Source organism: Aythya fuligula, chromosome 5 (genome assembly GCF_009819795.1).
Source record: "Aythya fuligula isolate bAytFul2 chromosome 5, bAytFul2.pri, whole genome shotgun sequence".
Classification (NCBI taxonomy): Eukaryota; Metazoa; Chordata; class Aves; order Anseriformes; family Anatidae; genus Aythya; species Aythya fuligula.
In genome coordinates this window covers 22,951,759-23,229,196 of record NC_045563.1, presented here as the reverse complement: position 1 = coordinate 23,229,196, position 277,438 = coordinate 22,951,759, and the positions used below count along the sequence as shown (strand labels likewise).

Sequence of the window (277,438 nt, the reverse complement as noted above, 5' to 3'; positions counted from 1 at the left end):
AGACACTTTTCCATTAGATTATTTTTCCCCCTATTTTTTATCATTTTCCCATTGTAGTTCTTTCATTTTATTACACAAAATACTGGCACTGAAATAAGGAAGTCGGGTGGTCAAAGCCTGAGAGCATACCTTACTAAGTTTACTATGTTAAATGATTTTGACTGCAATTTTTATTTTTTTTTTCTGAAAAACCATAGATATGTGGTGACTAACTCTAAATAAATGTAATTTCAGAAATTTATTCTGAAAAACCCATCAATAGTTTCAGTGTTGATTTCACTTCCTAAATTAATGCTACCGTAATAGGCTTAATCCTCACCAGAATGTGAAGGGACTCAAATCTAAAACTTGTATTGTTTTCTTACTAATTATCAAAGGACTGTGACAAAGGCATTATTTTTTGCAGGAGTAAAAATTTCTTTCAGTTACGTTACTCAATATTTCAGTCACATGGCAATTTTGTGACTTCTGCTTGATAATTTTCTCCTGATAACAGAGGACTGAAAGATTTAGAGCATATGCCAGGCAACAGATGAGTTTATTTCAGTGTGCATTGGCAAGAATCGGTATTTTTTATTTCCCAAAGTAGTATTCCTAAATTGTTACTGTTATAAAATTTAAAAGGAACTGCATTTGCTCTTTGCTGATTCTGTAGATCGTCTCACTTTGGGAATAGTAGCTTTTGCATTTTCAACATCCCATAGGCACTATGGCACTACACTCCTAATGTAGCAAAAAGTTGGAAAGCATCCAGTTTTTACTGAAAATCTGTAGTTATTAAAATCTTTATGTGATGAAGAGTTTTGTAGAACTACATCTTTCGGGCAATGAAACTCAAACTTTGGATTCGAGGCATGCGTGGAGGCTGCTGTGTTGCAGTTTCTTGGGGCATCGCAGGGGTCCAAACCTCGGCCCTCATCTGCAGTTTCTGAGTGAGGACTTCAGTCCTTCCCTTTCCACGAAGAACAGCCACTGCAACAAAACCTTTCCAGCAATATAAAGCCAAAATCAGCTGCTGCTGAAAAACATACAGCTCTTGATCAGCTCCTGCTGAAGACTGTAGCAGTGGGTAATTTTGAGGAGCACAAACATATCATCCCAATTGAAAAGTCCATTTACCACTTTACAGTTTAACTCAGCCACGTAGGATTTTTTTTTTTTTCTTTCTATTTTTTTCTTTTCCCTTACTTTTGTTCTGTGGTACTTTTGCGTAGCCCCAGTGTAAGCGTTTTTGGAAATGGGCATCTGGGAGTGTTAATGTGCCAGTAACAGAGCCAGGTTGTCCTATATGTTCTGGCTCCTTAGCAGGCCTTGGAGCATCGCAAGGAGTATCTGGGAGCAGAGCATGCTGAATACTAAATAACCGGCAGCATTACTCTTCTGAGCCAGCACTGAAGTCTCTATTACCCTGACGTGCCCCAGGCTGTCTCCCGTGGGTAGTTTGACCCCACCTTCTCCATTACTTTGAAGGTCTCGGTTTCACCGCCCAGAAGCGCTCCTCTATATTGCATGTGCCCTACGCTGAAATCTCAAAGTTTGCCAAAGCATTGACAGCAACCTTCCCTTTTAAAAATAAAACCACGTCTCGTAAGTGCTATATGCCCTGTTGTAATTTTAAGCTGGATATACCTTACCCAGCTCCATATGGTCAGTTCTGCTGGTTTTAAGGGCACAGCAATGACATCCAGGGAAGCAGCGGCACAAGGAAATAGAAGGGAATACAAAGAAGGAGCCGAAGTAACTGGGCAGGTGTAAGGAGCCTGATCTTTCAATTTAGGTAATATTTTATCTGCTGTTTGCAGCAAGCAGATGTCCTATAGCTGCTGTTTTTACTGTTTGGAAGGGATGATGTTGTACAAAGGGTAACAGGCTTCAAACTGCAGGCACCACAGCAAGCAGCGGATGGGCGCTTTTGTGTTGGCATGGGCACACTAAGAATGTGCTCCTTTTCTACACCGAGCAAGTAAATATCTTCCTGTGACATCTTTAAGAGGATCAGTCCCTGCCACTGACATCCGTGCAGGAGTGTGGCCTTAAATACCAGTCACTGTGCCTCCCCAAACTCTGAGCAGTGTCACAATGCAGTTTTCACTGATGATTACAAACCCGAAGTTAAACATCACAAATGAATGTAAGAACCGAATAAAATTAAAGACCGTTTCTATCAGAACCTTATTAATTTATCCAAAATGTACATATTCTCAGTAACAGATGGTCAATAATAGATGATAGATGGCCTCCTCTGGGTAAATTAGTGGCTGTAATTCACTTGAGGGCTTCTGCTGATGTCATAAGCTGCCAGAGTGCAGCCTGAGTGATTTATTAACAGCTGCAGAAATCCTAGAGTGAATTACATCCTTGTATTCACTTCGGGTCTGCAGATTGTTATTTGTAAAATACAGAGGTTTGTGTTTCTTAGTTATTATAGGGATTTTTTATATGACTGTAATACAGGGGCACAGTGCTGAAATGACAAGTGTGAAAGCTCAGCTCCCTGCCTGCAGTAAAGGCAGGCAGATTTTCTCTGCTAATGCGTATCAACACCAACCCTTTCCTTTATTTTTTTAAATAAGCTAATCAGCATCTGCAGATTTTTACATAAGTCCTGCTTTTTTGTTTGTTTGTTCATTTTGGTTTGTTTTCTCCATCATTGATCCAACCATCAAATATGAATAAAGTCAGTATCTTCTCTGCCAGCAATCTCAGTGTTGTAGTCACTCTCTCTCTTCACATTGAGCTACATCCAGAAAAAAAAAGATAGTAAAGGGGTCAATGCTGAACAGGAATAAGTACTGTCTAATAATAACTGGATGTTTAGGAAGGAGGCAACAGATCCAGAAGGCTAGAAAAGGCACCTGGAAAACAAAATCCCTCATGTCCATGGAAGAGACTGTCCTGTCTCCTAACACTATCCCTGTTTAGGAAACCCTTTCTTTCTTCCATAAAATTCCTGCATGGTAAAAGAGTTTTTATCTCACATGCCATCCCACCTTAACATCCAAGACTCATTCTTAGGCGATCTCTCGAGTTCTCAGTGCGATGATACACACTTCCCTGTCAGATGTATCTCATCTTTCTAAAATGTGAACATATGCAAGCAAATTAACTACTATTCATTTCCATACCCTTCTTCCTTCCCACCGAGATGGGAGTGGATGTTAAAAAATCCTGTTTCTCAAGTAAGGGATACATTTCCAACAAGTAATGTAAGTTCTGGAAGGAAGAAGAAAAGGGAAATGAGAGTAAATGACAGAGTTGCATGGCAGGAAGGAGCAGTCGGAGTTCATTTGCCAATAACTCTGTGTATTATTTTTGCTGAAGATGTAGAATTTCTGGACAAAACTTCCAGTGAGTGTTTAGATGCTAGCTAGATGCCAGTGAAAATCCTTCCAGCCTTCTCTCTTTGAGATGGCATTTGTTTGGTGATGGTTCGATCTTACTGGCCATTTGGAGAGGGCTGCATTTATTGTCGTCAGCAAGAAATGCTGCTTTGCTATGAAACAAATCCTCCTTCACTCCTGCTTTCCTTCACCGACATCTGTCTGCATAAGTGACCTGTCTTGAAGAGGTACAAATAGATGATATTTGTACAGAAAGCAAAGGTTAGAATTTGAAGAAAAACAGGCTCCAGAAACTGCTTGTTGCCTTCAGGCAAAACCCTTTGAAGTCGTTATGAGTTTACTAATTTCAGCAAGCCCATTATTGCCATTACAGTGTTATGGACAAAACCCGATCATGCTGGGATCCCACTATGTCAGATGTTATACAAATGCACAGAAGGGTATCAAGAAACAGGAAAAAGTCCCTTTTTTATTTTTTATTTTTCCTGCTTTCTGCAATGAGCTGTTGCTTATGGATTTGTAGTAGCATATATCCAAAAGCTTGTCTCTCCTTTCTTACCATTTAAATGTTTGGGAACCATACCTAGGGCAGATGGACAGCTGGACCATGGTCTGTCCATGGTTTGCAGCTTCCAGGTCAGTTCTGGAACAAGCTCCTTCATTTCCTCTCAAATTAAATCTGAACCCATTTCTTTCCTTTTCCTTTTCAAACTGAGGTTAGTTTTTTGCTTTTGTTTGTTTTTGCTTGTTTCTACATGTCTACTTGTTAACTTTGGACTCAGTTTATATGAAGGAGGCAGGGAAAAAAAATACAAAACAAAACAACAAAGCAAAACACAATAGCTTCTCAAATAACAAATTTAAACTGCATTGATCTCAGGTATTTGTATTTTCATGCTTGAGGAGGAAGATTTCTATTGTCACCCCATAGCTCTATTGTCATTCAGATATTTGTTGTATTGGGAGGGATTTTTCATTTTCTTTTGTTGTACAGACAGGGAAGGCTACCAGTCCTATGCTATGCTTCAGCACCTTTCTCTAATCTCCCTTTTATAGCCGGGCTTTTCCTCCCTATACAAACTGGCAAATCACTGCAAGGTTGTGGGGTTGTGAGGTGTGATGATGTACATTATTTCTCCCCGTCTCTGCGTTATTTCTGTAAGTTCTGAGACAATTCCTTCATAAAAAGCATCAAGCAGCCAAGTGCTCTCAGTCCCTCAATCACTCTAAATTGCAAAATAGAAGTGGTTACATATCTTATCCTAAATGGCTACTGGAAGAAACACCTACTGTTTATTACTTATAGAGCCATTGCAAGTAACTGTGAGCCAGGTTTGGCTGTGCTGTCTCTTTGGATCATGCAGACTGCACCTATAGGAAGATAGGGTGGAGTTTCATGTATCCACTACAGATTTCTAACCCCCAAATCATGGTATTTGCAGTTCTGTCACTGGACAGAGCCTCCAGCTTTGTGAACAGCAAAGGGAAGCTTAGTGTCAAGTAGCAGGGCAAGGACAAATGCTTTTTCACCTTGCAAGATTTGTTGCTATGAAAGATTGTCTTATTTATTTATATTTAAAGTAGAGGATGGTGGCAAATTTCTGATGGTACTGCTCTGATTGCAATCGAGCATGCTGATCAAGGCATTATTTGCCTGTATATGTTGCTTGTATGAATTATCTCACGGATGAAAAACATTTTTAAAAAGATTCAGAGGTCAGACTCTGTATTTCACATTTTTGTTCGCAACTTTTGATGCGCTGACCCTGTTCTGCTCATTATCTGACTGCAGAATTTAATGATTTTTTTTTTTTTTTTTTTTTCCTGGTCAGTGCTTTTGGTTATATTGGAGAGATGTGGATATTAATATTTGTCCTTCTCCTCCCAGAGTCAGGTGCACCTTTGGTTTTCTCCTGATGGAGGATAGATCTCAGGTGCACTCTTCAATCCAAGGGCTGTTCTCTTCTGTTATGCTCCATCAGTACTAAAGAATTACTTCCCGGGGAGCACTGGATCCACATGAGAATCACGTATCCCTTCTGACATAAACCACACAGGCACTTTGGCATGAGTGAATCCCCTGAGAAAGCATTAAATCAAGCATGATGTTCTGTTTTCCCTGTGGAAACCTCAAGCTTCAGCTATTGTTTCCAGAGAAGCTGCTTTACCCAGGAATGGTTCAGCAAGGAGAAAAATCTCTGTGTGTGCAATTTTCACTTCATGTCATAGGGCTAGCATGAGAATTTCTCATTTCCCTGTAAAAAGATTAAAAATTAGAAAAAATAAAGCATCTCTATCAAGTAAAAAACAGTAAGTTCTGTGCGACTCTGCTGCATTCTCATCAAGCAAAATGGAGTTTGCCGTGTTCATGGCTTGCTTAGAAAGGGGAGAGGTTCTCTTCCATTACCTGAGTACACATTTCAGAAAAATGCCAGAGGTTAGTTAGGGGGTGGGGGAAGGATGAGAAGTTAAACAAATTCTGTCCTTGGCTGCTTCATTCATCTGCTGTTGGGGAGGATAAGAAGTAAGGGCTAAAGCAAGTTTGGACTAGACTTATCAACACCTGTAACAAGGGAAAACGGCTGGGGATTTAACAGAGGCAACTAATGAACCTCTATTTTACTTGCATCTCTCTTAAGATGGAGGCTAGTATCTTTTGGAGGCAGCTTTGGGAGCAGATTGGAAGGAAGATGGAAAAAAAAGCTCTTTAAAAGCCAGACAAATTTTGTTAGGCATTCGGATACGCTACCAGCTATCAGTTATGTGGTCAAAAGCACTTCTAAGATATATACCAGTTGTGGTGTTTCTCTGGTAATTCAGCTCTCCAGGTACAAAGTAGCTTTCTTGCTGTATCACCCTTGCAGCTCTGCAGAGGGGAGTGTCACACCATGCTACGGGAGATGGGGGCCCTGTTTTAGAGCACTTCACATCTCCAGGAGAGGTTCTCAAAGGTCCAAGGCAAATTCACACTGTAGAGATGGAGTTCTCTGAAACTCTTCTGTCTGTTTTCCCAATTGCCAGCTATTTAAGCTTAGGCTGACTGAGTTAGGCTGTTGATCTGCTCTTTCTGCAGTTATAGACCACTGTAAGTGGTCACAAAGCAGGCGCTAGCTGCTCCAAATGCTTTTGAAACTGTTGGTCTGAAGGTCAAGTCAGCCAGTTTGGTTATCTAACAGTGGGTTCTGAGTCTTTGGGGTAGATACATAAGGCTTTGGTTACTCTGAATGGAAAGAAAAATAGATCCTTTGACTATGGTTTTGAGGTTTTAGTCACTCGGTGTGCCTGCTACAGGCATGGATATCTCAGAGGAATGGGATTACAGCTTTGATAACATCCTGTCCTTAAACGTGATAGGAGGTCTCACAGGACTCCAAAGAGCAATGCAATAAATCTGCCTCGGTTATTATTACTTCAGGAGTTGTCAGAACTGACCTGCTTCCTTGTGACTGTGAAACACATTGAAATACATTCTGTCTTCCTGCTGGCTCTCTGAGGAGCTTTTCACAGGTCTAGCACAATACAAACCCAAATCTGCTCTGGGAGTGTGACTGGAAATGGTCTTTTCACACTCTGAAGCTCTGTCTGGAGCTGAAGTTTGGAAGAAATCATCTGGCTACTGTCATGGGTCTATGTGGAGGTGGCTTGGTGGCTCTGTCCTAAGCTGTGAAAAGACTGCTTGTTATTCACTGAGGTTGGATGGAAAGGAAGAGGTGGAAATTGTTTCATAGAATTTTGGGCGTATCTGTGCTGTTTGTTTGTTTGTTTGTTTGCTTTTGTTAATTTTATGTTTGTTTTTAGTACAGGCAAGCGAGAAATTACCAAAACGTCTGGATTGGTCTTTTCCTTGGCAGCAAGGTTTTTGGCTTGTTCCCCCCCCACTTCATTATGAGCTTCATCCTGATGACTTTGGCCTTTCTGTGAAACTGCAAAGTGGCAGAGGTAAGAGGGGTGATTACAAACCGAACTCATTGAGCATGAAAGGAAAGGACTGGGATGACAGATTCTTCCACACAGTTCTAGTTTTGCACAGGAAACCTTTCACTAATCTCCCGTCTCTCTGTTAGTTCATTCTCTCTCTTTTTTTATGCCTACCCATGAGTTAATGACATCTACCACATAGGATTGCTATGTGATTTAAGAGTGTCTGAAAAGTGGCCCCAGTGCACAGATACTGCTCTAATAAAGTGTTGCCTAAGAAGCAGCCTATGCTCGAGGACTGAGCACAGATCTGGCTCACATGATTTGGGGCTCTGAGTCTGTAGCTGAAGGCCAGCCACTTGCATGCCAAAACCCATTTGCTTTGAAGAACTCCAAGATGCCTCTGAGGGGAGGTGGAGAGGAGCAGAGAAACTTCTTCAGTGATGCACCAGGATAAACAAGAAGTTTCCATCCATGTTCTGGGTTAATGAGAATATGGATGAAGTGATCAGAGTAGATGCTTGCACAAATGCTTACATACAGAAGACAAATAAATCTAGCTTCTCCTTTCTATGCTTTGCTATCCTTCCTCATTCCTGTTAAGTGAAAGCAAGAGCACATAAGACAATAGGGGAAACATTCCTTGAAATTTCTGAATATTTGATGAGAAGCCCCTTTTTCTTTTCAGGAGATCCTCACTCTTCTAGTCTGTGGTTTATCACATGTGGAGGAACTTTGTAGTTATCCTGCTTTCAGAAGTGCATTGTACCATCCTGTTAGAAAGCAGCTTCTCCAGTATCTGTCTGCCAACAGGAAAGGTCAAAATGGCCTGAGCTGCCTCTTGCGCAGGATGACTTTTCCTTCTGAGGGAGTCAGAGCCCAGTTTGTCAATGTGTCCCTCTTCACATCCTCATTAACCCGGAAAAAAAATAACTACCTGCTGGCTACCAGGCAGCTAAAAATGCTTAGTCCTGAGAAAAGACTACTAGGTTGGCATCACGGTTTGTGAATTTTTAGGGAAAGCAGATGGCAGCGGGAAGGCCTTCGTTTCACTGAGGACCTTGCGGGTAAGAGCAATGCCTTCTTAAATGTCTATCAGCCTTACTTAGCCTAACTATGCCTAATTAAGGCTGATAGACTCTGCCAGGGCTCATGTGTCCACAGCAGAATTCCAGGCTCCAGATCAGCCATTAGGGACGTCCTTGAGGTCCTGTGCATAAAGGGAACTGTGTGCAAGCCCCGGTCACCAAAGATGTTACTGGATCTGCAGTGTTGTGCTAAATGCAAAGGGATTAGTGTACACTGACAGCAATCTGCAAAGGCTTTCTGGTTTACAGCTGCCTCGAGAAATAACAGAATGAGTTCTTGCTTCACTTTGAAACAGCTTCCATGCTGAAATTGGGAAGCAAAAAAGGATAATCATTAATTTTCCAGTCTAACTTTATTCCTGAAACAGTGTTCTCCACAAGAAAGCAGAAGTATCTGGTATTTAACAGCAACCTCACTAAAGAACTGCATGACTGAAATCCAAAGTTGTTCTTTATTATAGCTGATAAGCCTGGGCCTTCCTTCCATTTTGATGGAGTATCATAAATTTGCTTTAATTATTATAACTATTTTTGTAGAAACGTGTAATGTCTGTTATAGGTACAATCTTGGCTTCTGCCTTCCTTTTTCATACAGAACGTATAGATACAAGTAACAGATCAATGATTTCAGTTACAATATGGATGCTTTAAAAATAGTTTAAAGAATGCTTGAAATCATATTTGGGCTGCAAATGCAACTTAATGCTAAATACCAAAATTCTAGCTCACAGGATCCTACCCAGCATCACCTCCTTTGATATATAGTTCCTGGTCTCCCAGCCCTATTGCACCCCATAATAACAGCTAACCTGTTCTCTAGGCCTTTCCTCCTTTCATCCAGTAGGCATTAGGAGGAGCCGGCAGGGCTAGTAGGACAGGGTTGGCCAGTCTCACCCGTCCTTGAAGTGGCCAAAGAGGCCACTTCATGCTGATGCCCTCTCTTTCCAGTCATTGACTTGCCAGAGCTGTAGGGCTCATCAGGTTGGGTGTCACCAGGAAGACTGTTACATCTTCAAACCAAAGTTTTTGGTATAGATTTCAGGTGATAATTTCTATATTCCCATAGAGTTGCAGATACTTTTTTTTTTTTCTTTTCTTTTTTCTCTTTTTTTCCATTCTTTTTCCAGTTGCTTTGTGTTGGGGTTGAAACTTTAGCCAGCAAGAACATGGGACAAGCAATCAACAGTGGTCTAGTCGCAGTCCCTGTAAGCTCTTCAAAGACAAAAGGCCCCTCCTGCCTTGGTCAAGAAGCAATCCACATATTACGTATACTAGACAAAAAACAGAAGAACAAAACAAAACAAAACAAAACAAAACAACCAACCAACCAAACAAACAAACTCCTTTTGTCTGCACATTTTTTCCCTCATATGTTTGTGTGCTAAAGGCAGAAAAATGTGTTTGGTTGAAACACAAGTAAGTGCTATCTGCAGAACTAGCAGAGGTGACTCGTGGTGCAATTTTCAGTAGGGTTTTGTATTGACTATCCAAGTGCTGTACTCTTGAGCTGTTCTGTTAGAGCATGTTCTAGCCCATATCCCACTCTCTTATGCCAGGGATTGGAAACTCCACAGGGCTTAAGCCAGTGATTTGGTGATTCATGATATCAGACAGATAATATACAGCAGAGGTTTTGTAAAATCCTTGCTGTCTTTGTCTAGGTATATATCTATCTGTTCCTTGATGTGAAAATTGTTGTTGTATTTCATGGGTAGGATGATTTGATTTTTATCTGGGCTGTCAGCTTCTTTGGAAGGAAAAGGTTTTCTGAAGTGGAATTTTGTGGAGGGAATTTTGACCAGTGATCTATTAATGGACTGTGTGTGTCCCAGTAACGCCTTGTGGTGAGACAGTAGGTACACACAGCAGAGCGACAGGGCCCTTTTCTTTTCTTTTGGGCAGCACAGTGTCCAGCTTGTTTTCAAACAGGGGATTACTGGATCCTTGTTTGCTCTCTAGCTGTTTTCAATCTTATTTTTAATTCTTCTTTAATCCTCCTCTTCTAGGAGAAAATTACGAAGAAAGGCGATTCATCCCTCACAATACCTGACCCCTCCGACCCTCTGTAACCTGCCTGATTTTTGTACCATGTACAAAGTAGGGTGACTGTATTAGTTTTGTGGCTGCCTGTTGGTACTACTGATCCTTTCAGGTCTTCTCTCTGTTTATCTTGACCATCAGTCTGCTGATAGGAGTGGACATCAAATCAGAGACATGGCCTTATTCATATATTTTTGGCAAAAGACACTAATACGCTTTGCTTATATGTTTTGACTCCACCACCTTCCTCTACCATCTCAAAATGAATTGAGAATTTTAAGTTTTCCTGTCAGTCCCTCCCCTGTGCTGGAGCCATCTGAAGGTGATGGTGAAGTCATACAGGCTATTTATCTCGTTTTGGTTTGTTTGGTTACTTTTGTGGTATTAGGGCCTGGATGCAGACAAGGTGGCCAAAGCTGACAATAGATACTGACTCTTCAGACAGATCCTCTTCAGTCACAGGACGAGTGTGAGAGAACGATGTTGGAGTTTTCTTGAAATGGAATTTCCTGATGAAATTCTTGTTCTCCTTTGGGTTGGCACAACCCAAATCCATTGAGTTTCACTTTGTATTTTGAGAATATACTTTCCAAACCCTTAAAAATGGTGATGCCTGTATGCACACATTTACCAAGGCTTTCCAACCCTCTGAACAGTAGGAACTTGGTAAAAGCTACCTTCTGTAGAAAGGTGGTTCTTTAATACATCTGAAAATGTATTCTGTAACTGTTCAGTGCTCGCTAATATTTAGCAGGAACATCCTGTTATCCACCACAAGCTATGAAATTAGAAAAGAGAGAAATAAATAGAAACCAAAGGCTATCTGAATATTTCACCTTCTGAATACCAATCCTTGCTCAATGTCCCAAATTCTCTCTTGCCTATAGCAGAACAACATGACCATCTTAATTGCCTTCTACATTTTTATAAATATAAACATTTATCAGGATATTTTAATAAGCTGTTAGTAAAATGCTCTTCCTGATTTCTTGCAGGCTCATTTGGAAATAAGCTTTCCATTAAACTTTCTAGCAGGGATTTGAAAGGAAATTTAATGATGTTTTTTCTTCAGAGCTTATGAAAGAAAAAATTCTTTGTGAGGGAGGGAAAAGGGAAAGGGAAGTTGAACTTTTGAAATCAATCCCCTGCATTAAGGAAGGCCAGTTATTTCATGAATAAAGCTTGTTAAAAATGAAGTTTCTAAGGGAAAAGGCAGAACTGTAATTCAGTGCTACCATTCAAGGAAGCTCTTGAGGCCAACAACAGCAAAGCTTTTGGTTCACTACCACAGCCCAGGCAGAGCTGCACTGTTGTAAAAGGACTGAGGCAGAAGAACATTACAATTTACCTCCTTCATGATCGCTAATTATAAATGCACACAATGACCAATGAGTCACTGTGGCAGTTTCTGGGGGGGATACTGCTGCACAGACAGGGCATTACCCTTGTCTTTATCTAAACCTATGAAAATCCCTCACTGCTGAGTATTCATGTGGAGGAGCTGTTGATGTCACTTTCAGAGGAAAGGACGAGTATTAGGGCATTGATCTCACAGCTTTAAGGCCAGGTCTTTGGCCTTTTCTCCCTTTGTATGCCATTCAGTTAGTGTATTTTAAAAGCTTCATCCTAGCCATGCATATTTACTGAAAGCCACACATCAAAATCAATACTTTCTCTTTACAATTTGTTTGATGCGTTACGGAACTGAAGAGAATTTCCAGTGGGAACATTGGGAAATTGGAGATTAGTTCACAAGTAAATACCTGAGGTCTGGCTCCAGAAGGGTATCCTAGTTTAATAAGCATAACTTCATCATTTTTCCTTTTATATATCGTAGATGAATTAGGATAGTCTTCCTTGTGATTCTGAGAAATCTGCCTGGTATTTTTTTTCTTTTTTCTTTCTCTCAGTGGCAGCTTCTGGATTGTTAACACAGTTGGGGAAAATCCTTGTCTAATCAGGCTACACAAGACCAAATGCATCCTCCATCTTGGTCCCCTGGGTCACACAGAGCTCTTTGCTGCATTGTTCCTCCTGATGCTTAATCTAACCTGCTATGGAAGAGAAGCTGCTCTAATTGTGTTTGTTTGCTATACAAATTTGTGTGACAAACAGATTTTGCTATACCTTTCTTTAAGCTAGAAATCTTAACAAAACACTTTCTCAACTAATGGCTTTTTCTCCCCCCAAAATTTGGGTCCAGCTGCTCGTTTAACAAATAACGGTGTTGCTCTTTTCTTTTAGCACACTCTAATAAACCAAGAGTAAATTACTGGCTGACCTACTTACTGGGATTGCTTAAATAAGCCTCAATATGGCAGTATAATTTGATGCCTTAAAATACAGGGCATACAAGTTGCAAGTTAAAAGAAGAAATATTGAATGTTAATGAAAACACAATTGGGTAATATAATTGCCTGAGGGATATTATGTTTCATATCTAATGTTCCCCTCCTTTTTTTTTTTTCCCCCCTTCATCTGCAGCATTTCGTTCTCCCATCTGGTAGACGAACTAATTCCTGGATCTCTGAATGAACTTGGCAAAATGCTGCTGATTTGCGGCTCAAATGAGAAGTTTACAAAAAAGATAGTTGTGTTTTCCATCTTTAATAGGTAGCATGCTTTAAAGGAAGGGGCAAATGCATGGTTGCATTATTCCATTTTTTGCTTTGTGCATTCCTCTGGTCCTGGCACTGGGCACCACTGACAAGAGCCTGGCTCCAACCTCTTTGCACCCTCCCTTCCGGTATTTATAGACATATTCTACCTACTAGAATTTATTTATGTATTTATTTATTTTGCTTTTATGTGTTGTAACTGAATGAGAATAGTCTTCCTTGTGACTCTGAGAAATCTGACTGGTATTTTCTTTCTTTCAGTGGCAGCTTCTGGATTGTTAACACAGTTAAGGAGAATCCTTGTCTAATCAGACTACATAAGACCAAATGCATCTTCCATCTTGGTCCTCTGGGTCATACAGAGCTCTTCACTGCATTTAAGTTATATATGTCTGTTTTCATAGGTGTGTGTGCATGTATATTTATAAATGTAGAGAAAATACCTGACAGACAAATTCTACCTAATAAGCATTTTATATTACAGATTCACGTTATAGTGCTGGCCCTAAATTTCTCCAGATCAGGAATGACATGAGCCTATATTCATATTTGTATGTTTGGGACAACTGCTTTCTAGTAATAAATGAAATATGAGAGAGAGATGCTATCCTATCAAAATTCTCTGTTGATTTTTCTTTCCAGTTGCTACCTTCTTCCTGTTATATTGATCTGAGTCCCCTTATTATAAAACATAGGCGTGTAGTGCACTCTACTGTTTACCTACCTAAATAGTTATCAAATAACCCTAAGCTTCACATACACATACTTAGAGTTCAGTTCAAATCTTGACAAAAAATCTCTTTTTCATTATTTTTGTGTAGGTACACCAAGCTCCAAGTGGTGTCTAACTGACAGGCCTTCAAGGCAGTTTTGTTCTTTGTAACTCACCGTGTTTTATAATAGATTTTGTCCTGAAGCTCCTCAGCACGGCTGAACTTCAGAGATACTAAGCACAAATCCTGCTCATTGCTTTGAGTATACTACTTCATCACAAATCCATGAGGAACTGGATTGTTAATGTCCACTTAGTTGCTTAAGCACCTTTTGGGATTCGGGCAGAGGTGTACCCTCCACAGAAGACTTCCAGAGAATGTTTGGTTCCTGGTAAAGTAAACAACATTGGTACTTCAGCTCTGTAGAAGCCTTTCCTGATACCCACCATCTTTTCTTAAACAAGGACCATTTATTCCACAGCTAGGAATTCTCTCTACCTGGGTGTGTTGGATTTCTGAACTATCAAGTACTAGTCATCTTAAAAAAAAAATCAATACCTGGTCCAACAAGGTTCACTTTGCCAGAGGAAAGGTGCTATTGAATGGGAAAGACCTAGGCAGGTAATGGAGAAAAAAAAATGATATCAGATTAGAGTGGTTAGAAAAATGTTTCAACTCTGCATTAGCAACTTGCAACAAAGAACTGACAGCATCTGGATTAAATTGAAATGTTTGGTCACTTCAATGGCTGTGTAGCAAGACTCAAAATTGTCCAGTGTCAGCCAGAACTCAGCTTCCGACTCTAACCATGAGTCACATTTGCATTCAAACAAGACAGTGAGAATAAAGAACTAGATAAAGAAGATTTTAGCTATAATATGGAGGCTTGATAACTGTCTGGCATTAGTTGAAAAATGCAAAGAGAAAAGTTGTGGAGCCAGGTTCGTTCACAGGATTTCTTTACGGAGAAATTAGAATACAGCTTCTCTTGCTTAATTTTAGGACCTATGTACTGCTGTCATGTTGTCTAGGAGACTGTTGAATTATCTCATGAAGAAAGTGATGAAAGCTTTATGAGTCATATAAGACTGGACTGATAAAGCACTAGAAAATATTACAGAAGAAATTGGGTATTGGCCCTAAGTGGGAAAGGACTACGTGGATTTAGTAATCTTTAATTTTGATAGTGGGGACTAGAGTAAAGAGGAAAGGAGAAACAAGTAAAATGGATATGATGCCACTCAGCTGCATTTCTCCATCTGTTCTCAGGATCACAAGTGCTTAGTTAGCATTACTGGCATAAGCTTACTCTAACACCTAGCTCCTTGTTCAGAGAGAGGAACTAGAACAGAGTTGTTAAATATAAGTGCCAAAACTATGCAAAAATCAGAGGGAAGATTAAAATCCAAACCTCCTTTGCCTTAACAAACACTTCCTGCCTGCTCTTTACATTTTTTTTTTCTTTTTTTTTTTTTTTTTTTTTTTTCCTAGAATACTGATCACAGCAAGGTCTTTTTTAGATGTCCTTATAGTAGACATTACTAAATCTGGTGAGCTTTTTGCATTCTTCCTCTTAGAGTTTGTCTTCTGGGAAGACTCCATGGAGATACTTGAACTAACTGCAAACTAAAAGGTGTAAAATAGCCTTCATGAATCTTTATACTGTTTGTGCTAAGCGGTTTTCAGGATCTGAGCTAGCCAGTTTAATACTCCATGCTGTGATGACATTTGAAGCCTGAAGATTTTCAGCCTCCATTTTACTTTGAGTTTTCTGCTGTGGCATGGCTGATTTGAGCTGAGTTGTTCCCAGCTTTTCTGTGCTCCATGGAGAAGGTGTGTTACTGATTTTATTATTACTCATTATGAAGTTCTGGATAGACACAGTAAAAGTCTTTCATTGCATGCCTTTTTTTTTTTTTTTTTTATGCAGCAGGGTGTCTGTAAATGAACAGATGTGCCAAATAAGAAGTATTTCTTCAACCCTGGAAGAGGGGTTGAAAGAAAGGTAGAGGAGGAGAGGATTTTCTCAGAAGTTGCAGGAACAGGGTTTCTCACAACCCTTGCATAGTCCACTGAATGGATTCCTTCTTAATTTCCATGCCAGAGGTCAGCAGGTGGAAGATCACGTCTCTCAGTGGGAAAACCTGCTCTGAGGCACTCCTTCCAAGTGGTTTGAAAGGGTGTGGTTGTATGTGCAAGTCCCAGCAAGTGCAAATTGCACTTCTCTGCTTGACTGGGCACCCTTTTGAAGTCTTGAGGAGTAATGCAATGCCCTGTATGAAAGGAAGAAGGCAGAGAATACTGTGATTTAGAGCTTCTTCAGGTTGGTGGACAAGATAAATTAATGCACTGAGAAGGAATTCAGGAGAAGGAATGCAAGGGAAAAGCAAATGCATCTTAAATAGTCAAGAGACTACGGTTTCATGTTTAGACTGGAAACTTGTAAGGATGTCCCACAGGCACACTGTCATGGCTCCAATGATGTTTGTCATCATGTAATATTGGATAATCTCCAGGACACTTTAAGGGATTTAAACCTGTACTTTGTTGATCTTTTGTTTTTCATTAGAGCAGTGGTGTCCTAGGCTTCATATATAAATTGTGATAAGGCATTTTTTCTTCCAAGACACTTGTTTTGTTCTTGCAAGAGAAGAAAGCTTCATTTGCTACACCACAAAGGATTGTTCTGCTTTCAAGTGTGTGCCTTGACAAAGAAGAAATAAAGCATGGTTTGTGAAGGAATTCCTACTAAAAGACGGGTGTAGTGGCCCATAAAAAATGCATGTACTGTGAAGAAATGTCCATTGCCACATGGACCTAGGTGTATAATTACAGCTGAAGTCAATGGCTGCATAAGGCAGGACACCTGAAAAAGGAACATCTCCCAGGTAATCAGAGGAATGTGGCTCAAGAAAGCTGTGCAAAATAGAACCTCATTTTGCCCAACAGATGAAGCTTTAAACATTTTAGAGCTTCTGGAAAAGGATGATGGTCTCTCTGGCAAGGGCTATAGGCTGTTCAGAAGGGGTAAGCAGGGCAGGTGAGGTGGAGGTGTTGTACAGTGTGTAAGGGAGAGATTAGACTGTACAGCCCTTGTCATTAGGGATGTTGCAGTAGAGGGCCTCTGGGTGAGCATTAAGGGAACAGATAGCAAAGTAAATGTTGTCATGGGTGTCTATTATTGACCACCCACTCAGAATAATAGCATGGACGAGCTGTTCTACAGGCAATTAGGGGAAATCTTTGCATCAGTTGCTCTCATCCTTAAAAGAGATTTTGAATTCCCAGACATGAGCTAGGAGTATCATACTGTTGTGACAAACAAGTCCGGGAAATTCTTCAAGCACGTTGAAGATAAATTCCTGTCAGAAGTACTGAGGGAAACAACTAGGGAAGGTGCCCTCCTGGATCTGTTATTTGAGAATTTAAAAGGCCCTTGTGGGAGAGGGGATGGTAGGTGGCTGCCTTGGCCACAGGGATCATAAAATAGTTGAGTTGAAATTTTTGGTATGATGAGAAAAAATGCCAGCATAGTCGCCATCCTGGCTTTTAAGAGAACAACCTTCAAACTACTCAGGGAGCTAGTTAGCAGTGTCCCTTGGTGTCCAGGTTTCAGTTAGGACAGAGTTAATTTTCTTCCTAGTAGCTGGTAGGGTGCTATGTTTTGTTTTAGGATGAGAAGAGTGCTGATAACAGGCTGATGTTTTAACTGTTGCAGAGCAGTGCTTACACCAAGCCAAGGACGTTTCAGTTTCTCACTCTGTCCTGCCAACGGGCAGGTGGGGGGTGCAGCAGGAGCTGGGAGGGGACAGACCCAGCACAGCTGACCCAAACTGGCCAAAGGGGTATTCCATCCCATCTGATGTCATGCTGAACAATAGATAGGGGTGGCTAGCTGGGGTGGGGGGCCAGACTGCTTGGGGTTAGGCTGGACATCGGTCAGCGGGTGGTGAGCAATTGCATTGTGCATCACTTGTTTCGTACGCATTATTAGTAGTAGTACTATTATCATCATTATTGTTATTATTATTGTTGTTGTTATTATTTTTCTGTCTTAATAAACTGTCTTTATCTCAACTCATAGGCTTCACTTTCCCGTTTCTCTCCCCCATCCTAGAGAGGGAGGGGGGAGGGTGAGCGAACGGCTGTGTGGTGTTTAGGTGCAGGTCGGGTTAAACCACAACACTTGGGAATTGGCTCTAGAGAGTATAAGGGTCCATGAGAACTGGACCCCTTTTAAAAGTCCAGGAGCAGACGAGCCAGTTGTGCCGCCAGTCAAGAAAATGGAGCAGAAGACTGGCTTGGCTGAAGAGGGAACTCCTGGCAGTAGGGCAGAAAAAGAAAATACGTGGTCTGTGGAAACAAAGTCAGGCTTCACAGAGAGAGTACAGCACTGCAGTTTGTATCTGCAGGCAGAAAATAAGAAAGCCAAAGCTGAACTTGAGTTGACATTGGCCAGTGTGGTGTCAGACAACAAAAAAGGCTTTTTAAAAATATGTCAACAGCAAGAGGAGGTCTAAGAAAAATATTGGACTGATACTTGCTGAAGATGGTGTAGTGAGTCTGGCTGGGATGTTAACTTTTTATTTTTTTCCCTTTCCCCATTTCCTTCCCCCCCCCCCCCTTTAGTTAAGTTGTTTAGTTAATAATAATCTTTCCTTAATAATAATAATTATTTTTTTTTCCTTTAATTAAATTATCCTTATCTCAACCCATGAGTTTTTCTTACTTTACTTCTTCCCCTCCTCATCTAAGGAGGGGGAGTGAGAGAGCGGTTGTGGTGTTTAGCTGCCTAGCATGGTAAAACCACCACAGATGGTCACCTAACAAGCAAGGATGAGGAAAAGGCAGATGTATTTAATACATTTTTTGCCTCATTTTCTAGTATCGATGATAGATCTTGAGCTGCCTAGTACTCTGAGAAAAGTTAGGGAGAAGATTATCCTGGGTGCTCTTGAAAGGCATTTAAAGAACAAAGCTATCATCAGGCATTGTCAACGTGGGCTCATGAAGGGAAGGTCCTGCCTTAGTAATTTAATTTCCTTCTATGATAAGGTCACCCTCTTGGTGGACGAAGGGAAGGCAGTGGATGTAATCTTTCTGGATTTTAGTGAGGTCTTTTATACCATTCCTCACAGCATTTGCCTTCTGGAAAAATTATCCACCTGTGTGAAAACAGGTTCATGCTGTGCTGGGTGATGAACCAGCTCAAAGGTAGAGCTCAAAGGGTTGTAGTGAAAGGTGCTGTTGCCTCCTTGGAGAAAAGAGAGGCCTTGCAGACAGATCTACATAGATTGGACCATTGGACAAAGAGAAATGGCATGAAATTCAACATAGGTAAGTGCTGGGTGCTACTGTAGGTGAGATGAAGCAGTGCCAGACAATGAAGGAAATGAAGAGTGTTTGGTATTTAAAACCAAAAGAAGTAGGAGGGCAACCCCCAGGGGCCAGAGATGTTGCATATGGGACTGAGCTATTTCAGTCTTCAAAAGGACACAATCAGTTTAAAATCTTGTCAGTTTGTGATTTTTTAATCCTCTCCAAACCTTTTAATTTTTTCTCTTCCCTGTTGTCATTTCCGATGAGTGGAGAAGTGGTCTGCTGAGAAAACGGAAGCATCTGGACATCAAGCATTATTAAATACACAGCGTAACTGAAGTTGGGCACTCTCCACTTGTTTTCAGTGCTGCTGCTATTCATTTGAGACCATATACTTGGCTGAGCTTGGAAATCTGTTTGCTGTGGGCTACCCAAGCTCCAGACTGAATGGCCAAGAGTCTTTCTGTCTAAACAAAATGCTGGAGAGAAACAGGGAGTGGAGAGACTAGTTCCAGAGAGCTGCAGAGTTGGACAAGTCTGATCCTTACTCCTTACGTGATTACGGTACACTTCTTCCTCCAGCTATCAGTGATCAGGGCAGTACCAGCCTCTTCTGAGGTAGGATGTAGTTGTGTGCAACAGTGCAACAAGTCAGGCAGCTGGCAGGATGCTGTACAAAAAAACAGCATTACTTTATCTGAACTGACCATTGCTTTAGTTGAACTGACGGCATTTGAAGCTATAAGGGCCAGGAAGTGTTTATTTTCAGCTGGCCAACTGATGCCTAGAATTTGGGTAGGAGATGCTTCAGCTAGATTACAGAGGCAGGATAGAAAAGGTCGTTCTTTCTCACACCACCTACTTGCTATTTTTACTTTTTTCCCCATGCCTTCTCAGCTTTCTCTTCTGTTACACAGAGACCTCTGCTATTTTCATATAGAAAAAGTTAAAACCTATGCAATCTTTGTTCTGTATCACTTACAGAGAGACAGGATTGGCAGGGAAGTAGAGGTTAAATATTTACACTGCCTTGCTTTCCACTTTTTCAGGGATCAGCATACATGTGCACGAGTATTTGAGATTCAAAGCTGGATGTCCAGTATTCAAGATTCATACCGTACTTTAATTGTGCCTCATCCAGACAGATTATATACAATGATATTATGCATGAAATGGCAAACAGAAGCATTCTGTGGGGACTGTGAGTTAGCAGCAGCAATAATACTAAAACACTGGCAGGAATGCTTAATTTGTAGGCCTCGCATAAACCCAGGGTTTCTGACCTACATGAAGCAAGGCATTGCTACACTTTAACTGAGGTAACTGGAGAAATCTGACGTGCTAACCTTCTTTTTGGACCCCTGCTGCCCCAACTTGAGGAATTCTGTGCTGAGCTTGCCAGTTCATACATATTCATACTGTTTATTGAATGAGACAACAGCCTGGCTATTCATCCTTCTGTTTGCTGATGGGTTTGGTGTTGTTGCCATGGTCTGTTAAGCAAAAAAAAAAAAAAATATAAAAGTGTAATTTTTACTTTCCTTCTACATCAGTCTCTCGGAAGTTGTCTTCACACATTAGAGTTGTTTTAGCTACCATAGGTATCCTGAGTTGGGTAATCTCTGTATGTTACTATTATTACAGTACAGCCCAGAGAAAAACTGTGGGTTAGGATGCCATAGTAGTAGGCACCATATCCACATATTAACCACTCCTCTTGCAAGTTGCTCTTCTGAGACATAACATATAAATATGACAAGAAAATAGGAACATTATTAAGTCACTTGTCCTAAAGGGCCAGACAGTTATCAACAAAGCCAGAGCCAGAGCCCAGCTCCCAGTCCCAAGTCCTAGCTCATTGGACTGGGAGGCCACTGGATGCCAATGAACCACCAGTGGTCATTCCACAGGTATGTCTGGGCTTGTGGATTTGAGTTAGCTGCCAGTTATGGTGGGGGAGATGGATAAGGAGAATGTTTACTAGTGATGATGTGATTCAGCAGCAGAGGGAAATTCCCTGTGTCCCCTCCCCAGCCTTGGGAACTCCAACACAGATAGGAGAGAGAGACCTTTTCCCTGTCCCATCCTAGAAAACAACAAAACCAAATAAAAAACAACCCAACAAACCTTGCTGACTCAGTTTCAGCCTATGATTTGTTTGCGAATAAATAAACTGAGGTGTGGAAGTTAGCTACTGGGGTTCTGTTCCCCTTCTTGGTGTCTTGGATGGTTTTAGCTTCTTTAATCTGGGAAGACCTTAGTAAAGGAAGAAGAGGTAATTCCTTTGTTTATGCTCAGTTTGCATCAGTCTGCAGCTACATGTTTGAAAAGCAGCCATTCCCCGAGCATCCCACCTACTAAGCAAGTGCTCAGAAAGAGCAAATGAGTGCAGGCTGGGGCAGGGAGGGGTGGGCAGTGGCTTGCAATTTACACTGACATTTCCTCAACCACTTAGGAAAGAGTTAAATCAGATCTTTTCATCTCCCAAGGTTGTCCCTTGCAATAAGGAAGGATTTCCTGTCCCCTGTGAAGGACAATGTGTGGTGGCTGAGGGTGCCCACAAGCTCGCAGCACCATGCTCAGCACAGCCCCTGTTCAGCAGGACTTATGAGCTGGTGTGTGCTCAGCATCAGCAAGCATCAGCAGCCAGCATCAGCAAGACAAAGGCAGAGATGGTGGAAATGGGAACTAACCCAGAGAATTAAGGGAACCAAGCAGCTGAAAGGAAAACCCAGCTGTTTCTGTGCAGTGCAGTTGCCTCCACTGTTTGTGATCTACTCTGTCAAAGGATGCCAGGGCAGGGCAAGAGGTGAGGACAGGATAAGCAGATCCCCCTCCTGTATGTCCCTGCTCAGTCACAGCGTGCCCTGCTGCCGTGTTATGTGTGTGTTAATGAATTTTCCCGTGCCCCTTGGGCAGCGCTTTGCAGAGAGCTGCGAAATGGATGGAAGGAGTTAATGGCTGCCAACGCAGCCTCTGCCTCCTCCCCGCTCTGCTCTCCTCTCCTCCGCTCCCAGGTTGTTACTTCAGTGCAGGGCTCGGGCTGAGCTGCCGATGTGGGAACTTCCTTATTGCACGGCCTGGGTGCAAACACCAGTGTCTCCAAAACTCAGACGATTCACCTTTTTTTTTAAAAAAAAAAATAATAGGGGAGAGGGGAGAGGGGAGAAGGAAGGGAAGGGAAGGGAAGGGAAGGGAAGGGAAGGGAAGGGAAGGGAAGGGAAGGGAAGGGAAGGGAAGGGAAGGGAAGGGAAGGGAAGGGAAGGGAAGGGAAGGGAAGGGAAGGGAAGGGAAGGGAAGGGAAGGGAAGGGAAGGGAAGAAGAAGATGGAAAAGATGGAAAAGATGAATAAATAAATAAAAATAAAAATAAAAAAAAAAAGTAAAATTACCTTAGGGGTTTGGCACAGGACTTTGAGGTTTGGCAAGGAAATATTCCTGGAGTTAAAGAGGTGTTTTTTGCCATCCCTGCAAAAACCCTGCCCAGTTTGGCTGAGTTATAAGCCCATGAAAGTTACTATTCCTGCATGTGCAGTAGAACTTGTTAGTGGCCCCGCTCTGTTGCTGCGTGAATACTCTGCCCTCGCTGGATTATATTCCCACACCCCACTGAACCCTTAACATCCTTTCACAGTCTGGAAACTGAAAATATGGTCACTCAGTTTTGAAGAGCATTAATTTGGTTTCAGAGCTCTGTCATGAGCATTTCCAGAAGAGGACCTCCATTTCCTGCCTGTGCACTGACTCACTTACTTCTCCCTCAGTGCACCAGGTTCCAAGCCCAGGGTAATGTGTCAGGGAGATCCATCACATGTCGTTGTTTGATGGTAAAATCAACACCCAGACTGCAGGAAGATCTGGCAGCAGAGTTTCTCACCAAGCTGTTCAGGATTATAACAAAGATTTGGGACTCTTCACAAAGGGTGGAGCTCTCCCCAGGTCAGAGAGAGAATTTTCTGAGGAGTCAGCATGGGCTCCAGCAAGGACGAAGCACTGTAGCAAAACTCTCCACTTCCCAAGAGCAAAGATTTACCCCTACACAAAGAGCTGTATGTGCAGGAAGAAAACAAAACCACTTTTTCCCCTAAAAAAACAACATGATAAACCACCCACAAAAGATATGAAAGCACCTGCCTGATGGAAGACACTTTGCTGCACATATGACTTGAGAAGAAGATGGGAGAAAGCTTAGCATGTGGTGGACGTTAGTCATTTCACTTAATGTAGTGCTGGAGGCACTCAGGTACATCACCAACCAAGCAAAGCTAGGAACTTAAGTAGCATTGCATTACGTGTAATATATAAAACATGTTACACTATTTGGCATTCAGTGAATTTTAGCAATCACTATCCTGGCATAGACAGTAAAGAACTGAGAGCTTTGGTTTCTCCTAAGCAACAGAGTTATATAGAAAATGTCATCAAAATTTTGTGCTTGGCTTACACTGTCATTATAAGGTGTCATTATAGGACACTCGGCCTAGCATTAGGAAGGAGGAAGAAGAACCTTAGACCCCAAGACAAGCACTTCTTTGACTTTCTTCATCACAGTGAATTGTCTGTCCATCTTGTGACATTTGTGGTGGTGTTTTTATTTTTGCTTGTTCACTTGGTTGGTTGGTTGGTTGTTTTTTCAGAGTCCTTTAGCTCTGTAGGCTTTATTTGATAATGCACTCATCCTCCACATTGCTAATGATTTGCTTTTCTTTTTCTTTGGGATTCAGGTCTCAACTCTCTGTGGTAAAACCCCAGCCATTGCTTTTTTTAAAAGCATTTCCCCACGACACCGTGTGCTTCTGCTTCTACGCGCATTCCTAAGCAACAGCCACCACCACCATCAGCTCTGCCATGAAGACGCCATCCTGTTTTCCAACACCTTTTTTATAAGCTCTTCTGCTTGCAAGGGCTCAGTGTGGTTGTTCCCATGGGGCTGAGGCAGAAAGGCAGTGTCAGAAGCTCAAAACAGAAGGGATCACCATTATTGCCTGGCCCCATCCTTCCCATTTAACAGGGGATACCTATCTCCACATACCAAGAGAGCACATCAGAACAAATTCTGGATCAGACTAGCAGTTCGTTTATCCTGGAATTATACTTTGGTATAATTGTATGTGCTAAAACAGTTAACACTTTAAAGGCAGACAAAACCTGTAAATGATATAACATTTGATTGCAAAATTGTAGGTAGGGCATTGACCCGAATAATTCTGGGTTCTGACATTAGCTATTTCCTGACAAAAAGGAGGAGTGGTACAGCATAAAGTAAGAAGCCAGCATGGAAATTTGGATATTGCAAGTGTCCATCATACCAGTGTACACATTATTATTTATCCTTACTTTGTGAGGACTCAAAGCAACTATGGAAATTTGGATATTGCAAGTGTCCATCATACCAGCGTACACATTACTAGCTATCCTCACTTTGTGCAGACTCATCCATTCATCTGGTCTAAGTGGTAACTCTTCACTCTCTTGAAGGGTGTAAGGAAGATTTTTCTGTACATTTTTGCATCGAGGGTGTTCTGTGTTTGGAACTCTATAGGTTCCACGATGACTGAGCATGTGCAGGGCTGACTGCACTACTCTTGTCACGTAACAAAGGTGCCTCCTTGCCACTCGGCCCTGTTCACATGATAAAGTCTGAGTTGTTATTTTAAGATCTGAGCTGTAAAAAAGCATGACTGTTATATGATAGAAATGATGGACACGATGGACACTTGCAATATCCAAAATTCCATAGAAAATAGCCTCGTTGTTGTCAAAACCAAAGCTTTTAATAACACATTCTTATGGCTAGCAAAAAACTCGTCCGTTTAACACTGTTTAGACTTGGCTTGTGAAAAACTCATGCTGGCCTCCTGCTCTTTCCAAGGACCTCAACTCAGCATGATCCAAAGCTTTAGCCTTCTTTACAGAAGCAAAATAAAATAATTTTTATTAATCCTGGTGAAAATGAGCCCTGAAAAAAAGCTGTCTTGGGGGTACTAACACAAAATTCAGATTCCATTATAGTGCCCTTTGTGAAGACATGGTCTTAGTAAGGAGTTTTCCTTCAGGGCTCATTTTCACCAGGCAACATAAGCAGTGATCTTTGCTGAGCTGACAGGTCACTGAGTCTGTGTGGAAGTCTAGGGCAGGCTCAGAATTTCACTCAAACCCTTCACTTAGCCTTAAAAAGTTTGGACTGGAAGCCATGGATTGACTCTGTCCCTTCAGATTGTTAGCAGATGAGTCACAAACTCATTTCCCCTAGCCCAGCAAGCTGCCAAAACTGTCTCACGGGTAGCAGGTGACAACCTGAATCATAACATCTGCTGGCCACAGGATATGAATTTCCACCAGGGAAGTGGGAAACCAAGGTGAAAAAACAGATTGGCATTGCTTGACCCTGTTTTACTCTGAAGTGAGAAGAGGGCAGCATTGACAAGAGGAAATCTGGATGTGCTTTGGCCTCTATCTAAGACCTTATAACTAGGTATGTGTAACTTGTCCCCTTCCTCCCTCCTGAAATTCTGCTGTTGTTAGTGGTTGAGTTTTCCTTGGTTAATAAAGCCCGTTTTAATTATTATTATTGTGTCTCCAAAACTAAGTTACTTCTGGAAGGACTACAGCATATTCAGTTCTCTGCTCACCTCATCCCACTTTAATGATTGTCTTGCTGGCTGAAGAAAGGAGGTTTGGGACTGGGGGATTTTCACTTTATTTTTCTGTAGAATTGTTAAATTTCTTAACGACATTCTTAAACTAAGACCTGATTCGATTTGCACACGGTATCTAAGCAAAAGGCATTTGGGCCACTTCCAAATATTAAGTGGGTAAATTTTTACCTCTGAGCACAGTGATGTGGAGGGGAAGGGAAAGAATGAAGCCGAGGCAGCTGCCCTGTTGCTTTTGTCAGTGTCTTCACTTGAACAATCACCACAAATGTCCTGAATTCTTTGCTGTGAGCTCTGAATGAGAAGTAGCATGTGTTTGTACGCCTGGCAGCATATTCCTGGTTTAGGAGAAAGGAAACTGTGGCAGAGGTGTCTTAAGCCACACAGCAGGTCAGTGCAAAAGTCCAGCTGTCATCCCAACGCGATGCTTTCCTGATACCAGGGCGATTAGTAATCCTGCTGAAAGTGAGCCCTGAAGGGAAGCTGTCTGGGGGTGCTAACACAGCACAGTGAGATCTGGTGTCCAGAAACACCCTGATATTAGAGTAGCTCCAGGGTCTAATGCAAGCCCGTAGTGGATGTTGCACATCAGCTTCTGACTCATGTGCATGAAGAGTCTGAGTCTGCAAACTCGCCTCTATAAAAGTGCTGCGGAGGTTTTAATCATTCTGCATCAACAAATACCTACAAACTAGGCAGGGGAGACTATTTCTTTTAGATAGAGCTCATGTCTCTATTTTCCACCGCATATTAGAAAGGGAAGATGCCCCTTTATCTTAGCTCGGAAGGAAGTTGTTATTGTAAGATAAGTCTGAAGATCAAAGTAGCTATATAAATGAGAGGGCATGGCTCACCACCTTTGCATCTGTCTGTGTGCACACACGTGTATGTACATATGCAGGGTTTATGTTTACATCTTATTTGCTGATCTAGAAGCTCTTTGCAAACTGGAAGTGCTCCCCCTGTATTTCCACGTGCTTATACACCAGCATTATTTGCACTCTCAGCGTTAGATGTGTGTAAGTGTGGAGCTGGAACTGTCAGAGGAGGTGAGCTAGCAAGGAGAAGAAGCCGCCATCTGGAGCAGGACCGATCACATCCCATCGCCTTCTCCGCTGGGAGCAGTGATATGGGACCTCTGGGTACACCACATTGTCCAGCTCAGCTCAGCTAAATGACTGCCTTCAGTATTGCTTAACTCGGTGGTGTTTAGGTCGAAACCACACCACAGAAAGTGAAGTTCAGAGGGAATGGAAACACGAGCTGAGCCCCCAGAGCAGCCCGTTGCCACAAAGCCCCTCCTGCCCCTCAGCAGCTGAGCTTCCCATAAGCAAGCACCCGAGCCAACCCTCCTGAGGTTACAGGATGCTGTATGAGGAGATCAGAGCCAGCAGTAGTAGCATGGCTGCAGGCCAGGAACGAGGGAAGGAAGGCTCGTTCTTCAGGTCTGAGCTTTGTTGACTCTGGTGTGGATTTTTCCATGATGGGTGTCTGGATGCTAGTATGCTGAAGGAGAGGCAGAGCTGGTTTGACAGATCCCTGCTTGTGTTACAGTGAAATTCCTGTAGCAGCAAACATTTTCAGCCATGTGGAAATCTTCTGATGTTGTGAGCTGTGTTCAGAATGGCAGCAATTCTTCCACAAGCATGTGGATAAAGACTTTAGGCAGAGGGAAGGATGGCCCTGGATGTAGCTTCTGTGCATGAGATCCACACACACCTATTTGGTACAACAAAGGTAAAGAAAAGGCCCATTTTTTTCCCTCCCTATCACATGTAAGGGGACCTACAATTAATGAAAGTGTGTGTGAATGAATATTTGTTTCAGTAAGATGAACTGGTTGAGCACAATATTGCACAGGCCAGCCCAGACAGTCAGTCCAAAAAGGTAGGATTGGAGTCATTTAATAGCAGCAGTTTCTCACACTGTGAACACGTCAGCTTAGAACTCAGTTATCAAATATTGCTGAAAGATGCAGATGCATAAGTTTATATTTGGTTATACAGCAATCTGGATCTGCACAAGGAAAGCAGAATTAAGGTGGCATATACATTATAAACTTTCAAATGTTATTCCATTACTGCAAGTCCTGAATGTCACATTAATTTGGATTATGGTACTTTAAATAATTCATTCAGAACAGAGATTAAAAAAAAATAATAATAAAATCTTAAAGCCTTTCAGACTCATCTTAGAGTTAAGCTTTTGGGGTAAAATTTTGGGTGAATCCAATCAAAACTTCCAAATTTTTCATGATTTCCACCTGAAGTCACCCTTCTCAAGCCACTTCCAAAAGCTTCTGAAAGTTAACAGGTTCCAGAGAAGCTAGTGAAGCTGTGGGTTTGCCCTGAAACCTGAAACTTCAAGAAATGCAGATGTTTGCTACAAATGCTCTGCAAAGATCCAGTTGTGGCATGCGGACAGGCTTCCAGAAGTGCTCAGTTCAGTGTGTCTCACAGCAAGCCAGGCTAAAAAATGTCAAACAAAAGGGCACAGGGACAGTGTATGGTGACAGCCTACATCCAGGAAAGGAGTTTTAAAAAATCTTTCTCCATGCACAGTTTTCACTCATAATGGAGGATTTATCGTGAAACCTGTCTTGCTCATCAAGAAAACAGCAGCACAGAGTGTAAAGGAACTGGAAAGAAAGGTAATGTTAAAAGATGATACTAAGCCTGTGCAGCCTTGAGAACCAGGGGACACACAAAGACATAGTAAAGGAAAAGTGTCAAGTGGAAATTAAAAGCTATCGATACAAACTTGAGGAGCAGATAAGACTGCTCAACAGTGCAGACCCAGAAGGGTGAGATAAGTACATTGCACTCCATGAAAGTGCCAGGGGGCAAGGCAGAGCATTTTGTGGAAAGTTTCTAAGTGTCAGAGGATCACGTATCATCATAAATAAATAAATAAATAAATAAATAAATAAATGAGTGCAAGTTAAGGATGATGAAAAGGATTGCTCAGTGCTGTACCAGTTAGGAAAGAGTTAACAGAATGAAAATTGATGGAAGGCAGAAAAATGGAAAGTAGATGACAATACCAGTGAAGTAGCAATCAGCACAAATGGCGGGAGAAATATGTAGACATTACTCGTAAAAGACCTAAGCCACTCTGTTAAAACATTTACAGAATGCAGGAAAATGTGCACAGAGTGAGGAAAAGGATTCCTCATGTGATGAGGAGGGGACTTTATAGGACTGTAATATAAATTGCAAATATAATTATAATAAAGCACAGCAAACTGAAAAGTATTTTCCAATTAATAGTTGCAATCTGATTTACTCTGTAGTGATCGGGGAAAGAGCACACAGAGGACTCCATGTGACCTCAAAGCAAAAACCCACCGAAAAACAAACACCCAGAAATGAATGAAAGGGGATGCTTTTGATTGTCCATAAAAATAAAATCCATTCTGAGACGGCAAGAGCCAAATTATTAAGTATATTGACTGCAACGGCAGGATTTTAACAGATCTCCTTGAACACAAAGTTCTCCAAGATCCATGCTTTGAGAGCACTGTTTGGCAGATACTGCATTCTTAAATTGCCTTTTTGAATATATTCAGCACAGTTCTTCTGGCAACAGGAGGATGAGCCTGGGTGCTATGCCTAGAAGAGAAGCTCTTCCCCTAGGCCACTCAATTTGTCAAGCACAACCTGCCCATCGTGAAGCTATGTGGGCTGTCACCAGTCCCCGCCTTATTTTCCCTGGGCCTTAACAGAGTTTCCAGGAGGATCTGCTCCATTATCTCGCCAGGCACAGTGGTGAGGGTATTCCTTTTTATCTGAGTGAGTGCCCGGGACAAGAAAAATGTACACTGATTCAGAAGCTGAAAATAATTCACTCAATTATTTTTGTTATTAGTTCTGAAACTGAACAATGTATTGCTAGTGTGGACTTACCAAAAAAAAAGTTGTGTGACACAGCAGATCAGTAAGACTGGCTGAAAATCCCTTGGGAACTGACTGTCACATGCTTACTGTTGTGTTCAAGCAACCTGAAGGCTTATGGCACTTTATCTGTTACAGGTTGCTATCGTTATGGGCTTTTAAGTAACAAAGGAAACCTAAAAGGAGTTCTGATAAGTGGCACAATTTGATACAGAACAGCATTTCTTAATCTGTTGTCTATGAGACATCGGGAGGTGGGCTGCAAAACACTTTCAAGTTATTTTCTTCAAAACCTACACACACATATTCCCACAAGTTCAAATTGGGAAAATTAGCTAAAATTTAGCAGTATCCTACAATATATCTCAAGAGCCTGTTTATTTCAAAAGAAGGTATTGTGCCTTTAATAGCCTATTCAACTATTTTTGTAACAGTGACACCCACGGTACTTAAACTGACTTTGTTTTGATATGACCTGACACGATGACAAAAAACAATGACATATGAACACAATGGCAAGTGCTTGTCCCAGGTACCTCGAGTATTGTGTCATACATGTGAGGGGTGGGTGGGAAATCCTATTCAAGGGGGGAAGTTCCTTATGCTGACAGGTCAGAGTGGGATTAGAAATCTAGCAAGCACTGGCTGCTTGCAAGGGAAGATTGGGGAGGTACAGAACAGATTTCAAGTTTTGAATACTATAGAGAAGAATATATATATATGTATGTATATTAGTTTATTTTAAGCCTAATTTCCATCTCTAGTTAACCTCATCTGGAGGTCAGTCTTGCTTGTCAAGCAGATAGCATTCGTTTTATTTCAACATCAAGACGTTGTGGGTTGGGCATTATGAAATACTGCACTATTGGCTTTAAAGGAGCCTGGCCAGACGCATTTGGCTCTCTGTGCTGAATTTATCCTCATTGTTTTGTGCTCTGCCTGGTAAGTCGCCCCAAGGAGCATTTGTGTGATGAGAGATTTCCTGTTAGGGTTTTACCTTTGTAACTCTTGTGTTCTCTGTGTACTTGCCCATTGTGGCAACAGCAGAGCAAGCTGTAGAAAGAGATTGCTTCTCAACCATCAGAAGGAGGAGTTGAGGTCCTCAGACTTGTGACTGAGTTGCTGAGTGATTTTTTTGTCTCTGTCTTGATAGCTTGTGAAGTAGAATAACCGCAGGACATAGTTAACATACTTTCTGTTTTTCAGAGGAGCTAGGGGGTGAGATTTGATTCACTGGTACTAGTAAAGCTTGGTGAGACCTTTGCATAAAAAGAATTGCAGAAATGATAGCAACATGGCCATTAATTGAAGAACAGTAAATATCTTGCACTTCTGCAGTGTTCATGAAAAAAAAAAAAAAAAAAAGCAACACAGGGGGCTTCTTTAGTAAATAAGAGAACCTAATTTTCAGGCATCATTTACAAAGATTAAAATGGAAAGCCTCAGCAATGTAAATGCAGGGGTTTTGCATTGCTGTGATAATAAATTTGCTGCAGGGAATGGGTTGCAGGTCCCTAAATTAGGATTCTCCAGTCCTAGCTCACGTTGGATCAAAGAGATCCATAACTCAGCTCCACCATGTATCTTCATCTGCCTGCTCTGTATATCCCTATGTGCCTCTAGGACAAAATCTGCCTCCATTTTGGCCAAAGCTTGGAGCCAGTCAGCTCTGTTCATTAGCAGCTCCAGAGGTAGCTCATTTCTCTGTCTAAGCATCAAAGAAGCTACAAGAAGTTGCAAAAGATTTGGGGAGCAAAAATCTATGGTGGACACAAGGAGCATTTTGTATAGTGGTCTGCTATAGAAAAAAAAATAAAAAAATAAAAAGCTAGCCTGAGAGATGCCTGGGTGGAGTCGCAAGTCCTTCCTGGGCTGGAGCCAGCAGCTGGTTACATCCCCAGCACACCCTTCCTCTTTCCGCTGGTGCCAGGGGGAGACGAGGGGGCTGCCAGGGAAGAAGATAGCAGCCCATTGTAGGGTACACCTGCAGGGAGCTCGCCCCCAAAAGTCCACACCCGTGCTTGGCTTTGATGGGTTTAGGGACCGTACCGAATGCATGGTTTGCTTCTGCCGGAGCAGAGTTCTCAGTGCTGTGTCAGGAAGAAGAATTTTCTTCTTGCTAAGGTGAGGGTTCCCTGCACCTTTGCCTGGAGCAGCTGGGGCTGGCAGGGATGGCAGGGAGACTGAGGCCAGCCAGATCAGGGCTAGGGGAGGTGCTGTGTGCTTACCCTCTTAAACTGACCATCCTACAACCCCTGTTTGAACAGGCATGCTCTAGAAGTAGCTGTGCCATCATCTATCTCATGCATCACCTAAAAGCCAGGCAGACTTGACAGCAAATGGGACCAAGCCGTAAATGAACTTGCACTGCCTGACTTCATAGGTCAACAGGACAGGGAGGGGAGAAAAGGGGGAGGGGAAAGAAAACAACAGCTTAAGAGTTTCATTTCAGGCCCATTTCTCTCTCTGCTGCAGTCAGACAGGTTCCTGCTTAAATCAGGCAACTCCATTTCTCATTCTGAATGAATCACTGCAATTCTGAGACAGAAATAATAAAGGAACTGTCTGTCTGTCTTCTGCTCTCCTACACCTTTGCCATTCTCTGCCACCCAAATCATTATGACAGCTCATCTGTGGCTAATAATTGGCATTTGCCTTTTGCAGGACTAAGGATAAAGAAGCTACCTCTGTAGGAAGCGGTGTAATACATTCCCTCTTCTGATGGGAGCATCCCCTAGCATAAAGTGAGAAGATGAATTAATGATTTCTGGGCACTTATTTCTAAGGACGCAGGAAGCAAAGTGCTATACGCCGCTTTATACTTGAGAAAACTATGGCAGAGCAAGCCATCACTTCACTCTCCCAGAGCACTTTCTCCCAAAGGAAGGGAGGGATGGGATATAAATATAAAATCATCAGTAATCATTCTCAACCTTTCTTGCGATTTTACAGGGACATCCTTTTCTGCAAAGTGGGCAACTATTGACCTGAGCCTTCACTGGCATGTTTTGTGGCACACAGTAAGCAGCATGCCCAAATGGGCAGTTCAAGACATCCTCTGACTGTAGAGGAGGTCACAGCATGGGCCACGGTGCTCTCTTCCAGTTTCACGGCAGGAAGGGCTGGGTTAATATCAGAACAAATTCCCTTGGGGTAATCTGGGTAATCTGCCCATGTCAAAAGCAGGCAGGTCTGTCAGAAAACACAGAAAATGGGTATACCATAAGACACAGAAAACGCTGACACCTGCAGCATTTTCTTAACAGAAAATGAGTTTTATTCTAGTTTTCCCCTTCTTGTTCTGTCCCAGACTCTGTGTTTAAGCACACATACTGCAGGCTTCTCTTGAACTTGCAGGCATGCAGAGCTGTTTCTGCCCTTTCTAAGCCCCTCTGGCATAAAACAGGGGGAGGGGAGGAGACAGGATGAACTTTCACACGGCATCCATATCATATTTGCTCAGTCATGTCACACGCAATGTATGTTTTATGAACTACAGAAACAACCTCTGTGACCATAACATGCCCTCTGCTTTTTTCTAGCCTAAATGAAGCCCACCAAGCATACAGAAGGGTATGATGGGCTTGCCTGTGAAAACTGGGGATGTCTCTTCTTGTAAACCAAGGCAGCATCTTCTGTTCTTATGTTCCTTCTCATTCAGAGCTGAACAAACTGATATTTGAAGAAAGCACTGCCCTGCTTTTAGGATGGGATGTAGAACATGAATAATGGCTCTGTGGCCACTGAAGATCTGTAATACTGGAGGAGAAATAGCACCCGTTGCTACTGTCTGGTATCGATGGCTCAAGGGCTCTTTTAATGGGGGATGAACCTACTGCTTGGTTTAGACTTAGTGGAGGCAAATCCTCCATTTCTTTTCAGGAACAGGGAACAATCTAGCTGCTGAAATGCAGCCACATGGGTAAGTGCACACTTGCTATCTAGTAAAAGCTCCTCTGAAAACTTATTCTAAAAACCAGTGAGCATGTCATAGGTTTCAAAACCACCGGGACTTGTTCTGTCACCTGAAATGACTGAGAATTGTGCCAGGAAGGAGGCAGGTACCAGATTTTGCAAACGTAGGGCCCTCAGGAGCAGTGCCCACCAGAGCAGACCTCCTGCTCACTGCCGTGCTGCTGCCCAGGGGCAGCTCTCAGCAGCCTGGCAGAGGGGGACAGGCTCCTGGGCACAGAAATGGCTCTGGCCATGCCCTGGGTCAGCATCCAGAAATATCTGGGGAGACAGGGGCTCATGGCAAAGCCCTCTCGCAGAGGCAATGCTCCCATACCGACCTCCTTCAGAAAACTCACATTACTGCTTGACAAATTCAGGATATTATTGCTCCTCATTTTTCAACAGCTGGGAGGCAGAAAATGTTTGTTGTTGTTGTTGTTGTTTTGTTTTGTTTTTAAATGCTTTCAGTTAAAAAAAAAAAAAAAAAGGAAGGTTGAAAAAGGAAATACATTTTTTAAACCGGCTCTAGAAGTATAAATGGTGACGATGACCTGCTGACAGCCCAGCCGTAAATAATGGCAATAGTATTTGTTAGTAAGGTCATGTTTACTGAGACTTAAAAGTAGTTAGCAGACTTATCTCACAAGGTTGTTAAAACCTATGACATCTTTCGGGGAACGGAGAAGTCCTATTTTTAGCATTTCCTTTTTCTAAAACTTACTTCCTTTTTGGGGAGCTTTGTTCTTCCTTGCCAGGGTGGTGCTGACTTCCTCCCTGCTTTCTTACCCTCTTACTCCTCACGGCCCCTCCCCTAGCAGCATGGCGCTCTCTTTTGGTGTGACGTCCCCTCGGCCAAATTTGGTGTCACATTCCGGCACCCTAATGGGCTAATGTGCCACCGCCGAAAATAAACGCTGCAGTGGCCTCTCCCAAATGCGTATGGACTCAGCTGGGTCTCCAGGACTTTTTATAGCCCTTCAGCTCAGTCCTATCTTTGGTAGCATCAGCATTTCCATAGCAACCAACTGTGATGTCAAAGTAACATGTTTTTTGGTGAGAACAGCAGGAAGCGGCGAACCCTTCATAAGCAAAGATCCAATTTTCATGCAAATGTCTCTCAAAATGTCTGCCAACCGCTGTTTATGCTCCGAATTCTAATTACCTCACTGTTACCTCGCTGGCCCCCATCTGTCATGCCCACCTGGTGTCCCCTCTTCCGTTAGGTAATGCAGTGTGCACTTTCTTAGGGGAATATCTGAGCACTGTGGAGGAGAAAGGTGCACTCCGTTCAAAGCAGAGGAAGCAGTAATAGGAATGGAAGAGATGTAGCAGTAGCATGTTAAAATAAAATAACACTTTTTTTTTTTTTTTTTTTTTTTTTTGTAAACCAGAACTGGTGTAATTGGCCAATGTCAGCTATTTCCAGCCTCTTACAATTATAGATATATTTTTCCAGTGGATGGATAGGTTGCAAGTGATGTGAATCAAGCCTCCTGACGTGTGATTTTTGGTGGTACTCTTCAGGACCTCTTATAAGCAGGATCTCAGGGCTCTGTAGCCCATAGCTGAAGAACCATAGGTTCATATACTATACTGACAGCTCATAAGGGAAAGAAGCAAAGAAATGAGCTCTTAAGTTGCAAAGGCTGCATGCTAACTAGATCTTAAATAAACCCTCAAGACCATGGATTCTGCCTTGCCCTTGTCAAGCTGCAGTGCTGCCCCTAAATGTGTCACTTAACCCAGAAGACAGCAGTGAACGGTGGGGGTTTTCACTTGTAATAGTATCTGTCCATCTTTATCTGCAGCACTGCATATTCTTTGGACCAAAACACTCACGTGTTGGAGACTGCCTCATGGTGTTAAGGATTAACACTATAATTTGCAACAAGTTTGATTTGTAGGAGAGAGTTCTCCCACCACCAAGTGTGGGAAAAACAACGTATTGAAATTTAATGCTGCAAAGACTAGAGTTTATCTACTCAGAGCTTTCCTAAATGTTACCTGCTCTGTTGGACTGATTCTGGTTTTAGGGTCCTTGCTTCATAGGGTGGCTGTGGTCTAAAAAGCAAGGTGTGCTCCAGGCTACAGGATACGTTTGGAGATGTGAGACCTGGAGCTGGGAGGGATGCAGGAAAGCAGTTGCAGGTCAGGACTGCAATGAGTTCTCCAGCCTGCCTGTCAAGCAGAGGGCTGGGAGTGCTGAAAATCAAGGGAGAGGGTAGATTCAAACACGAAGCAGCTTTTATTCAGGGAAGATTCCCTTGCATGCAAGTGAAGTAAAGAAGTGTGTCTTCTTTATCCACAGTGGTGAATGGGCTTTAGCCAATTCTAACCTGGGCAATAGAGAGTCAATCTACTCCTCCCTGCCCAGCCTGAATCAACAAAGAAATGAGTTATTACTCTTTAATTACCAATACGTCACTGGCTCAATGGCAACTGAAAATGCACTGTGGTTTCTCTGGCTTCTAATTTTTTATAAGCAGATACATATAAAACAGTGCTGAGAGGGGAAAATGAATTGCTTACTCCATGGCCCTACAGAGAAAGCAAGATCACACAAATTCTCCATCTGTATTTACTACACGGGAAGACACAAGCGGGACTCTTACTCATCTAGAAATTGGCTCGCAGACTGGCTTCTCCCCAGGGTTGTAAAGTGCAGCAATGGTGGGGGAAATGAAAGCACATGCAGAAATGAGGGCTCTGCCGGGCACTGGCTGCTGCCCTACATCCTTCAGTGCCATGTTGTGACAGTGGGGTGGACAGAAAATATTAGAAATACTAACAGAAATAGATAATAAAGGATGGCATAAACTTTGCAAGCTAGTTTTTAAATTTTGTGGCAAACTGATTGTTATCCCAAGAAACTTTTTACAGGTTCTACTTTTTAGTTGTGATGTGTGCGATCTTTCATTTTTATCAAAAGAACTTGTTTAAATCTGTTGAGAAAATATGCATTTCTGTGACCTGAGAGGTCACACACATATTCCTTCATGCATTTGATCAGTACTTTAAACACCTGTACCACAGACCCATTCTAAAAAAAACCAAAACAAAACACAACTTTTCAAGCTGTATATAGAAGTAAGGCCCATTAGCACTAGACATACTGCCTCATCACGGGAGGCCAAAATAAAGCTACATGCTGATTAATTGGTGTAACCAAATCCCTTAATTGCTAATCTGGGACCATATATCCCAAACCAATTAGTTCTCCATCCAGTCTTGAACACACATCTCCATGCAAAAGCAGTGGACAGTTAGAAAAAGAGGCCCAAGAAATTAGAGCATCAGATATCAGGGCTTCAGCGGACCAAATCTGGGAGTCAGCTGCATTCCTAGTTAAAATCTGTCACAACTGCTATGCCCTAAACTGGAGGCCAGGAACTTCATGGTCCTGAATACATGTTGTTTTCTCCAGCTGAGTCACTTCAGGCTGTTGTGCAATCACCCCAGGGAAATGATGGATGGAACACACATTTGTTCTCTTCCTAGTCAGGGTAGGAGGACCACAGGACTCTGGGACCATGAGTAGGGGAAAAGACACCCTCAAACCCCTATCTTGTGCTTCTGGGATATCACCTGCAAAGGAGCCCTTTGATATTTCCAAAGACAGCCATCTGCAGGTCTTTCCCTTGGTAGCAAACCTCCACAGACTTCAAAGGGGGTTATTGACTATTGCCTGGCCAGAGAGCTTTCACAGCAGCCTGTGCCAGCCTAACCTCAGATTATGGCACTCAGACACAGTGCCATGCTCTATTTCTAATCCTGAAAATTTTGTGATTTTTTTTTTTTTTTTAGCCAGGTTTTCATTATTGTTAGCTCCTCCTAATGGCAAACTTGGAATTTCTGGGTTTTGTTTTTTATCACTACTAGATCTGTGCAGCACTGTTGACCTGTGAAATGCAGAAGATCCTGCACCTCTGGAAAGAGGTTGCCAAAAGGTAGACAAAATCTCACATCTCAGAATGATGGGCCACTTTGGAAAGTTTGGTTTTGTTCTTTTTTTTGGGGGAAGGGAGATAATTTCCAAGGTAGCAGGTAATACAATAAATTGCTTTGAGATCTTTGGGTAGATGATGCTGGAACCATGAAAGCTTTCAGGCTGGAGTAGGGGTTAAGACTTTATAAATGTTCTTTTGGATAATGAAGCCATTAATTAACTGGAACCACCTTTGTTTAGGCTGAAAACCAAATAGCTCCTATAGAAGCTGTGGGATTGCTCTAATGCCAGGACTCACTGTACTACAGCATCTCTCTTTAGTGCAGAAGAAATCAAGTCAGAGCAGAGTTTTATCCCAAGTCCCTTAATACAGTTTGGTACTGCCATCCTAGAGACACCCTAGACAAGCTCTGAGAGGAGTCAGCTGTTCCTCCAGCACACTAAGCAGAGCATTGCCTATAATGCTCTACTAGAAGCTAATAACACAAAGGAGACCAGCTCAGACAGCCAGTGCCTCCTCAGGGAAGGCAGCCAGGTAACTCCCCAAGGAGTTTAGAAAAGGAAACATCTGTTAGCACTCAAGCAGTCATCATCAAACCCCAAAAGTCTTGCTCTCAGCCTGTCCAGACCTTCTTCTTGTGCAACACCAGCAAGATTACACAAATCAGTACTCTCAAAACCCTTATTTCTGCTCCTCTCTAGGTTTGGTATTTCAGTGCTGGCAAGAATATTAGAAAGTATTTTCTCTTTTTATTGCCAGCATGTTTAGGTCTATGAACTATCTGCAGAAACTGCTCTTTAATAACCCCTCTACACTTTACCCTTCCAGTTGAAACCTTTGAATGAAATAATTACAATATTCTGCATCTCTGTGCAGCAGGGGGGGAAAGCTGTGGAAGTAACCCAGGGCTATGCAAAATCACGTTCTTCTACTTTTTGCACTGTGATTTTTGCAACTGCTCTGCAATGTCATATTCTGCATTAAAGAGTTTTCTTTTTAACAGTGTTAGCAATTGCCCAAGGGCTAGACATTATCTTCAGAGCATTAACTCATGTTCTGGTTCACATACCATGCCAAAAATGGGGGAAAAAATAATCTGCTTATTTGAAATCCTTGATAAAAAACGTTGAGATTCTAAATGGCTAAACTTCACAGCAGATTCTCCACGACAAGAACCAGCTGTACTTCACCAGAGTTACCTAGTGGTAAGGTGTATTACAGGATTGTGCCATGACCTGCATCCAGCTGGTGGTTTTGTGACTGGCCACTGGGAAGTTAACTTACGTATATATGTATAGTAGCATTTCAGATCTAACTTAGGCTTTTGTTTTTAAGGTATTATTTCTTTCCTTGTAGATAACGAAAACAATCCAGTCCCCTGGTGTTTATAGAGATACTGGAATTTAATTAATTTACTCAGTTATCAAAATTTTATTCATTTATTCAGCTAGCAAAACTGATAACAGCCATAGGATTTGTTGGTAGTACTAGATAAGGACTTGAAGCAAAGTTTCAGTCCTGAATCTTTAGAAATATGGACAGAAAAAAGGGAAAAGAGATGAGTTTGGAAACTGGTACTACCTCTGAATACGTATCTTAGCCTATGAAAAGAGAATGGATATGTTTAGCCCTGATGGCAGCAAAAAGGCAAGCTGTAAAGCTATTGCCCTCTGCCTGTACCCATTTCCAGATTCCAGGGTGATGCAAGGAGCTGAGACACCCAGGGAGATGGGTGCTTCCAGTGAGGTGGGAGAAAAACCTTTTCCCAGTGATCAGAATGCTTAATGTTCAGAGACTGGTCCTCACCACCCCACAAGATGTCTTTGTACAGGCCATGGTGAGACATTCGCTGCTACCTTCCAGCTTTATAACCCCATGGGCCCATCAATAAACAGAAGCTGCAGTACAGAACCAGGAAGCTGTTGTGGTGACACCTGGCCACTGTAAGCATTGTCCCAAAAGACAACATTGCTTCAGGGGGGAGACAATACTGCTTCAGCCCCAAACAGAAATCATGGGTTCAGCCCAAAAACAGCACTAAGTACACCCAAACACTGGCACAGATGATGCAGCACGGGATGCTGCAAGCAAGCCAACATGGGGTGTCCTGCTTACACATCACACTACAGGAGGAGTGAATTCTGCTGTGCTGTGGCGGGATGGTAGGAAAGCAAAGAAACCGCTGAAGACCAGGTAAGAGGACCTTAAAGCCCATCTAATTCCAGCCCCCTGCCATGGGCATGGACACCTCCCACCAGAGCAGGCGGCCCCCAGCCCCATCCAGCCTGGCCTTGGGCACCTCCAGGGATGGGGCATCCACAGCTTCTCTGGGCAGCCTGTGCCAGGGCCTCACTGCCCTCTGAGTGAAGAATTTTTTCCTTATATCTAATCTAAACCTACTTCTCTTTTAGTTTAAGGCCATTCCCCCTTGTCCTGTCACCACACCCCCTGACAAAGAGTCCCTCCCCAGCTCTCCTGCAGCTGCCTTTAGGTACGGGAAGGCTGCTGTAAGGCTTCCCTGGGGCCTTCTTGTGCTGGGGGCACAGGAAGAACACAGATGCTTGGTATCCCCAAAGCACATTTATAGGAATCATAACAGAAATTTTCATGGGAAAAGTCAATATAAGACTGTCTTTGTGCATAGCCTTAATGAGAACAGACTTATTATTGCATCGATCACCAGTGTCTTCCAGGGACAGCTTAAACTTTTCTTAGCTTTGACCACAAATTGCTTCAGTGCAGGATTTTCCTCAGGAAAAAAAAAAAATAAATAAAAAAGGCAGTGCATTTCTTCTAAAAACCTCGACATGCTAACTCTGGAAAGAATGAAGTCAGAACTAAACTGAAGGGGTCACTGGGCCATCCTCTGCAGTGGGGAGGGCAGTGGCACCCCACAGGGCCCCCAGCCCTCACCCCGGGAGCTCCATGCACTTACAGGGAAAGTCAGAGCCTTGATTGCAAGCCTGGGGATGGCCAGGCTTAGAGAGCATCTGGAAGTCAGCTTAAAAACAACTGCCACTGAGAATTGTCCCTGTTAGCAATCTCTCCAGGTTGTAAAGTGGCAGCTGTAATTAAGGAGAGGCCTTGTTCAGAGCACATCCGTCTTTCACAGGTGCCAGTTTTGCACCTCTCCACCTTCTACACCTATTTCAGGGCTGCACAAGCCGGTGTGGCTTGTCATTGTTTGCTAAGCGGGATTGTTCCGCTTCCCACAGGAAATACCAGATGTCGCAAATTCTCTTTTATTGCTGAAGGTATGGCTCTGTTTGGGGGATGCCTGACACAGAAGGGCAGCCCTCCATCTCCCTTTCTCTCTGATGAGAGTTCTGCTTGGGGTGCCAGGCCTGGCACCTCTGAGATGGCCTTCCCTGGTCCTGTTGTTATGTTGCAAAGCCTTTCAGACTTTGGACTGAGCAGCTCCAGTCAGCAGATTGTGAATGACTCAAATGCTCTTCATCAGCAGATGTTGAACCTCCCCATTTCACTTTCCAGGAAGGGGGAAGAGATTGATTTATTCACTTTGCCAGGGTGGCAGAGGACAGAAGCAAACTCTAAAAAGGAACTACATATTCTCTGACATTTTTCAAATCCTGAGGCTTAATGCATGCAATCTGCCCTTCCAGGATTTCAGTCCTCTCATGAGTGATATTTTAATTTGCATCCAATTACAATTAGAGTGTGCACCATTTAACTTTCTAAAGGAACTCTGACAAGCTGACATGCGAGATGCTCCTCACAGCTTAGTGACAAACTGGTTGCAGAAAGCTATTGCAACTGTGCGTGCACGTGGTTATGGTTGGATCACTGCTTCTCAGAGAGGCCAAACTGCTTGTCTTTGTAGTATGTTCCATGCTGCAAACTGGCAAGGGAGATTCTTCTTCTGCTCAAGGAGCGATAGAAGGAGGAAGGAGAATGGGAGAAGTCTGTTGTTGGGAAGAAATGTCATGCAAATGCCCCATGCTGCTGTGCTGAAGTCCTGAGTGAAGGCTTGGTTTTATTGCTCACCTTCACTTTTATTACAAGAGCAATTAGAGATATCAAAACTTTTGTTGGACATGGTGCAAACGTAATAAATTGCCCATCCCCACTCCTCATATTACTGATAATCTAACAACAATAAGCTAACCTGAAGCCTCTAGGTGGCTGGGAATTTATCGCTGTAGTAAGATGCAGATCACTGACCATCTCCCCCTTGCAGGCTCAAGCCTTAACAACCACTTTGTGGCTATATCTGCTGGACCTTTTCCTGCTCTGAAGGCTGGTAATTGGTTTCACCACCTTGGTTTCTGTATCACAGAACCTGCAAACTGCTTTTATCACCTGACAGTGCTTCCTGGAGCAGGAGAACAGGCTGAGGAAAAGAGGAAAGAAGTCTCCCCCATTTTTGCCCACAGTGCTGCCCCAAGCAGCGGGTTCTGTGGCTGTATACCTGTTTTTTTTTGTGTTCCCCAGCAGAAATTCCCAGTAAACATGCACTGTGTGACTTGTTCCAACAAAACAGTAACATCCCAGTCCCCTATGCAGTGACTGCTTTTTCCTTTGAAAACTAAAGCAAACCAAATGTCTAAGCCATGATCCATGGGCTCAAATCTGCAGAGCGACTCGCACTCATGGCCACTGTTAGTAAGAGAGAGGTACAGTTGGATGGTTCCTGCAAAGTTAAACAAAGCCCTGATCTGTCTACAACAAAATTCCCATTAAAAATCCTGATTTGTAGTATTTTATGCTTCTATGAATAAAGCTAAAATGCAGACTATTGCCTAAATGTATATTCAGCAGAGGTCCCTGGTATGGCTGTGAGCTTTTTTGTCCCCAGGACACTTGACACTACTTGAAAAATAGGAGAGGAGCATGCAGGCACCTGGGGATGGGGTTACACTGCTATGCTCTGCTCCTGCTGGTCTTCTGTCTTGGTCACCAGCTGGGGAGATGGCCTTAAAGCCCTTGTCACATTTATCCTCAGTGCTGGTACTTGCATGTCATTAGGGAATGCCAAATCATGTTCTCAAAAACATGTGGACAAGATAGAAAAAAGCTGAATCTGATGATGCAGCTACAGATCCTTTTGGAGATCCTTTGCTCTCCCCCTTTAAAAAAGGCAATGTGCTCCTTTCGGTGATGAGGAAGGCTTTAATGGGATGATTAAAGAAGCCCTGAAATCTTCTCTGCTTTTGAAAAGAGAAATTAACTATTTTTTTCCTCAAATTGTTTTTCTGATTACAGATAAAGCCAAGTGCCACCTGGCTTTTCCTCTGAAGCGGTGCAGAAATGGGTGAGCTAATACCATTACATTACAGGCATCAACAACAGAGCTCATTTGAAACGGACCAGTAAGGAAAGGCACCCGCTTAAAACCAGGTTTTCTTTTGTCAACACTTAATCAATTTGGACTTTAGACAAAAAGCTGAGAGAAAAGATTCTGAAAGTTTTGAGTGCATCTGATGTTTAGTTTTACCTTCCTCTGGCAGATCTACAAAGAAAAGCAGAGGGAAAGGGCTATTTCTTGCTGCCCCCAGAAAGAAGCACCACAAAGACAATGAACTTAAGATTCTCTCTGGCTTCTCTGCAGAAAGGGTGCCATCCATTCGTGTTTTTCTTTCGGTAATGACCTGGTGTCTCAGCCAGCTCAAATCTAACTAGATAATACTCAAGACTGATGAAATCAAAGCTTCTTCAGACAAACCCTTCAGGGAGCTTCATGGCTTTGCTATTGTTCTCGGTTTTCTCATGATTATGAAATAAATCCTCTTGATATTGATGCTGTTACCCACAGCATCTTTGCAGCTGGGCTGCCAGCCCTTTGTTTTGGCAGTCTGGAGCATTCAGGATGAAGGTTTATGAGGCACTTCCCTTGTTTCCAGCCTGTTTCCAGCCTCAGGCTTCTCAAGAAGGTGAAGGGTGTTTCTGTCAGCTGGGAAGAAGCTGTCTGGGTTGGGAACAGTCTCATCTCTGTGTCACACAGCACACCCCTTGCACTGTGAGGCCACACATCTTTTTCTGCTGCGATTTAAGTCGGGATGACAGGTGCAGGAGGCCTGTCAGGGTGACTCTGTGATTCCACTTGGCCTCCTGTTTGCCCTCTGGCTCCAGAACCACTTTCCTGGCCTGGTCCTGTTCAGAGGCCACATCAGCAGCTCCCCACTTGGCACTTCCAGAACGCGTATTTCACCTGGGAAAGAGATGAGAACATGGGCGATGTCCTAGTGAAAGAGGCATTTTTCTGCTGGAAGCAGTCACCTCTGTGAAGTGGTTCATACTGAACATTTCGGTCCCTCCCTCTTACAGGCTCAGATTTACTTGCAAGGCCCTTTAGGTCTCATTTTCTCAGAAGCCATAAGCTCTCATGGCATAGAGAGCACCTCTGCAGTTCCTATCTACATCCTAGCCCCACTGTCTTTCCTTTAGACCCTGAAATTTATGGTGCTAAACTGATCAAAATTTCTGAAGAGTTCACAAGCCGCTTTTGCTGTACTTGTGGCCCTGTGTAACGTTGGTTACTATGCCATTTTGTTTGGGTGCTGCAAATGGAGCACTTACTAAGCAAGCCCTCTACAAAGCCTTACAAGGGGTCACACTGCAGCGTGGTGGAGCCAGACCAGAACCCAGAGCCCAGCAGTCCTGCCCCAGAGAAGGGGCAGGGAAACTTTTCTCTTCTTGCATAGCATTTCCCCCCACCCACTGGTCTCTAATCAGGGACTAAAGCTCAAGTCTTGCGGAGATTACAAATAGGGAACTATTTGCAGTGAGAGCACAGGCAACCTCTGATAAGCTGATGTTTCCTGACCAAGCAATGCTTTGCCAAGCAGTTCCCTCCCCTGAGCTCTTTCTGTGTGTCTGTTCGCTGTGCCAACTGCTAGAAAGTATTGTGTGATGGCATCATTATTTGCATGTTATTATTCTGGTTTTAATTTAAAGCAGCAGAGAATCTGAGGCAGATCTGCTGAGCTGGAGCCTGGAAAGGAACCACAAGGAAAAGTGTCTGTTTGCTGCAGTGTAAACGGCTCAGCATTGATCCTGGCCTGTTATGGGACTGACCCCAGTCCTGTGTGGAATGCTTCCAATCATGTCTGTCTGTTTTCTCCTGCCAATCCATTAATATAAAGAGCAGAAAGGAAATTTAAACCGTCCTAATCACTTTTCACTGGGCCACAGCTCTGCCTCTATCCGTGCACATGCTTTGTCATTGCTAGCAGGTGATCATTGCTTATGTAGAAAGAATTAAGAGTGGCTGGCTCTTTTCTCGTAACATTTTCTCCAAGGTAAGTGGTGCAGCAAAGTACCTGGAGTAAAAGGCAAAGCCTCCTGCAGCACTTAAGCTCAATTACTTTGCTGCAGTCTCTACGTGCAGTCGTGTGCCACTGAGAAATGACCAATACGTGGCAAAGAATACGGGTCTAACCCTCCTGTCCTTAATGTTTTGTGAACTGGTGCTTTGAGCCTTGTGCAATACAAAGTCCTGCATCTGCAAGGGTGTGGGGATGGGGCTTTCCATGGAAACAGCAAGCGTTGGGCTCCCTGGGGGGCTGAGCACAGTTACACCTGGTAACTTTCAGGTAGGGTGTAAGGGAAGGATGGGGATCCAGGCCTGGGAGCACCCCCCTCTGTGGAGCCTTTGCTTCTGTCTGCAGCCGCTTGCTCCTCCCTGAAGAGCATTTGTCCGCTCTATATCCATCCATGCCCCTCAGTCTGCAGAGCCTTTTCTGCTCTGATTAACCCAAGACTGCCTCTTGTATCTGACACTGAGCTGTGTGGTGCCTTCTGATGGCCTTCAGGTGGAAAGGCCTTGGCTTTTCCAAATGCTCCTGACCCTGTTTGGGAAGGTAAATAAAGAGTTCAGCATTCCAAAATGCTTCAGCTGGGATATCAGTTAGCATTAAAAAAAAAAAAAAAAAAAAGACCAGAATAAGGTTGGGTTTTAAGCTTTTGATTATACTGGAAATGTGACAAGAAGGTTAGCAGGAATCTGCCAGACTGGGCCAGCCCTAATGCTACCAATTTAAAAGAAGGCAGACAAGTTTCTCCTGTGTTTTCAGCACCCAGTCCTTTGTGCAGCTTGGCAGTTCCCACTCAACCTTGACTATTTCACAGAGCACACTTGATCTGATGAGGTGAAAGGGAGCTTTACCCTGCTAGTGCAGCAGCTGTTCTAGTCTCAACCAGGGACAAAGCATGGCCAAGGTATGGGGAGATTTCCATGCTGTATGGGGAGCTGTGGCACCTGGGTATGGAACAGCTCTTTATTGCTACCCAGGAAAGGAGGACACAAGAAAGCAGAGTTCTTGCAAAATCCTGAAACACTGATAAGTTCCTGTACTCCACAGAGGCAATACAAGGAAATTAAGAAGAAATCATGACAGGCAAATAATGAAAAGCTATGTCAGGACTGAAAGCTAGTAGAAGAAGATACCTGGAGGAAATTCCACCATTGCTTCCCTGGGTATATGTGAGCAGCAGGAGACATAAACGGTGGAGAAAGTTCATTCCTGACAAGAAGATCTGGGCCACTCGGTGGACATTTCCTCTGAGGGTGAGGATGTCCACGGAGGTGCCTGCTACTGGCACTAGAAAAGCATGAGAAGAGGCCCAGGACAGAAAGCAGAAGACTAACAGTAGCTCATCTATTGCTAAGCAAAACCAAAAATTACCTGTAACCAAAACAATGCAGTGAGGAGAGAAGTGAATGCAGCAAAATGGGCAGGTAGGTAAGAAAGAGCAAAAGGCCTGCTTCGCAGTCTGCAAAGTCTGTGAGGATGGAGGGGAGAATGAGACAGTGAAATTGTTGTGGAATTGGAGATTGCTCCTGGGCAGGGAGGTCTGAGGTGCATAGGCTGCCAGTCTGAGGGAAGCAGTGGTGAAGCTAAAGGTGTTAGCTGAAACTGCCCCAAGCTGGGCTGCTGCAGCAGCTCAGTTAAAAAAGGTGTCTGCTGCCTCTAGTAAGCACTGTATATAAAAAATGGATTGTTATTCTCCTGCCTGGTTGAATGAATCATTTGTGAAGAGTCCCTAACTAATCCAGAACTAACATGGCCCCTATTCCTTCTCCTATAGAGCATCTCATGCCAGACTGTAGGACCAAATCTTGCTGTAGATTGAGCTGTGGGGCTCTTCTCCTCCTCACAGGCCTGTTGCCCTCACAAACCACCCTGGCTTTGCTCACGTTCTGTGCTTTATGGTGTGAGTCTGACAGTCATGGTTGCTTTACAGCCTTGTGTGTGCTCCAAGAAAGCTTTGCAGCATGCCAGCAGCATCCAGCTCCAGCACAGCTATGAGAGGACACAGAAACTACTCCTCTGGTACTTGCTTCTAACACCTCCATTACAGCTGCTTGTAAGTCCCAAGTGAATGCGGGGCTGTGGCACTTTCACCAGCAAGGCACAGTCCCAAAGCACCTGAGCTGGATGAGAGTGCAGGGATGGTAACAGCCACAGGTCCCATTGACAGTCTGGCCAGCATTCAGCTAAAGTAAGGCAGCTAGTCACGTCTAGGATCAAGTCAGGAAAGTCAAACAACAGAGGAATAGATGCGAGAGCAGTTTTGCCTATGACATATATCAGGCCAGGAGAGAATGGTCAAAGATGAACTTAAATGGGGGCTCCAGGGCCCATGGGCAGAGGCTGTGGGGGTCCCAGGTGAGGCTGGTTATGTTAATTAAGGTCCATGGATGTCCTCAGGGCCCTGACACAGAGCTGCAAATGAATAGACATAAAGGGCATGAATGATTCTTGGGCACAGTGACAGCCTCTGTGTCATCATGCTTCTTCTGTGTCTTGCAGTGGGCAACCACAGACACCTAAAGAAGAGCCTGAGAACAGAGCATGCCTGGAGTCCAACTTCACAGTGTTTTCACAGTCTCCAAGCATGTATAGTTTAGGGACTATCCAAGCCAAGTATGGCATCTCTGTCCTGGTGGCTCTGTCTGCCTTGAACCTGTCTGGTCTTTCCTGTCCAGCATCCCCCACGTCCTGTGGTGGGCAGTTCTGCAGCCTCACTACCCATGCTGTGAAAAGCCACCTCCTCCCGAGTGCTTTAAATATGCCACCTCTTATCTTCATTTGAGCCTCCTGAGCTTTTGTATCAGAGGAGGCAGTGGTTAGTTATCTCTGCTAATTTCTTCCATGCCTTCTTGAGCCATTTATATCTTGTCAGCAGGCGTAGGGTGGCTGCAGGCTGCAGGCCGTGTGCTCTCATCACCGCAGTCAGTTAACGTGCAGTGCTTTGGAAGAAGGCTCTATACCCTCTTTCTTCCTTCGAAATAACTGATTTGAGTAATTTGGTGGCACAGAGAAAAAGAGATGGAGGTACCCAGGCAAACATTTAGTCTTGCAAATGCTAGACTCTTTCAGGAAAAAAAAAAAAAAAAAAAAAAAAAAAAAGCTACCAGCACTGCTAAAACATGGCATTTCTTGCTTTATCCCTCGCTGGCTGGTTGCTGGGCTATCTAAGCAGATCGAATCCCATCACATCTCATTGCTTGCATTGATCTGATGCTGAAAAACGCAGTTTTTCTGTCTATGTTCTTACCTGCTACCCATCTCCTGTGGAAATTCAGTTTGAGACAGGGGGTGATATGCAACTCTGCTTTTCTCTCCTACAGAGATGGCTATTTCTTAATATTTTATTTATTATTTATTTATTTAGGTCAGGGCTTTTGGAAAGCAACACCTACTCTCCCCAAAATGCTGCTTGAGAGCTTGTGGAGATACAAAGGCCATGGTCTCTGTTTTACATGCCTCTGGAGTAGGCTGCACCTCTCTGCCTTCTCTCTGCCTGTTCGTTCTTTAAATTTTACTCTTCAACTCTTAATGTGGCCCTGGAAATAATTCTTTCAGACAGCTAGTCCCCAGCAGCTTAGAGGATACTACTGCCTGCACAAGAGCAGCTGGACCCCCCTCTGCATGCCTGCAAGGCTAAAATGTGGTGATTATTTCATTGGAGAAGATGGGAGGGGAGAGACCCATGGTAGCTGTCCAGACTCAGTGCAGAACAGCTTAACCCCTGCATCACTGCATCTCCTCTGCTGTTCTGAGGTAGGAATATCTCTGCTGCTAGAGCAGAAAACATAGATCCCAGGCAGGTACAACAGGCAAGGGAAAAGCCCCACATACGGTGCAGGGTATTGAGCACAGGCCACAGAAGCTGTCCTTTGAAGATGGCCCCTGCATCCTTCAGTCCTCCCCAGAGCTCTGCCTGGTCATGAATCTTCTGCCAGGCCCTGCCTTGGGGAGCGAGAAGGTCCTCAGGGACTGAGGGAAATTTGCTCTTGTGCCATTGCAGACTGTTTCCTATTCACTCCCCTGGCTTGGCTGTCTGCTCAGCCATCAGGAGCCCAAGTCACTCGAAGTAGCTCCCCTGTCTGACCCCATCCTTGCCTTCCCCACACTCCCACCCTTTCCATCCCTACCCTCCAGCTGTGTTTGTAAGTGCAAGTGCAGACTCCAAGAGTGGTCTGTGATGGTCTGCACGGAGACTCAGGGACTGCTTGTAGTGTTTCCCCTTTGCAGATCGCTCCAGCTCCTGCTCCCAAACACTCCCATTTGCTCCTGTTCACCAGCAGGTGACTGGAACCAGTGAGTGGCAAGGCCAGTAGCTTTTTGGTGTATCCCAAACAAGAAAAAGCAGTTTCCACCTCATAACTGCAAATGAGGGCTTTCTGCCCCTCTGTGCATCTCCCTCTGCTCTGGCAGCCAGCACTGCTCCTCCCTGTGCCTGTATCCTGACATGGAGTGCAGGCTGGGCACAGCCACATCGCTGCAGGACAGGAGAGGAGGCACTGCAGATATCTCAGCAGCCTGCGCTCCTCCTCCCCTGCCCGTAAGGCTGCTAAGCAGCATCAGCACGAGGGAGCTTTGAGCTGAGCTGTCACAACAAGAGCAGGAAGCAGCAGAGGGAAAGATGCGTGGGGGACATCGTGCCCTGCAGCGTGGGACCCAGCAGAGAGCAGGCAGTGACCCAACCCACCAGGAGGCTCCCAGAGCAGAGCCCTCCATGCTGCACGGCTCACAAGCATGTTTTATGTAATCCCCCTGGGATGGTGTTGGTATGTTGTGCAGGGGGGAAGAAAGCAAACCTGAGGAGGAAAAACATTTCCTTGTGGTAACACCACAATAAAGAAAGGAGAAGAAGGTAGTGCCCTCCCCTGCCTGCTCCTTCCCAAAGGGAAGGTTCAGCATCTCTCGCTCAGCTTTCTCTGCTGTTCACTTTATCCAGCATCCACTGTTCTTGAAGGGAGCTGTTCAATAAGCTTTGGATTGGACCCATGTCAGCAGGAATCTGCAAAAGCTGACAGATGAGGTGGGAAATGCCAGCAAATCAGTGGTGCCCTCTCCTGCCTGCCCCATCATTCATTATTGGTTTGAAGCCAAGTCTTTTCTGCTTTTACAGATTTTTTTTTTCCCCCCCCAAATACCCTTTTGTCTCTCCTCAAGTCCTACCCCAGAAAAGCAAAACTTAGAGCATCCTCCCAGAGACCTCTTCTCTCGCAGCAGTTTGCAAGCCACCACGCTTACATAAGAGTTGGCACTTTTCCCCTTCTGCCTCCCATTTCCTTCTAACACTCTTTAAAATCTTGCAGACTCATTTATTTTCTCTCACGTGATCCTGGCAGAGACTTCCCTGCTCTCTATTTGGCTGAGGTCTGAGTGGACCCTGCACTCACCTGTCCTGCACCAGCACTCCCGATGGTGCCAGGTGGACTTCTTCTGTCTGCTGTGCAACCCAATTTAACCATATTTGCAGCTGCTTGGTATGCAGGGCTGTACAAAACCACATTGGTGTGCAGTGGGAGATGTTTGATTCACGTATTATTCAGCTGTAGGGCTTGTAATTCCACCAGTGGGGTCCTGCAGCAATGAGTAAGCCCCTGACACGGAGGGACACCTGGCCTGCAAACTTAAGAGTAAGATGTGAATTCATCAGGTTCAGGTATTTATATGCATATATATGTATATATAAGCCAGCTAGGATTTTAGTTATTAGTTTCCAGCAAATGGTCACATTTAAAAGGAAAAAAAGACATTTTGCCACTGATTGTAGTAATTATAAAATGAGAGAGTGATGCAGGTTTAGAGGTCCTGGTTGTTTTCTAGGAGGCAGAGAGCTGACTCTCCCTCTCATGTGTGAATACAGAACAGTCTGCAGTGAAAAAAAAACACGTTGCTCTGCATATTATTCACCCATGAGGCACCTTTGTTTATGTAGAGATTTCCAGCAGTAAGTTGTCCTTCATAATCCCAGCAGCTAACGCTGCAGCTCAAGCTTTGTCAAAGGTTGTCTTTTGCTGTGGTTATTTCCATTGGAGAAAAAAAAAAAAAAAAACTGCTTAAGAGGGAGTGTGATTACCTGTGACACAGCACCAAGATGGATGGCTCCAGGAGCAACCGATTACACCTGAGAAATCTCGGCAGGCTTGAGATCATGCGAAATACGGGAATCTCTGACCTTGTGTGTTTTGTGCATTTTTCTGTCAGCCGATACTAAATCCACATTAGTGAACAGCAACGAGGGAAGAGGCTGGCTGGCAAAGGTCAGGACTCCCACTGATCTGGCTGTGCCCTTGCCTGTGAGTTTGACAGTGTTGTTGGAGCCCTTCGAGCCCTTCTGTTTCCCTTTGGCGGCCGCTGTGGTCCAGCCCTGAGGAGGAGACCTTGCTAGCTGAGCTGGAACACGGTCGTATTGTAATGCTGCTGACTCAGCTAGTTTGCAAGGGTCAGCTTGGAACCCAGCCTACCTGCTAATTTTTCTTCTGATGTCTGGGGAGTCGGAGCATGGGGACAGACCATCTGTCATGCCTGAATCAGAAGACATACTTTAAAAGTTTGCTCAGAAATTAAAATGTTCATAGGCTAGGGGTCAAACCTCGGACTCTCTTACACTTGAGTAACCCCATATGGATTGGCATTGGCAGGAACCAGCAACCTCTAGGGCACGCAGACATGCTGCATTACACATCTGAAATGCATGGCCATGCATGAAGATTGCCAGAGTCAGGCAGAAACAGCTGCAAAAAGCAGCACCAGGTTTTGATGGAATACGTGCTGACTCCCACTGGAGGAGAAACAACACCCATGGGGAGGAGGGAGGGCTGCCCTTCAGGTGACCTAGCTTCCTATGGTCAAATGATCGCTTCCCCTGCCAGCTTTCGGCAGAAAAAAAATAAAATAACCTTTTTGGCCTTAGCAAAACAAGGCCACAAAACCTAGGCCCCAGGGGCATGCACAAGAATTTCACGTTCTGGGATGAAGTGATCCCAGTGACCGACAGAGGTATCAGGACACGAGCTGCATGGGGGGAGAAATTATTTCTGAGAGCACACCAGAACTTGTCCACCACTTGGATTTGGGGCTTCTAGCCCTGCTCTTACACTGCAAACCCAGGAATTGTCAAGCTGTGGGGCGATTCCCAAGAGAAATTTGTGCGCTGATTTTTTTCTACTATAGGTCTTGGATGTCCACAAGGGGGTTAATTAGGGATCAAATCACTGTTCTGCTCCACCAACATGGAAGTTGCTGGATGCAGAGAGCAATAAAAGCTCAGCTGTGACTTGATCGTGAAGGACTGCTGCTTTATGTGGTGGTGGTAGGAAAACGTGGCCGGGAGGAGGTGTTTTACTAGCCAGGTGAGAGCCTGGCTGGAGATTTCAATAAGCCTTAGAGGTCTGGAAGGGGCTGGGAGATGTGATGATATTCATACCAAGGGTAGCTTCCCTATGGGGCTGCTGAAGTGTGGGGAGCAGTGTCTGGCTGCACTGCCTGGCAGTACAGAGGGGCTCAATCTAGCCTGAATTTGTTTTTTATTTAGGCCTCTGGAAGGCCTTGTGTCTTTCTACTTCCCTTTCAGATGTGTTCATTTGCCTAATGCTGTGTCTTCCAACTGGCCCTGGATTGATCAATGCTAAGCAGTATGAAATATTATTTTTTTCCCCCTAAAATGTAGCTCTCTGCTGGTTACTGTGGGTTACAGGATACAACCTGACTTGTTCTTAGACTTTTTTTTTCTCTACCCTTAAGGATCATAAATCTGTATTACTGCTAGTGGGTGACAGCTGAGATATCTAAAGACTTTTTGATTAAGGAGCTGGAAACCCACACCCCCAAAGCCCAACTGCATGACTGCAAAATAGTGGAGTTGACAATGCTGCAGATGAGTCAGGCCCAAAGCAGCTGGGTTAATTTCCAAACGCTCCTCTCCTGCAATTCCTCCTCCTTTATATCTAAGGCTCCTGGCTGCCTTGATGAGAGTGATTTTGATTAATGGTGGAGAGTAGTATGAGAAGACAAAATCAGTGCTGAATCCTCGAAGTATAAAGAAACAAATGCTGTTTTCCCCTGTTATTTATTCCAGCAGTGTTATGATGGTGGAAGAAAAGCTAGGGTAGGCGGGCTGGTTCTGGTGACTCCTGGAGCAGCCTCTTACCCTCCTTTTCTGTGAATAGGGGAAGCTTTGGCTCAGGATGTGGGCTTTTTTTTTTTTTTTTTTTTTTTTTTTTTTTTTTTTTAATTAATAAACAGATCTCTATTTCCAAGTTGGCTCCTGTGGTCTTCAACAAGAGGTAACTCCAATGAAGCTTTTCAAATTTTACCTTTTTGTGGGGATTCCCTTTTGTCACATAGCAGTTATATGTTTTGTGCCTCTTCTTTCTCAGTGGAGGGTACCAAAATCATTCTTCCTTATCGACGCAGATCACAGGAGTGTTAGAGAATAAGAGCTTTGTGTCCCACAAGCCCCACGTGTACCGGAGGGTAGGATTAGAAACCTAACTTCCCAAGGAAGTCAGAGCAGCAAATATATAGTTGAGAATTAAAAGGGAGTGCTTGGAATGGGAACATCTTCTGCGTGAGCCTGCTTTTCTGCTTTGATGGGGAGATGCAAGCTGCTTGGAGAGGCCTGGTGGACAGTGCTCATGCCACAGTAACTTATCTAAATTAAGGAGATCCTATGAGACGAAATGATGCCCTGACTAGTTCATTCTTCTATCCTCTGTTCACATTGTTTGAATGTGTTTCAGTGCTCATAGAGGAAGAGGAGCAGTAAAATAGCTTGTCAGTGTGGACAAAATGACAATGCTCCTTTCCCTTCAGAAGATCAGACCATCTCCTCACCTATAGGTCTAGCATAAGAGTTTCCATTCCCTTATCCCCCTATGTACTGAACAAACCCTTGGACCTTCACCAATGCAACTGTGCTCTGCCCTGCTGCACCTCAAAACTGTGCTGGGAGCCTGTGATCCCAAGGCCTTCTTCCCTCAGGGCTCTGCCACCTGCATTGAGAATGCAGCCCACCTCCAGTTCTGGGAATAAAAGGTATGTGCATGTGATCCTTCTGTAGGAAGTATATCACCTGCAGCATGCATGCAGGCAAAACTGAGATATGTGAAAAGCAACGTTACCAGTATGTCTAGGGGAGCAAGCTCCAATGGCACACGTTCACCTCCACATTCAGACGGGTAACCCGCAGAGAATGCAGTGACGCACAGCTCAAATGAAACTTAATGGGAACCAAAAAGAAAAAAGAGCAGCTCGGCTACACAAATCATTGGCAAAATGAAACCAGTTTGAAAGCCCAGCTGGGAAAATATGGCCAATAACAATTTTAATTCGTGTGTGATGAGTAATGTCTCCTGGCACCTAGCGAGCAGTTGACATCAAGCTAGCAGAAGTCAGAAAGGACACTAAATAATGCCATGTTCTGCCGTGATGTCAGCGGGTGATAATTCTGGAGCCTACAAGTAGGCATCAGTTCCCAAGAAGACTAAAGATAATCTCACCCTTTCTGGTACTCCATGGGTGGGCGACTGGGGAGCCGGTCTTGGCAGCAGGGGATGCTGCCCAGTCGTGCAGTGTGACTGAAATCCCTGGGTAGTGAGAATTGTACAGTCAGCTGAGTGGAGACTTATTTAGGAATCAGATGGTTTAGGTTTATCTGGCCATCCATGGCAACAGACTGTTTTTGTTGGCTAATGGGCTCTACAACCCTTTTAAAACATTTACCTTTGTTACCGAATGTGCTAATCAGCTGAACTTCAAGTCTCCAACCCGAAGGAGGATTTTGCTGTGAAAATTCTCTCTCTTGGTAATTTTATGGTAGAGGTGAGATGGTGGGAAGTTGGGAGAAGTACAGAGAAGAGAGATGAGGCACAGTGAAGCGGCTCCAACACGCTTTAATTGAGCTGTGCTCATGCGTTGTGTCTATGTTGAGTGCCTGTTTTCTGACAGCCAGGCATGTCTGAGGTATCTCAAACTGGCAGCTGAAGTCTCTGATCCCTTTTGAAATACTTGGCATGAAAGGTGAGTGGGAGATGATAAAAAGATGTCTGTAGCAGCTTTGGGAATGAAACTTGGATCTGCTGAGTCCTGAGTTGGTGTGGTGGGTACAAATTATACCATTTGGCTGATTTCTGGAAATATTACAGTGTTTACTGTGGCTGCTGGATAGACAGTGTGATAGATATTGGTATCTACTGCATCCTTTTCTTGTGGTATAAAATTACACCCAAATGCAGCATTACACCACTTCAGCACTGCTGGGGCTGCAAGAAGCCTGGCACGCTAAAGGTACACTAAGGAAAACAGTGGCTAGATTAGAGGTTGTGGGAATCTCACCATTGGGTTTCCATCACTCTGCCCTTCCCACTGCTTTCAGGGTGAAGGTAGCTTGATAAGGAAAAAAGGAAAGACCCCCAGAGTCAGAACTGCATCATATCAGATTTACACCCAGAACTGCTGTCTTCCAGTGGTGCTGCTTTCAAAAGACCAGCCTTCAGCAGTTGGTTGAGTTTTTGAACTGAGATCATCTCTGAATCACACCTGCTGCTCCTGTAGACTTGTGAAGGAAGGTGTGTCAAGGTAGTAAGCACGAGACCTGAGCAGTACCTTTCTTTGTGGAAGATACTCAGTGAGCAAAGTGTTTTCCTTGTCTCTTTTAGAGACTCTTGCCCTTTCAAAAGGAAGGCTGCAAGCCATGGTTGTGATCCATGAATACGATTCTCTGAAATGTACTTATTTCTTTGAAGGGTGCTAACCCGCTCTTGCAGGAACTCCAGCTTGCCTTTCTCCTTCTGCTCTCTAGTCTATTAAACCAGAAATCATATGTTACTCCAGGGAAGTTAAAAACTACTAAAAATGGTTGGTGATCTATTAAAAACCCAAGAGGTTTATCTAGCATTTTTGGTAATTGTGCAAACTTTGTAGAGTATTTTCTAACTTGCTTGGTCTGCTTAAGGTTTGATGTGGCTTGAGTGATGTACTGAAAAAAACAATTGCTGCACTTAGTCATTAATGAGTGGAGGGCTGTATATCTCATTCATTCTGCTAATATGCCAGCATAGACAGATTTTTTTCAGTGTGTTACGTTGTTACTCAACACATTGTGCAACCATTTGGGGTTTAGAAGGACTGCACCCAGTACCTTATTAATTCAAATAGCATGGTGCCAGCCCTGGATCAAGGGGAACTAAAGACCTCATGCAGCTTCAGTGGTTTGTTTGCATTGTTTTCTATGCCAACAGCTGTGAACATTCTGTATGGGCAAAATTAGTGATGTAATTTGCAGTTTGGGTTTTTTCTGATGATCAAAAGATCAGAGAATGAGTGGCATTTGTCCATGTAACTTCATACTGATAGAGGAAAGAAGCCTGCAAGTATATTTGTTTTCTTAAGGGGTTTTCTTTCCTGATGTGATTATGCATTTTTTCCTGTTCTTTTGCAATATCAGAATTGTCAGGTCCTCTCTTATTTCTCACTGTTGATGGAATACTTGGAAAGTACCAAAGAGGAGACTAACATACAGATATGACTCATGTCTATAAATGTGATTGCCAGTTGCCAGCCCTGAACAATTCCCAGGTTGCTCTTCCTGTGCTCTCCCTATAGACACCTCTAGGATATACAGACCTTTGATATGAGCCCCCAAGCCAGCAGCACCACCTGCTCCCACCTTACCTGCTGCTCTTTCCCTTGGCATGAAATGTCTGGCTAAAGTTACTGGCCCCAAGGACTGAACAGCTGCTGAACTAGACTATTAACCACAAGGAGAGGAGCTAGAGAAATACAGAGACTAGTCACTTATGTGTATTTTTTCCCTTCAACTGGGGAAAAGACATGAGGTTAAAAGGCAAGAAAACCTTTGTTTAAATTGTTGGGTTTGTGTGCTGTCTCTTCATCGCTTTAAGGTAATCAATCTACACAGCTCCTGCCAGCCCAAAGCTAGTTCTTAGTAGCTGATAAAAAGAGTTCTTCCTCTATACCAACAGAGAATGTAGCTCTCTACAGCTGGTTAACATTCTTTATAAAACAAGAATAGAACACACTGTAGCATTCCGTTATAGATCTTGGCAGTGCTGTATATGAATGGCAAAATCATATCTGTAATCACATATTAATCCATCTCAAAGATGTATAAGCTGTTTTTGCTATGTCTTTTGCAAGTCTCTTTGTGTTCAGCTTGTGTTTTATCACATCCACCATATCCCTGTCTAAGACACATCCTGTGCCTTTCTCCCCTCCACTTCAAACCACCTCTTGTCAGCTTGGAACAAAACCCTATATTTCTTGGTGTTTGTCCTTCCACGTGATTGTATTGGAAAGCATTTGGATTGAATAGGCCCATGGCCAAGTAATCCAGCCCATGCCATATGACTGATGGTAGTATATACTCCTCCCTGTAGACTTGAAGGGATAGAAGTACCTGGGAGAGTTGTACTGCTCTTGGGCACAATTGTTGGATATTCTAGTGAGATTATTATTATTAGCCTCCTTTACTCTCCTCTCTATCCTTTTCTTTCTTCCTAAAAACAGATTTAATTTGAGCACCACAATGTTCCCATGGATCTGGTGTAAGAATATTTATTAGGGAACCATTCAACAGCTTCTGCTTAAACTCTTCTTTCCCCTCCCCTCCTCATACCTGAACTCTTTAATTCTCACGTTAGTGGTTTCCCTCTCTCCTCTAGCACATACCCTTTGAGTAAGCCAATGTCATTTCTGAAGAGTGAGCCTGTACTACAGAAGTTTCCACACGATTTAGGACATAAAAATTATGAAAGGGGTCTGCCTGGAGCACCGGACAGGAAGGTTTAGCTGTGGTAGAGATCAGTGGTCTCCAAAGCGTGGTGAGGATACCTGGTGGTATGCAAGATGATCTGCTGGAGTGCAGGAAGAAAACATTAGAACTTGAGTAGTACATGTATATAATGCACAAACAGATAGATATACTTATATTGGGGAATGCACGTTCATTTTTTTTTATACTGATAGGACTATGCAATCAAAAAAGATTGGAAATGACTGGTCTGTATTACCACAGCCTGCCTCCCCTTCCAGGAGGGTTTTGCCTAGAGGGTTTTATCTCCATGCTGCCAGTCCAAGGAGCCCATAGGACCAGCAATTTCGAGTGTACTTTAAGCCTGGATATGAACAGAAAGAGCATAGAGACAGGAGGGCCCCACATGAATAAAGATATGACCAGAGAGAGACCTCTGATGGTCTGGTTTCTGCATATATGCAAGCTAGAAGCTATTATTTGGCCTGCAGACAAGCAAAACTCCAGGGGTTGGTATGAGTTTGCCAAGCATTTGTTGTTTTCTGTTTTGAAGGGGGTCCTTATGATGTCCTCAACACAGAGGCTGGCAGATGGTGCTCTCTCATATAGTGAATGTGTATAGCAACACCGAGTCTGCATATAAAAGGCAACAGATATTTTGTCCTATTAATATAGATACTTGTATATTTTATAGTTTGCTGTTGTGTTAGACAGTATTTCTACATTCACTTTCGGTCTGTCATTCTAAAGAGAATAAAGCATGTGAAGCCAAAGAAGGCAAGTATTTGCCCAGTGATGATTTAGGGATGTGGGTGCATTTCTGTATGTATTTTTTAGGGAGTGGTTTTTTTTTTTTCCTAATGCTGTCCAGATGTGTAGTTACAGGTTGGGAGAATAAGGTAGCAGGTGTGGTGTGCTAGCCTTCTACAACCAAAAGCATCTTTTTGCTGTGTCTGTCACATCTGGACAATGGTTTGAATGTCTGAGCACCTTTTTCAGACTGAGGAGCTTCATGAGCCATGCCCAACCCATTACTGCCACCCACACTGATGTGTGTTGGAAATGTGCAACAGTTTGTGGGGCAATGAGCAAGGCTCCCCTGTCCCCTCCTTCCCATCAGACACAGAGCCTCACGTTTCCTAGGAGCTGCTTTGCCATATGGGGCATTGCCACTCTGACAAGGCCCCCACGGTGTCCCCTGAGATGTGGGGACATTGCTGCTGAGCCTGGCACCGGTGAGCAGTGCCGGCTCCTGGGCTGTGGGGTCGTGGCAGAGGGGTGCATGTCCCCGAGACCCTCGCTGGCCATGGTGGGCTCTGCAGAGCTTTGAAGGGGCAGTGCTGTAGCTGGGAGCTCCAGACGAGGCCCTTAGATGGAGGGGATTTGGAAAATCAGCTGTGATGTTCTGGCAAAAAAGCCAAAGCAACCTGAAATGTTAACCTGAGCGTGACTGTCTGCTACCTACAAAATACAGGTGAGGCCCTGCTGTGAAGCCTCGATGGCTGGGAAGCAGGGCAGCACTGAAGTTGTCCAGCAGGCGCTGTGAAGTTGTTCTCCATCCCCTGTACTTTCTTCCTGCGTTCAGCACCTCTTCCTGCCTCTGCGTGCTTAGGTTTCTCTGTCTCTGCATTGCCATCTACCGGTGAGATTGCCAAGAGACCACCGACGATGACCCATGAGGACCACACCAACCTCCAGCGACCCGCCTGAAGGTCCCTGGCTGCTGGAGCATGTAGGGCGCTGCAGCTTTCCTGCATGGTGGCAGGGCATGCTCTCCTCGGACAGATGCTACTGCAAAGGCAAACGCCCCTCTGAGCATGCTTGTGGAGTGTGAGCTGGCTCGTGTGTGACTTGAACGCTGTTGTTCTGCTTCTGGGATGGGGCTGAGTGTAAAAGAGAAAACCAAAGAAAGCCTGAAGTGGTCTGGGTGAATGTAGATGTCAGGGCTTTAGGGACTGAGTTCAACTCCGCTCCCCCTTAAGTTCTATTCTGCAGTAAGGGCATTGCTGTTGTCAAAGTGGCATGAGGGCTGGCTTCTATCAAAGACATTAATTTTGGCTGACATGAATGCAATAGGTTAAAAACAAACAAACAAACAAACAAACAAACAAACCAGTTTAAAATAGGCTTTAATAGGTTAAAAAAAAAAGTGGAAGGAAGAAGCTTTAACCCTTTTGTGTCCTTACAGGCTCATGGAAGGGGAGTACATCCCTTAGCCACTTTTGGATGTGTAAATGCCCTTGTCTAGCCTGTTTTCCTATCAGTCCAGCTCTCAAAGGGTGTTCAGACAACCTCCTTCCACCACCCCACTCCTTCTTTGACCCCTTTGGCAGTCCTGGGATTTCCTGGGTGGAGGCTGGGAAACCAACGGGGCCTTGGCAGGCCAGAGAGGAAAGTCTATTAGGGCACGTAGCATGGCCCTCTGTAATTGCTTCCTCCTGCTGCCCTTTCCCCTGCCAGCCCCAGGGTAGTTTCTGAATCTCCCCTTGACTGGGATATATCCCCCACGTGCCAGGGGAAAATCCATAATCAGCTCAGTTAATGTTAAACAGATTGTTATTTGGGAAAGTAATCACCAGAAAGTATGTTACTGGTTAACTGCCCTCTCTTGCACTGGCTCTACCTGATCTCAGGAGGAGAATAATGGCACTGTGCAATGCTGTTCTTCATCTTCTGCTGACACTGCATTGCCCCCCATTTAAAAAGAGGTACACATTCACGCTGTTGCTTTGTCGTTAGAGCAGCCACTCTAGTTTTCCTCTGGTACTTGCACTGTTTAGAATGCATGTGACTTGTTGGGGTTGATTTTTCTTTAAAAACACAAACAAACAAGTACTGACTGATGGCTTGTGAATATAGTGTCTCTTTCAACCTAGGAAAGCCTCAGAGCTTGTCTGAATTCAGTCAAAAATTTTATATTAAAATAAATCACTTTTTTTTTTTTTTTTTTTTTTTTTTTTTTTTTTTTTTTAAGCACAACAAACCAAACACATCTATGCTCCACACGGAGCTAATTTGTGCAAATTTCTGTCCACCTCATGTTTTAATATAAAAGCTGGGGTGGAAAGATGCTGGGAAGAATGGTGTCTTGCAAAAATGCCACTAGACACGAGGCTGAGAGCAGCACTGCCAGGCATTGCTGTAATAATTTTTGTTTCTTTGGGTTATGTAAGTAGCTACAGAGTCTTCTTTCTGTGCCTAAGGCCAGACTGCTAATGGTTCAATGGAGGCTACTGTTAAGGCAGTGTGCAGAAAGAAAACAATTCAAAATTCATCAGCAAATGCATTGTCTGCACACACTTAGACTGGAAAAAGCGAAAACTCAACAGCATTGCTTACAGAGCATTCAGTCAGCCTCATCTTCAGCAGTGCAATCTTCAGGTGTTCTTGGCATGGGATCAAGGTCCTGTTTTGTGGCGTGAAGAGGAGGGAGGGCAAGGAGGTCTGAAGCAGGAAACAGCTTTACTTGAATACATTGCACTCAAAATCAGCTGTGGTGCAGTGTGCTATTTGACCGGGGAGGCAGTATTTAAGCTAGATTCCTTATTGTGACTGACCTCTTCAAGCAGGATAAACCCAGCTTTCAGCACAAAAGATACAGGCTTAAATTCCAAGTTATAATTTGTAATCATTCTTTAAATCCCATCAAGCCAAAACTCTTACCCAACATGGCTCTAAGCAAAGATGAGATTTGGTGACTATTCTCATCACACTTTATTCTTCTGGCTGGAGGTTACCTGTTCTCTGCCACCCCTCTCAGTGACCCACTTTTTGGGCATTTGGACTTTTGCTTATGTTGCTCTTCCAGTGTCCCTTTCTGAAGGGATTGCCTATTGTTCCCCAAAACACCCTTTGCACCAGCCTGGGATGCTCTTCAACAAAGGAAGCAGCTAGTGCAAAGCATTCTGGCATGACTCAGAAATCCTTACAGATGAGCTAAACGCAGCAGAGCAGAAACCAGGTCAACAGGAGTTCTCAAGAAAATTTAGCTATACTTCCAACATCTCTCTTCTGATCTGTTTCTCTCCCAACCCTTCTACTTCAGTGTATGGCCATACCAATATCAGAAAGAGAGGCGTGCTTAAAATCCTTGTGTGGACAAGGCGGGTTGTATTGGCTAGTGAAAGCATGTTTTGCTTTCCTTTAGGGAAAATTTATCAGACCTATTGAGAATACACCCTTTCTCCTTCTCCCCTGCTATCGGTGAGGACAAAGCCTGTCTGCGTTGGGATGGTCCTCACTCATAAGCTCTTGTTCTGTGTGCACAGTACCCATCCCAAGCATACCACGGTTGTTCACCAAGAAGATTACAAAGCAGAAGTGGAAAACACCACATGCTCCCCCTTTGTGGTGATGTTGGAGTCACTGTGCCATGAGAAATCCAAATGCTGGAATAACCAAGAAGGTCATATTTGAACCCTTGGGAATATGAATCAAATTATAGTGCAAGCTCCAGTTCCAGTTCTGGTTTGTGTGTGTGTGTATATATATATATATATATATATATATATATCCCTTCCAACTCAGGATATTCTGTTCCTATGATATATCCATATTTATGATGTATGACAGCACTACTACCTGCTGGAGCATATACCACACCACACCAATGGTGTGTAGCTGCCGACTGCAGTGCAGGATGAGCTAAAGCAGTGCTGCCACCCAGTCCTTGTACAGCATGATGCCCATCATGGGTGAACTATGCATTTGCATTCACCTAAGAGACTTTTCAGGTTGCTGTGTGGTAGCAGGGTAAGGTGACAGGACTGTCACTAGAAACTTCTGCCTTGTGCCATAGCCCAGAGGCTGTGCTGGACCAAGCCAACCACCAAGTTAAAGGCCTGGTCACATCATGGGCTCCCTGAACCTCACGTTCACAGTTAGCAGGCACCCTCACTCTGCCCTACCTCTTGCATGGTCCATGGCAATCTTTAACCCAGGCTCCTTCTGCCCTTGGCCCATATTTTCTCTTCAGCTCTCTGAAGGGCGATGAGCCTAGTGAGGATCTGCAAGCAGAGGCAATGCTAGCCAGTGATGAGAAAGCTAGTTAAGCATAGAAGGTTACAGCAAATTGTACCATGGTATCAGGTATGATACTTGTCTGATAACGCACTGCTAGACGTATCTTCCATGCTGCTGCTTAGCTGTGAGGGTTAATGTATGTTTTGACTTGTGCTTCAGGGATTCCTATGGCTTCAGAGAGGCAGGATCTCTGGCAGAGCATGACATCCATTTTTCATGATGAAGCTGCAGTAACACGATGCCAGTGGGACAACTCTATATGTGTCTGAAGAGAACTGGAGCATCCTGATGGGTTGTGAGTAATGCTATATCTGTAGTTGTAATGTTCAGTGGGTGCACAGAACCAATCTTTTTCAGCTGTTTGCACATATTTAATTCATTATAATAACTCAAAATGCAACCACTTTGATGCTCTGTCCCTGTGACCAATTCTTTAATTGGGTTAACATTGCTACAAACATGGTATTACATGAGAATCTTGGCTTTAAAGTAAGTTTATGAAGAGCACTTGGAATTTTAAGTATGAAATTTGACTTTAGGTGACTACTGTCAGTGGATGGAATACCCCGTACGCTGATATGGGGAGTTTAGCTCTCTGAAATTGAGATTTGCTTATCTGCATTTCTACTTCTAGGGACATGTGTTCCACATTTCCTTGCATACACCAAATCAATTTTAAAATGATAGTCAAGATCCTTATGCAGTGTCTTGATTGAGGAAGCTAGAAGGTTCAGAAAAGGCTCATAATTGCAAGGTCTACCAAGACTCACAATTTGGTGGGACTGAATTCAGAGCTGTGCAAAATGCAAGACCAGAAAGGAACTGTGGCCAAATTCTTTCAAAACTGTCATGCCAAAATGAGCAGCTATTGTACAGTTGGCTGCAGGCACTAGTCCTGATGGAGAACACGGGCTCTCCTTCCCCAACTAAAATGGCCTTTGTGTCAGCCCAGTGTTCCTCACTAGGAAAATTCACACTCCTCCAAGAGTGTGCTGCCTCAGTTCTTTGGTGCAATAGGGCATATTCCAACAACAAAATTTTGGAGAGAGTGTAATTCTCAGGAATGCGTTTCCTTTAATTTAATTTAATTAATGTGTTTCATTTAATTGATTTTAATAAAATAGCTCCAAAGAACCAGCATGGGCTTTTTTTTTTTTTTCCACAATGTAATTTTTATTAGTAATTTATTCAGCCTAGCAGATGCCAACATGCAAACTATGCAAAGAGCAAATCTCTTTCTCCAAGTGTAAATATTTACTGATCATAGTCAATGGTATTTAGTACTCTGCAAACATATTGTCAACAGTTCTATCCAGACTCTTCCTTAATTGCAGCTTGAGAGTTGGCAGAGGCATGTCCTCTGTGAAAAGATGGCTACAGGAAGGGAAGAAAAAAAAAAAAAAAAAAGGAAAGAAAAAAAAAAGCGGGCTAAATAGGTTCTTGGCTTAATTTGATTGGAGTTATACCAGAGGTGAATACGGCCTAGCACAAGTTAAACTCTGGTGCAGGAGCCACACAGAGAGTTGGAAGGATGATCCTTGTGCCTCTAGAGGGACTACTCTCCTCCAGCAGAGCATGGGCCTGTCTTGGCACAGCTTTAAAAAGGACTTTACAGTGTAGCGTAGGAAGGTTCAACCTTCCACCTGTTTGAAGGGATGCAGTTCCACTCCTTAGATGTAGAAAGAGATGAAGGACTATTCTTTGCATTGCCTCAACTGGCTAAGTTCATCTGAGCAGTCCAAAAGAGCAAATATTTGCTATCCCAACCACCATCTGTTCTGGAAAGGAGACTTTATTTTTTAAACACAGACCTGCCTTTTGTTCTCTAGCTGTCAGCACAAAACCCTGCATGGGTTAATGTCTGGAACATAGCTCGACTATACTGGAGCCACTTCTGCTTAAACTAATATCCGAAAATCTCCTTTACTGCACCTCCAGCCCAATCCCCTTTGATGCCATTTCATTACATCCCATAATCTCTACTCTCCCAACAACCTCAAATAAATACAAACCAACTGAAAGATAAACAGTGGCTTAGACCTCATTTATATTCTATGAAAACCTCCTATTGCCTGCATGTCTTAGCACCCCAGCTTTTCACACAAGGCGTGTAAAGTTGCAAAGATCTTTAAACACCTTTCAAAACGATGTCCTCTGGGAGCCCGAACAGCAGACGTTCCCTGTGCATCACAGGGAAAGAGATGAGCAGGGCATGTTCATGACATCACGTTCTCTTTGTTTAGGTGATCATGGCTTTACTTTAGTACCTTTATTTTCCCATTCCACATCTGGGCTTCTCCATGTGCATTTTCATTTATTTTTTTTCTCCTGAGACTGCTTCAGAAATGTGCTAGTTCCCCACCATGCTAACCCAAGGGGTGTGAGCCCTCCTGCTTCACATTATTTGCTCCATCTTTGCACTTGGTTCTGTCAGACAATTTTTTTCTACACCTCACAGTCCTTCCCCCTGTTTTCAACCGTCTCTTCTAATTCTCCTGAATAGCAGAGGTTCTTCCTCCCTTTCTCCTTCTCTGGAAAGGAGGGGAGGGAGCATTTCAGTAGATGTCAATATCTTACATGAAAGATGGAATGATACATCTACACAACAGATGCAGGCAGACATGCTTTAAATTGAGTCCTTAATGTGGAGCTCTGTCTGGCTCTGCATTTTGTCTACTTTTAATTATCTGATGGACTAGGTTATAAATTCCACCTCCTCGTTGCTCATTTCTAAAAGCAAATTTCTGCGTTCTAAAATTACATCAGCATGTGTGAATGATTTCAGCATCGCTTTCATCTATGGCCAGATGAGCAGTAGCAGCTGAGATCCTACTTGAGGTAGCAAAAGCTCCTGTTTCACCTGTTCAATGTCACAATCACTATATAAAGCATCTCACAATATGGACTATGCCTGTATACACAATGCTGTCACCTGCACTTTTTTTTTTTTTTTTTTTTTGAAGGCTCTTCTCTGGGCCATCTGGAAGTAACCCAAAGGTGCTGAATGTGTGCTTGATCTAAAATGGGTGCTTGCGGCTTGAAGAAGTTCTGCTCCTTCTGTCGTTTTGTGGAGCTGGCTGCATGTTGCAGAATGCTGCTCCGACACACCTATTAGGTATGTATCCGTCCGTACTGGTACACACTGCAGTGCAGAAACGCTCCGAAGTCCCACTGCTGCTAGGGTTTGCCCTGATAACACACCAAAGCAGCTGCAGACTGGTGCTGTGCAAACCTTTGGCGTTGACAGAAACACCAAAAACGGCAAAATAACCATTTATTATTGCAGGATGTGTGTTACTGAGCTGTCAGCCCGAGCCTTTTTCTATCTAGTTTTTCCTTTCAGAGACAGTTGTGGACAACCAGCCCAGCTGCCCTTCCTCAACACAAAACCTCCTATAACGTTTGCTTGCAGAAAACGTGGGGAAGACGTACTGGTAACGAATTTAGTGTACCCAAAGACGCTCCTGCGGCTGCCCCCAGATGCAGCAGGAGTTTTCAGGCTGTGGCAGAAAGCTGCCCCTCTGGCTGCCGCTCCTCAGCCGAGAGCCGGCCGGGGCACGAGCCTGACCCCCAGAAAACAGACAGATCTCAACGCGCGGTGCGCATTTGGGGTAATTTACACGTGCTGACAGCAAAGGAGCGTTTGTGGCCCTGCCCCGTGCGCAAACTGGAGCCGGGGGGGGGGGGGGGAGGCGAAAAGACGCTCACGCAGGGGGCGGAGGGAAACAGCCCCTTCCTCTAGGCCCCTCCGCCCTCCACTGGGCCCAGCCCCCGCGCAACGCCATTTCCGCCCTCCCCTCGCCGTTTCCGGGGTGACCGGAGAGGATGGGGGGCGTGCCTGGTGGGGCGTGGCCTACGCTGGAGGAGGCGGGGCTACATCCGGGAGGACCAATGGGGAGCGGAGATGGGCGGGAGGGGCGGGGCGCGGCGGCGGCACGTGGCGGGGCGCGGCGCCGCCCGGTTCCGCTCCTGCCCCGCGGGGGCCGCGCCGGTACCGGGCGTGCGGCCGCCGCCTGCGCCGGGGTAAGCGGCACGCTGCGGGCGGGGGGGCACTGCGAGGGGGCAGGCAGCCCGACCGCGGGGTGTCCGGTGGGCTTCGCGGCAGGGTGTCTGTCGTGGGGCTGGGGTCTGGGGCTGTGCAGCGCTGAAGTGGTGGGGAGGGAGGAGCCCCGTGTTGGCAGCGTGGTTAATAACCCTGCCTGCACCCCAGGGCTACCTGCAGCTCCTTCTATTTCCCTCTGGGCCCTTTCAAAGATATGGGGTCTGGGGCGCTTCCTGGTGGTGCCACAGACACGCACAGAAAGTCTGGTGTCTGGGTGAGTGGGGGAGGCTGCACGGAATACAGATTGCCTTTGTGAGTGGCATTCCTGCTCCGCGTGGAGGAATGAAGTGTTTTTCATCCTGTGCCCCATCGCTTACCCCAAGTAAATGTTTTCATTAGGTTTAATTGTGCCCTGGGCAGTGCTAGCATGCTGCCATGAGACAGTAAGAACGAATTCTGTTCTTTGACCAGGCTCTTAAATGCAGCATCTGCCAGGGACATCCTGTTCCAGCAGTTCTTGTCCTGGTAGGTTTAGTGAATCCCTTAACTCGCCTCTCTTTGTCTACAAACTTTGTCTTGTAGGACTGGCAACGAAAAATCCTGTGTCAGGATCCTATTGAGTAAGGTGCCTTGGCATCCAGCGTGTTAGCTGAATGAATCCCTGCCAAACTTGGTCATGCGACAGCACTCCGGCTTCCCGATAAAGTGAGTTAACCGACTGCTTGCCTAAGGAGCCACTATAGGAACGCTGACCCTCCCTGCCTGGAGCTAATCTGCGACCTTGCTGATTGAGGTGAACTCCCTGATTCTGAGTATTTGGTGCCCTTTAGGCCTCCAAGGGTTTGCGGCTGATCAGTAGCTTTGAAAACTAGGCTCTAAGATGCATGTTGATGTCTCTCTCTCTCTCTCAAAAGTGCATGCATTTCTGTATTAATCTTACTTACCTATCATAATCATCCACTACTGTATGTGTTAATGCAGTCCATTACATGACAACGGGTAATTTAGAAGGGATCTGTCCAGTTTTATTATCTTTCGTGTCTATAACAGGTTAATGTGCTTGCTGTGCATGTTTGCTGCTTGGTTCTAGTTTAAATACTTTATATGCTTGTATATGCATGTGTCCTTTTTTGTACTTTCTTGGGGAAAAGTTTGGATTATGTGCCTCTGAACATGTAGCTGCAGACATCTTTATTTTTTTGTTTTAGCTGTAAATTCCCTGTTGGGTTTATAAAACCATCTGCCAGAAAACAGGCCTTGCATCTGGCTATCTGCTATTGAAATTCTAATTGGAACCTCTGGGCAACCTGCAGCCTCAGCCTCCTAAATTGAGTCTCCTGGTGCAGACTTTTCAGAGGCAACGGAAGTAATTTGCAAGCAAAATTTCAAGCTTCAGTGATGAAAAATGCCTGTGCTGAAGGCCTGATAATGTACTTAAAGGCTCTGGCTGCATACCCTGGATTACAGGGTAGGTGCCTGTTTAAATGTAGTAGCTGACTTTTCAGGGTATGTGACTGACTAAATTTTCAAGGGACAATGTTGCAGGGATGTTAAGGAACGGAGATGTTTGTTTTAAGCAGCGTGTGCTGGAAATATCCGAAACTTTGCCTGAAAAAACTGTGCAGAATTGATTTGAGTCGAGTTTCTTGTCTTGCTTTGTTTCTTTTTAAAGGCTTGGTTAAAACTTTTCTCCGTGAGGCTTTTAGTGTATGCTTCCACTGACAGCTGCCTGTGCTTTAACGCGTAGCATTAACCTACCATGTGTTCTGGGTAGTGTTATCTATGCTTGAACCACAGTTTCATAAATTGAAAGCACCATAAAGCAGGTCCAGCCAGAGTTTATGCCAGCATGCTGAAGTGAAAAATGATGAGGAAGCAGGAGGAATGAACTTGTTACTCAGCTATGCACTCACAAACCAGAGGAGCATGTGCGTTGTCGTTGCTGCTTCTTCCTGGTTGATGTGTGTGCTCTAGGCTTGGAGTGGTGCTGCGCTGTTCAGAGCAGTTGCATCAGTGGGTGGGTGTCTTGCACGTGTTTCTTTCCCGGTCCTGATCTCCATATGGAGATCTTTGACATTGCCTGCGTGGGTGTGGGGAACAGCCACGCTCACATCCTTCTGCTCTGACCTGTTTCTGGCTTGGAGGCCTGCTCTTGGAGCTGGACCCCACACATAAGCATGTTCAGGCACTGCTCATGTCTGTTTTAATTTATCCTTCCCCTTTAATTGGTACTTTACATTTGATACACGCTCCTAATAGCAAGAACAATTATGCAATAGGAAAGCTGAAGGAAAAAGCAGACAATTCACCAGTGCTTGCGTGCAGATCCTCAGCTGCAGTGAATTGTTACAGCTGCCTTGCAGAGCAGTGGCAATCCACACCAGCTGACTGTTTGTCCTTTGAAGTGCTTAAATCAAGATCAGATGCCTTTCTGAAAGATGTTCGTGCTATTAACACGTAGCTGGTGCAAGGTTCATTTATGTGGTAGGTGAGATAACTCCCCTCGGCAGGGGAGTTACTGGATGAAATTCCATGGCTTATGCTGCACAGGAAGCAGAACTGGGGGATCTTTGTGGCTTTTTTTATTATATTTTTTTTCCCTCCTACCCTTCAGATCTGTGACTCTCTAAACCACAAAAATGGAGTCAAAGGGAGGTAATTCTGTTGGAGCAATCTGACTCAATACTGTGTGGGTAGTGTGTGGGGGCAAACGTTGATGTTCATGTCTTTTAGCCAGCCTGCCCAGGCTGCCAGGACTGAGCAGCCAGCGTGCTTTGTCTTCTGGTGCTGAGATGGGACACTGACTCACCAGCTGAAGGACTGGGAGAGCATTGTACTTCTGCTGGATGCCTTCTGATGCTGTGTGCTCTTAGCTTAGTGAAGTTGCTTCCCTTCCTGGCTTTCAGCCTGTCCTCAAGGTGTAACCCTTTGTCATACCTGTACTGTCAATGTAATCCAGTACATTTGGATCTTGAATTACTCCCAAAGAGCTGTTGACCTTGTTGAATGGGAAGCCAAGAAGTCCTCTGAAATAAACTGCTGTATTCCTTGAGCCCATTCTGGCCTGCATGTAGTCTGCAAGCATTCATTCCTTCTCTGTGAATTCCACTCAGAAATTCATGGAGCTTGCGAATCTGGCGAGTTTGACAGCTGGGGTGTAAGGATGTTGCTGGAGCTGCAGGGACAGTAGTGATGCTGAAAATGAATGCAGGCAGAAGCTGAAGTGTGCTTTGGAAATGTCATTCACAGTTCCCCTAGCTCTTGCTGCTGGCAATCCAAGAAGGCTGTCGCAGAGGTAAGGCCCCAGGGTGCCTGCAGTAGGTTGTCCTTTCCCAGACTGGGAGCTGTCTCCTTGTAGTGTGGTGCAGGATCCCCCTCTTGCAGGGATGTGAGGGTTTTAGGGTGACTTGTTCTTTGATTTGTGAAGTTATGACCTCAGGTCTTGGCTGTGTCATCGGCATGCCTTTCACTTGCCAGAACATGCCTTCCCAGTGAAATGCTGCGACTTCAGGTTTCTGAATCTCTGCTCCCAGCCCCTTCGGTGCTGTTGTTTGGTGGCACAGTGGGTTGGGTTAGAACAAAATATCTGCCTTCAGAACACTCCTCTCTTCTTTTCCTTCTTTCCATTACTGCATGTTCCTGTGAACAGATAATCCAGGCTCTACCAACACGAGCAAGCGACAAGAACTGTGGAAGTAAGTGGGTTTTACAGCTCGGTGAAACCACCCGCTTGCCTTGTTGGTGTGGAGAGAGGGGTGAACGCTTAGCTGCCTGTGCTGTCTGCATTCCTTGTTGCTTCAGGTCTGTAGGCTTATTTGTGGAAACCCTGCATGTAGCTGATGGCTCTGCCTTGTGGTTACCCTGATTATCACTGAAGTGAGGTTTCCTGCAGTCTGTTTTGAATGTCAGTCAGCGTAGGTGCCAATGCTTCTGGCAGTCTTCCACTACCTTTGTTTTTTCTCTTCTGGAGGCTTTGCCTCCAGGATCAGATTTTGAATTCCAGCACTGAGGAGTGGGGGTGTCACTGTGGTGACACCGAGCTGCTGTGTGTCATCAGATGGGACGAGGCTGGAACAGGCTCCTGCAGCGCAGCTCTGGCTGCATCTGCAGACACTGCCTTGCTGTGGTGGGACAGCTCATCTCACTTCACATAATGTGCTGTCCCTGCGACAAAGGACAGCCCAAGCCCAGATTTTCCATCATGTCCTTTCCTCCAAGTTCAAGTGATAACTTGCCAACTGTTTGGAAAGCACATCGGGGCACTTGTTAATTTTTCTTGTAGGAAAAGGTGGTATGAAGGAACGAACTGAGGGATGAGCACCAGCAGTGTGGCTTCTCAGCTTGGTCCTTGTGCTGATGAGCTGAGCAAATCAAGTCACTTCATCTTTGCAGCAAAATCCTTCCTTCGTTCCCTAGCTGTCCAGATAGGCCTGCGTCTGCTTTAACTTACTTAGGATCGGGGCTATCTCTTTGTGCATGCAGGCAAACTTGGGCTGTAGGCCTTGCTGAGTCCTTTAGGTAGATTGCTGTGTAGTACAAAGCACAACCACAAACGTTTACCTTGCTGGGTAGGTGGGAGAGGCATCCTTGAACCAGTGGAGAGAAGGAAAAGATCATTGGGATTGCCCTCCCGGAGCACCAGCAGAATTGGTGCTCAGCCTGGACAACTGCTTTATGCAGTAGTTCAGCAAAACACTTGAGCATGCACTTCAGACAGAGGAGGTGCAAAGGTTTTAAGTTTGCCTTTTAAAAAAAAAAATGTAGGGAGAAAAACAATTTGGTGAAATGAATGAATATTCTCTTTGAATTTTGCGTGTATATTTGTGCTGGGTTTGTTTATTGAGCATAAGGAGAATTTGCACCACTTTAACTAAATCTGTGTTTAAATCCACTTAAGTTAAACTCCCAATACAACTTGTATGTGGAGACCAGGCTGAAATCTCATTAATTTTAATAGGATTAAGCATGTTCTTTTGGTGGGTCTTCTTCTCTATCTTTCTTTGTCTGGCTTCTCTGTATTAAAAAGCAGGATAAACCTCTCTGCTCATCTATCTCTTTGTGCAAATGCTTTGACAGTCTCAGGGATATGGCTCTGGCTGCATACAGTAATTCTTCATGCATTTTTTTTTCTCTTGAGCTTTCAGCTGTAGTCCTTCTGTATCCAGGCTTTTTTTAGCTTTTGCTTCCCCTAAAGGCCCCAAAACTTCTGACAGCAAGTCATAGTTAAGTGTTAGCCTGGTAGGTTTCTACCCTCAAAATGATTTTTTTTTTCACGCCATCTGGACGGATCTGAAACTGGTGTGGAACAAGTCCATTAGGAGAGGGAGAATTGGTTGAAGTTAGCAGAAACTGTGTCCAGATAAGCTAGGACAAAACTTGTACCGATTTGTGAGCTGGGAATATGCTGAAGAACAGGCAATAAAGGCCCTAATGCTATGAATGCAAACAGGTTGAAGGGAAATATAGGGGATCTATTTAAAATCAAGTAAGCCATTAATTGGAAAGGAGACTGTGTAATGCATTTGTGTTACCTGTTTATTCTTCCTTTCCTCATTTCTCAGTGTACGTTTTCTTCTGAATCTAACTCTTGACTATTTTTTACGTGTGTAAGTATGTAAAGAATATTATAAGAAAACTTCCTTTCCCTCTCTTCAGAAAAGATGAACCCTGCAGCAGGTTTTTCTGCTCATTCCTGCAATGCCCTTAATGGTACTTTGTATGTATACGCTCTCATAAGAAAAGTAGACCCAGACACTAAGCTGGGTGTGAAGAGACGGGATTGATTTTCATTTCCAGCTCTGACTGCTTCCAGCTATAGGATCTACAGGAGACTGTTCAGTCTTCTCATGACTCCTGTTTCTCCCAGTGAGATAAGGGAGGCTTGGTCAGTCTTACCTCCACTGTGTTCTTTTGAACCGATGCCCTGTTGCATTACGGACTGATAGGTGTTACAAAGGTTAAGCTGCTGTATGTGTGTCAGCAAAGCTGTGTGCAAACTGTTGACATCATCAGCTTATCCTTTTGCCGTAAGAGTTAAACACCTTCACCCTCTGACAGAAGTTACACTGGCAGGAGTGTTTGCACTTCAGTTCCTATATCTAATCAAAAAGGAGAGCGTGTTGGAAAATGTCATGGAATAAACTTTTTTCCCCCAAACAACGAAAAGGAGACTTACTGAGCAAGTTAAGGATGGGAGTGTCTGGTCGAGAAGCATCCAGTGATAAGGTCAAATTCCCAGTGTCAGAGCAAAGAGCATCCCCGTTTACTTCCTAAATCTCTACAAACTGTCTTGTGGATGCTAGTCTAATTGTTAATAAACAGAAAGTGTTGCTGTAAACTTTGTAATGCTTGTCTCAGCTGTGCTGATCAGGGTTTTTCCTTCTGAGACTAATTTTCTCTAAGGTTATGTCTGTCCTCTTGTTTCTAAAACTGTCCCAGCTGATCTACAAAAATGATGTTGTCACTAGGATTTCACAGTAATTGATGTGAATCTTCATGTGTGTTTCTGTCACTCTTGGACCTGAAGAGGCTTTAATAAAGGAACTCTTTTTACCCCATAAATAGTGAGCAGGCCAAGAGCCCTTGGAGCATTTCTGCGTGGCAGCTGGTTGCGTGACAGGATCTCCCCTTGCATAGGGATGCCTCTCAGGTTAAGCTTGCTGCATCCCTTACTCCTTGCTAGATTCCTTACCACAACAGATCCTTGGTTAGTGATTAATAGCTTGCTAAACTTTGCAGGCTTCGGTAAGATTATATCTTTGTTTGTGCACATCTAATCCTTAAACATAAACCATTGAACAAGCCTGGGGCTAGGAGTGGATACAGTCACACGGAGGCTCCTTACCTCTTAATCAAGTGCATTTTGCAGTCTCGAATCTTAAGTCGCTGTCTTATTTACAATTAAGCTTCGTTAGGTTGCAACACATTGATAAATACATAACTGCTTCTCTCATATGAGTGAGGTGTATAATTTCATCCACAACACCATCTTCAGAAGGAATATCTGAATGAAAGAATCTTAGAATAAAATCAAAAACGCCTGGTGGGGGGTGGCATTGTTTTTCCTCTGCCTTGCAGCTGCAGGTTTCAATACTGTTAGCAAGCTGTTCTTTCTGTGTTGTGTGTTCTACGCTTGGTCTCTGACCTCTCTGAAACTGGAAACAGATGTAATGCAAACTGTGGAGTGGGCAAGTAAGTGGTCCTCTGGGAGCTGACTGAGAACTACAAATCCTTGTGCTAAATGAGCTCTTAGCTTATTGCATGTCTTGGGGCAAATCCATTTATTTGCAGAGCAGTATTGAAATCAGCAGAGGTTCCTTCTGGATTTGAAGTATGTGCTCCAAAATTGTGATTCATGAGGTATATCCCACAGTGCACTCAAGCATTCACATTTACAGTTGCTGCTGCTCAACATACAGTGAATGCCATCCAGTGAACATATTTCATATGTCCAATGGCAATGATTCATCTTTGTAAAGGATATCTGGATGAAGGAGAGAATTTGTGAAACAAAATTCATGCGCATATTCATTTTAGTAATTTATTAGACATGTAAGAGATGGTGATGCAGGAGACCACAGGTGGTTTTAATGTGCCTGTGTGTGTACGTTACCTCTGTTGCCACCCTGATAGCAAGGTCGAGGTGAAGAAACTGAGTGAACAAAGATGTTAGGACTGAGTGTAAACAGTTTGCTTTCTATCTTGGCAAACTAATGTACAAATCCTGTTGTTAGACACAAATAAAAGATACTAGGATGAATGCTGTCAGGAAACTTAACTATTTCTACCACTGTATTTCTGCCCCTATAAATGGCTTTTGTTACTGTAGCTTGGAAAGAGTTTGTAATGTCAGCTTAAAGCTAACAGTTCTATTTCTTTATACAGTTCCAGTAAAACACTGCATGCCCTTGACTGTTGTTAGTACATCTGCTTTGCTCCTGCTGAAGACATCAATGGCTGAAGTCCTGTGTACAGGTGAGCGCTTGCAAAAAGGTCCCGTGTTCACTTCTGATCTTTGCCCTGCAGAGGTGCAGTGCAGAGCGAGGGCTCTGTTGTTAATGACTGGGTTAACTTTTTCTTTTGTCTTCAGGAAAGTTATTGCCTGAGGGAAATGGAGGAAATGTGCAGCAGCTCTAAGAATCAACGACTAGATGGTGGGCATGCAGTTGAAGTGGTTACAGTTTCTTTGATGTTATAGGCATTAGTATATGGAAAGAGTTTCCTATCTTTGCCTTTCAGTGCTAGAGGATTTGGTAAGCAAGATTTGAAACCTAATTCTTTCTGAGATGGCTGTCATAAGAACAAAAAATAAGGTGTGAACATCTAATCCTCATTCTATAGGGTTCTCTTTCTGCTACGTTATCTGCTTGGGCAGATTTACCTGACAATACAGTTCCAGGCAATTGAAATGTAAGTGTACGCCTGTAAAGTGGCTTGGATGCTGCAGAAACTGAGTGAGAAAGAAACTTGATTTTTTTTTTTTTTTTTTTGGTGGAGAAGCTCATGGAGACAATCACTTCTTCCTAGGGCAGAGTAAACCTTTAAATTCTCCACATTTGTGAAGATCCTTGCACTGAAGGCTAAAAGTACTGGTTACTTGACTATTCATTCCATACCAGCTCTCAGGAATACGAGTTGTTATAATAGCTTTGTTAAATCCTTCTGTGGATGCTTGCATACTTAACTCTAGATACAGCTGGCAGAGCTGATGGTGTTTCTCTGCCCTGCTGGAGCTCGCATGTGTCTCTGCTGTCATTGCTCTGAATTAGGACCCTGAATGTGGGGTGGAGCCTCCTCTGATGGAGAACCCCTGTTCTTGTGGCGCTTTATGAAGTCTTCGTGGTTACTGACATTAGGATAATTAATGTACTTCCTGCAAATGATAAGGGGTCTGATATAACATTGTTATTTACCTCCTAAACGAGCAGAATAAATATCACCTGAATTGCTTCTTAATTCCTGCTCTGTAGGTGAATCAATTTCTTGAAGGCAAATTTAATTCCCTCAGGGTGTAGTTAAGTAGCATTTTGGTGTGCTGCTTCGCCTTTACAGAAAGGGAACTGTGGTTTGAGAAGAAGCGAGTCTGTGTCTGACCCAGATGGTTTGCAATAACTTCACGTGGCACTTGAGTGGTGTTTGCCTGAGCAGGGTCTGGCACAGGGGGTGGTGGACAGGAGGAAGAGATGAGAGTTTCACAAGATTGCTTTGTCATCAAGCTTTGAGGTAAGTTTTCAGGTTAGTTCATGCTTTGGCTAAATGCACCACTTATGCAAGTATTTTGTTGATGGTGGCTAAGGGTCATTGCTCTCTTTAGGTGCAGGCTAGCCATGCTATGTAACAGGACATGCAACCTGGTCACAGCTTCTGGTTTCAAAGAGGTTTTCTCAGTGTCCCAGTTTGATTGTTGTCCCATCCTTTCTGCATTGAAAGAAAATTAACCTTTTTTATACCTTGACAGGTTTTCATAGGGTTTGATCCTTGTTGAAATCTGATGTTAAGATTTGCTCTGTTGGTTCATTTCACGTAAGCCTAAAGACAGGATTCTGTGTGAAAGGCCAAAGTACATCTTTTAAAGAAGTTTTGTCAGAACTCAGTGTAGCTTGTTGTAGTACAGTTTGAGTGAGTTCTGCATGCTGGGCACAGGGCTGACTTCTGTTTGTTCAAACGTTAACTTTGGAATGACAGAAGAGAGCTGGAAGAGCTGAGGGCTGTTGCCCAACAGGCAGTGGAAGTGTCCCCTCTGTTTCTTCTTTGTTTATGCTTGGAAGTTGTGAGATTCATGCTGCTGAAGCCTGATGCCCTCCAGTTGCTGACAAAGGTGAGAAGTAGGTATTGGTTATTACCTTCCTTCATAGGGCTTTGGCCCAACAATACGTTAAGGCTCAAGGAACCAACCTTCTCTGCCTCTTTGCCTTCTAGTGGTGAGGTTTGGCATCAGGAACAAGCTGGGAGTTTTGCTTCCAGCTTCTTAGTAAGACAGCTGCAGCCTTCCACAAAGGACCATTTTCCTTCGAATACTGAGAAGAGATTGAGGGTTCTGCAATGAACTGACCCACAGCAGAGAGGGAACCTGAAAAGAAGGCTGCTGGCCCTCTGACCCATGTGTTTGCTTAAAAGATGCCTCCAGAGTTTTCTGTGATCTCCTCTGTAATCTTCAAGGGTTTTGGATGATTTAAGAAGCAAATACTGTTCATAGGTGTAGACAGTTATCTTTGTCTTGGCATATATAATATCTTAAAAGAATAATGATAGGTTTTTGAAGCAATTCTTACCAGATTGGGAAGAAAGCCTAAAGTAACTTGCTTGTGAGAGTAAGTGAAAGTATCCCTCCCACCCGGCAGTTGTAAAGTTCTGACAATTGGGAAGAGTTTATCTTTTCATGGCTGTAGCTGTTCTTTCTGCCAGGGCATATGTTATCACTCTGAGGTTCCTGTCCTTCTGTATGGATGACTTTGTTGTTTATGGGGCAGATCTTGGTTTACCACAAATCACATTGTACTGAATCAAGGAAATCTGAGCTGGTGTCAGCTCATTTGTGTACTTGGCTGTCAACCTGCCCGGTTTACTGGTGTGATTCAGGGCTGCTTCATGCGTAGCTAAACAGCCTTTAACAGGAGCAAGAGCTGCCAAGAGGGCAAGGGTGGGTTTGTGGGTGGAGGCCCCAGCAGCCAGCTGATAGACTGTCCCGTGTGGTGGACTTGTCTGATATATAGTTCTGAGGATCCTAAACTTGCTTTGAGGGAGGAGGCTGAAAAAATGTTGTTCCCTGGTGTTAGCTGCCCGTGTCCCCACTCATCAGCATTTACAGCCTCTTCTCATTCCAGGTTTGCGAAGACTCTTACAACAAACTGGATTTGGAACAAAAGGTGGCGTTTGGTCAGCAGGAAGTACATGTTAATTCAAGTGTGAATTGCTTAATTCTTGACATGCCTTTCGTTTTGTGTTTGATTTCATTAAATCACAGCCTGTTCCACCTGTTGATTTCTGACCTTTGGGGGAATTATGGATGGGATCAGACTGGTTTGTATTGGATTAGGCTGGAGCTGAATTCTTCAAAAAACACTGTTCAGCGTATTGAAGAGAGTGATAAGAGTTACTACTTGTAGTGTGGGTTTCACAGACTTGTTCTTATCCTCATTTTTGTTGTCCATGCTTGGACAGCCTCCCCCAGGGCAGTCTCTTGACTCAGATAATTAGTGTATGCTGACCTCAATTTTGGACTGTGGTGGGCTATTCTTGTTATTCTTTTGGCATTTCTAGTCCAGTGTTCCCTTCATTACAGGATAAGAATATTTTTGGCATAAAATCAATAGCGAAGAGTTTCTAATGGGTTCAGTCTGTGCTGCTGCTCGTAGGACACAACTGGAGAAGTAAGCCTAACTGCTTGCTTTTGTTTTGAGCCAAGGCGTTCCAAGTTGAGAGAGGACTTCTAGCTTTGTTTTTCAGAGCAGAAATCTCTCTAATAAGTGGAAGGCAAAGTACTACTCAAAGGGATGTTATTCTAATAGGCATGCAATAGTGTTGAAAATCTGGTTGAAATCTGTGTTCAGGTATGTATCATATCTCAGCCTGCTGGGTCTGTCTGTGTTTGGAAGTGAAGAGAGAAAGTAACAGCCAGTGGCAGTCTTCAGGAGTCCATAGGATAAGGATAGAAACGTGTAACACATTGAAATACTTAGAGCTACACAAAAGTCTGTGTGGGTTCCTTTAGGAGAAAGATCCCATCAGTTTGAGACATATCTTTTCCAGCTGTGTTTTGCATTTGCAATTTTCCTGCTGTAGAATGTAAATTGATAAAAAGCATCTATGTTGATGAAATCCATTTGAACTGTGTTTGTCTTGGTGATTCTTTTTATGAAGATCAGACCCGCTTCTCTGGTTCTACGAAGGAGGAGGGGGGAAAAAAAGGAACTGGACATTCTCTAAAGCTGCAGAGTTCTACCCTATTGAGGCAAAATTTCAAAATAATGGTAGTATCTTATTTGATCAAATAAGGTAGGTGGGAGGATAAAGCAGACCTGGTACTCAGGTCACTCTGTGAAATGGTTTTGGGGTCCTTGTTAGCAGCATCATAGGTGGATCTTGTATATCAAGCTCAGAAGAGTTCAGAAAAACTTGCTGCTGCCTGTGCGGTTCCTTTTCTTTGAATGAAATACACTTTATACAAAGGTGCTTGTACTAAGAAAGCTTTAAGGAGGTCAAGCCAAGGTTATTTTACTTAATTAATCGGTGTCAGTAATCAAAACTTAAATAAGTTCTTCTGAAACTGCAAGGAGGGAATGTGGAATGAGGTGAGTGAGCACATCAGTTGCCACGTAGGAGATGAGTGACCCAAGAGCAGAGAACCTGCAGAGAGGGTCAGAGCAGCTGGGGGTGCCTTGCTCCCAGCCCATGTAGCCAGCTCGGTGGTGCTGAGTTGGGCTGGTACTTTGACAAATGCTGCCTGGACAGCCACAGAAGTCAGTGAGTAAGGAGAGGGAAGGATGTATGTATCACCTGTATGTTCAGATGACTGTTGGGTTGAAGTTTAGGTTGGTGTATGGCTTACAGAAGACTTTTGTTGGCTAGGAACCTCCCACAGGGAAGGCCAGCAAGGATTAGGAGAGCTGATATTGAATTTGATTCTCCTGTTGTTTAGAAAAATAGATGTGGCTAATCTTCTGCACCCACCATGCCTGGTGATTTCCACATCTTTTAAGCCGTCAAAATCAGAAAGCAGTGAGGCCTGTGGCCAGCAACCTTTATTTGTTATTACTGTGAATGTCTTCCTGGCTTGGAGATTTTGGGACAAATCCTCTGATTTGTGTCAACGTATATACAGTGAAAAGCTCCCCTGTGTCAGACTGGTTTGTGATAATCTGGAATGTGTGATAACGTGTTCTTGCTGCATCTTACCTGGCAGCCCTTTCACATAAAGCTACCTTTGTCTTTTAACTAGAGTTTTTTAGTTTAAAAAGATGACTCCTACATTATAGAGGTTTTTGAGTTGTTTTGCTTTTGAAAATAACTTACAGTGGAGGCAGGGTTTTGAATTAAATCTTTTGATTTAACTCTCCATATTTTAGGATTTGTGTGAAGATCAGAGAAAAGAGATCCAAAAATGCTTTCCTTAAACCCAGTTCCTCTAGAGTTGAGCAAAAGTTCCCCTTCAGTCATTGTACTGGGACCATGCTCTGACCATTGCCATGCTGTCTGAACTTCTCTTTCTGAACTCTCCATGGTGTTGCCTTGTTCCTTTGTAATGTCAGGTGCCATCACTTCTGAGCATGGTCCTGCTCAAAACCATGCGCAGACTTAAATTCCTGAGCAAATCTGCAGACCCGTGTGTTCTAGGTAGAGGTGTTCTGTTTCTAAATGCCTAAAATTAGCATTACAGCTACCTGAACCTACAGAAGAGCATAATTTCTCAAAAATATCTTAAGTGAAAGATGACATTTGAAGCTATTAGCTTCAGTGAAATTTAACCTGACCCGTATTGCTAGCAAATTGCTGACTTGTAAAAATTCTGCTGGGCCAGGAGGTGGGCGAGTGACCAGACATTTAACACATTTGTGGTTTTATTTGTTTGAGAAGTAACAGCTGGTTAATTGTGCCTTCAGGCTGAAATCCCTTCTTAAGTCTCTGTTAACTCCGGACTTGGGAGTTTCCAATTTAATAGCAGCTCAGAGCAGTTCTGAGTGTGCGTGCTGTGTTTTAACGTGGGAGTGCTGCTTCTGGCTTCCAATGTCATCTATCAGGAAGGACGAAGCACTTGTACTGCAAAGTAAATGCTTCTCTAGGTACTCTAGAGCCCAAAAACATGAGCTTACCTCCTACCCATGTAGAAGGGTATTTGATCTGTATTAGCTTGGTGGCTGCGGAGTTCTGGGGTGATTTCTTTTTGGGTGGTGTTGAAAGCTGTTTAATTTGAAACACGTGGTAGCAGATGCCCTGTGTACAATCTCCTGTCCCAATGAGACAGCAGTCTTTGCTATCTTTTTTTGGGGGGTACAGATTATGCTAGGGAAGGTTGCAGTTTTGCCATAGCAAACATTTTTATTCTTTGAAAGAATTTGTGTTGACAGATTTATTGTCCAGACCCAGCTTTATGCAGTTAGCATTTGGCAGTTCATTTTTCTTTATATTAAAATGGGATTGTTTCAGATATTCTGAAAGGAGCCTTATTTTCACAAATGAAACAGCTGTCCAGTCACTTTTCACAGGAAAAGTCCTGCAGAGTAGTAGTTCTCACCAAGTGAAATGCAGAACTTGGCAGTGAACGTGGGCGAAGAAGGATGGTGGGTGGTGGTAGGTGGGGAAATTCCTGGTTCTTAGGCTTTAACGTTTGTTTTGTCAGAGGTAACCTGTGATGGGCATAAAGCCTCAACAGTGCCAGTGTGGGCTTTTCTCATGAGTTAGGTAAGAACTGGGTGAGCTGCCCTGTGCTCAGAGGAAGAAGTGGGGAGTGCAGGTGAGGAACTGAGGCAGAGAAAGACAGAGGCAGTCAGTGATGTAGGAGATGAATCAAGCTGATAACACTCAAAACATAACTAACTAAAAAAGAACAACCACAAAAACCACTAGGGCTCTATCTGCCCAAGATTGTGAGTCAGTAGCACTGCCTTGCTTCCACGGGAAGCTGGAAGTGGGGAAGGAACCTGAGCTCTGGTTTAGTCAGCTGTCAGACATGGGCTGTAACCACAAAAACTTCCTTCCCATCTGCGTTATTTGTGGGGAAAGGAGTGTGGGAAGAGTCACTGAAAGTCTTGAACCTTTAGAATATAGCCCTTTATCTGTCTATATGAGGCCTGACATTCAGACCCTGTGATTAATCTGCCTGTTGCATGGAAATGTCTCTCCATTCCTTGTGGAGCATGGTAGCTGCTGACCTTGCACAGCTGCTTCTCCCTGTTGCTGCTCCCAGGGAGCTCTGCAGAGCACAGCCCGTGGTGTACAGCATCGTTTGTCAGCATGGAGCCTGAAGGGCTTTATACTTGGGAAACTTTCACGTGTTAGCCAAGCCCCAGTTTAATCACGGAGCTTCTCAGCAAATCTTGGAGTTCCACCCCTCTTAGAGAGTCTTTAAAATGTTTGTTTTAATTATGTAGGACATTTTGGAAGTCTTATTAAACATTTGGCCATTTACAAGCAGAAGAATAGATTTTCTTGCAGGGAATAATAAGTAGCAGCTGGACAAATACTGTAGCAGCTGTAAACTTCTTTTAAAGATCACCATTTCCACGCCAGTCTTCAGAGGTTGCAGCAGCTCAAGCAGCCTTGTCAGAGGCTGTCTGCTCAGTGGCTGTGGATTATCCCTTGCTTTCTAGCTTAACATCCATCTAAGTTGGTCAGACATGAATTTGGAGGGGTGGTGGTGACTCTGAACAAGGATGCTCTGTTCTTTCGAGTTTATAGTTGGCAACTGTTGGCATCTTTGGGCTCATTCCCTGGAGCTTGTGAATGTTACTGCAAACGCTGCAGTTGCCTTTGCTGTGGGCTGTGTGCCGTGTGGGTTGGTGGGAGATTCAGCCACAGATGGGGACTAAAATAAGATGAGACTGAATGAGGGGGCTCACATTTAGGGGCAGGGAAGATGTATAATCTTGTGACTGCTTAATTAAAATGTTTTCACTTAGTGGTTTGTCCTTAGGAGTCTGTATGGTGGAGTCTTTGTGGACTCACGCAAAAAAAAGTATGTATCCTACAAAGCCATTTTAATGGACATGTATAGGGAGAAACATCAGAAAAGTAGCAGCAGACCTTACTGATATCTAACACTGTCCTACCAGCTGCAGTAAGGAGTGCCTGCTAATGTGGAAGGATGTGCCAGCTCTTCTGTAATACGTAGCCAGCTGTGTGCTGTTATGCTCTGAGGAAGCTGTGTAACAGGAGAAGGAATATAAATGACATTCTTCCGGGCTTGAGCTGGCAATGTTTGCTCTTTGCATCGTATTTCAGAGGACGTGTAACTTGTGTCCTGGTGTTGCAGAATCAACATAAAGCATCAAGAACGTGCTCCTCTTTGTGGGAAGGTCTGGTTCCCTGTGAGGTGCAGGGAGATGTTTACCTACCAACCTTTTCTCAGAAGTTACTTCTTGGAAAAAAAAGATTCAATTTCAGGTAAGCCTTGTAGAAAAAGAGCCGTTCTTACACATCTCTCCTCCACCAGCAGGAGCCTTGAATGTGCTTCTGGGCTCATGTCAATGCCAGGTGTTGATCAGATTCAGCTTGTTGGTCCCAAGCCTAGCCTGGCCTATGTATTCATGACTGATTTTTGTGCACAATTTTCTTCAAAACTCCCTCAGAGTGTAGAATCTTGCCTGTCCCACCTCAGTCACCCTCCCAGCGGAGTGTTTTGTTAATACTGGAGAAACGATGGGGGCATGGAGAGTCTGTCCTGGAGCAGCGAGCAGACCTTTGACCACTGCAGCCTTTTCCAAGGAAGTGGGGAGCTTCACAAGCTTTGTGAAGTACAGTTACAGGAACTGTGCCCGGAGCAGGGATCCCCTTCCCAGTCATCAGTGATGCGTTTGCAGCCCTGTAATTCATAACACTGCTTTACAGCCTCTGCTCAGCTCTGTCTGTGTTTATGGCACGTGACATTTTGTAGAAACACCTTTGTAATCTGTTGTTAACTTTCCTTGGAGACCAAAGGAACTTGATGACTTTCAAGCTGCTGTTGAGAGCATGATGTGACTTCATCTGGCCGTGCTCTGCTGACCACAGGTGGTGACTCAACAGGAGATGCAGGGGAGAACATCTTAACAGAGGCTTTGAACCCACAGTTCAAGCTATATTTACTTGCTCTGGGGCAGGTTCTTTGCATAATGTAGTTAAATCATTTTCAAATGATCTGAAGGGCCGGCTATTTTTTCTCTAGCACAGTAACAAAGCGTTGTTGTTCCTGCACATTCTCAACCTGCTTTGGGGCTGTTATAATTCATGTGTGACAGACACTGTTACAGATACAAATCATGACCAAAGTGAAGTTTTGTTGCTGGGATAAGTAGCTTCCTGCCATTATTCTCATTTCTTTTTCTTGCCTTACTGATGCAAATGCGATTCAGAAATCAGCCTCTTTTACTCTGGTGCTGCCCCTTCTGTCTCCAAACCTGTACGTGTGTGCCATTTCAGAGAGAAACTTGGAAAGCCAAATGCTCCTAAGATTGCAGCACAGATTCTTTTGCCTCCTGTGTTCTGGCCTCAATTCACAAAACGAGATGTGCTTGTCTTTCCTTAGCAAAGCCTGGTTTAATTCTATTTTCCAAAGAGTGAAATATAGCACTCGTTTTGAGAGCTGATGGCACATGAAATATTTAGCAGCAATTGCAAGCTGAAACCAGGCCTTATGTCTTTTCAATTTAATGGGAGACATAGCACCATTATTTATGTTGTGTATTCTGCCCTTGTCTTCCCTGCTTTGTTGTGACCCTGAGGACCCCACAATCCTGTGCTGTGTCCTCATGTTATTTCCCTGAAGGACAAGGAGTCTTGTTCAGTTGCTTTCGGCTCTGGCCCAGCCGGAGGGAGTGTGAACTTCATGGGAGTCTTTCTGGCAGTGAAAAGAGACTACAGTACCTGCAGTTCAGCGTGCTGGGTGTTGTGGCCTTTCTCTGGATTCCTCTGTAGCAAGTGCGTACCGTGCGCTGCCTGCTCTGTGCCTTCCTACCCAGCAGGATGCTAAATCTCAAGGTTTCCTTTCCACCTTCTCTCAGAAACAGGCGGAGATGCTCCGAGGGAATGGAAAATGACTTCTTTGCAGCTCTCTGACCTCATTTCATGTTGTTATGGGTTTTGGAGCAGTCTGCTGACTCTTTGACAGCTCGAGGGAGCACATATTGCCCTAAATGACTTGCTTTCTTTGCGTACTTCACACCTCTGATTTCTAACAGCCCCTCTCCCTTGTTCCATGTTTTTCTCTAGCTCTGCCTCTTTGCTTTGGTCATGCCGGGCTCCACCTGTGTCCAGTCACTGCATGCACCTTGCAGCTGCTTAACCAGGAGCATCTGAGGCTGGGATGGCATGGAGACGAAGGGTTTATATTCCAAAGGCTTTGCTCTGCACTTTCAACATCACCCCCAATCAAGTAGATGTTGTTTGAAACAATACTTTTTTTTTTTTCCGGATTCCTTGGCTTCAACTACAGGGAAATCAGCAAGAAGGGAGGAACACTTTGGAAACCCAGCAGGCAGCGCCTTCTGGTTGTGTGTGTACATTGCAAAGTCATCAGTCATTCAGTTGTTGACTCAAAGTTATTCTGGTTTTCCAGCGTGCTTGTTCCCCACTGAGTTACAGCCACAGATGGTAAAAGTAAACTTTGCACTTCTCAGAGTGTAGTCTTTTCCCAGATTTTATTCACTCACTGGCTTTTGTGGTTTGGTTTGACTTTTAATTTCCTTGGAAATGCTTTACATATGGAAAAGGTAGTGCTCAGTGTAAATTTTGCTCTGATTTCTCAAAATTGCTTCCAATAGGAATGGTAGTGTTCATCTCTTCATGTTGTCTCTGACTATACCAGAGAAAGGTTTCATCTGAGGAGCAGCATGACCTGGAGGGGAAGCTTTAGCTAGTACTTCTCTGGGATGTAGCTGTGTGGGGTGAATGCTTCGTGGAGTTTGTTGGAGCATAAATGGAGCCATGTGGGACTGGTTAGAAGTGTGAGAGGAAGGGGGAAGTAAGGCCTATTGTTTGTAATTATAAAAGGCAGTGGTTATGTTGGGAAAAATGATCTGTAAGTAATTGTGATTCCTGCTATGGATGTATGAGATTGCCTCTTTTACCTTCGCACAAAAACACCCCCAACAACGCACTGGCTGGAGGTTCTGATATTTGATACAGCATTCCAAGTGTCATCTGGACTGTTGAACCCCTTACTTGAGCGAGCACAGGGTGTGCTTTTGCCAAGCACTGGGTGCAGCACTTAAGGGGATGGCTGTGTAGCCTGAGGTCAGGCACAGTGTGTCTTTGAAAGCCTCCATGATGGTGTCTCCTTGTTCTCTGTATGTTTTGAGAGCCCCAAACATGGTCCAAATTCAGTTCTTCTGCAATTGGGACCCTCTGTGGTAGGTCACCCTTGTGAATTGAACGCTCTGCACCACTCATAAAGTGCTCCTGAGAGCTTTGGGCTGTTGCTTCTTGGCTTTGGGTCTTGAAGAGCAGGGAGTGTTCAGCTTAATGCTCATGTTACTGTAACGAGCATCACTTGGCCCTGAGGAGACTGTGCTTGCTGAGAGGGAAGGGGGAACTGCACTGAAGGCAGGCATTTCTCACGGCTGAGCTCAGTCTGTCCTCTGTTACTGGTGCTGGCCTAATCCAGAAAGGCTCCCAGGTGCTTTGGAAGGGGTGAGAGGCACTCACTGGGATTTTGGTGGAGCTGTTGTAGTTACATGGGACTGAAGTCAGCTGGGGCTGGCTGGCAGGGGCTTCTGGCCTGGCAATGTGGTTGGGGACACAAGGCACTTCTGTGTGGGGGACAGTTATCTGTGCTGACACAACAGCTTCTAGGCCTCGTGTGATTAATGCACGATTGTACAAGTAAGTGTATGAGTGCCTGGGTCAAGGCTGGGAGTCATGCAGTGGTAACTGTGAAACACTGCTATATCTGCATTTTGGAACTGTAATGGGAGACTTATTCTTTTGGGATTGCTTACTGTGATTACAAAAATAATGCTAAGTGATATATCTATAATAGAGAGCTCTCTGTATTTGTATTCATTGCTGTTCCAATTTTTTGTGTAAAAAAAGGTAAATGCATACATTTATTGCACAGCCAGTTCATTCCTGTTGACACTTCAGGCTATAAAATATAACTTCTTGTAAGTGTTGTTGCCTTGAGAAGTTTACTGCAGACTTAAACAGGGCTCTCTTTAAAATGTAAAACTTATATGTTAAGATCTATATTTTTTTTCCTGTGGGCCAGGTACTGCTTGCTAAATCCCTGCCTGGGAACTTAAAAAACCCTGCAGTTGTTTCTGTGTAGCATTGACAAATAGTGCTCTGAGTATCTTGATAAAGTACCCACAGTGTCTGCGAGGGAACCCCAGATTGCCTGCTTTTAAGTTGAAGGATTCAGAATTTAAAGCAGCCTTTTTCTGGCTGTCAGCTGTAGAGATCTGTTTGCTCTAGGAAAACGCCTCTTGCAGGCAGAGTATTTTACATCTTCCCCTTTTCCTTACTGTCAGCTGGAGCTTTCTATGGTTAAACTATGTGGAAGTGCCTTGCAATTCAGAGCAGCAGGGTAAGTATTGAAGTTACTTTGATGGAGTAACACGAATTGTTTCCCCTTTCATATTCCCAGACTCAGACTTCTGAAAACGTGGAAATGCTTTCCCAAACTGCAGACGTCAGCATGCTGTGTTGCAGGGCGCTGCAGTTGTGCATTGCCCAGGGCTTCTCTCCTGTGTTGATTCTGTTTCAAATCCTTCTAGCTCACCCTTGGAAAAGCCAGAGAGCCCTCGGCCGAGCTGGGGCTGGCTGTAAAGCCAGTGCATTCCCTGGCAGGCAGGACTAGATGGGGCTGGTGAGCTGCCTTTCCCCACCAGACTTCTCAGAAATATTTCCATCTGCCAGCTGGGACAACCCAGGCCTGAACTTCTGTCTGGAGTGAGAAACCCACCCACACAAAGCAGCCGTGCTGCAGTGCCTTGAGTTTTGAGTCTAAATGTCTGCTAGCATGTTCAGGTCTTCAGAAAGTAGGGTAAGGAGAAAACCTGGTAACAGAAGTTCCATTGCAAAAAGTTTCATTGGGGTATCAAGATGTCACAATCTGGGTGTAAGAGTAAATATTATCTTAGAGGCATTTTTTCCCCAATGAAGATTAACTCAAATTCTTGAATTCACAAGTGTAGCTGGGAGTAGGGTTCAGAGCTCAAGGCAAACCTTGCAGGAGTGGTTAAGTCAGGACTGTAGCCTGCTCCCGATGACCACTGGATATTTTTCACTATGCTATTTATACCGGTCACACGTGCTGCTCAGTCCCTGAGCTGTGAACTGTGAGTGTCTTCAAATGCAGCAGTTCTGTAGACCTCTGAGATGTCAGGCATAGTTAAATCTCACCACTCTTTGAAGGCCATGATGTTTCTCTTCGTAACTGCAGGATGAGAGCTAAAGCGTGCTTCAGCACTGAGGGAAGTGCTGAAAAACTACTTAGGGAAGAGGCCAATGTTTGGTCTGGTTCAGGCTGGATTGTTTGGAAGTACCTTTTCATACAAAATTTAAAGAAAATCTTGGAAACAATAGGGTAAATCTAGGTAGAAGCTGGTGATCTGCTCTGACGTCAACAGGAGCTCCTCCAGTTCCTCCAGTGCCAGGGTGAGAACTCATCCATGGAGACAGAAGTCTCTTGTGTTCATTGGGAGCGAAGAAAATGCTTTGCCTATTTATTGTTTTATGTGTGGAAATGAAAGCTTACTGTGGGTGTGGGTCTTCCTCACTAACAGCTGATATCTGTGTAGCACCTTGGAAGATGTGAATTATTGGCTCTTGCTTGTTTTGAATCAATGTTTTTGATAATCAGCAGGAATGAACCAAACCTGATTCTTGGTTTGGACTGGCTTGGTGTAAAGGCAGGGTGTCCTGGGCATAGTGCAGGACTGCCTATATTATCATTATTATCTTTGTTATTATATAGATGCCTATAGTATCAGTGTTCTCAAGCTGGTCAAAATGCTTCTGCTGAGCCTGGGAACAACATGAAGGGTTCCAGGATGAGCCAAAAGGCATTGTGCCTGTGTTGCTGTGGGCTTTGAGTTCAGCTTTGTGCACACTGACTGTCTGACAGCAGTCAGATAAACTTCTCCAGCTGAAGTCAGAGCAAGAGGCAACAGAGCTCTTCCTGTTCTTGATGCTGTTCTTGACTGCGAATGATAAATCTCACATTTTTCTTTAAAATGTCTTTGCCTTGCAACGTTAGGGAAAATAAAGGAATAAAGTAAGTATAACCCACCGCTTGCAGCTTTTGTGTTGAGTTGTTTTCTGGTGGTATCTGAGAAAAGGAGAGCAAAGTACTGTTTACAAAGAAAGACACTGTGAATTTGGGAATAGGCTTTTTTCTTTCTGCCTCTGCTTCATTATCAGTATGTTAATCCTGGTAGTGATACCTGCCTGCCTTATGCACATCTTATTGTAATCCTTTCTGATAGGAGTGTATTTAGTAAAACACTTCAAGTGTAGCCTTTTGATATAAATCAATCATTTTCTTTTCTTTGTAGGTATGTTGCAGTGGATCTGAAGGTGGTACAAGGAAGCATTCTACTGTGCTACAGGCTTCTCAACAGAGAAGCCTCCTGGCAAGGCAACCCTGAAGATGTGGACTGCCATTGTATTCTTCCTGCTGATTTCCTTCTGTATATGTGAGAACAGATTTCCTGTCCTGAAAGGAAGAGGAGTCCATATAGTGCAGATAAACAGGCTGACAACTGAAAGGCAATGCAGGCAGGCTTGTAAAGGCTCAGCTGCTTCAGGTGAGGTTCTCATCCTTCAGCAGGAATTCCAGCTGGCTTTTCTCTTTATTAAAGGTCTCTTCTGCTCCCCTGACAACTATCTATCTTAGCTCCAGTTGTTTACAGGCACTTACAGTTATGGCTTCTGTGTGCAGTCCTGCGGTGCTAAATAATTTCTGACAGCTTTGGTTAAATTGAATCCAGAGCAACCATTTCCCAGGGCCTTTCTAGCTTCCGTAAGAAACAGCATTCATGTGCTCTTGGTGTGCGCTGGTAGCGTGCAAATGGTGTTAGGTCACTTGACTTGAAGGATGATTATTCTATGCTGCCAGATGTTTGCAAGTGAACAGTGCTATAGCAGACAGCTGCACTGGAGTGAGTAGTCTTGTGTTTTATCCACCTTTGAAGAAACTGGTTGTTAATTATCCTGCAACCAAGCACAGCATTAAGACCAGGGGAGATGAGAGCCTTCTGGTGTCTACCTCTGAGATGTTTTCAAAAAGCATTAAACTTCTAAATGAGTCTTTGAAAGGCGTCCTTATTAAGGACCCTAACTTATCTAGCCACATGTCAAATCTAGTAGCGTTTAAAAAAAATCAGTGATGCTGTGGTTGAGATGGCAGACAAATGTCTGGCAGGTTAATAGGAACATCATAAGGACTTTTTTTTTTTTTTTGATGCTTAGAGCTTAATTATTTTATACAGGAGTCTGCTCTATCCTTTCACAGTGGAAAGAAAGCACCTTTGCAAACTATTTTTTTGTCTGGGAGATAAAATATGAGTGGGTTTGTTTCCCAGGCACCAGAGCTTCAGAGCTCCATAGAGAGCTGATACCTGGGGTCTGTAACATTACATGTTTGTTTCTTCCACCTGAGAATCTCTAAATGCTGTGGATGTGTCATCTTAACTTCACAAGATCTTTATAAGGGTAGAGAAGGTGCTACAGCTGCCTATTCCAGAGAAGGGAGGTGAGGGACATCAGGAATTCAGTCTGTAATCAGGGTTTGGAATGGAGACTGAGCACATACTTTGCCCTGTTGCTGACTTCAGCCACTTTTTTGTACTCATCCCTTTGTTTCTTATTGGTATGATGTTTCAGAATGAACAAGTCCTGTTGTGTGTTAGCTGTGTTGGGCAGAGGGGCTGAGGGTGTAAAATTAGGTGACCTGGTCCATCTTTGAGAAGCCGTGCAAAAATATGTACCGCCCTTATCAGGTTTTACATTCTTTATTAAACCCACTAAAGCAATTTCATTCCTCTTTCTTACTTGGTGGCCAGTCTCTTGCTTTATCCTGTGTTAGCGGGGAGAAAGAAAGGATACAAACTCTTGGTATAAATGTATAGTCAGGTGCAGAGAGATCATCTGGAGAAAAAGACCTGAAACATCCTTTTTTTTTTTTTTTTTTTTTTTTTTACGATTAAACTTAAGGTTTTAAGATCGGCTTTACTGCTTTTCTAGTCCTGCCTTTCTAGAATACCTCTTATGTTGTGCTTCTTTTTTGCCATTTCATTACAGATGTGAGTCCTGAGAATCTTGAATATTGCGATAATTACACCTATGTAACTCAGTGAAGGAGCATTGGTTGTGATTTTTAAGGTATTAGTTTTAAGCTGCAGGACAAGGTTGCATGAGGAGACATCTTCATAACTACATTGCTTAGAGAAGTGGAAAGATCACATTCCTAGCTGATCAGTCTCCCTTCTGTAGTTTGAATTTATATCAGCAAGGGCTCTTCTCCTGTTATAACATCTCTAACTTAGGGAAGTAGTGTAAATGTCACAAAAAGAACCACTTTTGTATGATAACATCTCAGGTGTGTCCTGCAGAAAGGAGGGGGCTGGCTGGAAAATTCTCCAGGGCTGATAGCAGGGGTAGTAACTCGTAACCTCTGTATGTTTTCTAACATAATGGGTTCAAGCCTCCAGATGCTGCTAGGGAAAGTGTTACAAGATGGAGAATGTGCCCATCTCAGCAAGAATATGTCAGTTGAGGATTCCCAGATTCCTGATGAGCAAGGTAAGCATGTGCTGGGGAGTCAGATAAGCTTGTGCTCTTCCCTTTGCATCCCCAGCCATATTCTAGAGCCCTCCCAAGATGCTTCTGTGGTGGCTGGTACAGGTGTAGATATCTTGTGCATCTGAACAGGCTGGTTCAGAGCAGAGCCATCTGGTCATAATTCTGGGCAGTCATGCATGCTCCTTTGGAAAATAAAGGGAAAATATGATATGTCTGCAAGAAGAAATATTCCTGTTTTCACTATACGTGTGCATACTTGGCTTCTACTTGCATTTGAGGATCTGAGTTTTCTTTCCAGTAACAGCAGGTTCAGAAATGAAATAATCCACTTCTGCACGGCAAGACCTTGATGTCTGTTGCCTACATGCTTTCCTTTCAAAATGCGCATGATCACCTTCTGTTGTGCCTCTCCAGTTTCTGTCTCTTAATTAGATACAAGCAAAGAGGAGTGGCAGGGCAGCAAGTGTCTTGCAGTGGAAACAGCAGCCAGGGTCCTGGTCTGCAGCTCCAGCTCTCATCAAAGGGAGCACTCATCAGTCCAGTTCTATGGAAGCATTCAGTTCTTCCGGGGTGCAGTTCTGCTGGCAGCAGAAATCAGGCTGCTGAAAATGCTGACCCCATCAGTCTTTTTCTGACCTGACTTATTAGATATGTAGCTAATACAAGGTATGCTGCTGGCTTTTTTTTCTTTTCCACGAGAAATGAGAACTGACACTATTTACAGTAGTAGACAGTCTGTGATCCTCTGCTAGCATGGTTCTTAAGCAGGGAACAGGAGGTGGGATTAGGAATCAGAGCATGTTCAAACATGGTTTTCTGTCTGAGGAGGGGACTTGATTATAGCCTCCTATGTGTGCCTGTTGAAGCTCTTAATTTTATTGCTTTTTAAGTACCGATTTTAAAGTGTTTGAATGGTTTCATTGACTTTCTTAACATTTTATTTGGTAAGTCAGTAAAATGCCACTTTGCTAGTTTCTTTAGGGCTGTCAAAACAGACTACAGTTGTCGGTACAGGGATTTCTCCAAGTTCATAAATTTTCCACAAGCTCTTTTAATAACTGTGGTAATGTAAATGTTTTATTGTAAAAGTTCAAGCTTCTCACAGCCTTAATCCTCAGTGAGGATAATTCTCTTTGTAGATAAGAGCCATGTGTACCACATGTGTCTGTTCTTTGCCCTTTCCTACACTTCTAATAAAACACAGAAATAAACTTCTACTGCCATACACATAAGTTCTCTGATCTACTGATGGGTGGTCAGTTGGGTACACATCTGCTTCATCCCAAACCAAGAGCTATCTTCTCCTGTTGCTTCTTGTTACAGCACATGATATTTCCCAGTCCCAGAAATGCATTGCACACAAGGTAACAAGTTAGAAAGGATGCCAGGAGTGAGAGTTCCTTCTGTGATGACTTCTATATGAGCTTATTTAACTTTGTGTTGGGATTTGGCATACTGAAAGGCCATTTCTTTGATGGCTCCCCTGGCCAGTGGTATTATTTTTCAGCAGATGAGTAAATTTGTGGAACTTCAAGCACTGAGATGAGAGCCATGTCTCACAGAGATATATGAGAGATGTCATCCATCTGCCCATGGCTGACAGTTACTATCTCAATTGCAACTCACTTTTTCTTCCTTATTAAGACATTAGGTGAATGCTAGCATATAAATGGGGTCTGTCCAAACTCAAAGGCACACCTTGTTATTGTCTGGGTGATCAAATTGTTGTTAGATGTTGGCTCCAGGGGACAAGCAGGTTGGTAGGCTGCAGCTGCTATGTATTAACTTCAGTGGCTTCAATTATTTTCATGAAGGCTGAGTCAGGATCCTTTTACGCTGTACTTTCCAGATATTAGTCGGTTTTTGTTTTAATTCTTCATTTTCAGCCATGAAGCAGTATGTTCAGTTATGCTGTGTGTAATGATCCATTTTCTTATTTATCTGAAAGTGTGTTCTTTGGTCAGGCAAGGTTTTGAAGAGCCTGACTAAGGTAAAGTCTGTTCTGGCCTATTGGATTTTAGGGGTTCTGTGTTGGAAGTGACTAATAGTCCTGATACCTGCCTTCTGCTGTCTTTAGGTAACCATCGCTGCAATTGGTCTGTGCCCTACCAGAATCACTGCATCCTCTTGCAGTGTCACCAGCTAAGTGTGTGCCAAAATGCTGAAGAGCAAGAAATCAAAGATCTGCTTGGAGGTAATGCTATGCTTCAAAGTCTTGCTAAATCCAGGATCTGATCTTTTTTGCCTTAAATTTAAACCTTGACTGGCTTTCAGATAAAGGGCGATAGGTTATGAAATACCTGCAGGATGATTCTGTAACTGAAAAATGTTTTTCTAACAGCTCTGGTACTTAAACAGCTAACAGTTTTACTAACAGCTCTGGTACTTAAATGTGCATAATATGTCTTTGGGTAACTTTTATTGGCCTCTCCATGTGAAAGGCATGATTCATTCAGCCCATGTGCACTCCACATTCTTGTCCTTAAGAAAATAAAGGCATAACAGATATATTTATATTTTTTTTAAAGAGAAAAAATGTCTTGGCATTGTATTTTCTGAGATAGCCAGGATTTTTGTGCCAGAGGCAGCAGGCTGCTTATATAATCAGAGCAGTCTTAGTAGCAGCTGCTCATGGTCAATTTTGAGTGCTAGGGTCTTCAATTTTAATTGACTAAGTAACAAAACAGAGCTTGCTCATAATCGAGGAGTCAATCTTCTAAAGTATGTTTCAAGAGTATGCTGTACACAGGCTTAAAAAAATTGTTCATTGTTCTTTTGCATTGGCAAAGGTTTCTCTGCAACATAGCAACCAGACCTCTGATAAGCAGATGGGATTTATGTTGCAATAAATCTGGATCACTAGTTGTGAAGGAGGTTCTCCTGAAGGATGAAGGTATATGTGGAAATTCTCAGTTTTGAGAGGTGAAAATTAGGAACCTAAGCATGAAGGGCTTATTGAGAATGTGTTACTTCATGAAAACATGACGCTGCTGCTTCAGAGCTGGTGTTTATGACGCTGCTCCTTTTGTGAATGTTTGTGTTGTAGCTCTGTACTTCATTACCCTCCTTTCATGGAATTAATTCCCTGGTTGGGCAAATGCCAGAGGTCTGTGGCAGGAAAAAAAAAAAAAAAGTAACCCAAAGGGATTGTATACAATAAAGGCAGGGGTCTGGGTTTTCATGTTGTTGCTGACTTTGGGACTGATTCAGTCCGGTTACTGCGTGTACTTCAGAGTATACATTCTGGTTAGCACGTGAGAGTGTGAGGTCAGATTTGGGCTTGAGAGTTTTATTCTTACAACTTTTTTCTTTTTTTTGTTTAAGAAATCATCTTTGGGGAAAGGGAAACAGTCCAGTTTCACCCCCAAAGCTATCCACAGAAAACAAAGAGGATGGTGAAGGCGCAGATTGAACAATACAACAGAGAGAACCAATTTTCCTCCACCGCTCAGGCTCACAAGGTTTACTTGAGGCAGTTGGCTGCGACTGCAGGTTATCCTGAAGCATCAAACACAGGAAGACCTGCAAGCAGTGTTACTACCACCACCACAACTGTCAGTGCTACCACAGTTGTAACAACGGCAGGTACAAGTGCAACAACTGTCCCTGGTGAAGCTAATGAAAAAACTACCAAAGCCTCAAATACTTTGGGAGTGCTCCTTCTTACCACCATGTCATCCACTGTCCCTTCTCCCACTCCTGCTAAGGACACTGCTTCCACTTCCAGGAGTAGCACCAAGCTCCTGATCACCGCTGAAAAATTAGGAAATGATAGCTTTGCCTCCTCTTCTGCTCCCATCACTGCCACTGCTGGAGCAGATACTCAAATGAATCTCACCAAGCAGTTTAGCACAGCCACCAACATGATCAGTGCTCCCCACCCCAGTAGCCTCAATACTGTTGGAACTAGCCTGAAAACACTGAGCACAACATCAACCACGCTCACCGGACAGGATGCAGTGACATCTTCCACTGCTTCTACTCAGGCTGCTACGTTCAGCCCCTTGGTGAGTACACATTCTGCGAATTCAGCGCTCTCCATGTTGCCAGAAACAAATAGAGCTCCAACATCCTCGAGTGAATCAACCTCTTCTCAGGGTCCTACGAGAGGTGCCATGGGTTTACCTAGTGGCCCTACAGCAGAAGCTACAACTGGGCATGAAGTAAAGTCAGTATCTCTTACTCCTTCAATTAAACATACAACCACCACTTCAGCAAACACACCTGGAACAACAACTTCGAACATTGCAAAGACTCAGGACACAAATAATGACTATCTTCTCATTGCTGCGGAGCCTCTGACTCAGTACTTAGTGGATAAAAGTTCGCTTCTTGCAGTGCTTTTATTTGGTACATTTTTTTTCATAACTGTCATAGTCCTTTTCCTTATGCAGGCATATGAAAGTTACAAAAAGAAGGATTATACACAAGTGGATTACCTGATCAATGGAATGTATGTGGACTCAGAGATGTGAAAGGGTAGGGATAAAGCAATGGGCAGAAGAGATGGAAAGGAGATTAAATGCCTACCTGGCTTGTTTTTCTTTCCCAATTGCCTGTAACAGAAACTGAAAGTGCTTCCAAATTTAATTCTGGTGCAATTTAGGAGAAATGCCATGTACTGTATTAAGAAAAATATATATTTTTTATTCAACTGCAACAGGTTGCTGTAAAAAATAGTCATTTTTAAGACCTTTCCATAATGTACTATAGCTTTGATCATTATTTTTCATTGTAAATTACCTATCAAGGGGTAAGCCATCATCCTCTGAAAATGATGTGACACTTTTTCAACTGTTTACATTGCAAATTTATCATGTTTTGTTATTTTCATGTGTGTTCCTTTTTGAAAACAAAATAGAGGATGCTCTCACCTTTTACAAAATACTCTGAAATCACTCGATGAGAAGTGTGAAGTATTGCTACAATGGGGAACTTTTAATCTAATGTGTGTTGTATTTCGGTACGCTTCTAGCTTGTAAAAAGAGGTCTGTTTACAAGGCATTGTAAACACTGTTTACTGCTAATCCAAGATACCTTTTTCACTAGGGAGCAGATTACTGTGCATCTTCACTTACATGATCTTATTTTTGTATTCACTCAATAAATGGAGCCCTGAAAAGGGCATATCTTATTGCATTTCTGTTTTCATTCCTCTTCTCATCATCTTAGAAGCAGACAAGTGGCCTTTTGAGGCTTGTGCCAATGAGATCTATTTGAATATTCCAAGTACAGGGTTTTAGAGGACTGCAGTGGAAGTATGAATGTGTCACAGAAGATGATGCTTGTCTTTTAGGGTATGGCTTCTGTTCCTTCAGAGGATTATGCTACCAGTCTCCCAGTGATGCAGAGACACTCACTTTAGTGTGATTAGTAACTTTCATGCATAGAGCATCAGGCTCTTTTCTTGCATTCAGGACCAGCACAGAGTCTCTGGTAATTTGGAGCCCTTATTGCACATGCACACACACAGCTGACCTCTGAAGATCTGCAGTTGAGAGGGAATATAAAACACTTAATTTGTGTTACATATATATAATACATATAGTATTCTTCAGCAATTAATGCATTTTGAGCAGAGTATATATACTAGTATGCTGGGTCAAGGTGCATTGTATTTCTTTTGTCTTTTATCTCACTACAAATTAGTTGGTTTCTCTTTGAGCCTGCTTCTTTGAGCCTGCTTGCATGTAATATGGAGGCTGATAATAGGCAAACCTCAGAATTTGAACTGTTGTGTTTTGGTTGTTATTTATCCAAATCCTTTAGGTGTTTAGAACTTGGATGAGAACTTGGATGGAGTCTGTAGCCTAGAAAAGGTTACCATGACTTGTTCATCATGAAGCTGAAAGTGCTATGAAAACTGCTGCAAATAGCACTGGCAGCAGCAGAGGCGAGGGGTGGTTGGAAGACAGGAGGTAGACGATAGTTTCCTGAGCCTTTTCTGTTATAAAAGGCTTCTTAACACTGCTGTGGGTTTGGGGACAACATTACAGCAAATAGAGTATCTTGAGGAAATATATTTACAGCCTGCTTGTCTGTGTCTGTCTGCATTTTACAGTGCTTTTGCATAGACAGCATCTGTGTTCCACTAAGTAAGAGCATCTCTCAAAGAAAAAAGAGAGTGTGGATTTGGGAGCCACCCTCATTGGAAGGCTTCTTGCGTAAACCACAATTCACACAAAGTTTCCTCAAGAAAGAGTTTGAGGGGCTGACTTTTTTGTTGTATTTTAAGGTTATTTTTAATCGGTGCCTCTCCTCTAAAGAACGGAACTAAACCCTAATTTCCTCAGTCTTCCCAAAGCTGCCCATGTGCAGCATCTGATGCAGTAAAGCGCTCGAACATCCCTCAGCATGCTTGCATCCAGTTGAGGTGCTTGGGCCTCTCAGCATGCTGCTCTGAGCTATTAGCAGACACCAGACAGATGCTCTACAACTGCCAAGTCCAAAGACTGATCTTTATATAAAGATCTCAGGTTTCACCTTCAATTGCCTGACTTAAGCAGGTGAGTCACTAACCACAGAGCTAAGCCTGTGGTCTGCGCTGTGCTCCAGATACTGCGATAAGAGCTGTCTCAGCTCCCTTCTGTCTCCCAGGTAAGGAGTTGGGTGTTACCTTGGATTCAGTTCTATACCTTTTCTCCTCATTTGGGCTTCTTAAATAGAGGCTTGCATTGAGGTAGGCTGAATCCAGGCACTACTGATTTCCGTTTTAATTTCTCACTGTGTAAGTGAATTCTCCTTAAGTGCCTTCCTGCATAAGGAGCTGCTGTTGCAGCTATTATCTAGTGCTCTGTAGTAATTCTTTTTTTTTTTTTTTTTTTTTTTTCCTCCAAATGTCCTGACCCATTTCCACTAGGGCAAACTGATCATTAAACTTGTAAGAAACGGGATTTTTTTTGGAATGAACTTTGCACCAACTGGCCTTATTTCTTTTGGTCTCTGTGGATTTCTTCATAGAGGAAGACCAAAAGTTGGATGCTGGATTCTGTGGAGTGGAGCAGAACCTTTTAAAGTAGCTTAAAGTAGCTCTATGTGAGAGAGCTGGAAAGGAGAGGAAGGGGCCATTACTTTAGACTCTGAAAACAGTTTTCTAAAAACAGACTTTCTAGGGTTTGTTTATTAAAAAACAAAAAAGCCTTCAGGGATAATTTATATATAATATAATTATGAGAGTTGGAATTGGGTTACAACTGTATTTACAATAGTCCTAGGGAGTTTCTCATGGACAGAATGAGAATGTTACAACTGCATCATAGCTAAAAGAAACCGCTACCATAAAAATCTTTGTGGCTTCTTAACAGGTTCTTACAGGAAGGTAACTACTCATCAGAAGCTTATTGCAGTTCCCACAGCCTGTGTGTGTTTACATCTCAGTCTCCTCTTCAGATACTGGCACAGCTTGTCTTTTTTGTTCTTATTTGAGTTACGGCACTTCCAGCTGTGAATTAATGTCTCAGCAGAAACTGAGGTTTTTAGCGTAAGTTTGAGTGCTAGATCATGTCTTGCCTCAGTGCAATTTTGCAACAAGGTAGAGATTATCATACTTACCATAACAATACTCCAAGTGTGGTGCCAGCTGGAGAAAGGGCAACTAGGTTTGTCTCTGCATCCCAAGGGTTTTGTGAGACAAGCTCAGTTTATGCATTAAAAGTATTAGGTTGCAGCCTGGCCTCCCAAAGTCAAGGTGTATTTGCTGGTTTGTTTATTGAGACCAGTTGTAAAAATTTGGCAGCTTCGCTCGTTCTGTAATGCTTTTGCATCTAGCTACTCAACGGGAGGGCAGTGGGACTGTAGAAGCTGGGCTGCCCATGCTGTCTTCCCAAGGGCTCTGCTCTGAAAGTGTCTTGATATGCAGGTCAGAAAGAATTAGAGCTTCTTCCCTGCTGTCTTTTTAGGTTGGAGGCCACCAGCAGCAACCAGTCACTTGGTAATTTCTACCTCAAACCTTTTGTTTCTGTGTGGGTGAAAGCCTGCCTCCCAGCATGGCTTTGCTTGTTTTGGTTTTGAGTCTGCAAATGGTGGCAAAAACAATTCCTTTTTCTCGGTACAGTGCTGCAGTAAGAAGCTAGTACACTAAACAAGGAAATACAACGTCTTTTGAAAGTTTGCTTGATGAATTCATGGTATAACAATAGATGGGGTCCTACCAAGTTATCTAGAAGACATCTGCCAAGGCACTGCCAAAAACAACACCGCTGCTGTGAAGCATACTATATCTGATCCACATTTGGTTTCAACCTGTTGCATGGCCTCTTTCTTAATGAAACACAGGAATATCCTGGAATTAAATTTAGGTTTGATTAATTCTAAATGCCACCTCCCTGTTACTTAATTGCCCGTATTAGAAGTATGATGCTCTAGACAGCAGAGAAAAAAGGAAATAATGGAATACTGAAACATGGAAAAATAGGAATGAAGAACTCATAGACTGAAAATGTGTGTTTGTACTACACCATGTGGTATCCAGAGTTGGGGAGCATAAGCAGAACTCTCATGCATTATCTTTAAAACAGCTAACATAGGTAGTCAGAAGACACATGGGGAGCTCTGGAAACAGAGGTATCTGTGGAATTGGTTTCTCTGGATTTGTCTGGTGGTTGCGAGTTTCTGGCATCAAAGAAAGAAACCTGAGCCAGCCCTGCCCTACTGAAGCATTTCTAAGGACTTTTTCCACTGTGGGTTCTCTGGTATGCAGTAAAGACAAGTTCATATTACAGCATCTCCCTTGACCAAGGCAACTCTACTTGTCTCCTTTCCACAGCCTCTAAGTCTCATGAAACTTCATTATCTTTGTTGCACTTGACTGAAATTGGCCTGTGAGTTCAAAAGCAAATACTTTCATATTGCACAAAATATGGGCTTGTAAGTTCATGCTTTTCTAGAAGAAGAAAAAAAAAAAAAAAGCAGGCTCCACAACAGGAAAACCTAGAACTAGAATGACTCCTATCTGCTAGAAGGCCTAGGTCGTTCAGGGTCAGGACTCTGCTTTGACATTGTGACAAAGCTGATGTTTGCTATACACCATTTTGGACTGTTTTCCTTGTGGTTTCATGTATTTGTCCCTGACAAACCTGATCTATAACCACTCTTACGCTGTTCAGCTTAATTGTTCAGCCTGTGTCAAAATGTTGTAGTTCAGCTGTGGTTCAATAATGTGTAGCAGGCAGTTATCCTTCATTGCATTCATGTTTCTTAAAATCTTGTCTTTCTGTGCTGTTTTTGGGTTTGATCGTGTTGAGAGCACTCCTGCTTTGGCTGAGACGTACCAGCAGGCTGTGCTGCGGTGCAGCTCTTATGGAGCTCTCCCGTTCAGCCTTCCTCTGGCAGGGAAACCCCAAAGGTCTGGGAAAAAAAAAGTCTCTGCTTGATCTTGGACTTCCCGGTTAGCCTTGGGTGATGCTCAGCTTGTGCCTTGGCTGGAATCATGTTTGAATTATGAAGTAGGTTGGAAGGAGAAATCCTTTGCTCGTGCACAGAACTTGCCCAACATCCTGCTGCTCTCAATTAAAAAAAAAAAAAAAAAAAGAAAAAAAAAAAAGAAAAAAAACTATTTGGACAGGAGTGTGCAGGAGTGTGTTTGAAAAAGCAAACAAATAACTTGTCTTCATGTAAAGTGGATAAATGTTTTAACCCCTTCAAGCTGAGACAAGTGAAACCAATTATGCTAGTTTGAGGGTAAGTGGACTTGGGTAAGTGGTTCCTCTTCTTAGTGGAAGCAGATGAAATTGCAAAATCCAAGCTTGTGAGAGTAAATACTGTTAAATATTCCAGCATAATTCCTGTAAGACTAAGGAATAGAGAAGAAAGAGGGAGAGGCTGAGTCAGCCTGAAAAGGCTCACGTTTAGAGGTCATGCTCACATTCATGGCTGGGTGGGAAGAAAAAGAAAGTCAAGATTTAACCAAATTCTAGTGTAGAATCATAGAATATCCCACAGGACAGAAAGGACCCACAAGGATCATTGAGTCCAACTCCTGGCACCACACAAGTCTACCCAAAAATTCACAGCATGTGACTAATTGCATTCCAAACATTTCTTCAACTCTGACAGGCCTGGTGCCATGACTATGTCCCTGGGGAGCCTGTTCCAGTGTGTGATAACCCTCTCAGTGAAAAACCTCTTCCCCATGTCTAGTCTGAACCTCCCCTGTTGCAGCTTGACATCATTCCTGCGGGTCCTATCACTGGTGACTAAAGAGAATAGATCGGCGCCTTCCCTTCTACTCCCCATCATGAGGAAGCTGTAGACCGTGATGAGGTCTCCCCTCAGCCTCCTCTTTTCCAGGCTGAACAGACCTAGTGACCTCAGCCACTCCTCATATGTCTTCCTCTCTAGGCCCTTCACCATCTTTGTAGCCCTCCTCTGGACCACAACCACAACCCCCAGACGCCTCTCTGCAGGGCTGCTCTCCAGCGTCTCATTGCCCAGTCTCTATGTATAGTCAGGGTTGCCCCATCCCAGGTGCAGGACCCAGCACTTGCTCTTGTTAAACTTCATGTGGGTGGTGATCGCCCAGCTCTCCAATCTGTCCAGATCTCTCTGCAAGGCCTCTTCACCCTCAACAGAGTCAACAACTCCTCCGAGTTTAGTGTCATCAGCAAATTTGCTCAAAACACCTTCTCATCCTACATCCAAATAATTTATAAAAACATTGAAGAGGAGTGGCCCTAAAATGGAGTCTTGGGGGACCCCAATAGTGACCGTCTGCCAGCCTGATGCGGCCCCATTTACCACAACCCTTTGAGCCCTGCCCATCGGCCAATTGCTCACCCATCGTACGATGTATTTGTTTATCTGTATGCTGGACATTTTGTCCAGTAGAATCCTATAGAAAACTGTGTCAAAAGCTTTACTGAAATCCAAAAAGATCACATCAGCTGGTTTCCCTTGATTAACTAGGTGGGTGATATTATAAAAGGCAATCACATTAGTCAAACAGGACCTACCCCTCATGAACCCATGTTGGCTGGGACCAATGACTGCATTGTCCCCCAGGTGTGCTTCATTAACTTCAAGGATAATCTTCTCCATAATTTTACCAGATGTGAGACTGACAGGCCTGTAATTGCCAGGGTCTTCTTTCTTGCCCTTCTTGATAATTGGTATATTTGCCAGCTTCCAGTCTACTGGGACTTCTCCATATTCCCAAGACTGTTGAAAATTAATGGAAAGAGGTCCCGCGATGACGTCAACTATTTCTCTAAGCACCCTGGGGTGAATCCCATCCGGACCCATGGACTTGTATGGATCCAGCTGGAGCAGCAAATCCCACACACATTCAGGGTTGGTTGGGAGTTTATCATTTCATCATGGTCCTCCAGCTCAGGGCACCTGGTGTCCCAAAGCCCATCACCAGCATTGAAGACAGAGGTGAAGAAGGCATTAAATGTCTCTGCTTTGCCTATGTCCTTGTCTGTGAGGTGACCTTCCCTATCAAGTAATAGACCTCTGTTTTCTTTGGTCCTCCTTTTTCTGTTCACATATTTAAAAAAAAATATTTTTATTGTCTCCCACAGACCTGCCCATCTTCAACTCTAATTGGGCTTTGGCCGCACAAATTTTCTCTCTACAAATACGAACAGCATCCCTGTATTCCTTCCACATTGCCTGACCCTGCTTCCAGCAGCCATACACTTTCTTTTTCTGCCTAAGCTCCAGCAGAAGATCCCTGGTCAACCAGGCTGGCCTTCTGCTCTGCCTGCTTGGCTTCCGATATTTTGGGATTGCCTGATCCTGTACTTTTAGGAGGCAGTGCTTAAAGACTGACCAGCACTGATGGATGTCAACGCCTTCAAAAGCAGTTTCCCAGGGTACCTTGCTGACTAGTTCCCTGGGCAGCCTGAACTCTGCTTTCCCCATATCCAGGGCTGAAGTTTTGGTAGCAGTTTGCCTTCCGTCACCAAAAATTTTAAACTCAAGCGCTTTGTGGTCACTATGACCAAGATGGCCGCCAATTACCATGTTCCCCACAAGACCCTCTCTGTTCTCCAGCAACAGATCTAGGAGGACACCTTTCCTAGTTGGCTCCCTTAGCACCTGTACCGAGAGGCATCAAAGTGCTTTAGGAACCTCCTGGACCTGCTCATGCTGGCTGTGTGGTAATCCCAGTTGACATCTGGCAAATTGAAGGCCCCCATAAGGACAAGGGCAGTTGATCCCAATGTATCTCTTAGTTCTTCACAGGTGGTCATGCAGGTTCCTGTAGTCCAGCACTGCCTTGGAAATTTCTGCAAAATATTTGCACCTTCCTTTCTGTTTCTGAAACTGGAGAGACTCTGTTGGAGAGAACAATTAGGTCCCTGAGCAGTCTGTGACATGCAGTGAGCATCCTTTTTTGAAGGAAATGGTGAGCCTCATTAACACAGCCTCCATGCCACTCCTAGATCACACGCAGCCCTGGGTTCTGTTTGTAGCCAAACATAAAGCTTTTTCAAAAGATGAGCTCATCAGTTTAAAACCACATGCATGTGAACCAAAGCAGGCAGGGGAGCAGTGGCTGAAAGGGATGGAGGGCTCCACATGGGCAGCACATGCACGTTGCTTGCACTGGAACAACCCATGTGTTTTTCCAGCTGTAAGCCTCAATTCTGCCATCAGCATGTGTGGGGCTGAGCAGAGTGTCCTTTTTTGTGAGTGTTTGCAGTTTTGTTAACCAGCAGGGAATACTGGAAAATGTCAGGCTCTTAGTGAGAGCTGTCAGACTGTAATCATCTCACAAGGGAAGGAGCAGCAGCCCCATGGGAGTTCAAAACCATGAAGTGCCACAGGAAAAATCCTAAGGATGAATAGGATGATTTAGTAACTCTTCTGCAAAGAGACAGTGAATGATGAAGCAATTAGATTAGCTGGAGAGAACTGTGTACATGGTAAAATAATAAAAAAAAAAAGACCAGGCATTCCCATGAAGAATAGTATTTTCTTAACTGTATGGGGCTATTAGCCTTCATACTTCAGGGTATACAAGATTGCTGGTCAGATGAAAGAGAAACACACCTCTGCATACATTTGTACAGAACTGTCTGCAGAAGGAATTAATTCCCAGAACTGAAGCACGCTGTGAGGTACCTGATGTTAGTGCTGAAGAGATGTTGCTCCCTGGCTGACTTGAGTTGCTAGCTGAGTTGCTAGCCTTGCTTTGTTCCATGTAGCAGGGTCATAGGTCATTTCTGGCCACAAGACTGTGTAAAGGTTCACTTCATCAAGTTGTCCTTTTCCTAGCTCAGCTTTAAGGCTCTTTCTGGTTGCTTCTCACTACAGACAGAGCACTGCAGCTGCAAGGTGGGACTGTCTCATCCCCTCACTAGGTTGTGTGGATACCCTATGGCTGTTACTTCCTACTCCGTAGCATGTACTGCGTTCACATGTTCATGTGTTGGTCTAGGAATTGTCATCCCACAACAGCTTTAAAGTGTATATGCTTTACCTGTTGCCAACACAGACCTTATGTTTTATATATATTAAAAAACAAAACAAAGCAAAACACCATGTGTGAGATGTCTCTTCCACATCTCTGAATCTGTTTGGTTCAAGTCCTTCATGTCTTGCCGTTTCCTGCCCAAACTGACCAGCAAGGTGCCACAGGAAGGGGTAATCCATATTCTGAGCTTTTATTACACCTGCAAACCCCTTTACTACTGCTAATTTAAACTAAAGACTGCTTATCAAAGGATATACCTTTATATCATATACCTTTTTTTGGGGCTGCCATGTGCTGTTTGTTTTCTCAGTGGGCTTCCTGGTCATTCCAGTGAGCTGAAGAAGTCGTAATACAGATGAGACTAATAATAAACTTGCAGTAAAAGCAGCTGCACTCTAGAGCTTTAAACCTAAAAGAAAAGCAGGCAGGGACAGTTTTAACCACAAAGTTCTCTTTAATTGAAACCTGGGCTGGAACTGACCTGCCTGCCTTGTGATACTGTGTGGGTTGGGTGGGGATTCAGTCTGCATTGTTAACCTACCCCTGTAATATTTACATAGACAATTTTAGCCTCTGACAACATGAAAATTATTTCTGTGTAACCTTTGGCCTAGGCCACCCACAGGCCCTGGGAGAGAGGAGGTCGTAGGAGCATGGGCATCATTAGTTCCTTGAGGTTATCACACTCTGGAGAGGTAAAACAGTCCCTGTGCAGGAGACAGTACTAGCTCCAGGGAAGAGGGATTTCAAATAATCTCACTTTTTTTTTTTTTTTTTTCTCTCTCCTTTTTTTTTTTTTTTTTTCCCTTTGCAGTGTTGCTGAAGGCTGCTTTCCAGTACAGATTCCCCTCATTGTGTGTTTTTCTCTTGTCTAAGGAGGCTTCAAAGTCTCTTCAAGAGACTTTTGCCTTAGAGTGGTGCCTCTTACAGCCAGCTTTGCACAGCACTGGCAGAGCTGGGGAAGGAGTGTGGGACAGGCAGAGCAGGCTGTGCAGCGAACTGAGGCTGAGGTGGCTAGGCAGGTCCCTGGGAGTCCATTACTCTGAGACTATGTAGATGTGCTACAGCATCACCTATTCTTGAGCCAGCTGAACCTAAGGAAAAATGGGTGTCTCAAGAGGAAGTCCATGCTAGTGAGGACTCTGGGCTGATACTGGAGCCCGATAACCACTTCGTCCCTGTGCGGCCAGTGATTCAAAGCTTGTGGGGCCTTAACAGCGGCCTGCCCTCAGTGTCGCTCTCTGAGTAAGCTGCCTGTGCGAGCAGCTGAAGTGGAAGGTTGGTTTGGTGTCAGGACAGGGTTTCTCCTATTGGCTCAGAAGAGAAAGGGCTAGGAGAACTGAAAATGGGCCGAGGGAGCTGTTGCTGGCTTTTGTGACAGGTGGCAGCTCAGCAGGCAGAGACAAGCTCTTCTCGCTCCGGGTCTTGCAGCTGTGTTCACCAGAGTCAAGGAATGGTCAAAAGTGGGCCTGCTCTGCAGGTTGCAGTAAAAATAGAGAGCAGGAGGTAAAGGAGATGGGTCCCTCACATTTCTTACTGAGCTCCGTGTCCACTGTACTTTGCACTCAAAGGAAGAGTGCTCTTTGCAGACAACCTGGCTGGAGCTGGGTGGCAAGAAGATGACAAAGCCTGGCAGAACGTTGTGGTGAGGGGGTGTGCATCTGTAGGGGCACAATACACCAGTGTCATTGCCCAAGAGGAGGGATATTCCTTCATCTTCTTAGAGCATTTATACAGCCACGTAGCTCATCTCATCTGCGGGTATAAGCAGAGAGCATGGGCTGATCAAGAGCACCAGGTACTCCTCTTGCCTGTAAGACTGCTTGGAGGCAATGAGCCTAGGCAGCTGGAAAAGGAGAGCAGTGGGAGCAGGGCTACACCTTATGCATCCCAGCTGCAGTGCAGGGTGATCAAATACTCTGGTGAAACGTGCTTCCTGATGGATCACTTGTCAGGATGTGGTGCATGGCATTGCAGCAAGATTTAGGTGTGCCTGAAAATGCCACCAGTCAGCTGTGTCTCGTGATATGGTCACAGAGGGAATGCAGGCAACTTGAAGCCAGAGGAGCTCACCCTATTGGGTTGGTCAGATTGGAGCCAGGACCAGAGAGTCACTTGGCCTCTGCAGCCTTCTAACAGATAGTGGCACTGCTGTCTTCCTGTAGGGCAGGTGCCTGGAAATGTGTGAGAAGTGCCAGCCTTGTTGCCCATGCTCCAGGACACCTTACCAGTTGGATCCATTTTCCATCCTCCTGTGGCTGCCTCCCAAAGTTCAAAGGTATTTTTATTAAGATCTTGGGATAGAAAACAAGAGATGCTTCCTTGGTATTACACTGTCCTGGATAACTGACACAGGAACAACTGTGGATGTACCACAAAGTATTTAGCCTTCAAGTGCATAAGAATGAGAGAAGTTGACCAAAACCTCTTCTATTCAACGTGACTTTTGTTAGTTGATCTTTGATTGCATTTAAATATTTTAGCCATGCTCCATGCATTGGGCTGGAGGCTTACATATACTGAGATGCTGCTGCCCATGGGTTGAAAAGCTTATTACTGGTACAGAGCAGACAGATTTGAAGTAGAAAGAGAATGCACAGAGAGAAATGGCAACTAACTTAAAGATGTAGAGCACGATAGTGGTGAAATCCAGAGAAGTGGCAGGGCCTCTGGTTTCCGGATTATTTCTCCCCCCATCCTCCCCTCACAATATGGCTTCTGCTGTTTTTGTACAAGAAGAACAATCTGCAACAGGGAGGGGAGAGAACAGAAGCTGCCGTGCTCTAGAGGCAGCATTAGTCCTGCTTTGAAGCTTTCCACAAGGCATCAGCTCACCATCAAAGATGTCAGCTCCAAATAAAACTGTTCCAGGACATTTCCTCAGTGTGCTGCTCCGCAGCAGGCTGCGTTGGCTGTGACACTGAACAGACCACTCAGAGTGGTTTGGAAGAGCAACAAGCCGGCTGCCAGGAAACACGCCTTCGTTTTGTGGCAGGCCAGGAGAAAATGTGCACAGGGCTGCAGTTGTTTTGCATATAAGAAACACTGTCTATTTTGAATCATGGGAGAGGGAATGAGGCACCAAGGCACAGTGTGCCTTGAATGGACAGAGCAGAGATGGTATTCTGAGCAGAAGGTCTCAGAACATGCACATTTTCATAAAAATTGATTTTTATCTTGGTCTGGGGTGTGAGTAGCCAGGGCAAGAAAAAGGACCTTTCGTTTTCTGATACCTACTCTTCTTCTCATGCTGGATGATAAGAGCTTTGTGTTGATCTTGTGGCTTCATGCCACAACAGCAGTGTCACCTGTAAATCCAGTTCTAGGTGTCACTTTGTCAGGCATTAGTTCCCCAGGGGTTACTGCGTCCTCTGTTGTGCCCTGTGCAAAATTAACAGCATGGCTTGTTGGGGGTAGGACAGTGTTGCTTGTTTTTTACTGTTTCAACCAAAAGATCTTTAAAATTAATTGGAGTTGGTTCATTTCATGGCTGTGCATTACAGATGAGCTGTCCCCAGGGGGATCATTAGCGCTAAGAGAGGAGCATGGCAGACGAAGTGAGCAGCCTGAATCAGAGCACTGACCTCTCACATCAAATTGCATCCTGGAAGTGGGGTCCAAGGAGAGGGACTTGGTGTTCCCTTGCTCCACTTCTGTTTTCTCTGTCATGCTGAAGTCATTGCTCAGAAGTGCTTTGGCCCTCTGAGCTCTCTGTGTGGAAGGCTAAATATTGCTCTACCCTATTACTGCCTTTTCCTGTTCTTGGTTTGGGATGATCCAACAACCACCTCGATAATTTCCCTACAGAGGTTTGCAATAACTCACTCCTCTCAGTCCCAGTCACTCTGTGACCAGGTGAAACCTACTCGAGCAGACAGATACTCCTTGTGGAGCTGAAGAAAGGAGCCTCACCTTGTCAGCTCTGCAAACCTGGGGGTGAGCTGTACCTCCTTATCCTAGGAATAGGCTGTTCTTTCCCACCATCTTTCTCTTGCCTGATGTTGTATGCAACCTTTCCCTTAAACTGCTTTCCTTTGTCCTGAAGAACTGGCTCTACAGAAAGTCTTTTCTAGCACTGAAGTGTCATGAACTCCATCACCATTACTGCTATTGAGAAATTAATGCCTGAGAGACTCATCTCTGGATTTGTTCCTGGATTTTAAGTAGCAGATCCTGGGTAGGTTAGCTCAGTAGGCATTGAGGTGTTTCAGCTATTTTGAGATGTGTTTTCACTGGAAAACTAACAACTGCATGGCTGAGCCAACTTTAAAAGTTCTCTCCTCCTGCTGAAGAACAGGATTGCTCAAGATGAGATTACAGAAAATTTATTTTAACATTTAAATGATGGCAGCAGTTTTATTTTTCCTTGCCTATTCACTGCCTTAAAACTGAAAAACATCTGAACCAAACTTTCCAAAAATATTAGGCAGAAACCAGAAGGGCAGAATTCCAGCTGAAAAAGTTAAAGTTTAATGAAGTTGCCTGCAACTGAAAAAAGCCACTTGAGAACAGAAATGATTAGGTGGCCTTAAAAAGAGTTTTTCATACCCGCTTCTCTTCTAATACATGCTAACAGCCAGAAACTTACAGATGGCTAAGGAACATTTTATAGGTACTTCAGGTACCTAAAAAGTTTCCAGGAGTCTGTCATTTAGACAGGTCTTAACAGTATATGGCAGCATTGCACAACAGCTCTTGAGAAGCGGAGAAAACTGGTTCCTGGTGAAAACTGAAGTTCCCTTCAAGCATGGAAAGGGAACTGTAATTACTCCAGCTGGATTGGGGCATGGCCAGCAGGCTTCTAAAATTTTGCTTGCTGCAAACTGCATCGAAAATGGTCAGTTCTGTCACTTTTCATCTGACACAGAAACGGAGCTTCCGAGAGCAAAGTTTTGCCTGGCACTGGGACTGGATGAAGATACAGAGCTGGGGCTGGGAAGGGAATCATCTAGTGAAATGCAAATGCCACCTCTGGCAGCACCAGGTATTTTATTGGCAGCTGTTTATTCAAGTGTTGACTCAGCCTAGTTTTTGAGATCTGACAAGATCAAGAGCCCTAAAGGGCTATGGCCGTGGGCATTAATAAAGTAATCGTGTTAAGAGATAATTAAGTTGCATTTATTAAATTCCTAATTAAGAAGCAAACTGTAAGTTTGTTAGGTAAGGAATGCTCAGTTGGAATTATTCACTTTCCACACCCTTGCAAAAGGTTAAAATGGGGAAAAAATGAAAAAATCCCCCACCTTCTGAAAAATAAATTATATTTTAGGTGTGGTGCCAGTGGAGGAAGCAAAGACTCAAGCCTCTGCCCTCCCGAGATGTGCCGATTAGCACAGGGAAGGGTGGGGGTTTCATTTGCAGAGTTTTACCCTCATCCTCCTGGGGAGGATTGCACAATGTGAGCGGGTGGTACCGCAGCAGTAGCTCTGTATGGGTGCTGCTCCTTGTGAACAAGAGTAATGCAAATCTTAATGTGAAAAGAAAGATCTTTTGCTTTCTTAGGCAGTTTGGGTTAAACTCAGCTCCACTGTGAACCCGTAGCCTCCTCAAGTCTTAACAACAACCATAACCAGATCTCAACTGCAGGATGTATGCTCTGGCCAGACAGAAAGGGCGTGGAGGAATGAAATGTTTGGCTACCTGTGTTTTACAGATGGGGGAAAAACAGGACCTAAGAGTCTAAGCTAAGTCCAGCTTGAGATCTTCTTGGCAGAATCCCAAACAGATCAATCTTTCTCCGTTTAAAGTGAGCAGAAAAAGTGCTGAATTGGTACTTCCATGCCAGGGAAGATGGGAATCCAGAGGAAAAAAATCTGCTGGCATTATTTTGGGTATTTTGTTTGTTTGTTTGCTTGGCTCTGCAGAGGCGGAGGATGGGAAGAGGGTTCCTCCAGTACATGGCAACCTTTCGCAGAGCTGGCAAGGGCGCGGTGATGCTGGCGGCTTCCGCCACACCTAGGGGAGTGGATGGCACGCAGCGTTTGGCCTCAGGCTCTGGGGCAGGCTTCTAGGTGGAGCCTAATAACCTTCCCCTGCTGTTCCTCCGAGCTACCGACAGCAGTCCTGGAAGCTGTGCTTTGGTTGATAATTTGTCTCCCGAACCGTGCTCCTTGCCTGAAAACTCTTGTGGAGCCTATCATTAAGATATATATTTTTTTTTTCTACAGGATTTCCTTTCCGTCTCTGCATTGTATTCATGTCTTGCAAGAGACATATCCACAGCTGTAGACAGCTTGTGTATTTGGACTGATCACAGACATCTCTGATACCCATTTTCTGTTACTGGTTTGGTTTAAACTCCTCTGTTCTCTAGAAGGGAGATTCCTCCCCAGTCTGCCTCATGCCCACACACATCCCAATGGTCTTGCTTTTCACACATCCCCCTGGTGAAATGCTGCCTGCAGACAGAGATCTAGCAGGAGTCTGCAGAAGCCATCCCACAGGCTGAGTGCATGTCCCTTGATCCCTGGCCTTTCATCACAGCCAAGGACACTCTGAAGCATTTCTTCTGTGAGCACCGCAGTCAAGATGACAGAAAGACTGAGTTTGTGGAAAGGCTTAAAGTCTGGGACACCAGCTGATCTCCAGGTTCAGCTGCTGCTAAACTGTGTCTCCACTGGGCAGTGCATCCCAGCACCTGGCTTGGGTGCGAGCAGTTGTTTCTTTTGGTGGTCCTGAGAAGCATGGGGAGTCAGGAATACAAGAATTCCAGATCCCATGAGGATTATTTTCCTTTCATGCACACACCATGGCAGGAGATAACATTCAGAACTAGCACGAATCAAAATCATGACTGAAGAAGAAATGTGGTAGGCACATATGTACGCAATGACAAGTGGTTTGTGAAGACTTTGTACTCTCATTTTGCCTCCTCAATCTTTTCTGGTGCCTCTGTCTTTGGCTCCCATTCTGCTATAGGTTCCTCAGTCTGTAACAGAACCTATATGGCATTAGTGACATCTTCAGCCAGAGCCAAGTCTGCTCCTTGCTGTCTTGAGTCAAAACAACAACAACAACAACAACAAAAAAAGTCAAGTTTCAGGCATTCTTTCGTTTGCATGATTTTGGGAGGCCTTTTGCTTCTAAAGCCTTGCACTCACAGGCTGGGTGTTTATGCTGCATCCTCACTTGTATCCTCCAGCCACAGAACAGGTAAGCACCAGAGGATGTTAGTCGAGCTCTGGATTCATGCACAGAGCCTCTTTTAAGGAAAGAGGGTGTGCTCTGAGGACCTGGGTGAGGGACAGAACATGCAATTAAGAGGCTGAGACTGTGTGACACAGTTCCTGAAAGGCTCTTGCTGGGGTAGGGGGGCAGCAGCAGCCACGTGGCACCAGGTGTCACCCATGGAAAGTGAGACCTTGCAGGTAACAAGCAGAGCTGGACTGTGCCTTAAAGCCATTCACTTCAAATCACTTCAGGTGTTAATGTCATTACAAGCTGGATGAATGTTGACAAGGACGACATCTCCTTTTGACTTCTCCCCTTTTTTTTTTTTATGTGCAAGTAGCAGGACCAGCATTCAAGCAGTGTTTTCTTGAATAAAGTATCTGGGTCCCATTAGTACCCCTACTGCTTATTTTCATTTCAATCAGCCAGGAAAGCAATTAGCACAGAGGTGAGATCTCTGATAAGATCAATCCCTTTTCTGGCAGCTGTTCAGAGTCTGAAATCATTTTGAGGATATGAAGTGCCCACAAAATGATCCATAAGTCTTGCCTCTCCTGTTGATCTAGGTCCATAGTTTGGTAGGAAGGGATGATCTTGTGTAGTGGGCAGGGTTGTCTTTGCCACACCATGAACACTAGCCAAAACTGAAGCCTCCCTTCATATGCACGTATATTTTACTAACCTGAATTTGTACTGGCAGAGGTTGAGGGGTGCTTGTCACATATGTGGTTGTACATTCACAAACACTTACTCGTTTCTACATACTAAAATATATATATATGTATTTAATTTCTTTCTATTAGGTTTGCTTTCTCCGTGGGAACTCTAATTTACAGCGATACTCTTTCTGGTTATTCAAATTCCTTTTCTCTACCCTCCTCCTGTTGCCTCTTTCATAGCTTAAGCCAAAATATTTGTCTACCACAAGCGATCAATGCCAGATTTGTTGTATGGGCAGGACTAACACAGTAAAGGATAACAAAACAGAGAAAATTGATGCTTTACTAAAAATAGTCCTGCTGCAGAAGGTAGAAACTAGTTCCTCATGTCAAAGCTAAAGGATAATTAATTGAGCAATTGGGATGAATTTGGAAAATGGTTCTTGGTGAACCACATCCTTCCCGTGCTCAATGAGCAGGCAGTGTGTGTGCTCTGAGGGGGCAGGATGATACAATTAAGTGAGTGTAGCAGTGGTGAGAGGGGCTGTGTTTACAGCTGTCGGTGACTAAAGCTGCCTATCATTTTGTTTTTATTGCAAGAGGGTAGAGCATTATTGCCAGAGGCACGTGGGCAGTTCTTGAGATATTCCTGTCTGAATGTGTGGAGCCCGGTCTCATGTGGAGACTTGGCAGAGGGAAGGGGACACGACCAGGTTTCTGGGCCTGGCATGCCTTGAGTCTGCCCCAAACAAAATTCCTTGCCTGCTCTCTACTGTACTTCACCTGTCATGCCCACAGACTGTCACTTGCCAAGGGCTCAGGCAGTGCCAAGCTCTCATTTTAGCAGGGGGACATCCATGCTTTAGGATAGCAAACGCTACTGGTCTGTTGGAGGTTATTTAGACTTAATTCTGTATTCTGCACGCTGGACCAAGGCCTGCAGCTTAATGCAGCTATACTACTGGATCTACTGAAGATCACTGTCATTTCATCTGTTGTCCTCTAACCCATGGTCTCTGCGCCATCTGACTCAAATCTCCCAAATGGAGGATGTTTTCACCATTTTGCTACAACAGATTAATGCAGCTGATTCCTGAGGCAGCACCTGCTGTTTAATTACAGCTAATAGATTGTTAGCTATACGCACCACTGTTGCCAGCCTGGGGAAGAAAACTGTGCCAGAAACAAGCTGTTCGTGATGCTGGGGAACTGGAGGCTGCTGGGGGATATGAGGCATGCCTGGGTGAGTCTGTTGCGCTTTTCTTTGAAGAAGAAAATATTAGAGTAAGTGGGAAATGACCTAAAATGACCTGGAACAGAACAGGTGACACACTACTTTTGTTGACAGTCTGCACCATTAATAAGGTCACAGATATAATGAGATACTTGTGTGAAAGGCCCAGCCACAAGCACTCTGCCCCCTTCAATTAGTCAGAAGGTCAGCAACATCAAGCTGAAGGGGCAGAGGAAGGAAGAGCCTCGAGAAGCACTGAGATGAGTGTTAGGTCTTGACTGCCTAACATAAACCTGTATGAAATGTTTTCTAGAAAATAATCTAGCTTTGATTCAAGAATGGCCAGGGGAGGAGAATCTGCAACTTTTTAAGCTAGATTACAAGGTTAGTAAAGGTCCATGTTAAGAAGGTGTGCTGTGTTCCTAGTCAGGATTTTGGTATGAGGCCACTTGAGCTTATTGTGTCTGTGGCAGCGGTAAGAGAAGGCCCGCTTATGAACCAGAGGTGCATCTAGACTGTTGTCAAGTTATCTCTTAATCTTCTATTCAGCAGGCTAAAGGAAAGATATGGCCCATTGAAACCAGTGGGTGAACCACTCATCACCTGAATCAGTTATTTCCTAGTTATCAGTGATGATGAATTAGGCAGAGGTCTTTCTGCCTCAATAGTAAAGCACCTATAAATCTAATGAAAGACGTGAGTAGGTAGAAGAGAGAAACACAGACTGGTGCCCTTACTGAGGATGAGACCAGCAAAGCTCAGCTGTGACAGTGTCCCAGCATCTGTTTTGTCAAACAGCATGATGTGGGCTGGCCAGCTGGTGCTATGCATAGCTGTGACTGGCTGCAAGGCACTATTTCCTGTCTGGTGGGCAGGAAACAGGGAAGCTGCAAGGTTTTGAATTGTGGAGGTGTGACAGTGAACGTGGGATGTAAGGAAAAGAAACGCTCTTTCCCTGGAAAGAGGGTTGCTTCCATTCTGCTTTTTTTTTTTTTTTTTTTTTTTTTTTTTTTTTTTTTCAGAGCTACTTATCTTCAGATATAGCTTTCCCTATACTTTTGCTACTGAGCCTTTCTAAAACAGGCTATAATGTTTGTTTTGGATATTCTTACAAGGCCTTAGAAATATCCAGAGAGGTATTATTTAGAAATACTCACAGGCTGTTGTCTTGGGGGAGACTTTGACTCCCGTTGTGTATTGCCTAGTCTGCACTTTGCATTCTCTTGTCTTCACTAGATTTATTCTTGGCAACTTGAATCCTTGGGTGTCCTAGACATGCAGGAAGGGAAAAATCTTAGTAAATGAATGCAGTTCTTCCTCTGTACAAAGGCAGCGTCAGGCATATCTAGGCCATCCTGTATAGAACACCTAGTCATTTTGATTGTCTAAACCTGTTCCTGGATTCTACATGAAGATGATCCCACAGTCTAAGTAAAGTTGTCTACAATAATGCTTAACTAACATTACAGTTATGAAGTTTTATTGCACTGATTAACTGAAATCTTGCTTATAATAAATTCAGAATTTAATATTATTTTTTTTAGATGGAGAGAACTTAAGCCATATTCTTAAATTTCTTTTTTTTTTTTTTTTTATACATTTAAGATATTTTGCTATATATTCCTTAAGTCTTTCCTGTGTGAGGCAAAACAAGTATGTTCTTTCTAACTTTTTGTTGTTGTTCACTGTAATTCCTAAACTATCAATATTACTAATTTTCCTTTAACTAGGTTGCATTTTGGGTAAGTGTGAGGCCTAGAAGAGATTAAAACTCTGCTAAGGTAGAGATTAAATCTGCAATGGCAGAAAAATACATGTAACCTAATAGCAAGTCATACACAACAGTTCAGTGCACTATAAGGTATCTAGTGCTGCTCAGTAATGAATAGGGAAAATGTAAGAATCCTACTATACTTAATCCGTAAGTCTGTCTCTGCATTCAGCAATCAGTGGTTTAAAAACTTCCTGAACTGGTGGTTGCATCTGCATCATCATATTTAATAGGCCCTGATGGGCTAATTGGTTGAAAAAGAAGTTAGACAAATCTTATGGTTAATCTTCAAAGCATCTGGTGACACTGAGTTCCTCAATTTACGTGCTATCCACACAAAAAACATATTTCCCACAGCTTGTCTCAGATGTGTTTGCCTGACAATTTAACCACTGCTCCCTCCCTCCCCGTTAGCTCTTGCATCGTGAGAAATAGCAAATGTTCTCCACGTCTTCCTTATCACTTATGTTTGCACAGACCTGTGGCATGCTTCTTTTCTAGTACCAAATGTGTACTGCTCCTGTAGTCCTAGAATGAGATTGACCTTTTCTAGACAAATTATAACAATTGGTTTGCACTCTGGGATCCTGTTCAGTTTGTGATTTGGTTTAAGTCCTGACCATTTCCTTCAGGGAAGTTAGTCCCCTTTGTGAATAGGTGGATTTTTTTTTCTTTCTCATCTGTATCATAGGACTTCACACTTCTCTTTGCATCATGAAAGACAAAGTTCAGTAGGCATTTATCCTGCAGGTAGGGATCACTGGAATCAGTACTGTGTCTTCACTAAGGGCACCAAAACTCTGTATCACAAGATATGTTTAACCAACAATTCTCTTTCTAGTTGTCTACTTCTACATTTATTTATTTATTTTTCAGGAACAAAAACCAGAAGCTTGTCTCTATGAAGCTACCTAAATTTAATCCATTGATTAGTGCCAAGGAATAAGAGCGTGCTTCTGGATGGGTAGGTGGCATCTGGGGATTTGATTGCCTGAACTTTGAGAATTCAGGATTATTGTCTCTGCCAGAGTAGTCTGAGAACCTTTCACCCACTTTGATTGCTGTTTCCACAACAGAAAGTAATAATTAAATGCTGGGCCCCAGTCAAACTAGTCTGCCAGTTCTCGCATCGTATGTGGTATTTCACCTGAACAGTTCCTTCCAGCTAAACAAATGAGGTGATTACTTAAGGGTCAAACTTTTCATCTTAAAGCTTAAGGTGAAGTGCTGGGAGATGTGATCCCTAAAGGCAAGTAAAAATATAATTTTATGTTTATGTTTTTCATTGGAAATTCATGATTTCTTGAAGTCTTAGGGAGGGGGTAATGTTGAAAATTGAGTTAAGTTGCATATGATTCGCTTAAATCCCTGTTTGCTGCCAGGAGCCAGTGTCTTGGAGTTTAAGCTGCTGTTTGGAGAGCTGGATGCTAACTTGCTGCCTTCTGCCAACCTCGGGCTCGGTGTCACAGTGCTGCACCGAGCCACCAGAGGGAGATGGAGGGTAAATTTCTCGGAGGACCTGGGTTTGGCTCTCCAGCGTCTCTCCAACCTTTCCAGGGGCTGTTGTACCCTGAGGATGGCCACCAGAAAGGCGCAGGTTCTGCTGCAGGCATTGCATGTGTGCACGCCTGTATGTGCTGGGTGAGGTTATAAAGCTGGATGAGCTAAAACTACTGCAGTTACAAAAGGTATCCAGTGCAGGCTTTTGCCATCTCTTACCTCTCTTCCTAATGTGGCCTGATTTAATGGCATTGATTGTGATTAAATAACCTTTGGTGCTTTGTGGAAGTGAGTTTTTGCAGCTGAAAAAAGCTGCATAGCAGTCATTCAGAGAGGCAAAACAGCCTCTTCGTTCCACTTCTTCCTGCAAATGGTATGTGTGTTTTATCACTTGCTCTTACGTGCATACTTCTAAAACACCGATTTTAAAAGCTGGAAAACTGCTGTCTCAGCTCTGGTCCAAATGTTTTAAGGATGGCTCTGCAGGGTTTTAGTGGGACCAAAGTGACCTGCAGGTAACCCACTGTTATGGGCTTCTCTGGAGGATGAAATTGCCAGCATTCTGTGCAGGACACTGCATAGACAGTGGTGTTGGAACAACATGACATATCTTATGGGATTTTACAAGGTTTTAGGAAGGAGGTTTCTCACTGGGTAATTTATGAGGGTAATGAAAAAATTGTGAGGTCTGCTGTGATTACAGTTTGGAGCAACCAAACCTTTGTCATTTATGGAAGTTGTGACTATTCCTTGCCCCATTCTGTAACTTCTTTCCTGCGGAGAAGTGTCCTGCATGCTTTCTTTAAAATACAGCAGCAGCTGCTTCTGCCTTTCTGCAATGCCACAAATCTCCTGCTGAAATGGGGTGAGATGCTGCAGTTTCCTGCACAAATTAACCACAGACTTCAGCTGCTGAAGTAATTGCCTGTGGGAAGGGGACAGCATGTAATTTGAGAAAGGATTTTTGCCTTCCCTACTGTGTATAGTAGAAACCTGCTTGGTACATATGCCTGGTGCTGGAAAATCAGGAGGGTTGGAGAAAATGGCTGCACCTGTGCTCTGTAAATGTGTCCACATCATCCTTATACAGGCTTGCTCACTTGTCACTTCTTTCACCTCGGTCATATCTGGAGGGTGCTGCTGTACTAAACCTTTATTCTGAGCTCTTTGCAGTCCCTCAACGTTCTTTCAGTAATGTTATGTGTCTGGTTTAATTGTAATAAATGCTGTATTTATGTCTATAAAAATAATGAAAGGGTTTTGTTCCTCATCCACATGCTACTTATTCTGCATATCTGACCTCAGGAAAGTTACTGGGAATCTTCTGTAGAGCACAGCTGGGTGCTGGTGATGATATAAGTGGGGGATGTGAAAAACATACGGTGGCCCTACCTCTACATTAAGGATAATATAATTATGTGTAACACAGGAAATTACAGACCAAATGCTGACCACTGCATCCTATGTAGATTTTGCTGAGATTGGCTTTGATTGTCAACTGGTGGCCAGAAATGAGCTGTGACTCAGTTTTCTCTAAGGCCACCCACCTGGTGGCTCAGAGGCACTGGAGCAGGCAGATTGCTTGTGGCTGCAGCAAATGCTACAGCCAGAGGTCAAGTGGGCAGGAGATGGCATTTCCCTGCCCATGCAAAATGGGTTGTCCTGATCCCATCTTATTGGTAGATTTGTTTTAGGCCATGTACTCTCTCCACAGCTCGCTCCATGTACTGTGGTATTAAAACTTCATATACATTTATGCACACCCTCATTGGAGAAGTCTCAGTATTAGAATTTGATGTTAGTCATGAAAATCTGTTGGGAGGGGTAGGTAGGAGGAAGTATTCACAAACTATTACTCAAGGGACTTCTGCTAACAGGCTCACCAACCCACTGCACTGAATTGGCTGAAAACCCCTGTGGGAGGTGAACTTTGAGATGCTTGCAGATGGAGCTGGGATGGCCTTACCTGCTCAAGATATAGCTGTGAGTACAAGCTCCAGCAAGTCCCATGGATGCTGGTATTTGCTGCTATGGCCTCTAGGTACTCTGGTGCGAACGACCTTTGTGGGATACAGGAGTGATTTGCTAATCATCAGGAGTAAGGAGGGTGTGGCAGGGGAAGGATTGTTCCATACACAATCTGTCTCATATGCTTTCTCCGTTGACTCCTGTAAACCACAGAAATCCCAACATGCTTCTGTCTGGAGGGAGAAAGAGGTGAGGTGAACCTTTAGTCTCACCTATACATCGGTCCTTATGATGTACTTGGGTGGAGAGACAGAGCCAATGAATCCCTAGAGAGGAAAAGGCAAAGGCCTAGCAGATGCCTCTGAAAAGATTTGGTGGTAGGGATTTTTTTTCCTCCTTTGACCTAAATCAATGAAGCCATTTTCAAAGCAGACCTGAAAGGATGGGGTTCCTTGCACACCTTCAGGCTTGTTTAGTCACAGGTGAGCCCCCTGCATCTAAGCCACCTGTTTCTGTGCATTGAATCAGTGTTGTCTACAGAGGTGACAATAGAACTAACATTTCCTTTGTGAAAACCATTGTTTGCATGAAATTCATGACCTTTAAAGGAAGGGGAAGAAATATCAGCCTTTTTGTAGCCATTCCAGCTTAGCAGGTGTGATGGACAGGACAGTCAAACTTTGCTGTAGGTGGAGCAAGAGGAGAAATCCAGGAGGCCTGCTTGTATTTGTGCGCTCATCTTCTCCAGGAAGGCAGTTGATCTAGCATGCTGCCCATGTAGCAATGCTGCTGGGCTGAGAAGTGGAGCAAGGTAGGGGTTAAAATGCAGGAAAACTTGCTCTTTGGCTGTCAAGCTGACAGCAAGCTTGTCTTTCTAAGCCACAAGAATTCCACTGTTAAGGAAATTAGTACCTGAAGCTAGCTTGCAGAAGAGCAAGCCTTGAGATAGTCTTAGTACATCCTAGTTATTAGTGTCCTCAGTAAAGAAAGGTCTTGTGGGAGAAGAGCCTGCTTTGTGACCCTCCTTTGTTTGGCCTTGCTTTCACATTCTCCCTCAGTTCTTTGTGTAATGTTAGAACAAATTTTGATAACTTATGTTGCTGGCCTGGAGCTCAGAAAACTGGAGAAAAAAATATCAGGAAAGAAAGTATAGTGCCAGTGCTTCTCCCTGCCTGGTCACTGCTCCTTTTCCCTAGCCCTGGCTGCCAGTAGCTCAGGTTGCTCTTGAAACAGAGATTGCTGGGTGGGAGGAGAATTGAGCAGCAAAAAGGCAGGCAGGACCTCAGCATTGCAGGAACTAATATTTTCTGGGAAGGAAAAACAAACAAAAAAAAGAAATCCCTAAGCAGCTCTGAAAGTCACCACATTACAAGAGGGTGCACTGAAATGTGTTGCTGGTGCCTGAAATCATTCAGTATGTCTTGGCTATGTCAATGGCTTGCACATGCTTTTTTTTTTTTTCCTTTGAGTAGCAAAAATGGCAGATGATAGATTTCTGGGGTTGGTAGTGTGGTTCAAATCAATTTGTGTTGTCCTGGGTTCCTCAGAGTGCAGTCCACCAAAATGAATTCAATTGTTTTTGTGCCAGCAAGGGCCACATCATGACTTGACTTTCACAGCCAAACCAGAGGGGTAAAATTCTTGCCAGCCTTCTGTTCAGTAGGTACGCAGCACTTTCTTCTGTATTGAAACCTAAACACAATCACCCAAACTTGTTCAGTTTGTAGAACTGAACCTGAAAGGTCACATGCCCAAACCTTCTCTCTGAATTTTGCCATAACAGTTTCTATCAGAAAATGGGATGCAAAGTGAAACAGAAGAGCTGTTCATCACCTGCCTGTTTTAATCAGGATTCTACCTGGTGAGAAATTGTAGTGTGGTTCAGTCAGATTCTTGCTGCTCTGCAGTGATTTTCCTATCTCTACTTCAAACCACCCTCTGTGGTGTTTTTTAGAGAAAGAAGAATGTGCTGCTCTGCTCCACAGAAGCTACTTATAGCAATGTTCATGGTGCTGGAGGGATGTCAGCTTTCCTAAGCTGTGGGGCAGGGGGTAAGCAGGGATTCAAGATAAGAATAGCACATGAAATCTTAAATTTGACAGGCCTGTCAGGGAGGAAATTACAGCTTGGAGGAGGAAAAGTGGTTGCCTTTTCGAATTTTCTGTAGTAAATATAAAGTCTGGGGGTTTTGGTGGTGAGGAGGCAGTTCCACCAGGAATGTGTAAGGCTTTGTTTGGGACATGCCTGCCACAGCTGTTTTCCATTATAAGAGAGCAAGAGGAGGACTTGGTGACAAGGAACACTCTATGCTGTGGTAGAGCTGGTGTAAAAGGCAGGCTAAGGGTTAGAGGCTGGAAGATGCTGGAAATCACTTAAACAGCCCAGGTGGTACTTGAATGAGCTTGGTATAGGGTTGTCCTTTCCTTCCTTTCTCCACTGAAACAATAAATTGCTGACCTCACATGGCAGTAACTGCAATGCAGTTTCCAGCTGTACCAGGGGCTGGACTCTTGTCTCTTTATAGTCTGTGTTTAAGAATATTTTACTTGCTTTTTAAATTATATTTTAAAGTCTGTTCTCAGGCCAGCTTGAATGTGTACTGTGGAAGAAATACTGGTATTTATGGCTGCTATGCTGAGTTTCTGCAAAAACTTACACCACAGGGAGTGGAGGGCAGAAGGGAGGATGAGAGGTGTGGAGAAGAGCTCTGTAGCTCTGATCTAGAAATGTGCTGGCGCACATACGCAGGTCACTATCACATGCACTATCACAGGCTGTTCACAGGTCAAGAGTTGCTCTGGCCTCATCTTTGAGGCAAATTCAGTGTGTCATCCCAGTGTTGGAACAAGGATGTCCAGTAACATTGAGACACCCCTTACCAGCCGGTTGTGCAGAAGAGTCCCACACAGGGGACAGAAGCTCTGTTTGTCACCACCTGTGCGGCTGCTTCTCTGGAGATCAGCCTGCAGTTGTGTCACCTTCTGTGAGCCATCCTCTCCTCAGCAGACTTGGGCTGGCTTAGTCCGTTGGCCAGACCTTCCCCAGGGGAAGAGGAGACACTTCCAGACAGTGCAAATGTTAGTGAAGTGGGGCCAGGTATTCTGGTGCTGTGAACACCCAGCAACTAGGCCTGAGTTTCTGAAGTGCCACCCTCGGGCCCAGTCTTTCCATCCTTAGCACCCTGAGATGTTTAAGAAATCCAGCCTTTTATTTCAGTGCTTATATGACTGCCAGTCTACATACCTGGCCTTGCATTGTGTGTGTGTGTAAGATATTGGGATATTTCACTTTACTCTTCCTGGTTGCCCTCCTATTTTAAGGGAAGGAGGTGAATGATTTTTTGCCTGTCCTCTAAGTAAGACTCAGCACTGATGTCCTACCTTACAGGAATACCAGCTTACTAATGAGTTTGGTCTTTGAATTCAAAGCTGTTTGTTTCCCACCTATTCCAGACTGGGTTATGCCCACAAACTCCTTCAGAGTCCTTTTGGATTATTTCTTATAGTTAAAGAGCAAATAAATGAGAGTTCCTCTCGTTTATGAGGGAAATAAGAATGTTAGAACCAAAAACTGGGGAGCTGATGACTAACCCAGGGCAGTACCAGAAAGCCAGCATGATGACCACCACTCCTACCAGGGCTCTGGTGTTGGCTTCTTACAGTGACATCACGGCGCCAGGAGCTCAGGCCAGGGACTGTCATGGAGCCAAAGAAAATATTTAAGCAAGGGCTGATGAGCACAGACTGCGTCTCTAACGTCATGTGTTTCTTGGGAATTTGAGTGCTAAGAGCTCAAGCTTTTTCATTTCTGCTGTAACAACAAGTCAACAGCTCAGATAACCTCCTTCCCTCAATCTTTTCCCCTATCTCTTCTCTTCCAACTTATTTTTTATTATTTTTCCCCATGGGTCACAAATAATGATTATTCTTCATTTACAAGGCTTGAAAATAACAGGGAGGTATGGAAAGAAGGATTCAGCCTCTCCCATCCAGATAGCATGAGCTGGAACACAGAGAAAGCAATAAGCTTTGTGTCCTTTCTCCTGGCAAAGACAGGACAAAGATAATATGCAGGTCAAGTTGCCCAAGGAGAGGGTATCAATAAGGCATTGATGAATTTTGGAAGGATAGCTTAGTTGTTGTTCCTCTGTCTTTCTTTGTTCTTTTTGGCCTCTCAAACAGGTTACAGAACTAGAACAGGTCTGGCTCCTGCTTCCCAGTCAGCTGAAATTCCACGGGATGTGGCTTCTCTGCTTTTCCTCTCCAGTCCTCCAGAGATGAGACTTCCATACTCCAAATACAACCACTTCAGAGAGAAGGCGCAGGCAGACTTCCCCACACCCATTTTCTCCAAACAAGCAATGTGAGTGCTCCCCCTTTGACCAAGTAGCAATACAAAGTGCATTCCACAGCTTCTTGCTGAAATTCACTGCCATAGGTTTAGCTACCACTTGCCTTCTTTTAATTGCAATTATTCAAAGACATACCTTTTAGTTCAAGTAGGAGGAGTTCTGGTGTTTTATACTAAGTAGAGTCATGGTCAGATTTCAGCCTGAAGTTTTTGGAGGCTTGAAAATCCTTCCCCCCCCCGCCCCCCCCCGCCCCCAAATCCAAGCTGCTTAATAACCTGTTGCAGCCTATACTTACTAATGGTCTCAGACAGAGCTATTGCCCCTATATAGATTTCTTTTCCTTTTCCCTGGCATGCTTTCCTGAGGTTAGTCTTTTAGTCTTGGCAGATAAAGTGCGAGCTCCTTGTTTGCAAGTAGCTGCTTTATACTTTCCACTTTGTTTTTTTATTGCCCAGTTGCTAAGGGGCCTTTATTTCTGTTGTGTTTTCCCTTTATTTTCCATTTGGTTTTGGGTTGTTTCAGAATTTATAGTGTCTTCTTGCTATAATAACAGATGTCAGTGTGGATTGTCCCATGTCATAGACTGTGTAGACCAAAACAGGATTGACCACTGTTGAACTGGGCCTCTTCATATGAGCAGGCAGTGCATCCTAAAAGTCCTTTGGGACTTAAAGGAAGGTAAAGACATGATTTTAACATGAGGAATCTTTTGTTTTCCTCACTGATGAATTGATGGAAGGTGGTGTAGTTGTCATGTAGTGTTCTTTATGTATGGACTTCAAAACATTTCAGAGGAAAGTAGGATTCTCCCACCTTTTATAGGCGGTTAAAGCAAAGCACACAGTAAAAGTATTCATCAGATGCTGAACTTGAGAATACAACCCAAGCATCCAGCACCTCAGACCATGCCCTCATCATTAGGTGATGTTGCCTCTATTTTCATTCCATTGCTGTCCAAATCTGCGTGCTGCACAGGGAAAAGTGTGTGCAGTGGCTGGATGGGCATCTTGTTACCCCATGAAACCACAGAGCAGCATCAGCAATTTGCAGTGTGGCAGAGCCCTTCTTAATGCCATGACTTCTCTTTTTAATGACTTCTGAGATTACTAATGTAAAGCAGCCTAACAGCTTTATCTACTTTTTTATTTTTTTATTTATTTTTTCCCCCTTCTTGGTGAGTATTCTTTTTTTTTTTTTTTTTTTTTTTTTTTTTTTTTTTTAGCCTGGGCAAGAGAGAGAAGCTAGTCAATTTGTACTTTAGTTCATTAGCACTGGTGTACCCCTTTGGGCTACTGGGCGTCCTAGTAAACTAATGCAATTCTTTTGTAAGGAGTCGTTAAAATCAGGGTGAAAAAGGGACCGCAAGAGGTCAGCTGTCCCATGACCCAGCCTCAGGAGAGATCTGACTGTGTGCAATAAATCTGAGAGGTGTGTGTCTTACTGGATTGCTTAAAACCTCTGGCAGGGCTGATTCCTCACTCTCCATTAGCATCTATTCCAGCTAGCCTTATAATAATTTTCCTCAGTTCTAACCTGGACTTCCCTTGCTGTGATTTGAGCTTCTTGACCTGTTTACCAAGGGTGTAAATTTTTTTCTTTTCTCTTTAAAGAAGCTAATAGTCTTCTCAATTTTCTCAGTTCTCTTTCCTATAGACCAGCCAATCCTGATGACTATTGCAGCTACTGATGCCATTTTCCAATGAATATCACAGCTACTCTGTAGCATTTTCATCCAACCCATATTTTTCTGGTTAGCTTTTGAGGTCATGTGAAACAGTGCTAAAGCCCTTAGCAGAGTTAAAGTATGTGGTTTCCTGTGCTTGTCATCTGTCTGTATCATAAAAAGGAATTTAAACATGCTTCAAGTGATTTGTTTGTGACAGATGTGTGCTGGATGTTACTTACCTCATGATTTACCTGGTGGGTGCTTCCAAACAGTTTGTGTTGGTTTCTGTTTGAATTGAAGTTGAACTAAGCAAGTCATGCTTCTGAGTCCTCCCTTTCCCTTTTCAAAGATGAATACAGTCTGCATTCAAAATGTGTGGATGACTCTTCTGTCTTCCAGAAACTTTCCAGTCCTGCACAAGCTGTCAGAGATTACTTGTGATGGCTCTGAAGGTTCTCCTAAATTTCCCAGGATTAATAATATCCAACTAAGAACAATGTATCCAGTCTATTCTGTTCTTCCTGAATTCTACCCTGAGGTTTTCCCATACATTGTTATTAATTATGTTGACTGCCTGATCCGTAGTGGTTTTAAATGATTTTTTGCTTCAGTGTCTATTAAAAACTATGCCTGCTTCATGACATCTAACAAGAGACTTCATTGTCTTGTAGTAAATCAATTCCTCAATTGTTTTCCTTTCTCTGTTATTCTAACGAGGCAAGCTTTGTCATCTTTTTTCTCCATGCTAGTTGTATTTCTGCTTCTGCCATGGCCTCCCTGATTATCTCTGTATACGTGTACCGTTGTTTTATATCCACAGGCTTTCATTCTGTGGGGAGGGCTGCTGAAGAAGTCATGATTTGGTCTCTGTCCCTGCAACTTTTATGTTAGGGTAGTTTGTGTCTTAGGTACCCTTTCTTTAAGGATAGGAGACCTGTCTGAGCTTCTTTCCCATGGGATCTTTCCTCTGAATTCTGTTCATTTAATTCCATGTTCCTTACAATAGCTTAATCTGTTTTTTCTCGCTCTTTCTTAAGGCTCTGAGGCTTTGTTTGGTCACTCTCAACCAGCTTGTGTTCCTCCTTTGCTGTTTCAGTGTGTTTCAACACTGCTAGCATCAAATAGGGAGGACTTCAATCCTCTGTGTGGTTTCTCAAGATTTTGCATCCACAGTGTTTCTCCTCATGTACGGCTGAGGAACTTGTGGAACAGCCCATGCTCTGTGATATTCCTGTCTCTCTAGTCCCTTCCTTCCCCTGGCAATTAAAGGTATTCTCATAATGAAAATTGCCATATTTCAATTTGGCTGGAGTTTTATAACTTGGTTTCTAAACAGTTTTCTTATAGCCTGAATTTATACCAGGTGTAAATTACACTTCTGTCAGGTTTTATTCTTGATTTACCAGCCACATTGAGGAATTCAGATGCTTACTTTACAAAATCCCTCAGGGAACGCAGCAGCAAGGAAAACCCAGAAATGCTGGAGAGGTGGAAATCAGTAAATCAAAGTTAACTTTAAGACTGGCCTGTTTTTGCAGTGAAGTCAAACAGTAAACTGAAGATAGAGCTGGTGGAAATTTCTTGTAAAGACACTTTTTTTTTCCTCTGGAGTGAAGAAGCCCAAGATGTTAACACTGTCATGTTTGGCATGAATGCTCTTATCTTGACTTAAGCAATTGGTTTGATCTCATAGAAATCCAGTTAATGAAACCCTAATACTTAACACTTCTGTTTCCTAAGCTGAATGTCATAAGTTTTTTGTTTTAATTGATGATGCTATGCTGATATTTCATTTGTACAAGTATTAGCTTTCAAATAAATTCTTGTGCAGAAGCTCTGAACTCCTGAGTGGTGCCTCAGCACCACATTCCTGTGCCTCTGTATGTGGTGTGCTGTACCAAAACATGTGTCTGTTATGTATTTGTACTGTGCAAATATTGTTTAATGTATGATCTTAGCATCAGAGAAATATCGGTGAACGCGAGCGGTGAAGTGTCTGGAATCATTAATGGATTAAAAAAAAAAAAAACACCACCCTGCTTTCCAACAGTGAAAGGTGCTACAAAAATCGTAGGTATTAGTTGGACTACCCGGAGCTGCGGTGTGGCTGGTGATGCTCACCAATGCTGCCATCTACGGGAAGTTATTCGCCATTACCGACCTTCAGGCACATTTCACGCTGTTGCACCACCACAGAAATAATTTAAGTTTTCTGTAGAGTTTCAGTCAACTGACTTGCAACACAGTGAACTCAGTGTGGGCATATTATAGGTTCTCCTATTTACGAAGTGCTAAGAGGATAATGTTCAAGAGAATGCTAAATGTAGGAAACTTGCATGTGTATGTATTGGTGCCTGCATAAATACTATAGAAATATTATAGGAAGTCAGGACTCTTTTTTCCCATTTACACCTGTCTGCAGCTTTTCCTTTGCACGTCACCATCATTATTTTTTCTCCCTTACCTTCCACCTCCTTTCTTTGGCAGCTGACAGGAGCACTTGGTGCGATCCCAGCAAGAACCACTCCATGTGCTGTCAGCAGGCAGCTAGCACGTAGGGTTCATGTAACATTGCATTCAGGACCAGTTTCAACATCCACAATTTTAATATCTAAATAGTCATGGCACTGAGCCATGTCGTGGGGCCTTTCCCACTGCATACAAGAAAGATTCGCATCTTGCCAGGACAAAGCAAGTCTTGCCTGGCATCTTAACCGCCCACAAAAATTAGTCAGACAGTAACTAGTCGAGCATGGCTTCACCCCTGCTTACAACACTTTTTATCTTAAGCAGCTTTGAAAAGTCAAAGAATTTTCTTTTTACGTGCTGAAAATGTCAAAGAAATGACCTTTGTGACCTTAGCTATAACTTAGTTAAGGGAGCATCTTACCACCAGTTTGCTCTGATACTATTTTTACATCTTCTAATCCTACACTACTTGACTTGGTGATGCTTTTAATGGTTGGAGGTGAGGTTTGTCTTTTAAGGTGTGAATGAATATGACAGGCATGTACTAGTGCTAACAGATCATGGTGTTTTGCAATGTTTCCTCTCTACACCCATGTGCTTGCTGAAAGGGTAATCACACTACAAATGTAGCACATTCTGTGGCCTGTCACACACATTGTAGCAGCTTATTTTTATTGTATTATTTTATAATATTTATAGTATTATTTTAGGTGTATCAACCACAGTTGGTTGGGGGTAAAGTGAGGCAGGACTTGGCTGTTGTATGAATAAATGCTGTGTCTCTGAAGACAGATGGATGCCAGATTTACCTCTTCTACTATGAGAAGTATGGGCTACTCAGCAGCTCGAGTATGACTGTGTGGAGCTTCTGTTTGCAACCACTGACTGTAATCTGCCAGCTGTAGCAAACCTATGGTGCATAGAGAAAAGAAGGCAAATACACCAACCGAAGTTTGCAGTGAATTGAATGTTGTAGTGAAAAGCCAGTTATCATGGGAGATGTTATTATGGTCAGATGGGAGATGTGGAGTGATCACTTTTAGACATCAATTACTGCATAATGCTTTTCTTCAAACAATGAGATTACCGGGGCTTCGGGATCCTTCATAAGAATCTTTCCTTGCTCTGCTTGGTACAAGACTCCTGTGTAGTGCAGAGATGCTTGGAGCAGTGTAGAGGCATGTAAAGATGCCACCCTAAATCACAACACCTCTCTGACCCTTTCAGGATCTGTTCTTACATTCTCGCTATCTCAAGCCCAGTTCTTTCCAATCAATGCTGCATTTGGAGAAGGCATCTCAGGTTACCCTTTATCTTATGTCATGACTGGAGCTGAGATACTCCTTGAAGTTCCCATGTGATGAATATAGCATTGGAGTGAGACTGAAGAAACCTGCTGCTGGCTGTTGTAGTAAGGCCTCAGGTGATACCTTGTGTTAATGGCTGTGCAAACCTAATGTTTTAGGTCCCTGCAAGCACTGGAAAAAGGGAGATGCGTAGCTCTGTGAATGGACCTACTTGGTCAGTTATGTGGATGCAGCATAGGCTAGATTTAATGACCTTGCAGTCTGGACCAGGCAGAACATATTATGTTCAACTTATCTGAATTTCTTAAAAAAAAAAAAAAAAAAAATTAATTTGGGGATTTTTATAGTGCTACTTCAATACTTATTTCTGTGCTGACTCCTTTAATTTTTGCTGTCACTTTAGATTTCCACTGGAATACTGGAGTTGCTTGTAAAAAAAAAAAAAAAAAAAAAAGTCTTCCATGAGGAATATAGGGCAAAAAATTGCAGCTGGCTTTCTGTGTTTCTCCAGGCAGAATCACTCTCCTTTCACAGTTCCCTTATTTCCTGCTAAAGGGATGATATCTCCTCACTTTGATACAGAACTTTGGTGACCAATAATGAAATGTAAAGTGCAGCTCAAATAGTTTTACAACTGGCTTTGTGAAGGTAGCTGCATGGAAATTTTAAACAGCAACTCTTGCTTGTACAGCGCAGAGAAATGTGATGACTGCTGGTCTGGTAGCTGTAGCAGGGAGTTTAGTTGTGACCAGAAAAGTATTCAGAGTCCAAGAATCACCACCAAAAAAACCCACTGAACTATTTTTATGTTTTCATAACTTTTTATGGTGACATGTTTCTCCTCCTCAGGCAGTGTCAGCCCCTCTGTTCCTGAGGCTGCTGGCCAGCAGGAGGCTTTGGGAACAGGCTCTTTACCCTCACCATCTCACTAACACAGGACAACCTTAACTATTGTTTCAATTAATACTACCAGGATGCCTTTCATACATTTTTTAACATTGGTGTTCCTCTTGCAAACCTGTCAGCCGTCTCTCCCTAAGCTCACTCCTTCCAGGAAGTCTGTCCCATAGCACTCTGATCTCTTGACTTGCAATGTCTCCAGATTTTCCTGTATTTACATTATTGGCATGTGTGTTCTTTTTGTCTCTGTTGGAGTAGAAGCTCTTGGCAGATGGGCCCTGAGTACTGTGGAAGGTCTCAAGCACTGGCAAATGCTTAAAGATTGCCATTCTTGGGCTCCTTCCTTCTGTAGTCCCATCTAAATTACTTACAGCACTTCCCTTCCTTAGAATATAACTATTTGACAAAATTGACTTTTTTTTTTTTTTTTTTTCTTCCAAGCTCCCAGCCCTGTTTAGCTGCCGTAACCTCACTGGGGTCACGACACTGGAAATGGCTGCACTAGAAATGTCAGGGTTTTACTTCCATGCATGGCACTGGAACCCTGCCTGGGAAGGAAAGTTCTCCAGTTTATACGTGTATAATGCACAGTGTTCTACAGTTGTATCTATAACACACACACACTCTTTCACTTGGCTGCCTAGGCCCCAAAAGAGTAGCTTTTTTTTGATATTTAACCATAACCCTTTCCTGACCAACCTAAACCTTTTAACCTTTTTCAGTGCTTGAACCCTTATAGCTCTCCTAATAAGCATAACAAGTCCTGTATAGAAAATTTAACATAACAAAGTTTGGCTTGCTTTTCGTTGTTATTTTCATAAGTGTCTTAAAAGCATACAAACCAGAGGCTGAAAGATCACTAGCTTTAACTTAAATCACATATCTTTATGTCTGTATGACAGATTCTTGCTGTTTTAACTGTTCAGTTCATGTTATAGTTTATCTGGGGAGGGGGAAGAAACAATAAACTGGCCATGTTTAAAAAAAAGAATGTTGGGTTGTGGAGATATTTTGGGGAGTATTTGATCTGAACAAAATCTACTTTTATGACTGTGCAATGCCAGGGAACCTGCATGATGTAAACAAATGTGTATGTCTTATGGCCTTTTTTTCTAGGGATTAGGAGTTGTAATGATAATGGTCTTTTACCATGTCAGGCAGCTTAATTAGTGGCAGTGCAGCTATTTAGTTCTAAACATTTAAGTGTCATTTAATGCTCAACAAGTGACTTTTTTCAAAGCAGTGCCTGAAAGTCCTGCGCAACCTCAGACCTGGTTTGGACTGTGCTAGCATCTGCAGGGAATAATGCTCTAAACTGGCAAGACAGATAAAGGAAGAGGAAAAAAATTTACCATGTGGGCAGAATACAAGCAACTGATGTTGCGGGAGCCACTGAGTGGTTCCTATAGAGTCTGATGGATGGATGTGGAGACAAAGCTGAAATTTTCTGAAGCATGTCATGGTGAGCCCATAACAACACTCATCCCACGCGAAGATTTCTTCAGATGTCTTCTCAGTAGGTGTAATCGTAACTGTGGCTGTTGTATACATGGCGTACTCCTTGCATTGAGTTTTTGGAGGAGATGAGGGAACCTGCATCCAGATGGTATTTTCCTCAGTCATTTCTTTCTTATTCTAGGTTACCTATACACATTTTCTATTGTGATAAAGGGTGAGAAGGACTGAGTCCCTACATAGTTCTAGTTTGAGGCTGCTTTCTGTCCAAAAGGTGGGTGAGGAAGTATGAAGAAGTGTATTTGAGATGCTGAAAAAGGAAAGTGATTCAGTCTTATGGTCTTAGAAGTAGTAAAGGAAAATGTAGTCTTATTATTATTTTCTGTTCACTTTGCATTCTTTTTGTAAAACACCACAGAATATCCTCAACGGATTTGGATCTAGTGACTTTGTCTTCAACAGTGCTGCCCCAGAGGAATAAAGATGCATGTCTTGGTACTGATATTCACCATAAAATAAACCTGTGTGTCATTTATAAGGCAGTAAATTCACTTTAGGGGCTTCTGCAGTTGTCATTAAGTGTTTAGCTCTACAGGAGCTCAGACAGCTCTGGCAGCTGGGAGAGAAGGATGCTGTAAACTGGGATAGGAGGGAGAAATCCAGGAGGAGTAAATACATAGAAAGCATTTAAATCAATTCAGTCAAGCCAAGTTTTCCAGCTGTGGTGGGATGGCTAGGCTACCCCGAAGGACATCCCTCAGAGTTCACATACAGCTGGGCTCTTTGTTTTCCCTTCTATGCCTCTGCACTTCCCTCCTTTCTCTGTCAGGGATGACCACAATGGCAGAACGCAACAACTGGCCTGCTTGCAACTTCGAGGGGGTGTGCTGGGCTTGCAGTCTGCATTTCTCCTCTTCCTTCTTCCTATAGCCAGGCCCTAAACCTGCTGCAGCTTCTTTTACACTATGTGGACAGGATGAAAAGAAAATTATTCCCCCTGCCCCTTTCATGAAAGGAGAAACTGATGAAATGCTAGACTGTGACTTGCCCAGGGGGTTACTCAATGCCTTGTTTCACCTACGTTTTCTTGGCTCTGTTCTTGGAGTCCTACTTGGGTACTGTGTGCATGCAACCTTCTCTGAAAGCAGTGCCTCTTTCTTCTATTAAGAAAAGAGAAAAGAGTAACACTATGTTGTTGCTATTCCAATAAGGTATTTTTAACCAGTTTTTTACTTCCTCACAAATGTATGTGTCCGATATTTCAGCAATGTCACAGCTTTGCTCTCCCAGGTTTTGCTGGAGGAATTCTTGCAGGGCTGGCAAAAAGGTGGGAGGCAGCTTTCTCAGCACACAGGTCAGACTTCATTTTGGAGTTGCCCAAGTTTAATTTTCTCCCCAAACCCCAACAATTTATTAGCTGAGGTTAAAATGGCATAATCCAGTTTGGAGGAATACTGCATTCCTCCTGACTGCTACTAGATTTGCCAGCACTTTAGATAGCAATTAATGTTTTAGCAGAGGTCTTATCATCAAAGCCCCCCAAAAAGCATTCTGGTAAGACTTTTTTTCTGTAGTTACCTACCTCTATAGCCTGGTCTCTCTCCCCTTTGTTTTAGCTTTAAGTCTGCCACCCAATCTGTTAATTGAGGTAGGCTGATTCAGGAAGGAAAGGGGGTACCAAGTGAGAATACTCTCTAAAAAGAAACATTCAAATATTTTATTCCAGCTCCATGCTACTGTGAAGAATGAACTTCCACATGGCATGAAACTGCAGTTTATGCCCATGAATAGTTCTCTTGGTTTGCTGCGTGGGTCCAGTTGGTCACCAATGGCTTTTTCCAGTCTAATGAGTTATTCTTATAGCAGATACCTTCCTTTGGAAAATGTGTTCTCTGTTGAAATCTGTCTAAATCCAGTCAGTGCTATCTTTATCTTTTTTAGCCTCTACTTTTGTATAACATGCTTCTGCCCCTTTCTTGTTGGTAACGCATTTATATGAACAGGCAGCACATCTAAATGAAAAAGCAACACAAACTTGCTGCTGAAAAGTGCCTTTATTTGAGAAGTAAGGTAGATGAGAAGTGTTTTCAGAAAATGTTTTGGTGAGAAGAGAAAGGAAAATTCCCCTTCACAGGAGCAGTCACCCACCTTTTTTTCTGGAGACAGGTAAAGGAGCGTGCATCTGCACACTGCTTTTCTACATCAGTTGCAGAAACCTTTCTTTTTAAACATGGGGCAAGCAACTTTTTCTGACCCTTCCTGTGCTCCCCTTGCAACCTCCTGCCTGGTTTTAGAGTAAGTGCTCCAGAAAGAAGAGGGAAAGGAGGGAAGGAAGGGAAGAAGACAGGAACAAGGACGGAAGAAGTAAAGAAGGAAGAAAACAAGAAGGGAAGAAGGAAAGAAACCACCCCTAACTCCCCCCCAAGCAGCCTCAAAGAAAGAACCGCCCCAACAGCCCCCCAGAGCCCGGCGTCCCCCGGATCCACGGGCTCGGGGCCTGGGCCGCTCCCCCGGGCGTGGGGCGGCCGGGCTCGGGGCTCCTCCCCGGGTGCGAGCAGGAGGAGGCGGAGGAGGAGGAGGAGGAGGGTCGTCTCCAGCGCCTCCCCCCTTGCCCGCCTCCCTCCCCGCCGAGCGCAGCGCCCCGAGCATGGAGCCTGCCTGAGACGCTCCGGCGGCTGCTGCTGCGGCACAACATGGAGGCGGCGGCGCCGCCGCTCCTGCTGCTGCTGCTGCGCCTCCTGGCCGCCTCCCTGCTTCGCTGCCAGCCCGGCCCGGCCGGGGGTGAGTTCTTCTGGGCGCCGCGGGGCCCGTGGGGGCGGCGGTGGGGGCGAGCCTCAGCCCCTTTTGTTGTAGGACTTCGCCAAACTTATCCCCCCCCCCCCCTTCCCTCTTTCCCTCCCGGGATGGGGACGGGATGGGGTGAATGGGGTGAGAGGGGGTTTTGGTGGGGGGTACATGGGCGGGATTTGGGGTGAGTGGGGTTTTGGTGGGGGGGGTGCTTGTGCCACGGGTTGCTATTCCTGCTCCTATCCCCTCTTTGCTCCCCCTAAAGGCACGTGTGTGGTGGGGAGTGGGGGGGGCCTTCTTTCTGCACCCCCTTGGGACACTTCCTTGGGGTCCGAGGGTATTTTCCCCTCGGGGCAGAGGTGGGGGGAACTCTGGTGAACTCGTAGGGTTGCTAAATAAATAAATAAATAAATTAAAACCCACAAAAGTCGTGCCACCAGAAAAACCCCAACCCACCCTGCGCCGTGCTTCTTCCGCGGTCCTAGCCGCGGCTTTCTGCGGGGTTTGGGGAAGCTGGTGTCGGGTGTCGCTCCCTGGCGGAATCAAACCTCTTGGCACGGCTGCCGAAGGGGGTGGGAGGAAGGCGAGGGCCCCCCCGCAGCCCCCCCGGCTCCGTTTGTCAGGCTGTGGGCGGGCTGGGGGGCTGCCACGCGTGGGCCCCGGCCCCGCCGAGCCCGGTTTGCTTCCCCGTTCCCACCCAGTGTGCTGACCTGGGCACCCAGGTTGCTGGGACCTTGCTCTTCGCAGTGATCCACAACGCTACTTTAAAGTAAAAGTGCTCCCACTTGAAAAATAAAATGTATATGGAGAGATAAACGAAGGCTGCGTTCTGTCCCCAACATCCTTGGGGAAGGGACTGGGGGTTGTTCGTCTCCTTTTCCACTGCTTCAGTCCCGCCTTCGTAACATCCTCCTCTGGGAGACTTCTGGCTTCTTGCTGCTGCATCTGGCCCGCCTGGATCCATCACCTCCCTTGGATCCATCACCTGAGTGCTTTAGCAAGCTGAAGCCTAATTGTTGCAATTTCCTAGGCAGTTTAGAAAACTCGGCAGCGCGGCCAAGGCTGGCAGAACATCACCTCAGGGCCTTTTTTATTAGGCCACCCACCTTTAGAAACCATCTGTAATTATTAGAACTGTCATTTAGAGCAGGAGAACTGACCGTTTTCTGCTGGCATCGTTGCTTGCTGTTTTTAGTTGGAATTGTACGCAGGTGTATGCTGCGCCTTGCTTATTCTGCCATAATTATAGGAAAAAGATGTCCTTAGCATCTCAGACTGTACCTTCTCTATCTATACACATCGCCCTGGTCTCTTAAAAATGTTTCAGAAAACCTGAAGTGTGACTTGTTCCATTCTGAGCATTTCTGTTTGTGTAAAGATGTTCAAGTTCATACTTGAGTGAATTCAGCTATGTAGCTTTAGGAAGGGGGGGGGGGGGGAGGAAGTTAACTTCTAGGGAGTCTTAAATGGAGAGAGAACAGGCTGATAGTGCTCCTTGAGGGTATCCACACATTTACTTGTCGATGTTATGGACTCTAATCGAAAGGAACATTTTAAAAAGGAGATAAGTTTGCTTTTGGAACTCCTAGGGAAGAAACGTAATGCAGTTCACAGTAAAACTAAGAAATATGTTGTAACGTGAAGGTTGGATTTGATTCACCTCATATTAGAGCCAGTGATTCTTTTAATATAGTATATGTTCTGTATCAACAGTCACCTTCCTGAAAAATGGGTGGAAAAACTCCTCTACAAATGTGCTGGTTTTTAGTAATTAGCTGAAGAGTCTTGGTTATAAATCTTTGTGACATTGCTTTTGTTCTGAGTACTTAGTAGGAAGGTATGTGATTCTTTGTTAGGTTGGTCTGGATAGTGCTTTTAAGGACAGCTCATCTGTCCTTTTGGGAAGAGCATGAATGTACTATGAGGGGCTCCCCACATTTTCAGTGGAGTAGTCTCGGTTATCAGTATGTTCTGTATTCGTAGACTGCAAAACGTCAGAGAGGTGTAATATGTACTGTATTTCCACCTTCCAGACATGTTCATAAAGCTGTGATTCCTCCAAGTTCGAAGAATTACAGCATGTTTTTCATGCATGTGAGACAGACCAGCTGTAAACAATCTGAAGAGGCTCGTGCTTTCTGTTTCCATTCCTGAGAATCGAAGCAGATGCCTGACTTTGAGGGACTTCTACCTCTTGAAATTATTTTGATGTGCTTATCTTACAAATATGTAAATAGATCCCTGCAAGGTGGGGGATGTGTTGGAACTTCTTTGGTGTTAAAGCTTCTGCTAAGTTTAGCGTGTTATAATAGATTCTGAATACTTTGGCCATGAAATAATTTTTGCTGTGGAGTAATGTCCTTGCTCTGTATGTGGTCGTGTCAGGAGAGGTTTTATTTATGTGGCTTGAAATAGTGATAGTCAAGATGTGTGTTATGATGGACTGTTTTCACCGAGGTGAGACAAAATGATTATTGCATTTAGCACTTCCTTGAAAGGGGGTTCATTTGCCTGTTGAAGTATTCAGGAACAGGATAACTATAGCATGTTACTGTTACATTATTACACGTCTTGTTTTGTTTTGTTTTTCTGAAAATATTTTAAGTTCCAAATGCTTAATACTGTATAGCAGATGTTTTATGTGTAGCTCTTGAAACCTAAATGCATTTGAAATAAGTCTCGCTAAAAAGTTATCTTAAGCAAGAGTTGCTCTTTCTTAAACTCACAGGAGCTTGGTTAGCTGTTGTTTGTGGTGTATGAGAATGCTTGACAAAATTGTGGGACTATATCATAACTTTATTTAATGGAATGATTATTTGCCTAACATTAAGAAAAGCAAGATAAGGAAAGCCGAACAGAGAAGTGTGTGGGTGATTTACGAAAGTTTGAAACCAGGGATGCAGTGTGAAATAAAAAATGCAGTTGAGCACAGCACTAAAATGGCTTTTAATTCATAGCACTTTTCTTGAGATAAGCTAAAAGTAATGAAGCTTATCACTCTGCTTAAACACAGAACGCAGCAAGATAGAACATGTGCTACTTCTATGATGAGGGAATGTGCTACGTAGGAGTCCCTACAACTTCAGAGCTGTTTCAGTCAGTCTGTCGCTGGTTTCGGGAGCTATTTTCCTAGTAGCTACTAGTAGCATGGTCTCAGGGTCTGTCACAAATTATGGTCATCAATCCGCTGAACTAGTGAAGAAATGCTGGAACTTCAGACTAACTATGAAGTTTAAGTTCATGTTTTCAGAGCACTGCTGCTTCTCTGTCCAGACACAAAGGTTTCTCTCTCTTTTTGGTATGGTGTTTGAATTCATTCATTAGTTCTGGATGCTTTAAATTTACTCTTACGGTAGATGTTTACATAATACATATATCAGTTTGACACACAAAGTTAATACTGTAGAAGAGTGTGACTGTATTTCATCAAAATTTGGCCAGTAATGTAAAGTTAAAAGCAGTTGTCCTCTTTTTGTCAAAGCATAAACAAGAATAATAAATCACTCTTCATGATTTTCAGAAATAGCTTTAATGGCAACAGTTCAATTTGTTTAGTTTCATATTCGGTCTGTATTTTTTGTGAACTTAGTATATTGTATGAAAGCAACCTGCTTTGTTGAGGTTAAGAACAATGACTAGGTTTAAATCTATTGTTAGAAAGAAGCTGCAGATTGTAGGTAACTTTTTTTCAAAGAAATCCTCTTACTTTTCCCCTTACATCTTTAACATAAGAGCTATTAAACTTTCAAAATATCTGACTATTTTTTAGTGCAGAATTTCTTCTGTGAGTTGATATGGATGAGAAAAAACACAGCATTGAAGGAAATTGTTATTTTTTGCTTGGGATCTCTGTGAACAACTCAATAGATATCAAATAGGTGTCAACCTGATCCTTGAGAGATGAAGTTCACTTAGGGCATGACCAGGTAATGAGAATATAGGCTGGGGACACTGGCTGGCCAAAGTCCCGTGCTGTTTGGACACTTGGGATGTTGTGAAGGTGTCGAAGATGTGCATCTGACAGTGCACATCTGGGACTTCTGAACTAGAAAAACACTTCTGGAGAGCCCTACGCTCATTAAGTTAGGCCGTGGAATGTATCCTAATAGAGTTAAGGGATATTTTGAGCAGCATTTGAGATTGTGGGTGATTAAACTGTTGTGGTGAGAGGAAGAGAGAAAATTGGAAGTATGCCCCAGAGGGTATTGTTCAGTATGGTTTTTCGTTAGGAGTTTATGGGCCAACAATTCTTCTGGTTCCTTCTCTCTCTTGGAAAAAATAGAATGTGGAACTCACCAGTGTTTCATCTCTGCGGTTTCTGCTCACTAAAGAATAGATGGAAACTATCTGTCAAGCCACAAACTTCTACTGTGATGTTCCATGGAGTTTAAAGAATGGGTGATGCATTGGTAAGGGTGCTGAGGGTCCATGTTATAAACAGGATTTTTAATTTGATGGCTTGATTCGATTGCTGCGGATTGCTTTGCTCTTTCTTGACTTGTCCTTTACCTGCCAGCACAGGCAGATGTGAGGTTGTGGTCTTATATTAATTGTAAATCCATGGTGACTTGCAAGGGCACAAGTAAATTCACACATGTTAGGATTCAATTGGTTAGTTTGTTGTGGATAATAAAATAGTTAAAGCAACCAAAACAACTTTTAAACAAATAAATAACTTCTGTGATAGTGTTGCATTAAATTAGCTAAAAGAGGACAGTTTTATGTTCAGGCTGGCCTGTTGGGAATAAGAATATATCAAACAATATTTAAAAATATATCATCAGATACAGGTATTGTTTCATTTCAGGTCAGTGTGCTGACAGCAGATGCAATAGCAAGTTCCCAGTGCAGTTGTGAATGGTCTGCAACCATCAAATATTGGTATATGTATTTAGTAGTGCCCCTGCTTAATAATATAGTTGTTGAATATCATTTGGCACTGTGGGTTTCTGAAGTGCATTTGATAATTCTGAATATTCTGCTAGCATAGCATCTATTATTTATCTTTAATACATAAGGAAATTGAGCTTTCCCAGAATAATTAATCTGGGGGTTCTGTCCTTTCATTCATAGAGGACCACCACTGGCTTGAGTTTTATCTGAGGCAGCTGACTTGTGGACTATGAAGCTATATTAGGCTCAGTATTTAATATATATATATATATATATATATATTTATGATTTCAGAGGTTCTCTGCTGTCCTTTTTTTGGGTTGTCATGAGTTTATGTTGATGTTAATTTCAGTGTTGCATTAAATCTGACTGATTAATCTAAACCTTCTTTTTGCAAGTGACTTAGTACATACGATTATGAAGGTGTTAAATTAGCCTTGAGGGACTCTAGATACTCAGTCTGCAAGAATAGGTTTGATCTGAAGTAGGAGGTGGCTGCAAGTGAAGACAGAAGCTTGGCCTCTTTCTGTGATGTTTGAGGTATTTTTTTTTTTTTATCACTATAATTTATTAAAAAAAAAAAAAAAAGCTAGAGTGTGAAGGAAACATTGTCTACGTAGTGTTTCCAAACCTCTTGGCTGATGAGGAAGATTGTCTGATTGAGTGGACCTGTTGAGTTAGTTTGTTGTCTTTTTTGTGTGTTTGGGGACCAGATAACATCTACAAAATCATGCTGTAGTGATGCTCATTTTCTTTTCTACTCTTCTGTGCTGTTTTAACTAAACCAAAGAGAAAAGGAGTGGAGAATGTGAGAATTTGATGGTACAGTGCTGCTTTAACTTAGAAACTTCTGAAACCTCAGGTTTTGAGTTAGGCACAGGTTATGCCAAACGGCAGGAATCCTCTTAAATCCTTATCAATAACTTCAGTGTACCTTCTGTGCAGATTTCAGTTTCACTTGGATTTGATTCATGAATACTTTGTCCAGTCCTTGTACTTCTATTGGTTTGCGTTTTGCATGAACACATTCTTTCTGGTTGTTGCTGTTTGTTTGTTTGTTTATTTGTTCCAAATTAAAACTGTCCTAGCTGGAATTCAGAGGGTAGAAAAATGCTCAGAAGACCAGAAATGTAATTCAAAGTTATTTTTTTATTTAAAATTTCATGCTATAGAGCATGGCTGTCAAGAAGGTCGTTTCCTGCAATATCATTGTAAATTGAGAGGAAAATGTAACCCTAAGCTTAACAGGTGTACTTGTCTTCATATGAATTAAAAACAAACAAACAAAAAACAACATGAGTGCCTAACTGACAATGTATCAGTTGTGGATCAGCTGAGCAAAGTCTTTGTGATAACTTGTATTGCTGTAAATTATCCAGTGCGTAGGACATCCTGACCTTAAACTTCTGTGCCCATGTACTCCACTGCATGCCCCGCTTCTGCCAGGCTGTTTTCTCCAGGTGGTTCTTAAAGATGTGGGTTTGACCTTGCTGTGAGAGAAAAAGCGAAAAAAAGTGAACTTTGTGTGACAGCGGTGTTCTGCAGTACCACATTTTTATGTTGTTGCATGCTGCTGGAGGAAGGAGCTGGGCTGTGTGTGCTGTGGGTGTTTTGCAGATTTCCCTCCCTGGCGCATCTCTGTGAGCTTTTTACCTTTCTGGAGTAGCTGGCATATGCCACCTAAAGCTTAATTTCTTTGGAGCATGTTATATTCCTTTTTAGACGTCTATATTTGTATTTGTTTTTCCTTTCATTATAAAGGAATTTAAAAAGCAAGAGTTTGGCTTTTGGATAAGAAGCTGACTGATGATGGTGAATAATTCAGAAGGAATGGAAGGTTATGAGATTTATTACCTGATGTGTAACTGTAGGGGATGTCTGCATAATATACATAAGCTAAAAGTGCTAAGACAGAACATTAATACAAAAGCCAGAATGCTGTTCCTTGAACTTTTTAAAAAGAGTAGAATTTAAACTAAAAAAAAATGAATCCTTTGTTTTATAGACAGTGTCACCTTTGACCACTGAATCATAAATTACGCAGTGTAATACATTGTGACTGATATGCGTGTATTGTGCAAATTTTGCCTTGGTTTAAAGTTGCTTCAGAGGCTTTCTTTCATTTATATAACTTCAGTTATTTCAGGTAAAGCGTGGTCTACTTATGAATTTGAACCCATTTAAGGAAGATCACTCGGGCCACAGAATTACCTGTTTTCTCTATCACACTTTAGTTTCATTTTAGTCATTGGAAATGTTCTGATTCTGGATCAGTTGAGAAGCTCAGATCAGAGCTGCCTGCCTACATCAATGAATTTTAACGTAATTTCTCATATAAATAGTGTTTTTTTTCTTTCTTTAGATTTTTCTCATTGCTTCCTCTACTTGAGCATTGGAAGCTTAAAGTATGTGTTTAAACTTTTTTTTTTTTTTCAGGGGAAAATGCATTAGCATCAGAAAAGAGTATTGGTGACCTACCTGGATGTGTGTTTTGCAAAATCTATGAAAGCAAATTAAACTGCTGTGTTAGAGTTCACATTCCCAAGTCAGAGCCAAGAGGATGGAAATACACATGGGTAGCACTTTCTACATAGAGGGTCTACACAGCTGTGGAGGGTTTAAAAAAAAAAATTATACATTTTTTGAGTCTTCAATAGTTGAGTGAAAGAAATCTGTACTATGGAGAATTTTTGTCTGTGGGTTTTCACAGCTTGTTTTTACTATCTGGATAAAGCTAAGACTGACTTATCCATGCTCTAAAACTCAGTTTGCAGGTGTTTAAGTGCTAGAGAGTGTATACCCAGAAACAGTTGAACATCTGGACCAATTTAGGCAAACTTCATGGTGAGATTTAGGTAGGGAGTGGCTATTGCAGGCAAAACCATAGTGAAGCCTCAATAAATTGAACTTGGATCATTTGCAAGGCTTTCCCTTTTGCCTTCCTCAAAACCTGCATGAACCTAGATCTTCATCCCATCAAAACTTTCTTTATAACCCCCTTCCAACCCACCCTGAACCACAAAGCCCCACTACACTAGATGGCAGCTCTGACTTGGGAGCTTGTATACAGAAGGAGAGTGTTTTCTATGATGCCATTAGAAGCTGCATTTTTCAATTGCAAAAGTCAGACATGGGAACTACGAGAAGAAGCAATGCATGCCATAAGGAGACAGAAAATATTCCTGGAGACTTTTTTTTTTTTTTTTTGAACAGTGTAAATCAAACTCTAAGGGAGATCAAAATTTTGGTCAATATTGTAGCTAATGACGTGACTGGGAGAAACGCACACAAAACAGCAAAAAGTTACGTGAGCATTGGATAATATTTGCAGTAAATACGCCACTGTTGGGAGGTGTTACGGAAGAGCTGCAGACAAATGACTGCAAGAGTGAGCTCTGTAGCTTGCCTGCGGAACCAAGGTGTACTATTTGAACTTTGAGTTGTGTGCTCTCAGGAGAAGGACCTGGGGGTGTTGGTTAATGAGAGCTCAGTGTGAGCCAGCAAGGTGCACTTGCAGCTCAGAAAGCCTCCCGTACCCTGGGCTGCACCAAAAGCGGTGTGGGCATCAGGGTGAGGGAGGGGATTCTCCCCCTTTGCTCTGCTCTTGTGAGACCCCATCTGGAGCCCTGCGTCCAGCTCTGGGGCCTCTGGTATGAGAAGGACATGGATGTATTAGACTGAGTCCAGAGGAGGGCCATGAGGATGATCAGAGGGCTGAAGAAGTAGAAGGCTGGCTATGAAGAGAAGGCAAGGGGTCTGGGGTTGTTCGGCCTGGAGGAGAGAAGGCCCCGAGGAGACATCACAGCAGCCTGCCAGTGCCTAGAGGGGGCTGCAGGAGAGCTGGGGAGGGACTCTTTGTCAGGGGGTGTGGTGATAGTGGTTTTAAATTAACAGAGGGTGGGTTTAGATCAGCTACAAGGAAAAAGTTCTTCACTCAGAGGGTGGTGAGGCTCTTGCCAGGCTGCCCAGAAGCTGTGGGTGCCCCATCCGTGGAGGTGTTCAAGGCCATGTGTCTGTTACTGCCCAAAAATGTGATGTACATTGTGATTAATTCATTCTCTCAAGTGTTTTTCTTGTCTCTGTTCATTTCCCACTGGTTACTACCGTCACATCTGACTGCAAGCATGAAATGCTCGGCTCTGAAGACTTTTACTTTAAAGGGCAGGGAGTTGGCCATGAAGTTATTGCAGCTACTTCAGAACTTCCCTTCTGCTGTCAAAGCAGTAGACGCCAACATGTTTGCTGGGGGTAAGGGGCGGTAATCCTTCTACTTGAAGGAATCCCAAATGGTTGTGACAAAACCCATGTGTTGCGTGCCTGTTAACACAGAGGTCATTCTACTGTTCGTGAATTTCAGTGCTTCAAAGAGCCTTCAAGACATTTGTGGAAAGTGAACACATTTTGCTTGAGCCAGAGGACTGGAAAATGCTTGGATTTTGTTTACTGACTGGTAGTTACTCAGAGTTGAAATGTGCTACCAGATAACTGAATTCCCCAGAGCAGAGACAGATTTGCTCATAGTTCACGGAAGTGCTGACATAGGCAGACGAAATCTCTTACAAGGTCCTGGTGAGCTTATGCTGAAGAACGTACGTGGGGAAGTGTGTGAGATGTTTGAGAGGGGAATGCGTTCCCTGTATGTATGTATGTGTGAGTGTGTATACAATATGTATGTTTTTATGTGCTTAAATACTTGATTAACCAGTTTCTCCTGCTCTGTTTTTTTTTCCCTCCATTCTAATGTTTGTGTTATTCAATAACCTTCCATTTCTAAGGGGGAAAAAATGCTTTTTTGTGTAGACTTCAACTCCGTGTCTTTATACGGGATTTTAAGGAGGGAAGTTTCACAGTTGCTAGGCGTTGCGCTGGAATTCAGTACACCTGGGTTTCTTCTTGGTATTGTTACTGAAGCATGCCTGTAAGTCTGTGAACTCCAGCTTTTCATCTTAGAAAAGGTGACAGCGATATGTAAATGATCTCCCTGATTGCATCTTGGAGTGCTTTACTCGAGAAGCACCTCGGAGTAATCTTTTCCTATACCAATGCTTTTTAAATAACGTTTTGGTAATAAACCTGCTCCATTTGACTGCGGTGTGTTAGTCTCTCAGTAAATGGTGTTTCATTAGAAGAAAATGAAGCTGCAAACTAGCAGAACAATAGGGAAAGTGTCCCTGAAAAGGTAGGAAGATGTGTTTTATTAATGAGAATTGTATACCCGATCAGTTTTGTGCAGCATAATCTTTGATCTTGTGTAACCAACACTTTCCAAAACTTTTTCAGTCTTTATTTTATAATTTCTACATGGTGTAACTTTCTTCTGCATCAGTAGTGTTTCTTAGCTTGTAAGCTCTTCTAGGCAGGGATGTTTTGTATGACTTTTTTTTTACCTGCTTGCTTTCTGCTTTTTTTCCCACTGTCTGAAGAACCACGATTGCTAAAGGCTGTAATGTGTGTAGGTGTGTAATTAAAAACAGTGGTCAAGAGAGCTCTTGGAAACTTGTTGGGTTACTTCTCTAAGTAGGATGATGAGACAGCATTGTTGAATGGAAGAAAAACAAAACAAAAAACCACCACCCTCCTTTTTCTGGCAGCTTGAGGAGGCTGCTTGCTGTCCCCTTAGCATGTGGTTCTGCTAACATTGCCTGCCCATGGTAGAATTGGTAAAAATGGAGAAGGTACAACTTACATTTGAGGATTGCTGTTTGGTGTTCAGCCATGTGCACAACAGAGAGAAGATGAGTAGGTAGAAGTACTTTACATCTGTGACCTCTGTTCCAAATCGTCTCTCAACTTGCACGGTCCAAATTAAGGTCTTCGTTGTTATCTGCAAAAGATTTAAGTGATCTAGGATTCATTTACCTTGGGGATTATCACCTCAACACATCCAGCCCTTCTCCATACTGCTATAATAATTACAGCTCATGGAAAATAACTCCGGCTGCTGCTCCCCAGGGTGTGGAACTCCTGGCATCTGGAGATAGAGCACATCTGGCGCTGGTCCTCAGAGGCACAACTCAGTCAGCCAGAGCTTCAGAGCTTATTGCACGTGGGGAATGATGCAAGTGACATGTTTTCTCTGAACAATGGCTATGGGATCTTTGTAAGCATTGGCCTCTCGCCTGGTTATCCTGATTTTTTTTTTTTTTTTTCCTGAGGAAGTCTGTGTGCAGTGAGGGAGGATGTGGAGCGCTGTTAAGTTCTCGATGCAGCCAGCTCAGTACCTCCAGCCATACTCGCTCCTTGGGACTGTAGTTCTTACATATGCAGAAAGTGTGTGAAGGCTGCTGGGCCCATCCAGAAGGCAGTTGGTAGATCTTGGTAAAGATTCTGGTGTGCATTTGTGTTTTTCTGATTCCGAGGATTTTGTGGGGTCAATATTACAATATCATATTGGGACACGGAGTTTTCTTTTTAAAGGAGATACGCTGTAGTGCATGACTTTGAGGAATGTTCTTGGGACCTGTTTGTATGGATTACGAGGCTTTTGTAGGGTAACAGAATGTACTTCATTTGAGATGGAATATGCATTCAAAATTTAACAGCTGTTGCACAATAAAGTCCCCAGTAATGCTTTTATTTTAAAATGGTTTCCATACAAAGCTCTGTTCAAGAATACTGTATTGTAATTCTTTCTTAGCATTAGCCTTGGAGCTTGTTTCTGACTACAGGAGTTGGGGCTGTATAACAGGTTCATATATTGACTCTGAGCATCTTCTGGTCACATCATGATATAAACTGATTCATTAGCATGGTTGTCTATAACATAACACCTGCCCATATGATTTTTGACAGCCTGTTAAGACCCTCTTGTCTATGAATGCTAGTTTCTGATGGAGGATGCCTTCTTCTATGTATCTCATGTCTTAACACAATGCTAAGAGACTGTGAGAACATCTTTGGGGCTATGCAGCCAGAGAAGAGCATCTGGACATGTTTTGCTGAGGTTTGATACTTGTTTGTCATTGCTAGGAGTAGATGGGAGGACTATTTGAGTGGACAGCAGAAAAACTAATGCTTTGCTTTGGAGTCCATGCTGTAGGACAGGTATGCTCAAAGCAGTGAACTAGTACATGACATGCATTTGTTCTTCTTTACTTGCTGCTGAATTCTCCACATGTTTCTCTTTACTAAAGTTCCCCAGATATTAATTGGAAAGAAGCTGCTTTAGACTTTCTTTCCTATGCTCATTTTGAGACTAGCAGCAGTTGCTTTTTTTTTTTTTTTATAGATAAAATCTTGGTCTGTGTTGGAAACCAAAATGACTTCAGGTCTCTCTTCCCTCCTGGGTGACTGTCACTGCAGTTGCAAACCACTGTGTTGACGGAACCTCATCATTGGCTCAGTAAAACTTGAGCAATTGAGAGGTTGTGTAGTGGTGCATAGGAAATGCCTTTGTGTGCTTTATGGAGACTTGGGCATCACCAGGTACGTGGAGAGGTTGCAGAGAAAAATACAACTTGACAGCTGCCATGCTTAGGATTATACCTCTATGCAATGCTTTGTCCTGTATAACTTGTCAGCTGCTTCTCTGTGAGGCAGAAGTAATGTGTTGGATTCAACAAGAATCTCCTTGTTTTGTCTGGGAAGTTGAATTTTGAAATTTTTTGATTTTTTTTAACTATAGTCTCAGTATGCAAGTATAGCGCATTCGGGCTCAGTGGGAGATGGGAAGCATTACGTGCATACGCTTAAGACTGTAAAAAGAAGCTTTAGCACTAGTTTGTTGTTATAAAATCTGAACTAATCTTGGCTGTTTATAAAATAGAATGGAGTTTGCAGTATTATTTTCCTATTTGAACATCAGCAGGACACAAAACCGATTACTGTGAATATTTGAGCAAGTCGTGTTTGCTTAGTGAGCTTGGCAACGTTTCTGTCATTGAAAGTTTAACTTTTTATCCAAGTTCAATTTTAAAACTTCGGCCTCAGTCAGGAAGGTGAGATGGCTGGGAAAGAATATTGTTATTTTTATTTTTACTTCTATTTTTGGTGTGGATGATGTCAGTCATATATATGGCCAGAAGCGAGTGTTTTATTATCTTTGTTGAGAAAGACTTCTTGAAACGAGGAACAGCAATTTAAGTCCAGTCATAAATATTGCTTGTTCCTAAGAGGATGATTTTTCTGGAACATTAACAAATAGATCAGCCTCCAGCAGATAGCATTCTGTGCCTGTCTTTCTCCCAGGTTCTGCTGAGCATATGCCAAACGTATGATCAGACTCCCTGCAAGATGCTACAGATCTTCCAGCTTCGATTCCACTTGTTGCACTGGCTTCAGCAATGCATTGCTAAAGCAGTAAAGTTTCCAAAACACTGCTCAGTGTCTGAAATGGCATGAACGTTCTAGTCCTGACAGTGGTAAATTCATGTTAAAAACCTGATCTTAAAGCAAGAATCCCTGAAACTTGTCTATTAGCAACTTCAAAGGCCATCTTTCTGTACAGTTGTAAAATTGGCACCAACAAAAAAGGCTGCATTTAAATTGTACGCAGAACTTTACATGCAAACCCCAAATAGCACAGAATTTGGATTATCTGCAACTTAGAGTTCAGAGACTATTTTTTCCTTCTTCCCTGATATTTAAATTGAATTCAGCAAGTGCTTCTCTTGTTGCTTCCTGAATGCAGTAGTTTTGTTTGTTTGTTTGTTTTAAGAAACAATTGAATCAATATTTAGGCACAGATTACTGCAAATGGGGTTGCAACAGTGTCATTCCACTCAGTGGACTAATTTTAAATGTTCTAGACCCTACTGGGAACATTTTCTTAACTATCTGTGTTGCTTTAAGCCTGAGTGGAAAGGAATTTGGTTGCAAAATCCAGCATAGTTTAGGAAGAGGCTGCTTCTAAAGGAGAGTTTTGTGCAGTGGTTCTAGTTTAAGCAGCTCCCAGCTTCTGTACCGTGATCCATGCAGGGACAGTACAAAACAAGTGTGGTTGCATGGCAAATCAGATTTTGAGGACTGGTTGGGCTGAAAGTAACCTGCTGTTACATTACCTGCTGGTTTGTGGGAAGGTTTTTCCTTGCTGGATTTTTTTCTAACTTTCTTCCTCTCCTCCTCCTTTTCCCAGCCAAATCCTTTTCCTGTCTGGTTCACAGACACATGATAGCATTAACGTATAGCTTGTGATAGCAGGGGAACCACTGGGTGAAAGATAGCCACAAAGATATCTAGGTATATTTGTTCTAGTTTTGACTAGGATAGAGTTAGCTGCCTTCATAGTAGCTGGTGTGGTGCTCTCTTGTGATGAAAATGGTGGTGATAACACACTGATGTCCTTGTGAGAAGTTTTTACGTGGACTTGAAGGCTCTTCTGAAAACTGGGGGGTAAAGAAGGAAGAAGGAGGGGATGTTGGGAGTGATGGCATTTGTCTTCCCAAGAAACTGTTAGGCACAAGGAGCCCTGCTTTCCTGGAAGTGCCTGAACATCTGCTGCTGGTGGGAGGCAGTGAGTGAATTCCCAGTTTTGCTTTGCTTGCATGTGTAGCTTTAGCTTTACCTATCTATCTCCCTTTATCTCAGCCCAGTTTTCTTACTTCTACCCTTCTGATTCTTCCCCACATCCCACTGTGCGAAGAGTGAGCGAGTGGCTGTGTGGTGCTGAGCCTGCCTGCCGGTGTTAAACTGCAATAATACTGAACGTTTCCAGACTGCAGGTGCTTCTTTCAGCCACCCAGCCTCTCCCCGATTGACTTTATTTCTTCAGTAATAATGTGCTGTCTAACCAAGTCCCTGTAAACTAATGCAGAATGTGGGTTTTAGGGAGAGTGGAGCATGTCTCTATTTGTATGCACATAATGAAATCAGAGTATAGAAGTGTTCCACACCGTGGTTTACAGTTTGCTCCAAAGCTGCAGTCATGCAGCTATGATGTTATGTTAGTGGTGTTGCTGTCCTGTGTTCAGCTCTGGAGCCCCCAGCATAAGGATAGGAACCTGTTGGAAGACAGGAATCTGTTGGAGTGAGTCCAGAGGAGGCCATGAGGATGCTCAGAGGGCTGGAGCACGTCTCCTATGAAGACAGTCTGCAGGAGCTGGATTGTTCAGCCTGGAGAAGAGAAGGCTCTGGGGGAGACCCTCCAGTACCTAAAGGGGGCTGCAGGAGAGCTGGGGAGGGACTCTTTGTTGGCAGGTGGTGATGCCAAAGGGGTGATGGCTTCAAATTGCCAGAGGGTAGATTTAGGTAGGGTTTGTTCTTCAGTGAAATTCTTCACTCATATGGTGATGAGGCACTGGCACAGGCTGCCCAAAGAAGATGTAGATGCACCATCCTCAGAACAGTAAGGTCAGGAACAACATCTGCATGTGGAAGGGAAACCTGAGTTTAGAAATGACCTTTGCCAGCATCCCTTGGCATCCTTTTGAAATCATTTTCTGGTAAGTGAAAGGTGGTAGCGAGTATGTAACTCGCCTACCTGAATAAGAGGTGCTGTGTTTGCATTGTCAGAGTTCGGGTGGTTGGAAAGCAAAAGCAATGCTTGTACTGTGAGTGTAGGCATAGAGCCATCCGTCAGGTGTAGTGTTAACAAATACCTGCATCGGGGGGGAGAGAGGGGTTGCTTTATGATACTGGGCAAAACACAATTTAAATCAATTTTTCTCTAGTCTAATAAAAATTATGATAGTGCAAGATCAAGGATTTGATGGGTCTAACTTATTCAGCTTTGGAGGAAGGGTAATGCCACGTGTTTCCATGCAATTCAGATGTTATGCAGCCTATGATGTTTTGTTCTCTGTTCTTTTTTTTTTTTTTTAAATCTAAACTCAATGTGTTATTTTTGCAAGTCTTTAATTGTTTGTTCTGCACCTCATTAGCGACAAGAATAGCATCTTGGAGAATCTTCTAAGGAACACAGAAATGGAGCATGTGTTTGCATTTACAGTGTGATGTTATAGAGGGTTAATTGTATGGATTAACTGTTATGCAGGAGCAGATAAACGTTCTCTTCTTTGATGTTGTGTTGTTCTGTGGTGTGCTTGGACAATTATTGCATGAGACGAAATTTCTAGTTTGAAAGCTTCAACTTAAGTAGCCTTAAGAAACGTTTGGTGTCATTTGATGTCAAGTCTTACAACCATATGAAGTGTATACACACACGCACGCATTTATATATGTAAAGATAGTAGGCACTCGAGGGTTTCATAAAGGAGGCAACATAATGCTGTAATCAGTGGGGCACATGCTTTTGAGAGATTTTAGATACCCTAACTGCCTCCAAGTAAAACATAAGATGTTTTTCACGTGTTGAGAACGGAGAGGAAATAAAATGCATCGTCTTGCTGCAGTGGTTTGTGGTGCAATTATTAAGAAGAGGAAGTGGCCTGGTGGTAATGACTTGGAGTTACTGGTTCCTCAGTGACTTGTAGAAAAGGAGTTGGTGCTTCTGAATCTCTTTCCTGCTGAATCGGTAGGTGTTTCTCACAGTGCTGCTGTATGGTACAAGCAGTAGCATCAGCAAAGGGAACAACAACAACCAACAAAAACCACACACACCCAACCTGAATTGCCCTTGAAAGTGATTTACTTGTCACCTAGCTAAGGTCTGTTCACAGCAAGGTTGGCCTGTATTGCACATGGTAATTACTACAAGACTGACATAAACAGGGAATTCGGTATTTCCAGTCCGCTTACTAAAGGAGAAAGAAATCTTCATTTCTTTTTAAATCTTCATTCATTGATTTTTGCACTAGATGAGCTTGATGAGGGAGTTATTCCTTTTCACTTTGTACTGCTTTTGCTCTTTGTGTAATGTTGCAATGCTTTCTGCCACTAGAAAGTGGAGGTTGCCCTAACTCCGAGCAAGTATTTGGTTACAGATGGAGGTGCCTAAGTTTAGTACAGAAGCGAAGGACTTCTGTCGGCTCTGCTTCAAGTTTGTGCTTGTTTGTGTGGGTTGGGATTTTTTTATTTGCTTTTTTGTTTTTGTTCTCAGGAGAAAGTTGAGTTTCATAAAAAGCAAGTGCTTCTGTGGTCTACTTTACATCTAGTTTTTGGGGAAGGTAGGTTTTCCCTTTAGTTTAGCCTTGTCTCTGACAATGCTGCAGAGGCTGAGAGAGTTCAGACACAGTGTGCAATCTTGCAACTCACTAATGAATTTTAAGGTATCTTTTGGATTGTTGTTTTTGTTAAAAAATATTCACATAAACCTTATGTTTGGGTCAAAACATAATTTTTAAACAAGTTTTCCCCCTTTAGTATGTAGGAAGAACAGCTCTTCTCCTCTGCATGTAAATGTGTGGGTTAAATTGTTCGTAATTGGTTTGTAAGCCCCCATTGCTTTTTAGCAAGAAGTAGGTGTTTACTTCTGTATTTAGTCATTGTAGGTCATACCTGGAGGGAGTTACTTAAAAGCAGTTATTTCTTGCGTATATTTCGTGTTTATTAACAAACTACTGCAGGGGATTCTTTAGAAAAGGTAAAATGCAGTTATTAAATGCTAATGATGTCCTAGTGTCTGTCTGGCATGGCCACTGTGCCACATGCATCACATTTTTGGATTGGAAATGTGATTTTAGGCTTGTAGCTTTTTGTATTAAGTGGCATGCAGTGTGTTTTATAATTGCATACTAGGGAGGGCAGAATCCATGGCATTGCAACTCCAAAACAGTCCGCAACAATTGGAAATGGAAGAAGTTTCCTGGTTCGGCTCCTGAATCATAGCAGTGGTTTGTTTCTTTTTTTTTTTTTTTTTCTTTTCTAATCTATAGCACGTAGTTGGGAATGTTTGCAGAATGGTGCTTGGTGGTTGTTTGTAAAAGTAGTGGATGTTTCCCAGACACAAAGGGAGCTTGCTTCCTGCTCCGAAAGGCATGCGGTCCAGAGTCGTGTCTGCAGGGCTGAAACAGGTGTAATTGTTACACCAGGAAAGCAATCCTGCTGTAAAAATCCAGATAGAGGGAGTCAATGTGGCTCCATGTAGCTGATGAAATCTCAGGTGAGGAGTGACACTGGCTTTTTACTTGATGTAAAAGTTTCCTTTTCTCTGCTGGCAGTTTAAAATTGAAATAGTGCATTACTCAACGCGTCTTACTCAGAGCATATTAACTCCCTCTCGGTGTAATAATTACATCTTTAGCAAGGAGCGCACAGCCAAATAGTGAAAATGAAGGCGAGAGGAAAGGGATACGGTGCACAAAACAGTATAATCAGATCACTGACAGCAACACATTGTTTGAGTTGGCTTCATTTTAGTATAAACAAATGCATTTTGCTCTGCCCTCCACGCTGCTGCTTCCTTGTGTAATGCTCATAGGCTTGCACCCTTCCTTCTGCAGAAATAAGGGGTAGTTAGAGCATTACATGAAATAATAAAAAACAAATAAGCTCTTCCCCCCCCCCCATTGTGTTTTGTCACCTGTGTTCTTTGAGCAGATTCAGAATTTGTATACTTCGATTATTTGTGGGGGGAACTGTGTTCTTCTTCCTCTCCCTATCATTCCAGCGGTGTGCTGCTTGTATCTGTGGTCTTCTGATTTTGCAGATGAGCCAGCTGTCTTTTCATTCCCAAAATGGCAGCCTGTATCTTCATTTTTCTTTGATCTGACTCTGGCATTTTTAGATTTTTTTTTCCCCTCTATTTGAAACAACTGACTGTAGCAAAGCCCCAGAGTTCTCTTTATGTGCTTAAAGTTGCTGAAATCGGAGAGGAGAGAGATGGAAAAATCTTCAGTCGCATTTCTCCGGATGTTTTGTACATCAGGAGTCCAGTTCATTATTTGCAGTGCACCTTGTCTAGACTGCCAGAGGGATGGGAGAAGGGATGGGGTGGGGTATATCCTTACTCTGTCTGGAATGAAACCCTGGTTATGGTGTAGTGCTCCTCTTGGCGCATCTGGGTTCCCATCTCAGCTCTGCCACAGCCTGAAATGTGTAGCCACGGGTCAGACCCCTAATCCCAGTCTTCTGTGGGCTTCCTTTCTTTGTCTTGTGTTTCTAGATGGCAAGTTCAGGTGTGAGTCTTTCACGATGTGTCTGCGTCGTATGTTGAGGGTGAGAATCTCAGTTCTGGCTTTTAGGTGTTAACCTGATGGATGGTGTAAGGCTTGTGCTTTTTTCCCCTTGCATACTTCCTTTGAAGGGAGTGTATTGAATTCCTTCACATTTTGGACCTCTTCTATGATGATCTGAAAACTTCTTAGGTATTCATTTCCTTTCTTGTTTGGGAAAGGCAGATATGTGTTGGGTTAAAACAACAATTAGGCTGGGCTGTTTATACAGGTGGGGAAGCATGTGGGCAGAAGAAGAGAGCTTCTCAGAGTGAACTAGGAAGAAAAGAATAATACGTTTTTTCCCTTTAACACTGCTGCTGAAGTGCTAGTTGAAGTGCACAAGACCTTTCTAGTTGCTTTCTAGGACCTTTCCAGCTCGCTGTTAGGACAACTTCGTGTTTCTGCAATAAGAGAGTATCTGACAAACTTTTGGCAGCTCCTCCTCTTTGTGCAATGAAGATATTTAATTTATTCTGGCAGTAGTATGCTGTTGAGACTCGGATGCAAATTTCAAAAGGTAAAAAAGCATAATTTAAAAAATCAAAGATGAATTGTAATTTGTAGCTCTATATGAAATTATTTTATAATCTTAATTTTGTGTATGTGTGGGTGGCCAGGTCTGTGTTTGGACATCAGACTTGCATTACGCATTGCTGTTCAGACACTTCAGAACAAATGCTTTAACCCCTCTCCTGACCCTGTTATACAGGTAGGCTGGTTAAATAAAAGTTTTGCTTACTGCTTATTCAGATCATGTTTGTGTTGACCTGTTCTGATGTGGAATTTAAGAAATGAATGGCTTCAACTTGAAATGAGTAGTGGTGTTTATGTGCCTTTGCTAGCGAAGTCCACCCCATTAACCTCTCTGTGCAAAGTGGTAAATTGTGCATAGATTCCTTATAGGACTGTGTTAGACTCAGAGAGCTGCATTAGGAATGGATGTTTTTGGGGTCACAGTACTGGTAAGCCACTTGGCAGATTGTAATTTGTTTTCTATTTTACCAGACCACCTCGTGCAACCACTGCTTAAATATTGCCCCTCTTTGCATTGCTTCTAAGAAACAGTTTCATACTTTGATTAAGGATTCAAGTACAAACTTGCATTTGCCTAATACAATAGGGCGCTAGTTTAAATTCCATAGCAGTGTTTACCATTTTCAAACCACACTGGAGTTATCTGTCAGCTGACTTGAGACAGTTTTCTTTGTGAGAATTAATATGGCACTGTGCTTGTGACCACAAAAACTGGAAACAGCCTGTCTGTTGAGATTTCTGGTATTTTCTGATTTTAGAATAAGCAAAGTGGCATCGAAATAGTCTCTTACGTGGTATTGCAGCTGGGCTTTGCCAAAATGGTAAGTGCAAAGGCAGTGCTTAAAAATACGGATGGGGGTTGTGGCAGGAGAAAACCATACTTGGATGTTTCACATCCTATGATGCAGAGTACATGGCAATAATTTATTTCGCTGCTGTTATTTTAAATATACTAGGCATGGATTCCCCCACCCCCAGTGTTATGCTTAGTGCAAACTGAAAATTTGTCCTATCGATGCATAAACTGGTGTGGAAAAAATGCAGATGAAGGGGTTACTTCCGTGAACACCTAAACAGTAGTTTTGTTTAAAGTGAAATGGGGGGGACGACAAACAAAAGACCTGTGGTGTCCCGTTTTAGATTCTGGATGCCAAATGTTTGTGAAGGGAGCAAGGTCCATTTCTGTTGTTTTTGCAGTTTATTTTATTCCTTCTTGGTTTGGCAGACAACTGTGTAGCCAATAATAGTAGATTATGCAGTGATGACGGTTCCAAAATCTTAATGGATAAAATAGTGGTTCTACATCATTTGGAAAATTTGGCTTTCAAATTTTCTTCAGGACTTCAACAAATATAGGCTTGACAAAGGTATGCTTGTTTCTAATCTGAATTGTTTCCAACTCCTAGTTCCAGATGTTATATTAACTCCAAAGGGCACAAATATTTAAAAAAAAAAAAAAAAAAACCAAAAAAAAAAACCAAAAAAAAAAAACTTCTTGCTTCTGTCTGCACTAAATATATAATATCACTAAAACTGTGAAGAGTGAGCATATGCTAGGTTTGACTAGTGGCAAATGTCATTCATTGGAACAAACGTATAGTTGAGTCAGATATGAAGGTCTCAAATGTAGGCTCTACAATAAGACTGGCTTTTATTCTGTTGCAAGTCTTCCCAAATAAAATTGTTTTTTAGGTGGAACCTGCCCCATGGTGCTGTGCTTTAGAAGGTATGAAGTGGGGAGAAGTTTCTAGTGACTAGTCATGGACAGCACTTCCGTGCCAGTCGTATTGCTGTCTTCCAAGCAAATATTCAATGTTTTGGTTTTGTGTTAGCTGGTTAGGAAGGAGAGCAAAAAGAAGGTGAAGTGGAAAGGATTATTTAAGATAATGAAATCTGTAATATTGTATTTATATTTATAGCACTGATAATATTTAATTTACAGCCTCTGATGTAGCAAAGAACTATCGCAATCTACACTCAGCTCTGTAAATCATTCCTTGCTGGGGGTGATTCTGCTTTAGCCAAGATCATTGATTAAACTAAATTCGTTCCTTATGGCTCCTTCATTTCTCTGTAAGGCCAGTGTTTGTCCTGCTGCAATGACGTGAAGGAATATTTTTTCTACTGTCTTCTGTATTATTCTGTGAATATAAGTGGTGCTCAGTCTTGTAGAGTCAAACACATGACATTTCTGATTTTTTTTTATTTATTTTTTTTTCCTTCAAGCATCTGGTCAAAAAGAGTGGTTTCCCTGGAAGAGAGGGCGTGTTCAAAATTTCACTAAATCTTCTCCCACTTTATATCAGAAGTTTGCCAAGGGTCTGGAAAAAAATAAATCTGACTTTATTTTGGAGTTAAAATGTTCATAGTGTGTTACAAACTGAGTAGAAAAATGCTTCCAAAATCTGTAGGGATTTGAGTGCTCCTTCAATTAAAAAGGGCCTCAATTCTAGGAATTTCCATCATTTGGGTAGGATTAACAATTTCTGCTACTGCCTCAAGTTTCTCCTTCAGAATCAATGCTTATATGTTCATTTATCTTACTACAGTTGCAAGAACGTATAGAATAATTTTAGGACTGAAGATTATTGGTTGTGATGTTGCTAATCATTAGTAGAGGTCTAAAAGCTGTCTTGCCAATAAAATGGGGAAGAAAGGGGAGGACCTATCCATTGGATTGCTTCAGGTTTTGCATTGGCAACTCTGGTATGTGTAAAAAGACTGCAAAGAAGATCTACTACCAAGCTAAGGTTTGGTGGCATGTCTCTGTTGGACAGAAGAGCTTGAGTGGTGTTTTCTCCATGCAGTTATTTTCCTTTTAAATTGGAGCGGCTCTCTGATAATTCTGCTGTATCACAAATAAGTGAGGATCAGGCTCAACTCTAGACTGGAAAAGTGGTTAAAAAAAAAATCCTTTCAGTGTGTCAGTGCCTAAAAAAGGGTCTCTAATAGAGAGCTAAGTTATTAAGTACAGGTGCCAGTGTGGAGGAAGGGAAATGTGTTCAGGAATTCAGCCCCAGAATATCTCCTTGGCTTTCTTGGAAAAGATTCTGAGTCTAGATCATGATTTGAAACTGAGGAAAATCCCCAAGAGAGCGGAAGTTTGGGACCTTGGAGTCTTAAAAGATGAGTTAAAGATGAGTTATGAAGGAGCTATTTGGATGGTTTTGTTCTGTGTGTTTTTCAGTTTTTGCTTTTTTCTGTTTTTCTTTCCAGCTGACTAATTACTTCTCTGCCTAATGATGTGGCTATTAACTGGTCCCTTCTTCAGTGTCTCAATTCTGGTGCTTGTAGCCTCATGCCTGCAGTATGATACGTAGTTGAGGCTAAAGCCCAAACACAAGTGGTGTGAGAAGGCTGAGCTACAGAAGTGGGCAGGTGGCACCAAGACTGGAAACCAGTTTTTGCCAGGGTATAATGGGCAGGAGAGGAAACTAGAGGTCCCAGGACTTTTGAGGTGAGACCTCAGCCCTGGGGTGTTGCCTTTCGTTTGTGTTTTCTCTTGAGTTCCTGGCAAAACTGTGCATTTAGTCACATGGTCTGAACTTTTGGGTTGGCCTATGTGGGTGGTGCTGGGAGTTGGACTCGATGATCCTTGTTGGTCCCTTCCAATTTGGGATATTGTCTGATTCTATGAAAACAGGCAGGTTTTTCTGCAGGCACAGCCAGGAGCTCATCTCTGTTGAGACTGCAGGAGGGGCCTCCACGGGGGTGTTGTTTCTTCAACACATGGGTTCAAAGGTAAAGCTGCCTTTACCATACGGTGTTTCTAAGCAGATAGTCCCAGAAAGGAGACTAAAAACAACAAAAAAAAAAGCATCGATGCCCGCCTCTGGTTGGACTTCCCTGTGTGTTCCTGCCTGTCCCCAGCTGCTGGCTGCTCCCCAGCCTCTCCGCTGCCTCGCAGATGTTTTGGTGCCCCGAGAGCTGCCAGCATGACTGCACATGCCGTTGCTTTCCTTGGGAGGATTCTGCCAAAAGGATCCAAGTTCGAAAAGGCGAGCCCAAAAACGTGTGTTACAGTGTGCTACGGCAGCTTCTTCACCCAGCTGAGCTGCAGCCGGAGCACAAATGGAAAAATGCAGCAAATGGAAAAAAACTTTTACTGTTGCAGTAGGTTTTTAAGAAATGCTCTCAGTGCTGCTGCAGTAGAGAAGCAAATGGATTCACATCGAAGGGCCACAGACCTGGCCTTGAAGCAAATGTGCATGCCATTAGCAACTTTTTTTTTTTTATGCCTGTGTCTTCTTGGTGACTTGCAGAGTGACTGATGCCTCACAGTGTGGTCCTGAGACTTCTCAACTGCGTTTCTTGCTGAGGTAGGGTCACCGTGGTCTTGTATGAGAGGCACTATAAAGGAATACTCTCCTTCCCACAATGCAAGTAACCTGTGTTTTGGAGCCAGGGTTACATGTTTGCATCTCCCGCTCCTACAAAAGGCATAGCAGAGACTGTGGTTTGGTAGAGCCGAAGGAAGCGAGATGCAGTGCAGTGCTCTGTGATGTCTCTGGAGCGGTTCGCTCCTCACATTTTGAGACAGCAGCTGGTGTGGGAGGCCTGTGACAGCCCTCATTGTGTCACACTGTTCTTAATTTAACATAGAGGGGATTTGGAGGCTAGCTGCAGCTGGCTGTGGTGGGTGTCAGTGGATAGCCCTCACGTATGCAATGGGTTTCCTTCTCCTATCCAATTCCTTCCTTTGGACGCAGTGGCAGACTCGAGCAAACCGGTGCTTTTACAAACCAGGGCTGCTTGGAGTTTGCTGCTTTGCCCTTGGAGCTGTTGTCGATTCCTCCAGTGTGCAGGTAATTTTGCGACCCTGCATTTGGGAGCACAGGACCTTGGGGTCTGGCTACTATGATCCCTTGAAGACTGAGAAACTGCAGGGCAAAGCTGGAAGGGAGGCAGCTTCAGAACAGCTTAAAACAAAATTGCTGCTTGGTAGTAAAATAAACCAACCCAAATGCAACGTCCACGGTGAATTAGGTAAACTTCAGCAGAGGGACTGGAGGTATTTTTTTAAATGATAGGTTGCAATCAGATGTGTGTTGGTTTTTTAGCTAATGCAATTCCATCGTTATTTTTCAGGGTGTCAGACATTCTTACAGACAGCAATTGTTATCTTAAGTGATAGATTAGACCTATGAGTTACTGTTGTCCAGTTGTTCATAAAGACTGGGAAAGGTTTTTCAGCTTCCTTGTGGAAGGTCTGGAATTTACTGTCTGCATTTAGAGTGGGATTTTCTGTGGAGCCAGGGAGCTTTGGCCTTCATCGCTGAAATTTGATGGCAATTCTGTTTAAACTCACTTTGAATTCAGTACAAATCCAAATCTCTAACCATCACCAACCCAAAAAGTGGACTTTTGAGCCAAGCATGCTTAACTTTTCAAAATGCATAGGAATTTTCAAAGCCTGCTGTTGGTCCTCATTTGGAGGAAAAATGTCCTAATCCCAAATAGACAACGTATTTGCATTGAAGCTGTCACATGCATTGTGGTTATTGAGTAGTGAAGTCCTCTTACCCTATCACAAAAAGCTTATATAATGATTACTTCTTCAGAAGTACTGTGCTTAAAATCACGAATTGTAGCAGGATCCTCGGAAGAACTGACAAACTGTTGTGAACAGCATACTTTTGCTTTTGGTATGTTGAAACTGGAAAATCCTATGGATGCTTTAACCTCTGTAAAATGCTCAGATGGAGAATCTGAGGTCAGGAAGAGGTGGAGGTTCAGGCTGCAGAGAGATGATCTGTTTAGCATTAGCTAGTCAGGATTGCATGAGACTGCAGTCCTCACAACTGTTTGGCTGAGCACCAGCTCTGCATTACAGAGAGAGCGATTGCCAAGAGCCGGGAGTTTTGCAATAATGTTTAGAAATTTCCTCTATTTAACAAAACAGAGCAGAAGAAAATTGCTCTATACTCCAGTGAATTGTGTTCTCCTCTAAATAAAATGGTTAAGGTGGTTGTGAGTCTTATCTAATGAGCATCTGAGCAATTTCATATACGTATCCCCAAATCTCTGCTGATATTCTGGTTTTTGTTCAGTTATCCAGCACATCTCTAAACACGTTCTGCGTGCTGCTTGGTGGTCCGGGCCGTGTTGGCTGCTCGCATGGGCTTGGCTGTCCTCCTTCCCAGCTGCTGAACTGTGTTAAGAGATGATGAAATGTGCTGTTCCATGTAACCAATTTCAGTATTTGCTGCAGGGATATTAAGGACAGTCTGAGAGCTATTGCCTTGTGCACCAGGAGGGGAGTTCATGTGGCATGCTTAATGGGTGGTCTGTGGGAAAAGAAAGAAAAGTTTGAGGAGCACTCCTTAAAAGTATGTCTGTAGGAAAGTGGTCTGAAAGACACACGGAAAGCTTGTTTCCAGCCTCTGCAGAGATGGAAGTGTGCTAGGTTATGTGCACTGAATCCAGTGAGTTGCCTCTTCTGGTGCGTGAAGGTTTTTACTTGGAGCAGGCGATGTAATTAGAAGCAAGACAAAACAATGAGTAAGTTCAGAGTGTGCTGTTGGGGAGTTTCGAAACACTTCAGTGCCATCCCAGAGAAACCCAACAAATCCTAAGTTACAAATAAGGAAAGAAAAAAAAAAAAAAAAAAAAATAAAAAAATAAAAAAATTAAAAGGCAGCTTTTCTGGATTTCTTCAGAGGAAATCCTTTCACATCTTTCAGCCAGGTGCTATAAACCAATTCAGGCCAGTTGAGATGAAATTGAATATAACATTTTATTGTAAATAATAATGTTAACAGTGACAAACAGTAGGCTGCCAAACAAAATCAACACTGAACTAAATCTCTTCTTCCTCAGACACCGTTATTATTTGGGGGGAAGAATCCTAAGAAATATAACAAGATCTTAAAAAATAAACTTGCTTATTTTATTTAAAAGCTAAATAGCAGTTTATCTTAATATTTTACCATATTTTAACATTAGTATTCAATAATAGGTTCTAGATACATCTGCTTTGGGAGGCTGATAGGATCGTGACTGTGATGTTACTGGGAGAGGTGTGTGGTTTTTGGTGGTGGTGTTTATTGTGTGTCTTGCATTTTGAGACACACATGAAACTCATTTGCTGGGGTAAGATTCAATTGAACAAAAAACTTCAGGGTAATGGCTATCCAACTGCTATTTAAAATCACCTTTTGCAATGAATTCTACAGTTTTTGTAGCATGTTCCAGTGTCTTCAGTGCGTGTGTTGTACCCCATCCACATCGACAAAAAACCCGAAGCCTGCCCAGATCTAATTTCTTCAGTGCGCCTTTTCTCCAGGGTCTAAGAATAAATGATTGTGATCCTCTCATAAAAGTTTTTGCTGGTCGGACTGTTATTTTACTCGTCTCTTTCTCCATGACCACCTTAGCACATCTCCTAAACAAGGAGGACAAATCCTTTAATTCTTTCACTTCATCTGTTTTCTGAAGCCAGTTACAACTTCTTATTTTTTAGGCTTTTCTCTGGACCCTTTCCAACTTGCTGCTGCTAAACTAGATTTCCTTTAAACTTACAGCTAATTTACACGAACCCTCCTTCCAACATATGTGTAACCAAAGCTGTTTTGCTTCTTGGAGGTACATTGATGGCTGAGCAGGCTCTCTTATTCTAGCCTGGTGGCAAATAGATGACTGAGCTTCTGGTTGTCTTCTAATACTTAGCAGTGATACTCAATATAATACTTAGCATATATAAATAAAACTGGCACCAAATGGGTTCGTATTTTGGGATACGAGTGTGGATAGGATTACTTTGCACTGATTTATGCCTAGTGTAACCATGTAAACAATTTAAAGTATAGGTTTTTAAAGAGTAAAATTTATGAAAATTGCCTGACATCTGCTACACACTCTGGGCATAAATGTGGGATATTCTTAGTGGTTTTAAATAGCACCTCAGTCTCTCCAGAGTTTCAGACCTCAATTCCACCCAAAATTAGATAAATTGCAAATGAATCCTCCTTCTGTGATAACCAGAACGCTTAATTTCACATTTTAGAGGGGAAAATTACCACCAAGTGGGTTTGGAGAGTTAGATGGAGTGGAGAGTGGGAGGTGTGGAGTGGGTGCAAATGGAGTGGGGAGTTAGAGGAATGGGGTGGAATGTGGGAGAAGGAACATATTTTCCTCTCAAAGGTGGGACTTCAAACCAGCCATCACCAAATAGCTGTGCCTTTACAGCTCCTCAACCCCCATGCTCACTGCCTGATTAATTTATTACAAATGGAGCAAGGAATAGGCTGCTGAAGCACCTGCCCAAGCTCATGGAGGTGGTGTATGTGGGAGGAGAATTGGGGAACCCTGGTTTGAGTGAGGTCCATGAACTGCTACCACCTACCTCTGGGTTGCAGCACGAATATTCTTTAATTCAGTAATTGCACTGGGAATTCACCTTATCTAGAATAATGGTTTTTGAGGATGAAAGTCATAGCCTTCTATTCTTTGGAGGACTGTATCTGGCAAGTTTAAACTCGGGCTGGATATGCGCAGTTAGTACAAGATCAACATTTAATCTCTCTTTTTGAAGTTGGTGATCAATGGATTTCAGATTCTCTGCAGCAACAGCTGCCAGTAAAAAGGACTGGGGTCCAGAATGCAGAGCTTAGGGTTTTTAAGAAAGTTTTTTTTTTTTTTTTTCCTGCTGAATATATAACAGTTGTGTTAAAAGAGGAAAAGCAATTTGTGTTTGTGGGATTTGTGCGTGCCGTTGTCTTCTTGCATAGTGAGTTGTCAGAATTTTATTTTTAGTTGTGCTTGATTTTTGGAAATGGGTCTGGCAAAACTCTTGATTCCCATACTTTCTCTTCCACGCCTGAATCCCTTTCCCTTTTACCTTCTTTTCTGGGTCTTTATGGCTCTTGTAGCATCTGTGTGTTCTGGCGTGTGAGCTTCCCGCTGCCACCAGCTGCTGGCTCACCCCCTGAGCTAAGCCATGAAAAATGGGGCTAACACCCAAAAGGGTGACAGCATGTGGAAGAACTTCCTTCTCTGGGTGTTTAAAAGCAGCCTTATGCTTCATATCAAAGGCCTAGTCTCCTTATGTTCCGAAAGTGTTAGAGCTGAACGAGGGAAGGGATCACTCTGTGCTGTTGATCTGGTTTCTCTGTTGAATTTCAGGCTGGTGGGACCATACTGACTCGGGCTGTTTCTGCACAGCAGCTATTTTTGAGCCCAGAAAGCTGGTGCACGCTGGCCCCGTATCCCGCCTTAGAGTTTGCATAAGACTGTAACACACTTGGGTGCAAAAGTTTTGACATGTTTGTTTTTACCATCTTGTGTGCCTGTGGCATCGGGTGTGGGGGTTGTTTTTGTTCCATGGTAATGAGTGTTTTTGTGGTTTGGGACATGGACTGCAGAAATAATTAGATGCTATTCTCTCTGTCCAGCAGCACAGACAGCTTAACCACGGAGGTCTCCGATGCATTTGTCCTGTTAAGAATTGCTATAATGTTTAAAATTTCAGCTGTTGCACGTACGGTTATTTTGGATAGCTGGTTTAGGTTGTATGCTTGTTAAAATGAGATCTTCGTTCTGTGTTGTGATCCTCGGTCGTGTCTGTTAAAAGTGCAGCCAAACCTTTCAGTGACCTTTAGCCTAGTTAGCTGTGTTAAGATTTGTTAAGTAAGGCTTTTTTCCTGGGCTATACATAGGATTTGTGCGTCTTCCAGTGCTTTCGAGAGTAAGAATCATGCATGTGTCCAGTGGTGTCACGCCTTCAGCTTGCAGGGGATGCAGACAAACTGTAGGCACGTAAACAACTGTGAGCCAGTAGTATAAATATCACAGCCTAAAACCTGATAGCTCTGCTCATCTTAGTAGGGCTACTACAGCCTTACAACTGACCAGCAACTGATAACATGCTCTCTTGGTACTACTTAATGTCATCTTGGTCTTAATATGTCAATGAGTTGAGCAGCGTCTGACTTTTGCTGAAACCAAGCACAAAGGCTGTTTCTGAAGGTCCCGTAGTCATCTAAGTGCAGTTGGCAGTCGTTTGTCCCACAGCACTTCCGCTGGGAATAGCAGAGGGATAGCGTAAGCTTTAAGTGCTGTAACTGGGACTGGTGAAGTTAAACCCCAAATGAATGTTAATGACTGAATTCAGAAGCAGGTTGGGGAACAAGAGGCACATACTGGCCTGCCCTGCTAGAAGGCAGTTGGTTATAGCATCAACGTGATGGCATCAACAGAAGATGTGCCCAAGAGCATTCAGAAGATCTAGTGCAAGGCTGGAAACTGAACCCAAGCAGGCTGATCAGGACTGTTTTTTCCAGCTAACAGACCGATGAGAAGCTGTATTTTCACACTCCTGTGCAGTAAGTTTCTGTGTAGACAGCTCCCCCATGAACTCAAGGGTGTGTTTTCCAACAAGCAGAAAACAACAGGAAAATCCTGTTTTAAAAATGTAGTATCTTGCTAGAATAAAGCGATGTTCTTCAGACACTGCATAATCCAGATTAGGTTGTAGAACTACTACAGATCTGTACCTGAACTGCAGTAGTTTTTACCTGGTTAGAGTTCATTTGTTATGTTGTGGGATTTCATGGTGTGTTTTTTTTTTTTTCTTTGTCAAGGGATTGTGATCTCCAACTATGTACGGAGGTTGTAAATGTTGCCTATTATGGAAAAATATGAACTGTTCTAATTTTACTGAAGAAAATACAACTTTTTTTTTTTTTTTTTTTTTTTTTTTAGTAGCTACATTAAAATGTTGTCCTTTCAATTGGGTGGTAATAGGCTGCATATAAACAGTTTGTCCTCCACATTCATCATTCATCCTCCTACTGTTTATTCTTTCCTCTCTTCAAAATAGAAGCTGGTTTCCCTTTTCCAGCATTTTGCAGTTGTCAGGAGCGTTGCTGATCAAAACAGAACACAGAACCAAGTGTTCATTGAGTGTCTTTTAACTTGCTACTAATGAAATCCCTTGCTTGAGAAGTTATGTTGCATCTCGTTGTCTAACAGATAAGCCTATTTGAAGGTAATCAGTAATCAAAATTGCTGCTAGTTTTTTGGGTCTGCTTCATGTGCCCTCACATCTAGCCTGTCTTAGTAAAAAGGGTCAGAGGTTTCAGAACAGTTTGGAGTAGGATGCAAAATGAGCTTGACCGCAGATGGATTTTGAATACAGCCCACAGTGACAGTGTTTACAAATTAGTTGCTTTCACTCGGATTTCTGTAGAAACACATTGGTTGTTTGACATAATAAACATGACAGAGTTTATGGCGTGAAGATGGAGCAGATAGTGGTAAGAGCAGAAATTGTTATTAACCGTGTTTCCAGTTTACCTCTTTAAGAGCTGTGCAGTAGACTTAAATGCACCAAAGATGAACTGTTCTTGGAAGCTTCAAGCCCGGCTCAGGATTTGAGTATATTAGTAAGACTTGTTCGTAAGGATCTTCACGTTTTCAGATATGAACCTTCCATTCTACATAAAGACGGGATTAAAAATAAACAAATTAGTACTACGTGTTGGTGGGATGATATTGAATCTCTGGTTGTTCTGATGATGGCACAGAAAATCAAGTTGTCTTTTTTTTTTTGTCAGTCATGTTTGTTTTGTTTCTTTCTGAGCTTTCTGTTTTCTCGTTCTAATGCCTTTAGAAAATAAATGGTTATAATCACATAGAGGCTGAATGTATCGTTTGAATTGCTAAACTGTTGAATTCAGTAATTCTATGAAACTAAATGCCATGAAGCAGTTGCCAGCATGTTAGAAGTCTGAGCTGAGGTATGAAGCAATTTTTTCTCCCTCTTCCATATGTCTTAAAGGCCATCTTTGTAGGTTGCAAATGACTTCAGCGGTATTGCCATAGGTCACGTTAACTTACTGCTGACTGGTAGCCTTTCCCTTTCGTGCCCCAGACACCCCTGGGTTGTCCACTTTACAATTCAGTGAATTGTTCACAAGTGTGAACTGATTTCTCTTTGGTTGGGTCGAAGTCTGAAAAGGCAGGTATGTTTCTCTACCAAGAGGAGCACATCTCCTAGTTCTGAAAGTAATGCTATGTATAAAGGTTGCTGTTTTACCTATCGTTCTAGCAAAGCATCTGCTTTCCTGGGCGTCTCTTTCAGATTTACTCTTTACTTTCTGGGAAAGGTGGAAGTTTGCAAAATTTTGTCAACTTTTCTTTGGGCACCATAGAGTTTGTATTTACTTGAAAAGCTGCAGAGTTGGCAGAACTAACCTTGCCACAGCGTTAAGAGTTCAGACCTAATGTGGTAAGTGCGAGTCCAAGGAAACGGAGCATTTAATCTCTCTTCTGACTCTTGTGTTATTTGCAAAGTTGGGAGAGTCTGTGTTTCTTCAGCAGCATTCCGAGCAAGAATCAGCGTTGAGAACCAGCTTGTTGTTTTGATTCCTGTTTTTTTCCCCTTTCTTCTCCATGCCATCAGTGCTCTAAAAGTGCTCTGCGGTGATTTTTATAGAACGTGGTCTGCATAAAACATGCTAGCGGGGAGGAGCAGAGAAGTGAACATGATTTTTAAAATCAGCATTCCGCCAAATCTCTTTTTTTTTTCCAAAAGAAATTGAATACTCATTTGTTTTTAAAAGGGATGAACTCTGGACATCTTTCAATAATCAATCGGTTTACATCTGTGTACAAATGCAGTAAAATTTTAACACAACTGCAAGCAGGGCAGTATGATTTCCCTGCTGGGTGTTCATAGCGAAGACAATGCAGCTGTACTTCAATCAGGACAACTCTGAAGCACAGAAGTGACAGTGAACACAGCGGTTAATGCGTTATCTGTATGCTGTTGCCCTACTGTGTGCATCAGTGGGGAAGAAATCTCTTGAAAGGGATGGGGAACTGGGATAATATTGATACTGATTGGATTAGACGTTGTTCATGTCTGATCTTTAGTTAAGAAGCTGTTGAGTTCCTCTGATGTTGATTGGAGTTGATATATCAGGCTCCTTTTTCCTTTGTAGCAGTATTAATGATGGCTTCAGTGTGGAAATGTCTAGTTGAAAATCTGTCTATTCATATTCCTTAAAACATTTTGGGGAATATATATATTTAATTTTGTACGTAGACCTTTTATGGCTTTAATCTTAGGCTGGATATGGGACAGGTTTGGTGAAGCAATGTGCATAACTGAAAAATCCTGTCCCAAAGAACTTGTGACTTAAACAGAGCCCACTATCATCAAACTTTCCAAGTGTTCAGATGGTTTGGTACAGTGCCACTTAAAATAGACATAGTTATGGGGAAACAATGAGTTGCAGAGAAGAAAACAAGCACTTTGCATTCTAGATGTTTTTTCTGTTTTCAATAACTAACCTGTTGGGCTTTTGTGATATTGCTAGTGCTTTTAAAGATGACAGGGGAGGACATGGCAAGTTAGGAAATGAGATGGAAGCGATACTGGGACTTCATTTCTTAATAAATAATTCTCTTCAAGCTGTATAAACTTTTCTGAGTTATAAATGTTGTAGAGGAAAAATGCTTCACTGAAAATAAAACATACACAATAACAATTGTCTGTCTCTGTGCTGTCCGAGATCCTCCCCAAAACCTGCAGCTGAATTAAATTTTCCTTGTTATTTTCATCAGTTCAGGCTTCCTTTAAAAAGAAAAATAAAGCCATCTCTTTCCTGACTTGGGGGAAAAAAGACAGTGCAGAATGTTAATAAAAAGGCGGAGTTTTTAAGCACGTTTTTAATTTCATCTGAAGTTGAGTCGTAGACTCCGACTGAGCCCTTGGCCTGCAGATAAATACATGAAGTGTTGTCCTGGGTGTACTTTGCTTTGGCCCATGCATTTCCAGGTGCCCTCCAGTGCGCTTGTAGTTGGAGCCAGAGGTCAGGAGCAATAGCATGGGATCAGGCTGCCAGCATAGCAGACCTGCAACTCAGAACTTGTACAAACTCTCGTCTTTTTTTTTTAAAGGATTGGAGGAACTGAATGTAAAAGACATATGAAAGTTAGCTCTTGATATTATATACAGTAATGTGGATTTGAAACCGGGGGTATTTATATCACAGGCTTGAAGTAATAGACAAAATAACATCTGTCATTGCTGCTCTGTTCTGTGTGTTGTGCCTTGATATGAGTGGCAAGTTTATGGACCTCTGCTGGTTGTGCGTTGGAAGCAAAAGCATGAAGTGAAATGATGAAGCCAGAAGTCAACAGTTGACCAGCACAGACCTCTGCCAGCTGTTGTTTGAGGCAGAAGAACTGGAAGAAGGGATGGGGAGAGTACTGGGTTTCAAGGTGGCCAAAGTAGGGGCAAATGAAAATAGTTCTTCATTTGATGACAGAAGATCGCTACCAGACTTGGTCAGTCTGAGGAGAAGCTGAGGGAACTCCATTACTTCCAGCAGTTAATGACTTCTGGAATATTGGTCTTCTCCTAACCTGCCAGTAGTGTTTGCAGCCGTGACGGGTACGGTAGCACCATTGTACTTGGTTGCTGTCTCCTGAGCCATATCTGAAAACAAGCAATTTTCTATTTTACTGCTGGATGAATAAGAAAGACTTTACTTTTGGGGGAGAGATGAAGTAGTTAATTTGACCATCAGTCTGACTGGCATGGTTGGGAAAGCATGTTCTGCAATATGGCTACTTAATGTCCTCTTCTGGAAGGAGCAGCGGGACTGAATCATGCCTTTGTCCCATCTGTAGTGGGTCCTTCAGAGGACACTTAAGCTTTCCCTTTCCTGGAGTTTTATAACCTGGCTTTTTAGAATTTGTCCTAAACCTGGGTTTACAGATTGATCTGCGTGGGAGTTGGAGTATTCATGATTACATTGGAGGGTGTGAGTACAATAGCAAAGAGTTTTTTTTTTTTTTTTTTTTTTTTTTTTCTGAACTGGCAAGGTATTTCCTGTGTTAATATTGGCATCTTGTCCATGATAGTCTCTGCTGAATGCTTTTTCACCCACTTGCTAATATGTAAGAATGAGTTCTAGGTGAGTTTGGAGTAAACTATTGAAGGGCCTCAGTCCAAACCCTTCAGCTGTGTGAAGGGCCTTATTGTAGATAAGGAATTGGGCCCACTTGTCCCTCTGTCTTTTCTTTTACTCCTTTGTCTGACAAATAGAGGCAATAAGTTACAGACAGTGTGCATTTTTCTCTCACATGAATCTTCTGTGTTCCTCTTTCTGTACTGCCTTCCCTGATGATCTGGGAAAATACATCTTCCTCTGCAGTAGTCATACTTGGCACTTGAACATCTGTAGATGCTGCTAATGCTAATACGTTTTTGTTTTTCTATTCTGTAGCATCTCCCTTCCTGCTTTTTGCCAACCGTCGGGACGTTCGACTCGTGGATACTGGAGGCACGAAGCTGGAGTCCACTGTGGTGGTCAGTGGTTTAGAGGATGCTGCTGCGGTTGACTTCCAGTATTCGCAAGGCATCGTTTTCTGGACAGATGTGAGTGAAGAAGCCATCAAGCAAACCTACATTAACCAAACTGGGAATGTGGTGCAGAATGTCATCATTTCTGGTCTGGTTTCCCCGGATGGCCTGGCATGTGATTGGATTGGGAAAAAACTTTACTGGACAGACTCAGAAACCAATAGGATAGAAGTAGCTAATCTCAATGGAACATCCAGAAAAGTCCTCTTCTGGCAAGACCTTGATCAGCCCAGGGCAATAGCTTTGGATCCGGCTCATGGGTAAATATTAATTTGACTTAAATGCTTAAATGGGTACAGTCGTGATTTATGTTGGCTTTTCATTTCCGAAAGAGAAACATAGTCTTTTGTTTCAGTTTACTTTTTCCCAAGGTATTTTTCTCAAGATCTGTAGCTGAACATATGTTTAAACTTAAATATTTTGTGGTCAGAAAGAAGAGTCCTGGGCCAAAAAGAAAAATACAGCTGTTCCTAGGTGCCAAGTCAAATACTTGATCAGTATGATTGCCTAACTTACTGCGTTTCAGAAGCACTATGGAATTAATTTTTCCAGCCTTTTTTTTATTATTTCCTCAGTTATCTTGTCTGGTAAATTCCTTATTTGGTATACGGTATCTAATGTGTCCAGTCAGCAAGGTGTGTAAATCTGTGTGTGTCAAAACAGAAATTCTCTCTTGCTGTGCTCTGGTAAACACAACCAGGATATTTTTAAGTGGTGACTAGAATGGTTATGTTTGTGCTGGCAAGTGAAAGAACCCAGGTGAAATCAGGGGCTCTTAATGCTTTAAGATGACCAGGGTAGGCAGTAAAAAGAGAAGAGGCTGGATTTGTTGCAATGACCAGTCAGGTGCTTGTAGTACTCCTGAAAATACTTGTGTCTCTGTATGGTTCATCCGTCCCTCCCTCTTCAATAACCCCCAGCCCTGCACATGTACTATTTGCTGTCCCCATGCACAAACAGTACTGATGTTCACTTTGCGCCCTGTATTCATTGCAATGATGATTGAAGGGGTCCCTGCCCCTTGTGGAAATCATACTTTCAGCAGTGATGGACTGTGGGTAAGGGGAATAGCAAGGAGAAGCATTATGTTCACAAGCAAGGCTATTTGCTGTTTTTAGTTTGCAGCCCTTTTTTACAACTTTTTCTGAGGGTATTTATCTTCTTCTGTACGGTCTGTGCCCTTAGGTTTCTCATCTTCAGGACATCAGCTGACAGTTTCATTGAGTCCATCCTCTTTGTAAAGGGATGCTGAGTTAATGAATGGTCTTAGCATAGACCACAGACAGAAAGTAATTTTATTGCTTATTGGTAAAATGGAACTGACTGCTCTGGGAGACCAGCAGTCTCTGGAGAAATGATCTTCAGGTGTGTGAGAAGTGTATACCGAAACAGAGCAATGAAAGAGTGCAGCTTGGGATTGCCATGTTAGCAACTGCCATATGCTACAGACTGAAGCTTTGAGAAGTTATTTTTGCAGTAATCTTAGCATAAGGCTTTTCAGATGAATGGGAGGTGTTATGGGTACATTTCTGATTAACATATGAAGGACACAAAAGAACTAAATGAAACTGTGTGCAGCCAAAGAAACACAATCCTTAGTTTTGTTGACATACCAAGTGCCAGAGCTGCCAGTGTTCTCCAGATAACTGATAGAAGGGGAAGTTATAATTGGTAAGAAGGAAAGTGGAGAGACTGTTTTGGACAAGTCTCAGGAGAGACTTTGCTCTCTTAATGCTGACTTCACTTCTGCTACTGATGCCTTCAGGTGAAAGGAAGGAGAGAATTTACCTTCAGGGGTCAAGAAGTTCAGTAAAATATTGATTAAAAAATCTTCAAAACCTGAAATCTGTAAAATTCTTCCCCTAGCAAATTGTATGCAAATATTTTAAGTAAATTAGCTGGAATCCTATGTCTATCCTAACAGTAACTAATCTATGCTTAATTAACAGTGTACGCTAACTTTAAATGAGTTCAGTAGGATAATGTAAAGAGAGAATATGATGTTAAATTCAATATTTCGTAATGAAGTAGATCAGAAATAGTGGAATGGCACTCTCCAGCAATACTAATGCCAGGCTGACATCTCGTAAGTGGATCCAGTTCCTCACCTTTTGACTGTTTTCTTTAGAGTAGCCTACATGTTGGTCATGGAAATGCATTTCATGCCTTCTTAGGTGCTTTCTGACTGTTTTGAAAAACGGATGGCTTTAATTGGGGATTTCTGGTAACATTCCTCCTATATTACGGGAAATGCAAAATTAATCTTTTTAATAAAAACTGGATTAAAACAACTGGGAGAAAAAGTGTGGCTGGTACAGTCAAATGGAGAACTTTTATAAAAATCACTGGCATTGTTGGTGAAGCTGTAGTGTTCTGCAGATCTAATCCTTGGTTGTGTTTGGAAGGAGGAGGCGGCACAGGTGTGGTTCATTTTGCATGACTTTGAAAGACAGATCTCGGCGGCAGTACTCTGTTCAGAACAGATGTGCAGTATTTCTTAAGCATACACAAAATTCACCAAGTGTAACAATAGAGGACTTTGTTTCACACTTGCTTCCTGTTGCCTGGGAGTTGTACCGTGTCCAGTTTACAGCTCAATATTTTTTGGTTATGAGCCACATTCCAAGATTAAGAATACAGTGCCAGCATACAAGGAAGTTACCTGGCATTAGCTGCCTGCTGTGTGCTAGGCATCATACCTTGGGTTTGCCTTTTTATGGGTCCCATGGTAGCATTCTCTTTCTTTCCTGGAGGACTTGTCCACTTCTAATTATCTTGCATTTAGTCTTCCAGAGAAAGTATGCAAACATGAACAATTATTGTGGAATGGGCTAATGTAGGGAACAACATTTATTTGCCAGAATGGTAGGTGTCTGCAGGTGAACTGGTCACCTTGCAACATTTTGGTTTTGATTATCGTTATTACTTGAGGTGAGGAGAGAATGATAGTTCTTCTAATTTTTACACAGATAATTTTTTCACTTGCTGGTGTAGCTTTGCTGAGCATTAGTTCAGTCTGTAGGGGATTTTTTTTTTTTTTCCATTGGGAGCAGCAGCATTAAATGAAACACTTCCATTGGTTTTTAACTTGTGGCAGATATTTCTAATGTTTAGTCGGATTTAAGTATTAATCCAGTGCAACAAAGCAAAGTAAATTAAACCTTAAGCAGTCTGTGAAAATGAACATATATATATATCCTTTATAATTAACCGATTCACCCCCATTAAGGTTTATTAAAATCAGCCTCCAAAGAGCTGCTGTTCTGGTTAAAAGTGACAAAATCCAGTATTGCTTAATTGCATGAGAATCCTATTGAATTAAAAGCAGATTTGGCCAAATAACCATGTCTGTTAGTGTAATGCAGTGAACTTAAGTCAACAAATCACGTACGTGGCATGACAAATTTGAATTTAATGTGATTTTACAACCAATTTCACGTGGGAGATCTGAAATATTTTATAGGTGTAGACATGACATTTGACTTAGGCACAGCAGGCTCTGGGTTTGAGCTCCTCTAGAAACAGTTGTTCCTCATTGACCAGTATTTTCTGGGGTAGGAAAGTGGGTTTGTCAAGAATGTTCTCGTATCGTATCAATATGTTAACAGAATTTCTGTCATTAGAATTTCTTTGTAATGACGAAATGTGACCTTGTGCAGATAGGTGACACCGTTACTTCCCTTGTAGCTTCAGTGAGGCTGTTCTGCAGAGATGAATGGAAAACCCAGTTTCATAATTGGGAGTTCACATCGCAATATTGTGCCCAGTTTGGTATTTGCATAATATATATATTTTTTCCATTTTGAATGCAGTTCAAGACATAGACTAATTTGAGAGAATAGAGGAGAATGTACTGAATGTACAGTAAACCTGAAAACGTGGCCTCTGAGGAAAGATCAAATGGTTTCATGTTGTTTGTAGAGAAGGAGGTGACAGAAGCTATTGAGAGGAACATGAGATTTCAAATACATAGAGATTTTGGCAGATGATAGCAAAGTTGTTCTTAAAACCTTTAGTGTTTAGTGTTACAGACTCTATGACCTCTCTGGGCTATCCTTTCCAGGTCTTTAAGTAGCCTTACCATTAGAAAGCTTTCTTAATAACAAGCTTAAATCCTCTTTACTCTTTTCTAGATGTTTTTTAAGCTTAGTAATTTCAGTCTGGTCTACTGTGGGCTTATGGAGTATTCATCACTAAAGGCTTTAAGAACAGTTGTTTTGATCATCTCACAGGAATGTTGGAGGTGTAATTGACTGTCGTAGGGTGTAGAGATGGACTAGATAACTTAGAGGTTATTTTTAAAGCCAATTTTTCTGCGATTTCCAGCTGAAATTCAAAAATTTGAATATATGAATATGATTTTTTTGAATGTTTTGGCAGGACTGCTAAATAGTCACAATAGTCACTTGGTTGTTTTGACATAATGATGTTTATAAAGAGAGCATCATCATTTCCACAATAACCTGGCATTCCCTCTTTAAAGGTAATGCTTGTCTAAAGTTTTCTATATTATGGCAGTGGAATTTAACTGAATACTCTGAAAGTTCAATTATGTTATTTGTAAAGGATTTGTTACCTGGAGTAGGCAATATTACCCGGAAAGAATTTCAAATAAGGCAGCAGTACAAATTAGAGTATAACTTGAAAGAGAGGCCCTTGTCATCCACCACCTAGCCTCAAACAATCATTCAGAGCACTTCGGGAAGTTCTTTCTTTTAAGGCAAGCAACGAGAGACTATTTTTGATCATCTGTGAGTCTTCACTCTTCACAGCACTAGTGACAAATCTTCATTTTTACAGGATTTTCTTATGCCTCGATAGTGATTAACATGCAGCTACTTGACATGTAAGATGGCATTCGTTCCTGGGCACCATAAAGCTGCCTTGCTGGAGCCATCTCTCGTTGACTAATGAGGTGTATTTTGTCACTAAAGGAAGAAAAGGATGGGGTGACTAAAACAACTGTGGGATTTTCAAAATGTTTTAGAAAGAAAAACTATCAAGAATAGAAAATTCATCAGTTTGGTGTCTGAAACGAGAAGCCTTAGACAAACTTAATTGGTAATCCAGTGTTTCCTCAGGGTCACAGCAAAACCATGACCTATAGTTGTGAATCATGTAAGAGCAGCTCTCTTTATAACAGCACTTAAGTAAACTTTTAGTGGTGTTGACTGCTGATTCACCAGGACTGTGGTCCCACGCAGAAGTGTATTGTGTGTTTAAGGTTAAGCATATTGGCTTGCTGTGTTGAAATCAGTGGGATCGTCTGTACGCTGAAGCTGATGTTAATATGTGCTGTAGTGAGCAGGTTTTTAAACACTTTAATTTAAATTATTAGGTATGGTGAAATGTGTTTGAACAGTGTATCATCTGATCTTATCTCCTTTGGAATAGTTGAGAGGAGGGGGATTACTGTTACACACTTGTGACAATTGAAAATAGGGGAGAAGAAAATCATCAAACACTGTATGGGCAAAGAGTGTGGTTTTTTACTCACTTTTACTTATGGCCACCTTATTAAACTATAGAAGATGCTCTGATTTAGAGTAAAACATTATTGCTGCATTGAAAGCTAGAGATTAGTTTATATCCTGTGTTTCTATATAGTAATGAAGTTAAAGTATAAAAATATTTTGAAGCATTTGGTTAATTGTTTAAAATGCTGTAATGAGAATGAATGTATGAGTAGCACAGTTGTTCTCTTAAAATGTAAAAAGGGTACTCAACCATAAAATTAGTTATGAGTTGCATCCAGTCTCTTGGTATGGCTGTAATTTCTGGGAGTTGGAAAGCTTTTGATATGTTATGTGGCCAAATAGCTGAAAATGGTCTCATGCATGAGAAACCTGAAGTTCTTGTGGGAAGTGTTATTTACTCTAATTTTCAAATGGGTGCCCTTGATGGTGACAGCCTCTACGCAAATGTTTCATCATTCTCTTTTTTGGTTGCTTTTCCCCTTTTTCCTGCTCATAGCTATAAAGGGCATAAATTGTTCAAAGACCATTTGCTTCATCCGAGAGCAGAGCTGCCTGTTCAGAAAAGGCAGAAGGAAGCATTTTTCTTTTTCTTTTTTTTTTTTTTTTTTCTTCCTATTTTTTCTTTCCCTTTTACAGCTGAGATTGCATGGGGGAGAGGTAGAAGTGTGTACGTTTCCTTAATAACCCCATTGAGCTCTCTGCCCCATTAGCACTCTTTTTCACTACAAGTTCTGTGATTCCTCGCATCCTGGAAAGAGTAGAGGTAACTGAGAAGAAGCCGAGGCTTCTTTGCCCTGTACACATTTAGCCTTCTTAAGTAGTTGGAAAATGATAGTATTCTGATCTTTATGATTTCTGCACCATTTCTTAGGGAGCAGGAGGAGTTTGATACCATATAGCAAGAGGATGGCTTCAGTTCCCTTAGTGCTGGTGTTTGAGGTGACCAGGAACGTGGTCTTCATTTTGTTATTGGCCCTGAGCCCAAAGAGATGGTGGAAGCTGGAATTGTCTTTGATGAGAAGTCTCGATCAATGCTGGTTTTTAAAATGCACAGAGGGTTGTTCTGTTCATCGTGAATGGGTGACTTTGGTTTGACTCAAAACATGTTTTTAATTTTTTCATGTAAAATTAAGCAATGATATAAGCTGAAGTACGGCTTTTTTCATGCAACCTGTTGAATGTGAACTTAAACAGGATTGTATTTGTTTCATTGTGTTTGAAATCACAAGCTTGTAAACGAACAGGCCTTGACAAATCGTTGATGGTCATCTGAGTGTCCTGTTGTCCCAAATTTTGAGTTAACCTGCATCAAAATGCTGAGATCGATCAAATCCATTGGCTTGAGTCAAGAATTCAAGGGCGGTTGTGTGAGATCTGTGGGTAAGAGAGCAAGCAACACCTCCCTTGCAGGATTGAATTGCTGTTGTTCATTGTGTTTGTTGGATCCCTGCCCTCTATGAAGTCAGTACAATGTGTAGGTATCATTTCTTGGACTGTCCTGACACACTGTAATCCAGTGTTCCTTATGGTCACAAAGATGATTTAGGATTGGAGCATATGCCGTAGAAGGAGAAGCCAGTTGAGCTGAGACTGTTAAGCCTGGAAAAGAGAAGGCTCAGGGGGATCTTAACAATGTGTATAAATACCTTGATGAAGGGGAGTAAAGAAGATGGAGCCAAACTTATCTCAGTGCTATCCAGTGAAAGAACTAGAGGCAATGAGCACAAATACAAAATAAAGTTCCGCTTCCAAAAGAAAAAAATATTTTCTATTTTGAGGGTGGTGAAACACTGGAACAGGTTGCACAGAGGGGCTGTACAACTTACATCCTTGGAGGTGCTCAGAACCCACCTGAATGAGGTCCTGGCTGACCTGCCCTGCTTGACTCCACTTGGAGTGGTGGGATTGGAGTAGCTGATCTCAAGAGATCCCTTCCAACCTGAGCAATTCTCAGTATATGAGTATCTGTGAAAAAGGTGCCATTCTGGGGCAGGGCTCCAGAATTTTTATATCAATTTATCTCAATTAATATATATATTAAGATCATCCAGGTTGAAAAAAGGAGGCAACTTGAGTAAGCGTCTTGCAACTTCTTGCTATGCAAGACAGCCATTCTTTTTCTTCTGTAGATGATTGGCGCTATTTCACGCAGCAGTCGAGTTTTTGGAGCTTAAGCATTTGGATGAGGGAAGTAAGTTTTGAAAGTGCAGGATTCTAAACTTCATGGCAATTTCCTGTAAACTCCTGTTTTATGCCTTGGGCTTGTATAAGTTGGAGAACTTTGAAATTGGAGAAGTCTGTGCTGATTTACATCATCTGTATGACTGGCCCGTTTTGTGTAAGCAGGTTATGTAAGATTTGGCAACTGTATTGCGTTTGGGGAGGTGGAAAAAGTGTGCAGCCAGTGTGGCTTCTTTTTATTATGACCACGGTACCTTGCAGCTCGGATGGCTGATCGGCTGCTCTTTGAGGGCATAGCCGTGATTTCTAATCTCTTCAGAAACGATGACAACAGAGATGAAGCAGCAGGAAATAAGAAATGACCTGCGGCTTTACAGCCGAGGGGAAATACGGTCCTCATCCTGTTTTTGCTCCTGCACCTGGGATTCTAAAATGAGTTAAGCTGGCAAAATTAAGGCCATTGGGGTGCAGTTCACCAATTTTATAATCGGTTTATTTTGCAAGGTGGCTTTCAGTCCCGGTCTTCTGATATTACTGAAGCACTATTTAAGCCCTGATTCAGTGTGGTAATCCAAGTATATGCCAAAATCCAGTGACTTGCTGGCTGGTAAATTTCTGGCTGATGTGAATTTCTTTCCCCACAACCCTGCATTTTTTTTTTTCCTTTTTTTGAAAGTTTGGGGTTAAAGCCTAATACCCAGCAAAGGTGAAGTAGTAAATGACAATTAAGATTCCCCAAAGAACTGAAGAAAGGAACCAGAGAACTTGTCCCAGGGTTGCTTCTCTGGTGCTCTTTGGTTTTTCTTTTTTAAGAGTAACAATTTGTGATAGTTGCATAGCAGTGAGTTTTGCTCACAATGGCTCTTTTTATTAGCTCTTTAGGAATGCATGTTTTCTTTTGCTTTCATAGCCTCACTGTTGTTATGCTTTTATTTACCTGTTGTAATCCAGGTGGGATACAAAACTCCTGGGGTGCCAAATCTTAGCCCTATAAACACAATCTACTGGATTTGTGCTAAAACACAAGATAGTGGTTTTGATATTTTTAGCTTCTCCCAGTTGTTATGGTGTGCCCTAACCCAGGGATATTTAAAACTGTGCAACTTACACTTAACCAACCAATCAAAAGAAAAAAAAAAGTTTGCAGTGCTGCTCAAGCTAAGCTTGTGTCATTCTTTCCACAATAATAGTGGATTTTTTCCAGGATTTATAACTTGTCCAGAAAATGTCTGTCTTCAGCTGAATCTCAGTGCAGCTTGTCTCAGCCAGGATACTGTTTGTGTTTAATTTGGTCCAAACTAGCTTTGTCACTCTTGCAAAACAGAGTGGAAAAAAAAAGGAAAGTTTGACACTGCATTCTTGAAAATCCCCCACAGGCATGCATTTAAAACATGACATTTTATGGCCTTATTAATGTCTCGTGCCAAATGCTGTGTTGTGCCTTGTGTTGACCAAAAAAAGTCAAAACAGCCTGGATGCTATGGCGTGGAAGGGCGATGAAGCGGGCTGCCCTAGCTAGTGATTGCCCATTTGCTAAGGTGGCTGAGAATGCTTTCTTGTAGGGTCCTCATGTCAGAAGCAGATATGGGGACCAGGGAAGGAAGGAACTGCTTCGTTTGGCAGTGGCATGGTTTTAAACAGGCTCACGCAGACCAGAGATTCCCCCTCCCTGCTGCAGGAACAGTTCAGCTGTTCTTATAATGACGTCTAAACTCCCAGCTCAGTCTTGACATGGTTAAGACACCCCCAAAATGGTGTTGCAGTTCTGTTACTTTGGGTTTAGACCTTTGAATGGCAGCAGCATTGCTGAGGATTGAGCTTGGTTCCTGCTGATGAGCGAAAAAGAAGGGATGTAGTTTTTCTGTGGCAAATTAAGTGTGAATTTGAAAGTGCTGGTTATATCCAGCAGTCTCTGCGTGGCCATGTATGTGCCCAGTGGGAAAGCACATATCAACTATGAAATAGGGCAACAGGTTCAGGGGGCAGAGGAGGAGAGGTTTTGGAGCTTGAGCTCCATTAATATAGCAGAAAAGCCACAAGGGCCCTTTGGCTTACAGACTTTTCTTCATCTGAATGCGTTGAGCCTCAGGGCAGGCTGCAAGCCCTATTTAAGAAAAGAGAATTGAGAAGAGGGAGTTTGCTCCAGGGTAATATTTTGTGTAGGTAGGATATTTTTCATCCTTTTTATTCTAGCCTGCTTTTAAGATTTAATTGGACTTAGGTACAAAACAAAACAAACTCTTTTTTTTTTTTTTTTTTTAAGTAACTACTGCGGGATTTCTGATTCAGGTCTGAGCTACTTTTTGGTTTGTGTTTATGCATTTAAGTATATAAATGAATGTGGCATTATCATAACCATATTAAATAGCCTAACATCACCTTTTGATAGTCAGGGTTTTCTTCATTCAGCAGTCAGGGTTTTGACTGCTCTGAACTGATTCTTCACTTTGCAGTGAATTCAGAGGTGCTACAAATCTGTGAGCTAGGGAAGATGCAGGAGAGAGGAAATTCTGTTCTGTGGTTTGAAATTTCAAGTGGGATTTCCAATTCAGGAATTCTGGATAACCTTTTTTTTTTCTAGGAGCAAGAACATGCTGGGACAGCTGTACTGGGACTCGTCTCTGTCTCCCTGCTCCTTGTTCATTTTCTTTTCTGTAGAGAGGTCTCAAGGTGTGCTTTGAATACTTGGTTATGAGTGGGTGAGCCAAATGGTGTGAGCCAAATCAGAGAACTGATTTGACTGAAAAATGACTCGACGAAAAATGGCCGGATCAGTCCCTCAGGCTGATTCACCAGCTGGTTGTATACACGGTTTCTTTCATGTCTGCCCATCTCTGGCTTCAGTTGTTTGTCAATAGCTGCCTCACCACACAGTTTGAACTGCCACAAATTACAGCCTGACCTGTTAAGGAAAACCAAAATGAGTGGCAATTTACATTCATATGTTGGTCTGTGAGCTGTGGCAGCTCAGCTCCTGCTTCTGCTTCTTCGGGAGCAGCTGGCCTGGCCTGGCTGGGGGAGCTGAGACATTTTGGGAAGGCGTCTGGGGACGGGAATCCACTGCAGCCATCCTGAGGTAAGCCTTCTCAGCTTGTGAATCAGAAGCCTGAGGCCTCATCTGTATGGAAATGTTACTAGTTCAGCTGGCAAATAGCCTATTTTACCCTCCCACGCTCAAATGTATGTTGATAGTGATACGAGTCATTTCTTTCTCTGTCTGAACTCCTGGTAGCAGGACTTAGCTTAAATGTTGCTTATTTAGTTCAAATACCCAGCTGGTACCTGTCCAGCGCTGCTGGTGATATAGCACAAAGAACCTGGTGCACAGACACTTAAATTATTTTGTTTGAGAGCTCACTCAAGTTGAAGGTTTGCTGGCACAGACAATGCCAGAAATATCTGTACTGGCACTGGGAAAGCAGTCGGTTTTTCTGAGTGGCCTGAGGTAGCAATGCGTAGGGTTAGCTGTGTTGTGTTTGGACCCCTGGTGTGCCTAATTTGCAATTTGGATATTTGTCTCTGGGTAATGCTGGCTGGAAACTGACTGTCCTCTCTCAGTCAGAAAGCATCTCTCCGAACTGCACAGTCTCAGCTCACCCAGGCACTGGAATTTGTTGCTTTCTGATCTTTTCGGCGTACCAACTTTCCAAAGGATGTACTGCGATGGTCATTTTGGAAATTGCCTGTTTGGGTAGTAATTGGTTGTTTCTGAATGTGATTTATGATATCAAGTTGTAATAATTGGCCATGCAACTTGTAATAACTGGGCATACATTGGTTATAAATGCTCGTGACAATCAGGTGGTGCCCAACATTAAAATATGACGGTAATATGATAAGCAGAGGCAATACTTCTGAGACCTGCTCTAATGAAGGACTTTCTTTTTGTGCTCTCTGGAATGATGATTTCAATGGGTAAGTGCTAATGTATTTTGGGGATATGTATTTGTGCATATACACCACTTTAAGGTGCAACACAAAATAAGCAAAATCAAAACAAAACACTTCAGAACTTTATAAAAGCCACTATTCCTTCTGTTGCTGAAGCTAACAAACATGTATTGTGATATATTTTCTCTTTTTTTTTTTTTTTTTTTAGATACATGTATTGGACTGACTGGGGGGAAACACCCAGAATAGAACGGGCAGGAATGGACAGCAGCACACGAAAAATAATTGTTGATTCAGATATCTATTGGCCAAATGGACTCACAATTGATCTTGATGAGCAGAAACTTTACTGGGCTGATGCGAAATTAAGTTTCATTCACAGAGCGAATCTGGATGGTTCCTTTAGGTAAGTTTCTTTTAGTCTGTAATACGGTGTGAATTATTCCTCATCTTCTGCATTTGTTTTGCACTGAGACTTTTTTCAGTAATCTATAATAATGTAAATGCCTTATTGTTAATTTTAACCTCAATTGTTGATAGCCTTGCAAAAATAAAACACCCACATGCCATAAAACTGACTTTAAAATTTAGAGTATTTGTATCATTATTTTACTCCAGATAGTTTCTAGCCTTCTTGTATAGCGCTGCTTTTTTTTAAGGCTCATACTTATATTTAGAATAATTGGAAATGCTTTTCCGTGGCTCCAGGAAATCTAACATTTAACTAATGCTTATGGGGATTTTAAAGGATTTTACTGTATTTTTTTTTACAATGGGGTAATATATGTTGAGACACCTGTCCTTGGCCCTGTCCAAAGATGTACTTTGTGACACGCCTATAAAGTAACCAAATTCAGCTTATTTCAGGTTGTGAGCAAGTGTGTTTTTCCTAAGGCTTGATACAAAGCCCAGTATACAAGTTATGGTTGGTGGGCTTCTGTCCAAGGGTCCCTGTTGATTTTTAGCAGAGATGACCCTTTAGACAGGCCAGAGTTTGGGCACTTGAATTTGTACCTGAATTGCAGTGCAGTGTTCAATGGGCACGTTGCATTGGCTCTGAAGGGCAGCTGCCATCTGCCTGTGAAATGTCCTGCTGAGGATGCAGTTCTCTGCCTTTTGGTCCAGCTTTGGTCTTGAGGTAGTCTCAAGGAACAACCTGTTGAATAGGCAGTAGAATACTGAATGCCATGCTGCGATTGATTTCCGTTTAATTAATAGAATCACATTTTATTTGGTTGGATGAGGCAATCAGAATTATACCTTCTTAAATGTAGCCTACCCGACTCTTTGGATCTTAGGTTTAGATTTTCACATGAAGACTTACATATGTGCTTGGGTTGCGTGGATAGCAAGCTCACAGTGCAGAAGTCCTTCTGCTGATATTCTTTTAAAAAGCAGCAAATTATGACACTACATTATCACTTCACTGTAAGAATGATGTAAATGCGTTGTCTTATCCTGAAACACAACTTCAGATGCTGAGATTCTGTTAATTGTTCTAAAGACGTTTACCTTGAGGAAATAGAGAGGGATGTTGGGTTATGGTATAGTGCTCTGCCAAATTGTGCATAGTCAGAAGGTTGCTATCCCGATATGTCAACAGCACCCTAAGGCAAATTGGAAATTGCAGTGACCTTTATATAATGCACATAAACTCTGCATTTTAAAACATCTAAAATGTCTTTGTTATGAAATCATTTAGTATTGATCAAAATTTGGAGTTTTGTTTTTATGCCTGTCTACATGCCTCCCCCCTCCAAATAACACTGCATTTTATCGTAGTGTTTTTCATTTCTTTTTGCAGAGGTGCATTCTGTGACTGATTTTCACACTCATAGAAGAGGCATAACAATATTGACATCCTTTATAAAACGCTCTAAGTTCTATTGAGGGTACTATGTAAGAGCTAGATAATGGTGGCATTGTAGTCAGTGACAAGTACTAAGTGACAGTCAGAAGTATAGACGAGGGAAAAGGCCTTTACAGAAGTGGAGTGGAAGCTCAAAGGCTTGATACAGGTTCATAGAAAGAAAATACTGTCTCAAAATTCTAAATCTAAGAGTTTTTCAGACAATGCATGTAAATATGTTTCTCTAGCTTGGGGGTAGGTGTCAGAGTGTAAGATTTCCTGTCTCAGTCTTGGATTTCTGCAGTTCTCTTACACATGCAAATTTAATAAACATTACTTCTCAGTTTGTATGACAACTTAAGAGTTGGAATTGGTAGGTTAAGTTTATTTTGCTCATGTTAAGGTAGAGAGAGACCACCTGTAAAAGAACCAGCCTTTGAATACATGTATCCCAGCAATCAGTCCAAATTATTTTGTGATAAATTGGTGCACTACACTCCATCCCCCTCCCATGCGGTATTGTATCATAAAGGAAAAGGTATTTTAGGAAAAATTAATGTATGTGCTATTTTGCATTTAAAAAAAAAAAAAAGTTTAGCTTACTGATGCACACTCTTACATGTTTTACTATCAGCTGCTGGAGAGCTGATGTCACACTGGATGTCAGGACACTCCTCTGAAGGATGCATTCTGTGAAATTACTTGTCTCTAACTGCATGTGGGCTTCAGGCATTATTTAGTATAATAGCTTAAATGTCATTTAGCTGTGTATGTTTTAGATTGTAACGATGACAAAATTTCCTTCTTAAAATGCTATGCCTATTAATAAATCCACTGAACATTGATCTTAATTTTCTTTTTCAACGCTCAAAGAAGTGAAATCTGTGAAGTTTCAAATGCTCCTTCTCCTCCCATCCCAGAATTGCTTCAGAATTCAAATAAAAAGGAAATGTACCCTCTGCATGGTAGATTAATGCTACTGGATCAATCTGCCTGTTACATTAGCAAGATTCAGTTTCCAAGCATGTCAGCTGGAACTTTTTCAAGGGATGTAATTACGGGAGAGGGCGGTGGGACTTGATATTTAAGAATGATGGAAATAGGTACACTATACAGTGGAAAACAGCTGCTACAATACTAGAATACAAGTCCAGTCACTACTGCTACTAGTTTAAAAAAAAAAAAAAAAAAAAAGAGAAAGCAACAGCAAAGGCGAGAGTGGACATGGAAAGTGAAATCAGTATTTCTATTTGTTCTGCAGTATGTCCTGGTGAGAGAAGTGATAATTTGAAGTTCAGAAATGTTAGAGCAGTTTTAGTTTTATATCTGGAACAGGAAGAATAATACTGTTTTTCCACACTGCCTGTTTTATACAAGTAAATGGGAATATTTATTTGCATATACCAATCAGTTTTAAATCTGTCCTTTATGCTCAAGATGTGTCTGAATATATATGAAGAATTCTAGGGCTACTTTTTATTCCCTTCTCAGGAAACTGCAGATGGTAGCAATGCTGATAAAAAATGAAACAATCCTTTCCTTCCCAAGCATTAGATGTTTTTATTGTTATCATTAATCTCATCACGGAAACAATTCAAATCTGAATATAGGTATAAGAACAATGTATTCCTTACTTTCCTCCAGGATGATGCTGAGACTTAAGGTTTCTCCAAGTTGTATGCTGAATAAATTTGAATACTGGTTTGCTGCATCAGAGCACTGGTTTAGGAGGCATGTGAATGCCTTTTTGTTTGTACACACATAAAATGCATGAAATTTGTGAAAACCGAGTTTGTGTTATTTTGACTGAGTTGTTGTCAAGTGTGTTTACACTGACTGAATGCCTCCGAGACTGATGAATCTAAATTACCAAAATTTATTGTGATATGTATAAACTTGTGGATCCTGTGAGTTCAGAAAACATGTTGGTAATGTCATGCGTTTGGTGAAAATGTGAAAATGCATGCATCCATAGAAGCAAAGGAGTGTGGCTGAATGAGGAGGGTGTGCTGAAAAACATCTGAAGTGTTTCCAATTTGTTTTCATCACAAATATTTAGTCTTAGACAAAGTATAACTGACAGGAGACAAACAGTTTACTGCCTTTAGGGAGAGAACACTCAAAAATAACACATCAAAAACCTCACAAAGTGTCTAGTATTTGAGATGACCCCAGAAAAACTGGGTGAGAAATAAGGTATCCAGGCAGGGCGTGTTTAATTGAGAGGAGAGAGGGGAAGGAAGAAGAGAGGTAATACGTTGGCAGAAATCTCTTACTGGGTTTGAACCTTATAGGGAGAAAAGAAGATGCTCTTTAGGCTTTGGGAGCTGCTGAGCTAGGTATTTCATGTGGCTCTGAGATGGCATGAGCTGCTGCGGTGGAAAGGAAACTGGTTCCCGAAGCAGGCAGGATATTTTTCCAGGTGCTGTTGTTAGGTTGTTTTCTAGGGCAAGCCTTTGCTCTACATTTCAAAAGGGATACCGAAAACCTTTTGTTTCTGCTTTTGGCCAAGTTAAGAGGGGTAACTTATAGAGACACTTATGTAATTTTTTCATTTTCCTACTATGAGAAAGGACTGGGTGCAGCTGATGATCCAAAATGTGGAAATCCTGGGCAAAGAAATAATATTTTTCAAATGGAGACCAATAAATAAAAATTAAGGTTTTAATTGGAGGAGCACACTCCAGACCTGTGTTTCCTCCAAATGTCAATTGTATTTGGATGTTTGCACAGCCCTGGTGAGGAACTTTGGTGTGGCCTTTCAGAGGTCAGTGTACAGCTGGATTAGATAGCGTGTTGCTATGAAACAAAGTGTATTTGTTTCCTCATTGCTATGAAGGAGCAAAGTCTAAATTTTCATTCCTGCATTTTTGCATAGCTAACTATGTATATGGGAGGTGCTTGCCATCATACTGTGTGGGCATACTGATATGATGTGACTCGTTGGTGCTAAAACTACTATTTTTCTTTAATTTGCAGCCTTCAAGGTTAATTGTTAAGTTTGTCCTACGGTGGCTGCTGCTAACAGTGATTTATTTGAAAGCATTTTCAAGCTGATGTGTGAAGAAAACTAATTTTCAAGTTATAAAGGCTGGAAGAAAAAAAGGAAAAAATCTGTATCATGAGTGCATTTAATGTGCAGTAGAGGAAGATATATGTAAAACAATTTGCAAAGATATGCAAATGAATGTACTGGTTATGCGTCTGCTTGGCTTAATTTCCTCTAGGTTACTGTAAAAACTTACTCTACATTTCAGTGTGGTTGTTTTATCACCAGATGATTCTTTCGGTCCATTGTTTTTATTAAAAGATGACAATTCTAACAAGCGTTAAGAGAGACAGATTTTTTTTTTTCTTTTTCAAAATGGCACCTTCTGAAAGCAATGCATGCTAATCCTTGCCCTTTCTTTTATCTAGGCAAAAGGTGGTTGAAGGTAGTCTTACTCATCCGTTTGCACTGACGTTGTCTGGGGACACTTTGTATTGGACGGACTGGCAGACGCGCTCCATTCATGCCTGCAACAAAAGGACGGGAGAGAAAAGGAGAGAAATACTATCTGCCCTGTATTCGCCAATGGACATCCAGGTCTTAAGTCCTGACCGGCAGCCCTACTGTATGTTTTACTTTTCGCTGAAGCTTTTTGCATTACTTTAATTTATTTGTCAGAAATAACATTAATCATAAAAATGGTCAGTGTGGAAAGTTTCAGTGTTCTGAAAACTTTTGGGGAGATTGGTTGCTAAAGACATAAGTACCCGAGTCCTTTACATCTCTTTGAAAAGTCCAATCTAAGTAGGTAGAATCTCATTCATCACCCCAGTTGGTAACAAAATCCAAAATCCAGGGCAGTACTTCAGTGACATCTTTTTGATTTGGATAGCGCAATGAGAGTGATAAAGACTTATCTCACAACTTTCTTAATACAATAATTTTAAAGACAAAGTGCATATCATGGCATTTTAAACAATCATAATAAGTACAACTACTGTAAAATATGTCATGTTAATTTTGTACTTACAAGGGTAACTTTTAAATCCAGACTTGATCTTGCTTGCCTTCAATATGTAACAAATAGTTCATGAATGTTTTCAGTGTGAAAGGTATTTAGTCCTGAGCTTTTATAAGAAACATGTATGCCTATATTTTTTTCTTTGTGTGTGGTCCTTCAAAGAAAGTTGGGTGTAGAGAATGGAGTACTGAAAGAGCCTATGTGTATTTTGTATGTGAGTGATTTCATGTAGAGATCAGTCTAGGTTTCTGGGTAGGAATGTGGAAATGTGATTTTAAAACGAGTGGAAATGTATGTAATTCAGTAGCTGTGGGAAGAACCATCTCTTGCCTAGAGGAGATACTCTTGCTGTTTGGATTGGCTTCTTTGTTTATGCCAACTATGATGTTAGTTTCCCTGAAGATAGCAACTGTTTTCCTAGTAAAGTTTACAGGATGTCAGTAAACAGGCTTGAAAGTAAGCAAAAGGAGTTTGGAGATCATCTTGGTGATGGAACGTGCAAATTTTCACTGAGGTTGTCAGGTATGAGCAGTACCCTGGTTTATCTCACTGCTCCAGATAAGAGTTCAGCTATACTGAATTCTTGTCATTGCTTTTAGCTAAGGTTATGTCCCAGCCTTGGGTCACAGTATTTCTGGGTCAGTCACAAGAAAATATGATGCACAGGGAAACAGCATCTGCTAAAAATAGCTCAAATGCTGTTGATTTCATTAAGATCTGGCTCAAATTCTTCTCCATCTTCTTTCTCAGTGCCTGTCAGTGGAAATACCACAAATCACATTAGCTGAATAGTTTTTAGTTTTATAATAAAGTCATTCAGAAGCTTATTGAAACTAAGATTGATTTTTGGAGAGGTCTTGCACAACTTGCAAGATTTTTTTTTTTAATGTGGCAATATTGTCTTTATTTATTGTTACAGTTTAATCTGTTGCAGTTGTTACTTGCTCCGGGTAAATGAGATAGGTGTGTGCAGTTGCACTCCCGTCCTTACCCCCCACCCTCCTTATTTTTATCTGTTTATATACATGTATTTTACATTTTCAAAATGGGAGGCTGAGAGAAAAGAGTAACATAACTATTTGTAATCTTTTTAGTATTTGAACTTTTCCTAATGTTGATGAAATATGCAAGGGACGTGACATGTTCCCTTCATGCATTTCCTGGTGATTCAGGGATATGTCTTGCTGAAAAAGCTCTACAGCAGAGAGAAGTATTTCCTAAATGTATCAGCAGGGAAAGGAACTGGTGTCTGTAGTTCTTAGTTGTACTGAGCCTGAGAAACACTGAAAGAACTGCACAGTGAGAATGTGCAGAGTTGTCAGCTCTTGTGAAATTGGCTTTGCATGAGTCTCAAATGAGATACCCTCAGCAAGAAGTTGCTGGGGAGCTTGGGGAATCAAATACTTCATGGCTCTTCTGTCTTTAAAAACTAAACTTGTGCCAGTCATTTGTGATCTATAATTTCTTCCTCAGGGAGGGTTGGAATGGCTTTAGGGGTTCTAGAAAAAAAGGAAAATAAAATTTATTGATTGTTTGCTTGGTTTCTTGAAGTTCACACTCCATGCGAAGAGAACAATGGTGGTTGCTCCCATCTGTGCCTGCTATCTCCCAGAGACCCCTTCTACAGCTGTGCTTGTCCCACTGGTGTGCAGCTAGAAGATGATGGCAGGACATGCAAATCAGGTAAGAGCTTGGCTTTTCTACAGTAGTAGCCTTGGCTTGGCTTGGGTTTGCTGCTTGAAAGTTGAGTCATGAAGAAGTAGATTGAGAACTGTCTGACATGCTGAAATTTAACTGTTGCTCTGAAATTGCTGAGGTTTTGTCCTAATTGCAGAAACTTTGCACCTAGATCTGAGTGATCACAAATTTTGTGCCTTTTGACTGTATCACCAATTCTCTCTAGAGAGGAAGAGGCATGCAGAGGCTCTTGTGGAAGTGATTTATTAGAATTAACTTACTCTAGGACCTCATTCCATCTTGACTGAGGACCATGGACAGAGAGGTTTGCTCCCTCCTGTTCATTGGCTTGTAGCTATTGATGCATAGTGGCGGCCAGGTAGTTGCCTTCCAGTTGCATCTCAAAGAACAATGTGTTTGAGATATATTCTGTATACTGAAATGCCAAAAATGTTCAAGGCACAGTCCATGCGCCCATGTACTATTTCAGAGGTAAACCTGTGTGTTGGGCCTGATTCAATTAATTTTGTAATGAAATAATCCGAACAGAAAAATGCGAAGTTAAGATTTAAACTAAAAATACCATTTTTCTGTTGCTGAAGATGATGAATCCCTCTCTTTGAGCTGTTCTTTGTGAAGAGATATATGAAAAAATTACACAGGGAACTTTTTCTTGCTGAGTCTAGTTTGTGGTTTTGGACATTAATTTTAAAAAGTCAGCCAAGGTGTTGTGCAAATCAACTTACAAAGTTTGCTGATTGAGATAATGAAGGTAGAGAAAATACTGTTCTAGGTGCCTATTCCCTGTCACTGAAAAAGAGGTGAAGAGTCTTTTGTACTACTATAATAATAATAATAATAATAAGTTGTTCAGAGAATTAAGAGCTAGAGCATATGCTTTAAATGAAGTGTATAACTAGATGCATATTCATATTGGTAAGTTGAGTGAGACAGGTGGTATACTTGAAAAACTTGGCTTTGTCATTGATCAGGAAGCTTCTTGTACAAATTCATCTTACAAAAACGGGATTAACACTGACATGGTCATAGAGATGCTAGGAGGCAAGTTTTAGACAAGGTTCTGCTGACAGACTGAAAGACGCTCCATTGCCCGTCTCTGCTGCGTTTTCATGAGGCTAGTCAAAGTGTGTAGTCACTTTCTGATGTGCCTTGATTCCTCTGACTACTAAAGCAAGTATAATAGACTCCTTTCATTTGTGAACTTGAAGCAGAATTAGAACACTGAACCTCCAGGGTTTAAGGGCCAGCTTTATTAGCTCATCCTGCTGCAATTGAAAGGCTTATAAGGTAGTTCTTGCAGCTGCTGAAAGACCTTTCTCTTTCCTCCTTCCAGCTTTGGAAAGTTTCCCTTTCACAGCCTTTAAAAAACATTGCTGAATACGCAGGACAACCTTTTTAGACGTTCATATTGACCTTATGTTTCTGGCAGTGGGAATGAAGGTCAGCCTGCTTTTGGCGTTTTGGCGGATAGCACAAGCAGGAGTGACTGCTTATACTGTGCTTTCACCTTTCCATTGTCAGGGCAGACAATCTGTCAAGGGTGTTCTGTCAAAGGAGGGCAAAAAAGTGGGATGGGAACAGGAAATCTGGTTTTGCATAAGAATGTGGCCTTTTGGTTCAGTTTTATGGATTATTTCTTTCCCAAGCTCCACATCTTTTGTTGTCCTGTCTGCCTTATGCCAACATCCATGTGCTTCTCTTTCCACTCTTATTAATTAACTCCTTGGTTGCAAGGAACTGACTTTTTGTTCTCTGCACGAGTCCTTTGTAGTAAAGCTGTATCAAGAACTACGGATGCAACAGTGTTGACCACCTCTCCATTTTGTTCCCTATTAGCTAGAGCACTAAGTCACTTCGGCATATCAGCTTTGTTGACATTAGGCTTTTAAGGCAATTGCAAAAATGGTGCTGGGGATTTGCGTGCAAGAAGAAAAATCATTTTGTTCTCAAAATCTGTGTCTGTATGGGGAGTTCACCGGTACAAATATAGTTATGTAATGTTACTGTAAAGCTCTGTCAGAAAGTATTGCTGTGCAAAAAAGCCCAGAGATTCTTAAGCAATTTCATCTTTCTTGAATACTGCAGAAAATACACATATAGTTCTCATATTCAAATATTCTGTATAGCTCATTGTAGTGTAAGTGTTGAATGGTAATGGACCTAAGTAATTAAGAAAATACGAATTCAAGAACAGGCAGTGCCACTGTTTTGCTCTGGGTTGTGTCTTATGTATATGTTGGAACTTCAGAAGTCTGGATTTTTAGCGTTTTTGTAAACACATAAATGTTGATATGCTGAAGCCATTACTAACTGTATCTGTATTAAATGAATGATTCATTATTCTGCAGTCTTGGCTTTCAGTGTTAATTCATTTCTGCTTTCTCTCTGGTGCTAAAGAGTTATTCCGGATAAATTTAAAAAGTTGTATGGTAGATATACATCACTAATAATTTTAAATACACGGACAGATTGGCAACTGGTATCAAGTACAAAGTCTTCCCTGGCAACATGAACTTGTTCTGTGTAAGTAGATGCTTTGTGTTGCTTCCCTCCAGACACATGACGTTAGTCTGTTTTACTCTGTTGGTATGTGATGTCTTCTTTGCTCATTGATAACGTGAACTAGTACTTCCAAGAGGACTGCTTGTGTAGAGCCATTCTCAATGCAAGAATGGGTTTTGTAACTGTAAAGGCCGAAAAGTCAAAACTAGCAGCTTAGCATGAAAACAAAGCACCTGTTGCATGAACTTTAAGTCAGTTGATTTCTCCTCTGTACATACCCTTACCTGGATTTGGTAGCAAGAGATGAGTGCAATATTTGAAAAGCATTAACACGGTTGTTCTGGTCTCTGTAGTGGCAATCTTATTGACTGGTGTCTTTGATTGCTGAAGGTACAGGCAAGGTGAGCGTTTCTCTAGCTGTTGTAGAGACAGATGAGGAGGTTGCAACCACATGCAGCTCATTATCTCAACAAAGTGTTCCCTTAAGCAGTTCTGTAAGCACTCAGAAAAGTGATCTTTCAAGCCAAGATCTTCAAAATTACAAATGAATTTCTGTTGGACCACTGCTGGAAGGGAGGACAAGGAGGCTTATGACCAGAGATACTGAAAACAAATGGACCTGTTTGCCTATATAAAAGTACTGCCAGTTGCTGGGAACAAGATTTAAATGGTATGGGACAAAGTAGTAATTGGTGTTTTGTTTTTAACTTTAAATTTTTAACTGTTCAGTAGAACAGCAGCTTGTAACAAATAGAACCTGGGACATCTTTGCTGCTGTTCTGGTTTCAAAATGCTGTTACTCTATCTTATTACAGCTCTGGTGCGCCTTTGGTACAATTTGCACCACTTGATGTGAATGGAGCCATCATCTATCCATCTTGCTCTGCATCATCCCAGTCTCTCATATAATAGCTGTATGCATTATTCCAAGATCGAGCCCATTTCTGCAAACTGTGTTCAGCAGCATGCTTGTTTCTCTTTATGTTTCTGGAAAATATGTAATTTCTTTCTGCAGCATTCAATGTTACTGGCATACAGCCACTGCTGCCGACCTTCTAAAAGAATGTTTAAAACCTCATCTTTTTTTTATTAGAAGTGGTTATGTTTCCCAGTAAGTGGTTACCCCTATTCTTACATCCCCTCCCCCCCCCATGTTGCATTCCCAAAGGATCTTACTCCCATTGTGCATCATTTTCTGATATCATGGTACTAAGTAAGTCAACTGCATATTAAATAGAATTTCTTAGAATTTAAAAAACATTCACTTGATACCACAAAACATTTTGAATAAAACTTCAAAATTTAGTCCCTACCTCACCCTCCAAAATTTTTAAAAATTTGGATCTATGACTATGGAGAATTGAAATGAGAAGAAACTAGGACTTCAGTAATGTGTTTTTTTTTTTTTTTTTTTTTTTTTTTTTTTTTGTATATATTTTAAACTCAGTAGAGGTGCTCAGCACTACATAAGCTCAGAATTAGTCTCGGATCCATGCAGTTTCTGGAAGCTGCATACCCCAAGGTTCTAAAAACAATGTTCCATTTTTATTTTTGTTTCTCAATAAATGTGTAATGCTTTGTTGCAGAATATGGGTAAAATATTTCAGTAAAAACTACATATTTTTGCTTTACGCATTGCATAACTTAATTATTGCAATTTTACTTAGCCAGTGCATCGTTCTTTTTTGATTCATTTTAATTGTTGTGTTGGCTTTGGCTCAGATGGAGTTAATTTTCTTCACAGCAGCCCATACAGTGGTATGTTTTGGATTTATGACCAAAACCATGTTGATAACACACCTACGCTTTAGTCATTGCTGGGCTGTGCTTACCCAGCCTCCAGGCTCTTTCTGCTTCTCACGCTGCCCCACCAGCCTGGGGCTGCAGAAGAATTTGGCAGACAACACCACCAGGATCACTGACCCAAACAGACCAAAGGGCTATTCCACACCACATGGTGTTACGCTCAGCAATAAAACGGGGAAAGAAGGAGAAAGGGGGTGACGTTTGGAGTTATGACATCTGTCTTCCCATTTAATTTTTGTACAATGGTGAGTGTCTGATTGGGGCTTTCAATGGAAAAATGTTATTTTGTTATTTACACATAGCTCTCTTTTTTTTTTTCTCTTCTGTGAAATTTTAGTTGTTTTTTTTTTTCAGGGGCTTTTTATATTTTTGTATATGAACATATAAGGTTTTTATAAGACCCTTTCAAGGTTTAATTTCTCTTCTTAAGCTAGAGATGCTTTCACAGTGAAATTATCAATTCAGTAAAGTACACTGAGGTGTTATTTGTTCATTCTGTGATGGGGATGGAAACCTGGCCCTGCCAAGCTCAGTGGAAGGCTCCTATTAGTTTACCTGGGACAAGGGATAGCATCCAAGAACCTCTGGATATTTTGTGATGCCCTTTAATAACCCTAAAGTTGTTATTTCATTTTTTTATTTTTCTTAAATGGAGTGGAGGAGGATAAGCCTTGGTGTGTCAGAGGAGATTGGATTAGATTCGATTATAAGGTAGATATGAATATTTCAGGGGAAAAAATACACGTGATGTGTGCAACAAATGCTCAAGTGCAGAAACCTTTACTGTCTATATGAATGTGAGTGGTTATGTGGGATGTACGGCATGTTCACCTCAACTCATCAGAGAAGCATTTCTGCAGGAGAAAACAACTGTTATTTGCTTGAAAGTGGGAGAGCTTGGGCTTTTGAATCAGTCTCATATGGTGGTAGGAGCTGTAGGGTTTCTGCTGGGAAGACAGGACATCTGTGGTTTCTCAAGTGAACTATAGAAAAAAATCAACATTTTCATAGCTGGGGAAGAAGGCGGCAACTTCAGGTGTTTGAATATTCAGTTCTCCTTTTTTATCCTTGTTTCTGTTGTTGAGGCAGTTGGTCAGGGTTGGGCAATATTCCCAAATGTGGTATTTCTCCTTGCCCTTTTTCATAAAGCAAAACAGCAGTGTTCTTGGGACCTGCTGGCTCATACTGCAGGATTATGCTATTTTTTTTATGCAGGGAATAGGATAGTATTGAAGGAAGAAATGTTAAGGCATTTCTTTCTCATCTCCTCTGTGTTTCTTGGTACACATTATACATTTTGAAAATTTGGTGTCTACAGTTCCTTCGCTGAGCAATCATCAGCTTATTTGAGCAACTAAGCTTCCAAGCAAGACAAGCAGGAGGATGAATACCTCCATTGTGAAGTCTTTCTTCCAATGCAATTTAACCCTTGTGACTACCAGAGGAGAAGATCCCTTTGTTCACACGTCTTCCTAAAGAGAAACAGTATGGACTAATCCAGACTTTCTGATTAAATATGTCAGCTGGTAATTGCAGATGAACAGCCTCTTTGTCAAAGGGAGCAGTTAAGGAGTCGATTGTTATTTGGGATAATTGCTGTAAATCAGCTCCCTCAAGTTTCCTGAGAAGGCATCTCCTGGAATTGTGTGAACAACACACAATAACTGGCAGGAGGCTTCTGGTACTTAGAAGATGCTAGAAGATAAATCTTGCAGATTAGTAGATAAACTCTGATTATATTCTGGTATTGATGAAGAGCTGTATTGGGAAGGAGCGTTCACGTACATATGTTTGTTGGGGGAAAATAAACAATAGAAAACCTATTTTCTACCAAAAAAAAGTTTGTGGAGAATAGTATTGAAGAGGTGCCTGCATACCTGTCTCCTCCCCTTGCAGCTTTTCCTTCTCTGAGTGAGGGATTTGTGTAATTGGTATCACCCTAAGTATCTGCAGCCACTTTAGTTCTGTACTCTTAGTTGCTTTATTTCTGTGCCCCCCCACCACAGCAGATGCAGTCAAAGGATCCATGGGTGTAAGAGAGAGAGAGTTTGGATAATAAATCTAGCTTGCAAATAGTTGACAGTGGTGGAGTTCCAGCAAGGTGGAGAATTAGCCAAATTCTGGGCATGAAAACGAGATGCAGTAGGTTGAAAGAAAATAACATTTCACTCCCTACATCCAGACTCCACATTGGCCATGATGTATAATACAGGAACACACCCCGTTGACTCTTTAGCACTAAAACAGTGGGACAGAAGGTTATTTACTACGTTAGAAATACCACATGTGAAACTCCATTTCACTGAGATGCCTTTGCAATTAACCAGGAAGGATTGTAAAAGCTGTCCAGCAATGGGTATCGGATGATCTAGGAAATCTGCAGGCTACTCTGCAAATAAGAAATCCATGAGTGAGCCATCTGTTTTGATATAAACTCCATAACTTATTTCTCCTAGGGTTCTTCCATGTTCTTTATTGCCAAGGATGAATACTCCTCCCTTCAGTTTTAGGAAACTTTATCTTCTGCGTGCAGCAGAATCACAATAGTGGAAAATCTGTCCATTTATGTGCTAGTCATGAACCTTGTCTGCATCTGTCAAGTAAAGCAATGGAGTTTCCCCCTTCTGTTTCTACTCTATTTCATAAAAATTTCATGATTATTTTTTCATTCATTTGTAGCTGTTGTTTGTTTTGAATCTGTTTTTTCCCCTTGCTTTTGTCAGTATGTTATGGTTATGATTTCATTTGATCTGCATGAAAAGATTACATTGCTTTCTATTCATAGCATCTTTTATCCTCCTAAATGGGGAGTACTTTGTGTAGCAAAGAAATGAAACAGCCTCTTATGGTAATGGCCATGTTTAAAATTTCATTGGATAGAAGCCATGAGAAACAAGCTGTAAGGAACAAACCTGGAGGGAGTGTGGAGCATTCTGGAAGGTCTGCCACATCTTCTAGCTCTGCTTTCAGTGAGTTTACAGGATTAATGAATGAAATTCTCCTTTCGGTCTTTGACGTGTTTCAGACTGATGACTACTTTGAAAAACTCTGAAAAGCAGTCTGGTTCAGAGCTGGTAACTAATTCATTTTGTGTGTGTGTGGATGTGTGTAGAGAAGACAAAGCAACACTTCCCCTTCTCAGCAATGCTGAGTCTCTAGCTAGGCATAGTTTTTATACTGCAGTAGAGCCACACCTTGTGTCTGCAGTGAAAAGGTTTGTGTGTTAACTTTATCTTGCATTCTCCATGGGCTAAGTACATGCACATGGAAAGTTACTAAGTCTTAGTGCTAAGCTGTTAAGCTGTTCTAGCTTGGCTGCGTCTTCATACTGTGACCAAGCTCTGTTTTAACTGCATCAAAGTAGCAGCAATAAGGTTGAGATTTGCAAACCCCAGTTTACAGTTGTTTATAACTTTTTCCGTGATGTTTACCCTGTGACAGATGATGATCTTAGCTCACAACTTACTTTGTTTTGTGGCTCCATCTTACTTGAAGCATAATAATTAACACTTAAACTTCAAAACATTACATAGCTATCTATCATCCTCAGAGGGGGCCCATGGGACATGAATGTTTATTCCTGTTTGTTCTAAGGAGGAAAACAGGGCAGAGAAACTAATGCATATGAGGTCTCTTGGTGAGTTGGAAACATTTCTGATTGGAATGCACAGGAGTGGGAATGCAGTAAAAACTATTGTGTGTTTCTGTTCAGTATTTCAAAAAAGTGATAATTATGTATCTTGCTGGGTTTTAGTAGGTTTTTGATGGCATGTATTTGAAGGTGTCACCACCAATACTCTGTTTAACAGAAACTAGTTAAGTGGCTGAGACCCTTTAAAAGTTAGTGATTTCATAGTCTAAGCCAGAAGGGTTGTATGTCTCCATGGGAGAATAGGTGCTTTAAAACTTTAAAACCATGCTTTGCAAGGAAATACCAGAATCCAAAGACTGTACCTTTTTATTTTTTTTTAGCAGTAGGAATTCCTGGCACACATTTTTTTTTCCCCATCATATTTCCTATAGCTGTTACCAATGGACTGTTGGTAATAATTCTGTGTAAAGAGGTGTTAATTTTTTAGTAATAAAAAGTAGAAGCCAGGACTGATATCCATAAGACAACATTATTTTTTTAAGGCACACATGGTACAGACAGTCAAACCTCAGCGTAAGCGTTAAGACTTAATTGTTCAAGTGCTTTTTGGATGAAGTGTCTGTCCAAGGGCAAGTTCTTTTCTTGGAACTGAGACAGACGCACAGTGGTGTTGATCTTTGATTCAGGTTACTACCAGTGCAGTTATGACTGTTGCATTATTTTGAAAAGTTTTCATAAGACTTAGGTATTCTTTTGTTAGTAGTAACTTCACAGAGCTTTGTGCTCACAAATATGTATGTATTATGTACGTACGAACTGTAGGTGCTTCACAGAACCTAGGTCCTAAATTAGAATGGGGTGTTAACTGTGTCTTCTGTGTTGCAACAGCTTTCTCTGGAAGAAACATTGCTTTATGTCTTAGTCAGCTGTTTTGTGCTAATGATTTTATCAGATGTAAAGTTTAATTAATACTCTGAGTTTTTTTGTTGTTGTTTTGTCACCTCCCCTCCTCCCCCCCCCCCCCCTTCCAGTGGTCATATGAATGTGTCATAATGCTGCCTGAAATTTTAGATCTTCTCTGGTTTAGGCAAAGTAACTATTGGAAATCTAGAGGTCTGCTGCTGAGATAATGGAAGAAGCACTGGACACCAGCTTTTCACTATAGCATGCAGGCAGATATGATGTAATTTGTGAGTTACGTGAGTGCTCTGGTATTTCCTTTCTTTGTCATAAGTGTTAGTTTTCCTTATGCCTACTTACCTTTCAGTTCAAATTCTGTCTAAATGTGGGCACTCAAAACTTTTTTTTTTTCCAAATAAACCTTTCTTAATTCTGTTTTGTTGGTTGCTTACTCTCACTGCATGCAATGCTCAGTAATAAACTAGTAAACCTTATGTGTGCTGCATGCTTCCCCTGGTCCACAATATCAAGTAGGAGGAGAGCATGTTCCCTGCTTTTCCCAACAGAGTCATCACCGCTGCAGTGTGAAGCAGTGGTCTCTTACTCTCAAACTGGTACATAAATGAAGAGCTGAAGTGGGATACACAGTAGTGTTCTTGTTTCAACTGGCTCTGTTAAAATATACACACACAGGAAAAAAAAAAAATAAAGAAAACAACAACAAGGAGCGAATGTAAAAAGAATTTCCATTTATTTCTAGGTGTGACCAAAGTTTGTTTCAACTCCTGTAAATATTTTTACATTCTGCAGGAGTTGAATAGCAAGAGTGGGGTTTGATACCATATTTAAACATCTCGTCGTTTCATGATGTCATTCTTCCTGTGGTGTGAAGACTGGCTAATGCTAAACACTTGTGCAAGATGTAATTGTTTTGAATATTGGCAAGATTATTAAACAATATGGCAACATTTCCTATTTTCATCCACTCCATACAGAATAATGAAGTTTTCTCCCACCCCCTTATTTCAAACAGCTTGTAAAAGAGTTGCCTGCGGTCAAAGTACTTCTAATGGACTGTTTTCAAAAAGAGCTAACTGCTTTGTTCCACAAAGAACTAAAAGCTTTACGATTATTACAGTTTATCTGATTTTCCCCGCAAATAGATTTCGAAAGTTGCCTTTAAATAGACTGAGAGTGTATGTGCATATGCATGCACATGTGTGTACGCAGAACTAGGGGAAGAGTCCCACAATGGAGCATTGTTCTCGCCTGATTAGCAGACAGACAAATGGGAAAGGAATAGCGTGGTGTTTTCTGGCATAGATTAGCAGAAGCAACCACTGCAGACTACATTTGTTTAGATTGGACGAATAAATTGGAGCATTTGTTACTGTATTATAGATGTCTTGTCACTTGTCAAATGTGAAGTGGGCCAAGGGAAGAATAAAAAAGGCTCTTGTCAAGCTGATGAGATGGCCTGTTTCACTGCTGTCAGCTCTGATTGCAGTTAATTTTGCAAATTGAATACAGCTGCCATTTTCAGCACTGAAGCATGAATTTTTAATAACAAGTGCACAAAACAACAAAATCAAAGCAAACACTATACCTAGCATGGGTATTAAAAATAATAGATTAGTGGGTATGGGAGGGACTGTGTCACATGTACAAACAAGAATATCTCTTAATGTGTTTCTATAGGACTTCTTGATTGCAAACTGAGAATATAGTCTTCAGGAAGGGAGAATAACTGCCTTGAACAGTATTATTTTTTTTCTGTTTGTTTTTTAAATTGAGATATTGTTAGCATTGGTTCTGCATGTTAAGCAGAACAGTTCATGGGTATTTATGGATGTTAGACTGTCTGAAAAGTTCTATGGAAGGTCTGCAGAAAGCTTTTGGTGAATTAAAAAAACAACAATGCTGGAGTAAATTAATCAGTTAAAAGTTTAAACCAGTGGGAAAAATAAAGCAGCTTGTACTTGGGTTTTTTAAAATGCTTTCCAAATGGAAACTTCAGAGAGACCTCATTTCTTCTTTTTTTCTGTCTGCATGGAGGACTTTTGCTGTGATACGGTAGTACCAGGAATGGCTTGCATTCTACCCCCCCGATCCCCAAAGAAGAAAAAAAAGAAAGCTTTTGATTGTGTGGTGTTATATGTGACTGTGTTTTAATAGTTAGTAATTCTGCTGGGAATTTCTTAATCAGTGGTTACATAAGTGCGGTGAGAGAGGTTTGTGAAAATCAATTTAATTAAATAAATGCTGTAGCACTCTAGTACTAGTTCACTGTAACATATTAGACAGGTTCTGGGGTTTCTAATATTACAGCAGGCAAGTCACAGCATAACACTTCCATAGCTTTCAAAACATTCCTACCAACATTAATAATCAAAATGCCTACATGATACAGATAAAACTAATGAGGCAGACAAGCGTGTTTGTCCAGGTTTTTAGGGAGAACCAGCGACGGTGCTGAGATAAGTTCTCATCTCTTAGAGCTGTGCAGAGCCCACTGCCAATTTCCTCTCCTTTTCTAGCAGGAATTTATTAAGAGAGTCAAATACGGTTATAACAAAAACTGTATTTTTTGGACTACACTGCAATAAAGGCCAGGATTTTTGCACCTATTGAAACCTGCCCACAATAAGGATATTTCAGCAACTTTTAAAAGTAGCTGGAGGAGGGCAGAATGTAATGAGACATGCTATGTTAACATTTTCTCAGGTCACATGGATTGTAATGGCGAAGGATGTAGATACACGTCTGTCATGAGGTCTTGTTGCGTAATAATTTGACTTCATTTTGAACAGCTGCATTTCTCCAATAAAAACTGCTAAGCAACCAGAACTTTAAATCAGTCAAGTAGCTCATTCCTCTTATTATTTCTTTTTTCCATAAGTCTTGGTTAGAGGCATGTTAAAAATCAGAAGAATTTTCCAAGAAGCATTCTGTTCAACTACCAATAAACTGTCCCAGTTGTCAACTGGAATGAAGGATTTTTTTTTTTTTTGGTCAGCTGGGTCAATAGAGGAAAAAAACAATCTAATCCTTAAATCTTGGGCTGCGAAGTTGTATCCTACATGTTCATTTTAGCTGTGTATGCCCATGGGGCAGAACTGAGTTTGGGAATATTCCTCCACTAGTGCTTGCCTGCAGAAAAAGCCTGACTGGCTGAGTACATTAGAAGCAGGGTTGCTTGTTCCCTGTGCAATGAGGTTGTAGTCATCGTGCAATTGCTGATTCAAGGGGTAGTAGTTGCTGACCTGTGACTCGTCTCCGTGGTCAAAATATTATTTTGTATGCAAGCAAACGTGTGATCATACACACAGGCGTACATAGGACAGAGGTAATGAGATAAAGTTGAGCCTGGTTATTGCTGCTGCGAGGAACTGAAGACTGTTTTGGTTTTATTTGTGGATTTTAGGGGAATATTAACAGCCTGTTGTCTAGCCAGTGCCTGTAGGTATAATTTGGGCCTTTAACTTTGATCTGCTAGTTCCTTCCTCTGGTATGTTCAACCCTGACCTTGTTCACCATGAACCAAGGCGAAGATGCAATCATTCGTGTGAAGACGCGAAACACTTGCATGTGATTTTTATCTGTCTGTTCCCATGAAACGATGCTCATAATGTTGGTAGTCCTGGAAATGCATGTAATATTGGTAATTGCTGTGTTATCAGTTGCTACGCATATGTTTGATGCTATTCTGCTTCACACTACACATAGTTAATATTAAAGATTATGATTGCAGACATTAGTATAATAAAAACTTAGGAGGTTAAGGGGCTATGAAACTGAGTGCTGTGGGTGGCTGAACAGCTGCAGTGCTGCTCATTTTTTGACCCAGTTGAGCTAAAACAATGTGTTCTTACTCTTCTGGTTTTGTGGAACATTTTGATGACCAAGCACAACCCCCTTCCACATTGAGTTTTGGGGCTTGAATTTTTACTGAAATTCTCATGTTTAGAGCAAGTTATTTTGACTCCCACAAGTGAAATATTTCAGAAACACAGAAGCAAGACATAAGATTGTTACAGGAGGTATGTGTTTCTGCTGTAGCTTGCTGCCTGACCTCTGCAGTTGCAGATTAGGGTCTGCAGATGCTGTCTGTAATGATGTTTTTTTTTTTTTTTTTTTTTTTTTTTTTTAACCTTGTCTGTTAAGGTGTAATCTCATTTTACATTAGAAAATGAAATATTTTGTGTGCGTTTCAATGTGGTAAGAAACAGGACCTTTGGGAACTTTTTCCTGTAAAGAACCCACGTGATGGTGGACACTGTACTATTTCAGGTAATGTGCAGGATTCGAGCAATCTGGGTTCTTTTTCATTTCTTCTCTTGCCAAGCTGACATGCTCTGGACAAGCAACATGTTTTCTTCCTTACTGTGTTGTGTCTGGTGACGCTGCAAGTTCTTTGGAGATGGTACTGTCAGAAAAATCTGTGTTTTTAATACTTAGCACAATGGGACCTGATACCAATTAAGTACTTAGAACGTAATTTTAACACCCACAATTTAATGAAACAAAAGACATCTAAAAGCCTTTCTGTTTGAACAGGCTCCATAAAAATGTCCTTTTTAACCGCATTAATCAGCTTTGAACGCAACCCTTGGATTCAACAATATTATTTTGAAGGTCCTCCCTTTCTGTTTAAAGTGGATCCTCATCATAATGTTTGAAATGAGCATAGCTGTTTGGGGCTTGCTTTCTAATCCAGAAACGTCAGCATAGCCCATGACTGTTTCTGGGGAAATCCTTGAAGTAGAGAGAAAAAGTATCTCAAGCTATGAACTTCTTTTGTTCCCAGACAGCTTTTTAAAGTAGTCTAATAACTACAGTTCTTATGCTTGTTTAAAAAAGAAAACTGCCTTGCATTTGATATACTCAGAAGTAGGTAGAGTAGATGGGGTAGTTAACAGTGTCGCCTTTCATTCTTGCTCTCTGCCATTATATGTAGTTAATCAGTCAAAGATCATTTAGCTAAGAAGCATTGTAGAAGAGAAGGTGTAAGTTGTATATTTTTATTTTTGTCCACCATGGTCTTTTTTTTTCTTTTTTCTTTTTTTTTTTTTAACCAAAAAAAGCAGTTGATTTTTTTTTTTCCCCCACTGCTCAAGGAAACCGATGTTTCTGAGCACGATATAAAATATCAAATAATATTTTAGGTATTCCACTATTCTTCTCTTTCCAGGAATCTTATAAAGCTTTTAAAAATGAATAATTTTCCTAGCAGTGCCTTCTTACAGTTGCTGGTACAAGTTGTTCCCTTAACAGAAAGGAAACCTGGGGGGTGGGGGGGAGGGAAGAAAACCTGATGCTGTGTTTTCGTAAGGGAGCGATGGAGGAAAGAAGCCTTACAATTTGTCTTGTCACCTGGGACTGTTCCCTTCTCAACTTGGACTGCAAGTTACTAGTTTTGATAAATTCAGAGAAGTAACCAGAAGCTTCAGGCACAACCAAAAACTGTTCCTGAAAACTGTTTTAATCTTGCCACCTTTGAAGCTGGAAAATCTTAACGAAATTTGATGGCAGATTGCTCTCTTGCTTTGCTATCAAGAATGTGTGGGTTCTCACTCCTCCCATTTCTCCACATGTTCTTAGGGTCTGAATTATTGTTGCTTTCCTTCTGCCCAGCCTTTCTTCAAGTCTGCTGCTGCAAATGATGCTGTAGTTATCAAACCTTGTCAGCCAACATTGACTGGAAGAAACATTCATGTTGGTGGCCCTCCCCCTGCCAGCACAAGTGTTTGTGGAGCTCTGCAGTGAACTAGGCTGGTTAAAAACTCTGACTTCTTTCTGCTGAGTTAGTTTTTGTTTAGATCAGCTCTTTTTATGGCAGTTTGCAACATGCAGCCTTGCTGCCTGTTGTGCTTGCACCTGAGAAGGACTGATACAGGAGTGAGGACAAGCAGCCGATGGCAAAGAAAAGGTTGCTTAAGGTAGCTCGAAGTGTGCATCGGTTTATGTCCATGCAGTATAGCAAAATAGCTTGGGTGTGTTCAGACGCTTTTTTTTTTTTTCCTAGATCCTTCCTTGTGTTTTATCACATCCTTGCAACCTAAGCACTGTTTCTTTTCAGCACTTCTGAGATACTATTTGGAGATTACACTCTGATTTCCAAACCCAAAAGTAGAGAGCAGTACTTCAAGAGCAGATGGCGAATATAGTGAATATAGCAGATAGTGAATATCATTTGGTTTTGAAATGCAATAGATTAAACTTCCGACTCTCCAAAACTTGATGCATATGCCTAGGTGCAATTTTCTCCTAGAAGACTTATGAGGATTTGAATTACTGTATTTGTTAGTAGTCTCAAAAAAGCGTATCCAATGTTGGTAGCTGGTGTTTTCTGGTCCAGATGAAATGAAACAAGTGACTTTGTTCTGCTTTCCAGTTTTGTAGTGTGGCTAAAAACTCATTGCCAGTTTTGAAACTACATGCCACCAACTTAGTAACCAATAAGGGAAAAGACTATGCTCGCTCTTTATGTGCAAAGCACGTGGGTGAATGTGGGCAAAATGTCCGAAGTGGCTGGATGTTCTTCTGTGTCTCAGGTTTGTTCTGATAAAAGAATTTGCCGGAAAGACAATGCTGAAGACTCCATTGTTTTTGAAGTGTGCTCCAGGGTGTTGGCTGGCATCCTTTCCACCATCAATGAAACTTTGCAATGGGGAGGTGGAGTAGGGTAGAGAGAAAACTGCCCTGTTGCCTTAGTTTTGTATCAGCTTTCACCAAGTAAGAAATACTTGCTATACCTGTGACTTGTTGTTATTAGTTTGTCTAGAGTACTACTACTGTAAATTTTTTTTTTTAACATACTGAAGTCTTCTGTTAGCGCTGTCATTTATTATGTAGGGTTTGTGTGTTGAAAAACATGTCTAATGCAGTGATGCAACTAGTGGGAAGTTTGGTTGAGCTGGGAAATTCTGTATAACATGATGAAATATTTGGACATATCCCACTTTTTTTTTTGATTCACCCTAATGAAAGGAATGGCATTGTTCTGTATGCAGCCTGGCTGATCTACACTTGCATAACTTTTTTTTTTCCTATTACTTCTTTCCTGATAGTGGAAAAAGTAGTTTTGTAAAACTGTTTATGTAACCAATGTTAAAAAAAAAATAAAAAATCCTGATCTTTTTTTTTTACTTGGAGGAGTGGTAGATAAAGACACAGGTGCTATTTGATGCCAGCAGTGTTTTCAAGGCTAGCTTTATGAATATTGATTTATAATCTTTGTTAGATGTGCATTCATACCAACTCTGTTTTACCACTAGAGACAAGGTTGCTAGTGCTGTGCAGTCCTTTTTCATGGAGAATGCAGTAAATTGTGATACTAGCTGGAAGCTGGAGCTTGGTGTTTTCAAGCTGCACATTTGCATTGGTCAGGATGTATTGGATCTGGTTGTTGGTGTGCTTCTTGGGAATTCCACCTGCATGTACATTTTTGTTTGGCTAATGGAGGCTGCTGATTTAAAGCAAATCTGTTGTCCTCAGCTAACTACCTACATGGATGCCCTTATTCTAGATTGAGGGTGCTATGTTCCATGCTTAGTGTAGGAGGCTGGGAGAAGGATTCTGTCATTGTGAATTAAGAGTGCCAGCACAAGTATTCAGTTGAGAAGAACTGTTTAAGAATAACTCCCTATTCAGACAAGGCTTTATTTCAGTGAAAGTGCTGTACTATATTGAAGTGTTTGTATTGATAGCAAAAGAACTGTGTTGCGGGGGTATTGAAGAAAAAAAGAAAAGGATACCATGAATGGTTTTCTCCCCAGGTGCTGAAGAAGTCTTGCTGCTTGCTAGAAGGACGGACTTGAGAAGGATTTCCTTGGACATGCCGGATTTCACTGACATTATTCTGCAGATAGACAACATCAGACATGCAATAGCCATAGACTACGATCCCGTGGAAGGCTACATCTACTGGACCGATGATGATGTCCGGGCAATTCGTCGGGCGTACCTTGATGGCTCTGGAGCACAGACTCTGGTAACCTCAGAAATCAACCATCCAGATGGTATTGCGGTGGACTGGGTGGCAAGGAACCTGTATTGGACTGACACTGGAACAGACCGCATTGAAGTGACCCGGTTGAATGGGACATCAAGAAAGATCCTTATCTCAGAAAACCTAGATGAACCTAGAGCAATTGTGCTCAATCCTGTAATGGGGTAAGTTTTATTTTCGTTAGTAGTCCTGTGGTAGGTCTTTGGGTCTAGCTTGTGGTTTTATGAAACTGAAAGTCTGCAGGTTACAAGGTGATTATTTGTCAAATGTTGTTTTTGATTTGAAAATAACTTGCGTTTTTATAAGAGGTGACTACTAAATGCAGTGTTCTTTGAGTCTATAAGTTGCATGTTCAGTTGGATTTTTTTTATCTGCGTCTTCAGTAATATAACTATTAAAAAATTGGGCCGCTTCACATTTTCAGTAGTTTAATTCAGTTAACTGAGTTTAATTTATTGCTGATGACAAAACGACAGAATGGTTGAAGTGGGAAGAAACCTCTGGAGTCACCTGGTCCAACCACTGCAGGGCCATCTAGAGCTGGTTGCTGAGGTCCATGTCCAGGCATCTTTCTGAAGATCTGCAAGGAGGGAGACTCCACAGGTGCTTTGGGCAGAGAGGATACAGCTAAAGTCGGTTGGTTTGTTTGTTTGGAAAGCAGAAAGCTAGGATGTTTTGTCGAAAGCAGAACAGATCTTGATGCTTTTTGGCTGGAATGTTATATGCATTGACTGTTTCTGCCCTTTCCTTTACAGCTACATGTATTGGACAGACTGGGGTGAAAGTCCAAAGATAGAGTGTGCTTATTTGGATGGCTCAGAGAGGAGAGTTCTGGTGAACACCTCCTTAGGTTGGCCTAATGGCTTGGCACTGGATCTTGAAGAGGACAAACTTTACTGGGGAGATGCAAAAACAGATAAAATTGAGGTGAGTAACAGACCTCTCTTGTTTACGTTCTCAAAAAACATGTTGTTATATGCAGCTTTTTGTCTTGGATATATTTAACCATTTTGAGGGGGCAGGTTTTTTGTTTCATTAATATTTACAATAAATTTATCAAAACAAGACAGTAGAGAAGAAGAAAAGTATGTTTGTATGCTGTACTGGTTCCGAAAACGTTCACATCAACTGCTATGTCAAGGGATATGCAGTCAGAAACTTCTGCATTGCTGGAAGTATAATCTAATTGCTTGAAATCTCGGGTTTGATCTGAAGCTTTTGAAACTAATTGGAACACTCATGCACAACCTCTTTTAATAATGTTTTGCATTTTCTATGGTGCTTGGAATTACTATCTGAAATTGCTGCATGCAAAAGACTTGATGCAAGGTTTGTGTATGGGAGAAAGTGGATGTGGAGGTCCTAGAGAGCCATATTTTGGTACCTTAATGATTATGTGGTGTCCAGACGCATGGGAGAAAAGTTGTTTTCCACGTACCGTGACACTTAAAAGTACCTTCTGCCTGCCTTGAAAACAACGTAGGCATTCTGTATGAGTGTTTATGGAAAATATTAAACATTTCTTAGTTATTAAAAGAACTTCTGATAGAGTATGGCAGGATTTCTTTTTGTTCTCCTTTCTTTGGGAAGAAATTTTTTTAAATGCAAAAAATCCATCCTGTCTACCTGTTTTCAAACTCCTTTATTTTTTTTTTTTTATTTTTAATCAACCTGCTTTGTACATATTGTATGCTAGACAAAGCTGGAAAAATTATCTGCTTATTTGTTACGTGTGTTTCCAGCAGTAAGATTGTGAGGTGTCTCTGGAGATTCATTGCTTTAAATTTAAGATATGATCAAAGCAGACATCTGGTATTGGTGTAGTCATGGATGTTGACAATTGCACAAGTAAGGCCTGAGATGTTCCAGGAGATGTTCTCATAAAGGAAATGCTTTTTTTTCCCCCTGTTGTTTTTGCCTCAGTATCCCATGATTAAACCTTAGTCTAAAAGAATAATTGTGAAGTGTGCTACCACAGAAATGAAACAGCTTTTAGATATATCAAACAAACAAACAAAAAAAACCAACAACTGAGTCCTGAAGTAATTTCACTGAGAAGATAATAAATTAAATAACTGAAAGATGTGGAATCAGGTTCTGGGGCCAGGGTATTTGGGCTCTTGAAGTTGTGTCCATGAGCTTCTGAAGTTTCACTGAATTATTAACAGTTGACTGTAAACTGTGGCATTTTAGGCCCAATACCAGTGAGATTTGGTGGCTTTTCCACCCCCAGCTCCCAGGAAATTCTAGCTTGAGAAGATACAGCATTGTTATTTACGCAGCTCACCACTGTTTTCTCTTGCAGCCTGCAACTTCCAGCTCCCCATGCATATTGAGCCAATTTGACATCTTACCTAGCAAGCGTAGAAATACTGTTTGGCCTAGGACAAGTTGTTGCTGTAGGAGCACCAAACAGTTTATAAGAGAGCTGGCAGTAAGGCATTTAATAAGGTGTTAGTGACAGAAATACCAATTTCAGGCCAATAGGTGTAGCTTTTCACTATTTTTCTATGGCCAGCAGAAAAGGCATGATGTTAGCAAAGAAGGATGCTGCAGAGGTGATGGGGAAGAGAGGAAATTTTCCAAGAGAAAACAGAAAAATATGGATACAGCCAGGTGTTGTGAGGAGGTCTGAAACATTTGATTTAGATGCTGTTGTGTTCCCCTCCACTTTCAGTGCTTGGTTTCTTAATAAAATAGTTGTTTAGCAAGGTCACTTTATTGCTGGTGAACTTCCTAAACTTTCTTTAGCTCGCATTTCTGAGAAGGAAGGAAAAAATGGATTTTGAAGCTCAACCTAAAGTTGTTATAGTAGGCTATAATTAATCCGCAGGCTTGGTTGACAGCATGAGACATGACCTGAGGTCAGACAAATTTGAAAAGTTTTATTCTATTATCATTAAATGATGAGATTTGTCATACTGACAAATGTTCATTTTTAATGTCTTGTTCTAATGCTCTGGGCATCTGGTGGAAACAGGTTCCTTGAGCTATCTCTGGTACGTTGTTGTTGTGAAGCAGTTGTTTATCTTTCACAAAGATGTCAGAAAAGCAGTTTGAAAATTAAAGGTGCTAAATAATTAGCTCTGAGTATTTTAATTTCAAAAGGGAATTCTCCAGGGAATTTGAAATGGCTTCAAAGTAAGATGAGGTAACCTAGCTAATTGAAATCAATTCATAAACAGAATTGCCAAACCAGAATGGGATGAAGAAGGGGATAAAACTATTGCTTTAGAGAGATTTTTTCCCTGTAATGTAGGTTTTCTTCCTATAATGCAGGCTAGTTTGTTGAGGTTGTGTTTTGACTATACTATATATTTATTAAAAAAAAAAAAAAAAGGTCCATTTTTGTAACAGTACTTAGTAAAAGCAGTATAGAAACTTTACCCTTGTTCTGTGAAGTCAGTTGAGTTTTCATGTTACTTGGGGGAATAGTATATGCAGCATTTTAGGATAAATAAATTTTGGGGCCTTTGGTAATGTCTGTGCTCTCTAAAGTTTTTGCCCTCTGGAAGAAGTGAATCAAGACTGCTGGCTTGAGAAATGTAACTTTGCTGTCTGGCAGTGTCTTGATGTACTGGGCTTGATGACTAGTAGAGGGGTTGTCTCCCTCCTTACCTTTCAGGCTGTAGCGAAGAACATTCTAGATTCCACCGTTTGTAGCTGGAACTGTACTGGTGCAATTGATCTCCCTGGTTTAAGCAGTCTGTTCAGTCTGCCTTACTTCATTTTAAGACAGTAAAGCCAATGGTACTGTTTGATTTGGCATCTAAGTTTAGGAAAGTTGGAGAAGCTAAAGTAAGGGCTTTTTATTCCCTCAGTTTTTCTTTTGCTTATTATACTTTTAGTGGTTCTCTTCTGTTTTCAAAAATAGAGAGAAGAGGGTATTTTACTTGGTCTCAGAAACAGAAGGTATTTTTTACATAAAGTGGATTGCAACATCTCTCTTTTGATTGCTGTATGTCATGCAACCCAGTTATAATTGTTAGTACAAAGATTTAAATATTTTATCTCTTATGTGCCTATCAATGAGTTCTTAGGTTAAAACAGGTATAAATGTTCCTGCTTTAAATCCCCCCCCTTTTTAACACTTTTTCTCTTTATGCTTGGTGTTTACTTTTGCTAGTTAGCATGAACAGACCCCTGACATTTACAAATCCCTAAATAGGCCCATTTAGGACGTGATGGGGAAAAATATCATGGACGTTGTCTGGAGTTCTGAACAGTGCTGTGAAGGGGCCTGTTGTGGTCCACTGTGCAGCTGCATGAGTTAAAAAGGCGCTGGCATGCCATCAGTAGAAATGAATGTTAAATGTCTATTGCAGAACGTCCATTAGAAAACAAATTTTCAGTTTCCATTTTGGAACAAATGCCAGACATTTGTATTCTGCTCACTTGGGAAAGAACTGCATGACTTAACTGGTTATTGACACAGCTTAGGTGTTGGCTGGTTCCAGACTGGTCTCCAGTAGAGCTTCTTTTTATTAATACTTCTCTGCAAGATCAAAAAACTGCAGTAGGGATATATTTCAGAATAGAAACATTTATCTAATGGATTGTATTTCATATCTCTTGTTTATCTTGCTCTTTTGCAGCCTTATAATTATTTCCTGAAACATTTCTCTGTTTGAGAGCTTCCTTCAATACCCTAGGTTTGCCTAGTAAGCCACATTTCATGCTGCTCTGCTAGCCAAAGTACATGTGAAGTCCTGTGTGTATGGTATATGAGGTGGGACATTTCCACTTAGTGTTGAAGTTATTCTTCACTTTAACATGAACTCTTTCTTCTCATGTATATGTTCTTTTGCCAAGAGGATGCTATATATATGGCTTGCCAGCACAGCTGGTGTCTTGGTGATTTCTTCTGTGTGTCTGTATATGTCTGTTGCATCCACAGTTTGTCAAAAACAAAGCCTAGCTTAGCTGCAAGTTGAGGATGTGTTTAATATTTTCTACTGTTGTTGACTTAGCTGAGTATTAAGATTTTTTTTTTTTCTTTTCACTGTTGAGGCCATAAAACTATCTAAAAGAGTAGTGCTGGCTAAACTTTCCTCTAACCCTCTAGTTTCACCTGCCTCAAAATGTCCCAGCTGACTGTGTAGAAATTGCAAAATTGAATTAAACTGAAAACATTATTTCTACTACTTTGCAGAGTATAGTTGCAATTAAAGTCTGTCTGGGTGGTGGAAAAATGAGTATTAAGCCTTATGCCTGATAATGTAAAAAGTGCACTATTAAAAACCTGTACACTTTTTTGTAGGTTTCTGAAGAGCTGCTTGTAGAATAGAATTGCTTTCAGCCTATGTATTCAACTGCTTTCTATTCAGGGGAAAAAAAAAAAAAGCAGGAGTGAATTTAGCTTGTGTATATTTATGCATCTCTCTGCTTGATATTCTTTTTGCTAGACCTCAGGTTTCAAATGTACTGTGAATATCCGGTGTGCTTGTGGCTTTTTTTTCCAATTATTATTTTTTTTTTCTCTTTTGTTTTATTTAGTTGGTTTTGGTTGTGTGTTTTTTTTTTTTTTTTTTTTTTTTTTGGTGTTTTCTCAGTTGTTTTTTGGAGGTGTATTTGGTAGGTTTTGATTTTTTTTTTTTTTTTTAAACACATTTTGACGTTGCTTTTGAGTGTGCTCTTTGAAAAACAGAAAAGGAACACTGCAGAGATGCTGAAGGTAGCAAGCAGTGTCCTGTACCAGGAGAGTATGTTCTTATTTGTGTGCCTAAAACTTCACGTGGTGCAAACAGCAGTTACTCTTTCCTGACGGAGACCTTCCCATCTGCAGCATTCAGCTGCAACACAAAGGGCCCAGTCACTTTGCAAGCAGTTCGTATCCTGAAGAAACCATTTGGCAAGGCTTGTCAAACTTTGCGTGACAGCAGCCTGTGAGGCTTTCACTGCAAATTTGGCACCCTGTGGTAACATTGTTCCCAGCTTTTTAAATTTCTGCTTAGTTTGGCAGAGGCGATGGCAAGTAAAAATATATAGCAAATTTTGAGTCATGTCTGTTGAAATCATGTGTTTGTCCACACAGCTTCAGCTATGAGTAAGGGGCACGGAGTAATCCAAGAGAATTTGAGATTTTACTGACAGAGAAAAGGTACTTTCCAGGAACAAACAATAGATTAACAAGGATTACTGAGTTCCAGCAGGGAGAGAAGCAAAGACCCAATGGCATCCACGTGTAGAATTTCCTAATTCTCCTTAAAAAACAATTTTGCGGTTAGCCAGGTTTCCCTTGTATTATTTCTTCAGTATTTGCTTAAAGTGCCTAAGGTGTAATTGCATAATGAGCAATTACTGAATTCTCAGGTGCCTGTTATTATGTATGCATTTTACTTAAGTTTGTGCAGTATTCTTGGAATAAGTGTTACGCAGACTACCCTTTCTGGCAACTTCTTTTTGTCCTCCTGCTTTCCTGTATCCCCCTTGACAAATGTCCTTCGTTTATCTTTGCAGAAAACTTATAATTATACATACAGTGATTCTTTGCAATTTTATAGGGTGTTCAAGCTTATCTGTAAGCATCAGATGACAATCCTGGAACTCACCAAAAATTTTCCAAGATTCAGTTACATGGGCTGTCCTTGAAATTCAAGGAAGCAATTTTATAATTAGCTTGTTGTTAACCTACTACATAATAGGGTAAAATGTCATTTGAAACAGTTTGCTACTTAAATTGGAGTAGTCTTTGCAGAAGTGAATTGTAGAGGGGTAGAAAAATTAATAATCTAATTTAAAGCTGCTTTTTCTAGACAAGTTGGAGTATACTTCACATATCACACTTTGTTTTCCACCCATTTGAGTAAAAAAAAAAAAAAAAAAAAAAAAAAAGGCAATATTAATAGATGAGTTTTAACTGATACATTTTAATGTGTTTGTTTCTTTGCTCTGGCATTTTTCACCAAGGGGCTAAAAAGTCCATATAGTGTAATAAACTCATTGGGAGATATTGTGTATTAATTTATTGAAATAAGAATATCTCTTGGAAAGAACAGCTATTTTGAATTTACCTCCATGTGCTAATTAGACATTAAAAAAAAAATAAATCTTGTTCTGGTGGACACAGTTCAGCAAGAGTCAGCAGTGTGCCCTTGCCACTAAGAAGGCTGATGATGTTCTTGGCTGCATTACACAAAATATTGCCAGCAGGTCAAGGGAGGTGATCCTTCCCTGCTGCTCAGCACTGGTGAGGCCACATCTGGAACTGTGTCCAGTTCTGGGCTCCCCCAGTACAAGAGAGGCTGAAGAGAGTCAAATGTAGGGTCACTAAGGTGATGAAGGGACTGGAGCATCTCTCCTTTGAGGAGAGGCTGAGAGCTGGGCCTGGTCAGCCTGAGGAAGAGGAGGCTCAGAGGGTTTCTTATCAATGTCTGCAAATATTACCTGAGGGGAGGGTGCAGAAAGGACAGAACCAGGACCAGAACCAGCAGGCCCAAAGTGGGACACGAGAGGTTCCCTGGAAACCCCAGGCAGCACGGCTGTGCTGGAGCCCTGGCACAGGCTGCCCAGAGGCTGTGGGGGCTCCTCCTTGGGGATCTCCAAAAGCCGCCTGGATGTGGGCCTGGGCACCCTGCTCTGGGTGGCCCTGCTGGAGCGGGGGGGACGCCAGATGACTCCAGAGCTGCCTTCCCATCCTGTGATTCTGTAAACAGTCCCCACACTGCATTTTAGTATAAATGCATGAGAACAGAGAAGTAAAATGGATGTAGAAATAAGGAGCACAGGTTCTTTTTGATCTAAAGAACAGATGTCAGTCCAAGTAGACATCTGCAGGAATAAAATTGTTTAAATTGATAATATAGTGAGTGGCCTTTATTTCAGTTAACTTAAAACTTTTAATGATGCTTGATTTGATTTAGAGCTGTGGCTGAGAAACGTCAGCTAAATGTAATTGTTAGGAATGAAGTATAAATTGAAGTACTTACAGTTTTGTCCCTAACCTGAAATATAACTTTCCTATACTATTCACTCGATCATTTTTTCTGTTGTATACTTTCTAGATGCAAGTTCTACATATCTAAGCCAGATCAGATATTGATCCTGAAGAGCATATATTGTAATAGGCCTAGCAAACCCATATACTTTCCTAGTCTTTGTATTGGTCTGTTCAGCAGTGTATTCCTGTAGCCTTGGCTGGCTCTTTCAATGCTGTTCTTAGTGCCACTTCAAGTTCTTCTTTTTCAAATTACTGCTTTTCTGTCTGGGGTCAAACTGTTGTTGAGGGAATGAGGTGTATAAACATCTCTCCATTTGTGGCCATTGGATATTTGTTGTTGTTGTATGTTTGTGTGTAGTTGGTGGTCATCAAATACTGCTATGTTTTTATTAGTTTTAAATGGCTTTTAGGCTCCTTTATTGCTGTATGTTTTGCTTGAAGAGCAAGCAAGCATGAATGCTGTTGCCGATGATTTCTTGTTTTACTTGGAGGGAGCCACGCAGTTCTAAGCAGCAAACATTTTTGTGTGAGCACTAGATTTGCAGCAGTGTCCAAAGAATGGGTTTGTAATTATCTTTCAAGGTTCTGAAGGGGAATAATCTCTAGTAGTGAGCTTGGGAACAATTTTTCTTGCCAGCAGCCAGGTAGTCATTGTAAATGGATAGGAGGAGTTATCTGAGGGCAGGACTTTCTTAAAATACTGTTACAAGTTTGTCAGTTCTTGGAGTTTAAGACTGACAAATTAGTTGTGATTGCTTTACCCAGAGGGACGTTGCTGGAATGGAACACAAAATTTCTGGGAGGGATGAAATCTGTATCTTTGACTTCAGGGCTTTAGCGATGACAACTATAAACATACATTTTGAGAGTTAACATAAAGACAGAAAGCCTAACAAGGCTTCTTCAGTGAAAAGGCGGTGTGCATCTTTAGGAAGAAAAAAGAAATCTAGCAGCAAGGGGGACAGAGGGTCTTCTATTCCTTCCTCTTCAGGGTTCCCCAGTCTCCTGTCTGCCTGTTTGCAGTGTTCGGCTTGCACTATCAGACTTATCACCAATTTGGAGTCAAGTATAAACACCTTGGTTTAGACTGACAAGGATGTTGGTGGAGTCTCAACTTCCTCTGCTAAAAAATGCTGATTTTTTTGCTTAGGTATATTTGCAATGCTCTTAATAGAAATGGTATTGCAATTGTTTGAACTTTGTGCACAGCAGCATGTAGTTTGGAACAGAGACTGCTGAGACGAAACACACTAATGTTCAGCAGGTCAGACCTCCAAATAGTTTCAGATCCTAATACTTTCTTATGAATTTAAACTCTCTGGCTGTGTTAATTCTTTCTAAGACAGGCTCTGGTTCAGGATTTCCTGGTGTGAGACTGCCTCTTTCTGGAGCACAGAAATATAGTCAGCCTTAACCTGCTTTAAGAGCATAGAGCCTTCTGACTCTGTTTTTCTAATTACAAGACTAAGTTGTCTGTGTTTTGCTTGCTGCTTGATTAGGAATTTCCGTGTATTATTTTATACTTTGCACTACTTGGTCTTTGTTTTCTTTTAAGAAGACTGTTACCAAGTGTGGTGGCTGCTGAAGCAAATGAGATCCGTGTTCACAAAGTGAGAGGCTTTAGCTGATCTGAATGCAAGCACTGCACCTTTCTACTCTAAACTACGTAATAAGGAAGTGCTCACAGAGCAGAGAAACTCATTTACCAAATGAAAGAAGACATACTTATCAACATGCATTCGTTCCTCTCCCCTTTTAATGAGTCAGCTACCAGGTGAACTTGTATCTGAGCCCCAAGTTTAGGAAAGGTATGACAGTGTTGAGTGGGAAACTGGCAAGAGTTTGCAGCCAGTGTTTTATAAAAGGGACACATCTAAAGTTTGGCCAATTCCACCTGTGTTCAGGACTGCTTTTGGAGAAATGTATTGTTTTAAGTATATTATTTTTCCATTCTTCAGCAGTCTTGAGTAAAACCTTTCTTGCCATTCTGGGTGGGATGGGGAGGTTTCTTTGCAGGTGGATGATGGTCTAGCCTCGATTATTCTTGTCCTTATGTTCTGGCTGACGTGAAGTGGCCCAGTAAACTGGGATGTGGAAGCTTCAGTACTCGAGGGAAATGTCCTGGACCAGTGTCTTATCAATAGCCTGTGGTGCTGTGAGCACATTCATAGTGCTTCAATCTGAAATGTCCCAGAAAACCTCAAATCAGTTTCAAGACCTTAGTTCTTTTTATAGGCCCAGTATAATGAGAAGGCCGTTTACACATCTGGGGTGAAGACTGCTGTTTGAGATCCATTTGAGCATAAATGGATTTTCCACAATAAAAGCAAATCCCTTCTGTAGTAAAGATCATTTTTTCTTAAAGGTTATGCTGAGATACTGGCTTAACCTCCCGTCTTCCCCCCTTTTCCTAATTTCCAGGAACTAAAAAAACATCAAAAAGTTCAGTGCTCTTTGTTCCATGTGCAAAGTTCTTATTAGCTGACCTTGCTTTCACCATTGTAAATAAGTAGAAATGTTAATCTGTAAAGGAGTAAAGCAAATCCAGCCTTGCAGTGAATCCCCATTCTGTGGAAGCAGTCACACCAAGGACTTCTTTTCCCAAGTAATAGATCCAAGAGATGATGTGGCCTGTGTTAGTCACGCCACCTAATGCGCTAGTAGAGGACTCTCAAATAATGATTTGATCGAATGAGGAGCCTCCATAGAATGTTCTTGATCAGGGATTCTCCCAAACTTTTATATGCCAAGCTTGACATTTTACCCATTAGCCTCGAAGTGAAAATCCACAAATGCTAGCAGCTGCCAGTTTAAATACTCCTCCGAGTCTTTCCATGGTGGAATCCATACCACTATGAAGTTATTTTCCTCTATGACCATTTATAATTTATTAGGGTTGCTCTACAGTCATAAAAACCTCTAAATCTTGTCAATTTTCCAGGGACTCTATTTCGTACTACTTCTTGTAAACGGACAACTTAAAAACTTAGCAGCTGACAGACAGCTTCTAAATTTGGTCTTTGCAGAGTGCTTAGGAATTACTTCTGTATGTGCAGCTTTTGCTATATTTATCAAGAGGAAATCCTGAGGATGTATTAAGCTACAAAGTTGAAGAATTATTTGAGTTTTACATGCTTGAGGCTCTCCTTTCTCACTGAAGAATTATTTTAGGCTATCTGATATCAAATCACCCTTTTCCGTTTTGCTAGGGAGAGAATTCTGCTTTGCTTCCCTTGCTGGGATCACCTTTCTGTATTTAAAAGATCTTGTATTTAGCTGTACGAAGGCTTCTATACCTATGAAGTGCTGTAATGGCTCTACTTTTAGGAGAGCCTAATGCATTTTGGGGCACAGAATAAGTAAGTGTATTATTCCAGATGCTGAGGAAAAGGTGGGTTCTATGTCACATGTAAATTTTATTCCCTTTATCAGACGAGCACGTAGGATGCTTAAAGTTTTTAGCTGTCACCTGTTTGCCAGTAGCTGTGAGGAATTTTCTGTAGCACTCTTTTCCATTTTGCTTTTTTCACAGTCTCTCTCTCTTCCAAGAATAATAGAGAGCATTGCCATACAGCTCACCTCTGGCCTAGTTGGAAGATAAGGAGCAGCTGCCCAGGAGTTGTGACCCTCTGAATATTGTCTTATCACAGGGTCAAGAGACATTTGTTTCTGTCTTTGTGTATAACTGTGTCAATAAGCACAGTGCACTCTATCAGATTATCAGACCACGTTTTTCACCATGGTCTGGGCATTAACTTTTCACTGGTAAGAAGTCTTTCCCCAGCTATTATTTTTCTGTTGCTGATTTGGAAGGAAAGTATTGAATATAGTTGACCTTTCAGTGCCTGGAACTCTCCTCCTATGTAATCCTCTGAAACCACTGGGGAGGACACCGCACCCTTTTGGTGTTTATTGACATTAGGTGTGAGCTTTTCAAATGAAGAATACAGAGTGAAGTGCCACGAACACAAAATTTAGCATTCTTCTTGGTCTTTTTTTTTTCCTTCTGATTCAGCTTAATGATAGTGTTTCACAGTACTTTACAGCAGAGAGAATATTGCAAAGCACAAGCTGAGCTGCCTTCAGCTCCACTAATACTGTTGCACACTAGTGATAGCTCTGCCTCATTTTCCATGATACGGGGCTGAGGGATCTTGTTCCTTCTTTCCTTCTGCTGGAATATTTCTCCAAAGCCTCTCACTCTCACACCTCCCTTCATCTCGGTTAGACTCTTTTCTATTCAGTTTAATTTTTTCCTTTTTTTTTTTTTTTTTTCTTCCCAAAAGTTTCATGGTAATATGCCACTAAATCTCCTCTCCTTCCATTGTATTACATCAGTGAGCCCACAGTGCAGCTGCTGGGAGGGCAGAAGGTACCAAATCTGCCCATCACTGAATTTCTCGAACCTTACACTGTAAAATGCGCAAACCTGGTTACTGTTAGAAACAGGAGCCCTGTCGTCATGGGCTGTCCTGATGCAGAACTGGGATTCCTGTATTTCTAAGGAATGCAATGCTAAAAATAGGGGTGAAGAACTTTGCTTTTTTGTCCCACATCTTATTAATAAAATTTCTAAAGTTTTGAGCACCATTTTTAGACTCCTATGTTCTGGCCCTAATAAGAAAGAAATCGAATGGACATACATGATGGCCACCACCAGCCTACCCTAGGACTCCCAAGGTTGCCTGCAACGGTGGGAAATTTTTCTTATAAATGTCTGTAGTGTAGATGAGACCAAAGGTTTTTGTGTCTATTTAGCCTTTCTAAAAATTCTTCAGTGTGCTGATGGGATAGCAGTCACTCAAAGGAAGACTTCCTTTGCTGGCTTGATTGACCAGAGTCATTCTGTGGGAAAGGAAGCTAACTTATTCTAAACTGAAGGTGACCCTTGCCTTTTTGTGAGCAATAAAGACATAATAGAAGCCCAGTTAGGGTTCAGTGGAACCCCCACAGCCATCTGCACACTTCATTGGCAGAAGTGGCTTTCACTTGAACTTGCATTTGACAAGTGTTTTCTGTCTCTTTCTCATTCAGAAGGGTCCTTCAAAGCCAAGTAATTGAAATGCTCTCACCCCTCGCTCCTTTTCCTCCTTCCCCCAGACTCCCTTAAATTGCAGCGCGCTGGTATTCAGCGTTAATGAGTAAAAATGCATGCGCCTCCAAAGCTCGCACGTTTTTTCCTTCCCATAGGGAAGTTTCTGAAAAACTCTTTTCCACACTCTCTAGCACCAGCTTCATAAAGGAAAGAAAAAAAATCTGAAAAAGTGTTTCTGTTGCCTGTTGCCATTGCTGGTTCTCTCTTCTCCCCCTCCCCCTCTTTTTTTTCTTCATAGTGCTGGACTTTTGAAATGAAACACAAATCAGGTCCCCGGAATAAAAGGTTGTGAGTATGCCTTGTGGCATTTGGAATGAGACTATTCACTGCCTGAATAACTATAAATAGAAAGCTAGGAGCTGTGTATTTCTCAGTTCAGACTCCCTGCAAAGAAGCGCCCTTCCCAGTAAAGGGTGACTTTTGAAAGGAACCTTGTTCCTCACGCTGAATTGAATTGCTCCGGGAATTCTTCTTCGTGCAGCTCGCATAAAAGGCGTTAATCTCTAATTTATTTCTCCTTTTAAAGGCAGTGTTCTCTGCACTAAATGTATATTCTCAGCCATGTAGCCAGAGATGCCTGTCTTGTCTGTGCAGAGTTTGGTGTAGGGTTCTGGGCGCAGAACAAACATTGTTCTCCGCGTTTTGCTCCTGAAAGCTTTCCTTTGGCTCCCTTCCAGCTGTCGGCTCCTTTTTATCTGGCATTCATTCTTCAGTAAGAAGGCTAAATTAGTGGCACTCAGGTTTTTAGGGTTTGAGGAACAGAATGGGAATTGTGATTGATTTTTTTATAATAAAAGATTTGATTCTCCCAACAGGCTTCTGATGTTACCGACATAAGAACCCCGATAGCTTACTGTTGCATTTCTGCAGACAATTTGTTTGGCTGATTTGGCTGTTAGAAATGCTCGCAAATCTCCAGTGTTGTGCAGTTATGCAAATTTAGGACAATCATTTTTCTTCTTGCTCCCCTTTTCAGAAGTACTGCAGTACTGAAAGAAGCAGCATAGTGGACAGGAAGAAAATGTTTGACAGGTTTGTGAGTTGGCAGTACTAAATATCCTAGCACTCAAGAAGTTGTCATGGCTTATTTTTTACCCCCTTCTTTTTCCTTTTTTTCCACTTTTTCCCCCCCCTCCTTTCTCTTCTTCCCCCTCTCCCCTCCTAACACACTGGTGTTTTGTGCAGTGTTATTTTGAAAGCTGCTTCTAATTTTCTCTTCAGACCTTTTGTTTCACTTTTTTTTTTTTCTGCCATCTGAAAGCTAACAAGGGTAGCCTTCTTCACAGAACCTTTTTTTCCCCTGTTCAGAATTTTTCGTAGGACGGATCCATATATTCCTTGCATTGCTGCTTCCATATCTGCTGGATTCCTAGTTGTGTTGTGGTTTTGGGTTTGTTTGTTTGTGTTTTCTTACCTCTTTTTTGTTTAACAAAGGAATTAAAAGTTTGGCAAACACCCACCTTCATTTCTTAAAGCTTGGTCTATGAGTGATTTGTAGTGCTTTTTTCATTAGTGCTAATACAAAAATGAGAGCAATGGTGAACAAGTGAAAAATAAGGTGGCTGTTTGTATAAGAGGTTTCTACTAAAAGGGAAAAACAAGCAGAAAAATAGGTATGCTCTTCAGTGAGCTTAGGAAAGCAGATTATAAAGAGTGTCCAAGGAGTAAGGAAAGAAGAGATTCTAGAATATATCATATCTTTGTAGTTTTGTAAATTATAATTTCCTTAATGACCCGCAGTCAATGTGACTATAATAGGATTTTTCATAGCTGGACACATGAATGATGAGCTTTGTAGACAAATATATGCAAGGTGGATACTTCCTTCTCTTGATCCATCACCTAAGACAGGCCCCTGCCATCCTTTAAGGCTGCTTTTGTTGATGGCACCTACCATCCGTTCATAGCTAGGAATAGTGGCAGGAAAATTTTACATCTTAACTCCTTGTATGATGTGTTTTATCTTTGATTATTATCCTCCTCATAATTTGAAGTGCCTTCGCTTCATGGATGTGTTTTACCTTTACAAATATACTTGAGCAGAGATCTTAGTTTAAAAATCTAACAATTGCTTAGGTTATATTTTGCCACTTATTCACTTAAGTTGCCCTTGAGTTCTTTGCTTGACTTATGGTCGCTTTATTGGTAAAAATTAATAAATACAAAAAATAATTTTTTCTTAGATCAAATATTGCATTGGGTTATTTTTATTTATGTTGCACACCATTTCAATTTAAAATTTTGGACCAAGTGCTTTTTTTTTTTTTGATTTAGCGTATACACATAATATATTTAATAATTACGTATGTATATAACATTGAAAAGTACAACGTTACGATTTTTACAATGGCTGGTAAGCACAGGGTGCCTCTTTCTGCTAGCTATGTGTCTGGTTTTATTCCTTGTTAAAACACAAAGCACATTTGGCAAATTTACAAAAAGAATAAACTTGCTGAAAATGGCATCATTAGAACCCCCAGGTAGTTGCTTGTAACATAAACTCCTTTCTGTCATATGCATTATTGATATTGTGGTCTTATTTAGGATGCCTGAAAACCCTATTGCTCTCACTGAGCAGGTAAAGCATGGGAGAGTCCCTCAGCTTTAGAAACTAACAGCATGAAAGCTGTGCCTTTGGAGAGAAGGTTAAGTGAAGTTTCTCTAGGAAAACAAAACTGGGTTTTGTTTCCCTCTCCTGGGGTTCTTCCTTATCAAGCTGGTTAAAGGGACATGGCTGTAGACCAGCTGCACTTTTATCGTCTTCTGTTCCTATTGTGAGTCCTGATTTAGCTCCAAGCAGTGAGCATAAACCTATGTGAGGAAAGTCCCTTGTTTCACAAAAACATCTCAGAATTGGATCTTCAATTCATCAGATTATCAGCAAGACTTAACAAACATTTGTTATCTTATGTCTTTGAGATGATCTTAAAATATCTTGAGAGCGGAGCTGAACAACAGCCATTTTTGTCGTCATAGCTTCCTAGTACTAATCTGAATGACTGAATGCATACAGATCACTTTAGAATAGCATCTTCTAGGCATGATTTTTGTTGGTATAAACTGTGTGATGTAACCACTGTGGGTTTATCCCATCTGGTCCTCTCACTGAGAGGCATGTGTACAGTTCAACATGCATAGCAGAGCTTACTTTCCAGTCTGAATGCATCGTAAAATGTCTGCAATGAAAGATCTGGTTTTGTTTCCTTATTCAGATAGCAATGGAGACTTTTACAAATTGTGTTTGTAGGTTTTACAAATTGTGCTTGTAGGCTTTACAAATCGTACCTGGATACTCGATCTTCTAATTTACTTCCTCAAGTTTGTTTCTGTTCTGGTCATGTTGAGGTTTTCCTAAGCCAGAAGCAAGGGATGTTGAAATCTCATCCGAATTCTGTGCTGTCATACATACTGCTGACAGACTTGCAGTTTGAACTTCAGCTGTCAGGGGAATGGTACAAGGCTTAGAACAGTTAAAACTATGGAACCGCCTTTCCCAGTGATGTAAGATAATAAAAATGTTGGTCCAACCTAGGAAATTCTGTGATTCTGTGATTTGCTTTAATAGTGTTTCAACTGGGTACGTCTGTGTGTGCTTTATTTCTTTGCTTTGCTTTTCTTCAGTCTAACCTCACAAGGTAGCATTATTATCAACTCTCATGGCTCAGGGCTTTAGCTGTATGCCTGTAGGAGTCAGAGGATTTCTGTCTCACGTATATCTGAAAAGATGTATTCAGCTTGACTGCACCTGGAGACAAGACATTGAATGAGATCTGTGGTCTGAGGTGATGCAGGAAATCCATTTTTAACATGTACTTGGTGTGCCTTATTTGCATGCACAGTCATAAGGATGACTTGATCTGAGATTAGGAAGGAATATGCTTGAGGTGGTTGAGAACTTGCTGGTAGTAATATAACTATCCAAGTCTTGTCAGACCAAGGCCCTTCCTGAACTTTGATAGATGGCATATGTTTAAAACAAGTCAAGATACTTGAAAAAGAAGCTACAACCAGCTTGAATGTACAGTTGCTACTACCTGCATGTAGCAATGTGAAGCAGGACCTGGACTGAAGGCAGAGAAGTAACTGTCTCTGTTAAAGTGTAAGTTAAATATTTGTCATGAGCATTAAAAAGAGAAGTCCTTGGTTTTATTTGCACAAAAATAATATCAACTTAAGCAAATTTTTGGCACTCAACTTGTCACTACCTGTGAGAGCTTGTGTATAAATCATTTCAGCTGGAAAATCTCATGCTTGTGAGTTTATGCTTATAAAGGAGGTTACTCCTGAAGATATTGCCATGCTTTGGAAGGTACTGTTCTTGCTAGTGCCAAACTAATGCCATAGATGTTAGTTGTCCTGCTGAACTCCCACTCCAAAATGGCAAGGCTCAGCCTAAGATGTGATACTACTTTAGTGATTCTGAAATGTTAGGCACCAGAACAACTAATGCCAGGCTACACGGGGAATCTGGGAGCATCAGACATTAGAACCAGGATTGTCTGAAGATCCTTCTGGAGTAGTAATTACATAACTCCTGTTTTTACTCTTAACAGCTGGTTGCATTCTGATAGCCCAACAGATATTTAATAGAGTCTTGTCTTGTTTTTGTCCCTGATATCTTCTTATTGAGATGTGTATCTGCCTAGTAGGTAGTATTCTGTATTTTGCAGTGACTTTTCAAGAGCATCCTGTAAGTACTTGCCTTTTAGAAAGATGAATCCTCCCTGCCCCCTGCTTCTACGAAGGTGAAGAGCTCTGTAGGTAGGGAGCATCATTACCCTTCATGTTACAGATGATTAAATTGACACCTGTTTCAGTTTAAGTGAATCGCCTGGAGGCGGTTAGGTCTGGGACTCAGGCCAGGTCCAAGAGTTTAGCTGGTTAGGAGTGTAAAAATGTCATGCCCTTCAGCCTAATGCTAGAGCTCAGAAGGTTGTTTGCTCACAGTGCTCGTGTCATTCAGAGAGCACTAGCACTCCTCCTGTTGGTGTGAGATGTTTCTCTGCTACTGGGTGTTTCAGGCTGAGTAGTACTGGTGAAATCTTCTAGCACAAAGTAGTTTCCCAGGTGACAAAAATAGCTGGTACTTCCACTGACTTATTCAATGCAAGGTTTTGCAGCGTTTCACTATCATGTGCCTGTGCAGTGAAATATTTTGCAGTTTATTGAAGCCTTACTAATTTAATGTTTTAGAATGCTATGTAAATGCAAATTTACTGACGCAAAGAAATGAGGAGAATCAAGGCATCTTTGTTGAGTGCCACTGCTTCTCCTTTGGCCTGCTCTTTTTTACCTATGGTTTGTCTAGTTTTAATATTCTGTTCATGTGAACCCTCTCTTGAGGATTCAGTAGGACACCAAATGTCAAAATTTTTAGTTACAAGCATTTGTCTTTAATCTTGTTTACCACTAGGTTTCTGGCATTGCCATACAGGCAGCAAAAGGAATGTCTTCTCCTCTAGGTCTTTGACAGTTTGCAGTCATGGCATTATGGAATATGAGACTGGAGCATTTGTTATGGTGCTTATGTGGTGGGACCACCTTTTGTTGTGAGCCTAACACCCTAGCAAGTGTTCTGCCTTGCTTATCACCTGGTTGTTTCTGCTATTGAGACAGTCTTCCAAGGAAGAGGAATCCTGTTTGTTCCACAGAACTAGCTCATGTAGCTCAGAACTAGCCAGCTGTAAGAACCAAGTAAAGGTTGCATCAGTTTATCCCCATTATCCGTTTCCTAACTTTTGAAAGTTGGAACTTCCAATTCTAATACTGTACCTGATTGCACAGGACAGCTTTGTAAATGCAAAGTTAAAGTTGTTTTTTGTTTGCGACTATCCCAGCTTGCTTACATCTTTTGGAAGGAATTGAAAACACATCGCAAATAATTCTCGAAAGAGGAAAAACTGCCATTGAGGACTGGGAGGGAGAGATGGTCTGAGATCAAAGATAATTTGTTGCTACAGACTGACAGTAAAATGTAAATCATTTGGATTTGGAGTAACAGACTAAGTTCTTAAATATGTCAGATCATTCCAGTCTCTGAGATGGAATGGGATACCTTATACCATGAACAAATGCTGGAATAGTTAAGACAATTGATTTTTCTGCAAATAAAGCTGTAGTGGAGGTTCAAATGAATGTGCTTTGTTTTTCATTTTTTTTTCCATGCTGTAACAAAAGATTGTAGGAGAGTGGCATAGGCACAGTGAAGAGGTTTTACACATCCATATACTGTTCATCTTATTTGAGAAGTCATGGCAGTCTGGTCAAGTTCCCACTGACTGGAAGAGGGGAAACATAACCCCCATTTTGAAAAAGGGGAAAAAAAGGAATACCCAGTGAACTACGGGCCAGTCAGTCTCACCTCTGTGCCCAGCATGATCATGGAGCAGATCCTCCTGGAAACTCTGATAAGGCACACGGAAAATAAGGAGGTGATTAGTGACGGCCAACATGGCTTCATTAATGGCAAATAGTGCCTGACAAATCAGAGAGATGGTTTTACACTACAAGGGGGCAGATTTTTAGATTAGATGCTAATATGGATGAAATTCTTTACTATGAGGGTGGTGAAGCACTGGCACAGGTTGCCCAGAGAGGCTGTGGATGCCCCATTCCTAGAGGTGTTCAAGGCCAGGTTGGATTGGGCTTTGGGCAACCTGGTCTGGCGGGAGGTGTCCCTGCCCATGGCAGGGGGTTGGAATTAGATCCTTTGAGCATCTAATAGTAGTTTACTATGTAACAGCTTCATAGCCCAGTTGTTTCCAAAATTTGAAATATTTTTCCTGTGGGGATGATAGATGCTTTTTTAAAAGTAATTGGGCTTGGGTGTACTGAACAAATTCACCGCTGGCAGTGGTTGAGTAAATGATTTTTTTTTTTTCTTTTTAAACTCCCAATCAGCATAAAACTAACAAATATAAACAGTGTGACCCAGATCAGGAAACAGCCTTATCCCTAACACAAACAAACAAACAACCCTTCCCTCTACCCAGAGAAACCTCTCAGATGATAAACCATCAAATCCAACTGTGCACCCAAATTTAAACAGGAAACTAGTATTTTTGTAGTCATAGTGGCTGCCTCCTTCCATATCCTCAGGCTCAAAACAAAAACCATATGTTTCTAATACATGCGTGGAACAGTTGTTACTTCTAAATTATGGAGTTGACATAAAAGAGTAGAAAAATCAATTACTCCGGTTTGTGATTCTGTTTAGGTTATCCTCTCTCATTTTCAGACTTACTGAGTAAAAACATGGGGGAAAGGTTTAAGAACTTTTATCCAGAACTGAGCATCTGGAGTTTCCTGTACCTTACATACCCATCCTTGAGGTAGCCAAAATCAGACAGTGCTGGAGTGAGACAGCCTCTTACTGATAAGGCGATGAGAAGAGCAGTGCCATCTCCCAGGTAAACCATCAAACTGGCCTTGGGAGAGCTAGATACTTCTCCTGAGTTGGGCACTGCAGATACTGTATTTTTTAAAGATCCTCATGTTAAAGTGCTTAAATAAGGCTAAGAGAAGTTTGTGAAAATAAAATAATAAAAATTGCTGCAGCACTCCAAAAATGACAACTGGAAGGTAAAACTCACTTTGGCTAGACAGATTTACTTTCCAGGCTTCCATACAGTTAAGACCTGGTATTCAGGCTTTAATTTACATGGAACTGAGCTCATCCGGAAATTTCGTTTAATGATTTTTTATTATTATTTTTAAATGGTCATCTCCATCTTCGGTACTAAGTACTTGACATTGGAGATTGGCAATGAGATGTCATTTTCCTGTTTCATACAGTTGGATTTGCATTCTTGATTCTGGCATAAATATGTATTTTAAAGATAATTATAATTTGTCAATAATAATTTGTAAGTGGACTTTGAACTTCTGAAGGGAGAAAAACATAGTGTTGTAGTTTGTGGACTTAGTGTTTGTCTGTCCTTACTGTCTGCGCACAAAGCTTTGCAGCACTGGGAAGTCAGAGGAGTGACAAGAGCCACATGTACACCCCCAGTTAAATTTTTTGTATTCTTTTTAAACATTCCTTCAGCCAAAACCTTCCCTTCAAATTTGTTCTTCCTGGCCTGTCAGGCACTGCCTGTTAGGGATGTAAAAACTGTGGATACTTATTTCTGGTGCTTCCTGTGTTTTTCAAAATGCGGGGGTGACGGTGTCAGTCTGGAGGCAGCAGTACATCTTGTGACTCTACTGGCTGCAGCTGCCTGTCCTGCAGCACTCTGTAGCTTCCTGACTCAGTTTCCCTGTTTGCAGCACTGAGAGAAGTGGTAGCTTTTTGTATGAAGTGCTTGAATCTGAGGATGGAAAGAATGGTGAAAAAGGCTAACCACTCTAGCTTGAGTGGAAAACTGACCTCTAGCTGTACTCCTCCTTCAAAGTATATGTTGTGTTTGGTTGATAGTGGAAATCTAATCCTTTGGGAATCACAAATGCCTATAATGGCTCTGATATATATAAATAAAAACATATTCCTCATTACAAACAACTTCAAAGCAATTGCAATATGGATTAAAATACACAGCCCCCATCCTCCGTACTTATATCCAGCAATGTGAAGTTCAAATGAAGCCATTAGCAGTATCTCCAAATATTTGGCAAAAGCAACCACACTTGTGTAGCTACAGGCAATGAAAGTCCCTACTACAAAAAGGAAGGGGGGGAAAGGGGGAGTAGCCTGCATTGATCTAATTAGTCAATGAGGCACAAAGTATGTAAAATCTCATTATATATCACCAGGAAGATTTGGCTTGAGAAGTAAAGAATATGTAACTGATTTGTCTATGGGTGGGTTATTCATGTCTTTGAATTTTCCAACAGGAAACAGGATTTCTGAAAACATTAAAAACACACACGTCCTGCTGGACACACACATACATGTGTATGTATGCATATAGACGCATGCACACATACATGTCACCAGGTCCCAAAACTCCCAGCCCTTACTCAGGGTAGGCTTTCATGAGATAGCTCCTGATAGAGACAAAGTGAAGGTATTTTTTTTGTTTCCTAATGAAGCCTGAATTTGGCTAATGCCAGTCACAGCCCGAAAACACAGTGTGTGGCTCTTACAGTATTACTAAACCCAGACGATGGGTTTGTCCCATTGCCCCAGGCAGTACAGCTCATGCATGAAACAGTTCTTCTCCCTAAAGAAGATTTGCTAAAAAACGGGGACTTAAACTGGCTTCTTATAACTTGCCTTTTGCCCTTTTCTTTCGAGCCTTTCAGGGATTCATGTTACATTTTTTAAATTTCTCTAAAACCAAGAACACTTGAAGCATTTATATTAGAATTTAAGCCAAGATTCCCACCCAATCAGTTTGTCTCAAGAGCTGAAGATTTAAGTACAATGCCAAATATGCCACAACACCCCCCAGCACACATCCCCCCCCCCCCCCAAAAAAAAAAAAAAAAAAAAAAAGCAACCACCCACCAAGCCCTAAAGCTAAACTGACAAAACAAAAGGGGAGAGGGAGAGACAGAGGCACTGAAAGGAAGAGACTAGCTCAGTCTTGCAGGTAGCCAGTGGCAGGTAAAGGAAGAACTCTTCCCAGCCTAGCATTGGAAGGAGGGATGGGATTTGGAGAAAGTGCTGAGTGTTACCACTGCAGGTACAATTTGTGATTTAGTTCTTGTTTGCAGCGTTCTTTAATAGATATTTAACATTGGCTATGCTCCAACCAGTCTGTTCTGACCATTCGCCTTTCCTTTCCTTTCTTTTTTTTTTTTTTTTTTTTTTTTCCACACTGGCAAGATAATTTTTTTAATATTGTTCCCATTCTTTGATTTAGATGTTAAAATTTGTTTTGACCTGGTCAGGTTCTCCTTTATCAAAACAAAGTGAGGGTCATTATCGTTCCTTGTTTGCTTTCTCAGCTTTCTCCTAAATATGGAGAATTTGGATTTATCTTACGTGCTTCCCCTTTTGAAATCCATTTCTACGTACCCCATTTCAATAAACAAACATTATTCTGGAGCTTGCATTCCAGGAGATCAGGATTTCTCTTCCCTCTTTGATAAGTGAAGACAAACTGTCCCCAGCTGATAGGTAGGTACAGCACTGATCATTTCTGTAACCTGTTAAAAGATCTGAAGGGATATTAATGGTCTTAGCAGCCCTGAATGCAGACATCCTTGAAATAAAAAAAAAAGGAGTTCTGTGTGTTTGGAATGAATTTCATACCAACTTGTGGAAGAATTCTTAGAGAATTATAAACATCATCAGTTCCATGCTATGTGAAACCTACATCCCTACATACTGAATGCATGGTCCTCTGTTTTGAGCAAACAAGAGTCTTCCGCCATTACAAAGTACATACAACCTCTGTATTACACTGATACATGCATCCTTGTGGGTCAAAGGTGGCCTTATCTTTCCTATCAGGTCAGTGAACTATCTTCATAGAAGCAGTCCTCCTTTGTCCTATTTTACAGCTCATTCTTCAGGAGATGGCAGGTTCGGAAAGGCAGGTTCTTTAGGTCTACTGCTTCCTGAACCAGACAGAACTGCAGTTGCTAAGCACATGGCAGCCTGTGCCTTCCCCTTTTCTGCCCCAGACAGACTGGTGGATTTATTTTTGTTAGACATCTTTGCCTCTGCCACGCTAGTTGTGGTTTGCTTCCCTCTCTTGAATTCTGCTGGGACACAAGTTTGCCATCCAACTCCTCCTTTCACTCTGGTTGAGGAGGTGGTGTGGATCCTGCTCATATCAGAAGTGATTCGGTGAAGAGGAGAAAGATCGTGCAATTTTCAGAAGTCAACATGAGCAAAGTTGGACTGTAAAGTTCTGCCTGGATGCTGCTGGCTAAACTGACAAACACAAATCACAGAAAGCCCGTACCTGCTGTCTCCTCTCAGAGACTGGAAACTAGCCAGATCCCATCTTGTGCTCCTCCTGAGCAAAGTGTTTTGGCTTTTTTTTTTTTTTCAATTGGTTGGAAACACAAGCGCGAAGGTGCTAATAGGCCAAGTCCTGTTCTTATCCCTTCCATCAGAGTGGTTCTGAAAAGCGTTTATCAATATGGTAACGGGTGATTTATATTTTTATATATGTATATTCATATATAAACTTCCTACAACTTATGTTAGAACAGAATCTGAAAAACAACAAATCCATGTTGCTAAGTATTTAAATTTGAGCCTGCATCTGTGAAAAAAAAAAAAATACATGCATATGTGCCTCTGACATTGGCACCAAATTACCCAAATAATCAACCAAGTGTCTGCTCGCGCACATAAATGTGACTAATTATTTGCTTCTGAACACACAGGTGTTCCTCATTCCAAAACTTGGATAAATAGTGTTGAATATCACAGTTGAAATTTCCTCATGCTCTTTTATTAGTCTGTGATAGAGTATAAGTCTGTTAGGTGGTCTTTGGCCTGCAGTTCCCTATTGACATTACTTTATTGGTAGTGGTGAGGCACTAGGATGCCTCAGCAGAATCTGTTGCATCAGCTAAATTTACTTGCTGGAAGGCTACAAGGTATAAGTATTTCCTTTTCTAAGGAGAAAATCTTATGTTGATGCATATCACAGTTGGAGCTCACATCACAGATTAATTATTGATACTTGTTTTCTCTCTATAAATAGTGCTAAGTAGAAATATATTAAGGGGTAACTAACTGTAGGTTTTTTCTTCCCACAGATAATGGGTGCCTTAAAATTGTATTTAAACCTTCTGTGTTTAAGAGATGTCTTTTTATTTTTTTTCTTTTTCTCCAGAGAGCCTTCTGAAAGGTTTGTCTGATGGGAGAGCGCCCTCAGGGCCACTTTATTGCCATTAAGAATGTATGGCTTTGTTTTTACAGCTATTTGTTTTTGTCACTATTTCAGTGTGTTTTACAAGAGAGTTGTAAACCACTTCTGGTGAGTGGCGTATAGAAGTTAAACCTTTGCATGTAATTATAATTGCAAAAGAAACAGATGTGCAGGTGGACATCCATGGGTCTAGGTTTTTGATGAGGTCAGTCTGATCCCAGAAGATGTTGTATCCTTTCGTTCTGTGCCTTCCAATGAATGGTACAGCAGCCTTAAAGCTAAAAGTGCTATATGAGGTATTAGCTCAGATGTATAGCTGGATCTAATGCAGGAATGCTGAGCCCATTTTGGAACAGAGATAGGGTGCCTCACAAGTGTTGAGGCCCTGCACATTGAGCCAAAGTTTAAATCTAACTTTAGAAAAGAAGTTGAATATTTGCGTCCATGAAAACCGAAACCTTGTCTCCTTGCAGGTCTGCAAATTTGGTGGAGATTGTACTGGGGGGAAAAAAAAAACAAAACAAAACAACACGTTGTCAATTACTGAGTTCATTAAATGAATGATTACTTCTATGTGGGGTTGGCAGAGAACTCTGGTAAACCAGGGGCTCCATTAATGTGCTTCAGCTGGTACTGGGAATCTTCTACCTACAGCCCCACAGGAGGGAAGTTTCCTGAGAGGTGGAAGTCGGCCAATATTCTCTGGATCTGGATTTGACCCTTGAGTGAGATGCTGGAGGGAATGATTTATACACGTGGAGTATAAATGCAGCACAGTGTCTCATTTTGAATAGCTTGTGTGCTTTTTGTAACAGACTTCTTAAATGAAAAGGCAGAAGGTAGCTAAAACAGACTGTCTAGCCTTTTTATGAGCTGCTTTGTTTTAATGTTTTAAAACTGGCTAAAGGAATGAGGAGAATATTAGCTGTGGTATGTTTAGGAAGACTGTGTCTTGACTAAACAATCAGAAGAGCTTGGATGCTTACTGGGTAAAGCTTACAAAGAGAACGTGGCAAGTTAGCCTAAAATTCAGATACTCCCTCTATATTTTTAATATGTTTGTTCCCTTATAAAAATAGATCTTTTTCAGGGGAAAAGCACATTTGCATTGTCCACAAATGTAGGGATAAACGAGGTGCGACAACCTCTAAAGAGTGGGGGAAATGAGTCCTGCAGTGTAGTGAACAGTGCACTGGGAGTTAGAGAAACTATGGTCTTGGGTTAGGCACATTACACCCCCCTACTGCCCTAATGAAATAGTGTATTTTTTTTTACAATTCGGATTACAGAGCACCTAAGTCACTTGCTTTTTTTAACCACAAGCTCGAGGAAATACAGACTTAAAGTATACAAGTTCTTTCCTGAAGTTAATATTAAATAAATGCTAAGAGGGCAGTAGTGACATATCTGAGAAATGTTTGTTAACTATTGGTCTCTTACCTTTCAAAAGCTAAATGTGATACCCAGTGTCTCAAACTAGGATTATAAGAGCCTTGTGAGCCCCCACAATACCCAGTGAGACACAATTCTTTTTCTCTTTGGTACCAGTCAGTCAAGAGGTGTTGTTTCTTTTCATCACAAGGGCAAAATTACTTTTAGTTCAGGACGTCCTTGGCATGAGGTATCCTGATAGTTTGACATATGGCACGCAGATTTGCCTGCTATGTCAACAATTCCTCAAATACTTCTAATGTGATAGGTGAACTTTTGAATTGAATGGAATCACACAGATGTGACAAAAAGGAAGTCTGATGAAATCTATGGTAATACTGCACAGGTACCTCGTCTTCTACTATTAAATGGTTCATCGACTGTGTGAAGAGCAGTGATGCTGTGAAAGGAAATAAAATTTCAAGAGCAAGTCTGTCATCTATTACAGTATTATAATTTTAAAATATTCTTACAAGCCCTATCTTTCTAGGTGTAGCTTCTGGCTACATATGTACAAAGACACCTTTGGAACGTTATAACCCCGGAGATGGCAAAACAAAATGGGAATTTTCTATAGTTAATAGTACGTATGTTTTTAAAAAATGCCTGGAAATACATCTGAAATATAAGGATTTTGACTTCTACTGTATGAAACTAGGTTTTAAAGGACTACTTTGGATTTAGCAGGAGAAACTTAAAAGTTATGTAACAAATTACCAAGGTGCAGATTCCCCCCTACCCCCACGTGAAACTTCTTGTTTTATAAACGGTTCCCAGTCTCCATGAAAACTGATGGATTGACTGCAGTCCATCCTGTATGTGCTGGAGACCACAACATGGAGGAGTTTACAGTGTACAAGGTAGAGTGCAAATAATGGAGATAGGAAATGCCCATCTCTAATCTCTACGTGTTTTTTGTTTGTTTGTTTGTTTTGGAACCATTTATAACCCTTTCTGTGGTACAAACACTGAATGAATGTCTGAACACACATTAATTTCAGCTAAGGGATCACAATATTGGTAAAAGGGATTCACCAAACCGTAGAATACGTTGGGCTTTAGACACATTGCCACATTGTATGTAAAGTGAGAGTGACAGTGTTGACACAGAAAACACATCAATGAAAACGTAGTATTACACATGTATGTGCTTCCAGTTCTACGTGACTGATCTGTCTGAGGGTAAACAAGGAAGACGTATCTTTGTGGGTGTAATGCACATTACAGCATATAAAGAAACTGGTGGTCGTTATATATAGTTCTTTACTATAATCGTGTCATTTAAAGCATTTGACAATATCTGGATATTTGACAATATCTGGATATCCAGCAAGGCTGGAACTGGAATGCACTTAATCACACAGGCCACCTGATAGCATACAACCCAGGTCAGACAAGAGTGTTTCTGATGTGTCACCCAGAGTCTAAACCTTCAAAACTGGTGGAAAGAAATTTCTAAGAGCATTTTGCTTCGGGTCGCCATAGAGACAAGAGCCTTCAAACCAGATTTACACCAAAGCTTTGAGACTGGTTTAAGTCAACACTGTAGCTGAAAGAGAACAGGAGAAGGAATTGATTTTATCCTGAATCAAATCCTTGATCTGGTTGACTGAACAGCCACAGAAATGCATGTAACGGCATAGAAGGACAACAGAATGAGCTGCAAAGGCTTGTGTATAGGGAGAGGGTCTTGGACCATCCTTTCCAGTAGCTGTGTCAGTTTAACCTGGTCATGAAACGGCAGTGCTGTTGCATCATAAAACTCTAGTCTCAGGTTATATGAATCTGTTGAGAGAGATAAGCCAGAGGTAAGGGTTTAGGATTCTTAAGTTTTCCAAAGTTTGTGCAGACAAGTGTTCACCTGAGAAAAGGAGAGACCTAGCCCTTCTCATGGGTACCTGTCAAACTCTGCTGGCTTTTGTAGCTCTTAATTCAGAGCCACAAGCAAAGGGAGAATCAGAGTGAAGAACTTTTTCCTAGGAAGCATATCAAAAAGTTTCATACTGGTAGCAGTGAGAGCCAGGAGAACCAGTTTCATGCCTTCTCATAGCTCTGAAAGAAAAAAGAAAAGGGATTTGGAAATCTAATACACATTTCTAGGGGTACTCTCTTGAGAGGAAATACTATTAGAATTACTATGCTTCTACTTTTCTTGGCTGGAAGATAGTAACGTTTCGTTTCCTTTTCAACAAAAAATATTCTAAGCAAACATTCTTTGATTATTTAACGGGTTTCAAAGAAGCAGCTTCTAAATTAATTTTCCTGTGGAATTTGATTTTTTCCTTACGTTAGACATGTGATTCCTAAACGGACTTATGTGAACATCTTGCATTGTAACATTGGCTTCTTTCATTGCCAGAAGTCTTCAGGATATCAGTTTAAATAGAGAAATTGACACAAACGCCATTACAGAGAAAGTCCTCTCTCTAACACCACCTCCAGAGCCCATTTTATACCTTGTTACAATACTCTGTCAGGGTACATCAATCCTCAACGAATCTATGAAATAGGAAACTAGGTAATTTATGAGCTTAGAGTAGGCTTCTCTTTAATTTATTGTTTAAAAAAATTGGGAAGAAAAAAAAGTTTGTATTGCTTTCATTCTCTCTACTGAAATGAACTGTTGCTTTTTTTCTGAAACCTTAATTTGGGCAAAGCTGATGCCACTAAATTAGAACAAAATAAAGGAGAAGTGAACTGTGTTCCTTGAGCAAGATTAGAAGTAATTCAGCCCTGCTCATAGGATGACTTAAATTATGGTGTCTATCTCTCCGAAACAAATTAATGTTTTAAAATTCTAGGAACTAGCCTTGGAGTTAAGTTAGCTGGGGATCTTGATGAAATATTAATAAGGGCTGTCATTTCCAATTAAAGCTAAATCCCTAGTAGCATGTGTGTTAATGGATCAGGCCAGTGAAGGAGACTGAGTTTAAAATGGCCTTATGGTTTATTGTTGTTACAGTTTACAGCTTTTAAATGTGTGAAATTTGACTATTTTAACAAGGTCAAAATAATTGTCTGCAGTGTGTGTTGAATAAATTAGCTTTAGGATTAAATTAAATGAGCATGTTTGGTTTGCAAAATTAAGTATTCATAGCTCAAATCCATGTTCAGAAGTAAGCATTGTTAGGTGATTGCTCATTTTTTTGTCTGTTTGTTTGAAACTAAATGCTTTTTTCAGGTATTTCATGCAGAGTTTTGGATTTTTTTTTCGATTTTTTTTTGTAGGCAACTTTCCAATGATTTCTTTAATCTTCTTTTTTGTTGTTGTTGCTGTCAGAAATTCCAGCAGGTTTAAATAAAGCTTAAACATGTGTTTCTGATTAATTTGTAAGCTTTCTGTAGGGATACTTGGAAGTAGACCAGTAATATGACTACAAATATTTTTGTTTAATTTACAATGCATGCTTTATTGCTGCTTTAAAAACAAACAAACAAAACCAGCAGTTTTACGCCATGTACAAACAAGTGCTGAGGTGAAGTTATGCCTTTATGGTATGTTAGCAGATAGAGTATCATTCAGGGTGAATGCTGTACTTACTGCTATATGTGCATATAATAATTGGCATTTTTTTTTTTTTTTTTTTTTTTTTTTTTTTTTAATTCTGTTTTGTATAATTGAGTTCAGGTCTTTAATATTCTACAGTATTTGCATTTGTCTCCAGTTCACCCTTCCTTTTCACCTCCTTATTTGTCTATCTGTTACAAGCATTATAAACCAGAAGTGCCACATCCAGTCTAGATGTGAACAGCCTACCTCTTCTAAGAGAAACAACTTTGGCTTTGCATTAATCAGTTACAACTCTGTGTCGTCTTTTACTTGAGTTGAGCTGTTTGAAAGAGGCATTAATAAGATCCTGGCGAAGAGGTGGGTGTAGCTGATACCTCCTGTGATGCCCCTCACACTAAGCAACTGAAGAGAGAAACTGTGTATCTGAGAGCATTTACCAAATGCTTCTTGAGCACCAACAGGCTTGGGGCCATGACCACTTTCTGGGGAGCCTGTTCCTGACCACAATCCCAGCAAAGAACCTTTTCCTAATAACCAATCTGACCCTCCCATGATGCAGCTTCATGCTCTACCCTTGGGTTCTATCACCAAAGAGAAGAGGTCAGCGCTTGTGTCTTTACTCCCCTCATTTGAGGAAGCTGTAGGATGCCATAGGTCACCCCTCTGCCATGAGTATATTCTAAGCTAAACAAACCAAGTGACCTCAGCCACTCCTTGTAAGTCATGCCCTCTAGTCCTTTCATCATTTTGTTGCTCTCCTTTAGGCACGTTCTAACATTGTTAGATTCTTCTTATGATGCGGAGCCCCATACTGCACATCGTACTTGAGGTGAGGCTACCCCAACGCTCAACATGGTGAGACAGTCACTTCTTTTGATCTGTTAACTGCGCTGTGCTTGATGCACTTCCAGGATATGGCCGCTAGGGCATGTTGCCGACTCATGTTGAGCTCACCATCAACCGAAGCCCACAGGTTCCTAACTTATATCTACATCCAGGATTACACTGATTACACTGTCCCAGCAGCAGAACTCTGCACCTTGGCAGTGTTTGCGAAGTTGACGGAATATAGGTCAGACAAAGAAATCTTGGCTTATAAGCAGGTGGAATCCTTGACTTGTCTGCAAGTTCAGGATGAAAAAACAGTGCTCTTTTCCTCCTGTCATCAGGTTCCTCACTTTTCACATACAGTATATTGAAGATAAATGTGGAGTTTTGAATTTTATTGCAGGAGGGAACCATCAGTGGGGTGTGAAGAGGTGTTTGGTCAGCTTTTTATCACTTGGTTTTGCAAATATGCCCTGTGGGTCACTCGTTTACATGCAAAGTTTTAGCTGATTGTATTTTATCCCTTTTATCTGAGATCAAGTGTATTCACATGCTGCTGGATTCACATTCAATATGAGCTTTTCGGCCATTTGCTAGAATAACGGGAGTGTAAGTTTATGATTTGTTTATAAGACTGTCAGTGCTCTCAGCTACAGTTATCAACTGTAATCTACAGTTATTCAATTCTTTAATGTATTTATTATTTAAAAATAATTGTGGGATATATTACGTATAAAATCACTGCTACTCGCTCAATGAAAAAACTCTTGTTACCCAGTGAGGCATGCTATAAGGAGGCATTTTTCCCATTAGTCCTATACTACATCTCTGAAGATGGTGTTTCACAAGTTCTTTGCATTAGTGCCTGCAGGCAGTCACCTGCCCTCCCTATCTGACAGTGTGTTTCTGCCCAGTTCGATGTGGAAAGTACACTGTTCCCATAGCCATGAATTTACAAAGATGTACTGTGTGTGCCTCAGACTGTGAGGTGTCCTCCCACCTTTGAGATTTTTACTAGTACTGTTCTTTATCTACTGTCTCTAAATGTGGTGTTTGAATTGAGGAAGTTGATCTCTCTTGCCAAGTAATTTGTGGCTGAGTTGAGTTAAAAATGACACGAATGAACCACAAGAGTGTATCCGGCCTGTTTTGTGGAACTCAAGAATGTAAATGAAGGGGATATGAGCGGTGGTTGCTGCTGTCCCCAAAGGTGACAGCATTGTATGGTCAGAATGGGAAATGCTTAAGAACACTTAAACTTTGTTGGCAGCTAGATCTTTGGACAGTGTTGTCAATACAGTCTTTGACTTAGTTTTAAATCCTGACTGATGGATGGGTCTCACAATTGGAGGCAGTTTTCAGGACAGGCTTCTCTCTGATACCTGGAAAGTTTACCTGAGCCTAATTGTGGAAGCATTGATCACCTCCTCCTCAAAAAGACAATGGGATCTTTCCTGACTTCAGAGAGAGGTTGAAAGACTAGCATTCAAGCTAAATAAACCACAGGTGACAAAGCTTCCATCAGCTCCAGTATCTCTGTTTTTGCTGGGTAGACATGTTGATTGCTCCTGTGGAAAAGTTTTGGGCCTGTAGGTAACTGGACTCTAGCGATCTACCACACAAAAAGACCAGGACATAACTCATTTAAATGAAACAAAAAAAAAAACAACAACTCCTAGAGGGAAAGAGGGAGGATTAATAGAACTTGTCAGTTGCTTGTGACTGAAAAATACATGAGGAGGACTCTTACGGATGGCTTAAGTTTAGTGTTATGCACTTCTTTGCTTGTCTGTATCAACATGGATTTTAAAAGAGAGTTTGCCATTACTGCCGTGCTTTAGCTTGAGGAGGATTGTAGAAGGGCCTGTGAGGCAAGGCTGTCAAAAAGAGTAATGACATCTGGTAATCCCGCTTGGGATTCTCTTCCCTGAACATCTCAGAGTGTTTTTTGTATCATTAGTAAAGACACAACACGTGTGGACACAGAGAAGTATCTTTTCCTGCTATATCCTCAGTGAGCTAAAATGGCATGGTCTGTAGTGAAAAATGATGAAATTTCTCTTGGAGAAAAGAATCTATATGTAAAGGATGGTATTATGTCACTACTTGTATTTGCTGATATTTAAGCATCTGACAGTTCAGAAAATAATAAAAATGTATTTCTACATCAAAACTTGCCTGAAATGAGAATTTCGGAAAGAAGAGCCACAGAAGGATGTATATGATTAAGCCATTAAACATAATGACTATAAAAGCTTACAGAAGTATATTTATGATGCAGCTTTTATTTTATTTTATTTTATTTATTATTTTTTTAATTTTTTATTTTTTTTTAATTTTTTTTTTATTTTGCAGCTTTTACCAGGTCATCTAAGTATCGTAAAGGTGAACTGAAATTATTGACAACAGTGAGGAGTGCTTTCTAAATTCTCAAGACTCACTAGAGTGTCTGAGCCAGCAGATTGCAGAGAGCTTCAAATTATTTTTTTGTGTGTGCATATGTGGAAAATGGCCAGATATGTCTGTCATCCTACCATCCTCCCAACCTTTTTTGATACTGTTCTGGTCCTGTTTGTTTTAATTCTATTTTCTTTTCTGTTTGCCAGTGTCTGCCAACACATGCCTGGCATTAAACCCCTTCAGAATGAAAAAGGAGGAGTCCACTTTTATCCTGAAGCATTGATGAAAGGTGGTTTTATTTCAGCTGTTGGAAATGTTAACGAATGGCTTAAACTCAGCTGAATATAGACTGCTCACAGCTGCTTTACTCTTCTCTTTTTGGGGCAGGCTTTTTGACCCTCTGAAGTTTTCTGCTTCTCTTCGTTTATCTTTTTCTTTCCCTATTGACTGCGACCCACATGGTGGCTCCTTCAGGTTCTTTCTCTAGCCAAGGAAAACTGGGCATGATTCCCTTAAGGGGATGATTCCTCTCTTCTGGGGTCTTCTGAGGAGAATTGATAGAAGCCATTCAAGGAGCTTTCCTTTCCCACAGGCTAACATCATGTTCTGGATAAAGACATGGATCTGCAAGTCTACCAACCTAATAGTATGGCAATCATGTCATTTTATCAGTGCCAACCTACCACGTCTGCTTACTGATCATGTAGTGATTTAGCTTAACCCAGTAATTGGTTTCCATTTCTCTCAGCTTTGTCTGTAGCAATTGAAAAAATTGTTTTCTCTTAATGAATTAAATAGAGGAGCAAGGTGTCTGAGTTGTGACAGAAGAAAAGAAAAAAAGAAAAAAAAAGACATTCTATATATGATTTCTTCTCTATGGTGACCAGTGATAGGATCTGAGGAAATGGTTTGAAGCATTGACAGGGGTGGTTCAGGCTGGATATCAGAAAAAAGTTCTTCACTGAGAGGGTGGTCGGGCACTGGACAGGCTCCCCAGGGCAGTGGTCACAGCACTGAGCCTGCCAGAGTCCAAGAAGAATTTGGACGATGCTGTGAGATGTGGTCTGATTTTTTGGGTGGTTCTTTGGGGACCCAGGAGTTGAACTCAATGGTCCTTGTGGGTCCCTTCCAACTTAACAATATTCTATGATTCTATATGTGCTGAATAGCTGTTGTTTTTCACAGATGCACCTGAAATATATCTTAACTACAAGAATCACACCGATGCATAGAATTTAATTGCATTGTTTACTTTAATCTTCTTCAAAGAGCCAAGAGCTTTTGAATGTTATATTTGGAAATATTCGTTAAATCATTTTGCATATAGTGCAGCAGCATCCAAAAAAGGAAAAGAAAAAGCACACCTTATCACCTTATCATGTTTTTTTTGTGTAATTCAGTTCATTAGAGTGTTTGATGTTGATTTGATTTTGCCCACAACAGATTTTGGCTGAGCTTGTCGATGCCTCATTAAGATATTGTCATTGAAGTCTAAAGACTAATCAGGGGCTTTTAGTGCATGCCGCTGTTCAAGGGGACCTTTTGGTGTTTCATGTGGAAAGCACAGAAGACTTAGTGTTGTATTTGTCCTTTGACCCAAGTCGAGATGAATTTATCAGTTATAGGAAGAGGATGAAAACTCTGAGTAGAAAAAAACGGTTCTGTTTCTACCTTCCAGGTGTTTTGAGGAAAAATTCTGTATAATGAGGGAAAAAGAAAAGCTATTTCACAAAACAATCCTACTGTTGCCTACGGATGGGCTTAAAAGTCCAGGGTAGCTTTTTCCTGCTCTGTCTCATAAATCTTTGTTTCTTTCTATTAGTGCTTGTGCAGTTAAACATTGAATCATTTCAAGACGTTGACTGCATTAAAGCCCTCCCCAGAAATACTGTTTGTTTTCACAGATCATCTCTGAGCAGTTTCAATGTGCAAGTAATATCAGTGCAAGAAAGGGAATTGTAATGCAGCTGCCTCATCTGCACTGGAGTTGTAATTCTTTGACATTTATTTAGTTGAATATACCTAACATCATACATTCAGTATGAGGTTGTCCTTAGGTAATTAAACTGGGAAAGTACTTCTTAGTGCATTGTTAGATTTCTGTTAATAGCATTATTTTTGCACTTAAATCTGTATGCACTGTTACAGCTTCCCTTACCACCTGCAGCTGGTAAGCTGCAGCCAACTTCAGGCATTAAATGATGAGATAATAGGGTATTTTATCAGCTGTGCAGTTTTAGTGAAAGGAGTTGTGTTTCTGGTCATATTGTGAAACCCATTTACAGGTGTGTTTTTTCTACGTCCTCAGGGTTTAGGTTAATGTTCTAGAGTAGAGGTGAATCTCAGGGAAGATGAATGACAGCAAAATCCAAAAGACAAAACGTGTCTGTACCTTTACTGAACTGCATGTGACAGCTTACTGTGTTCAAGCTTTGCCTTGGTTGCTACTGCAAGATAGTCTAATTAGCACTTAGTTATCACTTCCTGCCTATTGCCATGGATTAGATACCACCAGGAAGGCTCAGCAGCCCATCACACACAAACCTAGAGCTGCCCTTCTGCATCCTAGGGAAACCTGCTTGGGTTCATAGGTGTTCTGCTGCCTGGATGGGGAGAGGGGGGTGTTCGAGACAGAGAGGGAAAAACAGGGGAACACTTACTCCATCTCCTTCTTAGGAGCCATTAAAGCCATTAAATATTTCTTTTTATTTTCTTTTTGTCTGATTCAACATATTTGATCTTCGTTCCCTCTGTGCTTGATCAGTCATATAATTTAGGAATCCTTTTTTACATGGACAGGAAGGGACTTAGATTGCCTAACAGGCTTTTCATTTAGTAATTTCAGTGGAGACTGTGTTTTTTGACAACATGCACAGGTGTGCATGGATATAAATAATGTATGTTTCTGCATCTTTGGGTCCAATCTTAGCCCTTGTGTATTTTAGTCTACAGGTATAGTATTTGAGCTGTACCTTTACTGCCCAGATCTGTAAAACCAGTTTGAAATGTGCTAGTTTGATCCTCATCCTGTTGATGCAGTGGTGTGTTTGTACGGAAAATGTCTCGTTTACTGAAGGTTCCACCAGTTTGTCTCTGGCACCTGAGTATGTGTGATGAACTTTTGAACCTGCAGTACTGCCTGTGGGATTGATACTGTTTTAAATAAGTGAGCATTTGGGGTTTGCCTGGACATGATGTAATGAGATAATTGCAGAACCATTTGGCTTTTAACCGCAGACAAACTTTTTTTTTTTTTTTAATGTGCTCTGTTTAGCTTAACGAAATAAAAAGACATTAATCTTAAGTCTCTGCTACTTCATCAAATGGTAGGTTGGTTGACACAAAACTCCCCCAAATCTTACTTTGAAGGAATGTCAGTGTTATTTTTAATTGTCCCCAGCAGGAGGCTTTTTGGCTGGAAGGAATCCCTGGATTTACCCCCCCTTCTCACAGTTCTCATGTGGCTGGGAAATCTCTCTCTCCTTGCAAACAGTGCTTTTTCACAACTTCTCCAATTTTTAGGTAAAAAGGTTTAAGGAAGAAAAGTCTGTGCACTTTCTTTTGCAGAGAGAATAAAAAAAGGGAGAAAAGTGTTGTGATTCTTAAAGCACCTTTCTGCTGCCTATTCCTTGACTGTGCAGAGATTTCTGTATCATGACTTTGTAACATTGCAAATAATTAATATTTTCTTGTTCTGCTTTCATATTTGCTGTCTCTCCCAAAAGATTATGTTGTAGCATGTGTTCATATTCACATAAGTTGTTAGTCTTGAAGATCTTAAGAAGCTTTTTAAATCTGCAATTGAAGACACCTGCACTATAGTAATGCAAGATAGACAGTGTTATAGTGATGTTTTTTGTGTATATAATGCAAATAAATACAGGGTGAAGCAAATGACTGCTTACCCCCTGCTGTTGGGCTGGTGGTAGCTGGAAAATGTAGGTTGCCCCAGGTATGCTAACGTTTAACATCTCTTTCAGATAACATTCACATAGAATTGGTGACAATATTATTTGCATTTATATGAAGTGGGAATGTGCCCAAATTAACTGTATAATCAAAGAGAGATGCACGTTGCTTTCCCAAATCTACAAAGTATTACACAACTAACTGTAATAGAAACATCAGATTTCGAATTGGAGGTTTCTGTTATTAATAATTGGATACCTACCACAGGTGTGCATGCACATATTAAAAGTCAAATATAAATTTAATAAGATGTGATTGTCATTAGTCACATAAAAGTAGTGTGCTCCCTCTGTCTACCATGTATGGGTAGAGCCTTACAACATGCTGTTTTTTTGGTTTCTGTATGGAATTGAGATAAAACGGATTGATGATTTTGACTGCCCATTAGATTGTTAAGCATTTAGTGGATTAATGTTACATAGCCTTTAAATTATGGATGTTTTTAATACGAAATAAATATCAATTAATAATTTACATGTTGGGGAATACAGTGTTGAAATGACCATGCTTGTCTTTAAACAACAAGAAAATAAAAGCATTGTATAGTGAAGACAACTTAATTTCCTACAAGGTACAAGTTTAATATCTTGGTTCTAAATAAATAAATAATATCTGAATGATAGCAAAGAGATTATTTAAATTTCTACTTCAATCACAGGCAATGCATTGCCTAGGTTAAAGCACAGGTTGTAAACCTGTAAAGTGTTTCTAGCAGCAAATGGAAGATCGGATTGCACTGGAAAATAAAAGTTACAGTCTTTTGATTTAAATGTTACTGGACTTGGTGCTGTCCATAGTGAAAATTTTTAAATAGCACTTATTTATTCCTTTTTTCTCACGTGTCTCGCAGGTCATAAATGTTGATGGAACAATGAGGAAAACCCTCCTAGAAGATAAACTTCCACATATATTTGGGTTCACACTGCTAGGAGATTACATCTACTGGACTGACTGGCAGAGACGAAGCATTGAAAGAGTTCACAAGATAAGGGCTAGCAGAGACATTATTATTGATCAGCTGCCAGACTTAATGGGCCTTAAAGCAACAAGTGTTGCCAAAGTGTTTGGTAAGCCTGGGCTGGGTGGATCCAATGTTGAATGGTTCTTTTAGAATTCTCTGTTGACAACCCATAGAGTTAACGTATTTTGAAGATTTGTAATTACATTGCACTTCCTCTCAGCCTTTCCCTTCCCCTTCACACTGTTTCCATAATACACTAATATCTGTTTTGTTTTTGTTGTTTTGTTTTGTTTTTAAGGAACTAATCCATGTGCAGAGAACAATGGAGGCTGCAGCCATCTATGTTTCTTTACACCCCAGGAGACCAGGTGTGCCTGTCCCATTGGCCTTGAGCTGTTGAGTGACATGAAGACTTGCATCATTCCTGAAGCCTTCTTAGTTTTCACAAGCAGAGCAGCCATTCATAGGATTTCCCTTGAAACCAATAATAATGATGTTGCTATTCCTCTTACTGGAGTCAAAGAGGCATCTGCTCTGGATTTTGATGTCTCTGATAACAGAATCTATTGGACTGATGTTAGTTTGAAGGTATTACTGACATGTGAATTCCCTGAATATAATGCCACAGAGCAGTTCCTTTGATCTAACAAAGGTCTCTGTTACATGATCTATCCTGCAGTTGCTAGTGTTGTCATTGAATTGCATCCAAGGAGACTCTTGGAGATGAAGACAGTTGCATTGTTGAATGCACAGTTGGGTGACAGGCATGTTCCTGCTTCAAATAAAAATCCAAAGTGGTGTTTGCTCATACTGAGTGCTGAAGTCTCAGATGCTGCATGGGCTGCATCTGTATATGTCCCTATCCTAGAAATGCCATTTTTATGTCACATAGTAGAGTAATTGAAGCACCAAGCTTGGCAACCCCCTAAGCTTTCTACCCCCCCTTACAGTTTTGACTTGGAAAACAATCTTATTTAATATTAACAATTGGCAAGAGAGCTTTGTATTGGTTGCTGTTAGCCTATGACTCCAGCTTGTCACAGAGCAGGCTAGGGTACTGATCTAGTCCTCTCCATGCCATGTTAATTGCCCCCTACCAGCCTCCAACTCTGTGTCATTGTGTTCCCCAGCAGTTTGAAACTTCAGTTTGATGTGTTCTGGTTCATGTCCAGGTGCATGCTGAAGTGAACGTTGTGGTGTTCATCAGTGTTGCTTAACTTTTTGAAGGGAATTAAGTAATGGTAGAAAATGACACAGTCACTTCACTGGAGCTGAATTCCTCTGTTTAGCCTCTTAATAGGTTTTTCCAAGAGCAGTTGAAGTTTCTTTGCCAATGTGCCAAAGCAATAATAGGAAAAAGCTCAATTGTAGTGATGGCAGGGCTAGTGCAATTTTCATAGCCTCTCTGGGAAGACTAATGAGGGTTGTGCTTCAGCATTAACAGTGCTGCTTGTGGTGTGGATACCTTCCTAGGAACAGTGCCAGTGTAACAAATTAGTGTGCTGCAGACACGGTTACTAAATAAATCTCATGCAAGCATGTGGAGAGCTGGGGCTACGGTTGTCTTAACCATTTGTAGTGGAAAATACATTACTTCAGCTGCATCAATCGGGTCCCACTCTTACTGTGCAGAACTGAACAACATTTTACATGTCTGTGGCCTCCTGAATTATCCAGGAATACTGTGTTTTCACATACATATCAGCATAGATTTCAGAATGCCTGGGCTTTCTTTCCCTCTGTCCCCCCACTTTCTGCAGTTTGGCAGTAGGCAGTGTAACTTCAGAGCCCTCTTCCTGTTTCCATAGCCAGTTCCCCTGATGACCACTGCATCCCTAAAAATATAGCACATGAATTCTGGTTTTGACACTTACCTTTAAAAATGTAAAACATCTCTTATTCTTATATGTTCGTTTATTAAACGATTAAGAAATCAATACCTGAAATTTTAGCAGGCAGTTTGGAATAAATGTAAAATGTTCAGCATTAACGTGATAACAAGGGAGGGTAATTGTACATTGGTCCTGGATGTTCCCAAAGGTTTATGTGGGCATTGTTCATTGGTAGGAGGAGCTTATTTATATGTACGCAGTCCTTACCCTATGGCTTCTTTAGCTGACTGTATATAACCAAAATGTAGATGAGAGCAATTAACTTGCTCAAGGTGACTGATTATGAGAGAAAAATTAATTCAGGTTTTGTTGAATTATGATGCATTCATGAGAATTAACACATTAGAGAGAATTAAATACTTTTAAAAAATAAATACTTTTATATGCAAATGGCAGAGAGGAAGACGGGTCAAGGAAGAATCTGCAGATATACAGTGCTTTCTGAAAGTCATGTCCTCTTAAGATGCTTTAAACTGGTCATCAGAAACTGTACTGTTAATTTTTCGGAATATTCAGGTCTTTTTATCCTGTGAATTACTGTACAGTTTTCTTTTAAACAGACATTTATTTTAAAAATGTAACACTGACTGATTGTTGTTTTTACTACTAACCTCTTTTTGTATGCCAGGCTTCATAATAACTTCTCATTTTGAGTATCTATAAATGCTGAAATATTTTTACATGATTGTTTTCCAGACTATAAGCCGAGCTTTCATGAACGGGAGCTCTGTTGAACACGTGATTGAATTTGGGCTAGATTATCCTGAGGGAATGGCTGTAGACTGGATGGGAAAGAACCTGTACTGGGCAGATACTGGAACCAACCGAATTGAAGTAGCCCGCCTGGATGGACAGTATAGGCAGGTCCTTGTGTGGAAGGACTTGGACAACCCACGGTCTTTGGCTCTTGATCCTACCAAAGGGTAAGGGATAGTGTTGGTTTTCAAAATTCTGTGTGCTCATACTCTTACATGACAGGATACTTGGCAGTTTATATAGCTTCATTTCTTCAGGGTCCCTGAAAACACAATGAAGGTTTTGTAAGCTCCACAACCCTACAGGTTTCAATGAAAATTTGGGAGTTGTTGATCATGTTTTTCTCTCTATGTTTAAAAAAGGGGTGCTCTAATATACAGTAATTAACTGCCTATAACCACATGGGATATTCAAATATTTAAAAAAAAAAAAAAAAAAAAAAAAAAATAAAAACGAAAACATAGAGCCAAACTCAAATCAAACTCAAATCTCACCTAGTTGTAATCTTTCTGTTCCGCTTCTCATTTCAGGTACATGTACTGGACAGAATGGGGAGGTAAACCTAGGATTGTTCGAGCATATATGGATGGAACAAACAGCATCACTTTGGTGGATAAAGTGGGTCGTGCCAATGACCTGACTATTGATTATGCAGACCAAAGGCTATATTGGACTGACTTAGACACCAGCATGATCGAATCATCAAATATGCTAGGTATTCTGGCTTTAAATTACATCAGTGTTACTCCATCCAGTACAGAAATATGCATTGGCCACAGTAAAACAATTGAGTAGATTTTTAGAGTGTTTTAATTAAATTCTTGAAATGATTGTCTCCAGACTAACCCTGATGTTTTTTTTGAGTGGTGATTTCTTCACGGTGAGGGTGACAGAGCATTGGAACAGGCTGCCTAGGGAGGTTGTGGAGTCTCCTTCTCTGGAGATATTCAAGGCCTGTCTGGATGCCTACCTGGGCAGTCTGCTCTGAGGAACCTGCTTTGGCAGAGGGGTTGGACCCGATGATCTTTTGAGGTCCCTTCCAACCCCTACAGTTCTGTGATTCCATAATGAACTGTTAAATCAATTGTCTTTTTCTCTAAATTGTTAAGTCTGTTAAATTTATTAGACTTAAAGCATGTACGTACCAATTTGTGGTAAGTAGTAACTTGAAAGATTGAAATAATATGATTTATATTAAATCTGCATGTATATTTTCATTGTGAGAGTAAGCAGAAAGTTAAATGCTTGAGGGGATGACAGTGATAATAATAATGAAAGCTTCCTAAATTAATAACCATGTGGTAGTTTTAATAATGATAGTGAAATATAATACTGTTTTAATCTTGTTTCTCTGTATTGTCATGAAATTACATGCACTTTACAAAATTAGAGATATGACCTCTGAGAAAGTGAACACGGCTAACAGGTTCATTATAAACCAGCTCTGACTTCCCAGTCCTGATGCTGATTTTCTGTCAAACTATTATCCAGGTCTCTCTTTCCAGCTTCCAACTAATTTTATTAGTTGGAAATCCAAACCAAGGTACTGCTTGGCATTCCGTCAGAGATGGAATCCAGAAGCTTGTGACCTGACGTCGTATGTCCCATTTCCAAAGAGATGTCTTTGTTAGATGGGAATTAACTAACACCTCTGGGAATCCAATATAAAAAGCAGGGTTTGTGTGGAAAAACATACAGTATTTAAGAAAACTCATACAGGATTGTTGCAGCAATGCTCTGGTTGATGACACACGCGGTTTCCCTGCAACTCACTCACTTATTTTTAAATCTTCTGTGAAAAGCTAGTATTACAAAGAGATGTTTTTTTAAGGTGTTATTGTGTGTGCATATCTTCAGAGTATGGAGAATCTACTACAAGGTTTTATATGCTTTTATTTGAAGATCTTACTCTATAGTTGAGAGAGAGAAAAAAATGGAAAAATCTGTTAATGGAGAAAAGGCTTTCTCACATGTTCTGAATGAACATTTAAAAAAAAAAGTTGTATCAGCATTTTGACTTAACCTTTTGCACCTTCTTATGCTTCTGTACACATACTGAGCTGCAGGACTTCATTTTTAGCCGATGACCTAAATGAGTTGAAGTAATTGTTTTGATAGCTTCTTAGGCCACTGTGTATGTCCAAGAAAAAGAAGCGTTAGAAAGAATCACATACTCTTCTGATGATGTGACTGTATGTCAGTTTTGGCTTATGTATGCTCTCCATCTACAGGTAAAAAAAAATTGTTTATTCACAAGTTGGCATTCGAGTAGGATGTTTAGGAAAAGGACATTCTGAAAAGCCATCCAAAAAAAAAGCCATTTCATCCAAAATGGATGAAATCTCTGGAAAACAAAGCTATGCAGTTTTGGATTCCAAGGCTAACAGTGATTTTGCATCACTTGTATTCATTGTATTGGGATAAGAACTGCTTGAATGGGTGATGCCAGTTAGAAATTGCATGAAGGTTTTTTCTTTATCTAGAGTTGTGGGTGGTTTTTTTTTTTTTTTTTTTTTTTTTTTTTTATTTTCATCTAATGCATGATCTATCAAAGCTAAGCTTCTGCATTATACTTGGAGAAACAAAATAGCCAGAGGCAAATTTGGATTAGAAACTGATTGTGGTATCGAGAAGAAACACAATATTCAAATAATCTGTGGTAAATTAAACTAGTTCTAAAGCTGAACCTATGGTTAACATTAATTTGTGGTGAGAAAGTAGGAGAGGAGGACTGCTGAAGCTAACAACGTTGTATGCTTGTCCTTTAAGTTAGCAGATTGTAGGGTAGGCTTCTAGCATGTGGACTTATCGGTTAAGGAAATGTTATTAGACTAGAACTTGAGTTGTATTATACACTGCTGGCCTCCTGGCCAGGATGGATATGCATGGGAGCTGGTGATAGAAGCACCTACCCTACCAGCAATAAATAATGTACTCTGAAGTGGATGATTGAATGCTGTCCCAGCTTATTCTTAGGCATTATAAATGTTACCCAGCAGGCCAAAATCACTGTTCTGGGAGATTTTTCTCCATCTAGTGCCTAGTAAAATTCAGGTAGTTTATTTGCTTCCCTCAAAAGAACCTCAACCCTGAATTCATCACTATAGACCAGGATTGATATAAGTACCTGAGAGTGTTCAGGATATCTGTGCTCTTAACTTGGACACTTCAGATGCCTAAAAGTAGTTGTGAAGTTTGCCTCTATACTTAGTTCTAGTATTTTATAGAAAAAAATGGCTTAATGGGTTTTCAGTTTTATTGTATGCTTTCCATTCCTTCTCCAGTGTTGTCTGAATGAGAGAGGGTTAAAGGTAAAGTGAAGCGGGGGAAAAGAGGTGATGTTCTGTAAAATATAGCATTTGAATATTTGTTTGAGGCAGGGAGAGATGATGCTGATGAATCTTCACTTGATATAAAGTGGCAGAGATTCAGGGTGTTTTGTGCTTGAAAATGTTTAGGAGGCTGATTTATAGGAAGACCTTACTTTAGTGGTGAATTTCTGGCAGAGGCCATCTAATGCTCTAGTGTTAAATCTGTTTTGAATGTTGCTAACTGAACCACTGAGTGTGAGAGTACTGGGATTTCTGCCAAACAAATGGTTTCCAAATCCTTTGAGGTATCTGTATGTTGAATTGCACTGCAAATAATTTGTTTCTTGAGTGAAACACTGTAATTTCTAAAAGCTTGTTCTCTTCGAATCCCAAGTTTCCTTTACGTTGCTGTTGTATATATTATTTTATTATTAGTATTCTTGGCCTAAGTCTTGGAGCTGATAACATTCTTGAATATGTCTTCCAGTATTTATTTGCAATGTTAAATGTAAGAAATAGAGCAATATTTATTTAAATGGCAACACATTGGCACGGCTTCAGATTGCTCTATAGGCAAGAAGTTACCAGGATAACATTTTTGAGTGCTGTTCAGGTTACTTATTCAGCAGGTACTGCTTAATAATGAATCCCGTGATGCTGACTGGTGAAATGAGGTTTTATTTTAAAAGGGGAAGAAAAAACTTTTTCTTAGTGTCCATCACACTCTGCTTCATGGCTTGGGAATTGTGTTTAAGTTGATTATATTTATTTTTGCAGGACAAGAACGAGAAATCATAGCAGATGATCTACCTCATCCATTCGGATTAACTCAATACAGTGACTACATCTACTGGACAGACTGGAATCTTCACAGCATAGAAAGAGCAGACAAGACCAGTGGGAAGAACCGGACACTTATTCAGGGCCATCTGGATTTTGTGATGGATATATTGGTCTTTCATTCTTCACGTCAGGATGGCTTGAATGATTGTGTGCAAAATAATGGCCATTGTGGTCACTTGTGCCTTGCCATACCAAACGGATTTAGGTGCGGCTGTGCTGCTCACTATACCTTGGATCCCAACAGCAGGAACTGTAGTTGTAAGCCTTTTTGTTTGCTAGTTTATTCCTCATTGCTTGTGGATGCCATGTGCTTGTGATTTCTTTCAGTATAGGAAAGTGTTGTGGGTTAATGTTGGTAGGTAGCTAAACACCACCCAGCTGCTCTCTCACTAATTCCTGAGGGAAAGAGTCAGAAGGATAAAATGGAGACAACTTTTGGGGTGAGATGAAGGCAGTTCAATAGCTAAAGAAAAAGCTGTGCAAAGCAAAGTAAGGAATTCATTCACTACTTCCCATTGGCAGGCAGACGGTTAGCCATTTACAAGAAAGCAGGGCTCATCACGTGTAATAGTTAAATGGGAAGACAGATGTCATAACTCCAAATGCCACCCCCTTCCTCCTTCTTTCCCCCAGTTTTATTGCTGAGCATGACACCATGTGGTGCAGAATAGCCGTTTGGTGTTTGGTCTGTTTGGGTCAGTGGTGTCCACTCCCAAATGGTGTCCACTCCCAAATTCTTGTGCAGCCCCAGGCTGGTAGGGCAGCATGAGAAGCAGAAAGGGCCCGGAGGCTCAGTAATGACTAAAACATAGGTGTGTTATCAACACGGTTTTGGTCATAAATCCAAAACATACCACTGTATGAGCTGCTGTGAAGAAAATTAACTCCATCCCAGCCAAAACCAGGACAATCTGCACCCCTTACATCATACACTTTGTCGTGCTTGGGTCCAGCAGTATCCAAGACATCTCCATTAACAACCATCTCCCATTCTGTCCTGTAATTTTCATACATTGATATTACTCCCTTAGTCTACAGGCTTCCCACATAAAGATGTCCATAAAACGTCCAGTTAGTTCATTTAGCCCATGACTTGGGTTCTGTGTGTTAAGGTGGTCACTCAGGACAGGAGAAACAGTGTTGTGTGGAGTTCTTGGACGTCAAAACCAGATCATCTCAGGTCACTGCTGCATTTGCGCTGCTTCTTTGAGGCTTGTTTGAATGGTTCCTGCTATAATATTTCCTGTAACATGCAACTCAAATCATGAGTTACAACCATTTAAAGGTATATATAATCTCCATCCCTGGTCTGTTTGGACCATTGTATAGGGTGTAACTTTGCAATGTACTTCTGCCCTTGCCCTTTTTCTGGCATGGATTTTTGCATGGGTAGAGGTGGAGCTGTTCCTGTATGGTCTTGTTCATGGGCTGCAATCCCTTGAGGGGCACATTTCCTGCATCATAATCTTATCCACAGCCACCTTGAGGTGATCTAGCATGGCCTTTTCCATAGCCACAGATGCTTTGAGGTATACCTGAGATATACCAGTGTGGACTTAACGATGTCCACAAAAGCTTTGGGGTGCACCTGCTTCACTTGTGGACTTACCCACAGGTCACAGTCCCTCTGACTCAAATTCACCCTGGGATTCTAGCCTGTCCAGTACAGGAGCACGGGAACAGAAGCAGTTCCCTGGCTACCTGCCAGCCCAGGCGCATGGCTGCTGCTGTTACCAAAATGTTCCCAGGCACAGCAAAGTAAGATGATAAGGACTGCAGCAAACAGCAAAAGCAAAAAGCAACGAACTGCCAAGCACTGCAATACACAGTAAGCAAGCAAGTCCTGTGGCAAGCGCAGCAGCCTGCCAATTAGTAGCTAAACAGCTTTAAGAACTAAAAAAATCAGTCTAGGCCACTCCACTCAAATTTGTTATCTCAAACCCTTCAAGCCCCCATGTTGGGTACCAGAAAGGACTGTTGTGTGTTAATCCCAGTAAGCAGCTAAGCACCGTGCAGCTGCTCACTCATTTCCCATTGTGGGATGTGGAAGAGAATGGAAGGGTAAAGGTGAGAAAACTCCTTTTGGTTGAAATGAAGACAGTTTAATGGGTAGAGCAAAAGCAGTTTGTGCAAGCCATTCCTGCCTAAACCACTGTGAAAGGGAAGGGGTAGCAGAAATCCATTTCAAAGGTTCTGTCTTTAAAGGTAATCTGAAATATGAGGACAGAATGTGGAGTTTTATGTCCATTTTTGTGATACGGATTAGGGATGAAGATTTGTATTTAAAGTCTTAGAAATAACAGCACTGTCAAGTCTGGTCCTACTTGTTTTGCTGGAAGTGCTTTCCAGGTGATTCAACTGTGTGATTGAAGCTTTCCCAGTCTTTAACTAAGTGTGTAGGTGGGTGGAAGAGAAATTCTTTTTGTCTTAAATGTTGTTGAAGTCAACAAAGATAGCACCCAAAAAACAGCTTTCTTGGTAGTCTGAAGAACAGCATGCACATGCACTTGAAGTTTGTGGAAGTTTATGCGTATTTGTGTAAGTTCAACTAGATAAAAGGATAATGTAGGAAAACTGTGCAACTTTGTATTTCTCCATATTGTTGGTGTTACTTACACTCTTTTTTTTTTTTGACTTGTTTCAGCCCCTACCAGTTTCCTGTTATTTAGTCAGAAGTCTGCAATCAGCCGAATGATACCAGATGATCAGCAAAGTCCAGATATCATCCTGCCTATGCATGGTCTAAGGAACGTGAAGGCTATTGATTATGATCCCTTAGATAAACTGATCTACTGGGTAGATGGACGTCAGAATATTATAAAAAGAGCCAAAGATGATGGCACTCAGGCAAGTTTACATGGTGTATATACTTGTTTTTTTTTAGAGGGGAGGGGTCTTTCTTTGCAATTCATGCTTGACTTTCCCCTCCTGTCCCCTGCACCAGGGAGTCATCAGTTTAAACTTTACTCTTGCTAGTGCTTATTCATGTATATTCTGTTTATATGTAAAGATTACTGGAGGGTTTTTTTTTGTTTGTTTGTTTGTTTTTTAGGATTTTGATTTTAAGTTATACACCAGGAAGTGTAATAGTCTATGTATATCATATGTACCTGAAACGATGAGCCTTAGAATCCTAAAATCATTAGGGTTGGAAAAGACCTCCAAGACTATTTGGTCCAACCGTTCCCCTACCACTGTCACCCACTAAACCATGCTCTAAGCAACACGTCCAGCCTTTCCTTAAACACCCGCAGGGGATGGTGACTCCACCACCTCCCCGGGCAACTCAATCCAATGCCTCACTGCTCTTTCTGAGAAGAAATTCCTCCTAATTTCCAACCTGACTGTGAACCCTTAAACTGTGATATTTAGCTAAGGGTGGGCAATGAAGTAAGGCAGGCTCACTATCTCTGAATTATACTAGAAACAGAAATTGTATTCTAAAGTCAATATTGTGCATGACAGTTGTGTGATCATATTGTCATCATTGTAAAGCTGTCACAAAATGAAAACTCTCACAGCTATCCAAGCTGTAGTTAAAACCTTTAGTAAGCCGACTGTTGTGTCACATAGGGGTAGACTTATGTGCATACAAAATCATTTTACTGAATTAGGTGCATAAATGTTTTTCTTTGCTAGTTATTCATACAACAGTGGAAAGAAGTGTGCTGTTCTTCTGGGCAGTGTTATGCATTAATATTGCTTAACTCCCAGGACAGAATAACAGATTCTTTTAAAGCTGTAGTTCGAATAAGAATACAAAAGGAAATGGAGAATGGGCGAGGTATATTTTCTTAGCTTTGGGCAGTCATATCTAAACAATGTAATGTGTTTTCAGTGGAACTGAGCTGGTCTTTTCATGTGTCTGGGGAATTGGTGATCTTACAGTGCCCTTTAACAAAAGAGATGATGGTTTGATTTTTTGGCAATTTCTTTTAAGATTGGAAGAGGTATCTTAGGATAAGCAGCTAGCTGGGTTGCGGATGAATTTTGAAGGAGTGTTTCTTTTGCTCTTTTGGATTGTGCTAGGTGCTAATTGTTGCAGTCTAGCTTTTCTTTGGTACTTGCTAGGTGTAAATTGCAATGGAGATTTGTCTGCTCTGTGTTTTCCACTACATTGGCGGACAGCTTTGAAGATGCAGATCCCCTGCAAATTTTAACTTTCCAATTTTCACTAACTATTTTTACTGAAATTTGCTAACTCTTGTTTTCTTGCAAACAATGCACGTGATATACTTGCGTAACATTATCATCGATTTCAAGATAAGAATTACTTCTTTTTATTTCTGGGCATGCTGACAAGAAAAGATAGAGATAGAGATTTAAATAAAAAGAAAACATTCCATCACAATGTAGAACTTGGTGGCTTATAACCAAACTATGGAAATATATTGTAATTTTCTCACGTAATTCTGTTTTGAGTAATTCATTTCGCTTAAGTTGAGTGTGGAATAGTGTATGCATCTTTCTTGACCCATACAACCTTTTGTTTCGCTGCTGTTTCTGTTTTTGGATTGAGAATGCCATATCAGGACGCTTTAAAGAAGACACCACTTTCCCGTGACCACTCTGATGTGACCAAAACCAGTCACCTTTGAAACCTACTTTGATGCTGGGAGTCCTGCCAGTGGTATTAGTATCCCAATGGCACTGGGATTAGCAGTAGACTAGTGGAGCCTCTGTAATGTCAAACTGAAAGGTTATTTTCCTTTTGGGACTTCTTACATGCTCAAGTACTCCAGAGTGGCTGAGGGAGCTGGAGTTATTTAGCCTGGAGGAAGGGAGGCTCAGGGGAGACCTTAGTGTGTTCTACAATTACCTTACAGATTTTCTTTAGATATTTTCCCTCTCATCCACAGTTTGAATCCTGTGTATTTTGTTACATTTGTTGTACTTGCTTCCTTGTGATTTTAGGTATTTCTGGACCTTTCACATAGGTAAACTGTGCTTTTTGTGCAATCAGAGTTCATACAGAACAGTTATTAGAAGTCATTCCTTATATGTTGTCTTGCAGCCTTTTACTGTCATGAGTTCTCCAAACCAAAGCCAGAATCCCGAGAAGCAGCCACATGACCTCAGCATTGATATATACAGCCATACCTTATACTGGACCTGTGAGGCCACAAATTCAGTCAATGTCCACAGACTGAACGGCGAGTCAATTGGGATGGTGCTGCGAGGAGATCACGACAAGCCCAGAGCCATTGTGGTGAATGCAGAGCGAGGGTGAGATTCCTTTCTGTTCTTCACACAGAGCACATCTGGGATATGTCAGCTGCGTGCAAATCTTGTGATGCATCTGTGTATTTTAAAAAGGAGAAATTTTGCGTATTTAATTGCTCAGGTTATAGGTGATTGATAGCCTGATTCTGGGTTTTAAAGTTATCCAAGTTTCTCTTCCTGTTCTTTCCTTTTCTGCCTCCTCTGGTGTGCCAACTTAGATGTTCAAACAGCCGTGTGGTACATTAAAATGGGGAACTGAGATGGGTGGGGAAAGCACAACAAAACAACCATAAAACACGTATTTCCAGAAAAAAGGGATCTTTCATATGATAGAAATACTCCTGCTAATGTAATAGTATAGAGGTTGAAAAAAAAATCAAAATAACCTTACATTCTAGACATTTTAAAGTCAATTCTGTCTTGATGTGTATCTCAAAAAATGCTGAAATGATTTAAGACAGGTAAAGGCAGGGCAGTGATTTCCCACAGGAAGAAAATTTGTAGTTTTGCTGTAAAGCAGTTCTGTTTAGATTCAGCAGACCCACATCTCCACTTCAAGTGGCAGGTAACTTTATACTTAGAGGTCAAAGATGGCCCTTTTGCTGTTCCTTCGAATAAGTCAGATGCTTAAACCCCAGTTTACTCTTAGGTGGCTTTGATATGTGTTTGACAGATGTTGGATGACAATATTTCATAACTGTGTGGACACAATAGTACTCAGAGACCCTATGTGGAACATTTGTGGGACTGTTATTTTGTACAATGCTCACTGCATGGTTCAAAAGCTGCTGTGGGAAGAGGGGGATTAGAGAAAAGATTCTAATCTGATTGGGACTAACTTACTTGGACATCGTTAGTATTTATAAAAACTTTCCTCATTCCCCATTAAAATGGGAGTTTGGGTTTGTTGATCACTAAAACATTCAACTTCTCAGGTCAGGTTTTAAAATGAATTAAAGATAAACCTGCTTTTAAATTAAAAGAGGTAAAAATGGGAAAGAGACAATGTAGAAGAACACACTGGCTACCTGGGAGGGCTGAATCAGATCTGTGCATTGTCCTGCCTTAGTTCCAGAAATCCTTCTCTCCAGCTCTCCCTTGGCTTGCTCGTTCTCACTGCTGCATCTCCTCGTTCATGCCATCAGGAATGCCTATGCAGCAGTGAATCTGCCCAAGTTATGTATCACTGAAGAAATGGTAGATTTTTCCCTGAGGGAGTTCTCAGTTCACTGTGTGGATGCGCAAGCCATTTTTTTAATTATGCAGAGGAGAGCAGAAGCTGCTCCTGTTTGCAGCTGAGCTGGCTTAGGCAGATATAAAGTATTCATGGAACTATGCCATCAGGAACTCGACATTCTCGGTTGTTCTTTCTTCTGTGACATTGTTCCTCTTAAGTTTAGTAGGAACTTACACTTGCTGTGAAGAAAGGAACCCCAGAAAGGAGGTAATTGTGTTGTGGGTTTTTGTTAATTTGTTTTTTTTTGTCAGAAAGAAGGTGGGGAGAGCTTTACCCAAGGACAGTTGCAGGAAATCTTCTGTGCTGGCCTCTTACAATCCCTACCTCCACTGCAGGAATATTGCAGGGCAGCAGTGCTGAATGCTGAAGCATTTTATGGCCTGGTGTATTCAGGAGAAATGGAGTTATTTTTAGGCTGTCTCAATATGCCATTTAGCAAATGTTGGAGCTTCTGCAGCTGTGTAGATCTGGATCTTTGCAGTTGGGAGCAATAGTCACCAGTCATCCTTGTGTACACCATCCCCACTTACAACTGAGAACCTGTGTGTGAAGGTGAGCTGCTTCCCTTGACTCCTGAAGCTTTTAGTTAATCAGCTGGTGGCTTTGTTCTCAGGTACATGTACTTCACCAACATGCAAGAGCGAGCTCCCAAGATTGAGCGTGCAGCCCTCGATGGCACAGAGAGAGAAGTGCTTTTTACCACTGGGTTGATCCGCCCCGTAGCATTGGTGATTGACAACAAACTTGGAAAGCTTTTCTGGGTGGATGCAGATCTGAAGCGCATCGAAAGCTGTGACTTGTCAGGTATGTGGTATGCAGTTAAACATTTGGAGCAGCGTGTGTGATGTATAGGACATCATTCCCTCTTTGATACTGACCCCAGTAACTTCTTCCACAGTTGCCAGTTCTGTGCAGGCAGGCACAGCTAACAATTGCTGGTGGGCTTCTGTCTTTGATGTGATTGAAATAAATGTGTCTGTAATGACTGCTACCCTCCAAGAGGGACATTTGATTTTTGATATGTTCTGAAAGCAACTCTTGGAAGATCAGATTAAAATAGGTGTTGCTAGTCATGGCACCACTAAATTACTCCTGCTTTTTATTTTCTTTTGGCTTAGAAGTTTGCATAACTCTTCAATATTTTTTCTCTGGAAGTTACAGCCTACTAAATCAAGGTAACCAGAAGAACAAATGGAAGGGGTAGCAACATTTTTCTAAGAAGGATGATAAGGCAGCTCACCTGGAACACCAGTGTTGTAAAACAGTGGAGAGATGTCAATTCATTGCACTTTTTCCATATTAGTAAAATAAGGCATTATTCCACATCTATAGCAGTAGCACCACGTGCTTCTTACAGAGCGCTGTTCATCACTGAATTCTAAAGCAGTTGGCAGTGCTGAAAAATGGAGAAATGGGCAGTATAGTGCAGAGGATCCAATGTCTGTGTCTTGTCACTTGTGATTCTTTCTCTCTTCCTTTGTGTGAAAAAATTAAACTCCTAAAGGAAGTACAGAGAGAAGTGAATGAGTGTCAGGGAGTAGAAACTGGGCTGTTCTAGTGATTGGCAGCTGCCATAAAAAGCTGAGCCTCCAATTTTTGATGGACTTTCTCTTAATCCCTTCCCTTGTGAGGCAATGAACTAAAATAGGTGAAAATTGTTCACTTTTTTTACAAGAACAGGAGGGAGAGAAGAGGTACCAAGGAAGACTGAGAGACTGAGACTTTGATGGCCTCGGAGAGGGTAGATGCATCTGTGAGAAGAGCATTTAATGAGATGAGGAGAGGGCTGGTAACTAGTGTTGCTATAGATTAAAAAGATGACCCCCATGTAACAGAAAGCCGTATTATTTAATGAAGCTGTAGCACACAGTGGACCTAGCTGTGGCTTTTACATGTATGTAAAAAAGCATGCCTTTTTTCCCCTTGGATTTAGCATGCATGCAAGGCTGAGTCACAGCTAGCAGGCAAGGAGGATCACAAGAGGTGGGTGTTTCTTGCTGGAGACAAGCTGAGTCCTTGCGTGGTAGAGCATAAAAGGCAGAAGCAGTCTGTAGATTACTGTTTTAGATCTAAGTCTAAGGCAAAAGGACTTCAGTAAAGTGATATATGAGTAAATTAGCAGCTAGGCCATCACACTCTGGTAGTTTGTATCCTGTGGTTGCCATTTCCTTTGTATGTGGTATGCATTCCTCCTTTTGGTGGCATAGAAACTCCATATAAGCATAGGTTTGAATACTGGATTTATATTTTAATCCATTTATTTACAGAGAAAACTAAACTTTCTCTGGTTAATATTGAAACAAAGCTTTTCATGCACATTTATTCGATGGGGTTACAACTGAAGAATCAAACCCTAAACGCAAGATAAAGGGGAGGAAAGCTACAGGACTAAACGAAAGCAATAACTGGAAGCCACGTATCATGTAGCCAGAGAACTATGGGTATGGTTGATCTAGCTAAAGCTCGCTGTAATTTGATCCACTGAGCTGTTTTGTAGTTGTTTTGTTGTTTTTTTTTAGAAGTTAACTTTTTTATTTTAAAATATTCTGTATATTTTGCAGTCTTGTATCACAGCTTCAGAAAAAAATTGATAGCCGAAGTTAGGTTGGGTTGAATTATTTCCTCAAAAAGTATTTCTTGAGCTGTCACTTTTAAATAGGTCATATGATAGCAAAAGGATTTCTAGTGTAAATTGAGGCTGCTGAAAAAAATGGACTGAAGTTCTACGTAGTGTCCTCCTTGCTAATTAGACAGTTCCAAACAATCTTATTCCCTCACAGACTTGGGGAGATTATATGTTTCTGAAGCTTTCCCTATACCCTGATAGTTAATAGCAGCCTGCTAAATGCTCGGGTGACCAATACTCAACTTATTAACTTTCAGAGAGGGATGAAAGAACTACAAACCTGTCCAGAGAGTGAACACTTACTTGCAAAGTTGTTGGATTTTTCAGCTGGAGCTATTGATGCTTTTCAGACACTCATAAAACATTTGCAAATAACTTGTCTGCGATATCAGTCAATTAAAAAGTAGCATTTTATATTATCGTTGAAGTGACTGGAAAAATCTATAAAAATGCTTTAATTTCAAATATTTTAAATACAGCAATTGGTGTCCTTCCACCTTAATGTTATTTACATTTAAGTGTTAATTTCAGTCTTGAAAAGACTACACATCTGTTTCATTTTGGTAACTAGAATACTTAATCACTGTGGAAATTCACTTGTAGCATGTTTTCTTTACCTTTTTTTAAGCGTATCTGCTGAAAATATCCTTCTGTTCACTCTGTTTTTCATTTTATTCATTTTTCTAAACAACAATCTAATGGTGTCATCCAGTGCTATCAGTGCTCTTTGCCTCTCCTTTTAGTATTACTATTTGGACTGTCATTTACTTAAGATCAAATCCAGCATAGTTCAATATAAATCAATCACCACCTCCAGTGCTATCTCCAGAGCTTCACAAATCACCAATGTTCAGCTTTTTATAGATGAGGGAGGAAAAAGATGATGCTTGAAGGTATATCTCAAAAACCGTTAAATGTAGCCTGTTTGGGAGGCTGTTCAAAGAGGCTAGGGTTGTAGCAGGACTGCTAGCTTGCAAGTGTCACTAGACACCTTGTGTCTTCATGGTTTTAGGATGTCCTCAGGATACCAGCTTGCCTTTTATTTCTAAATGGAAGTTACCAACTTAGCACTTAAGAAAATTAAAGGAGGATTTCATTATATAATTTGTAAATTAGGTTTTCCCATTCTTGACTTATTTTAAATACATCTGAAACTTGTGCTTTTTCAAAGTTTGACACCAGAGTCTGACAGAAAAACAGTTATCGTTGATGGTCCAACGTTGCTGAAGTTCATAGGGATTAAGGGTGCTCACAGACTGCAGAGCAAATGAACAAAATAGCCTGTGTTTTTTTCACTGTATACCTTCTTTTGTCAAAATGCTATGTTTCACAGTATTTCTAATTTTTAAGATCTGTACATTTAAGAGAAGACAAAGGGCATGCCAGGAATTGCACTCCTAGAAAGTAGTACTAAGGGTCTGATTTAGTGAAACCAGTGCAAGTGCGTTGGTTCTGTTCTACATATGTCCTTACAAGAGTAAAATCCAGTGGAAGCATGTACAATAAAAGATGCATCAGATTACAACCAGGACTGTGCTATCAGACACACTTGTGAGTGTTCCTTCTGAAAATGAAACAAAACAGGTCTCTTGCTCATTGGTTTGAAAGCAAAATATATTCAGGGATAAAGAACTAAAACACCAACTGCAAGTACAAGAATTTCTGACCTCTCTTTATTCTGTTTTCTAAATTTCACGGTAATGTATGCTGGGCAACGTTCAACATGGCAGTCAAGCGAGAGTTGTGGGCAGTAAGTTTATGTGCAAAATTAATAGTCTGTAATTGAAATAAATGTCATATTCTTATGCTTGGCTGAGCACGACATAATTTATGCAGCAAGTTAGTTGAATCTACTGTTCATTAGCATTTTTATTATGTATCCAGATTCAATAATCTCATTTTGAGTAGATATTTAAAACTTCAATTTTTTGTAAAATGCAAGCAGGCATAAGGCCTTTATTCCAAAATGAAACAGCAGACGAGAGGTAGCACCAAGTTATAATTCTGTTTTGTATTCTTCATTTTTGAAACCAAATGTGTCTGGTATACACTAAAAATGTTTTCTGTGAATTAATAGAATAATCTGGGACCTCTTGTTCACCCTAGGCAAGCATAACAAAAGCAACAATTAAGTGCCACTAACAGTAGTGCAGCACATGATAGAAGACTGCAAGCAATTAAAATTAAAAGCAGTCAAAATTCATTTTTGTTTAACCTGATTTTTACACCTTGATTGAGACTTATTTTGTAGAGCAGTAAATCTGAACATTTGATGATGATCTTGTTTAAAAGCTTCTTGAGTTACATTTCAGTTTTGCTAAACATGGAACTTGGGTTTTTTGCTTGGTTACTGAAGAAAGAAAGAAATTGAAGAAAGGAGTATGCTTGCTGGAATATAAGGGTTTTTTTTTTTTTTGCAATCATTATCTCTGAGGATGTGATACAGCATATGACATGATTTGATTGCTTGATTCTTGTTTTGTATGATTACTGTGTGTTGTGTTTTATGAGAGGAATGGCAGTAAAGCTAATTACTTCTATTTCACTCTTGCTTGTACATTCCAACAAAGTTTACTGCTAGGTGTGTGAATGTATTGTTTTAAAAAAAAAGTTCCAAGAGAGGAGACCCCCCACAACCCAGTGGGATAGGGGAGATAACTGCAAAAAGCAAAAACTCACAGGTTGAGATAGGGACATTTTAATAAGAAAGAAAAAGGGAAAGCAAAATGATTAAAAATAATAAAAATAAATGAAACAAGCAATGCACAATGCACATTCACTGCCTGCTGAATGATGCCCAGCCAGTCCCCAAGCAACGGCAGCCTCAATTTGATGACTGAGCATGATGCACATGGTATGGAATATCCCTTTGGCCAGTTTGGGTCAGCAGTGCTTGTTCTGTCCCCTTCCAGCTCCCTGTGCACCCCAGCCTCCACCCTGGCAGGGCAGCATGAAAAGCCAAAAAGTCCTTGACTTAGTGTAAGCACTGCTCTGCAACAACTAAAACATAGGTGTATAATCAACATATTTTCATTCTAAATCCAAAACATTCCAGCTACTATGAAGAAAATTAACTCTATCCCAGCCAAAACCATAACAAAACTGCTCACAGTTATTTATAACAGACCATGCCAATGTGAGGCTCTTCATGGCTGGCTGACGAGCCAACGTACCCAAGGATGAGCTGTGCTTCATACTGGAGCTGCTTGCCCTTGTAATAATTTGTTGCACTTACCTGAAATGAAACTCAACAAGTACTGCCATGGTCTGCCAAGACAAATGGAGCGTTAACCTAAGAGCTCCTTCTGAAATGAATGTACTGGAGCTGGTTTTAGAAACCCCCAAAATCATGTCAGAGCATTTTTCAGAATGTAGTGGTTTTTTTTTTCTTTGTGTGTTTTTTGTTTTGTTTTGGTTGGTTGGTTTGGTTTTGTTGTTGTTGAAATGAGTTAAAAGTTGTTTCTGTTGATCTCAGGTGCTAACCGCGTGACCCTGGAGGACTCCAACATCCTTCAGCCGATGGGACTGACGGTGCTGGGGAATCACCTGTACTGGATTGATCGTCAGCAGCAGATGATTGAGAGAGTGGAGAAAACTAATGGGTACAAAAGGACTAGAATTCAAGGCCGAATCGCTCACCTAACAGGCATTCATGCTGTGGAAGAACTCGATATGGAGGAATTCTGTGAGTTTATTTAAATATCTCTTTGTGACTCTTGGCCACTGTCTTTCAAATTCCTCATCCAGCTGTGTGTTTTAATAATACTGCCCTGTGGGCTTTAAGTTAAGACATGGAGTGCTTTCAACTTGGAGGGCTGGGACTCTAGAACAGAAAGATAAACAAGTTTCTTACTCTTGTCCAGAGGAGTCCTCCTGTTCAGCTAGACTGTGCAATTTCACAACACCTTAGTTAGTTGCTTTGCACGAGCTCACGTGATACTGAATTCACTCTAAAAGTTGTTTGGAATTACGGTTTTTAATTTTATGTGTATATATAAGTACAACCAAGTAACAGAGTTCAAAAAAATCTTTAAAAAGAAAGGAGAGGATAGTAATTGCCTTTTCTTGAAGCATTTCAGACCCATTTCTAAAATGTGACTGGTTTGACTCAGCACAATTGATAACATAAAAGCCTCCAGTAAGGGAGGGGGAATAGGCGGGAAGCTCCTAAAACGAGCTTCAGTGGTTGTGGAATTTCTCTCCTATCGAGGTGGAACTGATCCCTTCTGACAGGGGTCACTGATGGTTGGACCTTATTTTTCTGGCCTAGTGCCTCAGTTCCAGTGCCCTGAGGGAGAGTGCAGAATCCCCTTGAAGCAGTCGCTCCTCAGGGTGGCAACCTGCAGCTCCTCCTGCTTTTACCAGGCCTGCTGAGAATATACAAGCACAAGATGTGGGAAACAGAAGGCCTCTTTAGACTTTGTGGCCGGTGATGAGTTGAACTTGTATGGTGACCCTGTGTAGGATTAATCTGTAAAGGGTACTTGGGGGACATTTATGTTTAATAAAAGAAAAAAAAAAGAGGACTTTATATCAATGTGTTTTCTAAAATGTCTGTTTTTTACGGCAAGAGTAATATTTATTCAGAGATGCACTGAAGCAAATCACTTTTTACATCTGAAATCTATCCAATATAGGTAACTTCTGTTACAAATGGGGAAAAAATACTTGTGTGTGTGTGCATGCCCACACAAGTATATGCATGCACTTCTTCTGCTAGCAGAAAACCTGCTAACCTGTGCCTCACATAGTAATGTTTCCATCCCTATGTTAAATTGATGAATTTATTAAGGGCGAAAGCAGACCACTGAGAAGTCTGAACAGATGGAAAACAACTTTGGCACAGAAATAATTATATTTATACTATTTCTTCCCTGTGGAAATTCTTGCTCCTCACAAGTAGTAAAGTATGCATTGTTCGGTGGCATCAAGAGTAACAGAGGCTCCTGCTCCACAGATCACTCCAGCAGATGCTCAGCACGCTTAAGACATGAGATAAGCAGGCAGGAGACTGGCTCTGTTCTCACTCAGACGGGCTGGGGTCTTCAGACAGTGACTTCACCTCTCTGTGCCTGTTTCTCATCCAACTAATGTTAATTTAGTTTGATTCCATTACAAGCTCTTGGGTACTCGGTGCTTCTGAATAACTGATTTGGGAACACAACCATGTGTCTTCCGCCAGGTGTGTGTTCTTACACTGCAGTTTTGTGAGTAACAGGGAAGTGGTGAGGGCTTATTGGGGGGAACAGGAGCTGAGTGGTAGGGCTGGATATTAAGAGGTCTCTGAAATTAGAGGAGAGTTCCTGAGGATTTGGGGGAGGGTGGCATTCTGCAGTAATATATGTTAATTCTTCATGCCTGACTACCCTAGAAGTACAGATGGGATATGTAGGTACGTCTTAAGTGTGACCTTTTCAAATCTGCTTTCTCACTTCTTTTCACCTGAGCTCCCAAATTTGTTTTAGAAGTCCTTTAAAGGTCTCCATATCACTGTGTCTGGGAGAAACGTAGTCCTTGTGTAGCAGTAAATCAGCTTTTGAGCACAGACCTGAAAAATCCTGCAATTATTATCCTATGAATTTTAGTGAAATCTTATTTACTAAAAACAGAAGTGCTTTATGAGTGGTTTTGTGAGCTTGCCTTAGCTAGTAGTTAGGCTTTTTTTTAATACCAATATTCCTTCTTGTATGTTTCTGCAGCTGCACATCCATGCTCCCGTGACAATGGTGGGTGTTCGCACATCTGCATTGCCAAAGGGGATGGGACTCCAAGATGTTCATGTCCAGAGCACCTTGTGCTTCTACAGAATCTCTTAACTTGTGGAGGTGAGTTATGTAAATTTCTTAGCACAACTGTTAAAGATTAAAAAAAATAATTTTAAAAAAAAGATGGGGTTGAGGAGATCTTAAAACCATCGGAAAATTGGTCTTGACTATGTCACAAGCTGATACGCTGATAGGTCTTGAGAACTCTCTCTCTAAAATAAGATATTTTCAAAAATAACTAAATGAACGAAGTCAGAGTGATCAAAATCAGTTGGTAACTGATGCAAGCAACTTGTCCACCAAGGTATTTGTGACTTGTATATGGTATAAAATTATATGAACTTTCTGCAGGAGGTTGCATTCAAATCCAGAACATGAATTTACACACAGTGTTTTCTTAGACGTGATATGCTGCATTGTGTCTTAAATGTGACCTTTTGATTTTCTGCTTAAGTTTTTGGACGTGTGACTTTTCGTTGCATGCAGAATACTTGTGTTAGACCTTAAAACAGTTGCATCTTCCACTGAGAGTTTCTTAAGGTTTTATGATGTGGCAGCTTTGTGCTATAAACAACTGCTTATAACATCATACTGAATCAACCCATGATAACCTAGTAGCAGAAACTGTGCATGTGATTCCCACACCACTCTAGTCTTTCTAATGAATTTGGCCTGATAACATGAAACACTGTTCTGTCTAGTTAATGAGAGGCCAAAAACTCAGTTGCAGTCCTTTTTAATTAAGGTAGCTCTTGTCTTTCCATGTGGCTTTCCCTTTAGACTTCGATCTTCCAGTCCCAGGATTTTTGAAAATTGTTACCTTACTCTTGTAGAGGGGATTTAAAATGGGGAAAAAATATTTATTTTTTGGGTGGTATCCTGTGTTCAGTCATCTGTCCCTTTTGGTTGTCTTGGCTTTTTTATATACTCATTTTGCTGTGGATTTCATTCTTCTGGCTGAGCTCTGATCTCCCATGGGACAGTCCTTTCTATTATAAACTGTTTTCTTTCCCATGACCACAACATGCTATGTGGTTTCAGAGTAGTGGCTGTTACATCTGCAGGAGGGAAAATAAAACAATCTACTTATATTTGTTGCTGTACTTTTGTTTAAAAACAAAAACATGGCCTATGGGAGATTATATCTCACTACTTTATCTTCTATAAATGTAAAAATTAAGGGGCCTTCCTTTCAGTCTCTGTTTTTTGTTTGTTTGTTTTTATTCTAATCCTTCTGTAAACCTGCAACAGCTTTTTGATCTATCTGGTCTGCAGTAGTAGCAGCCCATAGCAAGTATTTCCAAGCAGATTTGTAGCTATTTTGATTAGAGAATATTTGTCCATGTACCCTCATGAACACTCCTGTCGAGCTTTTAAATGCAAGCTTGTGCCTGCCAAAAGAAGCCGTAATGTAGCAAATCATAGAATCGTATGTGGCTCTTGATTCAGACAGAACTAGTAATCTGGCTGTTGAATTATCTGAACAGGACGTTCCTATCAAAATTAATTCAAGAACTACCTTGATGTGTATATTTGGAATCTTTATCTTACCTACAGCTGCCAGGTCACTGGTTCTATTTGCAGTCCTCAGTATTGCTACACCAAATCGTAACTCATAAACTTAGAAATCATAGGATTTTGAAAAATCAAGCACATTTGGATTTTTACTTGCATTTTTGTTTTTCAAGCTCTTGATTATACTTCATCTCATTCTTGAACGTTTCTTCCTTAATGAAGGAGGATAGCAGCACTTTAAAAATAGCTTGCATTTTTACAGAAGAACTTAAGTGAATGCATAAGCATGATTTTCTCCGTCTGTGGAAAAAGTCTATCTCATTTTACTGTGTCAAAAGGGCTAAAATTGAATGCACACATGTGCTTTGTTTCCTCTTTCTCCAGAACCTCCAACTTGTTCCCCAGACCAATTTACCTGTGCAACTGGAGAAATTGACTGTATCCCAATGGCGTGGCGATGTGATGGATTTCCAGAGTGTGATGACCAGAGTGATGAAGATAGTTGCCCCATATGCTCTGCATCCCAGTTCCAGTGTGAGAAAGGACAATGTATTGATGCACATTTGCGGTGTAATGGAGAAATTGACTGCCAAGATAAATCTGATGAAGTGGATTGTGATAGTAAGATTCATTTTCCTTACCTCTTGGCTCTAACATAAGCACCTACTTGGGATTCTAATTATTCCTGATGTACATTTATGATTTTTAGTTTCAAATTGGGAAAAAAAGCGTTACCCATAAGCCTAGCTAAGCTATCAAATGATTCTGTTTTTCTCTATACAGTGAACCTTCCAGGGGTGCTGGTTACTATAAGAACTCTGTTTACTGATCCTTTAATATACTTTGACATCACAGAGATTCCAGAGTTAATTAACAAGCCCTTTTTACTAAAATGGAGACTTCTGTATATAGATAAGAAGTTTAACAGTTACTTAGCTGAGTAAGAGTTCATAGGGTGGCATAAGATAGCATAGAGTATATAATGTTTGATAATATATCGAGTTTACTGCATTTTTAAATGGCAGGTGATCAGTTACACTTTCTTAATTATTGTAAAAGATCCTTGCTGATTTATTCCCAATTTTGCACCAATGGGACCAAATTGACAAAGGATGTGGTGTTACTGGGATCAGAATTTTATTTTAGTCCCACTAAGTAGGATGTATAAGAAGAAGGAAGAATCAGAGAAATGCAGTTGCATTTTACCTACTGCAGCAAAACAAGTGTTCTGGTTCATACCTGTTCGTATTTGTGGCTTGACATGTCTCATGTTTTGTTTTTTTTAAGGTGCTGCCATGCCAGTAGTGCTTAATCTTTTTTTTCTTTCTGTGCAGCACTTTGTCTGCCCAATCAGTTTCGATGTGCCAGTGGCCAGTGCATCCTCCTGAAGCAACAATGTGACTCCTTTCCAGATTGCATCGATGGATCTGATGAGCTCATTTGTGGTGAGATGTCTTTGCTTCAGATTCAAGAGTTCTGTTTTCAGGCGTAATACCTTGCAACTATATGCAGAGCCTCAGACTCTGGGTAGGAATATTCCTTCAGGGAAACCCAGTGAGTCTTGGCCCTATACTCTCGCAGTTGTATTTGGCTGCTATACATACCCACATTCTTCCATTGATCTGTGTGGCAAAAGAGTGTGAGGTTGCAGCATAGCACAGCATGTCTGCAGTGCCATTATTCAAGATAATGCAATAATAGCAGTAGTGAAGATAAACAGAAATCCCAGTGTTAATTCAGGCTAGTTCTAAAATCCAGTATGGGATAATGCTGCCTTGTTTGGATATGTCTTCAGATCTACACCCAGAATGACCTGATTCCACTATGTGCTATTCCACTGAGTTCTTTGGAACATGCACAGCTGCTGCTAAGCTTGGGGTAGCTTTTAAAAATATGCAGCCCTATCTACTGCAATTACAGACTCGAGCTGGAGGCTAATTATGTGGAGCAACTAACATGCAAGTGTCCACAAAGACCACAAGCTGGTCTCTTAAAGTGCAGGTAGGAAAAGAATATAAGGAGAAACCTAGATTTTTCTGGACAAAAATGTTACTTTGAATTCTCAGGGCAGTAGGAGGTATATGCAAGTTACAGGCATGCTGACAGCAGTTGCTGTATTAGTCCTTAGCTGGATCTTATTGTACAGTCTGGAGTTAACAGTAAAAGTTACCTATTTCTGCTCTGCTTGCATATTCCCTTTTTTGTGTCATCTGGGTGACTAGTGCATGAAGTTTCACGCAGTGGGGCAGATTAAGGGAGCGTATAATGGTAGTCAAGTAGGTAGTAAAAATGTTTGCTACTTTCAGGATAAGAATCTTGCATTAAAAAAAAAAAGCTAGAATTGAGAATTTTGTGCTTTAAATTAGGAATATGTTTTAATTTTGTCTTCGCTTTTTTCTGGTATCATATCTGAACTAATCTGCCTATTTAAAGATTACGTCCTCAGCTGCAATAAAAGCTGTTATGAACTAATAAGTACAACAGAAATGAATTCTTGTTGAGCTGTTAAAAGTTTATTGATAGATCTTTGTATTTCCTTTATCCTCCTTCTCAAATTTCAGTTCTTCTGCATTTCTTTCAACTGAAAGGCAAGAATTTGGGAATAATTTGGAATGTGTTGCCCATAGTCAATATGAGATGAAGTACAAAACTCATCTCAAATACTGCAGCACTTTTTATTATTTAACACTAGGCTGTAAATATGAGGAAAATAAATAAAAAGTAGAAAGTATTAAAGGTATTTTGAGTTGTGCTTTTCCTCCAATTTGTAAGGTTCCTTTTAGAAAACAAGTTACTTAGTGACATTTTAGGAGGGAAAAGTATTCTGTTTAAGGGATATTTGAGGTATGAAGAGATCCACCATAGCTTCCCCACCAGTGAAGACTTTTATTTTTTTAATGGTATTGCTAGTCCAAATGGCTTTTGGGAGACCAGATTCCTCTATGGATAAGGAATTGTTTATGAGCGTCCTCTAACAGATTTTGAGGGTGTAGAGTAAATAAAACTGCATGGGCTATTATTATATCAACATGATAAGGAATCCTATTACGAGACGAATTGCTAGACAGAAAGGAGAGTAGCTTGGTATGACTTCTTTAAGTACATGGAGGGTAAGGAAGGGCATGGTGGTGTGTTGTGTGTTAAATCAGAATAGATAAAATTATGCCTGAGTTTGGTGCAGAGACTTTCAAAGACACTGTGTGAATGACTGGGAGCTGACTGATGTGCTGCACATGCTCTGGGACAGCGTCATACGTAGTGCCATGTTTAATAACCTCCTTGTTTTTTCCTTCTCTTTCCAGAAAAAACAAAGCCAGCCTCAGATGAACCACAACCCCACAGCAGTGCCATCGGTCCTGTCATTGGGATAATACTGTCCCTATTTGTCATGGGAGGAATGTACTTTGTTTGCCAGCGAGTGGTGTGTCAGCGCTATGCCGGGCCCAATAGCCCCTTTCCACATGAGTACGTCAGTGGAACCCCTCACGTCCCTCTTAACTTTATCGCTCCAGGAAGTTCTCAGCATGGCACTTTTACTGGTAAGGATGGTAAGAACCCTAATGAGTTACATTGTCTAGATATATGTATTTTTTACAGGTTTTGCAGGTTAATCGTCCTAGAGGTAGGGATTTCAAAGAGCAGAAATGGTGTTGTTGATCTGCTCTGTGGTTTTGGTATAAATCTGTGATTTGGATCAAATTTGCAAAAACTACTAGATGCAGTTCACTATGGACCTAGAAAATCACTAGATTTTTAACTACATTTTTTCCCTAGATTGCATGTACACATTTATCAAAGAAGATAGACACTATATAAATACTTCGCCTGTGAAAAACACCCCCTTTAACTTCCTGGTGTATGTAATGGAGTCTGTGTTTTGCATAATACTTCTTACTTGAGGCCTGCAAAACACTATGAAGAGTAGTGAACCATGCACAGTATTGGAAACTAAGAATGCTTTGTGCCATTCAGGGTCTTAGTGAGAGCTCTGTTCTGTTCTTTGTGCCTTGTACTCTGATGTCCTTGTTTCTGTCCTGTACATTCAAAGGTCTTCACACAGCTTTCCCCTGTGTGCTCAGGGTGGATAAGTTCTTTCGCAGTGGAAAGAACCAGAGAAAAGAAGTGAAGAAGCTTAGGCTAATGTAATACATTAAAGCAGGGGCTAAACATCCCTCCCCAAAGTTACAACAACAAATGTGGAAGAACATAAGCAGTCTGGGTGTGGTTTTGCAGTCTGGCTGCTCAGTGCCTGAAATGTAACGAAAACATCCCCTCTGGTTTAGTCCATCTCTGAGATAAATTTCCTGTTTGTTTTGGACAAAGTATTTGTATTCTCTCTGTGTCTCAGTCCTCCATCTGTAAAACAGCAAAACTTCTCTACCTTGCAAAGTAATCAAAACACCGATCCAGAGACTTGTATGCAGATATTAAGATGAGACTGAAGGACTTAAAAAGGCTGGGATATTCAGCTAATAGATAACAACCCAAAGTAAACACTTAAGTGATGTATTTTGAATGATTTTACAAATATAAAATATACTTTTCATAGAGGAAATAATAATTTCCTAACTATAAAGGCCTGAGAAGAAAGAATATTTCTTATTCAGGAAGCTGTAATGTAAATGGTCACCTGTAAACCTACCAGACAGGGTCAGAATGCAAGAAATCCATATTTCAGAGTGCTTAGAGTCTGTTTTTCCTGTCATCTTAAAATCAGATAAATGATAAACGTACAGACCAGTGAAAAGATGTGGCATTTCTTCATATAAACAAGATTTTGAGATGTGCTAACTGTTGGTTTCTTCTAGCCATGATTTTGAAGACAACCAGATACTCTTTTTTGCTTTTTAATGACTGTGGTCAGCTGTTCCTGTTTAAACTATGCTTTTATGGTTATCAGGAGGTTTTGTGGTAGGAAATAAAATTTGAAGATGAAATCATTGCAGGTGAAATCTTTGCAGTGGTGTTCTGAATTGGACTTCATATAAAAGCTTTTTTAATTAAAGAAAGTATTAGTGGTTTTTAATCTGTAGCACCGTGGGTGCTGATCTGAGTTGTCATTCTGATCCCTGTTCATATTTGTTGGGTTTATTTCCTAATCCTGCTGCCATAGATTTTTGTCTCTGTATTGTTGTTTGTTTGTTTTTTTTAATTACAACATCTGAAAAATCTTATCATTGATGTTAATTCTAAAGAGAAGACATAATTTATTAATAGCATGGCATTTCAAAAAAGCAAAGTGGCCATAAAAGATGCTCACAAATGGTCACTGCTTGTAATATATTATGTCCCAAGTCTCAAAAATTTCTGAAAACTTCCAAACTAAACTCTTTCATTAGAACTGGATATTCTGATAGGAAGAAGCTGAAAATCTATTGCCTGATTTAAGTGCATCATGGAATTAAACAGATTGGAGGATGTTTTCTTCCCCTTTTCCTGTCACCCAGATTTCCTTCCTTTTTCTTCTGTTGATTTTCAGTTTAAGCAATGATATTTTTTTTCAGTAAGGTTAATTATTTTTTGCTCTTGTTCATGAATTTGCAGTTAAATTTCTTTGGATGGAAATGAAAAAAATTAAAACTTTGTAGGTCTCTGCCTTTTTTCTCTTAAGCAATGTATAATGTTTGTTTGTTTGTTTGTTTTGATTGTTTTTGGCAAATGCATGAGTTTGTTTAATTGGAAAATTTTTTAATTAGCGATTTTGTGGAAAGTTTGGATCAGCTGTTCTAGAGATCCCTTCCTCGGCACTGTGACAGTTGTTTTTGAGGAGTTCACTGCTGCAGAGACACAATAGGTGGTCTGGGGATGAGATGTTTTCTTTACAAAACATAAATTTGAAAATATGTTGTTCCTTGTGATCCTGAAGTTTTTATATAAAAGATCATTCCAAAAGTGATGACCGAGTTGCATGGGTTTGCCAAGCTGTGGACTTGTTTGCTGTTTTGCATCGGTAGATGCAAAGGATCTGGAAAGGCTGGATCGATGGGCTGAGGTCAACTGTATGAAGTTCAACAAGGCCAAATGCCAGGTCCTGCACCTGGAGCAGAGCCCAAGCAGAGCTACAGGCTGGGAGATGAGTGGTTGGAAAGCTGTTTAGTCAGCTGAATATGAGCCAGCAGTGTGCTCAGGTGGCCAAGAAGGCCAACAGCATCCTGGCTTGTATCAGGAACAGTGTGGCCAGCAGGGCTAGGGAGGTGATCGTCCCCCTTTACTTGGCTCTGGTGAGGCCGCACCTTGAGTACTGTGTTCAGTTTTGGGCCCCTCGCTACAAGAAGGACTTTGAGGTGCTCGACTGAGTCCAGAGAAGGGTGACAAAGCTGGTGAGGTGTCTGGAGAACAAGTCTTACGAGGAGCGGCTGAGGGAGCTGGGCTTGTTCAGCCTGGAGAAGAGGAGGCTCGGGCGACCATATTGCTTTCTATAGGGACATTAAAGTAGGCTGTAGTGAGCTGGGAATAGGTCTGTTCTCCCACGTGCCTGGTGACAGGATGAGGGGGAATGGGCTGAAGTTGCACCAGGGAGGTTTAGGTTGGATATTAGGAAATACTTCTTTACTGAAAGGGTTGTTAAGGCATTGGAATGGGCTGCCCAGGGAAGTGGTTGAGTCACCATCCTTAGAGGTCTTTAAAAGACGTTTAGATGTAGAGCTTAGTGCTATGGTTTAGTGGGAGACTTGTTAGTGTTAGGTCAGAGGTTGGACTAGGTGATCTTGGACGTCTCTTCCAGCCTAGACAATTCTGTGATTGTGTGATTCTATGAAGTTGTGGTTTGCCTAACCTTGCTTTTGTCTCTGTTTCATTGTAGGCATCTCTTGTGGAAAGTCTATGATTAGCTCCATGAGCCTCATGGGAGGAAGCAGTGGTGCCCCCTTGTATGACAGAAATCACGTTACTGGAGCTTCTTCTAGTAGCTCATCCAGCACTAAAGCCACTTTCTACCCTCAGGTATGTCTTGAAAATATAGATGTGAATTAGATCCACTTCTCAAGAAAATGAAGATGAAAATTTTTGCTACTACATAGGAAGTTAATAACAGTTGTTCTTGGGTGGTACTGTTTATGAAAAATACAGGCCTAGTCCAACACCTGCTGAACTTCACAAAAGGGCTTTGTTGTATTTCACCAAGGTTACACAATACTATATGATGTCTAAAATGTTTTGTTATTAGAGTGATACTCAGTTGGGTTGTTCCTGAGCATTTCTGTTCTTCTGTCTTGAGATACCTTTGTACCTCTTTTGCTCTTTGTGAACTGATGTCAGTGGCCCAATGACATTTTGTGCTGTATAATACAGCAGGCACACATGGAATGAAAAGACAAAGAGTAGAATGAAAATGCATAAGAAATAAGCTCAGCTTGCTCTTTACCTGAAGTGATGATTATTGAATCAAAGAACCAAGTGTTCACACTGGGAGAAAATGCTGGTACCAGAAGAGGTGGTTATATTTGCTTGTTTTGTTTTGTTTTTTTTTTTCAGTTTTAACTTAACCTGCTTGTGGCTTTTAACTGTTGGAAGTGACAGAATTTTAGTCCCCAAATCAATTTCCTGATTTCAAAGATGTATAGTATGAATGGAAAAGAAGCTCTAAGAATACATAGGAGAGATCTAAGTTTACTCATTGCCAGTATTTGGTCATATGACAGTTTTTTCCTTAGTGCTTTTGAGCAGTAAATCCATTCACTTTTCTGTTTGCACAAGTTTGTAAAATTAATATTCTAGCTGCTGAGGTGGTTTTTCATTAGTGTTTAATTGGGAGCCCACATATCGTGTGGGTGTACATGTATGTGCCTTTGTGTACATGTAAACTGTTATATTATGTATGGGCATTTTGATTGATGGGGTTTTGCCTAGTGACAGGCATGTTGTCTCCCCTTAAAGAAGGCTAAAGATGGAGGAGAGATGACTGTGATGAGCTTATTAACTGAAAAGGTAAAATTGGTTAGACGTATTTTCTACGTTACCTTCTCAGTGAAGCCAAGCTATTCATGGCTAGCAGATACTGGAATTCAGCGGACCTCCTAATTTAGTTTGTCTCATGCTTCACCAGCATCTCTGAAACTTGCTGAACAATTTCATGCTAGTACATGGTTGTTGTGTCAATGCCACACTAAAAAGGATGAATAGAAAAAATGTAGGTGGATTTATTGAAAAGAAAAAATCTTAAATCTTGAAAGACAAAAGAAGCCCAAAAGCTGATCCTGGCTCTGCCTTTATATAGTATCTACATTTGACCCAGACTCTTCAATAAGGCTGCTGGCCTAAACTAACCTGATTGCTACTGGTAATTCTTCTGTCCTTTCAGTTCAGGGCTTTGTGAGCCAGGACTTTAAGGGACAATATCAGCCTTTTGTTTAGGAAACGTGGGGTGCCAGATTCTTATACAGAGGCTGTTGTCAGGGCTTTACTGCTGATCCAAATGTTTTGGTCAGTTCTACCTGGTAACTAATTACCTAGCTTTATGTTGACAACAAAGACAAGTGGTCTGAGTGTCTAGATGTCTTGGCTTCCCCCTCACTGCCCAATATTTGTTTAATACACCTTAGTAGTACTGATGGATAGTCTGATACAGACTAGGGAAGAATTAGAAACTATGCTAGTTTATATATCTGAGAACCTGGCCACAGGCATCCTGGCTGACACTTTTTGCTGTATTTTATCTGAATGTGGAGTGTTGTTGATGCAGATCAGGATAGACCAAGAGGATTCAGAAGTAGAATTCTGGATGAGGTTCTTGGGGCAATTAGTTATCATCCCCCACAGCTGGCAATGTGTGGTATTCAAGCTTGTCTGCCTTCACATGAAGTCTGGATGCTGGGCTTGACATTATTAGTCACATTATCAGTATTATTGTAGGTGCTGATGAGCTCAGCTCAATGGCCAGGAGTCATTTTGATAGACACTGCACAGTGAAGACGTAAAGGATGATCTCTGTTCCAGTGATCTTACAGTATTACTGCGAGAGAAGGACAGAGGCTGAGGAAGGATGCTGTCACAGTTACTGTGGCAGGCTGTAGCTCAGCAGAATGCCCTAGAAAGGCTGCTCAGAAGATGCTCACAACAGTAGCAAGGCCTTGCCATCAGCAGCGATGCAATGGTTTTCTGCATTGGAAGGGATGAAGCACTCTCCTTAGTTTTAGGCCACTGTCCTGCTGGCCATGTCACAGGTTCTGCTTCCTGCTAGAGGGGTAAGAACCCTAAAGGAATTCTATTTATCCTGAATCATAACAAGCTGTTTTCATAGATTAAGGGTTATCAGCAATCATGTACATGCGCGCACAGGCTAGGGCAGGCTGTGACTATTTCTTAGCTCCTAGGCTCTTCGCATTGTGAACTGTGCCAAACTGGGCCTCCTGACCCTACTATTGTATGGTGGTAAGTTTAAGACCTGGAGGTCGAACAGACTTTTTTCCTATTAGCATTTGCTGAGGATGATGTCAGTCCTTACGTCCAAGGAACTGCACTGAGATTCATAAAAACTGGGTCCAGTTTCCAGCTTTACATCAGCCTTCCAGCAGCACAGTGAGTGCAGCAAGGAAGAAAATTCCCTTTACCACAAGAACACAGAAGACCTGCAATGTACCTAAGACCAGAGTTAATCTCTCATAGTGAACTTAGGTGACCTTTAAAAAATGCATTAATCTATCCAAACAGCAAGGGAATGAAACCAAAATAAGGCAGAGTGACCTGTTGAAGACATGAGTAATCTTTTCAAAATAAATAGAGCTGTATAATGAACTCAGACTTACATACTGCTTTTTATTTTTCCTAGATCTTGAACCCACCTCCGTCCCCAGCTACTGATCGCTCCCTGTATAATGCAGAGATGTTTTATTCCTCAAACATTCCTTCAACCACGAGATCTTACAGGTACAGCTTAGATAAATTTTCTGTTGACCCGTCCTTTAGTTTTGGATCTTAAGCAAAATGTTCTTGTTTGGACTTTGTTTGTTTGTTTTGAACAAGGTAAAAATGCCATCTTTCCCTCCATTCATAAATGACCATTCAAATTTAGATTATGCCAGCTGTGACCTTAAACAATAGATTTGCATCCTATTTTGATATAACAGGGTTTAACACCTTTCAACACAGTGTTGCTGATTAAGAATAAAACATGTGCAATGTATATATTGCTTTGTTATGGTGCCTTAGCATCCTGTGTAGAGAATTTCGGTGTTTTCTGTTAAAACTTTGGTGGATTGACCTATTTGTTAGTGACTGGACTAAATGGTCGTGGTGGTCTTCTCTGGCTGTCCAGATCTATAGATCCATCTGGTCAGGGGCTATCATAATGCTCTGCTGGCTGTGGGTGACTGTGCCATTCAAATTTAGCACAGTGGAAGTACTTCTTGTTTGGTTTCTATGAAAGCCATAGTTATGGCTCATATAGAATGAATAAACAGCTCTCTTGACTGGGAACACAAAGGCATTTGTTTTCAATCTCTTTGTTTCCCTTTTCCCCAAATTACAACTAATGCCCGTGCATTTTCTTTTTCATTTTCTTTGCAGGCCTTACCTTATACGAGGGATAGCTCCACCCACAACCCCATGCAGCACAGATGTGTGTGACAGTGACTATACTACCAGCCGATGGAAGGCCAACAAATACTATATAGATTTAAATTCAGACTCAGACCCTTATCCCCCTCCACCCACACCTCGCAGCCAGTATATGTCGGCAGAAGAAAGTTGCCCTCCATCTCCTGCCACAGAACGAAGCTATTTTCACCTCTACCCCCCTCCACCCTCTCCTTGTACAGACTCCTCATGACCTCAACAGAAGGAACTTTTCCTGTAAATATTTTTAAATATGAACAGATTTAAAATATATATTTTATGATTTAAAGTTAAATAGGGGTGGGACATTTTTTTTAAAAATGTGAATAAAAATGGGTGGGAGGGATGGGGCTGTGAAAATTGTACAGAGGAAGAATATTTATAAAATTGATTTTTTTAACTTAATTTCCATTCTTTTGTGCCATATTTGCCTTTTGAAATCTTGGAACTGAGTTAATCTCCAAAGGACTGGAGGGTGGGGGGAGGATGTTGAGCTTTTTTGAATTTTGTCACCTTTTTATATGCAAAATGTGTGTAATTATTTTTGCTAATGTGAGAAAAGAAAGTTAAGTGGCTTATGGGAGGAGGACACTAAAGAAAGACTAATATTCATGGAAAAGACATGCTTAAATAGAATTGTTTGTCAGTATCTCATCCTTTCTCCACCACTGGGTCAAAACATGCAAAGAGTACCGCCGTCAAATGCTCCTATTTCAAGTGAGCTGAATGCTTCCCAGCAGAACGTGTATACAGAGACTTGGATTTTGAACCTCACTCTCCATTTGCTCAGCACTGAACTGAAAGAGTCCTCATTTTAGCCAAACCTTCCAGCTTAATTATGCCCACAGTTATGTCCTAACTGATGCCAACAGTGCATGTTTTCAGTTCTGGAACTGATTCTAGCTAAAAAGATATCCAGCCCCCAAAAGCTTATTTTAGCTCCAGTCAGTTCCCCACTTTGAACGTGTGGTAGTAAAAGCAGTTACACTGACCTGTCATAGAGATCAAGGGGCTCTTAATGTAGTTTTTAAGCAGAGAGAAATGCCTGATGAGCTGCAGCTTTTCTCAGACTCACCATTTTAATGGTGATGAAACCAGGCTCCTTCATCCTTTCCTAGCAGCCACGAGGCTTTGGTGAGTTGTCTGAGAAGGAGCTGTGATAGTCAACTGCTTCTCAAAAACCAGTGGTACTTCAGTTTTTATCCAAAAGACCAGTAATTCACTGTGCTGTGTCTCTGAGATGTTTACGTGTGTTGAACTGATCAGAGAATTGCTTCGTCTTTGATGTTCATTTCACAAAGTGGGATGATACAGTGACCTGTGTTCATTTAAATGAGAAAGCTGTTGCTTATTAATCTGTGTTTGTAGAAAACATTACCTGCCTAGCTCAAAAACAAAACGCCTGCCATTTGAACAATTTA

General features: G+C 41.6%; 2 protein-coding genes across 5 annotated transcripts; both read left to right on the top strand.

The window, feature by feature from the left end:
* The first annotated feature begins 66,507 nt into the window (after positions 1–66,507).
* Positions 66,508–96,158, top strand: C5H11orf24 (chromosome 5 C11orf24 homolog). 4 transcript variants are annotated; one of them, XM_032188906.1, is made up of 6 exons: positions 66,508–66,565; positions 67,167–67,289; positions 74,469–74,558; positions 88,772–89,023; positions 93,097–93,213; positions 94,344–96,158. In XM_032188906.1, the coding sequence occupies exons 4-6, from the start codon at positions 88,867–88,869 to the stop codon at positions 95,492–95,494; spliced, it is 1,425 nt and encodes a 474-aa protein (XP_032044797.1). In that variant the 5' UTR covers positions 66,508–66,565; positions 67,167–67,289; positions 74,469–74,558; positions 88,772–88,866; the 3' UTR covers positions 95,495–96,158. The 4 variants fall into 4 exon arrangements, with proteins under 4 accessions (XP_032044797.1, XP_032044795.1, XP_032044798.1 ...); XM_032188904.1 differs by having other exon boundaries at positions 67,167–67,377; XM_032188907.1 differs by lacking the exon at positions 74,469–74,558 and having other exon boundaries at positions 67,167–67,377.
* Positions 96,159–133,582: 37,424 nt separating this feature from the next.
* Positions 133,583–276,293, top strand: LRP5 (LDL receptor related protein 5). Its single transcript, XM_032187964.1, has 23 exons — positions 133,583–133,670; positions 168,334–168,730; positions 180,228–180,425; positions 185,286–185,482; positions 187,430–187,561; positions 204,155–204,551; positions 205,143–205,314; positions 242,188–242,404; positions 242,597–242,886; positions 244,887–245,113; positions 245,477–245,661; positions 249,035–249,358; positions 251,745–251,947; positions 254,115–254,326; positions 256,174–256,364; positions 261,662–261,871; positions 263,886–264,011; positions 265,851–266,087; positions 266,801–266,911; positions 268,769–269,005; positions 272,269–272,408; positions 275,233–275,330; positions 275,970–276,293. Exons 1-23 carry the CDS (start codon positions 133,583–133,585, stop codon positions 276,229–276,231), a joined length of 4,851 nt encoding a protein of 1,616 aa, XP_032043855.1. The 3' UTR covers positions 276,232–276,293.
* Positions 276,294–277,438: the final 1,145 nt, after the last annotated feature.

What these genes read in the sequence shown, in the direction of transcription:
- C5H11orf24 (XM_032188906.1), top strand. Translation starts at nt 88,867, where the DNA reads ATGTGGACTGCCATTGTATTCTTCCTGCTGATTTCCTTCTGTATATGT. An exon ending in TAAAGGCTCAGCTGCTTCAG is followed by an intron (nt 89,024 to 93,096) that starts GTGAGGTTCTCA and finishes TGCTGTCTTTAG; the next exon opens with GTAACCATCGCTGCAATTGG. An exon ending in AATCAAAGATCTGCTTGGAG is followed by an intron (nt 93,214 to 94,343) that starts GTAATGCTATGC and finishes TTTTTGTTTAAG; the next exon opens with AAATCATCTTTGGGGAAAGG.
- LRP5 (XM_032187964.1), top strand. Translation starts at nt 133,583, where the DNA reads ATGGAGGCGGCGGCGCCGCCGCTCCTGCTGCTGCTGCTGCGCCTCCTG. An exon ending in GGACTGATGTTAGTTTGAAG is followed by an intron (nt 242,887 to 244,886) that starts GTATTACTGACA and finishes ATTGTTTTCCAG; the next exon opens with ACTATAAGCCGAGCTTTCAT. An exon ending in CGAATCATCAAATATGCTAG is followed by an intron (nt 245,662 to 249,034) that starts GTATTCTGGCTT and finishes TTATTTTTGCAG; the next exon opens with GACAAGAACGAGAAATCATA.